Here is a 288,358-nt window from a genome sequence, read left to right as displayed (position 1 = left end):
ATATAGAATTACCACCCGAGTCAGCGAAACAATGTACAGGTTGGTTTAGATTTTTTCATGGGAATGGGCCATAGGATGTCTTCTGGCATCACTCAGTGAATATCGCCCCATATCTTTCAAAAGCCTTTGAAGAATACAATAAAATAGGGACAATTTAAATCACCATTGATGCGACTTCTTTGCATCTTTGGTGCAAAAATGAGTACCATTCACTTCTATTTTCATTTTCATTTTTTGCGTCAGTTCAATTCCTGCTTATGTTTATTCGTATGACTTATGCCACCATCATTATTACTTTACGAACAACACAACTGTAGGAGAAAAGAAAACTATTTACCTGTAGATCTGTATATTGGCAAATAGTCTTATTACCAATAAAAATAAAAGTTGTAAAAACCATCCAAAACATTTAGTTAACAAGGAAACATTAATATATATACAGACGAGACAACAAGTATTCTAAGGCTTGCCTTAAACTAGCCCGGTTACATGCTGGGTACATTCTGGGTGTAACCTGGCTAGTTTAAGGCAAGTTTAAGGCATTTGTGCATTGACTAATAACCCATCGGATTAACACAGCAGGGGTCCCTGGCAGTCCCATTCAGTTTGAATGGGACTGCCAGGGACCCCCGCTGTTAATCTGATGGGCCATTAGTCAGTGCAGAAATGCCTTAAACGTGCCTTAAACACGACCCAGCACGTACCTGGGTCTTTTTGGCGATTGCCACTGGTTTGTGTTAAAATAACCGTTGGCACTACAGTATTTATTTATTTTAAAAGGCATCAATAAATATATTTAGCTTTATGGAAAGCGATTTTTTTTTTACTACTCTAACCCAGCGTTTCAAAAATGGTGGGTCGCGACCCGGCACCGGGCCACGGCACCAAAATTGCCGGGTCGCAGCGAGGCCCGGTGTCTCCCCCCCCCCCCGGCGATTCCTCCCGCGCGCAAGCGCAGGGCCTGGTCCCTTCCTCCCCCCCCACTCCCAACGTGGGACGGAGAAGGAAGTACCAGCTCCTCTGCGGCCTGCACGTTACGTGGGATGGAGGGGGAAGTACAAGCTCCTACTGCGGCCCGCTTCCCCCCGCAGCCAGCTTCTCGAGCTCACCTCCCGTGGCATCCCCTCCCGAGCCCACCTCCCGTGCCCCCAAGCCCACCTCCTGTCCCGGGCTGCAGGGGATATCGGGGGCAGCAGGGGAAAGCGTCCGACGGCAAGGTAAGTCACCCCACCCAGTCACTGTCACCCACCCAGTCACTGTCACCCAGTGACTCTCTCCCACCCAGTCACTGTCACCCAGTCACTGTCTCCCACCCACCCAGTCACTGTCACCCACCCAGTCACTCACCCACCGTCTCCCACACACCCACCCAGTCACTGCCACCCAACCAAGTGTCCCAGTCCCAGTTCCCCCCCCTCCCACCCACCCAGTCCCAGTTCCCCCCTCCCTCCCACCCACCCAGTCCCAGTTCCCCCCTCCCTCCCACCCACCCAGTCCCAGTTCCCCCCTCCCTCCCACCGACCCAGTCCCAGTTCCCCCCCTCCCACCCACCCAGTCCCAGTTCCCCCCTCCCTCCCACCCACCCAGTCCCAGTTCCCCCCCTCCCACCCACCCAGTCCCAGTTCCCCCCTCCCTCCCACCCACCCCCAGTTCCCCCCTCCCTCCCACCCACCCAGTCCCAGTTCCCCCCTCCCTCCCACCGACCCAGTCCCAGTTCCCCCCCTCCCACCCACCCAGTCCCAGTTCTCCCCCTTCCACCCACCCAGTCCCAGTTCCCCCCCTTCCACCCACCCAGTCCCCGGCCCCCCCCCCTCCAGTCACTCACATCGGTCATTGCCTGAAATTCACTGTTTGTGTCTGTGTGCGTGTAGGGGAGAGCCAGTGTGTGTGTGTGTGTGTGTGTGTGTGTGTGTGTGTGTGTGTGTGTGTGTGTGTGTGTGTGTGTGTGTGTGTATCAGTGGCTGTGTGTGTGTATCTGTATCAGAATCTGTGTGTGTGTGTGTGTATCAGAGTGTGTGTGTATCAGTGGCTGTGTGTTTGTGTGTATCTGTATCAGTGTGTGTGTGTGTGTGTGTGTATCAGTGTGTGTGTGTGTGTGTGTATCAGTATCAGTGTGTGTGTATCAGTGTATCAGTGGCTGTGTGTGTGTGTGTATCTGTATCAGTGTCTGTGTGTGTGTGTATCAGAGTGTGTGTGTATCAGTGGCTGTGTGTTTGTGTGTATCTGTATCAGTGTGTGTGTGTGTATCAGTGTGTGTGTGTGTGTGTGTGTGTGTATCAGTGTGTGTGTGTGTGTGTGTGTGTATAGTGTATGTGTGTGTAGCAGTGTCTCTGTGTGTGTATCAGTGTGTGTGTGTAGCAGTGTCTCTATGTGGCTGCGTGTGTGTCAGTGGCTGCGTGTTTGTCAGTGGCTGTGTGTGTGTGTCAGTGGCTGCGTGTGTGTGTATCAGTTGCTGTGTGTGTGTATCAGTGTGTGTGTCAGTGGCTGCATGTCTGTCAGTGGATGTGTGTGTGTGTGTGTGTGTATCAGTGGCTGTGTGTGTGTGTGTATCAGTGGCTGTGTGTGTGTGTATCAGTGGCTGTGTGTGTCTGTGCAGGCCCTATAGGCCAGTATAGGTGATAAAATTTTTAGTGGGTCACGTAGAAGAAGTTCAAAAATAACCGGGTCACGGAAAAAAAAAGTTTGGGAAACCCTGCTCTAACCCATATCCCTACTCTCTTTCTGTGTATCATTAAATTACAATTTGTGAATATAATATTATGACCTAGTCTCAGGCCTTACATTTTGAAACACACAAATATTTTCAATTAGAGATTTCTAGAACAGTTTATAAATGCTTTTTATATCTATCAATATATCTATCTATCTATCTATATATATATATATCTATATATATATATATATCTATATATATATATATGTATAGATATAAAAAGCATTTCGTTAGCCACAGAACGGTATCGTCTATTCATTTTTTATTTTATATATGTGTGTGTGTGTATATAGATATTTATATATACATACGTGTGTGTTTTTATTTGGTTACACAGGTTAGCAGTTATAGTAGGATAAAGTGCCCTCAGCGAAAATATGGATACTTAGTTATATTACTTGTATCGTTTAACATTTTGGCACTTATTCTGTAACTGTTATTGAAGTCAATTGGGAATGTACTTTGATCTCAAATAAAATGCTTATCGGTATGATTAAAAGTGACAATCTTTTTATTCCAGGCTGTATGAAGAATGGAGTGATGCATGAAGTTGGAGCCAGTTGGAATGACAACTGTCTTAGGTGCACATGTCACGGAGATGTAATAGAATGCTGTGCCACGTAAGTTTTCTCTTTCGTTATCAACTTAATGCGCTACTTCCAATAAGTAAAATAAGTTTGTAGTTGGAACTCCAGCAAATAAAAATACCATTTGTGAGCACATTCACATGTCTCAGACAGGTCTGGAAATCTGCCTTGCCCCATTATCTCGTAGCATACAGTGCTTCCACTGCCGCTGGGGATTCTGGGTAATGACGTGCAAATGAGCACACAGTATCTGACTTTTTGCTTCAAATCCATTTTAACACGGCTGCCTAAAAGCGTATGCCTGCCGTATTACACAGCGTTTTCAGCCTAGCACATGTGCCCACCTGTCTCAGCTCAAAAGTGTCCGCAATTCTTTAAAAGAAATTAGTGCATTTGTGAATCGTTGGAACTAATGTTATTTGCCGATTTAGCAGATTTAAAAAATGAGTACAGTACTTTTTAATTTATTTACGGTCGTATTCACAAACTGACAACATTTGCCATCAGACGCGCCAACCGGTCTCATGCAATATCTCTGAAACTTGGTGTCCAAGGTGCTTTGTGAGTAAGTTCTTCAAACGTGGTGATTTCTGGTGAATTGATCTCTGGGATTTTGCTCCAGCCGCAAATGCCCCATCTCAAATTGTTACACTGCGAGATGTTTCCAATATCAGCACCAGCCCGGAGATATACGTTAACGTTTTCTTGGTACAAAAAGCGGCACCAGGTGTATTTAAATAATAATAAAAAAATAAAACAATATGATTTTTCCATTGATATATCTGGTGCAGTTTTATAACATAAAAACGTTGATACATTTCGCAAATCGTATATTCGTTTGATATTTTATTACATTTAAATGGTAATCCATTAACATACATCTAAAGGGAAAGTAAAAACGTCACGCACAGTACCTAATCCAGAATCATTTTGATCACATTTCAATTCGACAATTTTGTTTAAGGTCAATTACAAACATTTGTGAACATTGCAGATTTTTGTCTGCCCTCCTCTCTACCACAGCAAATCATTTCAATACATCATGATAGATTTTTTTAAAACTAGAAATAGAAATTTATGATAGAAAATGATGATGTGGCCACACCTCATATTCCCGCCTGTTATAAAGTTTCCATCAATATTTGTTTCCTAGATTATTATTTTCCAAGCAGGATTGAATCCCTTTACTGTATTCCCACATACGATTCTGATGGTTCTCTAACCTTTATTTGCAATATAATAAATGAAATAAGTAATTCTGCAGAGACAAAACCCAACAGCTCTCCACGTACAAGTTTAATGGCTTTATTTGATATTGTCCAAAGTGGAGGCGAGGGCCATTTTCGGAAAAAAATCCCCATTGTCACCTGAAAACAAGCAGAACGGCCGATTGGGACTGTATACAATTACCCCCTGAAGCATTGGTGGGCAATGAGGCCCATGAGGGTTTCACCTGCGGGCCCCAGCTGCTGCTTGCTCCAGCAGCTCCCACTCCCTACAGTGCAGGGACATTGTTTCTACAGATCTTCGCTACCCCCCTCTCCCTCAGCTGCTTGGTGACAGAGCTTAATATTGCCCTGCTCCGGTGCGATTTACTGGTTCCCAGTGTGAGAAGAGGCGTAGGACTAGAGTCATCAGCGCACCTGCATTAAGCCGCTGACTGGAGGGAGACGGAAAAAGCTCCTATCCGCGGCAGCAACGTCCCTTCTGCCTTTGCCTTTGGGAGAGGCAATGTGTGCTCCTTTGAGGGTCACTTGAGGCCCTTTAAGTATATCATGCTGCCCACATACTGCCCTAAGGCTTTAGTGAATTCTTAGAGCTACAAGAGCAACTAAAGCTCTATATATTGTTTAAATCAACAGTACATCTTAAAAAATATTTCCCTTCTAGGTGGAAAGCAGAGGGCCCCGGAGATGAACCACATTAATTTAAGCTCCGGGGCCTCCCTTGCTCTCCAAGATACTTACCTCTGAAAGTGCCCTAGTCTCTCCAGAAAGTTTAGAAGTCCCGCGGGCCAATAGAAAGCCACAAGGGATGATGTAATGGCTCCCTATTAGCCCCCGGAATACGTAATCTTTAAATCTACATATTGGGTGCATAGCCGGAGTATATTGGGAAAGAGCAGGCCCCCCCAGAGCAGAAATCAACGATGTTCCTCTCTGGAGACGCCTTGCTTCAAAGCAAGTATATAATGTCTTCAAGAATATTCCAGCATAGGCATATAAACTCTGCAGCTATCAGAACCTTCAGAAGCAGCAAACAAACCTCTAAAGTACACATACGTGATTGGTGAATGTGACATTTTCCTTTGCTTTAGGACTTGTAAGAAAAGGCTATCTATTTTTACAAATAAATGTGTTGAAACGCCTGTATCTGAATAGCAATGAAAACCATACAGGATTTTATATATATATAATTTATATATATATTCCTCACAAAGCCAGTCAGCACACAGGTGTAAATGCAAAGACAGATGCTCATCCCATAGGTATTCAATGGAACATATCTACCAGGCCAAAGTCCAGCAAAAAGAGACAGCACACTGTGTAGTGTAATCCAAACGTCTTGTATTAGAACAAAGAATACACCGTAGCCAACGTTTCGGTCCCACAGGAAGACCTTCCTCAGGGCGGTGCGAATATATATATTCCATTATACCAATGTTGTCATTAGCTTATTAGTGTTTGCTGATTACTTTACTTTTACCTCATTTTATAAAGTACCATAGTGTACATTCTGCATTATTGAAGAGTAAGCCCCATTGATCTCAGATTGTCACAATCACACTTTATAGAATAAGGGCCTCTGTAATTACTGTAAATCCATGCAATACATTACTCCCTATAATGAAAATACTAGCTACAGTACATTTTAAGATAGGTTGATTGGAGTGCTAGTCTTTAAGTTCTCAATTTTTACAGATGATAAAAAAATAATTGGTGAATGGATGCTACCAAAGCAGACAATGCAGCATATAATAAAACAGCATTTATGATTTTTAAGTATACAGAGATTAAAGTGGCTTAAAAAAAAAGTAGTGGTTCTCTGTCTGATTTGACAAGATGTACATTTGTAAAACATTAGGGTAATGCTTTCAGGATTGTGCGTCTTAAGCAATATGTATACTGTAAAAATAGGGATCAGAGAGGTCTGCTACAATAAACCACTTCTTAATAAAAAAACAACTCGGGTAGTACATTTGAAAATAAAGAAACAGCAAATAAAAAGATCACTTGTGAGCACATTCACATGTCTCAGACAGGTCTGCAACCCTGCCTTTCCCCATTATCTCTTAGCTTACAGTGCTTCCACTGCAGCCAGGGATTCTGGGAAATTACATGCAAATGAGCACACACAGAATAATAAAGACAGTAGTTCTGCTCTTCAGCCACTGGATGTTTTTTAAAATGACCTAATAAATGAACTGATTCATGTGTTTTTCTCTTTTCCAATTATAGAGATCTTATCCCAGTTAGTACCGATGCCCGTTGTGAGACTATTAGAGACGTCAACTGCAAAAACAGACTTGTGAGAAAAGATGATAATTCACAGTCCTGTGAAGCTGATAGTTGGATGGCTTAAAAAAAGCTCACCCTGCTTTGCCTCTTCTAATGGATGATTACCAATATATGGGGTTCAGGAATCGCCCCCATATAATGTGCTTAATGGTTCACTACTTATCCGAGTTATTTTCTGCAAAGCTTGCACTCTAGGAATGTAAAATATACCATTTACTTTTTATGTTAAATAACCATTAAACCCAGCTCAATAAAAATAAGTAAGTTCATTTAAAGGGGCAATCCCACGTAACAGGCAAAACAAAATAATTGTAATTGGCGTTCATAAAACGATTAAATCAACCTGAAAGTAAAAGTTTCACTCGTTTGCTTCCTGTGTAAACATTAATGTTTTTTGTTTTTGCTTTAGTTCCATATAATTCTAATTGAATCTGCTCATTGCTGTTCTTCCTCTTTATCTATATAGCCAATGATGGCAGCATAATTCAAATTAATCTCATTTAAACAGAAAAAAAATAGTAAAAGAGTTCAAATGTACCAATATATACAACAATTTACTAACTGTTTTTATCACAAAAGTTTAGATTAAAAGAATTTGGTTTCCGGGGGAATGTTAAAAGATTGAAGAAAACAACAAAAAGTTGTCGACATTTTTGTAAAATTTGTATTCATGGTATCAATCTCCTATGTTTAACCCATTATAAACGTCATTTGAATAAGTTAACATTGGGACTGTCCATTTACATTTCTAATGCAATATTCCGCTTTGTAATTATCTACATTACTTACATACAATACTGCAGCTAATGTATTCATTTGACAGAGCTAATTGGACAGCAAGCAGTCATAATGGAAATATCAGAGATTAAAAGATAATACTCTTTTTCCACTTCACTCTTCTTTTCCACAAATATGACAGAAAATGTTCTGCTTCTTTTGTTTAAAAAAGAAAAGATATTTCCCCAAAGTTCAAAGACAGCAACTCATAATTTGGTCTTACTTGCTCAATAAGGAATGCTACAGTATATAGAACTTGATTCTGTCATTATATGCAGCTAGTAACATCTTGCAGATATTTAAAAATAATATTTAATCAAAAAAGCTTCAGCACAATAAAGTTAAGCACAATTAACCTACAGTATCTCTGCTCTTTATTCCACCAAGTGAAGGTGATCAGATATAATCAAACTAATTACTGCAAGTAGCTTCGTTAGGCTATTTCACCTAATGTTAACATGAACTTAATGTTAGGTTATTCGTGATGCCTATCCACTAAAGAGAATAGTCCAACCCTAAAAAAGGGTTACTCTTTTTAGGTTATTGTCCCTAACAGTGCATATCCACTAAAGGTCATTCAGGCTAACAAGTGATTTAGTGTCAGGAGAAAAAGCCCTCTGAATGTACCCAGAGGGAGGAGGACAATACAATGATGATTGGTATGTGTAGAAAAATATTTAATTACATGGGGTGACCATGAAAGATTACACATGTAACACTGAATATCACTTAGTCCAATAAATGGTTAAAAGTGTAGGTATGAGCTTGAAGCACGTTGAGGGCCAATGATGTGCTGCTCCTCGTGTAAGTGTTCTTGTGGTCGCTCTGTAACATTGCCTAGTAGATAAGAGCGCTAAACTATGGTGCAATAAACAAGAATTATTCACATGCAATTAAAACGAGTAAAAAATTGCCAACTCACAATGTTCTTCATTATTAAGACGCCTGTAAAAGGAATAAAAGTCCATTCAACCTATTCCACAAGCGATCCGGATGTCAGAGGTTCAGTAACTCCTACCGCGCAAGGCAGCGTTTCAGCTCTCAGCGTCCTCGCTGTCAGAGGGAATCACCTTCTGTCTAGTCCTGGGAGTCGCTCCGTGCTAACGTCACGGCGGTGTCACCCTCTGCTCACACTCAAACTTGCTTCTCTGCAGTGCACCCTATGCGTTTTGTGAGCCCTCACCCACTTACGTAGTGGTAAATGTCTGATCGATGTGTATCATACACATTTAAATAGCTAGGTCGCTCATGATTTTAGAAAAAAAATGTTTTTGACACTCTTTCAATTATAATTTTTTTAAACTATTCTTTATACATAATCCCCTATATGCATTAACTTCTTACATTAAACATGTGATACTCATTTGTTTTTTGCACATGGGTTGAAAATAGTGGGTCCCCGGAACAACAATAAACCCCATAGAGGTATATTAGTATTTTATCTGGTACTGTTAGGCCTTGCGAACAGGTGTCTGCCTTGTCGTGGCTCGCAAGCTTACAACGCTTTGGCCAAAGGGTTAAATTAAATGACCATATTTCAAGAGAATATATAAGTATTTTACTGTGTATTTCTGTCATGTTGGATGTAGCATTGGGCTTCTCTGTCGTCTGTTGTATATATATGCCACGCTAAATAACACTCCATTTTGACACTTCTGCCTCCCTAGCAGAGGCAGAGGTATGGTCCACACTCACTCTCCCCCGGAGGGAAGAGGACTGGAGAAGGCCCAATATTCAGCCTCTCCACTGTGTGACCTGCCTTCCTCAAATGGGGAAAGGCACTGCTAAATTTGGGTGGTACCAGCCCTTAAGTACAGCCAGGAGGAGGGCACCAGGTCTCTCTCATGATTGGTCATGCCCAGGCCTGATGCTTTCACTCAAGTGCAGTACCAAGGAGGGGAAAACCCCATAACTACTGGCAAGGCCTGCTTGTACCAGGGATTACTGCCAGTACAAGGGCAGAATAGTAGCCATAGATGGCTTTGCTATATATGTCAATTTGCATCAGCAGCATACAGTATACAGTATGTATGAGGCTTATTAATCATTCTCCACCGTACACCACTGTTTACAGCTTCTACTTGGAAAATGTCTAAGCTTCAGCTACAGTTAAAGATTCAATGAAAGTGTGGGCATAAAGGCAATCTTCACAAGGGCATTAACAAAAGATTATTTTGCACATCATTAGTGAAGCGGTAAAGATGGACAACTCTATAAAGTGTGCTGCAGGGTGGAATTAATTGAGCCTACATGGTACCACTGATCTACAGAACCTTCTCTGCTACTATTGTAGCCGAGTCCCCTACCCTGCACCAGTGCAGGGAACTGCCTAGTTGCTTGGCGGGACCCTGCACGCTTGGGGAGAGATGGCAGCGGCCATTGCGGACTTCTTGCGCATGCGCAGTTGTGGCCCGGAGCGTTGGACATCTTGAAATAGTTTCAAAAGGCACTGGGGACTATGATTCCCTAGAAAAGACGTGGCGGCCATCTTGGATTGCCTGAAGGGGCTTGCAGGACTACAAGTCCCAGAAGGACTTGCGAGAAAGCGCGCGAGTGGCCATCTTGGATGGAGGATATCCTCCGCTGGACTTGACAGAGAAGAAGTAGTCGTACGGAGGCACAGAGGAGACAGGTAGTGTCCAGGGAGCAGTAGCTTCTTGGACTAGGCCTAGACCTTGCCCGTTAGGACCCAGCTAGGCCCTGAATCAACCCAGATAGCGACCCTCCCATTAGTTTGTAGCTGCACTACTGCGCCAGTGGACGGGGTCCACGCGGTGGACTGTAGCCTGGGACCAGCGTTGCATGTGGCAGTAGACAGAGGCTCCCTTCCGGCAGGAGCTGGCACCGTGGACTGTGCATGGGACAAGGTGTGAGGGGAGTTGTGTTGGAGGCCCCACTGCGTGGGACCTGATCCAGCATCCTCCTTTTGCTATTCCCTGGTCAGGCCTGAGACCAGGAAGGTACCCACGTGCACTGACACATCACAGGAGGGCATCGCTACCTTACACTTGGGTGGGATTGCTGGTACGGACATAGGAGATTATTGGTGCCACGGCACCCTCAGTACCTTGGGGGAACCATTCAGGGTGTGGGCTACGGCCTTGTACTATTATATTTTATTGGTGTGATGTACTGTTATATCCAGTTATAGTAAATACGAGTTATATGATACATTGGTTGTCAAAGTATTCTTGCTATTGTATTGGTTCCTATGAGGAGCAAATCCTGCCTGCACTGGAATCCTCATAGCTGGAGGCGCTGCACTAAGAGAGAGCTCACCCCAGGCTCCCAGAAGCGGAGGCTCAGGCCTCCTGTGAGCGTACAGGTATCAGCAGCACACGTAATCGCCCGCGGTTTCCCATAGGCACTATCATAACAAGATTCGGTGTAATCAACAGTCTTATTGCTCCAGCCATGCTTTGACGGAGCCACTGATTGAGCCACTTAGCCAACGCAGGAATATCCTGAAAAGCTGACCTGTTGGTAGCTCTTGAGGACTGGAGTTGGCCACCCCTGTTTTAAAAACAGTTGACTCCGCGTGCAGCAGACGTTAACAAGCAGAGAAAATGAGTCATGGGTGGAGCTATCATTACATGAGTAATTTGTGAAAACGACAAAGGGGATAACCAACCACTCCCAGCTTCCTGTTGAGTACAAATCGCTCGCAGCATGAAAATCTGCCAACATTTGTTATAAAATTCATCATGTATTCACAGTGCACATCACATTTGTCTTTTACCATGCTACCAGGGTGGGCATGGGTTAGGGTTGTTATATAGTGGCCGTACGCGGCACTTATAAATGGCTGTGGTTAGTCAGCCTTTCTATAATGGTGCCGCGCACGCACATGGCAGTGAGTGTGGAGCCGGCCGACACGGGAGAAGATGAGGAAAATAAATGATTTTGTGCTGCTACCGCCACTGAAATGTGTGTATGTATGTATGTGTGTGTGTATGTGTGTGTGTATGTGTGTGAGTGGGTGTATGTGTCAAAGCTGCACAATAAAAAAAATGTATTTATACAAAATGTCGTTTTTTTTCTTAAATATTATTTAATAAATTTTTAACTCACACAATCTATACACCCACATCTACACTCACACACACATATACACACACACATACACACATTACCTTCCATCCCAATCGCTCACAGCATACACACAAAAAGCGTGCGTCACGTGCACCCACGTTCTCATAGGCGTGCGCGGATGTGCGCGCAGACACACTATAAAACGGCCCTTAGATGGCGGTGTATGTTACTGACATCTAGTGTTCACATCATACATAAATGATCTCTCGATGTGAACCGGTGGCAGTAGGCAGGGTCTCTATGAGGTTATCACATGATACAAAGATTTCCTCCCATCTAAGCCTGGAACTTATAAATAATGTTGGTGGTTGTTAATATGTTTACATTCTCTAACGGCGCATTCATACCGCTAGAGTTCAAAGTCAGCTGTGGCGAACCTTTAACGTCTTAAAGAGGCAATCCAAGCACTTTTTTTAACATTTTTTTTTAATTACACAAGTATAAAACAGGGAGTCCCTGGTGCTGAACCCCAATAATTCCAGCTCCCCCTGCTTCCGGACATTCTTACCTTCGTAGGGGGAGAAGTTAACTCACTGCTTTTTAAAGCTCTGGATCACGTGGGCCAATCGGCAGCCGCACCAGATGATGTCATGGCTTTCTATTGGCCCGCAGGCCACAGGCGCTATAATAAGCAGCCATAATGTGAATCTTGCTACCCAGCCGGAGCGGCTACCAGCACCCCCTACAGAGGTATGTATCTCCGGAAGCAGGGGGTCTTTGGATGTACAGAAGAAATAGTATTTATGCCATCAGAAAAATATAACCACACTGACCAGGCAAAAATACAGACACTCCCAACGTGTTTCACACTTACATTAGACACTTCATAATTCAAAACAAATCTCTCACAAGAATTACACATTTTTAAACCTTGGTAAATGGATGAGAATGATGACAACAGAAGAAAGCCAAATGTTCACTAGCTATGCATGTCTGTATTTAAGAATATTTGAGAATTTGGTGAGAAATCAAAGAATAAAAAGAAGTTGGTTTTCTTTTTAGCTGCCTATTCCATTCAGAACTGTAATGAGCCTGTAATGGAAAGGCAAGTAGCAAGCATAAGCAGCTGTAGGGATATGTACAGGATTGCCACCACTCTGGGTTTAACCCGGACACTACGGGTTTCGGATACTTATCTCCGGGCTACAGGGTTTAGATTTCAAATCTCTGGGCGAAACAGATTTTGTATCATTTTTTCTATTTTTCTTTGCAAAAATACTTCGAGTATCTACTGCAGGAGTGTACAAACTGGGGGGGCAGTTAGCGGAAGAAGAGGACAGAGGACTGTGAGAGCAGCGCTGAGTGGCAGAGGAATTGGATAGCAGAAGCGAACTTGAAGCAGAGCAGCACAGGATGGCAGGGGAGGAGCACGCTCCAGTAGTCCGACCTGGAAGTCTTCACTTACTTCCGGTGTCTGCCACTGCTACACCGCGGCTCCTCCCCGGGCCGTCCTCCTCTGCTACCCTGCTTCGTTCCCACCGTCCATCTCCTCTGTCACCCTGCGCCGCTGTGGCGGGCCGCCATCATCTTCTCCTGCCGCCGGTCTCTGCTCCACTCCCGCGGTCCTCCTCCACCGAAGCCAGGTAGGCATTGTTGAGGGACTGAGATGAGGAGGAAAGGTGAGATGAAATTGAATTGGAAAAAGTCTCTCCGGGTTAGCACTCAACAGAAGGTGGCAACCCTGGATATATATCAAGGCAAAAGTGGTGCAATTCTAGGGCAAACAAAAATGCACCATATGTACATTATTAAAGCAAAAAATTCCCATTGAAATCAACAGGATTGTGTTCTTTATTACATATAGTGCAGTTTTTTGCCCCAGTATTGCGCCACTTTGCCTTCATACTAATTCCCCATAAAGCTTAATTAAAGTACATTAAAAACAAAACAAAGGGATACATTCTCTGGTTACATTTTCAGAGCAAGCTAAGGACACGCTAGTTTTCAGCGTTTTTCTTAAAATCGAGTTATCACGTGAATCAGCACCTTAGGTTTCACTTTCTATTTAATAGTGGGAAGTTAATGCATTGCCAGCAATGTGCTTCACTTCCGCTTATTTGAACGGCTTTGAACTGAATGGGAGGATTGGAGTAAAATGAACAAGGCTATTGCCTAATGTCTTTTTACTTTATGCTAATTGCATTCCATACCCACTCAAAACGTATCCCACGTTCTCTGAAATAGATCGCCTGTCCCATCTACTTCGCAATCACTTGCATTCTACTATTCCTCCGATTTGCTTACGCCCGGTAAAGACATTCACATACTTAGCAATTATATGAGCTGCTTTATCATTTGGAATGCAACGTGAACTCATTGTGTGTCCAAGTGAACTATGTAACCTCATTTATAATAAGTACACGAAGCAAAGGGATGGGATTTGTGTGACATATGGAATCATATAGGTATTTTCTGATATAACAGGAAAGCCTAACAGATATTCTGATTTTTATATTAATCAAGAACAACTGGAATCCTACGGACTGTACCAAATCACTGGACATTTACCATAGCATGGCTCTTGATTCATCACTAAAGGAGCAGTTCCCCAAGTTCGTTTTTTTTACCCCACTTTTTTTTGTTACATATGTAGGAAGCCAGGGTCTTGGGAGCTAAACCGTGTTCATTTCAGCTCTGGGGGGCCCCTGGTTCCAGAGATACTTATCAGAGAAGGTGCTGCTGGTAGCACTGGTGGAACTACCATATGTGCAGCCAGTTCAGCTGCACCAGGGCCCCGACTGGTTAGGGTCAGAGAGAGAGCATGGGGAGGGTGTGGGGAGAGAGCATGGGGAGGGTGAGGGAGGGTGTGGGGAGAGAGCATGGTGAGGAAAGGAGGGGACGGGGAGAGAGCATGGTGAGGGTGTGAGGGGGTCGGCAGAGAGCATGGTGAGGGGGTCGGCAGAGAGCCTGGTGAGGGAGTGAGGGGGAAGGCAGAGAGCATGGTGAGGGTGTGAGGGGGAGGGCAGAGAGCATGGTGAGGGTGTGAGGGGGAGGACAGAGAGCATGGTGAGGGTGTGAGGGGGAGGGCAGAGAGCATGGTGAGGGTGTGAGGGGGATGGCAGAGAGCATGGTGAGGGAGTAGGGGGAGGGCAGAGAGCATGGTGACGGCGTGAGGGGGTGGGCAGAGAGCATGGTGACGGTGTGAGGGGGTGGGCAGAAAGCATGGTGAGGGAGTGAAGGGGAGGGCAGAGAGCATGGTGATGGTGTGAGGGGGCGGGCAGAGAGCATGGTGACGGTGTGAGGGGGTGGGCAGAGAGCATAGTGAGGGAGTGAAGGGGAGGGCAGAGAGCATGGTGATGGTGTGAGGGGGCGGGCAGAGAGCATGATGAGGGTGTGAGGGGGCAGGCAGAGAGCATGGTGACGGCTTGAGGGGGCGGGCAGAGAGCATGGTGAGGGAGCGAGGGGGCAGGGCAGAGAGCATGGTGACGGTGTGAGGGGGCAGGGCACAGAGCATGGTGACAGTGTGAGGGGGTGGGCAGAGAGCATGGCGAGGGAGGAAGTGGGGGGAGAGCATAGGGGCAGGCAGAGTGCAGGGAGAGAGGCCGAGTGCAGGGAAACAGCATGTGAGGCAGCGAGGGGCGGGGTGTATACGTTTTTCTTGACAAACAATCAAATAAATGACACACAAGTGAATCATATTTTATATGTGATTTTACAAGTGATTTGAACCATTGCCAAAACTCAGAGCACATTGGATTTAAGCAGAGCCGGCTTATATAGTTTTGTGGGGCTCAGTGCAGGGGCTTTTGCGGGGCGTCTTACCTGGTCCAGCACAGCATGTCCTCCTCAGATGTTGCGGTGTTATGACGTTGTGGAGTCACGTGACGTTATGACGCCATACGGTATCACGTTGTCATGGCAATGCGGCACAAGGCAACGTAACACAATTTGACGTAACGTGCCATGCCGGGACGCTCTAGGAGGCGAGATGTCGGAAGATCCCGCCGAACCAGGAAAAAGATACTTACAGAGGCCCCACGCTCTCCCCCCGACAATCAGTTTAATTGTTGTGGGGAAGAGCGCGGGGCCTCTGTAAGCGCGGGGCTCGGTGCAGTGGCACCATTGACACCGCCATTAAGCCGGCCCACTTTAAGAATCCCTTTATTAGCACTTGACACTGGCTTCCTGAGCACGGCCGCACCCATCCCGGACTTCTGTCCATAGTGCAGGCAATGGTGACCACTTCCCCCTCCACTCTCCCCTCTTCTCTTTTTTTTTTGTATTATTTGAATTTTTGTGTTTTACGATTAAAGTTATTATTTATGGTTGCCATATGAGTATGTTTAAAATGCCATAACTACAGTGATCACTTTTATGTAATACATTCCCCATCTGTACTGGTCTTGTTTTGTACCCCATTTGAAATTGTGAATAAAAAAAGGGAACCCTTTATTAAAACGATAAGGACTTCCTAAAAGCCGAGGAAAGGGGATTTTAATATTGTTTCAGCTAAACTGTTTCACATTTGCATTTTGAGGTATGAGGTGAATAACTGAGCTACACCTGCATTACAGACCTATGTTAACATTGTATTATTCCATGTGATCTCCTCAGTTCAATGGTCATTCAGGTCAATAGCAGTTAATGCAGGGTCACCCTGTAATAACCTATATCTGAGCGTAGTGAAACCAACCAGAGAGGGATAATAATTGAATAGCATTAATAATTAAAATAAAAAACTTTAACATTGACTCTGTCATTTCTTCCCATTAGTTATGAACATCTACAGTATATGTATGTTAGTGCTAGCTCTTTCTGACTTGTTTTACCTGTGCATAACCCTGTAGCACTTTCTAATACCCTAATAGGGTGTATGAAAGAATAGACAGGTGTGAGGGTGAGCGTGGGTGGCAATCCCTAAGTAATTAGTTGTACTGGACTTCCACAACAATCAACAATTAATCATGTTACTATGAAAACAGACTCCCAACAGGTGTGTCCATTAGATGTCAGGAAGTTCATTAAACAGTTTCGGTGTGCCCAGAGGGATGAATGACATGAACACCCTTATTCAGCAATGAAACGAGAGTAAATGCAGATCCCTCACAGCTATGAGAAAATAACATTATACAGAAACTGGAAGATTTAGGCCTCTAATTCCTCAAGACACACAGTCAGATACTTAGGCCCAGATCCCCAAAAGGGTGCTTAGATTTAGCACGCCTTAGCGCCCATTCATATGAGCAGTGTCAGATTTTCCATTAGGCCTGGGCTTTATGCGGCAAAATTTGGGGGCCGCAAAAATTTCTGCCCCAATATAATTTTGCCGCGTTCTCTGGCATATCGGACCTAATGGGAAGGTTCTTGCCTTTGCTGGCCGCCTCCTCTCTACCTCCTGCACCTTTGGAATCCCAGTGTCAAATGACGCTGCGGACGTCCCCAATGTGACGTCACACGGCGTCTCGTTGCCATGGCAACGCAACATTGCGGCGTCAAATTACGTCATGACGTTGTGTTTCCATAGCAATGCGCCGCTGTGACACTGGGATTCCAAAGGAGCAGGAGAGCTGCAGAGAGGAGGCGGCCGGCATAGGCAAGTACAAAGGGTCGGCAAATTTTGAAAACCACCACTGCATATTATTAAGAGTAAAGGCATGCTAAAGCTTAGACCCTGGATCTGGGCCATAGGGAAAACTGAAAGCGAGACAAAGCAGCCTTGCCCTGTACAAAACATTCAACCAGAAGCAGCACAAGGCTAACCACCCAATAATCTGAGGGGCTGTTGCTGATAGACCACTGACCACCTCAATGCCTACTAATATGGAAGGGCTCTAGGACTGCCAAGTTTTTAACCACGCTTGTCTCAAACCAAGCTTGGGAATAACGCTCAATAATCAGACCGTGCGGTTTTAAATAATATTAATTTGATTACGCAGGAATTGCTGACTGCATGTCATTTATGTGGTGGGTCCACTATTTAGTTAAGTTGCTTCTGTGTCCCATGCTTTGACTATGTAGTGCAGGCTGCTGTGTTGTCCTATACATATCCAAAAGCCGTTAAGGGATCGTATGCCTGGGTCATCTGATGCAGGAAACTAGTCATCAGGGATGACCTATGCTCTTATAATGAGAATCACTATATGAAATTTCCAGTAGCATCACAGTTAAGGGAACTATCTGCTAGCCTGTTTGGTCACTGCTGAAATTTTCTGGAAAACTGTCATCCAACTTTATGGGTTCCCTGATGACATGTTGACGGAACAGGGGACTGTGTTTGAATTTTGACTCATAATGTTCCTTGAGTTGTGTCACTATTGTGGATGTAAGAAAATGTGAACTACCATGTGTCATCCTCCAATGAACATAGCCTATGAAAGATTGAATCGCCATAATAGAAATGATTACGGCATCACCAGAACAATGAAAAGAGAAATAGCCAATGTTCCTGTTTTAGCTGACATTCATATTCCCTTCTGCATCGAGTAATGTCATTTATTGGAGTTGTGTAGATTAGGATTATGGGGGAAGTACAGTTTATTAGTCCATTTAATAGTGCTCCCGTATAACAGTATATTAAACCTATCTTCTATTCTCTTCTTGATACTTGTCTTTTTATATAATCTTAATGTATGTTAATTTCTTTTATTTTCTGGAGATAATTGCCATATTTCTAATGTATAAATAATCTTTAAGATGTGCATTGAATGTAATGTCTACACTGTTTACTGTGCTTTAAAATACTGTGTATTGACTGTGGAGAGGCTGCGTACATTGCTTGCGCCGGACTTCCTCGGTTCTCCTCTCCAATAGCCGTTGATCCATCCGGATGCATAGGGGGACAAGCTCTTCCATATCCGTGGGGTGCTCCTGTGCCGCAAGTTCGTCCTTAAGATTTTGCTCTCAGATGGGCGAAGCCCAAGCCAAAGCATCATCCATTAGCAAGGTTACAATGTATGCCACCATAGGGCGCTGGGACAGAAAGCGGGATGGCATCCGTTCAAACTGAATAGAACACTGGTTCAAAAAACCGCAACAACCAAGAAGGTCATCGCCATCGCGGTTGGGAGTAGGTAGTTGTGGTTCGGAAGCTGTGGTCACAGGAATGGGTCCTGGGACGGGCGCCGCTGAGGAGATAGAGTGAGAGGGGTCACGTTGGGTCTGGTCGGAGATAGCTAGCACAGAGCGTTGGAGTAACCCCATACGTTGGTCATTTTGCGGCAGGTATTTCTCCAGTTTGTCAAACATGTTGGCGTGCGCGTTCAAAACTCGACCCACCTCAGCGGGGTCCATATTTATGGGGCTGAGCATACTGTAACGAGAGCTCACAACAAACAGGACGGGACCGCGAGGCTGAGGTGGGGATATTGGTAAACACCAAACTACAACCGCGTCGGGAGTGCAGAGTGAAGGTCGTCAAGCCGAGTCAGGGTAGGAGAGGTCAGAATGGTCATGATACTCGCCGTGGTCTAGGATTGGAGAAGTCGTATGGTCGTTTTGCGTAGCCAGGGTCCAGAGGTAGAGAAGGTGGGAGTCCAAATGCAAGCTGAGGTCAAGGGACAGAGAAGACGGCGGTCCAGGTATACTGTAAGCTGAGGTCAAAATTACAAGAGAGCGAGACAGAAAGCACAGAGCAACAGCAGGGCAGCAGGATGCTTGAGGCAAGCACTATGTAACATAAACAAGGTTTATGCTCAGCCAATTTGCTTGAGACAAGGCTGAGCATATAAGGATCAGATAGTCAATGAGAGAGCGGCACAAGGCTGTGGGTAATGAGTCATTAGACATAGGCTGTCCGGGGTGTATCACAGGTGTGGAGTAGCTGATGGTACTAACCCCTTGTGTGCCTGTGTTAGTGCGGCGCCGGCGTGTAGTCCTATCAGTGCTAGGAATGTCCACTGCGACGTCAAGGACCGCATCGCGGGGCGGGGCCGAAGCCTGATCCTGGTAGGTGATGCACGGCGCTTATGCATGATCTTAGTGCGGGGCACATCACAGGACGCGTCACGGGGAGCTCCATCTTTGACATGTTAATTTTGAGTCGATGGGAGAGGTAAGAGTAAATCCAGGATAGAGTTCTGTTACGGATACCAACAGTATGGAGAATGTGAAAGAGAAGACTGTGGTCCTCAGCAGAATGGGGCCTTTTGTCACACCCAATCCACTATTCAGCCGCCAAGGAGAGTCATCCACCGGCCATTTTGCCCGTAAAGTAAGTGATTAGCATTAGAGGATAACTTTAGGGGTTTTAGGATAAGGAGTTAAGTTTTTAGGGTAAGGTTAGATGGTTAGTGTAATAGTTAAGGTTAAGCTATTTAGAGTAAGGAGTAAGGTTAGGGGGTTACCTTGGCAGTGAAACGGCAGGTGGCTAAAGGTCCGGCGGCAAAACAGTGGTGGTGGTGGTGGAGGGGTGGCAGAAAAATGTCTTATACCGGTTCACAGTATCAAAAGCTGTAGAGAGGTTAAGTAAATGTAAGCAAAGTGTAACGACCTTGGTCTTCGGCAGCATGGAGGTCATTTGTTATTTTGGTGAGACCTGTTTTAGTGGAGTGAACAATGCAGAAGCCATATTGTAGAGTATCTAGGAGAGAATAGGAGGTGAGAAAATGGAGTAAGCGAGAGAATATAAGGCGTTGAAAAAGTTTAGAGGTAAAAGGCAGGAGGGAGACAGGGCAATAGTTATGGACAGTCAAGCTTGCTGTTTTTGAGTTATAACTGTTGCATGCTTGAAGGAGGTGGAACTGGTACCAGAGCTGAGGGACCAGTTGAAAATATGTGTGAGTAAGTATTAGAGTGAAAGTAAGAGGTTTGAGGCGACGGGAGGGAATAGGGTCAAGAGGGAAAGTGATAGATGGACAGTGTAACGATGCTGGTCTCAAGCAGGAAATGGACCCGCAGGGCTGAGATAGGAACGGGAAAGAACCGACCTGAGCTGAGGGACAGAGTCCTGATAGAGTAGTGAGTCGTAATCCGAAGGTCAGGGCTGGCAGCAGAGTTGCGTAATCGGTGTGGATGTAGTGGTCGAGGCAGGCTGAAATCAAAGGTTAGTCAAGGTACTTGCAATGGTCAGGGCGGGCTGAAGTCAAGGGTAGTCGAGGTACGTGAGCCAGGTCTGGTAACGTGAGAGACAAAAAGCATAAACGCGTTGCATGAACACAGCAAGAAACTGGAATTTTGCTCGGCAACTTCCTGCTAGCAGGGCTGTCCTTTTAAAGGAAGTTGCCAGGAACAAAAATGGATGATCCAGCCACAGAGGGCAAGCGAGAGCAAAATCCCGAACTGGAATGTGAAAACCCAGAAAGGATTTTGCCAATCCTCATAGACAGGAGGAGAACAACTGAGACACTTCCTCCTCTGTGTCATAGGGAAAAGAGTAAAGCAAGGAGGAAGGAGAGTTAGGAAGAGTTGCACAATATGAGGATACAGACAGGATGCCTTAATGAATGGAATCCACCCTAGGACTCTTAAAATAACCAGCAAAGTCCTGAGGTGAAATGGAAGAAGAAAAATAGGTAACAGATGGTGGTCTCAGGGCCGGCTTTATGGCGGTGCCATTGGTGCCTGTGCACTGAGCCCCGCGCTTACAGAGGCCTGTAAACTGATTGCCGGGGGACAGCGCACTGGGTCTCTGTAACTCTTACCTTCTCCGGCGGCATCTTCTTCTGTAGAGTCCCGTCATCATGGCTCTATGACGTCAAATGGTGCCGCGTTGCCATGAGAATGTGAAGTCGCATCGCGCCGCGATGTCACGTGATGTCACATTGTCTTGGCAACGCCATTTGACGTAGCAGACCCATGCTGCCCCACACATGTCCCTACAACGAGCCGGCCCTGGCTCTCAGGAAAGAGTCAAAGACAGAGAACAGGCAGCGTGGGTTACTGATGAGTGTTGGTTAGTGAAGAAAAGTAGTATTTAGTAATAAACATTTTTACATCTGTCATAGAATACTCTTTAGCGGACAAGAAGAGATTAAGACAGTTTTAATTATCTTTACATCTGGAGTACGTCACTGGTTGCATGTCAACCCCCTTCCTATCAAAGACATAACCTGGCTATCTGTTTGTGTTCCCATGATTATGCCTCCTTAAACCCTCAATTCAAGCGCAATAAGGTCAGTGGGAATTAAAAGCTTAAAAATAATGTTTCTGACCTAAGAATGAGTTGGTGTCCCATGACTCTTCATGACGAGATTAAGGAACAGAAATTACAGGTTGCATGAGTGTGGTGATGGCACAAACTTAAGCAACAGAAAATAAATGTCAAAGAACAAACACAATCGTCTCTTGTCTTTTGAACAATATATACGGTAAATATACATATCACTTGTGCGCACATTCACATGTCCCAGGCAGGTCTGCAACTCTGCTTTTCCCCATTATCTCTTAGTGCTTAGTGCTTCCACTGCAGCCAGCGATTCTGGGAAATGACATCCAAATGAGCACACAGTATACAAAATTCAAGCAGGTTATTTCTTCTAGCACTTCTAAATAAAATCCACGCAACAGAGTATTTTACTAATTGACACCCTCCAGTTTTCTTCTAAGGTGTGTGGTAAGGTCTAATAGTACATACAGTATGATACATTGTGTAGCCACTCCTTTCTATTTTTGTTCCGGGAAGCTTTATAATTGCTTCACTCCATACAGCTAACTATCATCTTTAATATGAGCATTCGTTCTGCTTGCTCATTCAGGTGCTACAGAATACAGGTTTTCCCAAATATAATAATCTTATAACTATATAACATCATCCTTCTGGAGGAAAACGAACTCACCAATGGTAAGTGTATTACTTCTTATTTCTAGATGGTCAAAGTCTTTTAAACTACTTGCTTGATTTGAATGAATGATATAAATTGTAACGGGTATATTCCATTTCTACTGAGTTCACAACTACCTTTTTACATAGTAAAAGTAACACTTGCCAATGGTTTTAGAAATATTATAAATATAAAGAGCTAACCCTTTGGGGTGCCCATCTTATTCCCTTCGTAATCTAACGTAGGGGTGCTCAACTGCAGTCCTCAAGTCCCCCCCCCCCGCCCCTCAACAGGTAAGGTTTTCAGGATATCACAGCTTCAGCACAGGTGGCTCAATCAGAGGCTCAGTCAAAGACTGAGCCTCTGATTGAGCCACCTGTGCTGAAGCAGGAACTGATTGAGTCACCTGTGCTGAAGCTGGAATATCCTGAAAACCTGAACTGTTGAGGGAGCTTGAGGACAGGAGTTGCACACCGCTGATCTAAGGGCATAAAGTGCTGGTCAGGCACTACCTGCACGGAAACTTCCAATCAAGTCAATGGGAATTTCTGTGTGGTAGGTCTTGATCGGCACTTACAGTTTATTGAATAACCCCATAAAGTAATATTCAACTGTGCAGTGTTTCCTGGCAGTAGTGGCTACTTTGTTGGTGTATGGAGATTTGGAAGGCATTGATCTTTGGCAATGGCTTTCACTGACTTTTTGGAGTCTCCGTTCTCAGAAGTAGCTGGCTGGAAGTGGGCAAGCTTATTCCGTGGTGTCATTGTTGCCGCATTTTCAGAGTCAGAGGAGTTGCAAAGTGAAATCCTCAGTGCAAAACTGTGATATTGTTCATTACATTTGGGCTCCTGTATCTCAGTTATTGACAGGAATCCTGAAGACAACCACATTATAAAAAATAAAATGAGATTTGTATCAATAGTGCAATCTCCTCCTTTCTATGCGATTGCCCTCTCTCTCTTTGCTTTATGTTGCTAAATAGTGTTTGAAAAGTTCACTTGTCACTCTGTCACTAAAAATAAATTGTCTGTGGTAAGTTAAAGGTTAGAACAATCAGCCATATAGGAAGAAAATATTGATCCTATCGGTCTCTTAGGCCGTGCTTATAGTGCCGGCGACACGACCGATGACGTCACCCGTCGCCATTATCAAAAGTTGCAATTGAGTTTAAGGTGATGTCACAAAAGGGGAGGGCAGAGGCACGGAGAAGCTCACGATTGGCCGCAAGGGGAGACTGTCGCCGAAAAAATCAAATAACAGTGACTACCAGATTTCTGGTAGCACTGTTGCTTCATCGCTGTCGTGCACTATAAGCGCACGCGATGGCGACAATGCATTTGTCGCGTCGCCGGCACTTTAAGCGCAGCCTTATTTGTGTTAGACCAGGAGTGGCCAACTCCAGTCCTCAAGGGCCATCAACAGGACAGGTTTTCAGGATATCCCTGTTTCAGCACTGGTGGCTCAATCAGTGATTCAGTGAGCCACCGGTGCTGAAGAAGGACCTGATAGGAACGTATCTTCAATCAGGGTTACTTTAGCAGGGAAACTCACTTCATGCACCTTTAAGGGATTAATAATGACTAGTAAATGTTAGTAATTGTGGCAGGACGGCCTGTAGCCGAGGTCAGGGAACAGTCCAGACGTGTAGTTTCAGGGTAAATGAAAACGTTCAGTGGCTTTATTTCTCCACAGCAACATAACATGCGGGTACACTGTCCCTTTAAACAAAGCAAATCCTGCTCCACATTGGGAGAAACTGACTAACACAGCAGGCCTATCTAGCAGGCTGGCTGGCTAAACCATAACCAAACCGTAAGAGTCTTTTAAGCAGTCATGAAAACAAATGAAACAAATCTTACTTTGGTTGCAATAAGTAGTTTGATGTATCCGTCTGGCTAGCAGCACATATATCCATGTGCTCTGGTCTGAGAGAGCCAGCTACTGCCAGTCACAAGATCCTTTTCTACCCTTCCTGGCTATCAGGTGTCAGCTTACATCCTGATTACCTAACTTCCACCTGAGTTAACCCTTATGAGTGCTGGATGAAGCACTCAGACATATGTCTCCCAGGCGTAACTGATAGGAGTTGACTTCACTCTGTCACAGTAATACTGTTGAAATTATGTTTGGGAAGGTCCCTTTATTGCAACCTTTCCTTAATTAAAGCTGGTTTATTTATAGAAGTTTCCTACAAGTACACTACTCTCTTGATGACTTCGGTACACACCTTTGGCACAGAATCAGCTTGCCACCTGCTCTAACTTTAGCAATGAATCTCTTTCAATCCTATTTATTAAATGTCTATGATCATCTCTCTCTAATCCAGGGGTGGTCAATTATTTTGGCTAGAGGGCCACTTGACAAGCTTTAGTAAGCTTCACAGGCTAGAATAAACATTAAGTTTGTGTCCCCCCCCCCCTCTCACTTCTTCCACACTCTCTCACTCTTCTCCCCCTATCTTCCACACCCCTCTCCCCATTCTCTCCCCTCCCTTACCCCCCTCTTTTCTCCCCGCCTCTCTCTTCTCCACCCTTTCACTCTTCTCCCCGCCTCTCTCTCTTCTTCCCCCTTTAACTCTTCTCCCACCTATATTCTCCCCACCCTCGTTCGACCCCCCCCTTTCATTCTTCTCCCCCTCTCTGTTCTCCCCTCTCCCCAACTCTCTCTTCCCCCCCTCTCACTCTCCCCCCCCCCCCTCTCTCACTCTTCTGCCCCATAACTCTCTCTTTCACTCTTCTCTTTCAGGCCCTAACTGTAGTGTGGGCGGTGGAGGCAGCGGCAGAGGAGGCACCAGCCTGGCGAGAGCCAACTCAGGCCGTGATTACGGAATTTGGGTCCCGCTTCTCCCTACTCTTAAGCTGCCTCCGCCGCTCACACCACTGGAAGGGGCCAGGTAGTGGGTCCCAACCTGTGGCCGGCCGCAGTCAACCATCAGGCCCACGGGACGTACTTTGCCCTTCCCTGCTCTAATCAATAGCTTAACATTGCATTTCCACCTTGTAACAGTTGAGCGTTGAAATTTTTTTTTAACCTGAGAGATGTTTACCTCCTTAGTACAAGAGAGGCTGTACATTTTGTCTATAAGCCATAAACATTATTATGTCCATTGGCAGAACACTGAGGCACTCCGAAAGTGACAGAGGACCTCTTCAATCCATTTATATATCATCTAGATACAATACACAATCTCCATAAAACAAAACCCCAGAATAAATATCCCCAGGATAAACTGGAACGTGGCCAATCAAGCTCATCATTTATTGTAACAACCATTGTTCCAATAGTGCTCTTATTTAAATATTTCAAATGTATCTCACTTGTCTTGGTTCCATAAATAACATTGAATATTATCCCTCACATTCTATAATAATATCACTCATCTTGTAGTTGTGGCCTGAGGTTGAAGAACTCTCGCCAGCATTACTATATTGTACCTCATGATCACTTACAGGGAGGAATCATTTCTAAATAACTCAGTTGCCAGAATATGTGGCTTCACATTGTGGAATTACCATGTGGTGTACAGTATGTATCAAGGGGAAAAAAACAGACAATTTTGCCATTATATTAATGCTGAAGTGTCAAGGCTTGTTGAAGCTATTTTACCATGTGTGTGCAAGCATGTGATTGAGGGAATGTGAATAGAAATGAGAGAACTTGCACACAGGAACATAGGCCTTTATTAAATAAACTCCGAAAACCAATGGCGCTTTTCTACCAATAACGGTGTCATTGGCTCTTCGGAGCTTTCTGAATAATAACCATAGTCCTATGTGATGGCATCAAATTCTAATTCTCTATTCATCACTTGTTCCCTTTCCTGAGTGTCAGAAAACACCTTTGGTTTGTTGATACCTAGACCTACAGAAATAATTGCTATAAAACAACAACATTATCCTGCTTAATTTCAATGTTTCTCTTTTCAGTCTTACCGGAGTCATCTTGTGCTTGCTACACTGGCTTTGGTGTTTTATTTCTTAGTGACATTATGCAATACGTCGTGTTACAATGCAGAAATGAGAAGGATGAGACCGGGCAGTGGATATGAGGGTAAGATTAGGATATGTTAAATCTGTTTTACATTACATCAGCCCCAGTGGCGGATTAAGACCCTCTGGGGCCCCTAGGCACCAAGACTTTGGGGGCCCTTCTTCAAGACGGCCCTCCTCCTGCAGTGTCATGGGATTATGTGACGCCGGATCGCCATGAGAACGCAACACGCCCGCTTCCGGAGAAGATAAGAGACACCCCTCTTTCTCTCTTACACACATCTTACCTTGGAGGAGGAGGGAGAGTATGGCAGACAGAGACTACCAGGCTGCTGCATGGGGAGCAGGGGGGCTGCAGCACCGGCACAACGCAACCTACTGGGGGCCCCCTAACCTTGCGGGGCCCTACGCATGTGCCTAGTGTGTAATCCGGCACTGCTCTGCCCTGTAAACTTTAAGGCTGAGTCCCCTGTGCCGCTGACCGCACTCATGCTTGGAGAGCAGTGACGTCACCAACTCTCCAAGCATGAGCGACGTGTGTCCGCGCTAATTCACAAGCGTGCGCGGGGGGCTTTGCAGGCAAGCTGAGCGCAGTTTAAAGTCAGATTTTTTTGTTTACGCAAGCACCAAGTGTGGGTGAGCATCCATGCGTGCGCGCTCCGTGTGAGCGGGGACATAAAAATTTAAATAGCCGGAAGCAACCTCGCCAAGCACCGTGCGGTCAGCGCACTCAGCGGCACAGGGGACTCAGCCTAAATGGTCATCACTTATTGAATCAAATGATAGCAACAGTATGGAGAGAAAGAACTTACTGCAGAGACTAGAAATGTATCTTATACTATATTAGTGAAAGCACTGTATGTTTGCCTGCCTGGATGTCCGGTGTCCCTAGCGGCAATCTCATTGGTCCCTTGGGCCGCCCGCCCCCGCACACCTGTCATTGGGCTCACACACTCACACCACCCCCTTGGCCCGCCCCCCACACCTCTCATTGGCCTGAGGCGGAGTGAAGGGCCAAAGGTCCAAAAAAACAAAAAACACACACACACACACACACACACACACACATCACTATACACACACACACATCACTATACACACATCACTACACACACACACACACACACACACACACACACACACACACACACACACACACACACACACATCACTAAACACACACAACCCCCCCACACACACGGTGTTACATACATTAGCGGGGCTCACAGTGTTAGCAGCACATCTCCCGCTCTCTTCCCCACCGGTCTCGGAGGCTCCGCCTCTCCCTCCGCCTCTCCCTGTTTCCCGCGCTTTCACCCCCCCCCCCCTCCACGTGGGAGCTGCCGGACGGGTGAGGGAGCTGCCGGACGGGTGAGGGAGCTGCCGGACGGGTGAGGGAGCTGCCGGACGGGTGAGTGAGCGGTCTTCACGTCCCCTCACCCCCCTTCACCTCCCCCCACTCACTTCCCCTCCACCCCCCCACCCGGCGCCGCTACACTCAGCGGGGGAGCGGAGTGATCACCTCCCCTCACTCACTTCCCCTCCACCCCCCCCCGGCGCCGCTACACTCAGCGGGGGAGCGGAGTGATCACCTCTCCTCACTCACTTCCCCTCCACCCCCCCCGGCGCCGCTACACTCAGCGGGGGAGCGGAGTGATCACCTCCCCTCACTCACTTCCCCTCCACCCCCCCCCGGCGCCGCTACACTCAGCGGGGGAGCGGAGTGATCACTTCCCCTCCACCCCCACCCCCCCGGCGCCGCTACAGTCAGCGGGGGAGCGGCCACAACACGCTGCCTCCCGCCTCAGATCCACGTGGGAGCTGCCGGACGGGTGAGTGAGCGGCCTTCACCTCCCCTCACCCACCCCTCACTACACTTCCCCTCCCTTCCACATCCCCTCCACCCCCCTCCACCTCCCCTCACCCACCCCTCACTACACTTCCCCTCACTACACTTCCCCTCACTACACTTCCCCTCCCTTCCACATCCCCTCCCCTTCACCTCCCCTCCACCCCCCCCCCCTTCACCTCCCCTCCACCCCCCCCTTCACCTCCCCTCCACCCCCCCCCCTTCACCTCCCCTCCACCCCCCCCTTCACCTCCCCTCCACCCCCCCCTTCACCTCCCCTCCACCCCCCCTTCACTCCCCCTTACAACCTCCCACCACCTCCCCCCCTTCGCACCTCTTCCCACCACCTCCCCCCCCTTTCCACCGCCCCCCCCCTTCCCACCTTCCCACCACCTCCCCCACCTTCCCACCCCCCCCTTCCCACCTTCCCACCCCCTTCCCACCACCTCCCCCCCCTTCCCACCTCCCCCCTCCACCCCCCTTCCCACCACCTCCCCTCCACCCCCCCCTTCACCTCCCCTCCACCCCCCCCTTCACCTCCCCTCCACCCCCCCCTTCACCTCCCCTCCACCCCCCCCTTCACCTCCCCTCCACCCCCCCTTCACCCCTTCACTCCCCCCTTACAACCTCCCACCACCTCCCCCCCTTCCCACCACCTCCCCCCCTTTCCACCGCCCCCCCCCTTCCCACCACCTCCCCCCAACTTCCCACCACCTCCCCCCCTTCCCACCTCCCCCCTTCCCCCCTCCTTCCCCCCAATCCCACCACCTCCCCCCTCCTCCCCCCTTCCCACCACCTCCCCCCTCCTCCCCCCTTCCCACCACCTCCCCCCTCTTCCCCCCTTCCCACCACCTCCCCCCTCTTCCCCCCTTCCCACCACCTCCCCCCTCTTCCCCCCTTCCCACCACCTCCCCCCTCTTCCCACCACTTCCCCTCCTCCATCTCCCCCCTTCCCCTCCACCCCCCCCCTTCACCTCCCCTCCACCCCCCCCTTCACCTCCCCTCCACCCCCCCTTCACCCCTTCACTCCCCCTTACAACCTCCCACCACCTCCCCCCCTTCCCACCTTCCCACCACCTCCCCCCCTTTCCACCGCCCCCCCCCTTCCCACCACCTCCCCCCCCCCCTTCCCACCACCTCCCCCCCTTCCCACCTCCCCCCTTCCCCCCTCCCCCCAATCCCACCACCTCCCCCCTCCTCCCCCCTTCCCACTACCTCCCCCCTCCTCCCCCCTTCCCACCACCTCCCCCCTCTTCCCCCCTTCCCACCACCTCCACCCTCTTCCCCCCTTCCCACCACCTCCCCCCTCTTCCCCCCTTCCCACCACCTCCCCCCTCTTCCCCCCTTCCCACCACCTCCCCCCTCTTCCCACCACTCCCACCACCTCCCCCCCCTTTCCACCGCCCCCCCCCCCTTCCCACCTTCCCACCACCTCCCCCCCCTTCCCACCTCCATCTCCCCCCTTCCCCTCCTCCATCTCCCCCCTCCTCCACCTCCCCCCTCCTCCACCTCCCCCCTTACCCTCCTCTCCCACCACCTCCCCCCCCTTTCCACCGCCCCCCCCCCTTCCCACCTTCCCACCACCTCCCCCCCCTTCCCACCTTCCCACCACCTCCCCCCCCTTCCCACCACCTCCCCCCCTTCCCACCACCTCCCCCCCCTTCCCACCTCCCCCCTCCTCCCCCCCCCTTCCCACCTCCCCCCCCTTCCCACCTCCCCCCTCCTCCCCCCTCCCCCCTTCCCACCACCTCCCCCCTTCCCACCACCTCCCCCCTCCTCCCCCCTTCCCACCACCTCCCCCCTCCTCCCCCCTTCCCACCACCTCCCCCCTCTTCCCCCCTTCCCACCACCTCCCCCCTCTTCCCCCCTTCCCACCACCTCCCCCCTCTTCCCACCACTTCCCCCCTCTTCCCACCCCTTCCCCTCCTCCATCTCCCCCCTTCCCCTCCTCCATCTCCCCCCTTCCCCACCTCCGCCCCCCCCCCTTCCCCTCCTCCACCTCCCCCCTTCCCCTCCTCACCTCCCCCCTTCCCCTCCTCACCTCCCCCCTTACTCTCCTCACCTCCCCCCTTACCCTCCTCACTTCCCCTCCTCCACATCCACCTTTCCCCATCCCCCCTCTCCCCTCTTCCCCCCCTCCACCCCCTTCCCCCCTCCACCCCTCTTTCCCCCCTTCCCCCCTCTTTCCCTCCTCCCCCACCTTTCCCCCCTTTTCCCCTCCCCCACCTTTACCCCCTTTCCCCCTTCACCCCTCCCCCCCTTCACCCTTTCCCCCACCTCCCTCCTCCCCCACCTCCCTCTTCCCCCTTCCTCTCCTCCACCTCCCCCTTCCCTTCCTCCCTTCACCTCCTGTCACCACCCCCCCTTCGCCTCCTGTCACCCCCCTCCTGTCACCCCCCCTCCCTTCACCTCCTGTCACCCCCCCCCCTCCCTTCACCTCCCGGCAACCCCCTCCACCTCCCGTCACCCCCCCTTCACCTCTCCCCCTTCACCTCCCCTCCGCCCCCCCTTCACCTCCGCTCCGCCCCCCCTTCACCTCCCCTCCGCCCCCCCTTCACCTCACCATCCCCCACCACCCATCCTCACCTCCCCTCCGCCCCCCTTCACCTCCCCTCACCACCCTCCACCACCCCTCCGACCTCCCCTCCCCTCCTTCAACTCCTTTCGTCCGCCCTCCCGCCTCTGCCTTTCTCCCACCCGCACTTCTGCCTTTCACCCGCCCACCGCTCACATCCCCGCGCCACACAGCCGCCGCACGCACTAAACAGACCTGCCACACTCGACAAACACCCGCCGCCTCTCACCTACCCCACACACTCGACACACACCTGTCGCATCCTGCCCCTACGCAACAATATCACTGACCAGCTGTCACCCGCACTCGCCACACACCCGCCGCCTCACACCCTAGCAGGACCCCGACCCACAGCCAGCACTCACTACCCACGCGCCACCCGTACTGAACACCCACCCGCCGCCTCACACACGCTCACACCCTAGCAGGACACACGCCTCACATTTTCACATCACTTATGTCACCAAAATATACATTGTACTGTGGTGTGTTTACAATAAACCAGTTTTATACAACATCGTATTACATTTTATTCCATCTCTCTTTTCAACATTATTATCCAACCTTTACAACAAATACTCACCTATTGTTCCACCATTTATAAATAATACTACCTATTACGGATTTACATCCCGGGCAACGCCGGGTCTCTCAGCTAGTGATAAATAAACTTGTGTTTGGTAGCACTTGAAATGGAAAGTTTTATTTTTAATATCCCCTCTATGCCAATTACGGACATTTTTCTTATTAATTTTATTATATAGTGTACACAGCACTATGCGGAATATTAAAAGGAACTACTAGTACTATTTAGTGGAATTGTGATAAAAAATAATAGTCAAAACAAAACTAGATATACAGATAGAAGAGGACACTTACCCTAAAAAACTTACTATTGAGGTGTGGATTGGAGATAGTAGTATACATCAGTGAATGAGAAGTATAAAGCAGAGCAGCAAAGGTACGTAGGTATGTAACGACAAGATAGAGTTATTTGATACCAAAAAGCAGAAACGCCATTATATCATAGGTAAATTATAGCATCTTATTTTTCCCATTTTGTATGCTTCAGCAGGTGTAGTTAATCAATGTATTGCTTTATTTATGTAGTGCCATTTATGTACATAGCGCTTCACAGCAGTAATACACAGGACATAATAACATAACACATAATGGAAATACGCGCTTGAGACATAAAAGTAACATTAGGAAAAAGGAGCACCTGCCCCAAAGAGCTTACAATCTAAGTTAATCTAAATACAGTGTACGCCCCTCTCTGCATTAGATACAACTCCAGTCCCCTGTAAAGTGAAAGATTTACCTGTTTACTGTGAAATAATTAATCTTTTTATTTCCACTGGCTTCTGTGTAATTGTAATCTTATCTGATACATAGGGGTATTCCACTGTATATCCACGAGGTAGGAGTTTGGTTCCATTATCGGACATAAACGTCCGGAACAGCCCCTTTGGTGTATAACGAGTAAGGCCCTTACTGCCCTTCCCATTTATTTGTTTGGCAAATGCTATCAGAATAATTGCACAAAACAACAAAGAAAATAGTATGGATTAACAATTTGCAAGTTGATACAAGAGTTTATCAGGGTGCACTACTCCATTTTTAGTTTTTTTTTATTATAAATACTTCCGCTGATTTTTATTGGTGGTGGAGGATATTTAAAAATGTATGTATGTATGTATTTCTTTATTTATATGGGGCCATCCATGTACACAGCGCTTTTCAGCAGAAATACACGTAACATAATAATATAACACATAGTGGGAATAAGCGCTTCAGACATGAGAGTAACATTAGGAAAGGAAGTCGCTGCCCCACAGAGCTTACAATCTAAGATTGTAGGGAGAATTAGTAGGGAGAATTAACAGAGACAATAGGAGGGTGTTATGTAAGTGTGTCTGCAAGGGGCCAAGGTCAGTGCATGTGAGATGTAAAAGTGGTCTCTACGGAATTATTTTAGTTTTTCTACTGCAGCTCAGATCACTGCAGTATTTGGGTTTTCTGCTGCATTCTTTCAAGCAGCAAATCTTCAGGAAGAGGGAATTGAAAAGAGAGTAAAACTATTTTTCTCAGAGTCGATTAGGTAATTTAGCAACGTACAACCTAGTTACAGGTTAAAAGACTGTATGTAAGGTAAGACACGAATAAAAGACTGTATGTAAGGTAAGACACGAATAAAAGACTGTATGTAAGGTAAGACACGTATAAAAGACTGTATGTAAGGTAAGACACGTATAAAAGACTGTATGTAAGGTAAGACACGTATAAAAGACTGTACGTAAGGTAAGACACGAATAAAAGACTGTACGTAAGGTAAGACACGAATAAAAGACTGTATGTAAGGTAAGACACGTATAAAAGACTGTATGTAAGGTAAGACACGAATAAAAGACTGTATGTAAGGTAAGACACGAATAAAAGACTGTATGTAAGGTAAGACACGAATAAAAGACTGTATGTAAGGTAAGACACGTATAAAAGACTGTATGTAAGGTAAGACACGAATAAAAGACTGTATGTAAGGTAAGACACGAATAAAAGACTGTATGTAAGGTAAGACACGTATAAAAGACTGTATGTAAGGTAAGACACGAATAAAAGACTGTATGTAAGGTAAGACACGTATAAAAGACTGTATGTAAGGTAAGACACGAATAAAAGACTGTATGTAAGGTAAGACACGTATAAAAGACTGTATGTAAGGTAAGACACGTATAAAAGACTGTACGTAAGGTAAGACACGAATAAAAGACTGTACGTAAGGTAAGACACGTATAAAAGACTGTATGTAAGGTAAGACACGAATAAAAGACTGTACGTAAGGTAAGACACGTATAAAAGACTGTATGTAAGGTAAGACACGTATAAAAGACTGTACGTAAGGTAAGACACGAATAAAAGACTGTATGTAAGGTAAGACACGAATAAAAGACTGTATGTAAGGTAAGACACGTATAAAAGACTGTATGTAAGGTAAGACACGTATAAAAGACTGTATGTAAGGTAAGACACGTATAAAAGACTGTATGTAAGGTAAGACACGTATAAAAGACTGTATGTAAGGTAAGACACGTATAAAAGACTGTATGTAAGGTAAGACACGTATAAAAGACTGTATGTAAGGTAAGACACGAATAAAAGACTGTATGTAAGTTAAGACACGTATAAAAGACTGTATGTAAGGTAAGACACGTATAAAAGACTGTATGTAAGGTAAGACACGTATAAAAGACTGTACGTAAGGTAAGACACGAATAAAAGACTGTATGTAAGGTAAGACACGTATAAAAGACTGTATGTAAGGTAAGACACGTATAAAAGACTGTATGTAAGGTAAGACACGTATAAAAGACTGTATGTAAGGTAAGACACGAATAAAAGACTGTATGTAAGGTAAGACACGTATAAAAGACTGTATGTAAGGTAAGACACGTATAAAAGACTGTATGTAAGGTAAGACACGTATAAAAGACTGTACGTAAGGTAAGACACGAATAAAAGACTGTATGTAAGGTAAGACACGAATAAAAGACTGTATGTAAGGTAAGACACGAATAAAAGACTGTATGTAAGGTAAGACACGTATAAAAGACTGTATGTAAGGTAAGACACGTATAAAAGACTGTATGTAAGGTAAGACACGTATAAAAGACTGTATGTAAGGTAAGACACGTATAAAAGACTGTATGTAAGGTAAGACACGTATAAAAGACTGTATGTAAGGTAAGACACGTATAAAAGACTGTATGTAAGGTAAGACACGTATAAAAGACTGTATGTAAGGTAAGACACGTATAAAAGACTGTACGTAAGGTAAGACACGAATAAAAGACTGTATGTAAGGTAAGACACGAATAAAAGACTGTACGTAAGGTAAGACACGAATAAAAGACTGTATGTAAGGTAAGACACGTATAAAAGACTGTACGTAAGGTAAGACACGAATAAAAGACTGTATGTAAGGTAAGACACGTATAAAAGACTGTATGTAAGGTAAGACACGTATAAAAGACTGTATGTAAGGTAAGACACGTATAAAAGACTGTATGTAAGGTAAGACACGTATAAAAGACTGTATGTAAGGTAAGACACGAATAAAAGACTGTATATAAGGTAAGACACGTATAAAAGACTGTATGTAAGGTAAGACACGAATAAAAGACTGTATGTAAGGTAAGACACGAATAAAAGACTGTTGTACTCGGTGTCAGATTTCCCTTTAGGCCCGGGCCTAAGGCAGCAACATTTTTGGGGCGGCAAAAATGTCCGCCCTCATTTGCATTTGCCGCGCTCTCGGCCTATCGGACCTAATAGAAATTAACTTACTTACCTTTTCCTGCCGCCTCTGTTCTGCCGCCCTGCTTCTCCTTCAACATCGAGCATCAAATGATGCCGCACATGTCACACGGTCTCTTGTCGCCATGGAAACCGTGGCGTCGTGCTGTTGCGCTACCGTGGTAACACGATGCCATGCGATGTCATGTTGCTGATGTCCGCGGCGTAATTTGACGCTGGATTCTGAAGGGTTAGCAGGGCGGCAGACACAGGCAAGTGCCTCAAAATGTTTCTGGCCGCCATGAGCGGCGGATTTCCAAATTTTCCGCCCCTAGGCATTTGCCTGTGTCTTCCGCCACCTTTCTGCCACCCTCCTGCTCCTTTGGAATCCCGGCGTCAAATTAGACCGCAACACCACCAACGTGACGGCGTACTGCGTACGGCGTTGTGCAGCCATGGAAACACGATGTCATGATGTAATTTGATGTCACGTTGCCATGGCAATGAGACTTCATGTGACATCACGGTGGGGGTGTCCGCAGCATTATTTGACGCCTGGATTTCAAAGGAGCAGGAGGGCAGCAGAAAAGGAGACGGCCAACACAGGCAAGTAGCTTTGCATTAGATCTGATAGGCCCGAGAGCACGGCAAAATTATATTGGGCCTTCATTTTTGCAGCCCCAAAATTTTGCTGCCTTAGGACCGGGCCTAATGGGAAATCTGACACTGGCTGATTGAGCCACCTGTGCTGAAGCAGGGATATCCTGAAAACCACGTAGCTGCGTCACTGCGTGTCCACGTAACAACGTTCCAACGCGTTTCGTCACTGAAAGTGACTTTCTCGAGGATGGGACGTGACGAAACGTGTTGGAACGTCGTTACGTAGACACGGAGTGACGCAGCTACTGTACGCAGAGAAGTGGTTACAGTCTGCGAGGAGCTCCAGGAACAGATCACCGCTCTGCATCTGGAGATAGAGGCGCTTGTTGCAAACTCTTACTCGGCGCCACAGCGAGGTTTGACAAACAGCAAGTGTTTGCCTCTACACGAGGTTTTGGCGCGCAGTTCATCTCCGTGTGCCGCAAGAGGGAATTGGTATTTTTACCATCTGGAAACGTCATTGCCCTATTTGGAACCAGACCGCAGGTAGAGGAGCCAAACTCCGTGCTCCATCAGGTCTGAGAAGAGTACACCGGAATACCATTGAGAAGGAACACTCTCCTACTGGTGACTATTTCAATCCACTGGGCCGTCAGCAGCCATATTTACTGCTATTAATCCATTACCAGCTTCACTGTTCATCTTCCTCCTTCACAATTTCTTGGTCACCTTGCTGTATTATACCCTCTGCATGTCACTCACGCATTGCTGCACACTGCAATTACTTGTTTTTTTGACTGCTTTTTAATCACACCTATCTAACATTGGTCTATATGACTCCTCTGGTCATTCAATAAATTCTTACCATTATATATTATTATACGGAATTGGTGCTTCTTTTTGTTTTGTTTATATATATATATATATATATAAATATATACAGTGTTCGACAAACCTATACATTTGCTCGCCCCGGGCGAGTGGATTTAACCCCCGGGCGAGTAAATATTGGCCCAAGCAGCACACGTTTGGTACTAGGTGGCGAGTAGATTTTTTTGTGTGGCGAGTAGATTTTTTGGTGATTTGTCAACCACTGTGTGTGTGTGTGTGTATATATATATATATGCACTAATCTGCCCCCCTCCCTCACCCCCCAAAAAATACAAATTAAATGTGCAATCTTTCTGCATATGTAATTACGGATTCTTAATTATTTTTATCAGGTTGACTTGTATAACATTTTTTAATGGTTTTGCATTAGCAATGTTATTTAATTTGCAAGTCCCTTTGAGTGTTTTTTTATTTATTTTTTATTTTTTATAAACACGGTATATCCATTTTCAATTAAACTTTTATCACTGGTCTTACATACTTTCATTGTAGGCTGTGTGGATACTGATGGAGAGATGCACGCTTTCAACTCAACATGGAAATCAGACGCTTGCATGGACTGCGAATGTGATAAAAGTGGAATATCGTGTTGTTCAAAGTAGGTAGAATAAATACTGGCCTGAAATGTAGCTATTTATTTTCTCTCATTATGATGTTAATATTAAATTTGATTGCAAATGAAACATTTACGGAAGCTGTGTGTGAACCCTGCAGATGAGTTATCTTTGCACTTAACTGGTATTCAAAGACAACCACCAACCATATTCCTTCAACCAGTGCTTGAAAAATACCATTAAGGTTCACCAGTAAGCCCAGCGCATGGAAACCTGTGCGTGCAGAAGAAACATGCTAACGCTGCCAGTCAGTTCTGTGCTATGCAATGCATTGTGGGGCACAAATGTTGGGAAGGAGAGCAGTGATTGACAACTCAACCACCAATGTGTTTTTCTGCACCGGTCTTTTAATACCTCGCACCCTCCCTGATTTTTCTATTGAGTGGATTTATACATTATATCTGGTTTGTTATCAATGCTGTGGCCCATGACTACTAAATCACGAAGTGGTGTAAAATAAAACGTTGTAGTGTGTGAATCCAGTTTGAATCCCTGTATTATTTTCCTGTGACCCAGGACAAGTCACTTGATCTTTCTATACCTCGGGCATTGAATTGTTTAGATTCTAAGGTTCTTATTTAATATGCTGTGAAGACATCTTGCATGAGAAGATGCTGGCAGTCCTCGATTATCCACCGGAATCCGTTCTGGAAGTAAAGTGAGTCCCATGTTATCAGTGGCGGTGAGCGTTGGATAACGCATTCAGTCATTGAAAACCGGCCCATAGGTTTGCATTGTAAAGCGTTGGATATGCCATTCATTGTAAAGTGAAACGTTGGATTACGAGGACTACCTGTACCGGCATTCAAATGAATGGAGCCAATAACTTTTCCAGCATGGGGATGATGTCTTCACAGCATAATTAATAGGGGTCTAATTTTGATGGGGCAGGGATTTGTGTCTAATAAATTCTATGTACAGGACTACAGAAATAACGGTGCTTTATAATTAGGGTGACCAGATTAAGACCCGGGAAAAAACGGGACTAATCTTACGCATGTGCAATCGGCACTTTCCGGCTGCTCGTGCATATGCGCGATCGGCATTTTCCGACTGCGCATGCGCAAACAGTGCTTCCCGGCTGCTCGTGCATATGCGCAATCAGCATTTTCCAGCTGCGCATGCACGATCGGAGCCTGCCCGTCGCGCACCTGCAAGAGCAGCCGGGAAGCACTCTTTGCGCATGCGCAGTCGGCGCACGCCAGCGGGACAGAAAGCGGGACAGAGCCTGAAAAAGTCGAGACAGAGCCCGAAAACCCGGAACTGTCCCAGCTAAACCGGGACATCTGGTCACCCTATTTATAATAACAATATTATTACTAGTTCAATAGCATTAATTACCATGGACAAAAATGACAACGGTCTAGTAAATAAAGTACTATATTTCCCATCATAAATTTGTATTTATTTCTAGCAGTAGTATGCCTTACCTGGCAGAACCCGATGCATGTGAAGCTGTATTCAACACTACTTCTTGCAGCTACCAAGTGAAGAGGAAGGATAACACTTCTGAAGCTTGTAATTCACTCGCTATGATGTGACGGCTACAATTAAATAAAAAATATGACTTTTGAAATGTGTCAATAAACATTACATTTATAATAGCTGCCAATCCTGTCAAATGTGCTGATAAAAGAAGAAATGCTCTAAAAAAAATAATAAATAGATATACATATATATTCATAACCTTACATTGTTCGACATGTTCGCTTTTTAGCATCATGGTCTCAGAGATTTCATTCGAGTCTCACTGGTAAAAATCATTACGATTCCAATTACATACCATTTTTGGCAAGAACCCCCAATGCTCATTGATTCCTGTCTTTGACGGTCAACATTTCTGAGAATGTCGTTTCTGTGAAGCACTTTTGGCAAATGTAAAAAAATAAATAAAGATAAACATGATAAAAATGATTCATTATTAATGTATTAGTGTTAAGTGTAATTATTGCCAGTGTTGATGCAAAATGGTGCACTCTGTGATGATGTCACAATGTCAGCGACCGTCCATCCTACAGGCAGCCGAACGGGTGCTCCTAGCTGCACGGGATACACCGCTTCACCTAATACTGTACTACTACAACACAGGAACTTCAAATAGGGACTCCCTTTACCCAAAAATTCCTGTATAGCTGGACACTCACCAGGTGATTTGAGCACAGGGACCGTCAGGATTCATTTTTGATGTTGACCCTATCATATATCTGACTACTCCCAGCTGACGGCACAGTGTCAGTTACGCTCTATTTTCCAGGCAATTAAAACAAACACAAGGATACCTATTTGGTGATATGCACTCAGAGTACAATGGGCTATATAAGTAGGGATTAGGGCCGGCTTGATGTCAGTGCTATCGGTGCCACTGCACCAAGTCCCGCAGTTAGAGGCCCCGCGCTCTTCCCCACAACAATTAAACTGATTGTCGGGGGAGAGTGCGGGGCTTCTGTAACTCTCTTACCTCCTCCTGCGTGATCTCTTACTGTCAGTATCCCTCCTCATGGCACCGTGAGGTCAAATGGCGTCACGTTGCCATGACAATGGGACGCCGCCTGACATTGCGGTGTCATGTGGCGCCCTGTTGTCATGGCAAAGACTTTTGACGTTGCGGCACCATGATGAGGGATAATGACAGCAAGAGATCACACAGGAGAAGGTGAGAGGCCCTGCACCAAGCCCCGCAATTTTTCTAGCCGGCCCTGAGTAGGGATTAGTGTATGTACATGGATAAATAAGTAAAGACCTAAAATATCACTTTTAATTAAACTATACAAATCAATGAAACCCCCTTAAAATCAGTCATCTCTGATGCCTGTGGCTAATACAAAGGCATAGGTACAGTGAGTGTGGGGATAGAGTAGTATTGGCTAGGAACGCATTTCAATGTCTACCTAACTGTAGTATCAGGTGTGGGGTGGCTCCTATAAAAAATTATATCTAAGTACACTGTAGAGATAATCGCCTCTATCAACCATCTTCAAACTTTAGGCAACAGCGAGTCTTGGGATAAAGCCCAGTGCCTAATAATGTAGGATACAATAAAGCTGCTATGTGAGAGCTAGAAGGTATTGTGAGGACTGGAGAAACGATTCAGAAGCCTTTAGTGACGGTTCACTTGTATGTTTCTGCTGAATATGGAAAGCCTAATTGAGATCTCCACTATTTCTTAACCCCTGGTATATAGGACCTATATCAGCAGACACACACGAAGGCACGCTGGCTTTTCCTGAGCCAGGTAGTGAGCCCAGTACATCATCTGTTGACATTAGGTAGCGGTTACACTATAACTTACTGTTACTACTATGTATGTATATCTTTATGGCTATAGCGCTGTCCATGTGTAGTTATCGCTTTACAGCAGTAATAAAAGTGACATTATATTATAACACGTAATGGGAATAAGCGCTTCAAACATAAAAGTAACAATAGGAAAAGGAGTCCCTGCTGCAAAGAGCTTACAATCTACGTGGTAAGTGGGGAGAACTGACAGAGACAGAAGTAAGGTGTTCTGGTAAATGGAGTATAATCCAATAGGGTATGGTGCTCAGACTTATTAGACGCTCTCCGGTAATAATTGTATAAACCACATATTTTCCGAAACTTCCGTAATAGAAAATAATGTACACGTGCAAAGGCTTTTGAGGGAAGAATAACGCCAAGTCGAGTAAAAAATGGCCACCAAACAGTATCGCGTAATAAAGATCTGCCTTACAATGTAAGCTGAGAGCCTTAAGATTAGGACACAAATGTATACATGAAAGCAGGAAATTCACATATCCCAGGGTGCCCATTGTGCATTCTTATACCCAACTGGGAGGTTCCGAGGTGTGCAACGTCCGTTGAAGATGAAATCCAAAAAATTAAGTGAAGTGTGGAGCACTACTATCGACGAGAGAGAAAATAAGATCAAGAGGTGACACCAATAAAAAAATGAATATATTATCACATGGATCTGAGGTAAAAAAATGCACATACACTTTATGGTAAGTGCATCTAAAAGGGGCCAAGGTCAGTATCAGCCTGCGGAGCTACGCATATGCTTCGTTAAAAAGGTGTGTTTTAAGAAAAGTCCTAAAGTTCTGTAACGGGTATTCCGCCTACCCCAATCGCATATAGAGTGCATGTGAGGGGGAACCTATATGTTACCAGGTGTGGTGTGTATACGTGCAAGTTCACAGGAGGTCTGAGCCTCCGCTAGTGAGAGCCTGGGGTGAATCCTCTGGAACGATCTTATTATTACAGCGCCTCCACCTGTGCAGGATTCTAGGAGTGTAGAATGTCCCCTACACAGGACCCACATATATGAACCACATACACCAAGGTATATATAACACATGTTTACTATATGGGCAAAACAATAACATCACATCACATCATACTGTATAGCAACACAGCCGTGTTACCTCCCTGCCACTAGATGGCTGCTATAACCTTGCCCCTAACTGGGCTATACCTTTACACCCCCCTTCCCAACCCCGTGTCCAAAGAGTCCAAGCCCACCCAAGTGTGTGTACAGGCCTGTCACATGTGAGGAGCAAGTTAAAGTTGGTGCACGTGTGGAAGGTGTCTTCGCAAAGGGTCTACCGGCGCCGCTTGGTCCAGCGCTGATCTGTACCTCCGCGTGGGATGGGGTCCCGCCGGACGTCCCACCGTTATGACAGTCTCTGGATCAGCAACCCAGCTTACAGGAACATGCAGCAAACCCTTTCACTGGGTCCCTGCACTAAGGAACTACACAAGGTCTCTCCCTGCTTTAAGGAACTGCACAGGGTTTCTCCCTGCTCTAAGGAACTGCACAGGGTCTCTCCCTGCTCTAAGGAACTGCACAGGGTCTCTCCCTGCTCTAAGGAACTACACAACTGAAGGGGCACAGGGTCCTTACCTAAGGGCCTGCCCCTATGAACACCCACCCTCACTAGTGGGGAGTCAGGGCCTCAGCTTTAGCCTGGGGATTTCTGGCCTAGGGCAGAAGCTCGCAGCTCTCTGCCCCCTTTCCTTCCCCCTACTGTCTCCTTAGCCTGACTAACTCATGTGCTTCACAGTCTGCTTCCTGACTCTGTACACAACAATGTATCCTTCTCCAGCAGGAGAAGTTGCAAGCTCTATTGGCTGTCTGGCTGCCTGTGACCAAGGTGAAAGTGCAGTCCCCAGAGGCTGCTGGGAATTGTAGTCCCTGGAGAGCCTTTCTATTATTGGGGCCGCGTGCGCTATGTCAGCTACGCGTGCGCAATGCTGTAATGGCCGCCACTGCTCTCTTCTGCGCCACCTTGGGGAGTCCCTGCGCTACGGAGCGCCATCCCTGCCCCTTCGCGCTCACTATATTGGCCGTCGCAACTCTTCTGCGCACGCGCGAACCTCCGCGCATGCACGAACACATCCAAGATGGCGGCACCCTGTTGTGTATGCCACTGGGAGCCCCCGGCAACGCACTCACCCCTGCAACTGCCCTCACGCTGTCGCAGGTAAGGGAGAGAAAAACGGATGTCTGGGGAGCCAGAGGGGACCTGGCTACAGTTCTAAAGGTGAAGAGAAGGGGCAGTAGGGCCAGGCTTGAGCAGAAGTATGAGGAGCTCTTTGACATGTTAAATTTGAGTCGGTGGAGGGCCATCCTGGATGATATAGCGAAGAGACATTCAGAGACTTTGTTCTGTACAGCAGATGGCGCGGATATAAATCTGAAAGGCCACAATTGCATGCACACGATGCCTTTGACATTGATAATTGAGGAGTTGAAAATATGTGTGAGTGTAGGGATTAGAGTAGGAGCAAGAGGTTTGAGGAGATCGGAGGGAATGGAGTCTAGAGGGCAAGTGGTAGAGTGAGAAGAGGAGATGGGCAGCGACATCTTCCTCTGTGACAGAGGAAAAAGAATCAAGGAAGGCAGGAGCAGAGTTAGGAAAATGTGTATAATATGAGGAGGATACAGAGGGGATGTCTTAACTAATCGAATTCACCTTTGTCCTGAAATAGTTATCAAAGTCTTGAATAAAAATAATTAACAGACGGAGGTCTGGGTAGCAAGCCAAAGACAGAGAAGAGGCAGTGTGTGGGTTAGACTTGTGAGTGTTGAAGAAAAGTAGTGTATCAATAGTAACCTGCTCAGCCTGTGAAGAAACCCTAGTTACATATTTTACCCTTTTATAAAATGTGTATACTGTCTACCCAGCAGATGTTGTACAGTATAGTCTGGTATCCAGCATTGTGTACCATCCTTTTGCAACAAGCTCGAATTGCTACTAGCACAGTGATGTGAGATCACTTCAGGGTTGCCTCTAGGACAGAATTTTATTTAAACTAGAGATCATTCATTTTATAATTTGTATTATTAAAAGTATTTTAACGTACTCATTTATTGAAAATATTTCTACACCATAATTTAATGATCTCTCTTTACATACTTCTAATCAGCGCAGATCACTGATCATTATCGCACATACCCCTAGTATATCACTCCCCATCCCCAATCCTTGGGAGGTGGTACTGTCTTATTACACAACTCCTCCTTCTCTTACCGTGCACCCCAAAACTGGAACAACCTACCAGAGACTCTCACACCCACCACCAGTTTAAAGTTCTTTGAAATCTAAGGCTGTCACACATTTTAATCTGGTCTGTAACTGTTTCATACGCCCATAATATATATTATCTTTAACTGGGCATGCAATGTCTTTTATATAATATATACCCTGCTCATTTATGTAACTGTATTTGTAAACATGTATTATTTGTCTTAACTCTGTGCCCAGGACATACTTGAAAACGAGAGGTAACTCTCAATGTACCGTATTTCCTCGATTGTAAGACGCCTTTGATTGTAAGACGCACCAGAGATTTGGCCCTTACAATCAAGGAAAATTACTTTTTCACTTACCATGTTTCAGGAGAGGTCCCATATCAGCGGAGGATGAAGCGGGCGGCGGCGGCAGGAGAGGTCCCACGTCTGCAGATGGTTGAAGATGGACAGCGGGTGGGTGTGCGGCAGCAGGACAGGTCCCAAGTCTGCAGGTGAATGAAGATAAGAAGACAGCGTGCGTGCGGCGGCGGCAGGAGATCATAATAGCAGGAGAGCTGAGCAGGAGCAAAGCGGCATAGGGGAACAGCTTGGGAGGTGCACACTAACACCGGAAGTCAACTTCCGGTGTTACAGTGTGCTCCTCCCAAGCCGTTTCCCTATGCTGCTCTACTCCTGCTCAGCTCTCCTGCTATTATGATATATTAGCTGCCTCCACCACCGCACGCCCGCTGTCTCCTTATCTTCATTCACCTGCAGACTTGGGACCTGTCCGGCTGCCACCGCACTCCCGTCCGCTGTCCATCTTCAACCATCTGCAGACGTGGGACCTCTCCTGCCGCCGCCGCACACTTCGTCCTCCGCCGACATGGGACCTCTCCTGAAACATGTTAAGTGAAAAGAGGGGGTTAGTACTGTAGACACTTTTTTTAATACATCGATTCTAAGACGCACCCCGATTTCAGACATGTGAAGATCGGAAAAAAGGTGCGTCTTAGAATTGAGGAAATAGGGGATTACTTCCTGGTAAAATATTTTATAAATAAATAAATGCATAGGCCCTTATTCTGTCATTTGTGATAGTGCAGATGACGTGCTATCGCATGAAAAGTCCCAATGACTTTAATGGGGCTTTTCATGCAATAGCACGTCATCCGCGCTATCACGCCTTACAGAATAAGGGCCATAGTGTGCATGCAATTGTTACCTTTCAGATTTACTTCCCCTCCATCTGTTTGGAGCTGATAACTTGTAACCCTCATTGATGCAAAGGTCTACACTGGTGCTAATACAACCTACTCAAGAAACATATTGAGGCAGACTGCTAAAAGAGGCAAATAAACTAAAATGTTAAGGAAAGTCTTTGGAATACAGTATTAATAGACTGACTCCCTTTCAGATAACTGTCTCACATTCATCCTTCCCACACAAATGAATAGAACGGTTTCCCGCAACAAACATGGCTGACAGCGCCTCCTCGTGCTGTCACGTGCTGTCACGTGCTTAGTTCTCGCTCTCCTCCCCGTGCATTGTGGCAATGTAGTTTGGACTGTGACGTTTTTTTTTTGGTTGCCTGTCTTGCTCACGTGACCGAGCCATTATTGGTCCGCAGCTCAAGCGGGAGTTGCGCGCGAGAGCCTCGCGAGATCTGATTTTTTTTTCACGCGGTGGCGGGAAATCACTTGCCTACTGTCAGCGCTCGAGCCTCCAGAGTTCCCGCCAACCCTAGGCTTCACCCTCTCTCCGCCCCCCCCACAGCCGTTGGGAGCCTGTAGCAGTAACAAGAGAGAGGCCGGAGGCTCCAGGGGTGTGTTTATCGTTCTTCTCCCCTCCTCCCCCCACTCAACATGCCGGGCCTGCTGGAGAGCTGCGAGCTGTACTTCGGCTCCTCGGACCTGTACCAGGTGCTGGGAGTCAGGAGAGAGGCTGCCTCGGAGGGGGAGATCCGCCGCGGGTATCACCGAGTCTCCCTGCGTGTCCACCCGGACAGGGTAACGGAGGAGGAGAAAGAGGAGGCCACGCAGAAATTCCAGGTGCAGATACTCACATTCTGAAGCGATCAGTGCCCGTGGGATATAAGCACAGAGTGCATGAAACACCAGGCAGCCTCTCAAACACGTGTACCTGCCAATGTATGCGTATGTGCAAGCTCTCCGGGTACCGTGCCTCTGAGACATGTCATTTTATATCTCCAGTGATGCTATTAAGAGGCCTTGACTCACAAGAGATATATGTATGTAGAGGTATCTGTACCGTGTTAGCCGAGCTTTAATAATCAAGAATGAATAGATGATACCGTTCTGTGGCTAACTAAATACAGGCATACCCCGCATTAACGTACGCAATGGGACCGGAGCATGTATGTAAAGCGAAAATGTACTTAAAGTGAAGCACTAACTTTTCCCACTTATCAATGCATGTACTGTACTGCAATCGTCATATACGTGCATAACTGATGTAAATAAGACATGTGTAACAGGCTCTATAGTCTCCCCACTTGCGTACAGCTTCGGTACAGGGTATTGCTGTTCAGGACGTGTTGACAGGCGCATGCGTGAGCTGCCATTTGCCTATTGAGCGATGTGTACTTACTCGTGAGTGTCCTTAAAGCGGGGTATGCCTGTACAGTACTTTTATTCACACAAAAGCATTTCGTTAGCCACAGAATAGTATCATCTATTCATTCTTGATTATTAAAGCTCAGCTAACACGGTACAGATACGTCTACATCTATATTTATGAAGAACCCCTTTTGTTTTTCATTGTATATTATATTTCTTGCACAATCCCCATGAATATGTGCACAATTGTAGGTCTGTTGTGTAACTCAACACTATATAAGAAGCGCAATAGACCATCGGCTGATAACTAAATTGGTGTCACTGTATTAGGCTGCGTCCATAGAGGGGGGAGAATTGCTGAACAGCGCTGACGCTGAGCCTGCTGAAGCCTGTGCGATTTCATGCACATGCAGGCGAGCCAGCGGGTGCGATCGGGAGGCGGGGCAGTGACGTCGCTGGGCCAATAGCCCGTGACGCACTGACATCAACGTCACGGCGCCGCAACGTAGACGCTGCTTCGCGCTGATTGGATGTTTTCAGCCGACAGCGTGCTGAAAAACAGCTTGGCTGTCGGCTGAAAAATCCAACTCCTCAGCACGCCTGCGGACGCTCACGTGAGCTCCCTCTAAAGACATCCTCATTGAGGATGCCGGGGCTCAGCGTGGAGTGTTCACACGGCTCAGCGCGGAGTGTCCTTCTATGGACACAGCCTTACTGTGTCACGTGCCAGATACACTGCGGTAGGTTCATGTTCATTAAACAAGAAATCGGCGTTTTTCCTTTGTAATCTAATCTAAAACGCTAAAAGGACAAACGTTGAGTTCAAAGCGTGTGTTCAAAACTTCCTTCTGAAACGCACGTACAAAGATTAGAACGCAGCTGTCTGCATAATCGACGCGTTGGTTCAGCTGCTCCCGCTCCTGAACAATACGAAGGCGTTTCTCCATCCTCCTAGCGACCATCTTTTATCAGGAAACCTTTTATGTTGGTGTATTGGGACATAAGGCCTCGGACATGGTCAAAAAGACCGTGCTGATGCGCGCTGAGGGGAAACATTATCCCTATCAGCGCGGCTTTAGACGGCGCTTCCGCAGGCGTGTGGAGGCGTGCGGAAATGAAGGAGACAGGCAAGTTTAAATTTTGCCGCTCATGGAAGTGCAGGGCCGGTCACGTGACTGCCAGACGCCAATGGCAGTCCATGACGTGGCGCCCTAGCCCCGCCTCCCGCCCGGCTCCCACCGTGCACACAAGCGAGCTCGCTGACGCTCATGCAGGGACAAGAAAAATCTGCGTGGGCTTGATTGTCAGCACTGCCCAGCGCTCTTCACTACACTATGTCCCAGGCTTAACTCTTGCTTAGTCTCAAGCACTTTATAACGTGCTTATCATCTTCACTAAATGGCATTTTGTAAATTTGTACTGGGTGAGTCCATCGTGCGGTCACTAATTCTACAGAATACTTGTTAGATTATCCAATAATTCTTAAATGTAGTAATCTACTGTGACAGACCTAGAATTGTTCAAAATTTCATGAAAATGTAATGATTTTTCTGCAAAATAACACGAAAAATTAAACGGGTACAGTTTTTTTTTGAACATTGTATATATTCACAAAATCCCAGCAAGCTCAAGAAACCCAAAAACCCACCACATAATATATATTAGTGTCAAAAGGAGTGCTACTGAGCGTGGCCAAATGTATACAACAAAAGACAGAAAGGCCTAATGCTACATCCAATGTGACTAAAATACATAGTGAAATACTTATATTCTCTTGAAAAAGGAGTCATTTAGGGTTTAAGCTCGCCCCTCCCCACTTTTTAAGGCGTGTGATATAGTGTGCGCGCGTCAATTATAGTTGGCTGCGTTTAGCTATACAAACACGAATTGTATTTTTGCGCTGCTGCCACGCTGCGAACCAATCACAGCGAGGCCTAACGCTGTGACGTCAGTCACTCCCCCTAACCGCGCACATCACCGCTTGCAACTAAACGTGCACGCGCAACGCCGGACCACGCGCAGTAGCGAGAGCTATAAAACAAGCCATATTTAGCAGATTTTTTTCATGTTCCTGTGTTTGGACAGACCCAATGTGGTCATTCTCCCTCCAAATAGAGGTAAATGAGAATTTTTTCAGGTTGTGTTAGGACCTGCTCACTGGTCCTGCTTTGATGTGGCTTGCAGGCTTATAATCTTTGGCCAAAGGGTTTAACTAAATAACCCTTTTCAAGAGAATACATAAGTATTTCACAGTATTTTTGTCACATTGAATGTATCATTGGACTTTCTGTCTTTAATTGTATATATTCCACAGGCACTACATCTAAACATTTTAAGGGATGAAGATAGTCTGGTATATATCTATCAAAAGTAAAGTGTGTAGACAGCACAAAAAAATAAGATTATAAGAATCAGGATTTTTTTCTTTGATCCATTGTTTTGTACTCCTGTGATCAGTTTATGTACTGTTATTTATATTGGGCAGCAACACTAATTGCGTTTTATTGACCATACCTGTCATTAGAGAAAACATTGCAGGGGTAAGCTGCCGCCAGTGCTCAAGGGCTAGAGCGTGGATAATAAGTCCATAAATAATCCGAGACACACGGGTAAGGCACTTATAATGAACTGACATGATAGAAAATCCAGCGGACAAATGAAGCAGGTTGGGGGGAGGGGTAATAACGGGTGCCCTTAAGAATCGCCGACCATCCCGAAAGGGTTCAATTGTGTGTTTATTGTTCTTTACCTTTCTGGGTTCTCTTTCTATGTGCCATTGTTCTGCCTATCGTTGGGAGGATGGTTTATTGGACAGTTCAAGGGAAGTACCACTGACACTGTGGGAATGGGCAAGAAGGGGATAACCCATGAAACATTGACCCCGTTTTTTGATTTTAAAGCCGTGTCTATTGGCAACTTTTTATTTAGTTAATTTTGGTTCCTTTCAGACTCTTGGGAAAGTGTACGCAGTACTCAGTGACAAGGAGCAGCGAAGTGTGTATGATGAGCAAGGAATTGTTGATGAAGAATCAGAATCTGTGAGCCAAGATTGTAACTGGGAAGATTATTGGCGATTGCTTTTTAAAAAGGTATAGTATCTGAAGAATCGATCGTTGTGCTTTTGCAGTTCAAATATTAAATAACTTCTATATATCAAATCTATTATACATAAGATAAAATAGATGATGCTGATTTGGTCAGCACTGTTTGTAAATTTGAGGTTGCTATACTCCGTTCCTAAATCCCACAAACCCCCCGAGATATTTACCGGTGAGGGTACCAGCGTTTCAGTCCCCTCCAGAGGAAACAAAATGGTAGCTTAAATCTGTGAAACGCGGGCCAATAAGAAGCCACTTTATTAGCCCGTGTGACGCAGGATATTGAAAACACACTGCGACACCAGGAAGAAACGCTTGCACCTTTACCAGTAAATATCCTGGGAACTGGGGTCATCAGCTTAATAGTGTGTGTGTGTGTCATTTTTTTTGTATATACTTGAAGCAGAGGGTCTCTGGAGCTGAACTGCATTACATTTGGCTCCAGAGACCCTCTGTTTCCCAAGATACTTCTGTAGGGGGCGCCGGTAGCAGCTCCGACTGGATTTGTTGGGGTTATCAGTGGCAGTTTCCCATGTCACACGTCACGAGGGCCGTTGGGAAGCTATGACATCATCCCTTGTGGCTTCCTATTGGCCCATGTGACCGGGACATTGAAACCTGCAGAGCTGCTGCTGGCACCCCCTACGGAGGGAAGTAATTCTTTTTAAAGAGCATATGCACCATTACAAGAAAAAATAAATTGAGATTTGCTACTTTAAATCTTCTTTTTTTTTTTACCTCCCCTTTTGTTTTTAAGTAAACAAGTCTTTAAAAGGGAAATAAGCTCTCTGCTGTTTAACATAATTGCAGTAATGTTTAATTGGTTGCATCCATTGGGTTGTCTATAACATATATCACCTTCAACCCTTGTTAATCCACTGCTCGATGAAGGCCCCAATAATCTTCCAGGTACTGCGGGCTGCAAGCCCTCCTCATTGCTGCAACACATTTTTCTGATTTCATCCTCCCTTTAGTCTCTGGACTTTTGATATCCCTTGAAATCCAGTCAAGTACCATCCCTGTCCAAGTATGGTAATTGTCATGCTGGTGACAATATTGTGTTTTTTGTTTTTGTTTGTTTTTTTTTTCTTTTTTTTCCCCCCTTTCTAAATCATTCATTATTTTTCCTTTCTCTTCAGTTAATACCCAGCATACATCTCTCCATACTTCTGAGTTGTTTTGAAGCTTCTGAATTGTCTTCACATTTAGGGTCCAGGTTACACGTCCATACGTGAGCACAGGCATAATATACTGGTCAAGCACAGTGGAAGATTCCCTTATAAGATTGTTTTGTTTCTTCCAAATCTACTCCTTCCTGTATTCAGTCTTATTGATTTTCATTTGAAAGGTTCCGATCTATCAATACTTGCTGGCCAAGGTAGATATAGTCTTCAACTTCTAGTTTTATTCATTTTGATTTTTGTAGAGTTTACACTTCTGTTGAACATCACTTCGGTCTTGCAGAGATTTGTATGGAGACCCACCTTACTGTACTTTCTTTGAGTTTTCTGAACTTGTGGCAAAAATAACAATCAGGAGTGTCGATACGCAACAGCACATTAACACGTCAGCTCGCTGGCCCACATGCAGGTCCTGTGGTGTATTTAAGAACGCTGACTGCATATTACGACTCAAATTTGGGGTTAAGCAGATTGGTGGATGTCGCTGAGGATTAACACAAGCTATCTCCTTTTCAACAGAGGATGGACATTCCATCTATATCTATAAAACAGAAAACGTTATTTGTTTGCTGTGCATCTGGGCAATCTGATTGGTCCGTCGGTCCGTCACTCCGCCTCTGGCCAATCGGATTGGTCCATCGGCCCGCCCCCGCACGGCTCATTGGCCTGCGTGGTTCACTGACCACACCTACCCCACTGGCACACTCAGAACAATCCCTGCCTCACTGCCTGCTCTCACCTCACAAACTAACCCCAGCGTAGATTTTGCCCATGAAAATTTTCATCCCCTGCGGACTAGACAACACCTCAAATACTGCACGCTGCCGCGTGCTCCCTCACCTCTGCACACTACTCACACCGTCCGGCCCTCCGGTACCGCGTCAATCCCCCCAGCACACCCGCCGGCTCCCCCTCATCAATGACCCCCCCTCACTCGCCGGCTCCCCCTCATCGCGTGGCTGACTGTCCCCTGGGGCGCCCAGTCCGTTACCCCTGGCTACCTTCCCCCTCGGGGCGCCCTTAACCCTGCTTGGCCGGGCGCTGCGGGACATGGGCGCGGGGGGAGCGCGGCAGTGGCGTTCGCGGCTGACTCATCTGGGGCAGCCGGTGAATTACAATTCAAAGTTAGAATTCCCCCAATTTTCTCTACTTTTTCCCCATCTTCTTTTTCAATATTTCAGTTGCACTTCCATCTTCCCCGTGAGCTTTCCCATTCTACATGCCTTTTATTGACGTTGCCACTTCCGGGAGAATGCATTGTACATTATTGGTGGGTTTTGTTCTTACTCTGCTGGATTATGTCTTGTGTTTATCAGTGTTCTTGTAAAATTGTATGTAGAAGTCAACTCTCTTTTTAGAAGTGCAGTCTTTTATTGTTGATCTATCGTCTTGTTTGAGTGTGATGATTTGCTTATACCCAATCATAAGTCGCTACTTTTGTTATCTTTGATAGCCTTCACTATATCAGAGTTCCATTTTCTTACATGGTCAGTTATACGCTTGCGGATCGTCTTGTGGGATTGTTTCATTTCTTGTAACTATTTTTGTTGTTTGATAATTTCTTATCCTGTTTTTGTGTTTTTTGTTTGTTTGCAATCCCTCCCAGTTTTTTATTTTTATTCTGCCCTTTCAACTAGAATCATAAGTTCTTCATACTTGGTGTCCACATGCATTTTGAGCAAGCTTAAGTGATTTTTCATCTTTCTCTATATAAAATATATTTCAGACAAGTATCTTTGAAAGTCTGTTTTCCTTTATAAGAAGGGGGTCACTGAATGGGGGGTGCTGATTGTCAGTCTTGTTGGCTCCCTGTCAGATTTATGCATACCCCCCCTCATTGTTAAAACGGACATTATGAATGGGAAGAGGAGAATAGGAATCAATAACACCCACATTCAACTGTTCAAATGTTTACAGCCTTGAATGTAAAGAAAAAAACAATTGCTGGGTTCAGGAATATTGACCTAAAGGTCAATTCACATTTAAAACTTAAGTGGATCATCTGATAAAACTCGCTGCAATATGCAGTAAATCAAACCAGTGCTTTTCTGTGTAAAATGGAATAAATGGTATATTTATTTTCAGTCTCCGAATATTTTTGGATGTGGTGGGGTGTCTTTTTAATGGGCTAACATGAAAGTTGGTTGTACATTAAATTTTGGGATTTGAAAAGTCTGTTCTATAGATTTCGTCCATAGAAAACGTATCGTTTCTGTTTCTAGATACTTGACGTTAACTTGTTTCTTGTTTTTATTTCCTTTTTTAGATAACTGTGGAAGACATAAATGCATTTGAAGAAACTTACAAAGGTTCAGAAGAAGAAAAAGCTGATATCATACAAGCTTATAAGGATTTTCAGGGAGACATGGATGGTATTATGGAGTCTGTACTATGTGCCTGTGATGCAGATGAACCAAGGATTAGAAAGATCATCCAGAAAGCCATTAAATCTGAAGAAATTCCATCTTATGATGGTTTTGCAAAGGAGACCAAAAAAAAGCGCGAACAGCGTAAGAAAAGGGTAAGAACACCAAATGCTTTAATTTAATCAGAGATTCTTAATTTGCAAAAGCTATGCAAGAAAGACACAAAATAAAATTTGCTTTTAAACGTGTTCTGAGAATCAACGGTACAGGTTTTTTGTTTCAGTCCTCCACTTGTGCGAATAGTATAGGAAGCTAAGAAGAAAAAAAAATGTAAGTGTTTTCTAAGTAATTATTTTTTTTCTCAGGCTCACAAAGAAGCCAAAGAGGCTGAAGAAATGAAAACGGAATTAGGCCTTGGTGAGGGGGTGGATGATCTGAAAGCATTGTTTGTAGTAAGTTTTGCCAATTTTTGCATAATAGTATATACTTTCTGGTGGATTATTCTAATTGTATTTTGCTGTTCTTTTTATGCAAAGAAAATGCTCTTTATTGTATGTGAGTTTGTGTCCTTCACTCTGACTTTATATATACAGCTGAACCCCATAACAACGCAGTGCGTGGGGTCCACATAATGCGACAGCGTTATAACTGGGATTGCGGGGGGGGGAAATGGCCACGATCAGGGGTTCCGCGTCTGGCCGAGGGGGATAACTGGGATAACTCTCCCAGCTGTCCCAGACCTGGAGACGCAGCTGCACCCCCACGCAGGAATAACCCGGCGGCAGCTCTCCTCTCCCTGCCGACAGTTTCCGGCTGACAGAGGTGTGTGTGTGTGTGTGTGTGTCTTCTAGACAATAGTAGGAGGTAGTCTGGCACACAAATACTCCGTTGAATAAGATATCACCTGCCATTGCCCACGGACAGAAAGGGACAGTTCTGCAACATAGCATTGAAGGGTGGTCTCAACGAACAACTGAACCTTAAATGTTTTCTTGACAGGCGGTGATTGTTTACTTTTGTGATGGACCTGCGTCAACGGATCTCCTATTGTAATTAATTATTTAATCATTTGTACTATTGAGGATTAGATATTGTATACTGTATATTGCCTTACCATAGTTTGGCTGTAGTGACACTTCTGTTTGTGTATGTTTTATGTTGGTTTGTTTTTGGGTTTCTTTATAGTGTAACACACAGAACCTCCAAGCTCTTTTTGGGAACCACTGAGCCGCCACAAAATATGTATGTGTCAAAAAGGAGTGCTATTGAGCGTGGCATATGTATACAACACGCGACAGAAGCCCAATGCTACATCCAATATGACAAAAATACACAGTAAAATACTTATATATTCTCTTGAAAAGGGGTCATTTAGTTTAACCCTTTGGCCAAAGCGTTGTAAGCCTCTGAGCGACGACAAGGCAGACTGTCCACAGGTCCTAACACTACCAGATAAAATACCAATATACCTCTATTTGGATTAAAATTCTCATTTACCTCTATTGTTGGTGACACTGCCTGAATCACCATGACTCATGACAGTACTAAACTCATGCTGTTATTCTTGTTGATCTGGATTAGGTCACTCCAGGCTTCATAACTCAGATGGGAGAAGCAATTGTACGGTTTCATAGTGCTGGACGTTCATACTCATTTTATAGGTGTATAGCATACTATACTTTCCAAACGGGGATCATCATAGGGTACCATATGCCAGGTGTGATACATATATTCGATTAATTAGCTTAGCATTCGAGGCAAAGTCTTGATGCATTATTATTGTGCTGGAAAGTATAGTGGTTGATGGTTAGTATGGAAGGTACAAAGAGAGAGAGAAAGAAGTGCTTTTAATTGCACCCTGTCAATTAACCAAGTCACAGCATTAAGAGAAGAAATTGCATTTAACTAATTTTCAGCCATTATACTGAACTCTTAATATTACAATTCAGAAAGAAATGAAGTAGCCGTTATTGCCTTGGTCATTTTGGTGTGTGTGTGTGTGTGTGTCTCTATCTCTCACCTGCCGGCGGCAGAGAAGGCTTATCACAGCATGAGCTTCCTGGGCCAGAAGCCAGGAAACCTCATTCCCACCCCTCCCACGTGACATCACATGACCCGTGGGGTCATTTGACGCAGGAGGGGCCACCAGCAGCAAGAGCAGGCAAAAGGGAATTATGAACAGTAGATCTTCTAAATCGAGAGCCACGCTCAAATTGTGTTAAGTGGATCCGCGTTTTAGCGAATCGCCTTATAACGGGGTTGAGCTGTACATACAATTTATTTGATATATATTTTTGCTTTAATTGTTAACTCTTATAGACCAGGAGTGACCAACTCCAGTCCTCAAGGGTCACCAACAAGTCAGGTGCTTCACAGGGGGCTCAAGCAGGGATATCCTGAAAACCTGACTTGTTGGCCCTTGAGGTCTGGCGTTTGCCACTCCTGTAATAGACTTTTTTTTTTTTTTTCCATACAGAAAAGACAAAAGGATCGTAAAAATGAAATGGACAGTTTCTTGGCTGGCTTGGAAGCAAAATACTGCAATAATTCTAAGAAAGGAGGGAAGAAAGCCAGTCCGCCAAAGAAAGGAAAAAAGTGACCATTAGTCTCGAACACATTAATAGTTCTCATTTCTGCATTTAAATAGACGTTCACTTTCTAACAATCGCATTTGAAATTGGTAATTTGTTTGGAAACCGCAATAACATTAAAAACAATCTTTCCACAGACAAAATGTTATGTTGATGCTATTTAAATGAGTACAGTATCTTATCCTTGTACCCTGCTATATGCATACATTGATGCCTGAATTATGTTCAAAGCTGAATGCATGTTCGGAATCAAATACATTTCTTAGTCTTTACTAAAATGTACGATAACTATATTAAATTGCCTTCACATAAATGATGTCACATACAGTATAATATAATCTGGACCCTATTGCTTTGTTCTTCCACAAGTTTATAGTTTCAGTCAAGCAGATAAGAATTGAGTTTAGTGAGTTATAGTTGCACTTAATGTTTTGTAAGATATAATTTGTATATGTATTTTCAATAAACTATTTTATGCTAAAATAAATGTTATGCTTTAACTAGTGACTGATGTTAAATTGCTTGTTATTGCTTGAGTTGCCTGACACAAGAAGTTACTGTCAAGTTATGCTGTGGTGCTGAATGTCACCGTTTTGTCAAAGCTTATTGACATATCTTAAATTTGAAACTTAAATGGTACAGTAAATGGCAGGCATTATATCAGGGGTGGCCAACTCCAGTCTTCATGGACAACCAACAGGCCAGGTTTTAAGGATATCCCTGCTTCAGCACATGTAGCTGTCATAATCACTGAGCAACCCCTGTTGATGCAGGGATATCCCCAATACCTGGGCTGTTGGTGGCACTTCAATACTGGTGTTGCCCACCCCTGCATTAGATATTGGGTCAGGGAGTCTGAAATACAATTTTTTGGCGTTCGATTTGTCTGCGGCTTATGACTCGTTGGCAGTAACTGGGGTGTCGCTATAATTGGGGACGGGTAGCATGGAGAGTTATCCTCACGTGAAACGGAGTTCCCCCTCAATCAATTTTGGGTGGGGTTTGCTTTCAAAATCCCACAATTTGGGATATGGTGTATTCCCCACCCATGGACATTTTAATGTGGCTACTGCTGGGGATAGAGTTTATGGGTAGTTGCTACAAAGTTTTAGACCTTCAGATATAGGTTGAACACCACTGAGATGAGAATCTAGTTTCACCGTTTCAAGTACTACTGAAGCAATTCTATACACCTAATAATTTTAGATATTCCAGACATTATATATAGACACTGACCTCAAATGAAAGATTTATACAAACTCTTTCACTTGACTTAAAAATATATATATAATATACAGGCATACCCCGGTTTAAGGACACTCACTTTAAGTACATTCGTGAGTAAGGACATATCGCCACATAGGCAAACACCAGCTCACGCATGCGCCTGTCTGCATGTCTTAAACAGCAATACAGACTCCCTACCTGTATCGAAGCTGTGCGCAAGCGGGGAGACTAGAGCCTGTTACAAATGCGTTATTTACATCAGTTATGCACGTATATGACAATTGCGGTACAGTACATGCATCGATAAGTGGGAAAAAGGTAAGTGCTTCACTATAAGTACATTTTCGCTTTATATACATGCTCTGGACCCATTACGTACGTTAATGCGGGGTATGCATGTTTAGCGTTTGTGCACTTGCTGTAATATGTGGGAAAAGAACATTACATTTTTATAGATTTATAATTACAGGTCCTGCTGAAAAAAGCACATGATTTGTCTAGGTTTCTATTAGAAATATTTGAGCACTTGGGTACAAACACCCTTAGCAGTTGGGTTACAATAGTAAAATAAATATTGGCTCTGTTTTTGACTAGCATTAAATGTTTCACTGAAGTATTTTACAGTACAATATTTTTCATTAAGTTTTGTTTATGGCTTTGTCCTTGGTTGTGCCCAAACACAAGAAAGTAGAGTTCCTTAAAGTACAGCTCTAGTAAGTTTGGCACAAAAAAAATGGATGAAACCATTGAGCATGTTTTTTTCTTTTTATTTATTTTTCCCCATAGAGGTTAGTTATGGAAGACATAAATATTTGATTATGCTTTTTAAAGTTAGGTTGTGGATTTAAGACTCTGTACACAAAATAGGGTTAATGGGCAAATCCTAGCTTAATACAGGTGTGGCCAATATGTGACCTGGGGGCCACATGCAGCCCTTCAGGGCCTCCTGTGCAGCCCCTGAAGTAATAAAAAAATAAAGTGGGAGATCCAAAGGCATACGGTGTAGAGGGCCCATAGACATGGAAGAGAAGCCAGAACGCTCCCTAACTAGCGCCTCTCCTGATCGCCTATGGAGATGCAACCCCCTGGTGGGCTCCCAAGCAGCACACAGTACATTGATTATACACACTGCCTGCTGGGAGCTCCACATGAGGCTGGCTGTGAAGACGGGAGAACAAGTTGGGACAAACCCCATTGCCCCCCACGGCTTTCCCTCTTGCCACCTGAACTGCCCCATCACCCTCTTGTCCACCACTGTTCCCCGTCACGCCAACAATCACTCCAGCTGCCCTCTTTTCCCTTCCTGCCGCCCATGAGTCACCCCACCCTCATACTTTGTGTCCGGTTTACCCTGTCAGTGTATAGTGCCATCAGGTTATGCTCTGCAATATACACTGACATGGAGTATAACCTCCGCACTATACGCTGACAGTATGTAGCCAGATGGTACTACACACCGACACAGAGCATAACCTGATGGCACTACACCGACACAGAGCATAACCTGATGGCACTACACAGTGACACGGCCAGGTTATGCTCTGTATACGGGTATTCATTTTGATTTATTTTTTTTATATTAGCACTTTGACTGATGCTAGTAAATTCTGGCTCCAACTCGGTCAGCTTGGCCACACCTGGCGTAATAGGTCAACTACCATACAATGAAATTGCTGGAAATTCACTTCCCTTAAAATAATCGAAGGCAAAAAAATTGAAGCACAAATACCGTTGTAACAAACCAAGTGAACAGACTGGTGAAAATGAGAGTAATACATTTATTCAGTCCTCTAACTCCAATCCAAGTAAGGCTCAGCCCGTGCTGACGCTTGTCAGCGAGCCCCTGCAGCCGCAATGAGCGACTTTAGCAGGGGCTCGCGCACGCTTCCGCAGGCGTGCAGAGGCATAACACTTTATTTTTTTTTGTTTTGGCGCTCACGGGAGCGCAGGGCCAGTCACGTGAGCGGTTCGCCCAATGAGGGCGAACCAGCTCCGTGACGTCACTGGCCCGCCCCCCGACGGCGCGCAAACTAAGGTCAGGGAAAGCACCCGCTTTCCCTCAGCCTCAGCGCGCCTCCACACGGCTGGAGTCACCATGGACTCGGCCTAAGAATCGCAGGAACAGAAGATCAGGAGTGCACACAAGTCCAGGTGTATATAAAAATGAGAACACGTGCAATAATGTTTTTCAAAATAAGTGAATTGTTAAAATACTTTGCTCACGCATATTCCGTGAGTAATAACAGCAGTGCAGTTGTGTGGAGTAACCAACTCGTGTATACATTTGTGATAACGTCCGTCAGTCAGATACATGTGTGTGGAGGAGCAAGGGGAGGGCATTCCCACATGAAAATAGAGAGGACACAAAAATAGTGCAGGTTGCTTTATAACAAATTCAATGAAAAAAAAAAAAGATTAATACATTCACAAGCAAGGTGTGTTTAACAGGCAGTGAGACCACCCAGGGTCAGGACCGGAGAAAAGACAGCACCCTATCTTTCACTGGGGATCCACTTGCGGTGGCAGTCCACAGGGGAAGAAGGTAATGTCCAGGGAAGGAAGAACCAAATCTTGGCCAGAAATTCTCCAATTAGTCTCCAACATAAAGACTCCAGGTAGTCCTCGGGCAGTCTGTGTTGCTCACCCTATGTGTTTCGCTCCACTAGAGCTTCCTCGGGTTAAATCTCCCCTTAAAATAATCATAATGTGGTTTATTGACTGACAATAATGCTCTCCAGATTTGTAACAAAGCTGTTAATTTTCCTTATTTTCCTTTAGCATAGCTTATGATGCCTTTGTAATTTAGGTAGGAAATAGTTTTATATATTTGGTTCTGCTCCTTTAGTTCACTATGATGCTTCTGCTTGTGTACTCACTAAACCCAAATGTTCTGGAACTTAAAGAGGGTATTGTTTTCTTTTTAAGACCACTGTAGTTTGGGACTCTATATTTTTATCCTGTCATATTTTCACACACCTCTTCTCTCCCCACATGCAATTAAACACTTGCTGGTTGCCAGACGTAATGGGTTTTGACAGGAATTTGCTTTCACGTGGCACCACTTTATTGATTTAATACCTGTAAAAATATCTGTCAAATTATCACATGAAAATACAACTGAATATATCATTTACGAAATTATGTGTTCGGAGCACGTTTTGTTAGACCACAAAAAAGATAAACAATTGATGCAGATGGGAAACCATTTTTATGGACAACTTTTCATGAACCATATAGAGACGCATATAAAACGTTAGCATGTTTTATTTAATCTTTACTCTCATATACAAATATGTACAATGTAAACTTCACAAAACAACAATTGGTCTTGGGTTAGATACCGAAAGAAGAAAACTCGAGACAAAACTGTTAGGAGACCAATAACCAGAGAGCAAATGCATATGTAAAATTGTCTTCATTTATTTGATTTATTTTTGTTTTAACTGCAGTTTGTTTTTAATCGAATTTAAAATATTTGTCAATTGCAATTGAATTTGGAACAATAATTTTCAATCCTTTATGCAGGTAAAAATTTGGGCCACAAGATCTATTGACTGCATATTTAACATGAGAAACCATTGTGTCTCTGAATTATATTGATCACATGAAACAGACCAGATCTAGTGTAAAAAAAAAAAAAAAACAATTGCCAAATATGCCATTTCTCTGACACTGTCAGAACATGTCAAAGTGTTTGTTATTTCAGATATGCTCTGCTATGTTATTTATTCCTCTGGTGTCCTAGAGATCAATCTACTGATAAATACTAGGTAAACAATAGTCCATATAATGCTTTCCTGAGTACCATCTTTATTACCCCTATGGGTAAAGAAGTCTATAGCATGGCTTGGGGTGATATGTGAGATCAAGAAATGACAGGCACTAGATTTGCATTTAATATAAATTGGTGCATATATGATCTATTAGTTCTTACTTTATCAAAAGAGTGGGCATAGTACTCACAATTTTTTTTAATTGGCGGGTTCTTTGATAAAAGCAGGTTCTCCATAGATTTTTTTTTTTTGTTACAAAAATATTGAACCTTCATTTGACTTGTTTTTATTAAATACATCAAGAAATAACAATCTACAGTTTGTTTATGTAATTTTACATGAATTGTCTTGTATACCAAGTTGTCGTAAATACCAAGTCCTACCGCTCATGAGTAAGATGTATAATTTCAGTTAGCTTCATGTATAATTGTTTATCATGAAGTATTTGGGCATCACTTGAAGATTCAAAATTCAGTCAAAAGGGATTTTAGCAAATACTTGGCTGCACAAAAGAATATTTCATGGTGTATGGGCTCTACTTGCGTATTGCTCTAATTGAGAAGTGATGAACCCCAATCCTCAAGGGCCAACAACAGGTCAGGTTTTAAGGCTATCCCTATTTCAGCACAGGTGGCTTAATCTGTGGCTCAGTTAACGACACAGCCACTGGTGCTGAAGCAGGGATATCCTTAAAACCTGACCTATTGGTGGCCCTTGATGACGAGTTAGCCACCCCTGATCTAATTGGATTTACAGTAGCTGCAAAGATCAACCAATCTGTCTTCACAACAGAATGAAAAGGAGAGAACAATTGGCAAGAATTGTGAAGTGATAAAAGAAAGCAAATAGAAAGGAGAGCATAATATGAAATTATTACAAATGATAGGAAAATCAATTACAACAATGTATTCACTTGTATTTACCTAATGTGGACAGTGTAGGACCTACATTGTGGTGGGTGGGTGTCTACTTTACAGGAATTCATGGTAGCCCCTTCAGCTCTTGGGTCCCTATCCTATTCTGGAGCCATGCCAATAATATATTTTCATGCCACAATGAAGGTTGGTAACCGTAACTATATTAGCATATATTTAGCAGCCACTGATTATTAAACCATTTACAACAAAAAAAAACACATTTATAGGAGGTAGCTATGAAGTACAGAAGAGGTACACATCGTCGTAGAATGTAATGTTCGATTATAACTGCAATACATGGTTTCTGTGCTTTTGTGCAGTTTGGCTGATGAAGGTACCTTGGAAAGGTTGATGCTCTATAACATGGGTGTTCAACTCCAGTCCTCAAGATCGCCCCAACATGTCAGGTTTTACGTATATCCCAGCTTCAGCACAGTTACTGTTTGAGTAACTTGTGCTGAAGCTGGGATATCCTTAACCCGAGCTGTTGGGGGGGGGGGGGGGGGTGCTGAGGACTAGAGTTGAGCACCACTGCGCTAAAATATTTGGCATCTGCTGTATTTGTATCTTTAAAGAACTAGTACAAAAAATATAATTCTGGCGTTACAAAGAGTTCTATATACACTATACTGTATGTACATATTCCCATTTGAAGCAGCTTCCATTCAAGTTGAAATTCACTCACTGATTCGGAAGGTGCTAAAATCCTTGTTTACTTCTCGTTAGGGATCCTCCCCGACTATGAGATTTTGGTGACAAATGCAATGGGACACCTGGGCAACAGAAAGATAGAGATGGAAAGAAAGTATTTAGAAGGTTGAATGTAAAAGAAATTGACTATTTCCCCAATCTTATTAATGGCAATGCCACCAGCAAACAACAATTCTGCTTCAATTACAGTTTTCCCAGAATCCCTTGAGTAAGATTAGAGCCTAACAAAAGAGATGCTATTAGCCCCATTAAATTACAACACAATGGGGCTTAATCAAAATCGTAAATTCGCTGCTACCGCACAGAATTCCATTGACTTGAATTGGACTTTCTGTACTGTGCCGCCAAAATCGGCACTATCACACTTTATTGAATACGTTCCAATGTCTATCCATGTACACAATATTAAAATGTAAAAAAAAAACAGAAGAAAATAAGTACATTATGTAACATGTATTGTATTGTATGTCTTTATTTATATAGCGCCATTAATGTACATAGCGCTTCACAGTAGTAATACATGTGGTAATCAAATAAATAACAGATAATATAAATAATAGATCATGGGAATAAGTGCTTCAGACATAAATGTAACATTAAGGAAGAGGAGTCCCTGCTCCGAGGAGCTTACAGTCTAGTAACATCTTGTTTACACTAAATACATGAAGGTTGTGAGCATTAAACAAAAGAGTTCTTCAAAAAAAAAAAAAAAGGTTGGACATCTTTTTAGAAAGGAAAGGTATTTAGAGATATACCAAATCAGTAAACATGGGAAGGATGTTGATCTAAGGAGAAATCTGATTGCCATTATTTGGAGTCGGGAAGGAATTTTATTTCCCCCCTATGAGACATCATTGGATGAGGTTTCACTTGTTTTTTTTTTGTTTGCCTTCCTCTGGATGAAACAAACTGTATATGCAAATATAGGATAAAGCAGGGGTGCGCAAACTGGGGGGCGCGAGATTCTCTGCGGGGGGGGGGGGGGGTGCAGGGTTTACAGAGGCCGCATGCGCAACCATAGGCATTTAAATTAAATGCCGGGGAAGTGGTGAAGGCCTCTGTAAACGTCACTTACCTTTGCTCAACCGGCTTCTGGAGATGCATTGCCAGGGTAACGTGATGCCCAGAGTGCCGGAGCCAAGGCAAGGTGGGGTGGAGGGGCGCCAAGAGGGGGACAACTGGCAGAGGGGCAATGGGATAAAGTATCTGTCGTCTGAAATTAGCATAGGTTGAACTTGATGGACATATGTCTTTTCTCAACCTCATCTACTATGTAAGAGGCATCTGTAAATAAGAACTCTGATATGATGGTTGGTGCTTGAGCTATTAAAAAATACTAATAACATGCACATGCAAATTCTGCACAAATAGTAGATTTGGGGATTCACAGTGCTCTGATGTAGTAAATCCTACTTTCCCAGACTTACTATTACTCACCTGATGTGTGGTACTCCTGGTCCTCTTCGTTTTCATTGGGTGGATGACCCAGTTGATGAACTAAGCTGGTGTAAGACGAGCTGGCTATTCCCAAACTGATGCCAGTCACACCAATGCGGGTGGAATCTGCAAGTGGAAGACCATTGAAAACAGGATTATTATGGTGCAGTAAATGTAATTGGATTCCATATGTGATCCAGTAAATGCAGTGTTTGTCCATGTCATTATGAAAGCGAGTTGGCCTCGGTAGGAACGGAGCTTGGAGCCCTGCCATTGAAATCTGTTAATTCTCTCCACAAAAGGTTTGCGGCTGCAGTAAGGCCACTGCTCTGTTATAAAAGACTAGTAGATCCTCACATTCAGTGGCAATAACAGAGCCTAATGGGCTCATTCTATAGCAGGAGAAGCTGATTGGCCGTTTTCTGACCAAATTTCACATTGAATTCACTGGGGAATTTCCCTGAAAACGGCCACTTTGACCGAAATAAAATAAGCCTGTAAGACTATTGTCCTATCCTTTGCCCAAGCACCAGGATACTTTATTTCTATGCTATTGTAATGTATGCAGTAGGCACTGCTTATTCTGACCTCCATTCAGTTTCACATGACCCTCTGATAATAAGACAACTATTGACATCATACCTGTACCTTGTATTCGGTTACAGCGAGAAACATCTCTCCACTTATGTACTAATGCCATCTTAAAATGTGTTTCCATGAAATAATTGCATCAGCATGTGAGTCGGACAACCTGCTCATTTTAAGTAGTTTGGAGGCTGAAAAACTGTTAAGATTTTGCTAAACGTGGCCGCTGAATGTACAACTTGCACCTTGATCACTATACTCATACACAACATCAATATTTCTAATATCAATACAACAACTCGCTGCATTTAGTCATGCTTTTCTTACTCAACCCCTTCACTACCAAAAGGACCTTCCAGGAGCGAAGAGGTTAAAATATCAAGCAATGTTAGCAAAAAGGGGTCCCTTCTGATAAGGGAGTAATTTACAGAAACGATGTGTAAGGGATCGCCAATGAAGAGTTTGACACTGCTTTCAATCACACATTATATAAGTTATGGTGGGTAAAAAAAAGTAACAAAGGTCCTGGTTTTCAGATAATGATGGGTGTGGGGGCCTGTTGCACCGAAACGGATGCTGTTATGACTTCTTTAAGTTATTAAATGACACTTTGTGTTACTTTTTGATTGCTTCATGTTTTTTGGTGTGCTTGACTACTTTTTTTCATGCCATTATATCTCCTGAACTGAGTTTTTGCTGTCTTCGCACCCAGCTGTTGTTTCCCTTTGGATTTTTCAGACCCCATGTAAGGGCATCCCAAGTTGCTATACCTGATTCTTCTATTTTTTTTTCTTATACAGTGTACCCATAGAAAGTATGGGGACACAGCATGGCGGGATTATGACGAGCAGGTTAGACATAAGATGCAGTGGAATGATGAACTAAACTTTGGGAACAAATATGTTGAACTGTCTTTGGGCCTAGTCACACCTGACAAGGCGGTAGGTCCCTTTACACAGGGGCCGGGTGGGTGGCCAGGGAGTCACCCACATAGCAGGGGCAAGAAGGGCGCATGCTGGGTGTTTAATGACTAGCAGAGTACACTTGGGGCAAGGTGCCAATTGGATTCAGTGTGTGGGTAGCCACACCGCCTAAAGTTGCTTCAAGCTCACAGAAAGCCATGCCCAGGGAATAGTTAACAGATTAAAAAAAACTGGGGAGGTGGAAATCTAACGTATACAGGACATACAGTAGGTCCAGGAAGGGTAACAAGTTTATGTCTCCGTAGTGGGAAAACCAAGCCTGGGTCACAAAAAGTGTGGCTGATAGGCCACTCATTCATTTACTGGACCCGGTAGCGGTTCATGGACATGCTAGGTAGTCCGCAGCTGGGAATACCACAGGAGAGTATGAATATACGATGGCTGGGGAAGCGAGGGGTGTGCTGGGGTGATTTGATACCAAGCACCATGAGAGCTTTGGAGGAGTATACAATTAAGTCCTGGGTAGTAATGATTCACCTTGGCGGGAACAATCTCGTTGCAACCAAATCGCTAGACTTAATCCTCCATATACAGGCAGACTGTGCCAGACTTAAAGCCCTATGGAACAACGCAGTCATTATTTGGTCGGAAATCATCCCATTGTTATGGAAGGGGGCCTCCAGCTGGGTGTGAATGGAGAAAACCAGGGGAAAAAAGTGAACATAGCTGTCAGTAAGTTCATCCTCTCTTGGAAAGGACAGGTATTGACACACACAAAGATCGGAGACATAATTGGCACAGGAGCGCCAGGGTGCACCTAACGGTCGAGGGTTTAGACATCTTTATCGGAAATCTCTGTTTACCGCTAAGGGCAAGAAAGAGCGCGGTTTGGGTGTTCATCCCCAGTAAGTGGCCTCCATGTGGCAAAACTGTTAGGACAGTCAGCTTAAGGGTGCCACAAAACAACAAGAACGGCAGCAGCGTGGCCTAAACAGTAACTTGTGTTGATTGGCTGAGGACCCCCTCAGCACACTTCAAACTCAATTTAATCTGTCTCGGCAAGCACCACGTGCACACTCACGGGCCGTGTGAGCGTGGCCGGACAGATTTAAATTGATTGTGCTGACCGCGCCAAGCGTGGACGCAGCCTAAGGCTTACATTAGAGGCCAATGCATTAAAGTGGCGTCATTTCGAAAGAACAATACAGATTTTTAAAAAATCAAGGAACTCACCGAAGAGTTGGCCCGCCTTGAAACATCACACAAGGCCACCCTCTCTAAGAAGTCAAAAATAGGAGTATGGCGCACAGCCAAGAAAGTGGGTCAAAGAGTAGAATTAAAAAATTACTTTATTGTGTTCATATAAAAAAACGGAGGTGTAGCAACCCTCCTTAGGAAGGGTTGCTACGCCTCCGTTTTTTAATATGGACACAATAAAGTAATTTTTTAATTCTAGTCTTTGACCCACTCTCTTGGCTGTGCGCCATACTGCTATTTTTGTCTCTTCTAATCCAATTACTGTCAGGAAGCCCAAACTGGAGGCACAGGAAAGAGGACCATCACAAATGTGCACGTATTTATATATGCAGTATGTAGTGTATCTTATATAACAATAGTGGTCCAGGGACTATCCCAACGAGGTCTTGAGGGGTGGGTTTATTCCCGCTAGCTCATACCTTCAGGGACCTTATTGTCTTTTCATGGACCTTATATATTCCTTGAGATCTTACACTCGCTGAATCTGTTCAATTATATACCACTAGCCTCATGCCCTGTGTCTCTGTTTATGTGTGATATATTGAGTGCATTTTCACGTTGATCCAGCACTTGAGCGCCTATACCACTACAAACCATTTTCTGCACCCTTGCTAACGAGACACTGACCAAAATTGCTGCAGGGAGAATTAAATTTATGTCCATCACAAAAAGCTGAGCAGGCCATGAAATGCACAGCTCCAAAATAAAGCTCACATGCTACTGGTCAGAAGACAGGAACATTACCAGAACTAACCATATACAAGCAATACGCACTAGAGGGGCACCATATCGCATGACCCGACCATAATCGTGGAAGAATTTAGAGCGTTCTACCAAAAATTATACACCGCATAGAGTCATGGGGCAGCACCTCTAATTACCACATAGGTCTTCTGTTTTTTGAAGCAATGCAGTTTTCCCAAATTAAAGTCTGAACAACTTAACCAACCAATCTCTCATGAGGAATTAGCTGGGGTGATAAAAGACTTAAAAAATATGAAGGCCCCGGGACAAGACGGCTTCCCCAACATATATTATAAAAAGTTTTCCCGTTTTCTGGTGCCACACTTAGTGGTGCTATATAACAAATTCCTGGAGGGAATGCAGATTCCTGACTCCATGTCTGAGGCCAACATAGTACTGATATTTTAAAAAAAGTCAAGGACCCCAATAATTGTTCGAGTTATCACCCTTTCTCCTTGATCAACTCCAATATTAAGATAATCTCGACAATTTTGGCTAGCCACCTCAATAAGTTTCTGACGCAATTGGTGCATCCAGACCAAGTAGGGCTTATACCCACCAGACAAGCCTCCGATAATGTCAGGCGCATAGTTGAGATTATCCCCAGAGCTAAACAGAGCAACACCCCACCGGTGCTACACTCTCCCGATGCCAAAAAGGCATTTGACGGATTAGACTGAAACTTTTTATTTCAAGTTTCATCTCTCATTGGTTTCTCCGAACAAATTGTCAACGAGTACCGTACCAATCTCCCTCGGCTAAAATCCAATGTGCCGGACAGAAGTGTAGCTCAATAACTATTTCCAGAAGCACTAGGCCAGATTGCCCTCTCTCGTCACTCCTATTTGCACTGTCCATTGAGCCCCCAGCAGTCGTCATTAGGGCAAACCCAAGCATCTTTGGTGTTAAAGAGGGTGACATAGATTACAAGATAGCATTGTTCGTGGACAATGTTAGCCTCACAATCACTAGACCCTTAACGTCTCTCCCCAACATTATCCAAGGGGTTCTCAGGGTTTAAGATCAACATGGGAGAAAAAGATCAACATCTTAAAATCACAAGCCCTAGATATTCATTTACCCTAGGAGGTTTCAAACCTCATAAAATAAAACTTTGATTTGTTTTGGCAGCCGTCCTTGCTCCCCTACCTGGGAGTGTACATGCCCAAAACATATGGCTCTATGAAAAAGGACTTGGAAACGTGGAGTAAATACTGCATTTCCTGGATAGGGAAAATGATATCTGTTAAAATGAATCTTTCCCCCCGGTAGCGGTCCCTAACAAAGTTCTGAAAGATCTCCAAACAAACATTTCCTGATTTGTATGGAGAGGGAGCGTCAAACACTGCACCTTATACAAGCCCAAAGAGTTTTGGGGGGGGGGGGGGGGGGGGGAGAAATGCATACAAATTACTATTTCGTTGGTACATGACCCCCGCTAGAATGCACGCCATCAGCAACTTAAATTCGTCAAGGTGCTTTCGTGGCTGCAGTCAGAACGGTTCCTAGTCCCACATTTGGTGGTCCTGTCCCCGTATAGTCCCATTCTGGAGGCAGATTTTTGTACTCATTAATTCCATACTGGGAACCTCGCTAAAACCGGAACCTTGAGTGATGCTAATAGGATGACCAATTGAACTCCCAAGAAGTGAAAATAAACTCATGGCTCATATTCTCCCCGCTGCAAAATGCTGTGTGGCGGCCTTCTGAAGACAAACGAGAGTGCCCAATATGAACATGGTCAAGGGCAGGATTTATCATGTTTTTACTATGGAGAGGCTGATGGCCTTTCTAAGCAACAAATGTATACAGGTTTGCGGCCCATGGACGGCGTCCAAGTGCGGGAATGGGTTTACCCCCCTTCAGAGCCCTTTTTGCTAGTGGGGAAGTTATCATGGAGAGAGACTAGAACCCTCATCAGCAGAGTAGCAGGTGGTTAAGGGTTGCAAGCAATTCAGCACTTGTCTCTCCCACATCCCTCTCCACAATAGTTTTCCTTCTCCCCCCTTTATTTTAATGTATTGTTTGTTTATTGTGTTTTCGTTTTTCTGTAATGTGTTTGTTAACTGTATTAAGGAGTAGGCAACAGGTGCATCAAAGAAAAACAAGTCCCCTTAAGGCATGATAAATTCTTCCGTTAGGACTCCTCCAATGTTGATATAAACAACAATTAAGCACCCCAATAGGGCTAAGGGACTAGTACCTGGTGCTAGCCAGCACAATAAACAGTACATAAATTCTCCCATATAATAATGCAGTGTATAAAGAAGACTCACTGTTTGCTTCCAGGCTTCTTCATTGCGGAGCGGTCCCAGCAGGTATCCTTAGCAGCATGCAGTCCACCAGACAAGGCATGCAAAAAGTGGGTAAAAAAGGCAGTGCACTGCCTTTTTTACCCACTTTCTGCATGCCTTGTTAACTGTATTAGCTTGACATGTGCACCAGGGATTGTCTCAAGTTTTTTCTGAATATGTATAACGATATCTGTTGAAGTACAGCCCCTCCTCCCCCCCCCTTATGACAATCACACCATACCCCCATACCCCCTTTTTTTTCTTCTGTACCCTTCAATAAACTAAAAATAAAAGACATTTTACAAAAATGACAACAATAAATGTGACCCTACCTGTACCAGCGAACTCTCTTCTATTTCGAGGCTGATTAGTTTGATCACCAACTACAAAGGACCGACGCAATGGAGTATCTGTCTGAAAGATACACAATATGCAAGATTAGTTATATGTTAGTTAAACTGCAGGGGTGCACAAACTTTCCCCACTGCGCTCCCCTGCCAGCTCTCCCTCCTTACCTTGTCTTCGGCATCAAATAACGTCGCGGGGTCACGTGACCCAGCGGCGTTATTTGACGCCATGTTGCCGAAGACAAGGTAAGGGAAGTTGCAGAGGCCTCACGCAATCCCCCGGCATTTAATTTAAATGCCTTGGGGAAGAGCGTGGGGCCTCTGCAACCGCTGCGCCACCCAGTTTGCACACCCCTGGGTTAAAGTGTAGAATGTTTATGACTACCTGTATTTCTCAGCAAGTCACATACACAGCAGTTCTCTTACTTGCAAAAAGATAGGGGCATAGGTGTTGGGCACCTGTAATTAGCATTATTGCAAGTGTTCGCCAGCAAATGTGATGTAGACAAATTTTCGTTTTGTGCCTGGCAATTATTTTGCAATGAATAATATATAAATAAGCCAAATCTCAGGCTAATAGGAAGCTGCAACATCATCGGCTGTGGGTTCCTATTGGATGGCTATTTAAATCCCCTTTAAAAAAACAGGAAGTAATATCAGTAACTTCACCAGTAAGTAAGTATCTCAGTAACCCAAGAGCTGAAAATAGTGCAGTTTTGGAGAAACCTCTGGTGGTAGTGGATTGCTCCTTTAAGGCTGCGAATCTCGTTATTTGGCTGGGTCTTTCTATTTCTACCAAATAAGCATTAAAAACATGCACTCAGTTTACCCAAAGCACAGGAGTTGTGTTGGGCCTGGAGCTATAGTCATGTAAGAGGGGCCTCTCCTTTGCCTGCTGATGGTAAAGCTCATTGGCCACAGCACTGCAGACACGGCTGGAGCTACAACGGGATCCCTGTAGTGAAAGGACAGAAATGTACCCACGGTTATTACTGAATAAAACCAGCACTGTGCAGGCTGTGTGAACTCAAGAGACTATAGCAGGGGTGGGCAACTCCAGTCCTCAAGGGTCCCCAACAGGTCAGGTTTTCAGGATATCCCTACTTCAGCACAGTTGGGTCAATCAGTGGCACAGTCTAAGACTGAGTCACCTGTGCTGAAGCATGAATATCCTGAATACCTGACCTGTTGGTGGCCCTTGAGGACTGGAGTTGCCCACCCCCTGGACAATAGTGCGGGTGCATTTCCACAATAGCACTACTACAGCACAAAGTCATGTTCTATCAATTTCAAAACTTAAATATCATAGATCAGGCAAATTAATCAAAATATGTCATACAGATATTGTGTTTTCATCTTAAACATATAAGAATGTGCGTGACTATAAGTATTTATCAAGGTACAATATGGGGATCCTTTATGATGTTGCAGCACAGCACTGATCCTTCGCACCCTCTTTTTATGTAGTCCAGGCCAGATAAACCAGGACTCACTTAAAGCTAGAACAAGCAAAAGAAAGTACTCCAACATACAATTTATTCTAAAAAATCCTGATGAAGGGCCACTCTGGGCCGAAATGCATTTTCCTGCTTCTATTAGAGCAGCGGTGCGCAAACTGTGGGGCGCGCAAGATTATGTAGGGGGGGGGCGCGGGCTGCTTGCAGGGAAACCTGGGGGCGGGCAGAGCTGTGCACGGGCGGCCAGAAGCTCCGTGCTGCTGCTTCTATGTGTCTGTGTCTTGCAGAGGGGGCGGGGCTTCTCTCTGCACACAGACAGCCCCTCCTTCTCTTCCTGTCTGCTTCCCGCACTAGTTTTCAGCAGCATGGGGGTTGGGGGATCGGAGCATGCCGCCCCCCCAGATGAAAGTGTGTGTATTGCGTTTGTGTGTGTGTGTGTGTATTGAGTTTGTGTGTGTGTGTGGGGGGGGGATTGTGTGTGTGTGTGGGTGGGGATTGTGTGTGTGGGGGGGGATTGAGTGTGTGTGTGTGTGGTGGTTTGAGTGTGTGGGGATTGAGTGTGTGTGTGTGGGGGTGGTGTGTGTGTGTGGGGGTGTGTGTGGGTGGGGGATTGAGTGTGTGGGGATTGAGTGTGTGTGTAAGGGGGGTTGTGTGTGTGGGGGGGATTGAGTTTGTGTGTGGGAGGATTGAGTTTGTGTGTGGGGGGATTGAGTTTGTGTGTGGGGGGGGTTGAGTGTGTGTGTGGGTGGGGATTGTGTGTGTGGGGGGGGATTGAGTGTGTGTGTTTGTGGTGATTTGAGTGTGTGGGGATTGAGTGTGTGTGTGTGGGGGTGGTGTGTGTGTGTGTGTGGGGGTGTGTGTGGGTGGGGGATTGAGTGTGTGGGGATTGAGTGTGTGTGTAAGGGGGGTTGTGTGTGTGGGGGGGGATTGTGTGTGTGTGTGTGTGTGGGGGGGGATTGAGTGTGTTTGTGGGGGGGATTGAGTGTGTGTGTGGGGTGGGATTGTGTGTGTGTGTGTGTGGGAGGGGGGATTGAGTGTGTGTGGGGATTGAATGTGTGTGTGTGTGTGGGGGGGGGGGGGGTTGTGTGTGTGTGGGGGGGATTGTGTGTGTGTGTGTGTGGGGATTGAGTGTGTGTGTGGGGATTGAGTGTGTGAGTGTGTGGGGGGGGGATTGAGTGTGTGTGTTGGGGGGATTGAGTGTGTGTGTGGGGGGGATTGAGTGTGTGTGTGGGGGGGATTGAGTGTGTGTGTGTGGGGATTGAGTGTGTGAGTATGTGGGGATTGAGTGTGTGGTGTGTGTGTGGGGGGGTGGAATTGAGTGTGTGTGTGTGTGTGTGGTGATTGAGTGAGTGTGTGTGTGGTGATTGATTGAGTGTATGTGGTGAGTGTGTATGTGGTGATTGATTGATTGATTGAGAGAGTGTGTGTTGTAATGCAGTGGTGCGCAAACTGGGGGGGCAATGAGGCGCAAGATTATTTAGGGGGGCGCAGGCGGCGTGCGACGAAAACTGGGTGCGCGGGACGGCAGACGCTGTGCGCAAGGGGCGGCCAAGAAGATGTGCACGGGCGGGCAGCAGAAGGTGTGTGTGGGTGGCTGAACAGGATAGTGCAGGTGGCGGCAACGTGATGGTGTGTGAGCGCACGCGCAGGGGCTTTGGAGGTACGGGTAGGAGCACGCCCGAGCACGGTGAAGTCAAACGCCCCTCCTTCGGTGTCTGCCCTGCAATAGCGCTGTGTTCCTGCTCTCCTCCGCTGGCAACCTGCTTCGCTGCGATCCTCTGCAAGTGAAAGAGTAGGCTGCCACTATATCAATCATACTATGAATGTACAGAAATAATTTTAAAAAAAAGTGAAAACACAACATTGAAAACGGGAAAAAATAAATAATACATAATACTGTAGGTAGGAGTTTGGATGACAATGGGGATAGCAAGACAAAAAGCATGGAGGGGAAGGAAGAAAAAAAAGGGGGGGGAGAGGGAAGGGAGGTAGCAAAGAGGTGGATGAATGCCCCTCCAAAAGATTGCCTTTGTGCACGTACGCTCTCCCAAGTTTGGCGCTTGGGGAGACAAATAAAATTGACTTTGATGTGCGCTCAGCAGCAGTCAATACACACACACAGACACACACAGACACACACAGACACACACAGACACACACACAAATAGCTCCGATCCACGCTTGCAAAATTATGCAGGACACCCTGTGCTCATGCTTGGAGAGTTGGTGATGTCACCGCTCTCAGCGGCAGCGTGGACGCAGCCTAATTTTGCAAGCACGAGCTATTGAAATATGTAAGTATTTAAACATATTTGAATTTATATTGTATACCGTTTAATAAAGGGGTTTTTTTTTTTTCATGTGATTTTGATTACATCAGGCAGGGGGGGCCCGAGAAATTTTATGGATGAAAAGGGGGACTCGGCATAAAAAGTTTGCTCCCCCTGTATTAGAGGATGCACATGTTGCTCCATATAGTTATTATTAAATGATTAAGAAAGTTTTATTAACTTGGAGGCTAATGTATTCATTCTGAATACTGCATTGGAATGTTTCTGTTTGTTCAAATGTTGAGGCACACAGGGAGGTTGTGTCCAACTCCGTGCGACCCGGATCGAGGATTGCAAGTGCAGTCTTTAGTTTTCCCTCCTCCTTTACTCAAAGGTAGACACAGTATTGGCAACCTAGCTAGCTCCATGTCATTGCAAGATTTTCATCCTGCCCATGTTTTCCAAATCTGACCCTACTGCATTCTAGATCTCCAAGGTTCTAGATTTCTGTAGAAAACAGAGGGCAGGAGAACAAGGACTTCACCAAAATCTTTAGATGACGTAGAGTTAGATTCTAGTACATACAGATGCCTTCTTACTATACCAGACTGAAGAGGACATTTTGCACGGTTTAGTACATCAGAACATAAGAATTGTATTTTATGAATTAGCAGACTTTAATAAATATGGCCCTAGACTTTACCGTTTGTCTTTGTGACCCAGGGATGTTGTGATGATCCAGGTCAGTAGTACCGATCGGAGGCAGAAGATTATTTCGATTGAATGATTCTGGAGAGTTTGACAGCTGGTCATTCACAGTCTGACTGTCAGTTCAAATCACCACCAAAGAACAAAGGACATGACTCGTTTTCATCATAATGCAATGCAACAACAAGCCATACTTTAAAATGTTACGGTTCAAACAAAAGAACATTCTGTGTTGCCCATTTATGACGATTTAATGATATTTAAAGATTCTGTAGATGAAAAAAAAACCTCATGAATATTACAAAATTAATATTTGTGGTAAACATGCTTGTCTGCCATTTATTTATGTATCACTTTAGCCAGCTGATGAATATAATGTATACTACTAATATGGAATTCAGCTAAATAGTGTGCAGAAATTAGCAAACGGAATGTGCAGCAATTGCTAGTCCACCACTGTGGTGTAAAACAAAATAACCAAATACATTATCTATGGCGAGGAGACCGCACAGCATAAAAAACCTGGAATAAGAGAACGTTAAGAGTGGATATCCCTGAAACCAATAGTGGGAGTATGTCTGATCGCTAAAATGTTCTGTAGGCGTAGTAAGTGCCAGGCTGTTGTACCTGTTTTGTCCAATGAAACATTTTATTCAGAAGCTGTTATTGTATCTTTACGTGAAAGTTCTTTATAGATGTTACATCCATTAATAATCTTTTAAAGCGAGAGTAGCAGTTACAGTCATTTCTAGAATTAGCTTCTGTATGATGGAGCAATACCTCATTTTTATGGACTTGTGTATACCTCTCAATCAAAGAACTATTAATCAAATACGATTTAAAACATTGGTGCTGTATAACTTTGTTTCTAATCTTTATAGATGGTCTTATATCTCCACTTTTAAAATCATATAATCTTTTATAAAACAATCTATGAAGAAAAATAGTTAATATCTTTATTTGAAAATTACTTTAGTAATTAGTAAGCAAAGAAGCCGTGTTCGTCCTTTCTTCCATGTAGTAACAAAGGAGGGAGAGGGAGTAGGGGGTATGAAACCTTTTATTGGACCATCAAGTAGTTGATATGTTTCGAACCTGTCGGGGTCCTTCATCAGGTATGGCATCTTCCGATGAAGGACCCAAGAGGTTCAAAAACTTGTAACATATCAATCAATGATCCAATAAAAGGTAGTATACCTCCTACTTGACTACTTTAGTAATAATTATTGTCTTGCTTTCAACTTCTCTACTGGCCATGGAAAACAAAAAGGAAGTCATATTCCATTAACTTAAAAACCACAATTCTTCTGGTTATAACAAATGAAAAGTTTTTTTTTAAACGTACAGTCGCGTTCCCCTGATGACTTCTTCCATTTTTGGTGTCCCGGACCTGGAAGGATCGTTATTGAGGGGATGTAAGGTGCGAGGTGTTTTACGCTTTCTTGCAGACGGAACATTATGAGACAGTGATGATGTACTGTGTTCTAACGAGCGGCCGGGCCATAGTCTGCCAGAGATCAGGGCGGCCGATGTGGGTCTCAAAGAGGACTTGTCATCGGGATCTCTAGAAGTCATTAAAAATCACAAATACATACAAGAGCAATGAGAAACAAGAGCAAGGAACCGGACCAATACTCATTAAACCAATGACAGGGCCAATACTCTGCATTAAAAGCAAGTTACTTTCTTTTTAGGTATAGCTCCAATATGTTTACAAAATATATTCTCAAACAGTACTAAAGAGAAGCAAAAAACTAACATTGAGAGAGTGTATTCTCCGTGGGTCTCAGGAGTCAGACATCTGTGTTTGGTAATGTAATTTAGCACACTCCATAGCTGAAGTACATTGAAATGAATGACTAATCTTTCTTCTTCTGAAGCAGTCTAAACCTGTCCATCTCCCCCCAAGCAGGTCTATGTATAGTCTATGTCTATACAGCATGTGTATTTTGAAACATTTACATACAGAGCTTTAAACACGTGTAGGCTACCTTCAATGTATTCTGATACAGACAATGGAAGCAGCAAATGTACTGGTGAAACCGCAGAAGTAACTGCATGGAAAGGTGTATTTAGACATACATTTTATGCAAAGAAAAACTAAAGTGCATAACAGGCCTATTGAGGACAGAGTGTAACTTTCAATGTTGTCATGACAGGAGAGACCCAGTATGGGCAACTTAGTCATGATACAGTAGGTACATGTTTTTTTATGCATAAGGAGATTTCTGTATTGGCACAATGCTCACCATAAGCAAGACACATTCAGCTATTTTCAGCAGCTTCCACATGGTTGAATGCTAAACCGCACGTTAATTGTGCAGTGTAAAGTTAATTGATAAAGTTATGTATTTTAAAGCATCATTTTTATTCCATTAACACAGCTGGGAACTGGGTCAGGTCATACTAACGCCTAGTTGCAGGATAGTTACTGTACAATGTTAAGTAGTGAAGAGGTTAATTAACACTGCTGTAGTAATCATTATTACCACACTTACAGAAACTTTTCCATCAGATGCTGGTTCCTCTGCTGTAATGGCATTCCATGAATCACCATTAAGTCATTCAGATTCCGCTGAGTGCTAATGCTGCCTCCTTGAGAACGATGTGTCTGTAAAAGGTTGACAATGTAATGATAACACATTAGTCTTCCAAACTTTTTCACCTGACCTTGCCCATGGGCACATGGAATCACTGTTGTGTTATGAAGTCCTATTCTCAACTTTTTACTTTCAGGACCGATTTCAGAATGAAGTTCACCAGTATGAATTTCTCTTCCAGCCTATTGCTCATATGTTTGTCAACTGTCCCTAAATATCATGGACTCCTGTCACAATCAGGGCCGGCTTGTAGTTTTGTGGGGCTCGGTGCAGGAGCATTCACGGGGCCTCTTACCTGGTCCAGCACGGCATGTCCTCCGCAGACGACGCGGTGTCATGACTTCACTGCGTCACGTAACATCACAGCGCCATGCGGTGTCACGTGTTCATGGCAACGTGGCGCCATGTGAAGTTCATTGTCATGGATGCCGCTGGACAGGAAAGAGACAGATACAGAGGCTCCGCGATCTTCCCCGGCAATCAGTTTTATTGCTGTGGGGAAGAGCGCGGGGCCACTGTAACCAGGGGGCCTGGTGCGTTGGCACCGACATCAAGCTGGCCCTGCCACAATTAACCCGTTTTCTCTGGCATAGCAGTAGAAAAAAGGTAGGGAAGACATGGAGACGCTGATAGAGGAATGAAATAGTAACACTTAGAGGCATTGGGGGTTGAGGGGGTGAGGGCAAGTCAAACAGAACCAATGACACTGACACAAGCTGTTTTTTTCAATGTAGCTGTGCCAGGTGGTCATATAGTTTGGTCTTCAAGTGTTTGATGTTGCCCAAAGCTATGCATAAGCAGTGTAGTATAGTTGTCAATGAACCAAGGAATTTGTATGCAGCACACAATACTCAAGCAGAATTTATGGTAGAATAATCATTTACTAGAACAGTGTGGGACAAAAAAGACAGCAATAACATTTCAGGGCTGCAGCCCTTTCGTCAGAACAAACCCAGTACGTTAGCATAACTTGTGCTCGAGTATTGTGTGCTGCATACAAATTCCTTGTTTCATGACTTTGCTGCGTCACATAACATCACAGCGCCTCACATAGCGCTTCACAACAGTAATATACACGACCATGATATAAATAACACATAAAGGGGAGAAGTGCTTCAGACATAAAAGTAGCATTTAGGAAAAGGAGTCCCTGCTCCACAGAGCTTACAATCTAATTTGTTGGTAGGAAGAACGTACAGAGACAGTAGGAGGGCAGTAGCCACAGAGCTACTCGTATGATTCCTTAAGCAGGTGTGTTTTGAGGTGGGTCTTAAATGTGCTAGTCGGATATTGAGGGGAAGGGCATTCCAGAGGTGTGGGGCAGTCAGTGAGGAGGGTTTAAGCCGGGGGAGAGGGCTTTAGATATCAAGGGGGTAGAGAGAAGACATCCTTGAGCAGAACGCAAGAGTCGGGATGGTGCATAGCGAGAAATTAGGGCTGAGATGTAAGGAGGGGCGGAAGAGTGTAAAGCTTTAAAAGTGAGGAGGAGAATTGAGTGTGTGATACGGAATTTGATAGGAAGCCAGGTGAGTGATTTCAGCAGGGGAGATGCCGAGACAGATTTCGGAAATAGTAGAGTGACTCTGGCAGCAGCATTTAGGATAGATTGTAGGGGAGACAGGTGAGAGACAGGAAGGCCGGACAGCAGGCGGTTACAGTAGTCGAGACAGGAGAGAATGAGGGTCTGTGTCAGAGTTTTTGCAGTCGAGCAACAGAGGAAAGGGGGTATCTTGGTTAAATTGTAATTTCGGAACATTGTTATTCTCATTTGAAGTGCATTATCATTTATGCTTTTGGGCATGTTAACCTCATGTTATATAGCTAAGAAGATCAGGCTATAAAACCAACATTTGGGAGCCTCTGATGCATGGCATGCATTATTACAATCTGCAACAAGTACAAGTCGTGATACAGGAATGGGACATTTGGTCCATTTCACCACGACCAAATGACCGCCAGCGTTCGGCCCCAGACACACCCTCCGCCACAGCCAATCCGTCGTTGGAACCTCCACCACCGGCCGCTTCTATAATAGTTACGTTTTTAGTGCTTAGGGGTTTAACTTTAGACGTTTTAGTGGTTAGGGTAGGGCACAGGTTATCAACTCCAGACCTCAAGAAACCCCAACAGGTCAGGTTTTCAGAATATCCCTGCTTTGGCATAGGTAGCTCAATCAGTGGCTCAGTCAAAGACCGAGTTGAGAACTTCTGCGGTAGGAGGCTCGTTTTAGGGGTTTTTAGTGGTTAGGGTAGGGGATTAAGGAGTTAAAGTTATTAGTGTAGGGAGTAGCGTTAGTATGAGGGGTTAACATTAGGTTGTTTTGGGGTAAGGATTATGGTTAGGAACCTATCTTAGCGGTGAAGCGGATGGCGGTAGAATGTCCGGGTGGCGAGATGAGTTGCGGCCAAGCGCTGGCGGTCATTTGGTCATGGTGAAATGGCCGCGGCCAAATGTACTAGACCGTGGTGGTAGACGCTCTTCTGGCTCTTAACTCTATCACTATTTAACAGAAAAAAATAAAACACAATATTGATTTATTTATTAGCTATATTGCACTAAGTTATGTGAAACTAAAATGAAATGTAGAGGACGGATAGGATATTGTTATAGATCAATGTTCAGATATACACATACTTGCAAAAAAAATTATAATGGTGGTACAGAACGTTTTGTTCATCTATTATGGATGAACGGACCAAAATAAAGGTTGAAAACTCTTGTCCTACAGAAAGGATGGCCAACTGCAGTACTCAAGCGCCACCAACAGGTTAGCTTTTCAGGATATCCCTGCTTCAGCACAGGTGGCTCAGTCAAAGACCTGTTGGTGGCCCTTGAGGACTGGAGTTGGCCACTCCTGTTCTACAGGATAATATTGAATGAACTGAATATGTATTACACGGTGTATTTCCAGCATACGTACGTGAGAGGGTTGTCCATGCTTTTTGTCTTTGGTGCTGCGGTTACGTTTTGAACACTAGCGTGTTTAAAGAAACCAAAAGCAGGGACAGAAGGTTTAAGAAAGCAAAGAAGAAAGGAACAGGAGTTACAGAGACTGTAGCCAGAAACAGAATTTATAGCAAAAAAGAAGAAGATTGTGGATAAGAAATATATATATTATCATTGTTTTGTAGTAATAACTCTCAGTTCCCAACAAGCCAGCATAAAGTATTTCCTAATTCATATTTTGCAGCTTATGGATAATACATTACAAAGTTCACCATGGGTATCTTTCAGTTTGTTTATTTTTTAAAGGTGTAGCAACTTTAAATGAAGGTTACTTACGGAGCTCATTGGTTTTGAAATGCTAGAATGTAAAATTATCAAGCCCACAAATGTTAAGCTACAAGAACCTATGTTGGATGACACCTTTAAAGCGGCAGTTCAGTCTTTTTTTTTTTTTTAATTTATTTTTTTACTTCAATAGTTTTATGTGTGCAATCTCTAATTACCTAAAGAACTATATAGCTGCCAGTCAATTCGTTCTCCATGTATTGATAGGCAAAATTTGGTGACATAATTAGAGCTGGCATATGTTTTTATTTGCTTCTGTCAGTCAGTGGAAGCTCATGAATATTCATGAGCACTCCTGCACTGACATGTGCTAGAGGGAGGGCAGGGCTGACAAAGGGGTGTGCCAGGGCTTGTGACAGGACATGAAGGGGCAGTGCCTTAGCAAATGGCTGTTAAAATAGAATACAAGAAAATTGGTCTTTCAAATTTGTTTTTTTTAAAACAGAAAATGCTAAAAGTATTTTTTCTTACTACAGAACTGATTTATTAAAAAAAACACACATGCAGGATATTGACTGAACTGCAGCTTTAAAGGGCAAGTGATCAATGACAATCTTGACCTATAGCTGCGACTGCAATTTTACAGATAGAAGGGTTGTCCTAAGCATCTTTCGGTAGAAGACCAAACGTGTCCATATTTAATCATAAAGAATTACAAGGGTAGCTCTCCTTACCAGGTATGGGGAGACGGCAGGAATTTTGGAATGGGTAACGGGAGGCAGCACCAATGGAAGACGCTGAAGTGGTGCATATGGATTAGGAGATTCCACTTTGGTTGTCTTAATAGCTATGTCGTGTCTGTCATCATCTAAAACACATGAAGAGACGTGTGTGAAGAGACGTGTGTGAAGGACAGCCTGCATCATTTATGTTTGACCCTCCCCTAATATTATTACAGGTAAGCATCTCTCAAGTAAAATCAAGCAAATGCAATCATTCCAAATGCACCGGGCAGGCGCCCTGTAAGTAGCTTACATTAAAACAAAAATACATCTTAAATTGGTGCACAGGAGAATGGAATCTGAATTGTTGATGTTCAATATCAAAATGCCACTCTCTTGAAGTTGCTCTTTTTCTCTTACTTCTTTATCACGCACGCAACGGTTTACAGATATTTGTTCCTACCTTATCCTACCTTTCAAGGAGAAAAAAGCGGCGCACTGCAGAAAATGCACAGCCAGGCGTAGGGAGCAATACAAATATGATTTATTTGCCCAATGCCAGTGAGTAAAAGAAGGACAAAAATTCCTCTTACGCGTTTCGCACCGACACTGGCGCTTTGTTTTACCTTTCAACCTGAGACACTGCTGTCATATGTGGTTACACCTTGTTGGGAAGAGCACAATTACCATATTGGGATGCGCACGGACACATCCCTCACGTTGTGACACTTTGTGTTGCTTTTTTGACACTGAAATTGCATATTATGCAGCAGCCCACCCTTTCATACGTAGTCATTACTATGCCCCCCGATTAGGTCACCTCTAGTTGAGATTTTTATCTCTTTTAAAAAATATTTCCTTGTACATACATTGCTGTAATTTATTTTATTATTGTATATATGAACAGTTATGTTTTACTTTGAGAGGTATCCCACCCAAGGAATCACATGGTGTACTTCTGTATACAGTATATTAGTTACTAGTTTGTTCACTTCCCTGATAGCACCCCTCTCCTTTTCCACAGGTCAGAGATACTCCCGAGAAGGTATTTTTTTTCTCTATATCCAATTCCATCCTAAATCTTGCCTCGAGACAACCCGAATCACTCACTGGTGAACGTGTGGTAACATTGGAGTAAAGTACCTTGCTTGGTACATTGACACCAAGGCCGCGATTATAGCGAGTGCGACGGTGCCTGCGATTTCGCGCACTGCACGAACAAAGTGCAGCAGCTTATACGGGCCGGCCGTAGTGCGCGTGAGATGCAGAGCGACGGCGCAGCAGATTTTTCAAAACACAAATTATTTTGTCTTTTCGCGCGGCAGCCGCGTCACGTGAGCGGTTCAGCCAATGAGGGTGAACCTGCGTGGTGACGCGTCCGCCACGCCCCCCCATTGCCTGCCAAATCGCCTCCATCTCAGTGCGCCCATCGCTCGGGCGACAGGCCCATGCCACACCATGCGCTCCGTCACGCGCGCGCCTACAATAATCTCAGCCTAAGACACCTCTTCAAGCATTAATTGAATGGCAAAACATTTGCATCGCCTCGACTTCTAAAATTCATATACTGAATATAGATCTGTGGAGTGAAAAAAAGCTTGTGAGTCAGTATTAACAATTACTATACGTTCACCATTGCTGGGATTTTTACTTTTGCTACTGCATGTTGCACAGTATTTATTACAACAACAACAAAAACTCATTTTGAAAGCATCTTTGTGAGTTGTGTTGTATTTTGATTTTTATATAGTGGCAATGTCCAGAAGTCAGGGAGCGCAGACACCAGGATGAACATATGAGGAGAAAAAACAATAACACAAATGATAGTGCAATCCTGTAGGACCACTATATAAGGATCTATAAGGAAGATCCACTGAAGGTCGAGCTGCAAACTGGCACTGGTTGTATATCATTTCATTCTATATTTTGCATTTACTATACTGCATTATCTCCTCCTATCTGAAACACTCGCAGGAGCGCCTGGTGATTTTTGTGTCTTTATATTTTGATTTATTAGAACACAGCAGATTATCTGCTAAAACTGAGTTATTTGCAAGATAGGAGAGTAGGTGGTGTGGATGGAGCACAGCTTCAGACGCCCTGCAATGTGAAGCAGGGAAAAACAAAACCAGGCCACTCCGTGTAGTATCAAAAAATGTATTAAGCCAAAAAACACATACAGGGAACAAAAATAGGACAAGTGGATATTACCTTGATAAAGTACTATTGTACGAAACGCGTAGGTGCGTTCCACTTGTCCTATTTTTGTTCCCTGTATGTGTTTTTTGGCTTAATACATTTTTTGATACTACACGGAGTGGCCTGGTTTTGTTTTTCCCTGCTTCACATTGCAGGGCGTCTGAAGCTGTGCTCCATCCACACCACCTACTCTCCTAGACTTCTCATCGATGGATTGCACGCTACTGATCCGGAGAGTGCCCCCGGGATGAGCAGGTAAAGTGCCAATGTGCCTTATAAAAATCCTGCTGCTCAATGGACATAGTTCCTTTTTATTAACTCCTAAGGGTAATCAATGTGTACATCACGGTGGTTGTCCTAACTGACTCCACTTGTCACTCAACCCTATAGTTGTTATTACATTATTGAGGGGGCACTCCTATATCGTCAGACCACCAAGCTTATGGTCTTATCTACAATTATGTGCATGAAGCTACCGGTTCAATTCTGAGCACCACATACACCACGTCCCTCTTATTTGCAAGATAGAAACATAGAATTTGACAACAGATAAGAACCACTTGGCCCAACTCAGACCCTGATCCTTGGCTTATCAATGTAAAACCTCAGGCCCTGTTTGATCCTTGGCTTATCTATGTAAAACCTCAGACCCTATGTGATCCTGGGCTTTCTTTCGTATTTAGGATGTAGCCTTACAGTAAGTCTATCCCAAGCATGTTTGCATTCCCTTCCTGTATTAGCCCCTTCCATGTTTGTTGGGAGGCTACTCCACGAATCTACTACCCTTTCTGTAAATAAGCACTTCCTCACATGTCCGGAGACTGCCACCCTCCAGCTTCAGAGATGATCTCTTGTTCTAACATGCCTCTTTCTTTGGAATATGCTTCCTATACTTTGTCGAAACCTTTTATATATGTGAAAGTTTCTATCATAATTACCCCTCTCCCTTGTATCCTTCAAGCTGTACATGTTAAGGACCTGTAGTCTTTCCTGAAGAGTCTTAGGCCTCGGCCATGCTCCCTGCTGGCGTGCTGAGGCGCAGGGAAAGCGGGTGCTTTCCCTGGCCTTTGCGGTTGCTTACCACACGCGCTGTCAGCGGGCCGTCAGGGGGCGGGCCGGGGCCGGCGCGTCACTGGCCGGTTCATCCTCATTGGGCGAACCGCTCAAGTGACCGGCCTGTCGCGCCGGCAAGCGGGGGATTTTTCAATTCCCCTAAGACCTGCACTTCCGCAAGCGCGCGGAAGCGCAGGTGAGCCCCTACTAAAGCCGTTCTAATTGCGGCTGTAGGGGCTCAGTGCTGAGCGGGAGCGCGCGTTAGCGCGCTTCCGCCAGCAAGCAAGGAACATGGCCGAGGCCTTATGCTGTAGACCAGGGGTGCACAAATTTTTTCAGTCTGCACCCCCTGCCTGCTCTCCTCCCCCCCCCCGTGCTCGCGCCCCCCTTCTTACCGTGTCTCCAGCTTCAAATGACGTCACGTGACCCCGCGGGAGCATTTGATGCCGCGTTGCCGAAAATAAGGTAAGGGAAGTTGCAGAGGCCTCACGTGATCCCACGGCATTTAATTGAAATGCTTTGGGGAAGAGCACAGGGTCTCTGTAACCGGAGTGCCCCCCCCCCCGGAAAATATTGTGCCCCCGGGGGTGTGCCCCCCAGTTTGCACACCCCTGCACCATTTTAGTAGCCCTTTTTTTGCACAATTTCTCTAATTTATTTATGTTCTTATGGAGATTTGGCTACTAAAACCTCTCTCTATACACCCCAACATCCTGCTGGCTTTACGCACAGCTTTGTTACATTGCCCACCTACTTTGAAATGTTCTGAAATAATGACTCACATCTTAGCCTAAGACTGCAGCACATATCCAAGTGGCACATTATAAGTGGCAAGACTACTGAACAACTGAAGTTTAAAAGGAAGGACCCCTTACCCTAACAAAAATCATCTTCTCTCCTCAGGTAATATCCCATATCTGAATCCTGTCTGCTTCAACTCTTTGCTGTGTGTACTTCAGTATATGCAACTGAAACAATCTTAGGTAATATCCCATATCTGAATCCTGTCTGCTTCAACTGTTAATTAAATTAAGCATTGACACCTAGGCAGGGAACACCCTGTGTAGAAAACCATCTGTTTGAATGTGCCTCAGATGTGCTAATTAAGCAGACAGAACCACACTGTCAGGTGACTTTTTAGGCCCATATAAAATGTGTCAGAACAGCTAGTCTGCCTGCAGCACAATCCAAGTGGCACATAATAAGTGAGAGGACTACTGAACAACTCTACTGAACAACTGAAGTTTAAAAGGAAGTTCAAAAGAAGTGAAGAAGAAGTGGACACCCCACCTGGCCCTGATTCCTGCATGTGAACTACGCTGGAAAGGAGGAAATCATCTATACCAGACTGCATCATTACTGCTGTGATGCTGCCTTTACCATTTATATTTGCTGTGACTTCACTTCTTCTCAAATTATGCACTTCTTTTTACCAGCCTCAGTGTGTCTCTAACTCTATTCATATATCTCCATCTCTCCTTCCTTCCCCACTTCTCAGCTCACATGAACTCCTTTCTTACCTGCGTCCTCTGACACCACACAGCTATATCCCCTACACTAAAACACACCCCTACAAATCATCCTCACACATCCTCTTTCTATCCATGCTTCTCCTCCTTGCTTCTGAGGATATCTCTCCCAATCCTGGTCCCTGCCTTATTTCTACTTGCTCTCGTCCTCGCCTGCCAAATGCAACCTCTACTCCTTCTGGTGTTAACCCCTCCAACCTCATACCCATCCCCTGCCACCCTCCCTCCTCTCTCCCTTTCTCCTGTGCCCTTTGGAATGCTCGCTCCCTTTCTAACAAGTTCCTCTCTGTGCATGACTTCTTTCTCTCTCACTCCCTGCTTCTCTTTGCTATAACTGAGACCTGGCTCACTCAGTCTGACTCTGCTCTGGAAGCTGCCCTCTCCTACGGTGGCCTTTCCTTCTCCCACACTCCGCGCCCTGATGGCAGGGGTGGAGGCGTGGGGCTCCTGCTCTCCTCTCTCTGCCGTTACCGAACCCTTCCTATTCCCCCCTCTCTTGTTTTTCCCTCCTTTGAGGCTCACACTGTCCAGATCTTCTCTCCTCTCCCTGTTCATGTGGCGGTCATCTATCGCCCACCTACCTCTACTCATCCCACTTCTGCCTTTCTCTCTCACTTTGAATCCTGGCTCTCTTTCTTCCTCTCCTCAGACTCCCCTGTTCTTCTCCTTGGGGACTTCAATTGCCACATTGATGACCCCTCTCTCCCTTGGGCTTCCCGCTTTCTTTCTCTAACCTCTTCTTATGGCCTTCAACAGTGGACTGCAGCCAGCACCCACAAGGATGGCCACTACTTAGACCTGGTTTTCACTAAGAACTTCTCTCTCTCCGATTTCTCCATTTCCCCTTTTCCTCTCTCTGACCATCATCTCATCTCATTCTCTCTATCTCGCTTCTCCCCTTCTCCACCTCCATCTAAACCCCGGTTCTGCAGAAACCTGCGCTCTATTCACTTACCTGACTTTGAGTCCACTTTACGCTCTTCCCTCTCCTCTCTCAGCTCTGCTACAGACCCCGACAACCTGGTCAGGAACTACAACTCTGTCTTGTCCTCCTCTCTTGATCTACATGCCCCAATTTCTCTCTGCCGGACTCGCCCTTCTAACCCTAGACCCTGGCTAAATTCCCACACACGCATGCTGCGTTCCTCCACTCGTTCCTCTGAACGCCTCTGGAGGAAGTCTCACACTCTCGCAGACTTCCTTCACTACAAATTTATGCTATCCTGTTTCAACTCTGCCCTCTCGCAAGCTAAACAAGCCTATTTTTCTGCACTAATCAACATGCACAAGTCTAACCCACGCCGACTGTTCTCTGTCTTTGATACTCTACTCAAACCACCCTCAGCTGCCTCTCCTTCCTCCATCTCCGCTCAGGACTTTGCTGACTATTTTAAGGAAAAGGTGGAATCCATACAGCAGAACATCCCCTCTGTTTCTTCCTCCCATCCTACACCTCTTCCTAACTCTCCTCCTGCCTTCCTTGACTCTTTTTCCACTGTCTCAGAGGATGAGGTGTCGCTGTTGATCGCCTCTTGTCCCTCTACCACTTGCCCTCTTGACTCCATTCCCTCCCATCTCCTAAAACATCTAGCTCCTACTATAATCCCTACGCTCACACACATTTTTAACTCCTCCCTCTGCTCTGGAACCTTTCCATCCTCCTTCAAACATGCAACAGTCATACCATTACTCAAAAACAGCAAGCTTGATCCTACCTGTCTTTCTAACTATCGACCTGTCTCCCTCCTGCCTTTTGCCTCTAAACTCCTTGAACATCTTGTATTCTCTCGCTTGCTCCATTTTGTCAACACCTATTCTCTCCTAGACCCTCTACAATCTGGCTTCCGCACTGCTCACTCCACGGAAACAGCCCTCACTAAAATAACTGACGACCTCCATGCTGCCAAAGACAGAGGTCATTACACTCTGCTCATATTACTCGACCTCTCTGCAGCATTTGACACAGTGGACCACCCTCTTCTCCTCCACATTCTCCATACTCTAGGTATTCGGAACAAAGCTCTATCCTGGATCTCATCCTACCTCTCCCATCGTACTTTCAGTGTCTCTTCTGCTAACACCTCCTCCTCTTTTGATCTCTCTCTGGGGGTACCCCAGGGCTCTGCCCTGGGACCTCTTCTCTTTTCTCTGTACACACTCTCTCTAGGTGACCTAATAACATCTTTTGGGTTTAATTATCACCTCTATGCCGACGACACACAAATATACTTTTCAACACCTATCCTTACACCTGCCGTACAAACCAAAGTTTCTGAATGTCTGTCTGCTATATCATCCTGGATGGCCCTCCGCCGCCTTAAACTCAACATGGCTAAAACAGAGCTCCTCATACTTCCTCCGAAACCTGGCCCTACTACCTTCTTCCACATTACTGTTGGAACTACAATCATTCACCCAGTAGCCCAAGCACGCTGCCTAGGGGTCACACTCAACTCCTCTCTCACATTCGCCCCTCACATTAAAAACATTTCTAAAACTTGTCGCTTTTTCCTCCGCAATATAACAAAGATACGCCCTTTCCTCTGCTGCTCGACTGCTAAAACTCTGACTCAGGCCCTCATTCTCTCCCGTCTTGATTACTGTAACCTCCTGCTGTCCGGCCTTCCTGCCTCTCACCTGTCTCCCCTACAATCTATCCTAAATGCTGCTGCCAGAATCACTCTACTCTTTCCTAGATCTGTCACAGCATCTCCCCTCATGAAATCCCTCTCCTGGCTTCCGGTCAAATCCCGCATCTCACATTCCATTCTTCTCCTCACTTTTTTTAACTCAATTTTTTTATTGGGTACAATCATGTCAAACAGTACATACAAGGGTGTCATGATCCCATGACAGTGGTGCTTTTAACAATCTGACAGGGACCCAATAACTTTTTCCATTTTCTTGGGAGTGGGGATTGGAGGGGAGGGGGAGGAGAGGAGGGGGAGGGGGGAAGACACACATGGGACGGGGGGGAAGAGGGGGGAACCTAGGAGAGAGAGGGGGGGGGTGGGTGGCGCGCCCCTACCTCCGCGACTGCCTATGAGTATATTTATTTTGTTAGCCACGGGTCCCAGGTGTTTAGAAATTGGGGTATTTTCTTTTGGAGCAGGGCGGTCAGTTTCTCCATTGACATAACTTCGTTAATTCTGCTAGTGACAGTGGTTCTAGAGGGGGCTTTAGTCTGCTTCCAAGCGGCAGCGATGGAACACCTGGCTGCCGTCAGTATGGCCGTTATAAGTCTGGACATCGGTGGATGGAGATCATCAACAGGTTTGTTCAGCACCAGGGTCACCGGGTCCAAGGGTAGGGTTAGTCCCGTGACCTCTCGTATGAGCCTCTGGGTCATGGCCCAAAATTTCTGAATCTCCGGACATGACCACCAAATGTGGGCCATGTCCCCCTTTTGACCACATCCCCTCCAGCACAGATCAACTGCGCCTGGGTAGATCTGGCTCAGCCTAGTGGGGGTCAGGTACCATTGGAATAGAATTTTGTATATGTTTTCTTTTGTTGTTGTGCAAATTGAGGTTTTAGAGGCTTGCTCCCAGATCTCCTCCCAGTCCTCCGGATCTATTGAGAGGCCCAATTCCTCGGACCATCGTTGCATATATCTATGGTTGGGTGGGCCAGACTGGGGTACTAATCCTTTATATATTTGAGAGATCAGGCCTTTTTGATAGGTTGTTTTGGCGCAGAGGGTTTCAAATCTGGTTAATTTAGGAAATTTGGAAGTTGGTGAGAGGGATAGGAGAAAGTGTCTCACTTGCAGATATTTAAATAGGTGGAGGCCCTGTATCTCGTATTTATCCCTAATCACCTGATAAGTAGCGATCTCATCTTTCTGCAGCAGATCGGCCACCATCCTAATGTTGTGACCCTGAAATTGGTCAAATTGACTTGGAGAACACCCTGGAGGGAATTTGGGGTTTCCGAAGATGGGGGTGAGCTGTGAGGGGGATGCTACCAGACCGTACTTCCCTCTACATTTAAGCCATACCTCCCACGTGCATCTCATTGCTCCCAGGGCAAACCTTGGTGGTTTATCCCCTCTGCTGCCAGTGGGCCACATTGCCATTTGGAAGGAGAGGGGGTAGGCGTAGTGAGACTCTATCTCTAACCAAGAAGCTAGGGCCGGGTCGCAATTCCAAACTACAGCCTGCTTCAGCTGTGCTGCGATGTAGTATTTTGCAATGTCGGGGACCCCCACACCTCCTCTTTCTTCTCCTCACTTTTAAAGCTTTACACTCTTCTGCCCCTCCTTACATCTCATCCCTAATTTCTCGTTATGCACCATCCAGACTCTTGCGTTCTTCTCAAGGATGTCTTCTTTCTACCTCCTTTGTATCTAAAGCCCTCTCCCGCCTTAAACCTTTCTCACTTCCTGCCCCACACCTCTGGAATGCCCTTCCCCTCAGTACCCGACTAGCACCCTCTCTATCCACCTTTAAGACCCACTTGCTTAAAGAAGCATATGAATAGCACTGTGGATATTCTGAACACGATACATAAAGCTTGGCCCCCTGCAGACGCACTTACCAGAACTCCCTCCTACTGTCTCTGTACGTTCTACCTACCAATTAGACTGTAAGCTCCTCGGAGCAGGGACTCCTCTTCCGAAATGTTACTTTTATGTCTAAAGCACTTATTCCCATGATCTGTTATTTATATTATCTGTTATTTATTTGATTACCACATGTATTACTACTGTGAAGCGCTATGTACATTAATGGCGCTATATAAATAAAGACATACAATACATACAATTCTGATGTGCCATTAATCCTTTATTCTGCCTTTTATGACCCGAGTGCATTATTTTGCACTTTTTGGTATTAAATTATAGCATCCACACTCCCGACCATTCATCCAATCTGCCTAAATCATTAGTCACTTTGTTTACCCCACCCCACGAGTGACAACTCTGTTGCAGATCTGTGTGTCCTCTGCAAAAAAAAGATTAGGAGCAGAATCCAACACCACCCAGTGAACCTTGCAACAACCTCTGCAACAAGCATGTGTGATTTTTCGCCTATATGCCTGTTTTATGTGTGTTCATTTCTTCTGACAGTGAAGGGGTTGTTAAAGAAGATGACGAGGCTGCTTGATACAAAGACCCATTGTCAGTGCTTAATTCGCCTTTACCTGAGACTGATTCTTCCCAATGTCTGCAAATGAGCTCCTCCACGCACCCCACTGCTTCCCTCCACACATCATCAAACAGGTACTCCAGTACTGCCGCCGCCTTGCAGTTTTTAGGAGAAATGGGAGGGTACCCCTTCTTCCGACTGTCCAATGACATAGCTCTGGTCCATTCGAATAGCTCATCATCCCTGTGGAAATGGTTTTACCAGTCAGTGCATTTTAATCAGAGTCATTTCAGCTGCACCTGTAAATGTATAGATTTCTCCTCTTTTAAAGCACAGGTGTATAACATATGTTAAAGACGTCAAACAGAAAATCAGTAACCTCTGTACACAATAAATACACAGTATTATTTACCTAAAGATGTATAGACTAAACTGGAATACTGAAAACAATAGGTAATACAAGAATTAATTAGTAATGTATGAGTAATTAATCATAATATAAATAGGGTATCTATGCCAACACTTCAAACCTGACATAGACCGTAATCTGGGAAGGACTTTCAACAAAGAGAATACATTGGGTCATTCATTAAACAGTCAGAAAAAAATAATATGTGGTAAATTTGAGAGGTTTAAGCTTGTGCTTTTATGGATGCAGTATTTTAGTCTGGAACCTTTTTTGTCTGTCCCAGAGGAAGGTTCCCCGTGGAATTGAAATGACAGATTTCAATGGACAACTAATAAACTTCATATTTTAGTTTACTCAACTTTATTGAGTACCCATAATGTTTTTGCTTTTTAGTTTGAACTATGCCCAACACTGGGAATTATATTGTTCATTCACAACCTTGTGCACCAGATCTACTCGTATAGGAGAGCGTCCATTTCTAAATCTGGATTTAAATAAAACATGTCTTCATGTACAATACTGCTTGATATAGACATTTTATTTGACCATAATCATTACCGGGTCTCTTCAAGGGGAACAGTGCTATTTTGATCTCTCTGGGGATATTTACCTTTTTGTGTACTAGTGTTTCTGGTCCCTTTTGGGAAAGCAATATGGCTGCCATCTTAGCCTCACTCCCATGAGCCAACAGGAAGCAGGAATGTCCTCAGAGCATTGCATTCCGGCATCCTATTGGATGAACCCTGACAGCCATCTTTGGGTTTACTTTCATTTTACTGGTACATACAAAAAGGGTAAATATTCCAGAAACAATGGATTCCCCGCAGCTAGGTATAGAGCAGTTTCAGGGGACCCCATGGTGTTGATTCTGTAAAAAGATTATTTTCTAAGAATGGGGGGAGATTGATGGTTTAATTTAATACAATAGATGTGCAAGTTAAAATAAAGGATTTATGAGAACCCCCAAGAGTACATTTTAAATGGTTCTCTTTATATTTAACAGATAATTAAATTGGTCATCAGACATATTCAACAAAATACCAAACACCTATTTCCTGTTTTGACTACTAATTGCATAATACATGAGTAAAGTGGACAGCATGTCTAAGCTGCAAAGCAAACTCTGCCGTATGTTCAATTATCTTTGACCATAAATAGGTTGATGAAACTACAGGGTTAGTGCACTCTGGGTGTAGGTTTGAGACCAGACTGCTAACTTGTAGAGGAGCCTACACATTTACTAAGATAAAGTTCAATTTGTTTTACTCACGTGTCCCTGCAATCAAATGCTAAATATTCTTCCATTATACCATCGGACATGATCATCCCTACACCATCTGCTTCTTCATCCTCCCTCCCCAAGGACAAGGACGCTGGAGTATTGAGAAATGCAGCATGTTCTAGGTCACTTGTAATGGAAAGAGGAAATTTTGTGCCAAAAATCCCTAATCTGAAAAACATGGAAAAAAAAAACCTTTCAAAACAGCGACTGGTTTTGCATATTAAATAACTAATGTAATTCCCACTGGATTATTAATTAACATTGTTTAATCAAAATATATTGTTAGTGGCAATCCAAGCGGCACTGTATTGTTTTAATATATGCAGCCTTTGATCAGCCTTATTGAAAATGAATTACCTAAACTGCCGATCAATTTGTTCTCCCGTGATCGATCAGCAAGAATCCTGCTTCCATGAGTTTACTTAATGGCCGCCTTTAACTTTTTTTTTTTTATAACTTAAATTTTATTGAGTTTTTCAAAGATATAGTACAACATAACACGCATATCATTTGTAATATGACTGCGAGAGAATTAAACTTACAACACATGTTAGGTGGGACCGGCCGACTTTTCGAGCCCTAATCGGTCGGGCGGCTCACTGCCTGTTAGTACATTAGCTGAACAATCTTGTGACTGGTGTAAATAATAAGGGTTGGGACAATGTTGGTAAACATTATTCATAAATTATAAAACACAACACACCACACAACACAAAAAAAAAAGGGGGAGGAGGGATGGAGAGAAGAGGGGAGGGAAATGATACGAAGATCTGTGGTGCTTCACTCTGTGTTTGCCATGTCGCGGTCGGGACTGGAGCTGCGCATATGGGCGGCAAACCCCGCCTTTCACTTTTAATCAATCCTTCAGTCAGTGTAATTGAATTGTTGTTCAGTCAGCAACAATGTATCCTTGTAACATGCCTATTGTTACAGTTTGCGGCTCAAACTGCTGGGAACATTTGCAACAAATTATCACAAACTGGAAAGTGTTGCAAAGAACTTGCACTGCTGGGGAGGTGGACTAAAACCTGCCATAGAAATCAAAGGCTGCTCAGTATATTACAACTCATTAAAAATAGCATTAGGAGTTGAATAATATATATTTTTTAAAGATGCAGTAAGTATTATCTAATACTACAGAACTGATTTATTAAATAAAAATGAAAAAAAACTCACATGTACGATATTGCTTGGATTGCTCTTTTGAAATTACAAACTAATGGTTTGGGCGTATATTTGAATTACAGTGCTTCTTTTTAACTGATCTTTTATAATATCCCAAAAAAGGTAATAACCCCATAAGCAAAGAGTTGCAAGCACATCCTGCACAGAAAGGGTTTATATTATGTGAAAACCTTACCTCGCTTATGCAAGATAAACACAGCACTGCATTGCATTGTCATACATCAGCGAGTGTGCCAAGGAAGATTCCTATGGACTATGTGTGTGCCAGAAGAGATTTTCACTTTGTCTATTTGATACATCAATCCAATAATTCCTTTGTGTGAACCAAGCGTGCCGACACCAGATAGAATGAGTGAAATATAATGAGAAGTGGAGGTACCACACAGACGAAGATGCTTGAATGGAAATTAACTAAGTATTACCCCCAGGGGTGCCCAACTCCAGTCCTCAAGACACCCCAACTGCTCAGGTTTTCAGGATATACCTGGTTCAGCACGGGTGGCTCAATCAGTCCCAGCTCCAGCACAGGTGGCTCAATCAGTGGCTCAGTCAAAGACTGAGACAAAAACAGCCACTGATTGAGCCACCTGTGCTGAAGCAGAGATATTGTTAAAACATGACCTGCTGGGGGGCTTGAGGACTGGAGTTGAGCACCCCTGGGGTAATGAAACACATTGCAGCAATGTGTGTGGCCAGCGTGAGCGAGCGCCTGTGCATGCTTGGCGCTTAGCTGCTTGCCGAAGCAACCAAAATTGAATTTGTCTCTTGCTCGCGCGTCACATGAGCGGTTCTCCCAATCAGGGCGAACCAGCCCTGTAAACGTCATGGCTGCGCCCCCCCCCCCCCCCACCCGAATCGCCACCTGCACACCTAGCCGGCCACAAATCTCCTGGCCGAGCAGGGAGTGTGACGTCACCGCGCATGAGCACCAACGCGCCCGCAGACTTAGCCTAATGATACTCAAGAGGTTCCAGTACCCGTATCTTCAATTGTCGATGGTTTTCTCTACATATTGTTTGCTGCACCTACACGTAACGAGGTAAATTACCCCTTTTATCAGACAGTTAATAAAATCTTGGGTGATATATGTCTTGGCTTGTGAGGAATTAGTGAACTGCTTAGTTGCCTTAATAACAGTGCATGCCTTGCACCAGCCACATGGGTACGAACCTTTTGGTTTGGTTCCTAGCCACGTTTTATGTTATACCGCTTGGTAATGGCAGTGAACCAAGCGGTCCCTGAGATTTCCAGACCGTCTACTGGCCATTTTAGGGACTTGGTTCAATATCTGGTTACGGTCGTTGTCTTCAATAAGGAGGTGCCAATGTTTGGACATAATATGCCTTAAAGACTCCCAATGATTGTTGTAGGTGCCTATGAAACAGATTTTCTCGTTTCCTGGGACATCAACTTTGGGGTTCGTGGTAAGAAGTTTTTTCCTAGGTGTGACTCTTCAATGAGTATTGATCTCTGAGACTATTGAGTCCTTAACCACGTACATAAATATTGTTATACTGAAAGAGTGCAGTATACAGTATGGGAATCTATCTGTGCCCTCTTGGGGACACATAAAAGTGTGTTTGTGCCCTTGTATCTATCCAGCCCAAAGAGTGAGATGTTTTCTATTATAACTCTAGCTCTAAAAATGCTTATGCATTTGTAACATAGCTCCCCTCTCCCAACTCTTCTTATTTAGGGTAAAGAAAGTTCCTAATCTGCAGCATGAGCTTGCAGTAATTGTAAAGCAATTTGTTGTTGGCCCATTGGAAACCGCAGGGGTTATGAGAATGATCTTGCTTAACCATGTGCAAATACTCACTCACTGGGATCCTTTCCTTGGGCAGCACTTAGAACTGTAGAGCCTGAAACCTCACAGTGAGAACTGGGATGCCAGCTATAACCATCTTCTAAAGGAGTCACAATCTGTTTCCCTTGTATCCTGCAATATTAAGAAAGGAACAACAACAAAAAAAACACTTTTTTTCTACTTTCTTTTCTGGCGTTCTGTAAAGGAAAGTAACTATTTATGTTGTAACGCTGAAAACAAAACATTAAAAAGTCAATACATATTATTTTCTTTTGCACTATATGACTGGTCCATTTCAAACTATGGTCCTTTGGCATGGTTCAAATACATCAGTGTCCAGGCTACCAGGGAAAAAGTAGCTTGCTAGAAGTCTTGCTAAGTTCATGGAGTACTGGCTCTATGGTGTGATCCGTTTTGTGAAGTGTGAATTACACTATTCTGTTTTTGCTCAAGGAGTCCCCTAAATGCTGTGAAGTCATCTTCCCCTTTCTTGGGAAGATCTCAGCCCCATTCATTTGAGTGAAGTTGAAATTGCCCAAAGCAAGACGGCATCACAGCATATTGAATCAGGGCCTAAAAGGGACTATGGGAGAGCCAAGCCTGATATTTGCTGTACACTCGTCAGCTAGTACCACTACTGGGAGTTCGCAAGTAATCGTTATACAGTGGATCTCTATATGTCTTCTTTTTGCTGGAAGGCCACATTGCATTTTCTGACCAGATTCTATGGAAGTCAATGTCTTGGGTGCAGAGTTGCACAAGAAATTTATTTTTGGTAGTTTGCTAAAAACAAAAGAAGTCTACCTTCCCCCCCCCCCCATCCCCGTCCCTGCATTTGTGCTCCAGATACAGTTTACAGTGGCATAACGTACCGTTTCACTTCCTTAAATCTTGCAAATGGTTTTGGAACGTGATACCTGAGGTGTGGAAAGCTAGATGCCCATTGGTGGCACTCTTCCTGCAGTCCCTGTACAAGGGTGTTCGCTTTCTGTTCATACAGCAGCTCGTCAATCTGGTTGAAAATCTTTTGCACTTGCCGTGTAGCAGCCTGGTCAAACTCCTAGGAACATCCAGCATGCAGACACAGTCACTTCACAGGAGGGGATTTCACAATGTGCAAATAAAACATTGCTACGCTTAGGCCGCGCTTATAGTCCTGGCGACGCTGACGCACACTACGGTCGCTGAAAAAATCTAATTGAATTGACTTCCAGCGATAGCGGATTCAATACATTTGTTTTGACGCGACATCGCGTCGCCGGGACTATAAAGCGCGGCCTTAGGCTGCGGCTAGGCAGGGAGCGAGCTGGCGCTCGATCGCGGTGACGACGCACTCTGCTGGGTGATTTATGGCCAGCTAGTTGTGTGCGTGGGGGGCGCAGCCATGACGTCACAAAGCTGGTTCGCCCTCATTGGGCGAACCGCTCATGTGACACGCCAGCGAGCGGCATAATCAAATGTGCTCGTCTCTGCAAGCAGCTAAGCGTCGTGATTGCACAGGAGCTCGCTCACACTGGCCACACACATTGCTCCAATGTGTTTCATCGCGGCCAGCGCGAGCGCCCGCGCCCCCATATACGAGGCCTTATGGTCGCAGGGGTCTTTCCCAACAAATGTGAACCTTCACATACAAAAAATGTGGAAGAGAGGAGGGAGAAAAAGCTGATGTTAAGTCAGGGGGTGCTCAACTCCAGTCCTCAAGCCCCTCTCCCAACAGGTCAGGTTTTCAGGATATCCCAGCTTCAGCACAGGTGGCTCAATCAGAGGCGGAGTCTTTGACTCAGCTCTGATTGAGCCACTTGTGCTGAAGCAGGGTTATCTTGAAAACCTGACCTGTTGGAGGGGGACTTGAGGATTGGAGTTGAGCTTGCCCGTGTTGTCAACTATTTCAATCAACTGTACAACAGGGGGGGCCCAAACTCCGCCATGCTTAATGGCAATCCCATGGGTCCCATCACTTTCACGTTGGGAAACTCCATGCAACGCTTTCAGTATCCGGCTCACAGGTTGTAACATTTCCAAGAAATAGATTATTCTCACCGCGAGATATTGAATGTGTATTTTATATGTGCACTCGGTGGTACTAAATGATGGTGTTTTTATTTAACAAGCCATTTTACGCTCTGTATCAAAACGCCTTCACTTTTTTTTTTTTTATGATGATGATGTCGCACTCCCAAAAATATCAGTTGGGCTCATTGAAGTCGGCTGAGGTTTTTCTTATGGGAAATAATTGCTTTGCGGTCTCTTGATATATGACATTTTTCATGAGTTTCAAAAAACAAAAACAAAAACCTGAACCAGAGCGGTGAACATTTTAAGAGAGCGCCCTGATCCCCATGTGTTTTTGCAAAATGTTTCTGGCGGCAATGCTGCAGAAAAACCTATCCATTTCATTCCACGGTCGTCTCAAAATGTGTTTGTGTTAAGTGCAAATACCAAGGCTGCATACACAATGTTAGTGATTTAATGCAGAGAAATGACATCTTGGCACATTATTAGTGATCACACAACTAGGGATGTAGGAAGGGTTCTTCAGCGAGTAAAGGCAACAACTCTGAAAACAAGAACAATGACTTTCAGCTTGGTTCCAATCCCGGTGTCAGGTCCTTGTGACATTGGGCAAGTCACTGTATCTCCCTTTGCCTTGGGCACCAAAATTAGATCGTAGGCTCTACGGGCCAGGGACTTATTGTGCCTGCAAAAGTCTATATACAGCTCTGTATGTATGTGCGTATGTGTATGTTTATTTATATAGCGCCCTCAGTGTACTCAGCGATTTTCAAAGACAATACAGTACAGGAAATTATAATACAATAAGCGCCACAAAGTCAGACAATAGGAAAGGAAATCCCTGCCCCGGAGAGCTTACAATCTAAGTGGTATGTTGGGAAACGTACAGACAGCAGGTGAGGGAATAAGTGCAGTAGGTGGCAGTGGTTAGTGCTATATAAGAACAATATTTGTTATAATACAATTGAGCAACACTTCCACACTGGGGTTGAAAAATGACATGTATTTCTGGCAACAGATTTTGTAGACATTGATTTTAAAGATGGCCAGAAGACTGAGGGAAACCCTGGCTATAAAGAACAGCCAAGAAGTCATTACAACATATTTATAAAAACCTGTGCACAAAGGATGAGTGAAAAAAGTACAGAACTATATCCAGAGCGCATGTAGGTTTTATTAATTACAGTACTTACATCAAAGCCCCAGGATATGACAGAGCTGCTTTCTGTGGACAGTCCTGCACAGCTCTGAAACTCCGACCATGACACCTCGGTGTCTTGTCCTGGGCAGCCTGATGCTTCTGAAATGTCTGACTCACTAAAAGTTTAAACATACCATAGATAGACCTGTTTTGTTTCATTATTCTAAACAATCACCAACTTACAGATGCAAAATAACCTTCAAAAGGCATTTTTGAGACCCAAAGGACTTATTGAAATGCTGTTCATCTGTTTAAGGACACACACATTCACATATATAATATGACATGTTGAATTAACAAGTTATGATGTGCCTTAATATATTGTTTATTTGTTTATTAAGGATATAACATTATATTTAAAAAATAAATTACAACTTAATTTACACGTAGGCATTATAGTGCTACTATAATAGTAAAACAAGTACAGTAGTAGCAATTAGCTATTCAATTTTAAAAACAATTTTATAGGTACTTTAATGAACTTCATAACTTTTAAATGGTACCCTATAAATAGGGGTTTCGAGTGGACAAGTATACAGTATTTAGGCCCCTGTTCCAACTTTAAGTGTATACTTTCATGAATATTAACAATTTATTGCCATCGTTATGAATACAATTATTATACCATCATTATGAATAAAATAAGGGGGAAAAAGGAGCAATCCACCCTAACATTTTTGTATTTACAGGATTGGAACTGGGGGTTCTCCAGAGCGGAACCACACTATTTTCACTGTGGCTCCTGAGATACTTACTGGTGAAGTTACTGGTATTACTTCCTGTTTTTTAAAGGGGGTTTAAATGGCAAACCAATAGGAAGCGACAGCCGATGATGTTGCAGCTATCTTGTTTCCCCTAAGACCTCAATTCTAGTTGCTCCGGCTGTGCGCGCGAAACCTGCACTGCTTGGCCATGACATCATGTGAGCGGTTCGCCCTCATTGGCTCAACCACTCGTGTGATACAGCCATGACGCAGCCATCGTGGGGCAAGATCAATTTCTAAAGTCTTTTGAAAAATCGCGCACTTGGACGTGCGCACGGTCGCGCGCTTTCATTGCTCTGCATATGTTTGTTCCGGCGGCATGCACCGACATTAGAAGCGCGGCCTTAGGGAGATTTAAACTCTGTAACTTCACCTGTAAGTACCTCGGGAACTAGGGGGTCACTGGAGCTGAAAATAGTGGCATTTGGCTCAGGGGACCCCCAATTCACACCATGTAACAAACAGGGGCTAAAAAAACAAAAACAGTATAAGGATGGCTCCTATAAAAGTTCTGTTTTAGCTTTGTGTAACATGAGCACTTATTGGTCCTTAGTCAATAAAGAGGTATTACATTTAGTGAGTACCACTGCACAAAACATATGTTACCTTTTGCATTGTGATGATGCTTTGTGTCTGTCACTGCTGGCGGATACCGATGTTGGACATTCATCAACTTCTTCTGGCAGAGGGTGATTTTCTATGGCTTTTGCAAGGCTTTGATTGCTAAAATAAACAAATGATTATATATAATACAATATTAGGGGTTTGAAAAAAAGTGCTATTCTTCAATTAATGTAGCACTCGGGATCTCATCAAAAGGTGTCCAGTCGCCCCTATGCATTTGGTGCACTGTGGCAGAGGTTCTCAAACAGTGGTCCTGATGATTTCAAGCAGTCCCTGAACCCTTCCAAAATGCACTCCTGCCAGCCCTGCCCTGCAGCCTGTGCATTTTTACTCACTACTATAGTCTGAATTTTAGATACAGATCCAATGTTTTACATAGCTGACTATGTTCATGAACAGAGCAACATATCTATGGAAGAGTTTGAGAGTCCCATGCACTAAGCTAAATATCCATGCATGTAACATCTTGAACAACATGTGTAAAGTGCAAATTGTGACTTACATTTGCAGATTCTGTGATACTGGTTTCCTTTTGTACCTGGAAATCATCCTAATGCACAAGTCACTGTTTCATTTCTCCTCTGTTATGTCTTCTATGAAAAAATAAATTCCAGTTGGTTTAATTGTTTACATCTATCCACTTTCTTCTTCACCCTCCTCTGATCCAGATTTTCCCTCTTACTTTCCCAGGTTTCCCTCCCTCTTCCACTATTACTGTTTCCCCCTGCCTCTCTGTCTCACACACTCCCTCTCCCTTCCTTCTATATGTCCCACTATGATTTCTGCCAATTACACATACTCCCCCCCCCCCCCAGCCCAGTCCTGACAGCCTCGCCTTTCAGGCTCTTTATCTCCACCTATCCGACTCTGTCCTGTTATGCGTTTGTATTTCCTAGGGCCTTTCCCCCCATTCCTTTTATAACCTGCTCCCTTCTATCTATCATACTGTACTACACCTCTGCCCCTCCTGACCAACTGTGTCTGCTGATTGTACACTGTTTCTCTCTACTACCCCTAATTTGTCTCTTCACTGTCTTTCTTCCCTGTCTCTCTCCTGCATCTAGCTCAGCCTCCCCTCCGCCCAGCCTTAGCCTCATCCCCCTCCACCGTTGCCCAGCCTCTTCCCCTCTCCCAGCCTCACTCTGCAGTGACAGCTCCCAGCCTCACGCTGCAGTGACTGCTCCCAGCCTCACGCTGCAGTGACTGCTCCCAGCCTCACGCTGCAGTGACTGCTCCCAGCCTCACGCTGCAGTGACTGCTCCCAGCCTCACGCTGCAGTGACTGCTCCCAGCCTCACGCTGCAGTGACTGCTCCCAGCCTCACGCTGCAGTGACTGCTCCCAGCCTCACGCTGCAGTGACTGCTCCCAGCCGCACGCTGCAGTGACTGCTCCCAGCCGCACGCTGCAGTGACTGCTCCCAGCCGCACGCTGCAGTGACTGCTCCCAGCCTCACGCTGCAGTGACTGTTCCCAGCCTCACGCTGCAGTGACTGCTCCAAGCCTCACGCTGCAGTGACTGCTCCCAGCCTCACGCTGCAGTGACTGCTCCCAGCCTCACGCTGCAGTGACTGCTCCCAGCCTCACGCAGCAGTGACTGCTCCCAGACTCCCTCTGCAGTGACTGCTCCCAGACTCCCTCTGCAGTGACTGCTCCCAGACTCACGCTGCAGTGACTGCTCCCAGACTCACGCTGCAGTGACTGCTCCCAGACTCACGCTGCAGTGACTGCTCCCAGACTAACTCTGCAGTGACTGCTCCCAGCCTCCCTCTGCAGTGACAGCTCCTAGCTCCCAGCCTCTCACGCTGCAGTGACAGCTCCCAGCCTCTCACGCTGCAGTGACAGTGACAGCTCCCAGCCCCAATCTTCAGTGACTGCTCCCAGCCTCACTCTGCAGTGACTGCTCCCAGCCTCACGCTGCAGTGACTGCTCCCAGACTCACGCTGCAGTGACTGCTCCCAGACTCACTCTGCAGTGACTGCTCCCAGCCTCCCTCTGCAGTGACAGCTCCTAGCTCCCAGCCTCTCACGCTGCAGTGACAGCTCCCAGCCTCTCACGCTGCAGTGACAGTGACAGCTCCCAGCCCCAATCTTCAGTGACTGCTCCCAGCCTCACTCTGCAGTGCCTGCTCCCAGCCTCACTCTGCAGTGCCTGCTCCCAGCCTCACTCTGCAGTGACAGCTCCCAGCCTCACTCTGCAGTGACAGCTCCCAGCCTCACTCTGCAGTGCCTGCTCCCAGCCTCACTCTGCAGTGCCTGCTCCCAGCCTCACTCTGCAGTGCCTGCTCCCAGCCTCACTCTGCAGTGCCTGCTCCCAGCCTCACTCTGCAGTGCCTGCTCCCAGCCTCACTCTGCAGTGCCTGCTCCCAGCCTCACTCTGCAGTGACCGCTCCCAGCCTCACTCTGCAGTGACTGCTCCCAGCCTCACGCTGCAATGACAGTGACTGCTCCCAGCCTCACTCTGCAGTGGCAGTGACAGCTCCCAGCCTCACTCTCCCCCAGCTCTCAGGCCGCCGTAGCGACGCTCCGCAGTAGTCTTGACTCCCGTAAACGTCCCAAACGCGCCGGCTATGTGTCACATGGTGACCGGATGGGAGCGCGGGATTATGACGTCACGGGAGAGTAATCAGTTTTGTTACAGCCCAAATCATTTTCATAGTGTTTCATAGCGTGCTGTATACACACAGTGGGCCTGGCACAGCACCCACTGTCACCAACCCACTGCATAGAGGAGGCTGCCCCGAGAAACCTAATACCAGGATACACCCAGGTAATATCATCATTATTTACCGCATGCATTTAAGGCAAGTGTTCTATGGTATGTATGTATATTGTATGTATATTTTGCTAACAATGTACACAGTACCAAGAGCATGTAAATAAACTATGGGAATAAGTGCAACAGGTACATGACATGATTCTCTGTCCTTCTATAGATTACAGTATCTGGATACAGTGCCATCATTTTATAACAACACCCCCCATAAAATAGATGAAAAGCCATCAAACAAGGTCCAGTGGTTTTTTTTTTTTTTTTTTTTTAAAGGGAGGCAATATATGAACATAAATACCGTACACATCGGATTCATTGTACATGTACAAGTAATTTAAGATGAGAGTTTTCAGCACATATTGTTTTTATTACTTTCCAAATAAAACCACCTCATTGCTCAGTACAGAACCATTAGAAATTGGTAGGGATTTGCTGATAAAAATGTGTTAATGACACACTTTTTTTTTATTTTTTGCTGTATCATTTTATATTTCAAGAAGTTTATTTAAATGTACGGTATGCTGTAAACTTTATGTAAAAAAAACCTCACCATTTTTTTTAATTAAGTTTCACATAGCCACAATAAATTTACAAAGGGATCCACAGTTCTAATAAAGTTGAAAATAGATGACATACGGATTTTAATCGGCAACATCCATATTTTACATGGTTTTTCTCTAAGCCGGGGATTCTCAAACTTTTACAAATCACGGACCATGTCAGTGCTAATAATAATAATAATAATAACAACTTGGAAGATAACATACTTACACTTGATTCATTACTACATTCATACATATTTTTAACATATAGATTACATATGTTGAACCTGTATCTAAAAAAAAAACATCTTTAAAGGTGCAGTTCCTCCTACAATGACAGTGACATGTAATGGGAGAAATTGTGCTGTTAAGCATTTTACATTTTTACCATTTACATGGTGAATAAATGCTTTGGATAGCATTTCTATGTGATGACAATGCTGGGGGTCAATAGTTAGCTTTGCTCTGACTTTTGTTTGCAAAGTAATTATGGTGCCATCCTTTGTCAAACAGACAAACATATGTAGCTATTATGCTTAAATCCAGTGTACCTGACAATAAACGATATGTATTTATTTTTCACAATACTATACGTTCTTGTTTTTTTTGGTTTGGGGGAAAAAAAACAAAAAGTTTTGATCTGCTTCATTGAACTGCACCTTTTTAAGCAGCATAAAAGAGGGGAAACTATTGCCTCCCTGAAATAGAACATTTCACTGTAATGAGCAGCTCTATAGTTCCAGACCACCAAAGTTTATTGTCCTTGGAGAATAAAATATTTTCAGTAATCCTTAACACACACCCATTGCACCTTTTTGCTGCACCAGTTTGCAGGGCTCCCTGCGTGCTGGCTTGCACCCATAGCAATAATTACCAGGACAGTATTTCCTGACCCAATAGGGATTTCTGTTTATTTTTGGTAGGGGTGCGCTAGTATAAAGTGCACGCGAACTTGCACACACTGTGTAGTGAATTCTGAAAGACTACAAGGACGGTGCAGGGACTGCAGCTTGAGAACCTCTGCTCTAACGAATATTTGTTTTGTCTTCTCAGAAAATTAATACAGCATGGACGGGGGGAAGAAAATGGCGACTGTTGAAGATTTTGTGGAGTATCACCTGTTTCTGGTTCCCCACGAACCAAGTGATGCAGAGAAACACAAAGAAATTCTCCAGCAGTATATAGAGCGGATACTGGCCAAGTTTGCGCCTATACTAGCTCCATACATCTGGCAAAACCAACCATTTAACCTTAGATACAAATCTAATAGAGGTAAGGCAACAGTGTTGGTAATCAGCGGGTCAGATTCCGTAATGGATGTCAGCGTATTTATCGTGGTGTTGACTAAATTTAGCAAAGCATTTAGCATCTTATTAGTCATGTGTTACTCTGATTTAGTGGGTTGCCATTCATTTTTACTCTCGGTATGTAAAATTCATTGCAAATGAGATCGTTGGGGCCTAAATCACATTTATCCCAGATTCACAAAGCGGCACTGCGGTAAATGTCGGGCCTTAACGATATGTTATTTAAATAGCTACTTAAGTTTTGGTGTTAATGAGCAAGTTTTGCATTGTTGATCCTGGGAAATGTCGATTTTTGTTTAAGTTGTCAGGACTTTCCTGGGATCCATCAAATTCAGTCATTCATAAAAAACAGAAAAATACTAACCTTTCTTTAGTATCATCACTTAAAAAGCACTATACACATTACCCAGAAAACCACATACACACCCCATTAAATAAAACATTTTTTCAATAATGGATATCCCTCTATTAAAGTGGTTTCTCAACAGGGGTTCCTATGATCCCTTGGGTTCCCCAGGCATCCCTAAAGGGTTCCCTGCACTTTGAAAATTGTTTCAAATACAGAGAAATTTACAATGCATCTGATTTCAGACGCGCTATTAGAGAGGGTTGGGGTTCCTTACAATGCATCTGATCTGAGACGCGCTATTAGAGAGGGTTGGGGTTCCTTACAATGCATCTGATCTGAGACGCGCTATTAGAGAGGGTTGGGGTTCCTTACAATGCATCTGATCTGAGACGCGCTATTAGAGAGGGTTGGGGTTCCTTACAATGCATCTGATCTGAGACGCGCTATTAGAGAGGGTTGGGGTTCCTTACAATGCATCTGATCTCAGACGCGCTATTAGAGAGGGTTGGGGTTCCTTACAATGCATCTGATCTGAGACGCGCTATTAGAGAGGGTTGGGGTTCCTTACAATGCATCTGATCTGAGACGCGCTATTAGAGAGGGTTGGGGTTCCTTACAATGCATCTGATCTGAGACGCGCTATTAGAGAGGGTTGGGGTTCCTTACAATGCATCTGATCTGAGACGCGCTATTAGAGAGGGTTGGGGTTCCTTACAATGCATCTGATCTGAGACGCGCTATTAGAGAGGGTTGGGGTTCCTTACAATGCATCTGATCTGAGACGCGCTATTAGAGAGGGTTGGGATTGCTTACAATGTATTTGATCTCAGATGCGTTATTAGAAAGGGTTGGGATTCCTGTGTGTATGTGTGTATATATATATATTTAATGTATACATATACCGTATTTAGATTTGAAATAGAATTAACCAGTGTATACGGAACGTTCTAAAAGGGAGAACCTGTGTTTGTTCCTCAGATGACACCCCTGCTCATATTGGAGGAATAACACATTTTGGTGATAACATTGAGGATGAGTGGTTCATCGTATACCTCATCCAACAGATCACCCAGGAGTATCCAGAATTAGCAGCAAGGTACTATACCTCCTGTTTCTGCTTCATCCATTGTACACGGATTTGATCATTTGCCAGGTTTTGAAACACCCCATCGTTTTATGGTGGAAGGACAATCTGGCGCCCTCTTACATTTTTGTTATTGCTATAAATATCTCAGGAACTGAGGGGTCTCCAGATTAGGAAGTAGCTCAGTTCTCAGGAGACCTCCTGTTGTGATAGTGTAATAAAAAGGGTCATTCTGGAGGGATTGCTGCCTTCAGAGCAGAGTTGGGCACTCTAGTCCTCAAGGGCCACCAACAGGTCAGGTTTTCAGGATATCCCTGCTTCAACACTGGTCGCTGTCAAAGACTGGGCCACTGATTGAGCCACCTGTGCTGAAGCAGTGATATCCTGAAAACCTGACCTGTTGGTGGCCCTTGAGGACTGGAGTTGCCCACTCCTGCTTTTAGATGGTGAGCTTTATTTAGACCAGAGATCCTAACTTTGGTAAGAGCGGTAATAAATAGTGCTCACTATACAATGCAATATATACCACTTGTGTTAAAGGGGCAGTCCCACATAGCTGACCAAAAATTAAAAGGAACAATTGATCTATGTCACTGGTGTCCACTCAATCATCCTTCAAGCAAAAAAATGTATGCTCTGAAAATGAATATTTTCCTCTTTAGGCCCAGGGAATTCATTTACACCTGCTAATTATTTATTTGATGACGTCATAATTACTTAATATGAATCAAGACCGAAACAATGTATCCATAGATTTGAGGATTGGCAAACTGCCTTATTTTTAAAACAATCAAAATCATTAAACTCATGGGGGGGGAATGTATGTTGGGAAAAACTATTTACAAATACGGATGCTGGTCTGATTTATTTAAGTTTCAATTACCTACATTAAGTTATACAATAAAGGTCACCTCGCTCAGCCGGAAGGGAAAAGGGGGAATGCCTGGGCTAGGTATTCGTCAAAACTATTTTAACTAGAGAAAGAAACCCCAGTTGATAGCCCTCATACACCGGACGATCGTCGTCATCGACGCTCCATTATTTTAAAATGCACCTATTAAACGTTTACCTTGTTATCATCATTTAACTTCCATAGGTACTTGAGTGCCCGCAGCTGGGTTTTCTTTCTCTAGATAAAATAATTACCTACATTAACCTATTTAAAGCGCTGATGTTTGTTTGTTTTGTTTTTTTGCATTGTAATTGTTTTAAATCCTTTCAGAGATCTCTTTTTGCCCTTTTACAACACTGTTTTATTTGTAAAACCTGGTGCTCTGTTCAGGAGATATAAGTATTTGAAATATTAAAGTATCTGGTATGTTAAAATGGAGATTTCCACCGAGCCCAGGGCCGTCCAAAGGTTTCCATGGTAACCTGAGATGCTAGAGATTAAGAAAATCATTATCTTTAACACAAAAAAGCAGGACATGCTCAGGGGTTAAGATATGAACAGTGTATAAGTTAAAAACCTATATAGGCTTCTGGGGGGAATTGCTTCTTTAAAAATGCCACTGCCATGTTCACGTGAATCCTAGGAGGTTTTGTACTTTTTGAAGGTGCAATCTCTGAAGACCAAATTAAACCAATGGCAGTGACGTTTAATCGAGGTTGTTTTATTAACTGAGTGAGCTGAGATGAGAGGTTTAAATTCCTCTGGCTGCTCCCTTTTGTGTGGTGAGCAGGAGTTTGCACAGGCAAAAAAAAAACCCATCTCTCCTCCCTTACCCTAACATGGTTGGTCAGTGTGGGCTAGAGGTTGATAAAAACTCGATTGGCAAAAACTGCTCTGGTAAAGAAAGGGTTAAGGAAAACAATCACATTAAGATGAAATGTTGTGGTGTGTTGTTGTTTTATTTTTGCAAGCTAACAGGGATTACACCTTTTTACAGGGTAGTCTGAAATGAATGTCTAAGGAAGAAATACAGCAACAATTCCAGCTGCAGAAGTTACATTTTTGCGTGTGTGTGTGTGTCTGTAAAATAAATTAGGACAAAAAGCCTAGGTAATATGAGTTAGTGCATGTGTATGTCGCAGGCTGAATGAACACTTTCACCTGTATATCTTCAAACATGGCTATTGCTTTCATGGGGAACATCTGTTTATTTCATGTAGGGTTGAGGACAATGATGGAGAGTTTTTGCTGATTGAAGCTGCAGATTTCCTCCCCAAATGGCTAAATCCTGAAAATAGTTCCAATCGGGTAAGTGGACTTTGCTCCTATATTTTGCGTTTCCCAGTCAGGGCTTTGTATCTTCTTTCCATGAATTTCCATGAAGCGTTTGGGCTTTTCGCTGTTCCCGGCTCGTCTGGCAGTTAAGGATATGGATAGGAATGTGTAATTCTCTTTAAAAAATGTGAAGGTCGTTTGTGAATCTGCAAAAGGGATTAAGAGTAATTGTTAAGGGTTTTCAAATCTGGAAGACTTGACATGAAATGATTTGCTCAGGATACGATAGCATTTGGTGCGGTAAGTAATGAGTGTTTCCATCCAACCAGGTTTTCTTTTTCCGTGGGAAGTTATGTATCATCCCATTACGCCAGGACCCTGGAGAGCTGCCTGACCCTGCTAGTAACGTAACCATATCCCAAGCATTGGCACTGATGTGTGCACATCCTGAGAGGTTCCTGGCAGCAGAGTCTATATCGAAAGCTGTGAAGAAGCGCATCAATGGGTATTTAAATTTGATTTATGGTGTGACCCTCATCTACTTTGGTGTCGTCCAATGTATTTATTTATTGAAATATGCAATAAAGGACATCCCTCTAGTCCAGTGTTTTTCAACAGGGGTCCACAGGCATCCCTAACGGGTTCCCTGCAATTTTCAGGTAGTTTGAAAATGGTTCCAAATACAGAAGAATTTACAATGCATCTGATCTCAGAAGCGCTATTAGAGAGGGTTGGGGTTCCTTACAATGCATCTGATTTCAGACACACTATTAGAGAGGGCTGGGGTTCCCCTGAATTTCACAATATAATTATAGGGTTACTTAATCAAAAAAAGGTTAAAAACCACTGCTCTTGTCTCCCTAAATATCCAAACTTCTTCAAGAAGAGCTGAAGCCTCACAGGATAGATAGGAGCCTGTTTGCTGCCATATAATAACCATAATTTAGCCACTACCTGGTTGGGCTTCCGGAGACGTTCCCTGGACATCAGAATTCTTAATGAAGTCTTCCATTTATTGGCAGGACCATGCCGCATGACATGTGGTGTGCTCCCCATTTTTACTGGGGTGTTTTAGTCTGTGTGGTGAAAGGCCATGCTAGTAGTGTAAGCATCCCTCTACTTGGATATTCATCGTGTTTGCTTTTGGACGCCCACAGAGAAATGTATCACCCACATAGGACGTAGAGCAGACTCCCACAGAAAGTTGTTCTGAGGGTCAGTTCATCAAACACACATTCAGGAATATCACATGAAAGGAAAGTAGTTAGGTGCTCCAGGTTCAGAAAAGCAAATGATTTATTCTTAGGCCTTAAACCATTCAGTTTTAATAATAACATTTGCATCCATCATCACGTATTATCAAGGCATTGTTCAGGTTACATGACCACTTAGTAAAGCAAATAACTCCTGTGTTATCTCCGAACGCATTTCGTAGCTCACACTACGCCACAGGGGTCTCTTGTCTCCACATGTAAAAATCAATACACTAGAAGACCCCTGGATTTAGAATACCTCCCAAAAGGAGGGGTTTACAGTAAAGCAACAGATGCACTGAAAATTGTCCATTATCGTAGTATGCCATATGTGCATTATAACATTATCCAGTTACCCCCCTAAGTCTAATTTACCAGGGGAAGGGGGAAAGCAGTAAGATTTGCGGCTTTATTATTTGTTTGTTTATATTAAAGAGATTATTTTGACAAACTTAGGTTCGCCGGCCTTCATAATTATATAATTTTATCTTTCAGGTACCCTGACAAAATTAAGGATTCACTCCACCGAGCCCACTGCATTGTTCCGGCTGGAATTGCTGCTGTTCTGAAGGCGCGTCCTAAACTGGTGTCAGCGGCAGTGCAGGCGTTTTATCTCCGAGATCCCATTGACCTGAAATCCTGCCGCACTTTCCATCACTTCCCTCCTGAGAGTCAAGTCCTGACATCGGTAAGGAGACGTTTTAATGTTACGTTATCAATTGACCCGTGTAGCCTGCTCTGAATCAATGTGTAGAAATTAGAAAAACTCATTCACGGGTCCCGGCAGGTTCTGCAAGACTAATCCAGTCTGGAAACCTCATACAATACTCATTGTAGACATAACAGACGTCTAGATATACTGTACATAAGCCATCAAGGCTAGATATTTAATGAAGCACAATTAATGTTATCCCTTTTTGTTTCTTTCACCTTTGCGTAGTACACTTATAGGCTCATTATTCATTTGAATAATACAGCACCGGCTATTTACATTAGTAGTTATTATCTCTCTGTTCTTCACAGGTTACATTTACAAAGTGTCTATACGCGCAGCTGAGCCAACAGAAGTTCCTGCCTGACAGACGCAGTGGCTATGCACTTCCTGCCCTCTCAAACCCGCAGTACAGAGCATATGAGCTGGGCATGAAGCTGGTAATGTTCTCTTGGGGTTTTTTCCCAATCAAAATTAAGCTTTCAGCGGAACAATATTTATTTAAGTAGCAACGCTACGAGTTTTCTAAGGATATCCCTGCTTCAGCACAGATGGTGGCCGTTGTGTGAGGCCACCTGTGCTGAAGCAGGGGTATCCTTTAAACCTGACCTGTTGGTGACCCTTGAGAAGTGGAGTTGGCCACCCATGCCCTAGGCTATCCTTTTATATCCCCGCAGTGGCCCACAGCTTCCTGCAGGTGAGCCAATCCGTCAGACCGCTGTGATCAGTTTTCATTACTCATTGGCTCACTCACGGTTTCCTGTCGGCACTTAAAGATGTAGCAGGCTTCAGTGTTCCCAAAGTCGCACTACAGAGGGAAAAGCTGCAGCAGGAGAAATCGATCTGCCGTGGGTATTTTGTTCCTTAAAGATACAGCGGACACAGCCGCCTGCAAGACTGCACCTGCATGTGGCTGCAATTCTCGGAACATATAGTTGAGCTATAAGGCGCGTTCTATAGTAGGTGCGAGCATCTGTGCGAAGGTGCGTCCCTGTGACGCACACTTTTTGTGTGTATGGTGAGCGGGAGCAACAGGGTGTATGTGTGTGTATATGTGTAATTTATTATATATTTTTAAAATTAAAAAAAGACACGTTGGTAAAAGAATAAAATATTTATTAACATTGTGCACACATACATACATACATACATACATACACCGGCGGTAGCGGCGCGAAAACTTACTTTTTGAGTCTTCCCCGCTATCGCCCGGCTCCACGCTCACTGCTGTGAGCATACAATGGCTGGCTAACCACAGCCAATTATAACTGCCGCGCGCACAGCGCAGCAAGAGCACCCACTACATTACGGGCCTTACTGTATCTCACTTGATCGATGTATGAGCAGAGTTCAGGGAGCAGTAACCTCTTAACAGGGAGGTAGCCCTGAACCACTGATTGAGCCACCTGTGCTGAAGCAGGGATATCCTTAAAACCTGGACTGTTGGTGACCCTTGAGGACTGGAGTTGCCCACCCGTGCACCAAGCTCAGATAAGGGGTGGTTGGTCAGTTACTGCGTTAACTGGCATTGACTTGAATGGCCGTTAATGTGGGATCAAGCTGTGATACCCTGTTTAGTGAATCTCCCCTTATGTCTTTCAGGCTCACGGTTTTGAAATCCTGTGTTCCAAATGCCCCAAATCTTCAGCTGATGCCACAGCATGTTCCTTAAAGAGCCCGCTCTGGACCGGATTTTTAAACACCTTGAAGAAGAATGACTTTTTTAAGGTATAATCTTTGGTTTGTTGTCGGTTGAATAAGCAATTAATTTAGCTGTTATCTCAATGTGCCATAAACGCCAGCGACGGCAAAGAGATGACGTAAGCCTGAAAAGAAAATTAAAAACCAGGGGAAGCGGCAATGTTGGGATGTATTAGACTAATTTATATTGTCTTTACCTTGAAGCTTGGACAATGAATCTTTTTTGAGATTTAAAAGGCACAAAACATGGTCTGTCTGGCATGTTGTATACAGGGCCGCCTGGCAGGAGAATTGAGCTGCTGCAATATTAAGTTGTAAATGTAACCTTGTTTGTTCTTGTTTTAGTTGCGCACTTTTGAATTCCCAAAGAACATTGCCAGACACTAAAATATTAGAGGTACTTAGTATCATTTTACTCTACAGCATGTTCATGTTCAAAGCATACAGGAGTAACTGCTTTTACTTCAACTGATTTGACTGTTATGATCTATAATCTGGTTCGTTATATTTTTTTATTATTGTATTTCTTTTTATTAAAGTAACGGAGCAGAAACGGACAAATAATCTGATACGCATTATGAGGAAAACAAATTGCTGATCGAAGTCAATAGCCAATAATAGAAAGATGAGCAGGCAGATATATCAGTATTTCCCTTCTGCACATACATCAAGTATAATCAAATGGGAATTGTGAAAGAAATTCAGACAAAATGATCTTTAATCTACCTTGATGTGGATAACCTTTTTGTTTTTATCTTTGCTGTGCTGCAATATTTTTATCCTTCTATGTTTTAATCCATACTCCTAAGGATTCTGGGATTTGTAGTCCTGCCTTTTGTTAACACAGGGAAAGGACTACAAATCCCACAATGCTAGGGGAGCAAGTTATAACAGCCTGCTTAATATTTTAACAGCACCATGTAATAATACACCATGCATTGTAGGGGGAAATGGAGGGATCTGCACGACATTTGGAATTGCTGAGGATAGCAGAGATTTACTTCCAGCAATCTGTGGTCAAACCGGAGAGGTATGAGGCAGAATGGCATTCAGCTAGTGTTGTAATCATGTGACAAGTGCAGAACTTTAACCAGTTGTAGCTTCTTTTAAAGGCCCAATCCCTGAAAGCTCACACTGAAACAACATGTTGTCTTCGTTTAAACAAATGGATCAGTGCTTAAAAATACATCTGCTTCTGTTTCTTTGAAAATTGGGCATGATATCTTTTGCTTTGGGGGTCTATAAATGGGGAGTTGTCAATCAATTTGTTTCTTCAGCCCTTTTTGCCACCCTGTCCTTATCAGAGAGCCAATTATGATAGGAGGGAGAGTGACCAGTGTCGTTATAAGAAAAGTGGGTTTGTTACAACCCCTGTAAAACATTTTATTTTATTTTTTTTAAGTATTTTATGTTTTTTTTTCTTTGTTCTATTTCAAATGGTTGGTTAGTTCTGTTGCTTTGAGCCCTGGGGACGAGGTGTTGGGATTGCTCAATACATTACGCATCGACCTGGAGGAAATGCAGAAGGAGGAGGCCAGCTTGCCTGCAGATGAAGGTAAATAGATACGTGGACGTCTTAGCGTTATTTCACCATGAGAAACCCGAGAAGAATACTTGCTATCTAACAACATGCTGCTCACAAACAATACCAAGCAGTTGTCCCATATAGCGGGTCAAATAGTTTTATAATATTTTTTTTTTGTGGTGTTTTAATCAATTTATCGGTATAATTGGTTTCCTTTATAAAGATTCAATCACCTTTAAAGTCTTATTTGTACTCTGCAAAAATATAACGTTTACCTTTTTTTGGGGGGTCTGTTCAATTCATGCAGATCAGTGACTTACGTTTATTAGGCTGACTGATGCATGATAACATAGAATCCGCAATTTACCTGTAGATTTGATGATTGATTGTTACCACCTGAAGACATTAGGTACATATTGTAAAAAACAGAGAAAATACTGTGCGCTACCTCAGCCCCCGCTGAGAGAAGCAAGCTGCAGACTCTTCTGACAACAGTTGCTGAGTGGTAACTTGTGTGAAACACACTAAATGCACCTATTCCACTGTTTTGATGTACGCAGATTTATTACCCTGTAATTACTAATATATAGCATTACTTGCTTCACTATTTGGCGTTGTGCGCTGTTTCTTTTGTTTCCACATATTGTAAAAACCTTCTAATCATTTGTTTACCATGTCAACGTTATTTAACAAAAACAACATGTACTTGTCTGATATTGGCCACCTACATTCAGCCAATTGACGATAGGAGGGCTAGAGGTCCATTGGTACTAGAGTGCCATCACACCTCCAGCTCTTCTGCATCATGTGATGGCTCCAGGAGGTGACGCCACAAAAGTCGGGGGCTCCACTTCCGTTTCGTTCAGGCTCAGCACAATCACTATTTAAAAAATGAGCACGTGTCCATGACGCAGCTGTTACACCACAAGGGTTTCTAGCGTTCCAGGACTCGTGCTGTACCAGGTACATCAGGGCAGTGTAAGGGACACTGTGGTTTTGGGAGGGACCGCCCCTTTAATGGACCATACTTTCATCAGTAAGAAACCCTGCATCTGTATATTTGATTGTACGCACTTATCTGTGTAGCACAGTAGTAATACGTTGGCTGAGTTCTGCGGTTAATCCTATTCTCCTTGGAATTGGCTGATCCACGGAGCTGAAATAATGTTTTGGTTCTTTCTTTAGATGACAGCTGGTTGGACATATCCCCAGATAAGCTAGAGCAGATTTTACAAGATGCTGCAGGTTCTAAGGAATCTGCTCCAGCTGCCGGTGAAGATGAGCAGAAATATGATTTATCTGAAGTGACAGAGAGCATGAAGGCTTTTATATCCCAAATCTCAACACATGAAGGAGCCGAGGTGCCCTGGTATGTCCTGTTTCTTCTAAGGCAAGGGTGCTCAACTCCTCTCAAGCGCCCCCAACAGGTCAGGTTTTCAGGATATCCCAGCTTCGGCACAGGTGGTTGAATCAGTCACTACTTCAGCACAGATGGCTCAATTGGAGACTCTGTCTTTGATTGAGCCACCTGTGCTGTGCTGAAGCTGGGATATCCTGAAAACCTGACCTGTTGGAGGGGCTTAAGAATTGGAGTTGAGCAACCCCTGTTCTAAGGGCCTGTGATCTTATTCACCAAACATTTGAACATGAACCATTGCCTGGTCATTGGGATTAATTATGCTTCTAATGTCCCATGACAGAGATCCTTCATGTTCTTTGTTTAATTTGGAGACCTGTGCTCGTCTGACATATTCATGAAACATGTTTCTAAATGTTACCATCCTGTCCTCAGAAACCAGAGACACATATGGCCCTTTTTAGTAAGTGGTGTTAAGCCGCAAAGCTCCAACTAGTGCACGTGATTAGGCTCTTGGGTGTCGTACAGATCGGCAATGCCACGTTAATATGGCTCATAGCCTCACGGTAACATAATCACTGAGAATTTGGTGAACACCTTGTATAAAATAATGGGTTAATAAGTAGATTCAGCAGAATGTTGCATATATATAATTTTGGTAATGTATGGATCATCACATCATAGCAACATTCTAAAGCACCGTAAGCATGGTTAGATATTAGTCCTAAAAGCAGCAATCTGCACAGCTTAAAAAGACAGTTTTTGCGTGTGTATGTGTGTGTTATTGTTGTCAATGATGTTTGAAAGGTTCATAGGGAGGGGGTGCCAGTCAGAGGGACCTGCAGTATTGTGCAGTTGTAGTCTGGCACCAAGCCAGCAGCCATAGAAATCACAGCTGCCTATGAAATCGGCATCAAGCAAAAAGCCAGGCGGAAAGTGAGTTATGGGAAGAAGTAGCTGATCACAATAAACAACTTTTAAGTTGCGTATATAGAATTGATCAGTTTCTTCTTTTGGGGATAATTTCCATTTGTAAAAAAAAAAAAATGTTTAAAGACATCAACAAAAAGCAGAGATCAAATACGGCATCTGCAGAGAATATCGCAGTAAGACCCTGGTTGTACCATGTGATGCTAAATGTTCTGCGATTAGCTTGCCCAATTAACTTGTAATTCTAACACACAGCTGTCAGCATTGCCCCTGATTGATTATAAGTGGTGGTGAGGCTATCCAAAAGTTAAAAAAAAAAAAAAATGTACTTGTATCTTCTTGCAAATATGCAGGGTTCCTTCAGAAGCTCCGATCACGTTTGATATGAGCGCTTTCACAAATGCCTTGGAAAAAATACTTGGTGAGTTTTTTTTTACTGTGTGTTTTTTTTTTTTTTTCTCCCCATCACGCTGGAAATATGAAGTGCATTAATAATCTTTTGTAGTGCCGACTGTATGCTACATATAACGTTGCAGGCCTCAAAGTACTTACAATCCAATTTTGACACCCGAGACTAATGAATTTAAAGTAACATGCCAGAGGTCACAAGGAGCGGACCATGGGATTCGAACTGGGTCCTCCCACTTCAAAGGCTGTGACGTTACCACTCGGCTCCTTCGTCAGACTTATTACTAGTTGCGTTGGGTTTTTTTCTTTTCTTCTGGAACAGCACAAACTTGTTTTTTAAAGCAGCAAAACGTAGTACCGCAGAATTTTTTTAAATATATTTTTTGTGTTACAGGTTTGAAAAAGAGGGTCTCCGGAGCAGGACGGTGTTAATTTCAGCTTCAGGGACCCCCTGCTTCCCGAGATACTTACATCTGTAGGGGGTGACGGCATCTCTGTGGTGTTTAAATGATCAGGTGACGGGAGCCAATAGGAGTCTGCACAGGATGACATCACGGCTTCCTATTGGCCCGCGTCACACTGGACACTTAAGCCAGCATTTAGTTAGGTGCAGAGCTTCCCTGGCTGCAGATATCGGCACCGCCTACGGAGGTAAGTATCTCTGGAAAGTAGGTGGTCCCCAGAGCTGAAATGAACACAGTTCAGCACCGGAGACCCCATGCTTTAATCTAATAATAATAATAAAACGTTTAGCGCTACATGTTTTAGTGCTTTAGCATCATCGGGTAAAGAAAGGAGCAAAGGGGAGAGATTTGTGCTGTCACAGGAGTAGTAAATATCAGAACAATGAGTAACGGATTCAAATGCACTTCAAGTTTCCATTGTCTTAGATGACATCACCCATTATAGTTGACGGCTTTTTGACTAAGAATATATGGGATATTTCGACTAAATCCCAATTACAGAACAAAAATGAGAAGCCTCCAGACATAAAAAAAAAAACAATTTGAAACCCATATATGGGAACGTGGCCTTGATCACGTAATATCAATAATTTAATTGTAGAGTTATTTTTCTATAGTTCCTTATATAGGTACATCTTTAAGATTATGAGCAACTGTTATTAAAGGTCTGTCTTTAAAGAGGCAATCCAAGCTTGTTGTTGTTGTTGTTGTTGTTGTTGTTTTTTAATACAGAATTGAAGCAGAGGGTCTCCCGGAGCTTATTTCAGCTCCCTCGACTCCCTGCTTACGGAGGTACGTGGTGGGTGCTGGTCGCCACTCTGGGGTTCACTTTATATCTGCATTTCAGAGCTCCCGGGGCCTGTGGGCCAATAGGAAGCTGTGACGTCATCGGGTGCGGCTTCCTATTGGCCCATGTGACGAAGAAGCTGTAAACTGCAGAAAGCTGTAGGATATACTGGCACCCCCTTCAGAGGTCTATCTCCAGAAGCAGGGGGTTCCCAGAGTTGAAATTAATGGGGTTCAGCTCCGGAGACATCTTGCTTAAAGTCTATAATAAAAAATTACGACCAAAAAAAAAAAACTGTCGCGGATTATTTCTTTAAATGCTCACGTATTTCCCGTATTTTTTATAATACAAAGGTGCGAGTCCAGAGGAGCTGGACTCTGATGATCTGGAATCGGAAGAAGATTTTGAGTTGTTGGACAGTGACGAAGACCTGGCACACGATGAAAAAACGCCATTTTCCGAAGCCGCGTTGGGAAGTCTGCGGTCTTATATGGAGGTTATGGACCGAGAATTGGCGCAGACAAATATTGGAAAAAGCTTCACAACAAAACCGAAAGCAGTAAGTCATCATAATGCATTTAGAAAAACCTAAATGAAAGAGGTCAGTCCTAATAATAAGATCCCAAAAGAAGAAAGCGGTAAATTGTAATAATTTTTATGTCGAAAAAGTCTTCATTTATCTGTGAAGAAAGGTATATTTAAAAAAAAAAATATATATATATATATATATATATATATATATTTCAATATTTTTTTTTTATCTACAAAACAAGGTACCGATGTTTTATTTGTTGCATCTTTAAAATGTAATTGGAAATATCCAAATGCGTGAGACGAGTCCCTGATATACAGGCCACCATCAGCATTCCCGGGGCCTAGGACAAAAGTGTGGCAGGGCCCTGGCAGGTTAGTTGTTGATCAAAGAGTGGGGGGAGGGGGGCTTCGACGCGCCTTGCCCCCTCTTCACCGCCTGTCCCGGGACAGTTGGCCTTGTGCTCTCCCCGATGGCAGCCATTAATCCTATGTATTTACTCCTGCACGTGTGTCGCCCCAGTAGTCTTTTCCCTGCTCAGGTTTTTATAACTCTTTTGTTGTTAACCATTAGCCGAAAACCTAAAATTAAAGACGGCTAAGCACTTCTCAGTTAGTGATTGCAAGCAATTAATGACTCCAAAAAATCTTCACTAAGAAGCTCAGGATAACACAGCTTCTCTAGTAAGACATGCAAAAACTGCTCTGTGCTTTCTCGTGGGTTGAACAAGCTAGAATAAGCAGCAGGGGTTGCCATGTGAATACTCTACTGCAGGCTTTTAGGCCTTTTTTAAATTACAATCAAAAACAGCTAGGAAACAAAAATAAGGTTGGTAATCTGCTTTAGAGGGATTTTACAGGTCCCTTTGACAATGGAGATAGCAAGTGCAAAGCCAACAAAGTGTAGGTTTTGGATGACCTATTTTTATAAACTGGTTGGCAACCGAGATTTCACCATCATTGTGTCAAAATCTCTAAACACCCACGTGTTTGCTTCTCATACAGAGCGGAGATACCAAGACGGTTCCCCCTGGAGCTGAAGACCGTGACTCTGAAGACAATACTGCTTCAGAAGAGGCAGACCTGGCCCCCGTGGATATGGACTTGAATCTAGTCACTAATCTACTTGCATCGTACAGCTCCCAGGCTGGACTGGCTGGCCCTGCCTCAAACCTCTTGCAGAGCATAGGTGTACACCTACCTGACAACACTGATCACGATACGTCTGACAGCAATGCCCTGCACTGATAGTGGAGTGAAGCATGTGGGACTTAAACCTGCAGTGCTACTTAGCAAAATGTATTAGTGGCACTAAAAAACACTCCACCATCTCTAACATCTTTTCACCAATTTTATCTTCATTCAAGATCTGCTCAATATCTTTCCAAACTGAGGCCCTATAGAGTAATAACGACTGCACAATGACACGTCAGACAATATACATGCTGCATTTCTTAGGGATTTATGTTCATTACAGAAAAAACGCTGTAGATATTGTAGTGTTGTAGTAGTCAAGAAGAAGGTATAAACCATACGTAGAGCGTTCCCATAGGGCAGGGGTGGCCAACTCCAGTCCTCAAGTGCCAGCAACAGGTCAGGTATTAAGGATATCCCTGCTTCAGCACAGGTGAGCCATCTGTCCTGAAACAGGGATATCCTTAAAACATGACCCGTTGGTGGCCCTTGAGGACTGGAGTTTGGCCACCCCTGCCACACGTGGTCAGTTTTAGGATGCTTTGCACAAAATAGAGTGTGTAGGACTTAAGCGATTTAGGATGTAAAATACACTTCATTAACCAAGTGGGACTCGGCTTCAATCCTGTGAGTGCACGGCCATGTATTGAGCGTACTGTAGAAAAGGCTTTTGATATACACTTAGTTCATGAACAATGGTCAACAGTAACAAAAATTATATTTTTTTCAAGAAAATAAAGTCCCTAGATCATAAAGTTAATTCATTTGTCTTCTTGTTGCTTGCTTGCGTGCGTGCGTGTGTGTGTGTGTGTGTGTGTGTGTATATATATATATATATATATATATATATATATATATATATATATATATATATATATATATATATATATATATATATATTATTATATATTTTTTTTAAATAAGGAAGTCAATAAAATCTCCAGTGTAAATGACCAGTTCTGAATGGCAGCTGTTTGTAGAGGTCACCATGAAGATGTTGATTTTAAACATACCTTCTTCCTTCCCATCTATGCTATTGCAATGTTTCATGTAACAAAAGCACTTCAGTGTTACATTGTATGCTGCAGCTTTTTATGTGTGTTTTGCATTTTTCTGTTTCTAATACAACAAAACATGCTCTTCAATCAAAAAAGCAGTTCCATCCTATGCCAAACACTGCTATGTTCAGCTCCGTGGCCTTGTAAGCTCTAAATAGTGCAATTCAGCTCTGGTGAATCCACCAGTTCCAATCCTCTACATAAAACAGGTTAGTTAGGGTGAGTTGCTCTTAAGAACTTATTTTAAGATTGGTCAAAGCATAGGACTTGAATTAACAGTAAGAAGCACGATCTGTAAAAAGATTTAGTAGAGCTCGTGTATGGGAAATCATGGCATAAAATGAATAGTGGTATCGTCTGTGTATTCCAAAATAGTCTAGGGGTGGCCCTATACAAAAAAGGATGGGAAATGGGGCAGTTGATTTCAGTGTCCGATGGGCCTTGTATTATGGGAGTAACAGACCCCTCTATATTCTCTCAATCCAGTAAAAAAAAAAACATTCCCCTTTACAGAACAGAATTGAGTGATCGTATTTTCTAGTGGGGAAGATGTGGCAAAGAAATGGCCATTTTACAGAACATAAAAATTATGCGAATTATACTTAATTAGATCCGGATTTGAAATGAATGCGGTCCAGCTACGGGTACCCCTTCCCATTCTGGTGAAAAACAAGAGGGTATTGCAGAGGAGACTTTACAGCAGCAAAACGTGTGAAATCTTATGGTGGGGTTTTTTTGTTTTTTTTTATCAATTGGTTCTGTAGTATTAAATAATAGTGACTTCAACAATGCAATTTTTAATTCGTTTTAATATACAGAGCATCCTTTAATTTCTATAGCAGGTTTTATCCCACCTCCCCAGCAGTGCAAGTTATTTGCAACACTTTCCTGTTTGTGATCATTTGTGAATGTTCCCAGCAGTTAGAGCTGCAAACTGTAACAATAGATAATGTTACCTTAGTAATGTAAGGATACAGTGTAGCTGCTCACCTACACTGACTAAAGGATTGATTGAAACTGAAAGGTGGCCATTATGTTAGGTACACAATCAGGATTTTTCACAGATGTATAACAGGTGCACCAAACCATTGCCAGCGTAGGTAAGAATGGAGGAGTATACGTTGTCACATGCTTTATATATTAAAATAAGAAAAAAAGGGGAATGTAGTATTGCTGCATTAAAGGCAAAACTGTTCTTTGCCTTGATATATACACCCTGGAGTTTGGACTGGCGTATTAAAATATGTCACAGACCAACATTGGTCTTTAGAAACAAATGATCTAGTGATTTAAACATCAGAGACTATTAATTATACTGCTGAATGCACCATATAAAGTGGGACTACTTCCAATCTTACAGCAACGATCTTCCCATTCAATCAGTGGGAATTGGAAGAATCCTTCACGACAGATCATTGCCCTGTGTCTGACTTATTCTAACACATAATGGAATGGCCACCTACATGGCATACACATTTTACGTTTCATTACGTTACTAATCTGATTGTACATAAGGAACTCAGCACTGCTCAAAATGAAGTACGACATTGGTTAAAGCAGGAAGGGATCCCACCAACTTGTAGGATTTTTGTTTTATCAAGATTGTTTTCTCTTACCCGTTTATACATTTCCTTCTATATATTTTCCTTATCCATATTGGTGAAGGGCAGGGCCGTCTTAACAGCATTATAGGCCCCCGGGCAAAGCAGTGCACTGGGCCCTGCCTACACAACCACTCGCAGGAATAAAATGTTCCATAACATTGCAAGCAATAAAAAAACGGCAACATTTCTCTCGCGAATGCAGACATGCCAACTCTCCGCTACAAGTCGTACATTTTCTCCTTCTACCGAGTTAGCGGGAGATTTGAATGTTGAGGCGGTGTTTGGAAAATGAGTGTTAAATTCTGGTCTGTGCATAGATTAGCATGGGTCCCTTATGCGCGTGGGGCCCTTATGCGCGTGGGGCCCTTATGCTCGTGGGGCCCCCGGGCAACTGCCAAGCATGCCCATGCGTTAAGACGCACTGGTGATGGGTAACCCCTGGCGCTCAACCCCAATGTGTTGCAGCCCTCTCTGGTGTGGGAAGGGTAAGCTGAATTTTTTTGAAATCTTATTTTTGTCCTGTGTGCACTAGTCTGCACCTGGGTAGGGTCAATTAGAGTTTTCTCATCAGCCATATTATAATGGGATGTATCAAGTTCTGCATCTGTTTTGCTACATCCCTTATTTTCATGGGTCTCTGGGAAATCAAACAGTTGCAGTCGCTGCCAGTGCCCAGAATGTCACTATTATCTGTGTTCCTCTCACTTTCTCCACATAGTCTATATTATCTGAACCGGGGGATACTTCAGAGTTGATCTGCGGTGCTGCGGCCACTGGGCCTCTTTTCTACTGGGAAAGAATACCTGTTCGGTGGACACAATATGGTCACAGCGGTCAGCTGAGTACTTCGCCATTTTCTGTTGGTGACCTTCCCAGCCATATTTCTGGAATTTCTCACAAATTCTGGCACAAACTACAAACATCTGAAAATCCGGGTGGTCGGAGGACCGCTGATCAGCTCCAGAGGACACCCCGGTTCAGATACTAAAAATGTGAACTGCCGCTGTAACAACAGGTATCTGCTACATATATATATATATATATATATATATATATATATACAGTGTTCGACAAACCTATACATTTGCACGCCCCGGGCGAGTGGATTTAACATCGTGGCGAGCTCCTATTGGCCCAGGCAAGGCATCACACTAGGTGGCGAGTAGATTTTTTTTGTTGGGCGAGTAGATTATTTGGTGATTTGTCGACCACTGATATATATATATATATCAATCACTGGTGCTCCTGGTTTAGGGAATCCCTGTCTGTACTCCAAAGTCAGCGAGCCAAATTAGAAGCAGGGCACTACGGATTTCTGCAAAAAACAAAACTATTCATTTAGCCGATGTTTCGGGAGATACAACTGCCTTTCTCAAGCGCCGCTCCGGAGAAATCCGTAGTGCCCTGCTTCTAATTTGGCTAACTGCTGCTGTAATACATACAGTGTGATCGAGAAGCCCGCGTAGACGACGTACAACTCACTGTGCGGCCCGCGGTGGTGGCTGCTTTCCCCCCCCCTCCTCCTCCCGAGCCCCCTTTCCTTGCCCCCGCAAGCCGAGCCCCCTCTCCCTGCCCCCGCGAGCTAAGCCCCCTCTCCCTGTCCCCGTGAGCCGAGCCCGCTCTCCCCTTCCTCCCCATGAGCCAAGCCCGCTCTCCCCTTCCTCCCCGGGGGAGCCGAAACCGCGCTCCCTGCCCCCGCGAGCCGAGCCCGCTCTCCCCGGGGGAGCCGAGCCCGCTCTCAAGGTGCCCGCTGCTTGTGAGTGAGCGAGCGCGCGCAGTCCCGCCGTGATGGGAGGTTAGGAGATGATGTGAGGTGCAGGGGGGGTGATGTGAAAGGGGAGGGGAGTTGATGTGCAAGGGGGGTTGATGTGCAGGGGGGGTGAGGTGAAGGGGGGTGAAGTGAAGGGGGGGTGATGTGAGGTGCAGGGGGTGATGTGAGATGCAGGGGGGGTGATGTGCAGGGGGGGTGATGTGAGGTGCAGAGGGTTATGTGAGGTGCAGGGGGGTTGATTGGAGGTGCAGGGGGGTTGATTGGAGGTGCAGGGGGGGTGATGTGAGGTGCAGAGGGTTATGTGAGGTGCAGGGGGGTTGATTGGAGGTGCAGGGGGTTGATTGGAGGTGCAGGGGGGTGATTGGAGGTGCAGAGGGGGGGGTGATTGGAGGTGCAGATGGGGGGGTGATTGGAGGTGCAGAGGGGGGGTGATTGGAGGTGCAGAGGGGGGGTGATTGGAGGTGCAGGGGGGTGATTGGAGGTGCAGGGGGGGTGATTGGAGGTGCAGGGGGGGGAGAATGATGTGAGGTGCACGGGGGAGAAGGATGTGAGGTGCACGGGGGAGAAGGATGTGAGGTGCAGGGGGGGTGGGATGTGTGTGGTGTGCAAGGGGGTAGTGTGTGTTTGTGGAGGGGGAGTATTATGTGTGTGGGTGAGGGGGAGAGATGGGGGTATGAGAGATAGATGGGGAGTATCGCAAAGGTTGATAGTGAGGGGTTCTGGGGGAGATATGAGGATGATGATGAGGGGTGCTGGGGGAGATATATGAGGATGATGATGATGATGATGATGAAAGGTGCTTTAGGAAAGTTGATGATGATTTTACCAGTGCGGCCCAAATTTTTTTTCCTTGGAGCAGTTCGGCCCTTCTCGCTTAACGAGTTGTGCAGGCCTGGTTTATGGAGACAGACACAATAAGATTGTCCGTTTTGTTTTGGTGATACTCATTTTGTAACATTGATATGCTGATTTGCTCGTCTTTGCTTCAACTCTTAGCAGTGTACATATTCTAAAAGCTGCGTGTGAGAACAGGCGCATAGGTAAACAACTCAGACACTGATAAATATATTTTGTGATTTTAATGAAACACTTATAAAGCGGTATGTATAAAATTCAGTGAAGAAATCATTTTTTGTTTCTTAGCAGGGTGGGACTCGGGTCCCCCTGAGCTAAACAACACTATTTTCAGCTCCTTCCCGGGATACATACCAGTGAAATTACTAGCTTTAAATCTCGGGGAAACAAAATGGCGACCAAATCTCAGGCCAACAGAAAGCTGCAACATCAATCGGTTTGCCATCCTATTTAATGCCCATTTAATCCCCGTTTAAAACCAAGAAGAATTTCATGAACCGGGTGGGCCCCAGGAGCGGAAACTAGTGCGGTTCAGCTCGAGGACACACGGTTGCAATCCTGTGAATACATTTTTTTTAAATGGATGTTAGGGTGGTTTGCTCCTTTAAATATTCTCTGGATTGCTCTTTTTTCCTTAAATGATAAGGAAACGGGAAAGGGGATTGGGAGGGAGAACACTCTAGCTACTGTCATAAGTATTGTTGGAGTGCTGGGACTATTAAATATTATGAAATAAATCCCTATGAAGAGACATAGGTTGGAAAAGAAGGCCCCTATTGTGAATTCACACCGCTGGGAGTGCTACACTAGGGGCATTCTTTTCCAACCTATGTCTCTTCATAGGGGTTTCTTGCTCTTTTTTTTCCCCAACAAGGAGGCTTTGATGTCAACCATGTCACTTACGATGGTTGTTTAATTATTGTAAACATATTTTTAGCTTCACAAGTTTAGGGTAAAAGCCTCGAATGTGGAATCCATACTGATTGTTATAACCATTTAAAAGAGTTATAGAAATATTTTTTCTTTAAAAAGAATTAAGTTTCATAACTGGAAGACTTTACACGAAAGTAAATGACCACGCAGGAAGGAGGAGCTCCGTGATAATGTCCTTTGAAGACATTTGGCGCAGTGGTACTGCATGCATAACTATGTACAGCACTGCATACATTGTCAGCGCTACGTAACAAAAACATATTGCAAATATTTATTTTTTCATTTTAGCACCATTTCACATTTTACTCTCCGTGTTCAGGTTCTAACAACTCTTTGGTACAATGTTAATGACATGTCAATGTTTGCGGTTCTTTGCCACGGAAAGTGTGCAGTTCTCAAGCCATCATCAAATGTCACAAATGGCTTCTTGTGGTTAAGTTGGTGCAAAGTGCAACAATTTGAAGTTGCTCTTCTTCGTGCTTGTATGAACGCGCTTTACACCAACCAACCACCATTTAACACCATATGCGTCCATGAACAATTTGGGGAGTGGTTATAGGAGGGCTTAAAGCTGCAGTTTAAGCTGTTTTTTTCCCCCCATTCAATACAATATGTGCATCAATACAATGTACACACTGACAAGTGATTAGCTAAGTTGCTGAGCGATCCGTTCCCCTGTAAATCGATCACTGAAGATTCGGCCTGGGGTTCACTAAGTGCATCCTGGGTCCTTTTCTGTTGCACTGACAGCCAAAGTCCTGTGAGGAAGATCATGTGACCAGGCAGGCACTAGATTCAATTGGTTCACTGCTAGAGAGGGCAGGGCTCAAAAAGGTGATGCTGTTTCAGAAGGGGAAGGGGATGTGACTTTGGAACAAAAATGCTTGTTACATTAGAATACATTAAAAATGTGTTTAAATTTTTTTTTAAATGCTACAAGTATTTTCTCATGGTACAGAACAGATTTATTGGAAAAAAACACACGTAGGATATTGCTTGAACTGCAGCTTTAAGGGAGAAGCTAATGGACAATTTTATAATGGTTTGATTAAGTTTTTGCGTCCGTAATTGACAGTTTTCTCTGCTAAATTCATGTCGGAGATGTCTGCACCCCATGTGCATGCAAGATCTGCATTCTTATGGAACATGCCGGTGTACAATGACGCAGAGGAAACTTCATGATCAAGAGCAGAGCAAATAGCAAGATCTTGAAATGTAGGCACGTAGATGACTTAGAGACGAAAGATGAGGCTATACCATGGAGCATGTTTCTGTCCTCACAGTTAATTACAGCTCAGATGTACTTTTCTGCTCCTGCACCCACTCCTGGATCAGATGGTGAGCTATTGCCCACTTTGGTGGCACCCATAGTGGCAAAGTACCATCCTCTCGTTTGGAGGGCAGGCGGTCTCGTTGCAAAGCTTCTTCCACTTCTTCCAAGCTGAACCACCTCGCAGCCTCCAATTCGTGTGTGTTCACGTTGAGCTGCGGAGAAGTCGTGGTTATCCAACATTCCAAACGGTCAATGTATCAACGCAAATGTGGTAGGATTCTGGGGCAAACACACTGTACCAGATTCATCAAATAAAGCAATCCTACTGTTTTTTCCCTTTCACTGTAAGAGGGGGGCTAACAACGCATTGCAAAATTGTTACTTTTGCTCTTTGTTTGCAAAGTAATTGTCGTTCCATCATTAGTCACATAAACACACGCAGCTATTATATGCATGAAATCAGGTGTTCCAGGAGAAATGCGACACAAAGTTGTGTAGAGAATAAATAAACGTGTGACCCGCTAGGTGGAACTGCCCCTTTGAAGCATTTAATACTTGCCTCATCTTGCTGCACGGTGGCCTGGCATGCAATCATTAGGGAGCTATTGGGAAAGGGCCAGTGCTGGGATCCGGAATACCGGAGAGATTGAATTTCCAACCCTACTTCCTCAGCCACCTCTCTCCGAACTGTCTCCTCTAATGTCTCGCCTGGAAATAGATTAAATACATTATGAGGAGAGTCAGGCCAGTTCGAGAACTCTAGAGAAGAAAAGGCATTCCTATGTATTTAAAGCAGCAATATGTATATATACATATATAGTGACAAAATACCCTTTTGTCTGAAGGGTTCTTGTCTGGGAACCTTAAAACCCACTGTCTTTTAGGGTAAAGCACAGTCACAAGGCCATCTAGCTCTAGTTTAAAGGCTTTATTTTCTTTGTCACTCCAGCAGACAAAATCAAGGCAAACAAAAGAATCAAAATAAATCCTAGCGCTATCTGAGCATTAAATAGACAGCAATTCTCCAGCTATCTCTGGTTGGCTTTCCCACTTACCAAACAATAAAACAGATGTCAAACCAAACCTGTTGCTAGCCAGTGCCTGTCTGTAGCATCCAGCTCTCTTAGCTGGAATAAAGGGAGAAGGGGAACTGATATAGCCTGCCCTTTCTTATACTCTGTTAATTACGGCCAGGTGATCTGCACCTGGCTTCATTTGCAAAACCTTCCCTGGGCCTTTAACCCTTAGTAGGGATAGGTATTAAATCTCTCTCCCTCTCTCGGATTTATTTTACTCCATTTTTATACTCACTATTATATACTCATCACTTTTCTTGTTTCAGCGGTTTCATTGTTTATTATTCAAAATGTATTCTTTTTGTTTTTAGCAGTTTGTATGTCCTACTATTATTTACCTTAGGTATTTGGTTTGGTCGGATAACCTTACCCTCCCTATGGATATTCTATCATCTGTATATAACTAACTTTTCACTATGTGTGCATATTAAGGGGCCTGTTGTGACCTCGGTCATTTTCTCTTGTGCTTCCATTATATATTTTCCCATTTCCACCTGGTTATATATGTTCATTGCTCACGGACCTGAGCGATATTCTCACCACCAGTGAAGAATTCTTGTCTGCCAGAAACAATTTGGCCGCTGGGACCTGCCTCACCTCACTCACTGAGATGATACTGCAAATTCCGATTGGATAACCCCCACAGTCATCTGTTGTTTCTTGCAAGTACTAGCAAAAAAAAATATCTCAGCAATTTGGGGGTACCCAGAGCTGTGAGTACTGCGGTTCAGATCCCAGGGAGTTTATATATGGTTTAAAAAATACATTTAAAAAAAATACATTACCTGCGTGCGTTATGGATTACTGCTTTAATGCAGAACATTATATTTTAACATGTGAGAAAACATGGGTACTAACATGGTCTCGCTGAGCCATCCTCAGCGCACATCAGGATCACGAAATGGGGACTGAAACATTGGTGACCTGGTATAGCATCACAAGTCCTTATTAGAAAATGTGAGGAAACAGAACACTCGCTGGTCCCAGATAAATGTATTATTCAATAAAGAGGCTTATGCCCTTTTCTAAGATGATTACCGGGCCGCTTCCTGCCTGTGAGCAGCAATATCCGTAGTGCCAACTTATCCCCATGTTATCATTAGATTCTACACTAGATTTGGAAAATGCTGCACACCAATAAAATATAATAAATAAAAAGATACAACTACCGGTGCTCCTTGTCCAGGAATCTCTGCATAATATCCCAAGGGTAATCAATGAATGAAGGAGGCAGGGCACTGCGGATTTCTATAAAGCTATTTATTGCCAAGGAGTTGGCGTTTCCACCTCAGGGGGCCTTTTTCAAAATGCTTTTTCAAAATGAATGGCATTATGCCACTCATTTTGAAAAAGGCCCCCTGAGGTGGAAACGTCAACTCCTTGGCAATAAATAAATAGCTTTATAGAAATCCGCAGTGCTCTGCCTCCTACGTTCAATCATTAGATTCTAGGCATTTTGACCAGCGGGAGTTGGGGGCCATTTTGATTTCTCTGGAGCGAGCTCAGACACTGGTAACTACCCTGGTAAATATCTAAGAAATCAGGGGGTCCCTGGAACGGAAAATACCGCCACTCAGGCCCCTAATCAATGTTAATTTAAAATAAAATATAATCATTTAAAATAAAAAAAATGCTACCTTTACTCAGTGAAGGTCTCTGCTTTACCCACAGACATATACATAACAAAGCCTTACCAATGTCACAGAAACCTGCAAGAGCAGTGTACATCCCTTCTGGGAAGTTTTCCTGCCGAGCAAGCAGGCATCGGTTCCTGTGAGAAACCAGAGTGATCACCACTGGGGACATCTAAAGGATTGTAAAATTGGGGTTAATTCGATTTGATAGCTTCTGCAACCCACCATGATGGGCCCCTTACACTTCAGTCATTTATTAGGACACTTTTTATAATAACTTGCTGCTTATGTAGGTTTTCTATTAACACATCACAAATGTGAACTCAATGTTACCCAGAAACCACTGCGAGATTTGGCTGCCATTTTGATCTCCGTAAAGGAACAAAGAACATTGACAACTAAACCAGTAAGTATCCGAGGAGCTAAAAATAGCACAGTTTAGCTCAGGAGTGGGCAACTCCAGTCCTCAAGGGCCACCAACAAGTCAGGTTTTCAGGATATCCCCGCTTCAGCACAGGTGGCTCAATCAGTGGCTCAGTCGAAGAGCTGTGCTGAAGTGGGGATATCCTGAAAACCTGACTTAACTAGGCTGCTCTAAACTCTCCTACGATTGAAAAGTCTGCAACGCCATCAGGCAGTTCCATCAATGCAAAACCATTCATTTTTATTCTGCCTTTCACCAATGTGAGAACTAAAGTATTATCACACTCACCTGGGGGTAATAGATCATTCCATTTGCACTGCAAACTCTCTTGCTGCCCGACACATTTTTTTGGGTGGGCTTTCCTGTTTTACTACAATATTGGTGGGCTTCGTGCCAGCGCAGAAGAGCCTGGGCCTGCAAAGAGAGAAACGCTTTATTAACCCACAGGCGCGATGTGTAATATGTTTTACAAGTAACAACCAGGTACCTAACGCATTTGTGGGGAAAAAAAGAAATAATATCGCATTGTAAGTATTTTTTTGGTTCATTATGGAAAGCTTTATAAAAATTGCAATATCGCTTATTGTTATACCAAATAATATTATCAATGGGTTCTCGTAGATCACCGTCCAGTCCAGCAGCTACACACAACCCACTTACATCCGGATCCATCTTTTTTGGGAGAGAGCGTCTGATTGGAGCAAACTGAAGTGGCTGAAATATAACCACGTTGCTTCCACTCGGCCAGAGGTATTGCGTTGCAATGTGTTGCAGACGTCACCAGCACCAAATGGGTTAAAATGAGGGTTGGAAATAAGGCAATCTCCTTAGCATGATAATGCAGAAAATGTGGCATTTTGTAAACATGGAAGGTGTTAAAAAAAAAAAAAAGAAGTATCTGCCTTTATTTCAATTATGACCTGGGAATAAACGCACAATATAAAAATATCATAATAAAAAATATCATAATACTAGTAGAACAGCGCCACCTTCTGGCCTGTATGACACAGGTATCGGAGCACGAAGCATGAAGTGCACTCAGAAGGACCATAATAGTGTCAGGTGTCAGGTACAGCCCCTGGCACTGATCCTGCATTGCACAGGGGTTTCCGTCCTTTTACCTGTCAAGCAAAAGAAAGTTCTCAGAAAACCCTTAACCCCAAAAGGTTCAGGATGACGTGAAGATCCATGGTTAACAATAGAGATGTGCAAAGTGCCCGGGGACTTGGTTCGCAAAAAATGTTTTTCGCGAAATTTCCACAAATTTTGCAACTTCATAAAAATCTTGCATGTGTGTTTTTCTGTTAAAAAGGGGTGCAAAATGTTACCTTTTTAAAATTAAATAAATATATTTTCCTTTAAAAAAAAAAAAATGTACCGAATTCACCGAATATTTTTCATAAATAAATCATACATAAATAAATTAGGTCACATGACATTGGTCATGTGACAGTGCATATCTGGGCCACACAACACTGCACATTTTGTCTCGAGAGTGTTGATGTTCTCACATCTCTAGTTAACAATCCAAGACAAAAATAAGAAGCTTGTCATAATACATGATGTAGTCCCAAGGTGGCCAAGTCCAGTCCTCAAGGGCCACCAACAGGTCAGGTTTTCATGATATCCCTGCTTCAGCACAGGTGGCTCAAGCACTGTCAGACTTTATATAAATCAATGACTGCTAATGTTGGTTACCTTGTTACAGTAGCCATACTGATCCTGGTGGAGAAGTGGAGATTTATTGTAGGGTTTGATACATTTGAATGGACTATAATGAGGCTTCTTTATAGACTAAATAATGTGCAGAGCCTTCAAGACCTCCCAGGTCTCTCCTTCGAGTGCACCAGGGCTCTATAACTGGGTCACCAAAGGGGCCAGATCAGAAAACGTTGAGAAGTAGAAGAGTAGAAGGGCCACAATAGAAGAGTAGAAGGGCCACAAGCTGATTGCAATGTCATTTTATATAAAGACTCAAAAATACACACACAGACACCTTTACTTACCGGTGAGTGCGAAAAACTGCTCTTAGGTACCTAAGTACCCTATTTCCTCAATTCTAAGACGCACCTTTTTTTCGATTTTCACATGTCTGAAATCGGGGTGCGTCTTAGAATCGATGTATTAATTTTTTTAAACATGTTTCAGGAGAGGTCCCATGTCAGCGGAGAACGAATTGTGCAGCGGCAGGAGAGGTCCCACGTCTGCAGATCGTTGAAGATGGACAGCGGGCAGGAGTGTGGTAGCGGCGGCAGGACAGGTCCCAAGTCTGCAGGTAAAGATAAGAAGACAGCGAGTGTGCGGTGGCGGAGGCGGCTAATAGATCATAATAGCAGGAGCAGAGCGGGGTAGGGGAACGGCTTGGGAGGTGCACACTGTAACACCGGAAGTTGACCGGTGTCTGACTTCCGGTTACAGTGTGCACCTCCCAAGCCGTTCCCTCTATGCCGCTCTGCTCCTGCTCGGCTCTCCTGCTATTATGATCTCCTGCCGCCACCACACGCCCGCCTGCTGTCTTCTTATCGTCACCTGCAGACTTTGGACCTGTCCTGCTGCCGCACACCCACCCGCTGTCCATCTTCAACCATCTGCAGACGTGGAACCTCTCCTGCCGCCGCCGCCCGCTTCATCCCGCTCTCCTGAAACATGTTAAGTGAAAAAGTAATTTTCCTCGATTGTAAGGGCCAAATCGAGGTGCGTCTTACAATCGAGAAAATACGGTAAGTAGTACGAAATTAGAAGGAGCAGAGTCTAACGGCCACATAAAGGACCTTCACTGACCACATTTGACCCAAAAGCCGGCAGCTTAAGAGCCCTGTGACATAATATCATTTTATCTGCAACAAATTTTACTTTGTATTTTAACACTGTATTATAAAACATACACAGTCCAAACTCCATCTTTGTTACTTTTCCTGTTTATGCCATTTTAGGGCAAGCAAAATCCGGACTGACTAGTCACTTATAGAAATGCCTTTCAACCTCTCTCTCTTATGTACAGTACCATACATGACATCTCAAACCATGGATCTCTACATCTTGACCTGGGAATACCAGAAAGCGTGCTTTTACATTTTATTTGTAAAGTTTCTTAACTGTTCTGTCTGTATACAGGTAAATGTATTACCATTCTGAGGCTGTGTTAAGAGGATATACTTTGCCTTTAAACAATTCTCTGGCTACATGAAATTGAAATAATATGGTATAGAGGAGAGTATAACATATAATTAATGCACTTCTATTTCCAGCAGTTTACATGTGAACCTATAAAAAGTCCCATAAAATAATGGGTAGTACGCCACTATTAACTTACATATTCATATACACGTTTGACAACAATCATCCTTTGTAATCCTAGGAATATGGCCAGAGGGCATTAAAAAAAAAAAAGAGAGAGAGCAAATCTGTGATTGAAATACATTTTAATCCCTATTTTTTTCGTTAGTTGCATTCTGAAAAATGTTTAAAAGTGTTTGCAACGTGCCAGGCATTTAAATACCAAGTATCATCTAAAGTCCTGTAAAATGATGGGTAGTAGGGCACTCTATTAACTTACATATTCAATATTAACTGATCATATTTAATCATTTGAAGTTCCTCTGTTCCACAGGGGAAGGAAATCCTCAGATAGACAGAGAAACTTTAAACCATTAAAGATGATCAGTCAATATTGAATATGTAATGTAATAGTGCCCATTAATCCATCATTTTATGGGACTTTTTAAAGACATACATGGCGTTTTAATGCCTTGCACGATGCAAGCCAATCTAAAAAAAAAAATCATACCGCATGTAGCAAAAATAGGGATTAAAAAGTCTTTTGATCAGAGATTTGTTTAAACACCTTCTGGCCATATTCCTAGCACTACAATGGATGATTTCTGTCAAATCCATCATGACCACATTGGTGAAGAAGATAGCTGGCTATGCTGAAACAAGCCTGGGCAAGAGAAACTCCACATGTGCAACTACTCTACTCCAAAGAGACCAAGGAATTCATTGCTCCCAGCAGTGAAGTGCTGTGTTACAACATGTCTCTACTCCTCAAGGGAGGAAGGCACAAAAGAGAGTGGCATATTTCCCAGAGAACAACCCAAAGGCAGATGTAAGCTCTGCAGTGTCCATTGCTTGCAAAGATGTCCATGGCACAGATCTGTTAACATGAAAGATGTCTCCACAAGCCTACAAATAACTTTGGAGGCGAATGCAATGTAAGGATAACTCTGCTTCAGCTCAGGTGGCTCAATCAACGACATCCCTAACACCTGGCCTGCTGGTGGCCCTTGAGGCCTGGGGTTGACGACCTCTGGCCTACAATTCCTTTGGTAGAATAAATGGACTAGTTTGATGCACTTGGCACAGTTGAAGAGAGATTATGGTCCCAGCCACACATAACACCCTGTGCAGATCTGCTCCTTCCTCCTTGTGCTTCCATCTCAAGCATTAGGATATGAAATGATGTCCTCTAAAAACACAGTGACTTCTATTCAATATATTCAGAATACATTTTACACATCTTTCAGGAAAATAGAGAAAACATGTATAGTATTTTTGACCTGATCATCATACCCGGGACAGCAGGGGCGCATCCTCCCCTCTTAGCTGTAAAAATGCTTTGCGTAAATCAGTGAATGTACCCTTTAACTCTGCTTCCAAGCTGGGTCTTTCCAATGGCCCTACATCACATCAGGTAAAAAAGAGAAATGGCTTATTAATGTGGATTTCAATCCTCAATGAAGATGAATCTAGTGCATTTTTCTACACTTAGAGTCTACCATAGCTGCTGCTTCTAAAAGACAGCAGAACTTAATACAGAGTGTATTCTATCACCATTCTTGTAATGTGGATTTGATGAAGGCTGCGATGCCTTTTCATGGACAGAAATCACATTTTATTATAGATTAAAAGATAGTATATACTTGAAGAAGAGACATGTGAGGTTTTAAAAGATCGGTACACTAAAATTATATTTATGAAGAGCTATCATGTTGGTCTATTAAAGGGACAGTCCCTCCAAGAACCAAAGTGTAATAATGGCAGTAACAAGTGGTTACTTTTGGGTGATTGATGTCTTTTTATTTATTTATTTTTTCTACCAAAATCTGACGCCTGTAACTATTTATAAATCATTTTTTAAAGTTATTATGGAGACAATGATGAGCTGAGACTTGGGAGGGGTTTGATTTCCTCGGGCTGCTCCCTTTTGTCTAATAATACTGTCTGTTCGTCACAAGTTTTCACAACCAGACCAGTCTACCCCTCACATTATCGTTATTAGTTCTCAGGTGAAGTAAAAATACCACTTCTAAGCACATTCCCGTCACAGACAGGTCGACAAACCTGCCTTTCCCCATTATCTCTTAGTGCTTCCACTGCAGCCAAGGATTCTGGGTAATGACATGCAAATGAGCACTTACCGTGAAAAGGAAACACTCCCTCATTCATAGGCCACTAAGAAATGCAATTTGTAATTAAATTTCCAGAGAAGCAACGCAAGCCAAATCTTGCTACATTCGTTTAAAGGAATCAGCTTAGATAATTAAAATTGTTTGCAAAAAGTTATTTTGGGGTCGGCTAAATAGACTTGCACCTCTAAAGGGTATCACAACCTACAATGAATCTACACGTCTGCAGGTACAGTACTGTGTTGCTCATAGAACTTTGAACTACATGTTTGTGATGCAAAGTTCTAGTAGTGTAGAATCCTATCATCTCTGGTCATTTAATGTTACCATGTATTGTCAACATAACTCAGAGCCAAAGTCATACACGAAAACGAGAGGTTACTCTCAATGTATTACCTCCTGCTAAAACATTGTATAAATAAAATAAATAGTAGGTTGTGATTTCTATTAAAGGACCAGCACGAACATTATTCATAGATGTAATAGTGTGTACAATGTTTATGAAACTTCACAGGTCTCTTCTTCATGTGTGTTAAGGAATCGATCATATTTTTTGAAATGCACAAAGAAAGTATTTGGTTACGCATCAAAATAATTGACCTACTTCAGGCTACCTACATTTGATATGCGTTTATTTGAATCCCTGCACTAACAGGGAGGGGCAGAGAAGGGGTTAAAATAATATGCATATCAAACGCAGTTATCTTACAAAGCTCATAGAAATATTATTATACTGAGCCATTCCCATTGCAGATCCATATATTGGAAATAAACAAAGAAAATGCAGATGAGAATGAGTTGACCATTCCAGCATTTCACCTGTTAAAAATAAAGTGACATTTAATTATTACAGTTGATTAGAAAACCAATATAAATTGTTCTAACCGAGATCCAAGGCAAATTCTGCAACGCAGGAATCCGTACAGCCAATCAGCACAGAGTCTTCCATCTTCTGCTCACCTCTCCCACACTCTTTAAGGATTCTTTGTAATTCTATATTCCCACATAAAGGCAAGTGTCATTTTTTTAATAGGGCTCATGCACAGAGATGTTGTGTTAAAGAGGCAATCCAAGCGCTTATTTTAACATTTATTTTGCACAGGATTGAAGCAGGGGGTCTCCGGAGCGCAACCCCACTCATGTCAGCTCCGGGGACCCCCTGCTTCCAGAGATACTTACCTCCGAAGGGGGTGTCGGTATCGCTTTGTTTTATAAAGCTCGGCATCACGTGGGCCAATAAGAAGCCGCACCGGATGACATCACGGCTTCCTACTGGTCCGCGGGACGCGGGAGCTTTGAAAAGCCGCCATAATGTGAACCCTGCCACCCAGCCAAAACAGCTACCGGCATCCCCTACTACGTTATTTATCTCTTGACGCAGAGGGTCCCCATTTATGGGGTTCAGCTCCGAAGACACCCTGCTTCAATCCTGTGTGGAAAAAAAAATGTTAAAAAAAATAAAATGCCCAAAAGTAACATATCACATTGCTCTCTCAATCTACTGATTCACTTCAGTGCAACTTCCAGTGTTTAACAAGTTGATGCCATTGTGTTCCTAGGACAGTTAATTGCATGTCATGTTTTCCCAGGTTTTAAAAAGGTTGAGGTTACTGAATTCTTAGCATGAACTAATGCGTGTAAGAGGGTGATCCTTACTTAAAGGGGCAGTTCAGCCTACACACTGCCATTCTGTAATTTACCTAATAGATAGACTGTAGGCATATAGGTAAAAAACGCTTTGCGGACCGTCTCTATGGGTGCTAGATTGTCCTAGTAAATGCCGCTTTTTCCGTTCCGTGAAGCCGAGAGGGGACGTCGCAGCCAGCGCTGCGAAATTTTAGTCCCTCTGCAGTCTGAGAGGATAATAATAATAATATAATAATAATAGCATGTTCTTGTATAGCACTGGTAGTTGTACGAAGCGCTTTACAGAGACATATTTTGCAGGCACAGGTCCCTGCCCTGTGGAGCTTACAATCCATGTTTAGGTGCCTGAGACACAGGGAGATAAAGTGACTTGCCCAAGGTCACAAGGAGCTGACACCGGGAATAGAACCAGACTCCCCTGCATCAAACTCTCAGTGCCAGTCAGTGTCTTTACTCACAGAGCCACTCCCTCTCATGTAGTGCGAGTCCGCAGGGGAGGAGGGCGGCTCTGTGGACATTTAAATGTTGCCGCTGGAACGGAAAAAGTGGCAGTTACCAAGATCGCCAGCACCTATAGAGAAGTGCAGCTATGTGTTACTTATATGTATATGCCTGTCTGAAATGTGTTTTGTTTTTTAATGCTTTGAAAGGGCTTCCATCCACGTTCCTGCTCATATTTTCTAAGCTTCCTTGGACCTTTCTAAGTAGGAGAACATCTCTCTATAAATCCCTGATCTCTGGGATAGAACAACATGGCAGATCCCACCCGATTCAACTTTAATTCCAGTCTAATGATGTCACTTCCCTGACTTGAGAGGGAGAGCCAAGAACCAATGAGGATGAGAATCTGGGATTCTGGGAAAGGAAATAACCAGAATCTCCCAGGTACAATGGCAACCCTTAACACTAAAAGAAAAAAAGTGTTGTTAAAATTGTAATATTCAAAATACTTAGATTTGATTTTTTTTTTGGGGGGGGGGGGAAAAAATATACAAATAAATATTACAGGTTTCTTTGTTAGTTTTTCCGAAGATAATAGAAAACAATGATTACATACAGCTATAGCCAGCTTAACGGTCCTCTTGTACCGGTGTGCCCGGGCATACTGCAGTACAGCTCAACCCTCTTATAACGCTGTGCTTGGGGTCCAAAGAATCCCATCGCATTATAAGCGGATCGCGTTAGAAATAATGTACAATTGTATGCATTGTACAATAAAGTATTTGAGATACCAATAATCGTGCTGTAAAGTATTCATAAATATGAAAATTGGGAGCCACGCTTGCATCGCGTTCTAAGCGGATTTACGTTGTAACTGATCACGTTATAACGGGGGTTGAGCTGTATTATGCTGCCAACATTACCATTAAATGGCTTAAAAAGTCTGATATTCTGAGGTATGCCGAGGTATTTAAGGGAAAACAGAGGCCTGCTAATCTGTATAAATGAAGGAACAACGTCTGGCCTTCCTTCTTATCTCCCTTCAAGCATAAGACTCACCAGTAAAGACGAAAGGACCTAAATATGTCCAGCTTAAAGGATAGAAGGGAGAGGGAGGATATGATGGAAACGTTGAAATACATAAAACGGTTTCAACATAGTACAGGAGGGAAAGCATAATTCAGGAGAAGTGTTACAACAAGAGGTCAAGCTCTGAAGCTGGAGGGGTGGCAGCCAAGGGGAAATCTGAGGAAGTACTTCTTCACCGAAAGGGTAGTAGATGCATGGACAAGTCTACCAACAGAGGTGGTAGGGGCTAATACAGTAAGGGAATTTAAAAAAAATGTCTGGATAGACATGTAAACAGCCAAGGATTAAATAGGGTCGGAGGTTTTACAGCAGATGGGAAAATGGGCAGCAACGTGGTTCTTATCTGCCGTCAAATTCAATGTTTGTAATAAAGTGATTTTGAGGAAGGATAAAACATTACCTGAAGTACTAACTGCTGGTGCAGAATAAATACGGCCCGATTTACGAAGGAATGGGGAAAGATTGTGAAACAGGTAAAACGATCCTAATTGCAGAGCCCGTCGACAAACGTCATCATTTTCCTTTAACTCAAACACATAGCTGCAAATAACACAGTAACACAACGGTGTTTTATTATGGAGCATAAAGAACATGCAAGGGGTAACTTCAGCATTAACCCGAGTCATTCGAAATACTTCTCTGTGCATCCAACCACTTTGCCCCAATTGAGCTCCACTTGCATGGCGATGTGATTTAGGGGACGGTTGTATAGAAATCAGGGACGGACTTGTTTCCCACCTACATTATAATGTATCCACGTTTTCTATCATCAATATTTTTCTATTGTCTGTATGTTAAATAGCAGCGTACGTGTGATCCGGTGTAATGCCTTTATCATTGAGGTGTCTCTATAGCAAGACAATTCTGGATCAACTGGAGTGGACGGGGGGGGGGGGAGGGGAGGGAAAGGACTGGAGTATCCCTGCTTCAACATAGGTGGCTCAATCAGTGGCTCCGTCGAAGACAGAGCCACCTGTGCTGAAGCAGGGATATCCTGAAAACCTGACCTGTTGGTGGCCCTTGAGGACTGCAGTTGGCCACCCCTGCTCTAGAATTTATTTATTTTTGCCAATTCCAATACATTTTGTTTGCAGCGCGCAAGTGTGCAAAACTCACCCATTTTGCAATTGTGCCAAATCTCAAGTTATTTTATTTGTAGGCAAGCAGGAGACGAATATAGCAATGACCAAAATGGCTTTTAAAACTAAAGTGTACGCAAACTATCTAGCGGCTAACATCTGCAGTTTCATTTGCTAAATGTCTTGAAAATACAATGCAATTTTCTAAATGTAGTCCGGATAATGTTTCCAAACCTTCTCTCGAAATCTTAAATCTGCAGAAAACATTGCAATGATTAATAGATAAATACACCCGTTTGAATAACTCTTTTATTATATTTATGACTATTACATTTTCTATATTAAACAGGTACAACAACATGACTTTATCACAAGATATAAAGTCTATTCTAAAGGAGCCATGATGTATCCTACGTGTGTTTAAAAAAAATCAGTTCTGTATTATTAGATATATTTTTTTTTAAATTCAACTCTTAATGACATTTTTAATGCGTTTTAATTAGCATCTTTTGATTTCTATAGCAGGTTTTAGCACCATTGCCCAGCAGTTAAGATCTTTGTAACACTTTCCTATTTGTGATAATTTGTTGCCAATATTCCCAGCAGTTTGAGCTGCAAACTGTAACAATAGATAATGTTATCTTACTAATACATTGTAGCTGCTGAGCTACACTCAGGATACAATGAAGAATTAATTGAAACTTAAAGACAGCCATTTAGCTCTTTGCGGATCGATTACGGGAGAACGAAAAGTGCTGTTGTCCATATTTGTCCATTATTTCATGTCCAAGAAAAAAAAAATAGGTAGTATGATGCCTTTCCTTAAATCAGCAAATGGTCCACAGTTTACATGCGTTGGAACCTCTCGCCGAGTTCTTCTTATACCTGAAGAACCCTGAGGTTGGCCAGTTCAGATGGTAGTTATGCAATACACCTAGCACTGGGGGTCGACATTGGACACAATAGGGGTGAAATAAATCTTTATATTCCTTTCCTACCATACGGTCAAAGTTTTATGTCCGGGCAGCGAGTTACTGCCGACAGATTACAGTTTATGTAACGGGGACTGAGTTTGTCATTTGCATATTGTAATTTTGAGCCCCACCCTTTAAAAGGCTGTAATTATGTTTTAAAATACATGGGAAAGGCACAGAATGGCCCAAAATAAGTAACTTTGACCAGATCTTCTAAGCCACACTGTTAGCAGGAACCAGGCTCGCAAGCATATAACTAACGTGGAATGTAATGTACATTTGAAACTGATGGGCAGTATTAAATGTTAAAATCAGCAGTGCCTCCTAGGATTATAGTTAATTAATGACAGTGACATGTTGGTGACAGACACCTTTTCCCCCCAGAAAACAAATAATTGTATTATTTTCATGATAGGCAAATGCATATTTTCCTAATCTTTAAATCTTTCGGTAGTGTTCTCAAATCTACAAATGGTTATTTTTTTAGATAGATAAAGTGGCTGGTTAGCAGTAATTTGGGAAGAACAGGAAACGCTCAATTTCACTGGATACAAATAAATACTAGTCTTACAGAAAAAAGAAAAAGAGAACAAAGTCCCAATATCAGTGTTTCAGTGAGATATCCGGTTGCATAAATCAGCGGTGCGCAAACTGGGGGGCGTGAGATTTTTTTTGGGAGAGGGGCGCGGGCGGTTGCAGAGGTCCCAGCCTCTCCCCCCAGGCATTTAAATTAAATGCCGGGGGACCGCGCGAGGCCTCTGCAACCTCTACTTACCGGGATTCTGCCGGCTTCAGCCGCGTGATCATGGCAACGCAACGTGAAATGACGCCACGGGGTCATGTGACGTCACGGTTGCTATGGTAACACAACGTCACACAGCCCCGCGGCGTCATTTGACGCCACGCGAGGTAAGGAGAGGGGCGGCCAACGGAGAAGGTAAGGCAGGGGGGGGGCACCGCGAAAAGTTTGCGCGCCTCTGGCATAAATGTATGTCACGTTGATTGTAGTGATCAGTGTGTATCAAGGTCAGGACTGTTTATATATGCACCTGTGAGTATTGTAAGTGGAGAACAGATAAAGCTGAAAGGGTGTGTGTGTGTGTATGTGTGTGTGTGTGTGTGTGTGTGTGTGTATATATATATATAAGTAGAGGATATTGGGGCTAACTACCGTCAGTGAGGACAGTTATAACATATTCCCCTCCACTATAGCAGGTATACCAACCCTACAGCATATAAGTCATCTCCATCCCCAAGTATAAATCACTGAAGTGAAAAGGAATATAACTCACATTTAAGGGGAAGTCCGTACTATTCTTACTTTAAGGCCGATTGAATCTTTCAAGGGAAGCCGACTACACTGTAAAGTTGTTTGCGTTTTCTTTGTGGTCCGTTACACAGTAATGCCCCTTTAAACACTCCGTTTCATGCACTGGCTTTTGTTCTCGTTAATTACTTTAAAGTTTATGCTGTCTCTGCATCTTCCTAAGCAGGGGGTCACAGGAGCTGAAAATAACGCGGTTCAGTCCTGGAGACCCCCTGCTTCCCACCTAGGGGGAAATACTGCTTTAATTTAGCAAAAAGCATCCATCTGCACCAAGTTGCTACACTAGCGATCACTTGACCGCGGATTCAGAATGTCCCTGCGACTGTGGAATTCATGGTAAAGGGTTCATGGCAAGTCCATGTTAATAAATAGTGTGGGTAACTACTTACCGTGTTTGGTTCACATACATGGAGCACAGCCTGGTGTACAAAGAGGCGGACGGCCTGCTAACTCCTCTGAACATCCTCAGGCGCTATAGCAACAGCAAGCCTACCTAGAATAGGAGCACGGGTTATGATTAAAGGCAGAATTTCACCGAATCACATTGTGTAAAGAAGTGAGCATTATATTTACTGCAATTTTAGCTATAAGGGTTTCCGATGTATTGAGGAGTCTTTACGATTGCTATCTACTCTCCCAGAATTCCCTGCTTGGCTCATCCTCACTGCTTATTGGCGCTGCATCCCAAATGAGGGCAGTGATGTCACAAGACAGAATCGGTACTGTGTACTATCTGCATGTTGTTCTATCCCAGACAATGGCGCTTTTCAGAGGAACTTTTCTCCCACTTAGAAACTGAACATTCTAGATTTCACATAAGACCAATAAACCCTTTTCAACCTACATAGATAAAATGGGCACGATGTATAAATACTCCCTCTACTGTATCAGCTCGGAGATCTCTGAATGAGAAGAGACTTCTCACGAGGGGAGACGCAAACAAAATTCCCTTTTTTATTAAATAATACGAATTGTTTGCTTTGCTTGACCAGCAAAGTACAGATTCAAAAGGAACAGTAAATACACACGAGATGCGCAAATCCCACTATGATTTTCCCTTCCATTTATTTTTTTCAGAAGGATAGGATGTTTCAGTTTAAATGTCCCCAGCAGTTTTTTATTCTAGAGAAATACTTATAGATTGTAAGCTCTTCGAGGCAGTGTCTACTTTTTGCCTTATGTTGGCATTCCCCTGTTGCACTTATTCCCAGTGTTTGTCATTTATTTACAAGGCATTGTAATGTAAAGCGTACATTGTTGGCGCTATATACTGTAAATACAATTATACATATATACAAAATTGATGTAAAGCGTTTTTTCGGGGACACTTAGGAATAGTCAGGAATGTACATTTTCTAACTATTGCCAAGACCATTAAATTTTGGAACCATTGAAGAATATATATACAGTTAGGTCCGGAAATAATTGGACACTGACACAATTTTCATAATTTTGGCTCTGTACACCACCACAATGGATTTGAAATGAAACAACAGAGATTCAATAGAAGTGCAGACTTTCAGCTTTAATTCAAGGGGTTGAACAAAAATATTGTATGAAACGTTTATAATTGCAACCATTTTCATACACAGTCCCCTTATTTCAGGGGCTCAAATGTTATTGGGCAAATTAACACAATCATAAATAAAATGTTCATTTTTAATACTTTGTCGAGAATCCTTTGCAGGCAATGACTGCTTGAAGTCTGGAACGCATGGACATCAGCAAACGCTGGGTTTCCTCCTTTGTGATGCTTTGCCAGGCCTTTACTGCAGCTGTCTTCAGTTGTTGTTTGTTCGTGGGTCTCTCTGCCTTAAGTTTTGTCTTCAGCAAGTGAAATGCATGCTCAATCGGGTTGAGATCAGGTGATTGACTCGGCTATTGCAGAATATTCAACTTCTTTGTCTTAAAAAACTCCTGGGTTGCTTTCGCAGTATGTTTTGGGTCATTGTTCATGTGTAAAGTGAAGCGCCGTCCAATCAACTTCGCTGAATTTGGCTGAATCTGAGCAGACAATATATCCATATACAGTTCAGAATTTATCCGGCTGTTTCTGTCTTCTGTCACATCATCAATAAACACTAGTGACCCAGTGCCATTGGAAGCCATGCATGCCCATGCCATCACACTGACTCCACCGTGTTTTACAGATGATGCGGTATGCTTCGGATCATGAGCCGTTCCAAGCCTTCTCCATACTTTTTTCTTCCCATCATTCTGGTACAGGTTGATCTTAGTTTCATCTGTCCAAAGAATACTTTTCCAGAACTGGGCTGGCTTTTTTAGATATTGTTTGGCAAGGTCTAATCTGGCCTTTCTATTCTTGAGGCTTATGAATTTTGCACCTTGTGCTGAACACTCTGTATTTGCTCTCGTGAAGTCTTCTCTTTATGGTAGACTTGGATAATGATATGCCTACCTCCTGGAGAGTGTTCTTCACTTGGCTGGATGTTGTGAAGGGGTTTTTCTTTACCATGGAAAGGATCCTACGATCATCCACCACTGTTGTCTTCCGTGAATGTCCAGGCCTTTTTGTGTTGCAGAGCTCACCAGGGCGTTCTTTGTTTCCTCAGAATGTACCAAACTGTTGATTTGGCAACTCCTAATGTTCCTGCTATCTCTCTGATGGATTTTCTTTTTTGTTGCAGCCTAAGGATGCCCTGTTTCACTTACATTGAGAGCTCCTTTGACCGCATGGTGTGGGTTCACAGCAACAGCTTCCAAATGTGAATGCCACACCTGGAATCAACTACAGACCTTTTACCTGCTACATTGATGTTTAAATAATGAAGGAATAGCCCACACCTGTCCATGAAACAGCTTTTGAGTCAATTGTCCAATTACTTTTGGTCCCTTGAAAAAGAGGGGACTACATATTAAAGAGATGTAATTCCTATAGCCTTCCTCCAATTTGGATGTGAATACCTTCAAATTAAAGCTGATAGACTGCACTTTAAGCCCATATTCATTATTTAACTGTAACTTGAATTTATTTTGGTACACAGCCGAAATAACAAAACTTGTATCAGTGTTATTTCCGGACCTAACTGTAGTTTTGTCTTAACCTCAAACAGATGAAGCATTGAAGATACGTCATTGTGTTTGTTACGGTGTTGTCTGAGTTATACAGTAGGTCACTGCCTAAATATTTTATAGTTTAAACCATTGGGAAAGAGACGGCCATTCTTCCCACACCACTAGTGCTGCATACTGTGTATACATGTGTACATACTGTACTACTCTGTTTCATAGGTTTTTAACCCTTTGAGTGTCCTGGAATGTAGCTAATATGTCATGGGTTATTATGGCACTCTAAGTGTCCCATGACGTCCCCTAAAAATGCTGGATTAAATAAACAATGTATTTTGAGAACTCCTGGCAGTGAAGGGGTTAGTTTCCCAACCCGCAGGGCCCTGGAGACTTACACAGGAGTTTCAACATGATAGGAGAGATAAATACATTTGGAAAATGCAGACAATGACAAAGAAGAAGCAGAGTGGCAGAAGGCCTGTGAGAGGAGATCAATGAGAGTGGCACAAATAAACTAGTGACCCTGTATCAATAACCCAATAAATATATTCCACTATGAATAGGTGAAACCCATATTGTTTATATGGTATTTTAGGAGCCAACACCCAAATATTGGTCACCTTGTGATGTGCAGTGACTACAGAATGGGCACTTCAATGGCAAACCAGTCACTTTTTGCGAGCCCAGTTTTCCAAAACTGGGAGCCACTGGGTTAGCTGAACCCTTGAAATATCATATAGCTAACCCCCCACTCTTGTCTGCATGGGCCCAATCCCTTCAAAGCACCCCCCTGTTAGTTATGGAAGTAAGTGAATTGGAACTAACTCCAGGCTGGCACTGAGCCTCCTCTTCAATCTCTATCATGGTATCTCTGTGCCACAAGCCCTCTTGTGTGTCTGTCTGTCTCTCCCTCTCTCCTCTACACTGAGATAGTAATCATATGTTGGCTCAGAGTGTCCAGTGATGCTCCGTGGCTGCACCACAGAATCAAATGACTAGCTCTGTGCAGCTTGGAACTGCGCCTTGGGATGCAGCTATTAAAGATATGAGTGCAGGAGGAAGGAAAAGCTTGCACAAGAGGAAGTTAGTCGACAAGTCAAGTGCACAGACCAAAAATGTAACCATGTATTATTTGTTTTACTCTGTGCCCAGGACATACTTGAAAACGAGAGGTAACTCTCAATGTATTACTTCCTGGTAAAATATTTTATAAATAAATAAATAAATAAATAAAAATGAACCGGCCTTGACAATTGCCAGATTTGTTTTTATCCGACCAGCACTGGACACCAACGTTCAAAAGATGTCCAGGCCATTCAACAAACAGCCAGGTTGCAACTGTAAACCCCCAATGCATTTCTAAATCCTCTCACGCCGCTGTGGCCAACTGGAAGGGGAGATGCATACTGTAGTGCTGACGGTTATTCCAACACAAACCAGTAGCAATCGCCAAAAAGACCCAGGTACATGCCGGGTCTAGTTTAAGGCAAGTTTAAGGCATTTCTGCATTGACTAATGGCCCATCAGATTAGCAGCGGGGGTCCCTGGCAGTCCCATTCAAAATGAATGGGACTGCCAGGGACCCCGCTGGTGTGTTAATCCGATGGGTCATTAGTCAATGCAGAAATGCCTTAAACTTGCCTTAAAATAGCCAGGTTACACCCATCATGTACCCAGCATGTAACCGGGCTAGTTTAAGGCAAGCCTTAGAATACTCGTTGTCTCGTCTGTACATTGTATCACCATTCTTCAGTGCACCATGGTCATTGTCAGGGATGCCCAACTCCAGCTCTCAAGGGCCACCAACAGGTCCGGTTTTCAGGATATCCCTGCTTCAGCGCAGTTGACTCAATCAAAGACTGAGCCACCTGTGCTGAATAAGGGACGTCCTGAAACCATGACCTGTTGGTGGCCCTTTAGGACTAGAGTTGGCCACCCCTGGTTTAAATCCTTCTCTCCTTAGCAAGCGATACTCAACTGTCCTATTATTTAACCTTGTTTTAATCTTATATTTCATATTCCCAGAATCCCCGTCCTGTGTGCTAACTAGCAAACACAAATGTCTATTGTACACCCTAAGAAATCTTTTCTCATCATTTTTCCAGGCAGATCAGAATGTCACCGGAAAAAGTCCAAACAATCTCACTTTATTTTGCCAAGAGAGCAGCTGCAGTCCCAGGCTGCAGTCCCAGGCTGCCTCTCTGACAGCAGAGATTGGCCGTGAAAAAAGTGGCAGAGAAATAAAACACATTTCCTACTTGATTTTTCTGAGCTCATGTGCCAAGTGGTGGTGCTATAAACAGGCGGCATACGGAAAAAATGGTATTATATTATTTTATACAAAAGAGGTTTTTTTTTCGAAAAGTATGCTTAGCAAGTAAAAACATTGGCAGAGCATTAATCACGGGATTGCCATTTACGGATAGAAGAAAGTGATTTGTACATTGGCAAATGTTAGGATTTTTTTTTTATTTGCCTTCTGCTGGATCAATATAAATACATTTTAAGCCTCTCATCCTGTTAGACTCAAACACATACGGACACATACTGTACATACGGACATATGTCTTGTTTAAGTCTAAGCTACGATGTTCCTATTTGATATAATTATTCCTTACTTTGAATGCACACGCTGAGCCAGATGTAGATCCTCTTGGTGGGACGTGCAAACAGCATCTGTTAGCATCTGTGCTATTACAGCCCCTGTCCACCTGTTTAAACAACAAGCAGCTCTGTTATTTGCATTTGTAATCACATACAGTTGCAAATATTTGACCTTGTTAGCAAAAGGAATACATAAAGTGTAGTATCATGCTCTTGGGAATTATGCAAAGTAACCTGGCAAACATGCCTAAAGCGGCATACATATAAAAACCTGGAGGTCGTGAAATAGTAGGTAGGGTTATATAAGGGGGGGGGGGGGTGAATGTTATTTACAATTATAATTTATTTATAAGGTGCCAGTATACAGTATACTGCAGTGAAGCACAATGTGGCTGAAAGACAATGACGTAACATGCACACACAAAGAAGGTTACCAGGTTACAACAAAGGGTAAGGAGGTTTCTTATTGACAGAAGAAGCGATTCTCAGCCACACCACGTTTTCAGAATGACCAATTCATTAACAAACAAGGGATTGCACTTTTTTAAGTCACTCAAGCCCACAAGCGGCACAGCACATATACATATGCATACATACATACATATACACACACACACACATTTCTCACAGTAGGGACAGTTATTCCATGTTAGTGGAGGAAATAAGGTGCTCAACTTCAGTCCTCAAAAACCCCCCTCAACAGGTCAGGTTTTCAGGATATCCCAGCTTCAGCACAGGTGAGCCACCTCTGCTTAAACTGGGATATCCTGAAAACCTGACCTGTTGGTGGGCCTTGAGGTATGGAGTTGAGCACCCCTGAGTTAAGGTATAGACATCGGGTAACATTTTCCTGACACTATTTTTACTGGAAAAGCTACAGTTCTAACTGCAGGTTAACCGTCCTGTAATTTATAACCATATCACATAAAATAAACTAACAAGAGGAAAACTCAAAAGGAGGGGTACATGAGAGCGGGGCTCCTTTGTGTCGGTCCTCGCATAGAGGAATATGCATTGGGTAATTGCACTTTTATTACACGAGCAGTGTATCGCTTGGTCATCCACCAAACAAGGGTTGGCTGGGGTTTCCCAAGAAGAGACTTGCAATCTATTATTACACTCATATATTAAATGTCCTGTGGTCAAACATGAGTGGTACATGAATATAGGAGGACACAACCCCACTATATGCATTTTCTTCAGATTTTTATAGAAATTAGACCACCCATAGCCCCATGCTGGTCTCTATGACAATTATGGAGGCTTGACTTTGTCCTTCACTGACCTCCAAAGTTGGTGGAAAGCATTTTCTAGCCATTTCTCTGCCAGCCACGCATTGATGGGTAAAACCGTTAGTCAATTCCTATGCAACTTTAGAATTTGTGTCACATTTTATCACCAAACTTCCTAACCCTCAACTGCCCCGTCTGCATCACTTGGCCTTTTTGGTTATACAGAGCAATTGGAGATATTACAGAGGAGTAGAATTTTTTTTTCTTAAGCCCGGGCCGTGAAAGTTATCACTCTAAAAACCGTGCTTGTGGTCCACAATGTGGTACCAGGTGCTCCCTACTTATGACTGTCCTCTCAGAAGGTCGGTCAAGTCCTTGGTCAATCCAGCACATCTTCAGCCATGAGGGCTCAGAAGAGTTCTGGCTTTCTCCGTGGAGTCTTCACCCGGAGAATCAGTCTCCTCTTGATCGTTCCCTTCTCGGCCAGAAGGCCAGACAAAAGGGTCCAAAATCCAATGGGTCTTCAGCCAAAGCCTAGTGTCCCAACACTCCATCTCCTCTTCTTCGTTCCCTTCTCGACCAGAAAGATCTGAGTACACTCGGGGTGAACCCCGCGTAATCTTTTCTCTCCGAGGAGAGAGGGGTGATTACAGACCGGCACATAGTCTTTACTCTCTCCGAAGAAAGACCGTTGACTTATAACCCAAACGTGCAAAAAACTACAGAGGAGTAGATTGAGTAATTATTATAACAAGAAAGTATCCCTCCCTGGCATTCAGGGCATAGTTTTATTTCCTATTTGCTGTATCAAATACATTAAAAGAGTTATGGTGGGTAAAAAAAAGTGACAAAAACCCTCCACCATACAGTGTACAGTAAATAAAAATACCACTTGTGGTGCATTTGCATGTCCCACACAGGTCTGCAACCCTATCTTTCCCCATCATCACTAAAAGCATACAGTGCTTCCACTGCAGCCAGGGATTCTGGGTAATGACATGCAGATGACAAGACAACTCTTTACTGCTGTATCAAAGAAATCTGCAAGGTAATGTAAACACATTTTAGTCAGATGTAATGCCAGGAGTTGCATAGGATGGAATGCGCTTCAGACATCTCTACACGCACATTAATTATGAGGGAAATCGCTGTAAACATCGATTTTTGGGGTTTGACTGTGGAGAAAGAACTTTACCGGATTGTCATTTTTTTTTTTTTGCTCTCTTTCTGTAAAACCTTTGAGAACTGACATTTAAACATTTGCAGGAATAATTGCTCTAACCCAGTGTTTTTCAACCAGGGTTCCTAGGAAACCTAGGGTTCCCCGTGCATCATTAAAGGGTTCCCTGCAACATTTGAAAATTGTATCAAATACAGAAGAATGTGCAATGCATCTGATCACATACATATTAGAGAGGGTTGGGGTTCCTCCGAATTTCACTTGGGGTTCCTTAACAAACAAAACAACAAGTTGGAAATCACTTCTCTAACCATTGTTTTTAAATCATTATACTGTCCACTAATTAATTAGTTATACAAGTAAATTCTTGTAAGGCCTTTTTGCATTACCCAGATAGATGGATCTATGTTGATTAATGTAAATGAAACAATACGATGTTATTTGATTTTCATGGCTACTCGGTGTGTTAGTGCAGTAGAAGGTTATTTACACTACTGTATATTATTATACCATATGTGATTCAGCGCCACGTGTGTCCCATTATCATATCCCACAGGCTTCAAGCTTTCATGGCGGATCACACCAGATCATTCCAGCCTTAAATGGTAATTAATGAAATTTGATTTTACTTACTTTCGGTTTTCAAGATCAATTTGTATGACAAAACAAAGTCTCTGTTGAACTGCTGCGGCGGTTGCTGGGAGATGTAGTCTTTCATTGCCACTGAAGACTAACCATACAGATGCAACAGGCAGGCTGCTTAAACTACATTTCCCATCAGGCTGCTTATCGAGGCTCTCCCACTGCGTAAGGTATCAGAATGTCAACTATAAAGTTTTGTTCAATAAAGCATCATGGGATTTGTAGTTTGAACGCGGTAAGTGCAGGAAGCGCCCAGCTGAGCACAGGGCATTTGTGTGTGTGTAGATGCAATAGTTTAATACCCAGCATTTGAAATATATTTGGGCGGTGTGGACCAGATATTGGTAGGTGATTCTGATTTCAAATGGTAATACCCTCATTAACCTGTATGATGTTCAATAGAAGTTATCTAAGTATAAGCAAACTAATAATTCTAACTGGTTCTAGTATCAATTATGAGTCTAAGTGTGTTACTTGTATCAAGTCATACAAATATTAATATTTAAAATATATTTATATCATGTATATTAACATTTTGATTACGTAATTAAAGGATACGTGTTTTTATATAAACACTTCATTGCTGGAGGAATCTGCAAATTTTCCAGTGCTGTTTCAAAACTTCTAGCCAAATTATTATGTAACCATTGATGCAGTAATATGCAATGTATTGCTCTTCCTCAAGCACTGATTCAAATGATTATGTATATTGGGATAATCTGCAATTTGTTGCCTCTTGTTTTCAAGTATGCCCTTGGCAGAGTTATGATGACAATACATGGTTACATTAAAGCTGCAGTTCAAGCTCACGTGTTTTTTTTTTTTTTTACTTCAATAGTTTCATGTGGGCAATCTCTAATTACCTAAAGAACTGCATAGCTGCCGGTCAATTCGTTCTCCGTCTATTGATCGGCAAAGTTTGGCGACATCTTTAAATATGGGGAATGTAAATGGTTGCTATAGCAACAAAAATGCTTGTTAAAATAGAATACAAGAAAATTGGTCTTTCAAAGTAGTTTTTTTAAAAACAGAAAATGCTAAAAGTATTCTTACTACACAACTGATTTATTAAAAAAAACACACATGCAGGATATTGCATGAAATGCAGCTTTAAATAAACAGGGTTCCACATTATATTTAAAGACCTTGCATGAACAGTTAAAGATAATGTCAGCGGTGCGCAAACTCCCTGCGCGCCCCCCCTACCTTCTCTCCTCGGTCGCGCCCCCCTCGCCTCTGTTGCATCAAATGACGCTGCGGGATTATGTGACGTCACGCCACCCGTGGCCCAATTTGACGTCACGTCTCTATGGCAACGGACGTCATTTGACGCCGTGTTGTCATAGAGACGCGTGACTGGAGCCGGGTAAGTAAGTTTAGAGGCCTCGCGCTCTCGGCGTGGGTCCTCTGTAATCGCCGAGCCCCCACCTGAAAAGTCTTGCGCCGCCCCAGTTTGCGCACCGCTGATATAAGTTATAGGCGCATGTAACCGTTACAGACCAGATAAAAATGTGAGGCAGCTTTTGTTTTGAAAGGGGGTTCCAGGTTAAAGCCAGGCACTTTAATGCAGAATTTCTGTCACAGACTCCATTGTAGTCTGAGACTGTTGATGCTTAAAAAAATAAATCAGTGAGACGACCCAGGGAGTGTTGAGAATAATCTTCCTCTACCAGATAAATTGTTAAATGGCGAGGGAGAAAGAATCACGTTACCTTCCATTTGAGAAACTGGAAGTGTCTCATAAAATGATAAAAAGGGGCACAAATGCCAAAAAGCGAACAAATTGCTTGAAATTTTACTGCCATCTTTCTATCAGAATTTACTAAAGATTTTACATAATTTTTAGAGCAGAATTTACGCTCTGTGCCAGCGGATTTCTAACTGCTGGTAAATATATGTAAATGGGGAAAAGTATGTGTTTTTATTTTAAATGTGGTGATGCTCCTCCCCATGCAACAATTGGGAGCAATTTTTACTAAATGTGAGATAGGCTTCTTAAGTAAGGTATGAGGCTGATTTGTTTTACCTATAAGTATTATGTTGACCCGCCAACATTTTGCACATTAAAAAAAGGCTTCTTAAGTAAGGTATGAGGCTGATTTGTTTTACCTATAAGTATTATGTTGACCCGCCAACATTTTGCACATTAAAAAAACCCATCACAAGTTCCTCTCGTGCTGGATGGAGGGTCTGCAAAGACCTTTCCATGGAAGTTCCCTAACATATGCTGTTTACAACACACACACAAACCTCTGTTTTAATAGGTCAATAAGTACAAGGGTCTGTCGCACAAGGATCAAAATGAATTTAGAGCAGTGATCTGTTTATTTGCTGCCAGACCAGACACTCATTTCAGATGAGCATTAGTGCAGCGTAAATGAGTACTTAAGTATTAGGTGGTACCTTTTTTTTATTTGGACTAATAATTGATACAAGACAAACTTTTGAGAGTTTTCTCTCTGCCTCAGATAAGCATTATAACATATATATTTTAATATTTCCCTGGTAACGGAATGATTTGTAATTTGTATGTGATTCTTATCCACTCTTGCTTGTGGAAACGTTGTTACAAAGGCACAGTATTACCTCTAGAATTAATTCTGGAGCCATCATTAACCAAATCGTTACAAGTGGCTGATTTTAATTCCCAACAAAAGGTGGCATTTCCCCTTTATTTAGGAATGTTCATATGTTAAGGGATACTTAGAAGATACATGATTGTTTGGGAGACTGTTATTGTTATCGCCCCTAGAAACCACCAAGATGCAGTTATTATACTGTACTATACTCTTCCAGCCACTGATAACCCCGAGTAAAGCCGAGCACCTTCGGCAGAGCTCGGGATTCCAGGCTCCGCGCATGCGCGGCAGACTCAGGCTATGGCAGTGGTGAGGAATCTCACGTAGAGGGGGCTGGGGGTAGGAGCAGCGCAAGAGGGGGTGGACTGTTAAGGGGAGGCTATAAAATACGGGCCGGAGCCTGGGGGCGGGGGATCACACTCTGGAGGGACCGGGCAATCACTAAAGAGACGCGGGAGAGGTGAAGAGCGGTGCTGGAGAGGGGTTACCCGAAGTAATAAAGGTGAGAGAGCAGCAGCCACTGGGCACCCACTGACCCTGCCAGGGACACCCACTGACTCACACAGACACAAAGTTACTCTCACAGCTGCAATCAATGCCCCGCAGCAGCTTTGATCACAGAGATACAGTCCGTGTCCTCTGACACTTGGGATCTGCTATTAGATTATATTTAGCAGTCTGAAGCGGGTAACTTTGCTGCAGTGTGGTGCTAGCATCCTGTGCCTGGGAGGTGATATACAAAGGAATGTGCTATAAGCTCTCATTTAGCTTTTTCAGCAGCAAAGAAACACATTGACTGTCAGTGCACAATATATATATATATATATATATATGTCTGTGTTATTCAGTTTATACACATCCTATGCATACAATTGCATTATGTAACGTTGTTTTTTTTTTTTTTTTTAATAAATTAGTGTAACTGTTGGAGAGAGAACTAATATTTTCACACATCAGCTATTTAGTGCAAGTGATGAAAATAAAACTTTACCTTAATCTTTGATTTTTTTATTTTTATTTTTTTAGGGTATATAGTGGTATGTCTTTATTAACCATGAATATATAGCACTATACCTCTGTAATACCCACATTTGTACATTTGGGCTCTTTTAGTCTCAGGACAATAACCTGTTATATGTGTATTTAATGTTGGACTTGAAACTTGGGTTCCTTCTCTCCCCACCCTGGTCCATATACACAGTAGCTAGGTAACCTCTTACCCCTTGCACTCCCAGAGAATGGGCGAAGTGTTCAGTGTGTGTAGACTGTGCTCTCTTTGTGATTCCTTCTAGTACTCTCAAGTGCCACTACTCAATAAGTACTCGGTTATAGTACCTGAGCTTCAAAGTCTTACCTGTAAATGATTAATCGACTTGCTGCACACTCACTTTTTACATAGTTTTTTCAATAATTGTAGGTTGTGAATAACACTGGGTTTTAATAGAAGAAAGCAGTGATCCCATTCATTGCAAACATCTGTAGGAGTTGTTTTCTATTCCATTGCTGTGGGGTGTTCTGCCCAGAGTGGCACATTTAAATATTTTTGTAACTTCCCATTTTTTTTTTTTTTTGCTAGAATATAATTTCCTGAGCATACCAGCCATTTCTTTTAATCAGTGCTGCCTGTATCCAAATTGTATTATTTCATATCCAAGGGGCTGCTCCTCTTTCTTGGGGATCTCTGCACCAGTCACACATGATGGAAAATGCTGGTATAATCATTACGTCTCCTGAGTCCTGACTTTATATGGAAAGGGGGCAGTTTCAAAAGTGCAACGTGAATCTGTGTGATCAGTGGAATGGCTGCAGCAGATCAGAGGGATCTTGCATGAAATGGGTTAGAAAATGCTGACGTGATCAGGAAGAACCCAGCAATGTCTGAAGGATTTTTAGGATACAGTAGCACTTTTCTGTATTTTTTTCCCTGTGCAGAAGCAAATGGGGGGGGGGGGGGGGAGCTGGGGGATCTAGATGTGGAGAATGACATTCCCCAGCTGGGGGAGGGGTGGGTATATAGATATATACGTGGCAGTGCATTCCTGCACCAAACCTTCTCCACTGCAAAACTTATCCAAACAAGCTATTTCCGCTACTTTATTTACAGTAACACTAATTTATGGTGGATGTTTCACTTTTTGGTAAATATCTCAGAACTTCTCTTACTAACTTCCAGCTCTGCTGGGAAAGGCTAATGTCTCCATAGGAGGGCAGTATATTGGTAGGATTATTGCAATTTGAATAGTTATTTCTAGGGATGTTCATTTTGGGGTTTATGAATTAAATTCATTTTAGTAGTGTCACTTTTATTTTTATTTTATAGAGTTAGGAAATGTTAACATATTTAGTGATATATTTCTGGTTTGCATATTGAATAAGGATGCATTTTTGTGTTTCTTTGCAGTATCATTTTAACAGCATACAAAGTGGTGTTTTTTTCATTTATTTTTTATTTTTATTTAATTGCCAAATATGTGTGTGCGCTCTGCTTTAAATTTGCTACATGTGGAATATTCATTCAGTGGCAACATGTTCAGATCTGGTTGACATTAGTATGTTTGTAGCAAATTCAGGTTGCTCTATCTCCTTACCAATTTGATAACCTTATTTGTGAGAAGTCACACTGGAATTACTACAACATTTGGCAGTGCTAACGGTAATAATTGTATATAATATATTTTGGACGGATAGTCTCTAGTTTTTAATTGTATTGATATATGTATGTCATTATTTATATAGAGCAATTAATGTACATAGCGCTTCACAGTAGTAATACACGTGACAATCGTATAAATAACAAATAACACATAATGGGAAGAAGTGCTTCAGACATAGAAGTAACATTTAGGAAAAGGAGTCCCTGCCCCGAAGAGTTAACAATCTAATCTATATATCTTCTGCCCATTGTGTTATAATATTAGGTCACACATTGTAAAGCGCTATGTACCTGAAAGGCGCTATATAAATAAAGATATACATGTAATGGGTTATTTATTCAAGTCTCCTGCCTGCAAAAGAATTGCACCAGCTTTCTCAAAGGAAAAAGTGCAGTTTTCAATGGGATTCCTATTCCTTTTCTTTGATAAATATGATCCTGTTTTTGTTGTATTTTAACTGGCTTTGCAACTGAGGCTTTATTTAAACCCCATTATCTATGAAACCCAAGTTCATTAACAAGGTGTAAAAGTGTATCTCCTTGCATGGAAAATGTGTTATTCTAGTGGCAGAGTTACTACAACATATGGATCAGCTCTAAATGTCAGTGCTTAATCTACAGTGACTTGTGCCATTTTGTGAAGATAGAGTAATCTGCAAGAATATAATTCAAATAACTAATATAGTGTATGGGAGAAGTGCTGTACTGAAGTGGGAGCGCGAGGGGCCTCATGCCAGCCCATTTTTAAATTTGGGATCATAACTTTTACCCCTATGCTTTATGCTGTGAGACAATCTTTTCCTTATCAGGGACGATTTGAGCCCCATACGTCTGAAGACTTCAATGTTGCCAAGCACAGGTGAGGGCATTCCACGGCACAATAAATAGGGACTTGTATCTGTGTTGGCCTCCAATGATTCTGGATGCAGACTCATTGTGCTTATATACACCACTTTGCTTCCAATATGCTACTAAAAACAGTGTTATTTGATCACAAATGGCATCTCGCATTCTGAAAGGAGGTAGTATGTGATTTTGCATTGAAAGTTTGGATAAAGACAGCATTAGGAAGAGTCTGTTGTAACTTCTCAAACATTGTAGAATATGTTGTGACCATAAAGATAAAAGATGATGGTGTTAATAATAATAATGACTCACGGGACCATTAATTTGGCTCAGTGACTTCCACATCTGTGAAACTCTATTACACTTATTCCACACAAGTGTAGTCTGTTCTCCTGGAACGTGAGTGGGTGGAGTTAAATCAGTGAGCAACCCTAGGTCTACGTGACTCTGGCAATGTACCTAATGGCCAACATATGTTTTTATATATTGTGATGCCCACACCACATTGCAGTCTCTTTTAGTCCCAGATTAAGGCAGGAAACGTAGTATTTCACTATACAGGGTTTATTTACAGGGTTAAATTATACACTAACAGGCCCACCGTCCCTATAAGTCAAAATAAAATCATAAAATAAACGCCCACTCCTCTTAGGAGACTACGCCCTCGTCAAGGGTGATGCTGAGCGGGCGCGTGCGCTGGCCGCAATGAAACACATTGCTTCAATGTGTGTGGCCAGCATGAGCGAGCGCCTGCACATGCACAGCTCAGCTGCTTGCAAAGGCAAGCAAATTTGATTATGCCTGTTGCTGGCGCGTCACGCGAGTGGTTCGCCCAATGAAGGCGAACCAGCTCTGTGACGTCATGGCCACGCCCCGACACACCCCCCCGCGCACGCAACTAGCTGGCCATAAATCGCCCGGCCGAACGGGTGACGTCACCGCGCACCAGCGCGCTCGCTCACTGCCTGGCCGCGCAGCCTAATTATACATGAAGCTTCAGCCCTTACTAACTGGATAGACAATGAAAGAAAGTGACAGAGGTCACTGAAGTCCCCTATTAGTTGCACTCACGGCAAAAACAAGTAGCATAACTATAAGATACAAATATCCTCAGTATGGACTCAAGGTCCCAGGTGAAATAAAATAGTAGCTAGAGGATATAATATCCACAAATAGACAATTGTCTAAGACAAATAACCATAATCCCTAAAGGACCATGTATCCACAGAAAAAGTCTAGTGGTCTAAGGTATAACAATGGTATCCATATTAAAACCAAAAAATAAAAAAAACCTTTAATACATCTTAATATATAAAATCAAAGGTTGGTACTAGCTGCGGTGAATATGATTGGTCCGTGGCCAGCCCGACTGTCATTGCCCAAGAGGTACGCCCCACTGTGACACACACCGCCCACACGACTGTCATTGGCCAAAACTTACACTGACATCACTGACACACACCTACTTCACTGTCACACACTTGCACTGACAGCATACCCCCAAAGAAGCCCTGCAGAGTCCTTGCTAAGTTCATCTCACACTCTCACCCGTGTACACACACACACACACACACACACACACACCTCCCTGGCGCTCACTTCCCTCCCTCCCGGCAGGGGGACAGGCAGTGGCCAGGCAGCCTCCGGAAGGACCCTCTTCCTCCTGCTGCTGCTCCCACCAGATGTCGCTCTCTCTTTCCTCAGGCTATGGCGGCGTTGCCAATACTGAGGCGGTCTGTTCCCGCCCGGCTCCTGTCAGGTGCGTGTTTTCCCGCCCAAAGACCCGCCACTGTCCGCGCGCTCACCCCCTCTGCTGGGCACTCGCGTAATGTCACACAAGATGGCGGCGTTGGCAATAGTGAGGCGGTCTGTTCCCGCCCAGCTCCTGTCAGGTGCGTGTTTTTCCGCCCAAAGACCTGTCCCTGTCCGCGCGCTCACCCCCTGGCCCCCTCCCCCCTCCCGCCCTTGGCGCGTGACGGTTGCTCCCTCTATCAGAGAGGCTACAGGATTTACCCGCGCTGCGGGGTCAGTCACAATCCAGACATAGCCAGTCGGTGTGTCAATGTCAGACAGAGTGGGCGGACATGCTTTGTGTGGGGTGAGGGCCACCCTCTGTCTATAATAAACATTCATAGCTACCAGCCCCTTATAACCTCACTCCCCAGCGCTCACTCACCTCACCTCCCACTGTCCCCCCCCCTCCTGTCCACTGTCCCCCCCCCTCCTGTCCACTGCCCCCCCCTGTCCACTGTCGCCGCCCTGACCACTGTCCTCCCCCCTCCCTCCTGTCCCCCCCCCCTCCTGTCCACTGTCCCCCCCCCCTCCTGTCCACTGTCCCTCCCTCCCTCTGGGGGGTGGGAGAGGGGGAGCACACAAATAGGGGGGACAGGAGGGAGCAGGAAATTTAACTCACGGGCAACGCCGGGTCTCTCAGCTAGTCATTAATAACACCGAAAAGCAAATGACATAAAAATAAAACAATGGTGATGTTAAAAAAACCCTGTAGGGGAGCGGGTGGGAGGGGGGTAGCAACCAATAAAGTAAGGAATACCAGATCAATGGTAATAAGTATAATACATATAACTCATGGTATCCCTAGTGTTGCTACCAAAGCCGTGCACGCTCTGTGGGTAGGTCAGGGAAAACACTTACACTATAGGGAGCCTAGGTAACTGGGTATAAGGTCAACAATTCATGAGATATCAAATGCATCTATATGTATATATTGGTAGATGCAAGTATAATCCCCAGTCGAAAAGCTCCTTAAATACCCACGATTGTAAATACATATGCAGTAAGCAAACAAAGATGATACAACCATGCTCCTAGCGTAAGTGTGTGTGCCCCGACCAAGAATGACTCCCAACAGATGCTGCTCCGCTCCATGAGTGTTCCCGCTCTCAGACGCCCACAAGCAGCATCATCTGAGAAACCTTCTGCCGGGCAGCAGTAACGTCCAACGTAGTGTCCCGCTCAGTCTTCAGAGCCTCAAGCTCCTCACCCAGGTCACGCTTTTGTTTCTCTGCTATCTTGCAGCCAGCATACTAAGACTCCAGGTCCTTCCTCAGGTCTTAAAGCTGTCCTACTGTACTTCTTTTTCCACTCAGTGCAGTTGCCAGTTCAGCTTCTTTGGCGTTAAGTCGCGATTCCACATCTCAGCAGATTCAAAGCAAGGTTTAAATCCGTTTCCTTTTCTCTATTTCTGACCTGCAGCTGCCGATGCTCCTCCCGGACCTTGTGTAGCTCCCGCTGAAGCTGGGCCCTCTCATTGGCCATGTGTTCCAGCAGCTTGCGGGTATCGGCCACCTCGGTCTCAAAGTGCAGTGTCGGGCTGGCCACCTGATGGACGGACACCTCTCTCTCCCTTTTTGGCGAGCTGTATCTTGAGCTCAGCAATCTGCGTCTGCAGCTCTGCAATTTGACTCTGCAAGTCCCCTCTCGGGGCCTTCACCTCTAACCGGTGCTTGCTCTGGGTTTGCATCCTTCATATTTTGGAGCTCTGCAGTTTTTGTCGCTAGGATCACTGCTGCTTCTGTTTTCCACGCCTCTTTTTCCTTGGTGTACTGACTTTTGGATATGGAGCAGCCTCTCTGCTTCTCCAGCTCTTGCTCCAGTTTCTGGACCTTTTCCAGCACCCTGTCAGTCACCTGGTATCTAAGCTCCGCCTCCAGCGATTCTCTGGTGACGCTGTGTGGCCTTCAGCTCCTCATGCTGCGCTGTGGGGACATGCTGCGCTGTGGGGACATACTGCGTACTTAGCCGTTCCTGTAGCACTTGTACTTGGTTAGCAGCCTGGACACTTGCTTCCTGTAGAAGTCGCTGCTTCTCCTCTGCATCAGTCTGTTTCTCCTTGGCCTCCTGCAGACTTACACACAGCTCTTGCAGCTCGCTCTGCAGTAGGTGCGCTGCTTGTGTGTGCTGCTCCAGGGAGACACGTTCTTCTTGCAGCATCCCCTCTGCATTCTGCAGTGCTTCCCGCACTTCTAACTTTTCCTGTTTCAGACTTGTATTTGCTCTTTTTACAGTCTCTAAACGAATCAGGATCTCTTCCTCAGCATCCTTCAATTCACAGGCATTCAGTGCTGTGAGCAGCGTGAGAGTTCCAGCTCTGTGCTGAGGATGTGTATCTCTTTCTGGGAGACTTCAAGCTCTTTATTTAATTGTTTATGGACAAGATGCAATTCATGTCTCATAGGTTACAGAGCATTTTCCTTGTGACCACAGCACGTGGCTTGCTGCTGCAGTTGCTTGGCTCTCTGGAAAAAATATTTCTCTAGCTGCTGAGTCTGTCCTTTTCGTGGGGCCCCATAGGAATCATCGTCCTCGTACGGCCTGAAGGGGCAGTGTTTGGTGTGACCAGGCTCTTTACACCATAAACACATCTGCGGTTCCTTTTGTGGGGCCATGCAGGGACACTCCTTCCTCAAAGAGCACTGCTTCGTGTGGCCAGGCATATTGCACAGAAAACACATTTATGTCTGCCATTTTTTCTTCAATGCGTATTCTTCACCTTGACCTCTTGGAGGCGCTATTTCCTCAATTCTTGATATCTTTCCCTGTGTATCTTGTAAGCACAACTGGTCGTACACAGTGTGACAGACTTTACTTGCAGACTTTGTTTTTTCACTTCAGTTGGGCAGCCATTTTAAATCCCCACATTTATTTTCAAACCCACAGTTTCTGCTGCTCAGTGCCTTTTGGACTGCCCGCATTCTCCACCAATTGTGATGCCCACACCACGTTGCAGTCGCTTTTAGTCCCAGATTACAGCAGGAAACGTAGTATTTCTCTATAGAGGGTTTATTTACAGGGTTAAATTATACACTAACCGACCCACTGTCCCTTTAAGTCAAAACAAAATCATAAAAATAAATTCCTACTACTGTTAGACTAACTATACATGCAGCTTTAGCCCTTACTAACTGGATGGACAGCTAAGCTGGTTACCGCCCCAAAACAGGTGCTATTGTAGCTAAACATACAGTCTCTGCACACAGCAATGTAGTGTTACTCATCTGTTTCTGTTGGGGCCCCAGGTAGTTCCCTCCTGGACCCTGCGAGAGTTCAGAGAATCCCTCCTCTGTAATTCCATGGTTATGGACCGGATGTCCCCATTTCAGCAAGGTCTTGCGTCCTTCATTCTTAGGGGAGCTCAGCCCCACGAGAGCTCAGAGAGCCTCTTCTCTAAGTCCAAAGTTAAGGACAGGACATCCCTGCTTCAGCACGGTCTCCCTTCCTTCCTCTTCCTTAAGACCCAGGCAGTCCCAGCAGATTCCGTGACCACCGTCCAGTGGTTCTAGGGGGACTGTGCCAGCTTCCACAGCTGGGGAGAACTCTTCTCTGTCCCCCTTCTCTGGGAACAGCAGTCTCTCTCAGCATGGCAGCTCTCTGCATTAAAACACTTCCTTGTTCATTCACCAGTTCATCCTGATGGTCTGCAGATGAACTAGCTACTCTAGGGCAAATGAACTCTGTACTCTGGAAAGTCCTATAGCTGCTCTATTCCAGCACCTAGAGACAGTGATTGAATGTATGTATGTACGTATGTATATTTTGCTGAAGTACCTATATATGCCTAATATTTAAATAGCCATGTTGATAATATTTAAAATGTAATAATATTTTCACATTGCATATTTAATACATTATATAGGAAGTATCTTTTTCCTTTATTTAAATAATTATTCCTAAATAATAAAAGGCTGGCATTGTATAGACTTGGTGAATGTTTGCTTGGAAGAAATTCTGCCTATGCCATGGAACCATAAGCCACCAGAAAGTGCTAAATAAATCAATTGGTTGTTGAGAGTTTGCAGCCTGATGTTCTGTTTTCATGAAATGAGCAAATAAATGCAAGATTAATCCGAACTCTGAAGGTGATGCAAATAAAAGATTATTTTATAAGCGGTTTATTTGTATGGACGCAAATAATCTCTGCTAAAAACTAAATGTAATCTGCAAATGTTTCCAGGCGAGGTATGAAATCTAAAGGTGACTTTTGTGATGAATGGGGCTTTAACTTAAGAGGTTTATTTTATCCCTTTAGACACGTTTATGCATATATAATATATATATTTTAAAATCTGGTTTTGCACATTTAATCAACATAATGTTTTGATTTGTATCAGATCACCTCTGCTCTCATTGTAAAGTGAGTGGGAGTACCATTTCCAGTGGTCAAGGTATGATGTACTATAAGGCAGGAGTGGCCAAATCCAGTCCTGAACCAACAGGTCAGGTTTTAAAGTGGCAATCCAAGATGTTTTTTTTTGTTCTATTGGTCTCCTGAGCAAACTCCGTTAATTTCAGCTCCAGGGACCCTCTGCTACCGGAGATACTTACCTCCGAAGTACAGTAGGTGCTGATAGAAGCTTTGCTGCCAGGGATCACATAATGGCCACTGTTTAAAGATCTCGTGCCCTGCGGACCAATAGGAAGCTGTGACATCATAAGTGCTTATTCTTATTGGCCGATGTGACCCCGGGAGCTTTAAACTTTAAAGCAGCAGTCTAAGCTGCCGTCCCCCCCCCCCCCTTTAATATGTGCATTAATACAATCTACACAATAAGTAATTAGCTAAGTTGCTGATCGATCGGCGAAGATTCGTCTCGGGGGTTAACAAATGGCTGTCAGTGCAGCAGAAGAGGACCAAAGATGCAAAGTTCTGTCGACGATCATGTGACCAGGCAGTCACTAGATACAATTGGTGCACTGCTAGAGAGAGGGCAGGGCTGAAAAGGGGGTGTGCTAGAGCCTGTTTCAGAAGAGGAAGGGGATGTGACTTTAAATGGTTACTATAGAAATGAAAAATGTTTGTTACATTATAATACATTAAAAATGTAATTCAGAGTTGTGTAGTTTTTTTTTTGTTTTGTTTTTTATAATGCTACATATTTCCTCATAGTACAGACCTGATTTATATTTAAAAAAAAAAAAATGTGGGATATTGCTTAGTTTGCAGCCTTAAAGCCCATCTTGCTCAGCAGGAGTGGTTACTGGCACCTACTTTGGAGGTAAGTATCTCTGGAAGTAGGGGGCTCCTGGATATGGAATAAATTGGGTTTAGCTGCGGACACCTCCTGCCTCTGCAATATACATTTTTGACCGAGCCACTGAATGAGCCATCTATGCTGAAGTCGCGATTTCCTTAAAACCTGATGTGTTGCTGACCCTTGAGGACTGGAGTTGCCCACCCCTGCACTGAGTAAGGCAGTACAGTACTACTACTTTCCTATTCTCTCACACACGAGTACAGTACCACATTATTTTATATACAAAGGTACAATTCCACATTCTTTTAAAATAAAAAAATTATTTGAGAAAAAACCCTCCCCCTTTATATCACTGCATATTGTATATAGTGGGTGAAACCTTTTCAAATACAAGACATAGCTGTGCCCCAATGTTTGATAAACACAGAGGTAAAGGTGCTAGTTAAACTTGTCGGATAAAAAAAAATTGTGTGATCGTCTGGAAGCCAAAGATCTAATCACCGTGGCTTCCAGAGAAAGATCTAATCACCTTCCAAGTAATGGTCTTGCGGTATACAGAAGGCACACGTACAGTGTGTGCACTGTATTGAAGCATGTCATATATTTGTTTAGCAGTTTTGATGAATGCACCAAAAGACATTTAAAGAAACAATCCAGGTGCTTTTTTAATTATTATTTTTTAAACATTTATTTATTTTTAAAACCAGGTTTGAAGCAGGGAGTCTCCAGAGGTAAACCCCATTAATTTCACCTCCGTGAACCCCCTGCTTCCTGAGATACCTTCGTAGGGGTTGCCGGTTGCTAGCTACTGTAGCTGGGTTTTAACGTTTTTAAAGCTCCCGCGTCACGCAGTTCAATAGGAAGCCGAAGCTGATTGCATATTGGCCTGTTGGGCGCACTAGTTTTGAAACGCTGTCATAATGTGCCCCCTGGTAGCAGAGCGGCTACCGGCACCCCATGCAGAAAGATCTCCGGAAACGGGGGATCCCCAGAGTGGAAATGAATGGGGTTCAGCTCTGGAAACCCCCTGCTTCCATCCTGTGTAAATAAAGTGCTTGGATTGCCCTCTGACGGTAAACCCTCCCCAAAGCTTGTATATACCATGGGAAAAGTTGAGAACTTCTCCAAATACTTAACCTTTTTAACATGGCACTTTCATCCTAGACAGGACTACCCCTTTAAACCTAAAAGGTCACTTCTTTAGTGATTATTTCCAAACATTGAAAAGGGGAGCAAATGTCAAGTCCATGCAAAATGATTGATATGTTGTTGCTGCTTGGCCAAAACAAATCACTTGCAGGATTCCCATAAATTGTGTGCAAATGAGCAAGGCACAGGTTTTATGCAGAGGCGGCCCCTGCTCCCCTGCTCTCAACATACAATGGGAGGGCGTGTGTGAAGATGGAGGAAACACTTGCACTGGACTTCAAAACAAACCTATGGCAGCTTTACTTTAAGAATAACCTACAGATCAGGTTTTAAAGATTAGACCTGCTTCAGCACAGGTGGCTTAGGCCTCGGCCATGTTCCCTGCTTGCTGGCGGAAGCGCGCGCTCAGCACTGAGCCCCTAAAGCCGCAATTAGAGCGGCTTTAGTAGGGGCTCGCCTATGCTTCCGCAAGCGCGCGGAAGCGTAGGTCTTACGGGAATGTAAAATTCCCCTGCTTGCCGGTGCGACAGGCCGGTCATGTGAGCGGTTCGCCCAATGAGGGCGAACCAGCTCCGTGACGTCACTGGCCCGCCCCCGGCCAGTGACGTGCCCGCCCCCTGAAAGCGCGTGCGGTAAGCAACCGCAAGCCCAGGGAAAGCACCCGCTTTCCCTGAGCCTCAGCGAGCAAGCAGGGAGCCTGGCCGAGGCCCGGCGGGGCGCGCGGCCGCGAACCACCAAACCCCTGTTTGAATGGTCCCTGCCCCCGCTGCCTCCTTCTGGCAGGGCTGACTATGTACTGTGACGCGTCAGCCGGCCGATGCTGCAAGAATCTTGCGAATTTTGGCGCTGACGCGTCACGTGGTACGCGAGTCAGCCAATGGGGAGGAGGGAAGGGAAGGAGCTAGATGGGAGGCGCCTTTGGCGGGGAGCAGGGAAGGAGCTGTGGGTTAAAATGTGTGAATGTGTATGTATGTGTGTGTATGTGTATGTGTGTGGGGGGGTGGACGGCACCACGACCAGATCCCGCCCCCTTCCGGCTCCCTACAGACCGCATATCGCGGTCTGTGTCTGTCAGCGCCCCGCCTGTCTGCAGTGCGGACGCGCTGACTGAGGGAGCAGGGCCTTAGCCTTAGCCTGTAGACAGGCGGGCGCTGACACACAGACCGCGATATGCGGTCTGTAGGGAGTGGGAGGGGGGGGGGCGTGGTTTGAGCGGAGGGGCCCGCTACTCCCCCCCCCCCCCCTCCCTGCTCGGGCTCCCGGGCTGCAGGAGGGAGCTGCTGCCGGAAGGTAAGCAGCTCCCTCCCCCTTCCCCCACAAATGCCGTCCTCACACGCTGACACACACACACACACCCTACCTTGTGTAGGAAGCTGTCTGACAGCTCCCGCCCCCGCCGCTGATTGGCTCATCAGCGCACAACGTGACGCGTCACCACTCGGGATCACAATTTTCTTGCGTCACCGTGCGTAGTGAGCCAGCAGCGAGGGGGGACTGGGACCGGCTCGGGAGGATTCCCCTGCTGGTGGGGAACGTTCATGCGGCCGCCGGGCGCAGCGGGTCCCAGCCCTTCGTCTTTGATTGAGCCACCTATGCTGAAGCAGGAATATCCTTAACATCTGATCTGTTGGTAGCCCTTGAGGACTGGAGTTGACCCTCCCTGATGTAGATTGTACATCTTAATCGTTAACCATGTTATTATTCTTGAAGAAAAGCTGCCATTGGCTTGTTTTGAAGTTCAGTGCAAGTGTTTCCTCCACCTTCAAAGGACTTCTTAAGTGGCAGACACTCGTGTAGCTACATCATGTCCTGATGCTCATTTTGTGAGGGACTCTCCTCTTCTAGTGAAGGGTTAAAGTAGCATTCCTCGTGGCATTTTTTTTCCTTCTAATTAAATGGGCAATCCCTCCTAAAATGAGTGTACCAATGACATTCAAGGGGTTAAATCCCGGTGATTTATGCCATTTTTTCCAAAATCTGCCACTTATTACATTTTTTTTTAACTAGTTTGTAAACATGGTGAGCTGAAACTTGGAAGGAGTTTGACTTCCTTTGGCTTCTCCCTTTAAAGCAGTGATCCCCCAAAATCATGTGTTCTTGCATGAACTAGAACAGGGGAGCGCAAACTTTTCCTGCTGCGTCCCCCTGTCTTCTTTGTCCCGCTCTCGGGCCCCCCCTCCCTACCTGGGAGTTGTGTTACGCCACGTGACCAGCGGCATCATTTGACGTGTGTGATGTCACGTCACACGGCCCGCAGCGTCATTTGTCACAGCCTGGTAAATCCCAGTAAGAAGTGTTGCAGGGGCCTCACCCGATTCCCCCGGAATTTAATTTACATGCCGTGGAGAAGAGCGCGGGGCTTCTGCAACCGCCTGGGCCCCCCCCCCCCAGTTTGCGCACCCCCGAACTAATGCACTTCACTTCATGGACCCCCCCTAACTTGCTAAGATTTAAAAAAAAAAAAAAAAATGATGTAACTTTTCAGTATTCTACTTTTTAAGGAGAATTAAATATGGCTGTGGGATCACCCAATGGGAAGCTGCCATGTCCTTTCACAATGATGTCACTGTGTTCTATTGGTAGCCAGATGGAGTATGATCCCATTCCCCATATTTTTTCTCTATGGGGCCCTGAGATGCAGTAGGGAGGACACAGGGGAAATCCCTTCCTCTGCAGAGCCTCCTTAGGTGGGTGGCCCTATGTAAGGGGGCGGGGCCTCAAGTAGTGCTGCGTGGGGCTGGAACTGCAGCCCGAGAGACAGGCTGAGAAATGGATAAATCACAGGAGTGGGAAGACGACATAAAAGAAGAGACACAAAGAGAAAATGAAGTACAAGAGAGACAGACTGCAACAAAGTTGTACAGAAGTAGTTTCAGTTCATCTTTATGATGGAAAATGAATCATTATGAACCCATTCAGTTTATTGCTGCACTTTGGATAAATACCTAGTACCAGAACCCAAACAACACTAAAGTCCTGTTGCCTACCGAATAAACGCAGGATTCAGAAGTGCTTTCCAGAACAAGATATAGGCACACTGGTGCAAAATAAGACTGGCCAGTTTCTTGCAAAAAAACAAGTGTAAAGAGATATTAACATAGCGCACACACTCGTGGAGCTGCCTCTCCCCATGGAACTTCCAGACACATTCCAGAGCCTGCCTGGGGTAAAATAAATGAGTATGTGTTACCTGTCTGCACCTTTCCATGACCAGCTTTGCATTGTCCTTTTTGAACATGTATTTCTGTGCACTGGAACAAGTCCTCGTGTGTTTCTCCAAATGTTCCATTAATGTATTTGCCAGCAATAATGATATCCTGTCTAAGCCTCACTTTTACTTTTGAGGTGTTTGTACACTTAAACAAATGTTAAATTATGGTCTATACATCCTCCCCACCTTACAATACTGAAGGCAATAGAGACGTGTGTGTGTGTGTCTTCGTCTTCTTGCCCGGCTCTAAAGGAGTCTACATGAGATGAATTATATACATGGCATTGCTCCAGCTCTCATACCTGTTCAGGCTTCAGGCTGGGCATGGAGATGCAGATAGAATAAGGATGTGCGCCAGGAACTTTTCTAGTGAAAAAAAGAGATGTATTCACGGCTGCTTATAATGCTCGCCATACAAAAGACAGACTTCACTTTAACCATATTGTTTGCCACCAGTTAATGTTTGCTCTGTGTTTCTTCCCCTGGTAGCTCTTAACTCCCATGCTCGGGAGGTACTTCTACTTGTTTGCCAATCTAACCAAATACTATGGGAATATCCTGTATAGTATCCGTAATGCCCCATTTCAAGTGGACCCCTGCTAAGAATACACTGTTTTCTCTGGGATCAGCATCCCGGTACTGCATACTTCGTCTGTGCATATCGAGTCGGGAGTTTGCTAAGGACCTTCCGCTTGGGCTGATCCGATTATGCTCTGGAGCTTAGAACGCCTCTTAAGCATATGCTTCCTCCATCCCCAGCATGAGAACAATCATTATCGATTACTACAGGTGCCCACTAAATAGGGCAGGGGTGTGCAAACTGGGGGGTGCAAGGTTTTTTGGGGGGGGAGGCGCGGGCAGTTACAGAGGTCCCGCGCTCATCCCCAGGGCATTTAAATTAAATGCTGGTGGACCAAGCAAGGCCTCTGCAACCTCTACTTACCGAGAATCACCCGGCTCAGGATGCGTCCCAAGGCAACGCAGGGTCATGTGATGCCGCGTTGTCATGGGAACGTGACATCAAATGACGCTGTGAGTCACATGACGTGACGTCACACGACCCCGCAATGTCATTTGATGCTGAACTAAAGTACGAAGGGTGGGGGGGGGGGGCGAGAACGGAGAAGAGCAGGCAGGGGGGCACAGCAATTAAAGTTTGCACACCCCTGAAATGGGGCACGTTCCTTAACTGAAAACCATAAACAGGGACAGGAAACTCTTAACCTACTTATCTGTATAATTAAACACATTTACAGGACTCACAATGAAGGCCACTGCAGAACTCAGAGGAACCTGCTTCTAGAACATTGGGTGGAGCTATATATACCATTCTATCACCCTACAATGAACACTGGTCACAAGACATTCTACATCACTGGGAGGGGCAATACCAGAGTGATCCCACCCGGTTAACCCTCTTACACTATTAGTAGTCCCCAGAGGGGGGCTGTGTATGTATGCATGTTTGTATATGTGTTTTCCTCCCCTCCGGGTGTTGGCTACTAAAAGTACATTAGGAGTTGTGTAGAGTAGAGGTTAAGCTCCACCAAGTGGTGACCCTTAGGCACTTGCCTGTGCCTGCCGCCTTGCTTCTCCTTCAGAATTCAGCGCAAATGATGCCGCGGACGAAACCAACGTGACGTCGCACAGCATCTCATTACCATGGCAATGCAACGTCATTTGACATCGTGGCGTCACGGTTGCCATGGCAACAAGATGCCGTGTGACGTCGGTTGAGACATCCGCGTCGTCATTTGACGCTTGATTTTTGAAGGAGAAGCAGGGCGGCAGAATAGAGGCGGCCGGCACGGATAAGGGAATCCTTCCCATTAGGCCCGAGAGCGTGGGAAATGCAAATGGGCGGATATTTTTGCCGCCCCCTAACTTTGCCGCCTTAGCCCCGGGACTAATGGGAATTCTGATGATGCCAAGAAGACTGTGTCACAATAGATATAAAGGAGAGGAGCATAGGATTCTGGAGGCATGGCAGCAGAAGAGCTTAGAGGTAGAGATGTTCCCCAATGTATAGCATAGATCAGGCCCCCCTTTTATTGTGTTTCAGTAAGGGACAGTGCCCAATTAGTTCGGATCCTATAGTTTGGCCATATGAAGTGAAAGCATGTCCCAGTAACGGGAATGCAGACATTCCTCATTGGGCAAAGCAGAAGTGCCACCAGGATGTCTGGGGATCAGCCCTACAAGCAGATTCCCACCCACAGTTTTCAGTACCCCTGAGGAAGTCGCAGTTCCAAAACGGGAGTGGGACAGTAACTACACAGACCAGGATCTCAGAAGGGACCCACATTAAAAGGGACAGCAAGGGCATTGAAAAGAAAGGTGGCCCGCTCCACTAGATGAGCATCAATAAAGCAACATGTACTTACAGCTCCCGTGTGTGTTGAGTGGGCACTCGGGGAAGACCTGCATAAAGAGTAATACCAGTATGGATTAAAAGAAGTGCAACAATTGTTCAATCTAGATGTACTGTGACTGTACTGTTCCCAAGCATCGGACATTAAAAAAGATTGAGTTTGCACTAAAAAAAAAACTCCTGGCGCCCATATTTATTTCATCGCCTAGCAAACCACAGACAGACCATGAAACAAGGTAAATCAATGCTGATGCCTAATACATACCAACATGATGTAACCTCCCTTGGGAGCTGTGTGTGTGTTCACTGGCATAAAACTGGGCAAGCCATGCTAAATACAGACAGACAAGTATTGTGACCGCTGCCATCTTTAATACAGTGTACATAAAATCAATCTTTCTCTGACTGCAGCGCAGAGATACACGGGCGAGAAAAAGCAGTTTCACAGCATATATCAAATATGGGCCATAGTCTAGAGATTACACATACTCCTATTCTCCTGCAGGAGCTCTTGATAAAGCACCCATACGGTGCGAAACGTGTAGTAGGGTCTGCGTACCTCCTTTTGGTGATGATTCAACAAATATATTTTTATTACTACTTTGACCCTGGCTCTCTTGGCTGTGCGCTGCTGTTTTTTTGCATTTGAATCTGAATTTCCTTACCTGCGGCTGGTCACGCCTTATCAGAGATTTAAGGAATGGGAAAGGATTGAAATAATCACAAACCTTAGATGATATGTCTATGTCTTGCTGAAGATTGCTTTAGCCTGATGAACGCCTCCAATGAGGTTGCAGAGGTGTGGGACACCACCATTGGCTGTGACCTTCAGGGGGTTTTATTACTGAAACATACAGTATACAAGGCGTCTCACTAGTTTGACTGTATTACGCACTCCAATCAAGAGTTCTCTCCATGTATATCTTTGGATTTTATTACTGAAGTTTTGTGTCCGGGACTATTTGAGCAACCTATTATCTCCCCTTTGGAATTCTAATTGGCCCGTAAAAGGCCCCGTTTATAATGGCGCTGCGTGCCGCCACAACAAATTAATATTTTCCATTGAGCGCGCACATAGTGCGCCTGATTTTTAACAGACTTTGTAAATTGTTATTGCTGCGACACGTGAGCGGTTCAGCCACTGAGGGCGAACTGCTCACGTGATGTCACGGCTACACCTCCTGCCACGTCCAACTGTCGCCTCCCGATGCCTGCAGTGTAGGTTTCGTGCGCCCGCAAGGTGCCAGTGACGTCACGCGCGCCGCCACTATAAACGAGGCCTAAGGTTGAGTTGGCTTGTATGGGAGAATTTTGATGTAACTATAGGAATTCTTATATTCCTTAAGAAAAGCTGTCTGATCTTTATAACCTCAACTCTCAATCCAGTGGAAATATAAAATAAATTATGTATTTATATAAATTAAAACATGTTAATACTGTATCTGAAGGTATGCTTCTCTAAGGCTGAGTCCATGCTGTTGCAGACCGCGCAGAGGCGTGATCACATTGCCTTAAGGCATTGATCGTGCCCATAGACCGCGCAGGCGACAGCAGGAGGGGGTGCGCGAAGAATAAGTTGAAACTGATTTGTCGGCGGTTCGACCAATGAGGGCGAACCAGCTCCGTGACGTCACTGACATGCCCCTAGACACCCCCCGATGGCGACTCTAGCATGTACAAAAAACGCACCCGCTTCACGGACGTGCACGTCTCCGCATGTGCGAAAACTTTATGGACTCCGCCTAATATGACCTGTTACTGTTCTATTCCATGGCAGTTCTTTTTAAGGCCTTCACTGAACATTATATCAGGCAATGGTGCAGAATGAACAATGGGCTTCTAATACAGTGTGTGCAGTTTTATATCGAGAACCCCAGGGGACAAATGCATTACAAATGGCTTTAACTAAAGGACTCCCTCCCGCTGCTTACCTGTTAAAGATACTGCATGTAAACGAGGCACTACTGATTTCATGTTCTCTGTGCAAATGTTTGAGGCTTATGTCCTCACTGCTCTCCCCTCACCGTGTTACATTTTATATTCATTGCAATGCTGACATAGAGTCAATCTTGCTCGTGTGTGTTTTTATTTTTTCATTTGAGCACTGGTTTTAAATTTATTGTAGGGTAATCCGAGTCAAAATCAGCTTTCAGCAATTATTACAATTGTTTTGTTGAGAGTGAAACTGCAGGGGCTCAGTAGGAATATAGTGAAAGGCTCCAATATATGGATAAACAGGATGGGTTAAAGCTGTGCTTTTGTTTTTATTTTTTTTTAAAAAGTTTTAACCCTTGGGCAATTTTCAGATCATTTAAAAATTGTACCAAATACAGAAGCAATTACAATGTATCTGATCTCAGCCGCGCTATTAGAGATGGTTGGGGTTCCTTACAATGCATCTGATCTCAGACGCACTATTGGAGAGGGTTGGGGTTCTGCATAATTTCACAATATACTGTAATTATATAGTTTACATAACCAAAAAAAGGTTGGAAACCACTGGGCTAAAGCTATTGTTATACATGTGTATAAATAATTTGCAAAGGGCCAGGTTAACTAGCATTGTACTGTAAGTTGGGGGACAGTGTGCCTTGTTTGTGATGAGGGCAAAGTATTTGTGCAGCGGTGGATTTCCAAATTTGCCGCCCCATTGTGCTTGCCTGTGCTTGCCTCTTCCTTGGTTCCGCCCTCCTGCTCCTTTTGGAATCCCGGCGTCAAATAACGCCGCAATGTCACCAACGTGATGTAATTTGACGCCGGGTTTCCAAAGGAGCAGGAGGGCGGCAGAAAGGAGAAGGCCGACACAGGCATGTAGCTTCCCATTAGGTCCGATAAGCCCGACAGCGTGGCAAAATTATTTGGGGGTGGAAATTTTTGCCGTCCCCAAATTTTGCCGCCTTAAGCTGAGGACCCGCTGCGGTTGGCGACGCGTGCGCCACCAGCCCCGTACCTGCAATCTGTTGGTCCCCGCTGCTTCCTCCCTCCGTGGCTCACTACGTGCTGTGACGTGTCAGCCGGGGGGGGGGGGGGGACCGAACGGACCCTCCGCTAAAAACAAGCCCCCCCCCCCCAGCTCCCACTCCTTACAGACCGCAGGTAGCGGTCAATTGCCTCTCAGCGCGGCGCCTGCATGCAGTGCGGGCGCGCTGACTGAGGCAGCGGGGCCTCAGCCTTAGGCCCGAGCCTAATCGGAAATCTGACACTGTATTTGTGCATGGGATGTCAGAATTCCCCTATATTCTCTTGCCTCTGTAACACCTCTTTACCTGGCTCAAAAGAAGTGTTACATCGAGGTGTCTTCTGTGGTGTTCAGTGTCTCTATTTTTTTACCTTCTATGGGAGCTGGCGTGTGTGCGCTAAGATAATGGTAATGAAGGCTGCCAGGAACCGGATTGGTACAAACGAGCTTTATTTGTTCCTTTATGATTATGTTCCACATAGAAGGCTATCCTCGCCACTAATAATGAGTGGCAAAGAATACAGTTGCATTGTGTAGTATTCCCTGGTAGCTCTCCCCACTATCCTAGGGAACTTCTGGACTTGGTACCCTTAGCACTGGGTCTGCATGGTATTCACTCTCCCTGCATTTGAATTTGCCTCCTTCCCACCAGGAGCCGTGGTACAGATACTCCTATAGTCAGGCATACATATCCTGTCACTCTGAATGGTACCCTCTTTATCCCAAGGCATCTTCTTTCTTTCTTTTTTGTACTGATTCTCCCAAGTTAAATCGCCCCTTTCTCTTTCCCTGACCTTTTATCTTGTCCCTGTTGCAACTTGTGTGCAGAAAATAAGACGTCTGTAATAACTCTGTATATTTTATTTCCCACAATTATTACATTACCTTGATGTTGACGGCAGCAGCTGTGTTCTTATTATTAATTTTATGTACAGAATAAACACACTTTTCAGTACAGAATATACCAGTGTCTTCACAAAAGATTTGACACGATGAATAGAATTTAGATGTGCTATTGATTTTGCTTCATAGTGCAGAATACTTTCACATTTATTTTCCATTCTCTACCTGCTCTCCTAATCTGCACTATCCCAAGTGTGTGTAACCTGTCTTTAGAAATTGAGATTGCTTCATTATCATTGAGGTACCTGCAGTTTAAAACTAGACTGGGACTGGACTTTGATCATTATTGGGGTTGTACAAAATAAAACCAATAAAATATACGAAGTTAATTATTTTGCAGCAATATTCAGTTGTAAGGATAATTTATCACATGCTGTGCACATTGCGAGGCAGCACTGATGCATATAACTTACAATATAATATTTGGTGCCTGGGCCTTTCCAATGGCCATAAAGGGACCATTGTTATCTTGGTGTATTAAATTGCATAAATACAATAATGAGAAATACAAATAATCCTCCTGAAACAGTTCTGAGTAGACCAGGAGCTCTCAGCTCCTGTCTCAAGACCAACCCCCCAGTCAGGTTTTAAGGATATTCCAGCTTCAGCACAGGTGGCTCAATCAGTACTGAGCCACCTGTGCTGAAGCTGGAATATCCTTAAAACCTGACCTATTGGAAGTGTCGTGAGCACTGGAGTTGAGAACCCCTGGATCAGACCAAAATATTGAATAACCATTTATATTCTGTAATTCGCTACACATTGTTTGCATACAATTTGTGTGATGCAGTATTTCCTAATGAAGTGTTAGCAGGCGTGGTTAGCCCAAGTCTTTTTCTTTTGGACTCCTGCGATCAAAGTTCAAAAGCCTTTGCTCTGAATCTTGCCATAGGCTCCATTCGTTTGTTAGCAGTCGCTGAACAGATGGTAGTAGCATCTCCTTCCCTTGTAACAAGTGTTTGATCTGCTATCTTGGAACAGTCTTACCATTAATTAGGTTCCAGGCTGTTTAGCTGAAGCTGTCACCTACTGTACATAAGAAGCAGTGTTCTAATATTAAATACAAATACCACTTGTGAGCACATTCACATGTCTCAGACAGGTGTCCAACCCTGCTTTCCCCCATTATCTCTTAGCACAGGGGTGTGCATACTGGGGGGCGCGTAACATTTTCTCATGGGGGCGGCGCTTACAGAGGCCCAACTCTGTTCCCCGCAACATTTAAACAAAATGCACGAGGCCTCTGTATGTTTCTTACCGTCTCTCCAGCGGCTTCAGGCAACGCCGCGGAGTAAAATGGCAACGCAACGTCAAATGATGTCGCCGATGCCGGAAGAAAGGTAATGGGGGTGGAAGAGCAGGCAGGGGGCGCAAACGAAAAGGTTTGTACACCCGTGTCTTAGCATCTAATGCTTCCACTGCAGCTAGGGATTCTGGGTAATGACATGCAAATGAGCACAGTGTCACATTTTGCTTCAAATCCATTTTAACATTTACTCCTATAAACTGATGCCTGCCACAGCGCACAGCTTTTCAGCACAGCCTGGGTTAAAGAAGTGCATAGCTAGTAAAACCTACTCCGAGACAGTTGTTTTGACATTTATAGGTCTCATCAGTTTTAGGCTGGTTATACTGGCTTTGCAATTTGAAGCTGGGGTAGATTTCCATTGGGTTCAGCGGGAGGTTTTTAACATGAAGCACTCCCACAGTTTTGGCTTTGTCAGCACAAATGAGGGTTTACCTAAAATGAACCTAATTACCATATAGTTATTTGTCTACACAGGTATTGGTTTTGTTTTATTCTTTGCTTGTATAGTACTTTGAACAGCAGTGTTGGTGCTACAGAGAATACAGCACCATTCAATATGTATAGAAGCCATGTTTTCTTTGCTTGGGAAAAAGCAGGCCTCCCCCGGACATGGATATTTGCAACGTTTCAAGCCTCTCTGATTAAAGCAGCTATTCTCTCTCTCCCCCCCTCCCCCCCTTTATTCTCTACCAGCAAGGCTTTGTAGTTTTTATATTTTTTTTTAGAAAACTACCACAAAAAACCCCCATTAAGCACGGCCGCCTGGATCCGCATTAGGCCTCTGGCATGGTCAGCGCTTATGCGCTGAGCCGTGCTGCTGCTCGGCACTGAGCGCCTGCAGCCGCAATGAGAGCGGCTTTAGCAGGGGCTCGCGCACGCGTCAGCACGCTTGGGGAAGCGTGTGTCTGACGGAGATTTGAAATTTCCCCGCTTGCCGGAGCGCAGGGCCGGTCACGTGAGCGGTTCGCCCAACGAGGGCGAACCAGCTCCGTGACGTCACTGGCCCGCCCCCGACCCGCCTCTGACGGCGCGCTGTATAAGGCCAGGGAAAGCACCGCTTTCCCTGAGCCTCAGCGCGCAACCGCACTGTTTGGGGCACTATGTCCCAGGCCTTAGAACAGGCCTGCACAACATGCGGCCCGCGATGAGATTTAAAAAAAAAAAAACACTTAAAAAAAATAAATGGCGGCGATTCCCCGCAGTCCCGGGGGTGATGTGAGGTGCATTGAGGTGAGGTGCATTGAGGTGAGGTGCATTGAGGTGCATTGAGGTGAGGTGCATTGAGGTGAGGTGCATTGAGGTGAGGTGCATTGAGGTGAGGTGCAGGGGAGGTGAGGTGCATTGAGGTGAGGTGCAGGGGAGGTGAGGTGCAGGAAGGGTGATGTGAGGTGCAGGGGGGGTGATGTGAGGTGCAGGGGGGGTGATGTGAGGTGCAGGGGGGGTTATGGGAGGTGCAGGGGGGGTGATGGGAGGTGCAGGGGGGGTGATGGGAGGTGCAGGGGGGGTGATGGGAGGTGCAGGGGGGGTGATGGGAGGTGCAGGGGGGGTGATGGGAGGTGCAGGGGGGGTGATGGGAGGTGCAGGGGGGGTGATGGGAGGTGCAGGGGGGAGAGTGGTGTGAGGTGCAGGGGGGAGAGTGGTGTGAGGTGCAGGGGGGAGAGTGGTGTGAGGTGCAGGGGGGAGAGTGGTGTGAGGTGCAGGGGAGTGGTGTGAGGTGCAGGGGGGAGAGTGGTGTGAGGTGCAGGGGGGAGAAGGATGTGAGGTGCAGGGGGGGAGAAGGATGTGAGGTGCAGGGGGGTGGGATGTGTGTGGTGTGCAGGGGGGTATTGTGTGTTTGATGTGGAGAGGGAGTATTATGTGTGTGGGTGAGGGGGAGAGATGGGGGTATGAGAGATAGATGGGGAGTATCGCAAAGGTTGATAGTGAGGGGTTCTGGGGGAGATATGAGGATGATGATGAGAGGTGCTGGAGGAGAGGATGATGATGATGATGATGATGATGATGATGATTTTACCCGTGCGGCCCAAATTTTTTTTCCTTGGAGCAGTACGGCCCTTCTCGCTTTACGAGTTGTGCAGGCCTGCCTTAGAAGGATGCCACATCATCTTCTGATCCCTGACCCTGTGGCCATTTTGTGCCCGGTCAGCATATTTTTGCTGGACGTCAGAGGAGCAACAAAGCAGGTTTTTTTTTTTTTTTTTTTTTTTTTAACCATAAATATTCGCAAACCCCATCGATTGCTGCTTTAAAACCCCCAACAGCTCTCTGTGCACAACACTGTGACCTATGCAGAGCTAAATGATTGGGCTAGTTTGTGACAACCCGGCTAACACAAGCAACTAGAACCAGGACAACGTTGTCGTTCATATGGCAGCAATCGGCTGAAATGCGGCCTTTTCACTGTCTAAGAATTCCACAAGCCCATTCGGGAAATGGGGGAGGCTTTATTTTTACAATCCTAGACACCATGGAAACCTGGAACCTGCCGCTTGCTTTGAATGATCTCTGCAAACCCGAAGGAGCTTTACTGGGCGGAAATGTTTTCTCTGGCAGTAAAAAAAAAAAGTTACGTTTGCCATCTTATTCCAGAAAAGCACATTTTAGATGTGGTGATGCAGCGGAGTTTGTACGGTGTGCGCAGCTTTAGAGCATGTCATATATATGCTGGTGGCGTGTTCATTAAATGCTACATTATTATGTAGCATTTCCCCCCCCCCCCCCCCCCCCCCCCCCTCTGCAAACTGAAAATGTAGTTTTGTGCTATTCTTGAGTACACCCTTTACAAAATACTTGGATTTTTTTTTTTCTTCAAAAGTAAAGGGACAAAATACAGCGGATTTACAAATAATATAGAATAAAAGTAATTTGATAAAACATGTTAAAAATATTAATACAACACATATCCCCTTTTTGCAATCTTGTTGCCAAGTTGATAAACAAATCATTTTCTTCTAGAGTGAATCGGTATCGTTGGCACATCATTTCTGGGGTTTTTTTTGTTTGTTTTTTCCCCCTTTAAGATTGCCATTAAATTATTGACTTGCAACTTCAATAGTCTGTGTACTACCTGCATAGTACTTTGATTGATTTTTGCTGTATTTGTAGGGGCGCTATTTTCTATAATTAAGGAATTTACCCCGCCTCCCCCCAAAAAAGCAACAATTGATGTCCTACATACTGGTTACAGGGCCGCAAACAGAATTTTGAGGTCCCAGGACAAACGTGAAGAATGGACTCCCACAAATGTTAAGACATAATCGCGTATCTTTGTTCCCCCTTCCCCTAGTGTCTTTCTCTCACACCCTTTGTCATTCCATCTTTTCCCCTTCTGCATCTCTGCTTTCCCCAGTTGTGGACTTATGTTTCTGCCGCCCTAGCGTAGTGATGTCACAGCAGCATATGATGCCACGTCGTCATGACGCGATGTCAGGTTGCCATGACACGCGACACTACAGGAGGGGCGGCGCCGGAAAAAGTAAGACGCACACACACTCTTCCCCCCCCCCTCCCTCCTCAAAAAAAATACATTTGTTGGTCTGGATTACAGGCCTACTTGGAAATCCACCACTCTTCCATCACTCTCCTTCTCGTGTTTTTCTCTTCATCCCCTCCCCCTCCTCCCCCCTCCCCCCTGCATGTCTCTCCCCTCCACCCCCCCTCCCTCCCCGAGCATGTCTTTCATTCTTTCCTTCCACTGTGTTTCTCAATTTTGTTTCACTCTTATCTATTTCTTTCCTTCAATGTCTTTATCACCCTCCCCCCCCCCCTGGTAGTTGTGTTTTCCCCTTCATGTCATTCTCTGGAATTCTTCAAGTTTTCTCTCTTTCCTATCGCTCCCCCCAGCATGTCTTTCATTCCTCTTCCCCCGCATGTCTCTCCCCTCATCCCTCCCCCCAAACATCTCTTCTTAAACTGTTTATCTCGTTCTTTCTCTGTTCTCCCATCATGTATTTATGTTGGTTCCCCTCATGTCTGTTTTCTTCCCTCCTCTTCTCTCTTGCATGCCATTCTCTTTATTTAATCCCCTATGTATTTTCCAATGTCACCCTTTCTAACAATCTGATTTATTTTCCCCAGTCTCTCTCTCCTTTCCCCTTTCTCGCTCATGTCTGTCTCTCGTGCTCTCTCTCCGGTGTGTTTTGCTCGCTCTCTCCCCCTCGTCGCTCGCCCGTCGCTCTCTCCGTCGCTCTCCCCTCGCTCTCTCCCCCTCGTCGCTCGCTCTTTCTTTGGCAGCATCCATACTCCTGATTCTCATGCTAAGGCGCACTCACGCTGTGCCTGGCCAGCGCAAGCAGGAGCTTTTGCCTGGCCTGGCCGGCGAGACGGTGAGCGGGAGGCGGTACTCTGGCGGGCAGTCTCTCCCTCCCCCCCTTGGGACACTTCGCCCCCATCCCCCCGAGCATAAAACTCACCTCTCCTCATTGGTTGCTTTGGAGGTAACGTGAGCAGACTCGGCGCTCAATCTAAAATTTCACTGTCAGGTGAAAGTCAGCACGCTTCCGCCTAAGCGCTGACCATGCCCGTGGCCTTTGTCTTCTTCCCTTTCAGGTCTGTGATTTTTTTTTTTTTTAATCACCCTGATTTAACCCTTCCCTCTCACCTTTCCCAGCCTGTCTCTCGGGCTGCAGTTCCAGCCCCACGCAGCACTACTTGAGGCCTCGCCCCCCCCCCCCCCCCCTACGGAGGCTCTGCAGAGGAAGGGATTTCCACTCTGTGATCTTCCTGCTGCATCTCCGGCCCCCGCAGAGAATTAATGCAGAGCCAGCGTGATGGCGGTGTCACTACAACGAGCACCGCGATTACAGAGGCCCCACGCTTTCCTCCACAACAATTAAACTGAGTGCCGGGGGGGGAGAGGGGGGTAGTGCGCGGGGCCTCTGTAACTCTTACGTTCTCCTCCTGGCATCTTCCCCTGCATGCTCCCTTCATTATGGCCCCGCGACATCAAATGGTGTTGTTGCCATGACAATGGAACGCCCAGTGGCAACGTGATGCCATGACAACATAGCACTGTGGCGTCCCATTGTCATGGCGACACCATTTGATGGCGCGGAGCCATAATGACAGGACCATCATAGTGGAGATGCCGCCGGAGAAGGTAAGAGCGGAGGCCCCGCACATGTCACTGCACTGAGCCCCGCAAACATCCCAGCCAGCCCTGATAATGTGTGGTCTGGGGCTCCCCCCCTAAACACACCGGGCCCAGGACAGCAGTCCTGTCCCCCCTTCCATCCGTCGTCGGCCCTGATTGCTGACCATTCTAAACTTCGGAGACCATAGTTTGGTTTGCAGACTGATTACTACATTTGCACCCATCTGATTTTTGTTATGTTTTGTGGCTTAAAGCCACACTCTGTAATATTTTGTCTTGTCTTATTCCGGAGCTGATTGGCCCGATCTCCGGGGAGCCCCAATAACTGATTTATGTGCACTTGTTTTCCATCACACACAATGGCTCCCTAGGTCCACATCGTTACGGCTATCTATTCGTGAACCATGTGGCCATGTTTCTTTAGGGGATTTTTGTTGTCAGAAACCAGCCCTTGGGTATTGCTGGTCAAGACAATATGTATCTATTTTTAATATATAAATTGAGTGTCCTTTTATTGTATGCAGCCAGATATGTTTGTGTATCTTAATATATAAAATCGAAAGGTTGGTACTAGCTGCGGTGAATCTGATTGGTCCTCAGCCTCTGGCCAATCAGATTGGTGGCTCTGACGTCACCCAACTGCCACTCTCTTCCCCCTCGGCCTCACCACACACATACACACCTCCCCCCCCCCTCATCACACTCACCGCCTCCCGGACGGAGGGGAAGCGCGGCGCGGCCCTCCTGCCACAGCCGCCAACTTCAGGCTCCTCCCCCCTCGATCTCAACCGGCTCCCGGACGGAGGGGAAGCACGGCGCGGCCGTCCTGACCCTGCAGCCAACTTTAGGCTCCTCCCCCCTCGCTCTCAACCGGCTCCCGGACGGAGGGGGAAGGCGGCGCGGCCCTCCTGCCCCAACGCTCCCTTCCCTCCCCGGCGCTCCCTTCCCTCCCCGGCGCTCCCTTCCCTCCGTGGGCCGCGCGGCCAAGGACATGGCCGCTGGGGGGCCAAGCAGCCTCCTCGGATCTGCGCCAGTCCCACTCTCCGCCACCTCTCACTCCTGTTGTGTGTGTGTGTGTGTGTGTGTGTGTGTGTGTGTGTGTGTGTGTGTGTGTGTGTGTGTGTGTGTGTGTGTGTGTGTGGAGAGGGACATTTTACTCCTGCCAACAATTTGTGCCTCACTTTCACCCCCCCCCCCTTACCCCTCACTTTCACCCCCCCCCTACCCCTGCCTTTCACACCCCCCCCCCTCCTACCCCTGCCTTTCACACACCCCCCCCCACCTCACTTTCACCCCTACCCCTGCCCTTCACCCCCCCTACCCCTGCCCTTCACCCCCCCTACCCCTGGCCTTCACCCCCCCTACCCCTGACCTTCACCCCCCCTACCCCTGACCCCCACCCCCTGCCCTTCACCCCACCCCCTGCCCTTCACCCCCCCACCTCTGCCCTTCACCACCCCCCTACTCCTGCCCTTCACCACCCCCCTACTCCTGCCCTTCACCACCCTCCTACCCCTGCCCTTCACCACCCCTACCCCTGCCCTTCACCCCCCTACCCCTGCCCTTCACCCCCCCACCCCTGCCCTTCACCCCCCCACCCCTGCCCTTCACCCCCCCCACCCCTGCCCTTCACCCCCCCGCCCCTGCCCTTCACCCCCCCTGCCCCTGCCCTTCACCCCCCGCCCTTCACCCCCCGCCCCGCCCTTCACCCCCTCTCCCCCCGCCCCGCCCTTTAAAGCGCCCACGCCCTGCAGAAACCCGGTTCTGCTTCCTATTGGCCCGCGTGATGCAGGAGATTTAAGGGGATTCCTGGAGCTGAAATTAAGGGGTTCAGCTCTGGAGACCCCCTGCTTCAAATCTGTTTAAAAAAATTTTATTATAAATAATAAAAAAAAAAATTAAAAAGCACATTGATTTGCTCCTTTAAGACGTCTTGGCCTTGGTGACAAATGAAATTCTTCAGAATGATGAAATATTTGGAGATCTTGACATTTCTAGGACTTAAGTCGAAAATGTCACGGTGAAAATGAATATCTTGGTTGGCCTCCAGTTTAAAAGGCAGTGAGTTTTGGCAGCAAAACCTATGCAAAAATGTGTTCCGTAGAGCTTTCCAAGGAAGCTGGCTTTTTTAACCCAGTCCTACATGAATACACAGGGAGCTATTTACTATCGCCTTCTGGCTGAAATATGTGTGCAAGGCGGGTGCAAAAAATACAGCATCTGATTTATCAAAGGAAACATTACTTTGCAAAGTAATGAGATTTTCTCAATCTTTCACATCATGGATCCTGGTTATTTTTCTCTCTCCGGAGAAGCGGAGTGGTGCCAGAGGCAAAACACCAGCAGAATGGGGGTAAAAATGTCCATTCCACTCTTTCTGGCATCTGGAGTTCAAGGGTGGCTGTTGGGCCTAAGGCAATTACGCATTTGCTATGTACTGTTCATAGTAGATGAGGTTAAAAAAAGATGTCCATGTTCAACCTATGCTAAATTTACACGACAGATACTTATCCTATATTTTTATTTCCAGTATATTGATCCAGAGGAAGGCAAACACAAAAATGTCATCTGGCCTCTCATAAAGGGAAAAATAAATTCCTTCCTGACTGCAAATAATGGTAATGGGATAACTCCCTGGATCAACATCCTTCCCATGTTTACTTATTTGGTATATCCCGTAACACCTTTTTTCTTTCTATAAAGCTGTTTATACTTTTTTTTTTTAAAGCTCTCTATTATATCTGCCATTAGTCTTCATGGGTAATGAATTCCACATTTTAAAGCAGCAGTTCCATTTTTAAAGCAGCAGTTTTCCATTCAATATGCACATCAATCCATTTATTAATTGGTATGTGTGAGCTGGATTCTACCATCAATTGTTACAGATTTTAAAATGTATTAAGCGGTATGGGTGACCTGGATTCTACTATCAATTGCTACACATTTTAAAATTAATTGGTATGTCTCCAATCAATTTGCAAGATCCTAAAATTTAATTAACAATTTGGTGTGTCCGAGTTGATTAGGCAGACCCCTCCCTTAATTGTTAGTCAAGTGGCTGTGTTTTAGAATACTTAATGCAGGATACCTTGGCTGTGAGCCATATGGCTGTGTAACATCAAAGTGTAACATTTAAGTGTGTGGAGTTAATCTTGGAGTTGTGTAACATTTACGTGTGTGGAGTTAATCTTGGAGTTGTGTGGAGGTGAAAATTGGAGGAAGATCTGAACTTTGAACAACAACTTTACAACTGTGAGAACTTTACTTTCTAAAAGCTGTGATTATTTGTACTCTTCCTATCTGGGAAGTCTCTCCTCCTGTATCTCACAATGCCCTCCTTATTGCATTTTCTGTTTACTGTTTCCTCACTCCTTGGTGAATGTCCCTGTTCTGTCCAACATCTCCACTCCCCACTGCACCATTATTTATACACCTCTCTCCCAACAACCCTAAAAAAAAAAAAAAAAAAACACCCACACAAATCCTCTATTCACACCCTCTATCTACTCCTTCCTGCTGCTGGGGATCTCCCCTTAGCCTGAAGACAGACATACACACCCGATCTCACCCACGGCTCCCTGCCATCTCTTCCCCTGTAAATGGTGTTAACCTTTTCATTTAACACTGACTAACCTTAAAACTTGCCCCACAAATCAAGCATCACAATAGCCTGCACTCATGGCTATTGTCTCACGGTCACACATACCACCCATTGTGGCCAAGCACACCCATCTACAGCACTTATTCCCTCATCTGCTGTCTTTGTAAGTTTCCCCTCAAACCTCTTAGATTGTAAGCTCTTCGGGGCAGGGATTTCCTTTCCCATTGTCTGATTTTTGCTGCACTTATTGTATTTTTAAAATTTTCTGTACTGTATTCTTTGTGAAGCGCTGAATACACTTTTGGCGCTATATAAATAAAGATATACAATACATCAATACAGTCTGCACTGTGATTAGTTAAGTTGCCAATTAATCCGTTCTCTTGTGATCGATCGGCAAAGATTCGGCTTAGGGGTGCATTTAAGCACTGTTAGTGCTTCAGAAGAGTACCCGAGATACAAAGTTCTGTGTGGAAGATAATTTGACCAGGCAGGCACAGAAGAGAAAGGGGGTGTGACTTTGTAAATGTTTGCTGTAGAAACAAAAATGCTTGTTAATTAGAATACATTAAAAATGACTTTAAAGTTGTGTGTTTTTTTTTGTTTTGTTTTTTTTTTGTACGCATGGACAGCACAGAGAAAAGCCGGGACCCAGGACAAACTGATAAAAAACCGGGGCATCTGGTCAATCTAATCATTTCCCCTCTTAGACACCTCTTTTCTAATTTAGCTAGCCTCTCCTCCATAAGTCAGATTTTCCATCCCCTTTTTTAGTTTGGTGTCTCTTCTCTGCCCTTTTTCCAGCTCCATAATGTTTTTATAGAGTGGTGACAAACTGTGCCCCATATTCGAGGTGTGGTCTAACTTAGGGGAGCGCAAACTTTTCCAGCTGCGCCCACCTGTCTTCCCTGCCTCAGTGCTGGCGCCCCACCCCCCTCTCTACTTTAGAGCTGCGTCAAATGAAGCTCGGGGTCATGTCACATCACGTGACCCGCGGCGTCATTTGACGCATGTGACGTCACGTTGCATGACCCCGCGGCAGCATTTGATGCCACGTTGCCATGGTGACGCATCACAGAGCGTCTGGATCAAGGCAAGTATAACGTTGCAGAGGCCTCGCGCGATCCCCTGGCATTTAATTAAAATGCCTCGGAGAAGAGCGCGGGGCCTCTGCAACCGCCCGCGCACCCCTGGTGTAACTAGTGCTTTATAGAGGGGCATAATTATGCTTACTTCCCTTCCATCCATTCCTTGTTTAATGCAAAATGAGATCTTATTTGCCTTTGCAGCTACTGCATGATATTGTGCACTATTGCTAAGCCTGCTGTCTACAAGCACTCCTAAATCCTTCTCCATCAAGGTTTCTCCTAATTTATCCCCATTTAATTTTGTAAATTGCCTGTTTTTGCTTCCCAAATGCATAACCTTACAGTTATCTGTATTAAACTTCATGTGCCATTTACCTGCCCAAGTTTCCAGTCTATCCAAGTTGTTCTGGAGAGAAATTACATCCTGCTCTGATTTTACTACCTTACACATTTTAGTGTCCATCAGCAAAAATTGATACTTTGTCCTCTATGCCAACCTCAAGGTCATTAATAAAGAAGTTAAAAAGCAGGGGTCCCAGTACCGATCCATGAGGTACTCCACTCACGACCTTAGCCCAACCTGAAAATATTCGATTTAAGACAACTCTCTGTTGTCTGTCCTTCAACCAGTGGAAATATTTTTGCAGCGTTCAGCTTGCTTTATTTTGTACACCAACCTCTTGTGTGGAACCGTGTCAAAAGCTTTTGCAAAATCTAAGTAGACCACATCAACTCCATTACCCTGGTCTAAATTCCTACTTGCCTCCTGAAAGAAAGTAATAAGGTTAGTTTAGCATGACCTATCCTTCATAAATCCACGCTGACTATTACAAATAATTGTGTTGTCCATTCGGTATTCCAATTGAAAAATGAATAGTAGAAATTGTTCAAAATTAACTTTTTTTTTTATTATTAAGTATTAATATAAAATAAATGTCAGACTCAAAAAGTAATTGAATAATAGCACCGAACATATATACACACTATCAAAAAATAGATATACACAAGTTAAAAGGAGCAAGTTGCTCAGATGATGACGTTCGTATAAATAGCTAATATACTCTTATACATACATAAGACTATTATTTCAAACGAGTGTACAGTAACTTGGTTTGCTTACTATTGCTTCTTCCAAGTGTATATAGAGAAACTCGGCATGATGCCTAGAGGACTGCCGCAGCACACAAATATAATGAAGCAAAGAGTATGACAAAGAACGATTTATTGTAAAACAAAATGGAGAGACTACACTGACATGTTTCACCCCAAAGGGATTTATCAAAGTGCTATGTTCACCCCAAAGGGCTTTATCATGTCAGTGTAATCTCTCCATTTTTTTTTTTTTGCACTAGTGTTGTACCGGGTAGTGATTTTGAAAAAAAAAACGGGTAATGGGTACCCGGCCAAAATCAATAGTTCTACCCGGCCGGGTACCCGGTTTGGCACTTACCTGCTGGGTGGCGGCGACATCTAGGAACAGCAGCAGCGGTCCTGTGGCGGTGGCAGCATCGGAAGCCGTCTGTCCAATAGGAACGCTCCGTCTCCTGCTCCGGTCACATGGTTCCCCGGCGGCTCACACACACACTGCTTACCTGCTGCGGTGCTGTGTAATGGATTCCTGCTGTTCCACGCCGGCTGAACACTTCCGATGCTGCCTCCGCCACAGGACCTCTGCTGCTGTTCCTAGATGTCGTCCGTCACTGGCTGAAAGGTAAGTAATAAGATTATTTTCAGCTACCCTGACATTACCCGGCGCCGGGCCCGCTTCTCAGTGGCCTTATTTTGCTCAATCCCCCCCGAAATGAAGTGCCCAGTCATGAGTTTCATCCCACCATGTTTCAGTAATGCCTATGATATCATACTGCGCCCTCGTAGCTATTAATTCAAGCTCCCCCAGTTTTATCTGCCATGCTTCTTGCATTAGCAAGCATGCATTTAATGTTTTTTCCAGCCTGTGCTATTATCTACTCCTGCCTCTCTACTCCAATTGTATTTAGTCTTTTAGAAGTTTTCTAGTATTATCTGTATTTAATATGGGTGTCTCCCTGCTTGCCAAACTCCCACTTGCCCCATTATACTCCATGACCCCTAGCAATTTCTCCATTCTATTCTGTTTAGTTCATTATCTGTTTCTTGATGCTGTTTTTGGGGGTTGGGTCCTATTCATTTTGATGTACTGAAATCCGAATTATTTGACTGACTTATTATATATCCTTTGCTACGAGGTGCTCCTAAAATGAGTGATTGCAAGGGATTAAATAGATTTATTTTTTTGGTCTTGTCCATAACACATTCACTCAAATGAACTATCTGACCTTGACACGTATGGGTTATAATTTGCAAGGTAGCTTTTGTTATTTGTTAAATATCATATACCCATCAGCCCTGTAAATGTGTTCAGTTTTCAAGCAATGATTTGAATGCTGTACCCCTCTCCATATATTTCCCATTGGGGCACAGACTTTCTAATGGGCCCTAATAGAATGTTTAAGACATGGCTGGCAATGTCCTTTAACTGGCAGTTAAATTAAATGGGGCAGCAGCTTCTAGGGCCAAAATGAGCTGGCATGTTTAATTGGTTAAATATACTGTAGGTGATTTGCTATAAACAAAAATCAGGTAAGTATTTAAAGGCAAATGCTCTGGAAGATTGTCTTTATTGTCTTTATCTATTTTGTGATGAGACATTGTGAACTCTTGTATATACAGGCAAAATTGGTCATTTGTATGGGTTCTTCTGTTTTATGTATTCTGATTATTTTGCCATCATTAGCCAGAGAGAGGGGGGCGTAAAATAGCTAAGCATATAAGACTTGAAATCAGGGCCCAGTGTACTTTTAAAGCTGCTGTTCAAGCTGCCGTTGTTTCCCTTTTAATATGTGCATCAATACAATCCACACAATGATAACTAATTAGCTAAATTGTCGATCGGTCCACGAAGATTCGGCTCGGGGTTCACTAAATGGCTGTCAGTGCAGCAGAAGAGGACCAAAGATACAAAGTTCTGTGGGGAAGATCATGTGACCAGGCAGTCACTAGATACAATTGGTGCAGTGCTAGAGAGAGGGCAGGGCTCAAAAAGGGGTGTGCAAGAACCTGTTTCAAAAGTGGAAGGGGGTGTGACTTTGTAAATGGTTGCTATAGAAATAAAAATGCTTTTACATTATAATACATTAAAAATGTCATTCAGAGTTGGGGGTTTTTTTTTTTTTTTTTAAATGCTACAAGTATTTTCTCATAATACAGAACTGATTTATTAACAAAAACACACCCTCAGGATATTTCTTGGCATGCAGCTGTAAGGGGCTGATTGTATACATTCTGATGCTCCCCATTCCAGTCTGTTACTGAGCCTTTACAATAAGCCCCCAAGTCCTCATCGCCATGCTAAACATTATCTACAATATATTACATTACTAACCGTATTTACAATTGTGCTTTTCCCACAGGTTTGAAGATCTACTCTAACAAGCCATGAAGGTTCGCCATGTTTTGCCCTTCTTGGGTCTATTCTCCGTATGTTGTGCACACACCGACTTCTTCACTTCAATCGGTAAGTCCCATTTCTACTAAATACATCCCAAACATTCGTTTCTTAGATTAGTTGTACGGAGCAACATTTTTATTTTAAATACATGTATAAATGAGATTTTGTAGGCCAAGATTTCACAGGAAAAAAAATATTTATCATTTTGTAAAAACATGGCAACAAAATGTTTTAAATCTTGTAACAATTGAGTTAAAGAAGCGCTGTCTCCTACCTAGCACCCCCTCTCCCGTTGTGTTTTTTTTTTTAAGGATGGGAAGCTGAACCATGGGGTTTTTTCAGCTCTGGAAACCTCCAGTTCCTGAGATAATGTCCATGTTACTGGTGTTACTTCCTGGTTTTTAATCTCCCGCAGGCCAAAAATGAAGCCACAACTATTAAATAAAAACCGCTGGGAGTGCTGCTTTAATACTACGCTGCTCTCTATGGGCGATATTTTCTAAACACCACTCTTCTACCATAAAACACTTTCTAATGCTGGAAGACACCTTACAGCTTTATTGAAGTCACTGGCCTGTAAGGGGTCTTTCAACACCAGAAGATGTCTTCTAGCTGGAGACCCATTAGTAAGCCCTATACCTTTTCCATTAGAGACTTACATAGTTGCATAGTAGATGAGGTTGAAAAAAGTCATACGTCCATCAAGTTTAACCTATCCTAAATTTAGACTTGATTCCCATTTAACATTGTCTATAGATCAGAGATCTACATTTATATATTTCTTAAATGACAAGAAATATAGACTTGGTTTCTCCTTTCCAGCCATCCATTCAAGAGCCTTAAATGTATTTCTTGGTAATATTTGCCACTTCAGTTTCTGTTACCGTTCTTGTTATTTTAGATTTTATTTTATTTTTTAAAACCACATTAAAGGTTCCAGGGGAAAAAAATCATAATGTTCAGAGGAAAAAATACCAGCACTAGGACAAATCTGTTTTTGGAAGCAGTGGTGTAACTACAATGTAGTCACCCCTGGGGATTTCACTTACCTGCCGGCCCTCACCTCGAGACGTTGCAGCATCACATGACCTCGATGTAGGGCTGCTCTCTTAGAGTCCCCGCACTCTCTCCCCCCGGCAATCTGCTTAAATGCTGTGGGGAAGAGCACAGGCCTCTGTAACCGCGTGGGTGGTTCATGATGTTTCGGGAGGGAGGTAATTGCGCCATTGTCTGGAAAATGCCTTTGATTCGTTTGACCTTGTTTTGCTGCTTAAACCTCCCCTTTTGTGTGTGTGTGTGTGTGTGTGTGTGTATGCGCGTCAACTTCACAAATATCACTTTTGTAACAATTGGTATTCAAATTCCAGGTCACATGTCAGATTTGCTAAACACAGAGAAGGACCTGGTAACGTCACTGAAAGATTATATCCTAGCAGAGGAGCTGAAACTGGCACAAATCAAGAAGTGAGTAAATGACTTGGCGGGTCACATAGTATATCTGCAGAATAGATCTTTCATAAAAACGCTGCCTCTGTGTTTTTTTTTTTTTATGGTGTTAACTGAAATAGCCTGGATCTCATTTGAAGGTTGGATCATTGAACTAAGAGTTTTTAGGTGATGAGAACATACAAAATGGTTCCATCAAACGTACGTATACATTTGGAATGGTTCGTTAAAAGTAACATATTGCATCTCCTGCAGGGATGGGCTGTGCTATGGTGCGTTCTGAGCAGTTCATTGCATAGTAAAGAACTACAACATAAACTGTCTTTAGTTCCTGCTACTCCCTTCATGGCAGTGGGTACCATTGGGTAAGCTCCAATATTAGGACAGAAAATGATTCTGCAGGTAACCCATTAAAAGGTCTTTTTTTTAAACTTAAGAACTTGCTGGACTGAAGCAAGTACAGTTGATGCCAGGAATTGTTGGCCTTTATCTCCCCTTGTAGGCCACTGGTGGTGGAAGCAATTTGGAGCAACCCGTGCATGCGTTCTTAAATGCTGCAGGCATACAGTACAGACTTTTGGGCCTGTTAAGGCTCTACTTTCAGGATCTGGGGATTCTGCAGTTGGGCAGAATTCACTTCATGCATGGTGATTATTATGTGCACATGTCATCACTAAAAAGGATGTGCCACAGGAAATTCTGAATACATGGCAAATCTCCTTTCCTGGGTGAGAGACCGTGTATAATCTGCAATATTACAGATCAGGAAGCAGTCCCACAAAAGATCTAGATACCAAACTAGTCTAGACAAGAGTAATCCGATATGCAGCATTGTGGGTAGAGGCAATGAGGCTCTTATAATGAAGGTTAAGCCCAGCCATTGCCCCTATCCGTCTGGATAGATGTACAGGATTGCCCTGTAAATTTATTCTTCTGTGGCTCATATGGCCAAATATTTATAATAATGTATATGAAACCCTTTTATTCTATGTAAAATGTGTTGTGATTACCTGTACTTGTGTACCTCCTTGTTCACTGGGCATACTAGTCTGGTAATACACTTATCTTGTATACATGCCCAGGGATCTGGATTTAGCTGGTTCCACAAGGGGGTTAGGGACAATGCACAATGGAGAATGGGGATGGACAGGCTTCCTTATCGGGGAGCCATTGTCTGCTCCAGACAGAGCGGTGCCTATCTCAAGAGAGAAGTTATCATTGAGAACATGGGCAGATAGGCGCTGTTCTCATTGGCTGGTTGTAATTCCCGCCCTCCTTGCCTCCGCGACAAACCCCCCTGCCCAGATTGGCCAACACAGACGAGCCCTCGTGCTGTGATTTTGTTAGGGCTGGACCCCACTGGCTACTGCAGCGCCCGCTGTGGCGGACGCTGCAGGGACGAGAGCCCTCCCCTCAATGGCGCCGGGCCCGCTGCGAGGGGGGGCCGCAGCGCTGTGGCGCGAGTTGCTCCTGCTCTCCATAGAATTGAGAGCAGGACTCGCTACGGAGCGCTAAGCCACGCCCCCTGGCGGTTCAGCCAATGAGGGCGAACCTGCCGGGTGACGTCATGGCTGCGCCCCCGTCACTCCCTCGCCACGCTCCCCCCACGGTCTTTTGGTCTGCAGGTCCCTGCAGACCGGGGAATCTGCTGCACGCGCCGCCAGTCTCGCGGGCGCGCGTGCAGCGGAGGTACTGGGGCCTCGGCCTAAGAAAAGCCTTTGCGACTCAGTCTGGCTCTTTCAAGTCAATGGTCTATACAATGTTCTTCAGACCCGGAAGATGTCTAATGGTAGAGTACCACTTGGTAAATGGTTTCATGAAAGTATCAATCTACTTTTAAGATGTCTGTAAATGGAATGTATAACATCTGTTAATTTAATGTAAACCATGTATTGTCATCATAACTTTGTGCCCAGGACATACTTGAAAACGAGAGGTAACGCTCAATGTATTACTTCCTGGTAAAACATTTTAGAAAGCAATAAAAAGATGGGTTTTGGCTCTCTCTCAGCAAAATCTATATATCGGGCTCTGGATGGAGCTCGCAATACCAATCTTTATACCTACATCATCCATATTGTACAGCGACCTTGGCCCCTTGCAGACGCACTTACCAGAACACTCTCCTATTGTCTCTGTACATTCTCCCTACTTAACACTTCGATTGTCAGCTCTTTGGGGCACGGACTCATTTTTCCTAATGTTACTTTTATATCTCAACTGCTTATTCCCGTTATGTGTCATGTCACGTTTATTACTGCAGTGAAGCGCTACGTACATGGAAGGCGCAATATAAAGATATACTGTACATACATCCATACCTACAATATGCCACTGCCCTCAGTTTAACCTGGATCATCGTATATAATATGCCACTGGCCTTCGTTTTACTTTTGGTCCTTGTAGAAGCATCGCCTTTAAATAATGGTGTGTTCTGGAAATATTAAGGTCACTACACTTCTAGATAAGTTTACCAAAGTTGAACAAATCTAAAGAAAGTAATTCCTTCAAGGCAAACGTCTCTGCTATTCCTGCCAGTTAAGTAACCTGGAGGTCCAGCCGTTGAATCTGTTTTCCTACTGTACCTAGTTCGCTGATGCAGTGGAATATATGCCAACACATTTTTGTATTCTATTTCTAAGATCTGTGCCTGCATGCAAACATTTCTGCTGCCTAGTGAACCCAGTAGCCCTTTTTATAATTAAATGTATTTTTTTTTTCCCTTCTCCAGATGGGCAGATAAATTAGATCAGCTAACAGACATGGCTACAAAGGACCCAGAGGGCTTTCTGGGCCACCCAGTCAATGCTTTTAAGCTAATGAAGAGGCTCAACACGGAGTGGGGTCAGCTAGAGAGTCTGGTACTGAAAGACATGTCAGATGGTAAAGTAATTTATTTTTTATAAGGATCTCTCTTTAAAAAAAAATAGCAAGCTAGTGATAACTTTTTAAGAGACCAACATGAGTTCTTCAGAAGGGAACACTTCCTTTTAACCCCATGGTGACCATTATGGCTTTTTTATTTTTTAAAGGGGACATTGCATTCAGCGTTTCTATGCAGTGCTGACCGCGATCATGGTGTGACAGTGATGTGCCTGACAGATCACGTCACCGTTCTGTGCAGGCACCTCTGGCATGCAAAGGGTTAACGTATGAAGAGCACTCCTGTTGGTCCCAATATCCTAGACCAGCGTTTCCCAAATGGGGTCCCAGGGGTTCTGCTGACAGACGGGCCGCCCGCACTCACTGTGCCGGATTTCCCCGTCAAAAAAGCAGTCTGTCTGTAGCTGCAATTTCTAAGTCAGGCATTATGTGGCACTGTGCTACACAGCTAATGCAGCAAGCACCTCGTCTGCCTTTAATACGGTGAGAGTGAGTGAGGGGGGTGGGGGGTGAAATAGAGACAAGGGCAGGGGGGGGTGAGAGAGACATGGGCAGAGGGGGGGGGAAAGAGAAACATGGACAGGGGGGTGAAAGAAGGGCAGAGGGGGGGTGAAAGAGAAACATGGGCAGAGGGGGGTGAAAGAGAGACAAGGGCAGAGGGGGGGTGAAAGAGAAACATGGACGGGGGGGTGAAAGAGACAAGGGCAGAGGGGGTGAAAGAGAAACATGGGCAGAGGGGGGGTGAAAGAGAGACCAGGGCAGAGGGGGGGTGAAAGAGGCAAGGACAGAGGGGGGTGAAAGAGAAACATGGGCAGAGGGGGGGTGAAAGAGAGACATGGACAGAGGGGCGGTGAAAGAGGCAAGGACAGAGGGGGGTGAAGGAGAAACATGGGCAGAGGAGGGGTGAAAGAGAAACATGGGCAGAGGGGGGGGTGAAAGAGACATGGGCAGAGGGGGGGTGAAAGAGAGACATGGACAGAGGGGCGGTGAAAGAGGCAAGGACAGAGGGGGGTGAAGGAGAAACATGGGCAGAGGAGGGGTGAAAGAGAAACATGGGCAGAGGGGCGGTGAAAGAGAGACAAGGACAGAGGGGGGTGAAAGAGAAACATGGGCAGAGGGGGGTGAAAGAGAAACATGGGCAGAGGGGGGTGAAAGAGAGACATGGGCAGAGGGGGGGTGAAAGAGACATGGGCAGATGGGGGGGTGAAAGAGAGACATGGACAGAGGGGGGGTGAAAGAGAATCATTGGGGCGGTGGGGGTCTATTAAAAATGTATTGGGGCGGTGGGAGTCTATTAAAAATGTATTGGGGCGGTGGGGGTCTTTTAAAAATGTATTGGGGCGGTGGGGGTCATTTCAAAATGTATTGGGGCGGTGGGGGTCTATTAAAAATGTATTGCGGCGGTGGGGGTCTTTTAAAAATGATCTTGAACCAAGAAAATATTTAAGGGGTTCCATTCTGTTTTACAAAATATAAAAGGGTTCCACGACTAAATTTAATTGGGAAACACTGACCTAGACCACACATTATAAACCCGTTCATTCACCGAGATTGGACCCTTTAAAAAAAAAAAAAAAAATCTATATCTCCTACTGTAATTTATTTTGTGTTTTTTCCCTTTGGCTAAAGGATTCATCTCTAACCTGACCCTCCAGCGCCAACATTTCCCCAACGATGATGACCAGACGGGTGCAGCTAAGGCTCTGCTTCGTCTGCAGGACACTTATAACCTTGATGCGAACACTATTTCCAGGGGAAACCTTCCAGGTAATGGTGGAATTGGGCTTTGGCGATGCAGAGATGTTGACCTCTAAAGACCAAAATAAGTGCTTATTTTTATCAGGGAGACTCCATAAAAGTCTGTGAGATGACTAATGCTTACAGTCAGTGACACTGACTCCAAATCCTTGAGACTCTCTGAAAATCACAAAGTTTACGTCTAACATATTTTTTTTTTTTTTTAGACACTGATAATTAATAAGGTATATATTCTTCATATTACCCTTTCAGTGGCCAAAAAATATATATTGTGTGATGCCTGCTACTTGTTGCAGGTTCTTGTTGTACTCCAGTGTTTAAAGTCCCTTGGAGGATTATCCAGACATGACCTTTTTAGATTTCTAAAGGACATAAAATCCCATTATTCATCCTGAAGTGTAGAAGACCGTGGCGGAGTTCCCATTGGGCCGGGCCTAGGGCAGCAAAATTGAGGCAGTAAATTTCCCCCCTTTCTCCCACCCCCTATATACGGAGAGCCTGGGGCCTCTGTAATGTTCTTATCTTCTCCTTCGTGCCACCCTCCTTCTCCAGTGTCGCAGTGTCAAATTACGCCGCGATGTCATATGGTGTTGCGTTGTCACGGCAACGTGATGTCACATGCTTGCCGCGTTGATCACGTTACCATGGCAACGCTAAGCCAAGTGATATCACCGACCAGAGGACGACACGGCCCGTGCGGCACCACGGTAAGTGCCTTTGGGCGGCGATTTTTAAATCCACCACTGGTAGAAGAACAAATCTTTTCAATTTATATATGCTCTTTAATTGCTTTATACTACATTTTTAATTTAGATTCGTGTTTTAACTGGAGAAATGAAAGGAAACCTGGGTGTCTAACATAGCTTTGCATGTTCCCCTTTTGAACCTACCTGATTTTATTATCATTTTTTTCCCTCCAGGTGTAAAGTACAAAACCTTCTTAACAGCTGAAGACTGTTTTGAATTGGGTAAAATCGCCTATGCAGAGGCAGACTATTATCACACTGAATTATGGATGGACCAGGCACTAGATCAACTGGATGAGGGAGAAGAATCTTCCACTGACAAAGTCCTAGTTCTAGACTATCTTAGTTATGCTGTATACCAAGAAGGAGACTTGGACAAGGCCTTAATGCTAACGAAGAGACTACTAGAACTGGGTAAGGCACGCGCACACAGACACACACGCACACACTTTCGTAGTTTGATTAGCACTTTTAACAATGAAGAATTATAAATGGATGAACACTAAAGACTGGTTGTTGTTTGTGCGATGGTATCCGTTTAGTTTGAATTCCTTTTTATCACAAACGTTCCTACAGCACCTTACAGGACAGAGTTTGGGTTTGAGGAACTTGGGCAAAATTTTTTTATTTGCAAATCTTCTGAAACTGGAGCCAATTAAATTGGCAATCTGCTTTTTAGAACTAATGCAGCCACAGGGATAATACAGATAATACAAAGCTATCCTGCTGATACGCCATGAGAATCTGAGCTGTCACTATTGATTACAAGGCTAGAACAGTGAATTTTGTACTTAGGTTCTCAAATTCACTAAGGCTATCCATCCCTGGAAGCCCATGGTAAAATACCCTAACTGGCTGTACTTATGCATCTGGTCAGAGAGATGACTCCCTGAGAATCCAAGATATTCTCGATATAGGTGTTTGTGGGTTTTTTTTAATTTCCATTAATAACGCGGGAAAATAATATGTAACCCTCCTTACCTGGCTCCAAAAGAGGTCAGCTCAGACTGAGCACTGCCACTGTGTGTAGTCAATCATACCTGGTCAGGGTGCTGGGTAGGTGCAGACTAGAACATGGATAAGCTGATGGAAAAAGGATGGGCGCCAGGAACTTTTGTAAAGCTTAAAAGGTGCTTCATTTGACATCTGTTTATAAGGCTCCTCCGGGATTGACATACATCTCACTCAACAGAAACTTGTGGCAAAACCTATTACTCTGACTTCATCCTCTGGTAGCTCTCACTCCTATGCTGGGTACTTCTACTTGTTACCCGTAGTAAGTGATACATTGGCAGTCTCTGGCATAGTCAGTGATGCCCCATAACGAATGAGCCTTTTAGGAATACACTTCAGGATCCTGGATTAGTAACCCGCTACTATGTATTGCGTACTTCCTCAATACCTATGTGACCGGTTGAGCTGGTCCAAACATACTCCGGAGTTATTATGCCGAGAACTCTTATCGAGCATGCTGCCTCCTTTTCAATAGTGAGAACAATCTTGGATCCTTACTACTGATGTTTACTTACAGGGCACGTTTCCTAACTGAAAACAACAAACGGTGACAGGACACATCTTAATACACAGCTATTCACACACACACACACACACACACACACACACACACACACACACACACACACACACACACACACACACACACACACACACACACACACACACACACACACACACACACACACACACACCTATTTACAGGAATCAAGTGAGGACCCCAGTCAGAACTCTGAGGAACCTGTTTCTAGAACATTAGGAAGAAGTGTATATACTTATTTATTGCCCTATGGGGATATCACTGGTCACAAAACATACTGGGGAGTGGAATCCCTGTTGCATAGTCACCCTACATCACATGATAGGGAGGGAAGAAACCCGAGTGAGTCTACACAGTTAACCCATTAAGTGGGACTACAAATGGGGAAAAAGGCTTGCAGGCCTTTGCCACTCCTACAGTATATGGAATTTGGGATAGTTCAACATGGCAGAAGCAGCTTTATTTAATGCCTTTGAAACTGAGCCGCAGCACTCCAAGTGAATGGAACCCCCAGGTTCCTGATATATTTAATTTTGAGAGTCTATTATAGGGGGAATTCTTGTAGGAAAAAAAACATATTGTCACTACAGTCAGCCTCGCTCTGCCGGCCAATAGGAAGACATCAGATTCTTGTGAGTTGAAATGCCCTATTCTGATTAGCTGACCCTGCGGTCATTTTCGTTTTCCCTTTGTGAATACTAGCAATAGTAAAATATATGTGTAAATCAGGGGTCCCCAAAGCCTTAAGTTGCTGCTGTCTAGCGGTCCTGGTTTATGCAAGGTGTAAAAAATAAAAATACTTGAATTTAGTTGCTGCTTTTAAGGGATAATATTTGTATCCTTATATGGTTTTAGCTTATTGTATATATTATAATTTTAGTTATTTCCCCCTCTTCATTTCAATAGATCCCGAGCATCAAAGAGGAAATGGGAATCTGAAATATTTTGAATACATCATGTCGAAAGAGGTCAATAATTCCAGCACTTCCGTGTCTGGCAACCAGCCCACCCAGGAAACCAGAACCAGGAAAGGCCGTCCCAAAGACCACCTGCCTGAGAGACAGAAGTATGAGATGCTGTGCCGTGGAGAGGGCCTTAAAATGGTAATAAAACTGTGTATATGCAAAGAAAGCGGCATTGCTTGCACACCACAACATTTCACGTGGTTTCTCATGTCTAGTGGTAGTTCTAGTAACCACACAGATCCTTCACCACACAGCTGTAACCCTCCCTGCCCGGCTCCCTAGGGAGGTTACCGCGAGGTAGTTGTGTGTTTGACATCAGTAACGATTGACCTTGTCTCGGGGTGCTGTCTCTGGTCGGCTGGGCGATGGGAAAGTTGGGCGCTGGGAGTTTTCATAGTAAAACGTCAGTCTTTATTCATGTTGCCACGCTTGGGAACATAGTTACGGTTACATTTACATTTAGATTGACATTATTGTTCTTTATTTAATCCATACTGCTATCATTCTTGACAGACTTCTTCCCTAAGTGACCACTCTTTACACTGTTTGGAGGTGCATTCACTTGTTACTGTACTGATTTCTTGTGGACCGGGCCCCCCTTTTTAGTAAATCCTATGGGCACCCTTTACTGCGGGCCCCTGCTGAGATCCTGGCTTATTCTGTGTATGTTACTATTAATAGCAAACCAGGCTTTGGACCTGCCACTTCCTCAGGGATGATAACTACTGTAGATGACGATCCGCCTGTAGGGCTCACCCTCTGATATGCTGGGGCATTCTCTGCTTTGCCCACAACTGCGATTTACTACACCAAGACAAATATCCCTAGCCAATTCCAATTTGGCTTTCGCCCCAAACACTCCACCGTAACTACCCTGCTAAGTTTGCAATGAAATCCAGTGTGGAATGGAACGGGAGCAACTCACTGGTGCAGTATTCCTAGATTTTGCAAAGGGTTTTGATACTGTTGATCGTTTTATCCTGCTTAACAAACTCTAGTGCTCTGGAATAGGGAAACGTGCTTTAAACTGGTTTCATTCCTACCTAATCGGATAGATCCCAACATGTGTCCATCTCAGGCTCTAACTCCAACCCCTTGGATATCACATGAGGTGTCCCGCAAGACTCTGTTCTGTGGCCCCTACTCTTCTCCGTGTTCATCAATGATCTTCTTACAGCTCGTAAGGGAGCTTCAATACACATGTATGCAGATGACCCAATCTTATATGCACACACTGCAACCTTGAACACATACTTCAATCTGACGTTTTGAGACTCGAAAGCTGGATTTCCCAAAACAAACTGTTTTTAAACACTGACAAGTCTGTAACAATGGTATTTGGGACCAAGGCAACATTTGTATAGCTTCCAGTGACTGAGCTCCAGATCAGAACCAACGCTAACACCACCCTTACTCCTCTTACTAGTTTTAAATACTTGGGCATATGGTTTGACTCCCACTTAACATTTGGGATGTACATTGATACCCCGACATCCAAAACCTATGCCAAACTAGGTGTACTTTACTGGAACAAATCCTCCCTAAGTCTGCTGGTCAGAAAACGTATCGCACAGCAGATGCTAATGCCAATTATCGACTATGGGGACATAGTATACGGCTCGGCACTCAAAACCCACCTTGGCAAACTTGACACCCTCTACAATTCAATATGCCATTTTGTTCTCCAATACAACGACAACAAGACACATCATTGCGAAATGCTCAAAGAACTAGATTGGTCATCACTTGAGTCAAGGCGCAAGTTCACCTTTCCTTGCCTTCAAATACTTTCTGGGCAAGCTACCCGTCTATCTGAACAAGCTCCTCACCTCTACCGCATGCAGCACCTATCATCTGAGATCTGACTCCAAAAGACTATTCATGGTCCCCAAGTCTCAACAAAACAAACGGCCGCTCAACCTTCTCTTACCGTGCACCCCAAAACTGGAACAACCTACCGGAGACTCTCACATCCACCACAGGTTTAAGTTCTTTCAAAACTAAGGCTGTCTCACATTTTAATCTGGTCTGTAACTGTTACATACGCCTATAATATATATTATCTCTAACTGTGCATGCAATGTCTTGTTTATAATGTATACCCTGTTCACTTATGTAACTGTATTTGTAAACATGTATTATTTGTCATCTTAACTCTCTGCCGAGGACATACTTGAAAAGGAGAGGTAACTCTCAATGTGGTACTTCCGGGTAAAACATTTTATAAAGAAATAAATGTCTGCATTCCGACTCTGTTGCATGGCCATAAGAAAAAAAGCCTGTACCAGAACACAAGAGGGGGCCTGACCTGTACTATAATTGGGAACATATCCCCTACATTTACTCCCAGAGGCTCTCTTCTTCCTCTCCTACTGGAACCTAACCTTCCAGAACTTTTTTTTCCCCCTCTTTACACCCCTTGCTACATCGTTCTGTGTTAACACAGGGTGGAGCGCAGCACCCACTGCTTACCATTAACTCGGCTTACTCTAGTAGCCAACACCGGGGAGGGGGGGTGTTGTTACACAGCAATGATAAAGAACACTTCTAAAAACAGAGCCTTACCCCATAACCACACAGCATAAAGTGCTTCCACTGCAGCCAGAGATTCTGGGTAATGACATGCAAATGAGCACACAGTGTCACTTTTGGCTTCTTATTCACTTTAACATGGCTCCCCTAGGCTTATGTCTGAAGTTCTACAGTGCCACACATTTATCTGACCCAGGCTTTTTCCTTTCACGTTTCCTAGAATCCCACTGCATCTCCTTTAAAATAATACATCTGTCTCTGTAGAGCTGGCAGGTTGTGCAGAGTTTGGAATTAATGTCTATTTTAACTAGTGGGAGGGCAGTGACTTCCATATAACTGAGAACATGACACTGCTTGTTTGGTTTTTCATACTAGACTGTGTTCCATAGCATTGCACTATGTCACCAGAATTGTAATAGCTTGTATATTTTGAAAGTACAGTAGTATATTCGTTCTGTCTTGGTCCCCAGATAGTTTTATTGATTTTTATCCTCTTGCTCTCTCGCCCAGACTCCTCGCAGACAAAAGAGGCTTTTCTGCCGGTACTATGATGGAAACAGAAATCCCATGTTCATTCTATCTCCTTCTAAACAAGAGGATGAATGGGACAAGCCCCGCATTGTGCGTTTCCATGATATCATTTCTGACGAGGAGATTGCAAAGGTTAAAGCGCTAGCAAAGCCCAGGGTGAGTTTTTTTTTGTTTGCATACCTCTGGGGTTTTGTCTCTACTTTTTCTTTTCCTAAAAGTCTGCAATTTACCATTGTCCTCTCCGCTTAGAAAGTGTAGAAATAAAAATCCTAGATGCTTTTTGCTGTACTATAAGAATAAATCTGTTGTATCCTTGCAATGAACGACATTCTTAAATATTGGCTCCTCTGCTCTGTTTGGGGCAGAGGAAGGACAAGGAAACTTCAGCAAAAATTCCCAAAACAATGAAGGAGACAAAATAATAAAATAAATATGATCTGTTAACAAAGGTCACTAAGTTCAATCACGTAAGAAAAAAGTGACTGCCATATTTTTTTCTCATCACACATACTTGCACGGTCAACAGTGTAGCAACCTGCATTTTCTGTTGCTTGGTAGTGAACTTGAATGGATGACTCTAGAAACTGGAAGTTTATGGTATACTTGTAATGAAGCTCTTGGACTAGGAGTGAGCCATTGTTTCGGAATTTGATTGATCCACATTGAGTAACCGTGTGAACCACCACAACAACCTGAAGGAGAAGCCATGTGCACAATACACCATGCAGTGACCATATTACTAGTTTCTGGCTGGCTTGTGATGAATTCCAAGGAAGCCGTCTCCTGTGTTGCCTATTCGATCGACCATATTATGGTGGATACGTTTTTTTGGGCTTCATGGAGAATCTCACCATTTTATTTATTTAAAGCACCCGTAAGATATTGCCTTGTTTTTATTGGCATACACTCGTAGGAAACAATGTGTATTGCATAGATTGTTAATTTTTTGTGTTTGCGGGTTCTAGCAATAATGCAAAATGTTTCATAATTTCAGATATAATTCAAAACTAACACTAATAGAATTCATTAAATGTCCCCCGCTTAATTTTATTATGTTTATATGGTTTTTGAATGCTTCTTTGCTCTGCTCCTTTTCAATCCTCTTACCCTTTCCTAATTCGCATCCAAACGGCTTCTTATTGATTTGGGTCAATGCTGGTTTCCTTTTATAATACAATTCTTGTGATTGGTTGGTTCCACAGCTGAGGCGAGCCACCATTTCAAACCCTATAACAGGAGTTCTGGAGACTGCACACTACAGAATTAGTAAAAGGTAAGATGAAAGGATTACGTATCCTATATGTAATGCATTGCATGGGGTATGTTGCATTGACGGTGATTAAGGAACTGAGATAACAGGATGCCATTCCTGGTATATAGGTGCTTTCTGAGCAGTCACTACTGTTGCTGAGTTTCCTTCAATTTTTGGGTTCTCATGGAGAAGTTTTAGCTTTTAATGTCCCCCTACTAAAGGGTTATACTCCTCCACACAGTCTATATGTGATCTCTCTTTGCGTACATTCTTGGATACGCGTAGAACAAGATGTCTTCTCCAGCATGTCTCATTGTAGAGCAGAACGAGAAACACTTACAGATATCATGCATGCTAGGTTAGTCGGTAGCTATTTGGGTATTAGACTTCACAATCCGTGTAAGGGCAGTTCCATGTCCATCTTGCATTGGTTAGTCTTCTCTTTACCCTTCTAATCCTAATCAGATTTATTGGCAACATTGAGTGGGATAATTGCAGCATTCCCATTTGGATCCCTCCTCCTTAAATATAGTCTGTTATGTCCTTTATTGTATGTCTTCCCATTGAGTTAAATAGTGGGACAGTCCACTGCAATTTTAGGACGTCGCCCTACACGCCTCAGATTTTTTTTTTTTTTTTAATGTGTTCACTTGGAAAATTAATAAAAAATTAAGTATTTAATCTTAAAGGGATAAGTAATATAACACATTTGGGGGAAGCCTTTAAAATCCAATAAAATTAAAAACTGCTTCATCACAGAATAGTTTTGCAACCAAGATTCTCTGCATAACTACAGTTTGCTGAAACGTGAGAGCTTATAGAATAGCTGGCGCGTTCCCATATGTCCATTAAAGCAGACTGAGTTCCAAATTCTGGAGATTTCATTGGGGAATTCTTGAAATGGGCAAAACGTCTTGGGGAAGAATCATGTATGAGCCAGCAAATCATGTGATTGCCATTAACCATCAAAGATGCAAAGTTACTTTTTTTAATTAAAACTACACTCGTTTTGTTATTGAAGATCTCTTCAGTAATTCTACACTCAAAAGCGGCAAGCTAAAGGAGAATGACTTTCAAACCCGAGATTGAAAAGCCGTCCTATATCTTGAAACTTATCCTTTTTCAGTCTTTTTTTAGGTCTACATTTTTCACCTTCAAGACTTATTTTCTTTAACAATGAACTCAAACACAACTTAAAAAAATTAATAGGTTTGGTTGAAACTCAGCACCAGTAAGTGATATGAAATGTCTCTAATAAAAAGTGAAAGGACAACCCAGTATGGACCGGAAAAGACTTATCTGCTTCTTCTTTGCTGTACCAGTGATTAAGAACTAGCATTCCATCCAAACCAATCAGAAACCTTGGCATGGCATACAAAAGGCCTGCTACCAAATAAAACCCCAGTCCTTTCTCTTTTTGTAGCTGAGACGGGCAACAGTGCATGACCCGGTGACAGGACAATTGACCACAGCACAATACAGAGTCTCTAAGAGGTAAGGGCAAGTGATGTAATGAACATGCTTCTTGCACTCTTGGGAGAGTGGTGGAAAACAAACCAAGCCCCATTTGTGCCCGCTACCAAATCTATTCTCTATCAAATTGATAAGTCTGTATTTCATTATTGAGAAATTAAATTGTAAGTGGGTTAATTAAAAATGGATGCAGGTTGGCAAGTCAGTCTGGTTCACCAATGTCTGTGGAACACTCACGTACTGGAATAACCATTCCATGGTATCTTCCAGTGATGTCTGAACTATGGCAATTTCTCTGTGCCCCAAGCAACCTCTAGGGAAATCTTGGCTATAGATCTTGGAGACCTATCGTTGTGATTCCTGTAACTATGGCTGATACTTGAGGAGCACGGTGTGTGCTGCTGCATAGCACAATGCAGAGTATTCTCTGGACACTTTCAGCTTTTTAAAGCAACTCCCAATATAATTGGGGCTCTCCAAAATCATAAGTGCTTTCTAACACCTTATTGCCTGTCCCCATAGGCCCTCTAAACATGTCCAGCTTCAGTAATTATAACTTTATTTCCTATACCGTGTATATAGTACATGGCACTTTATAGAATTCTTTGTATGCATTGGTTAGCCTGGATTTGCATATAGAAATAAAGTTGTGGTGAGAGAGAGGGAGTAGGGGGTATGATACCTTTTATTGGACCAACAAGTAGTGGATATGTTACAAGCTTTCTAACCTCTCAGGGTCCTTTGAGTAACATTGTTTATTAAAATGTAACCAAATATTCCTTTTCTTACTGGATTATTAATATTTACAAAGTGTCTGAGCATTGTGAAGTTCAATGCAGAGCTATATACTTAAAACGAGCTATAATAGCAAGGATCAGGGCCGCAGACAGACAGATTTCCCAGGGCCCAGGACTAGAGTTATGACCGCCTCCCCCATCGGCGGAGTTTGCGAGCCCCCTCTATTTCCCCTCCCTCTTCCCATGTATTTATCTCCCCTCCGTCTCACCTCTTGCCTCCCCCTCCTCCATCAATGACCCGACTCTCACTCAATCCCTGCCTCCCCCCGCCTCACATGTATTTCTCTCCGCTGCGTCTCACTCTTACTCCCTCTTTTCCTCTCTCTCCCCCCTCAGTCAATTACCCCACTCAATCCCCCTCCTCACACTCATGCCTTCCCCATCACAAAATATATACCAAAAAACCCCCACCCCCAATACAAAAGACTTTCCACCTCCAAATACATACAAAAAATCCTCCCTTCACCCCCAGTGGCTGTGGGGGGCCTGGCGGCAACTGCTTGTCTGACCGCCGGGCCCTTCACAGCCACCGGGCCTGGGACACCTGGCTCTTCCCAGCTGCAGGCCTCCCTCCACACTGACCCACGCCTGGCCCAGCTTCCGGTGCGCGCCGACGTCAGAGGGCCCGGCGTGGGACAGTCCGTGGGGAGGGATGCCTGCAGCTGGGAAGAGCCGGGGCCCGGCGGCAACTGCTCTGTCCCGGCCACCGGGATCCCCACAGCCACCGGGCCCGGGACACTTGTTCCGGCTGTCCCCCTCTGTCGGCAGCCCTGGCAAGGATTAACATACTAAAAGTAAGCTGTGCATTAGCTGAATGTGGCCCATTGAGCTATCCTTGTCATTGATACATATGCACACTGATGCACTTTAATAACATTCCACGGGCAATGCAGTCACCACAACTTTTGCATTTATTGGCAGGATAATGGTTCCACTTTCTATTTAAAGGAACGCTGATATATTTTTAGGAAGCCTCCCTTCTGCTTTGTAAGCCTACATGTTGTATAAAGATTTCTAAAATATTATCTGCCTAGTTTTCTTTCCGTTAAGAACATGTAGAAGTTTTTGAAGTCCGGCTCAGTACCGCTACTTTTTTTCCCCCCGACCACTGGAAAACCGCATTCTCCGTGCGTCATTTTTTTTTCCGTTTTACTTCTTTTTGAGCCCTCTATTTCCAGACTCTCCTCCCTGAGACACAGCAGGAGCTGTTCTGAATTAGAGCATTCACTTGTTTGTGTTTGCAGGCGACTATATTTCCATGCGCTGTACGTGGCAAAGTATATGAAGTGGCTTCAAGCCAGCTTTGAGAGACAGGACTTCTCCTTACTGGAGCTTGGGCACATGAGTGCCGTGTACAGAATGGACAAACTGTTTTCTTTGGCATGCTCGGAATTCCGATCTTCAAAAGGGTTACTGTAGTTTTATAACTTTTGTAGGAAGGGTTATTAACTGTATGTTCCAACTCTAACTTTCCTCCCTTTTCATCATTAAAGTCCTACAAAAGACTAAACTGAACAAAGTTTTTCAGACATCCAAACCATCTGAAAAGTGCCATGTGGACGTAACCATGTAAATGTCTCTCTGAGCAGAATAAGTTTGCCTCTTCCTCGGCTAAAGCACTACACTAAACCAAATCAGTCTGTCATGGCTTCGTTTAAATTGCATTAGATCATCTTCAGAAATTGAATAGAATCTCTTGAAGATGATGGCTTTTCTTTATTGGATTACTGCAGGCTTGGTTAAAAGGGTTTTTATGCATTCAATTCTCAGCATGAACTCCATGCAGTTTGTTGAGATTTATTAACATTATTTAACCGGGAGATAAGCTGGTGCATTATTATTATTAGTAGTAGTAGTGGTAGTAGTAAATCGCCAACATGTTCCTCAGCGCGGTACTATGGGGGTACAGACTGATTATAAATTACATAAACAGAATGACATGTATGTATATATTTATTTTTATATAGCGCCATTCATGTACATGGCGCTTCACAGCAGTAATACACGTGATAATCATATAAAAATACCAAATAAAACAATTAACACATAATGGGAAGAAGTGTTTTTAGACATAAGTGAACTTTAGGGAAAGAGTCCCTGCCCCAAAGAGCTTACAATCTAAATCAGCACAAACCGATGCCGAAGGAAAGGAAAACCCTGCTCATGAGAGGTTGCAATGTAGGGGGAAGAAGGGGCAATGTTAAAACAAAAGGTAAAGTGGCTGCTCATTGTGGGATGGCGTGTGTCTCCGTTTGGATTTTGGTCCAACCGCATAGCTGATCCCATTAAGGTTTTGGGGGGGTGGATGTTAGAGGATGTTCATGTTGTTTGGTCCAGCTGGCCCCAATCAGGTTGGGGGGTGGGGGGGTGGATGTTGGGGATTTACCGGTTGGGTTTCCTTTAAAAAGGTGTGTTTTCAGGGACTTGTTAAATGTCTAAGCTGGCAGCATAGTCTGATGGTACATGTTAGGGAATTCCAGAGAGTGGGTGCAGCACGGGATACATCTTGTATGTGGGAGTGAGAGGAGGTAATAAAGCCGGAGGAAAGGCGTCTCTCATGGACAGAAAAGAGTGGGCGGTTTTAAAGGTTTATTTGGGGACGAGGGCTGAGATGTAAAGTGGTGGAGAGTGGGAGCAACATTGTTGAGAGCTTTGCAATCAGAGCTAGGGTTTTTCATTTTAATTCTAGAGGATATGGGAAGCCAGTGTAGGGATTTGCATAGAGGAGCAGCAGAAGTAGAGTGGTGAGTGAGGTAGAGGAGCCTTGCAGCAATATTTTGGATGGATTGGAGTTGGGACAAGGGGAATGTCAACTGGGAGAAGGTTGCAGTAATGGTAGGACGTGACTGAGTGAATTAGGATTGTAGTTGCATCATGGGTTAGAAAAGGGCGTATCCTAGCAATATTTTGGAGGTGGTGAGAACATGAATTGGTGAGGGATTGAATGTGAGAAATTAAGGGAAAGGGCAGCGTAAAAGATGACCCACTATGCAGCAGTCTGGTATATTGATGAGATTGTGGAATTGGCAGTGAGGGAAAGTTTGAGTGTTTGGGTGACAGTAGAAGATCATTAGTTTTGGATATGTTAAGCTTCAGGTAATGGAACATCCAGGAGGAGATTGTGGAGAGACAGTTGGTGACACAGGGCGAGAGAGGAAGACGTCAGTGTAGGAGAGGTGGTAGATTTGGGTTTGATCAGCATAGAGCTGACACTGAAAGTCAAAAGATTGTATTTGTTAACCAAGAGAAGAGCTATAGCGTGAGATGAGCAGAGGGCCAAGGACAGAGCCTTCTGGGGCCCTTACAGAGTAAGTGAAGAGGAGACACCAGAGAAGGAAACACTGAAAGTGTGGTTGGCTAGCTGGGACGTGAACCAAAAGAGGGCTGCGTCACGGAGAGCAATGGAGTGGAGCATGTACAGGGGAAGGGGAGTAATAAACCATGTCGAAGGCAACAGAGGTGAAATGGTAAGGAGAAATTACCCTTGGATGGCTTTGGGTAGATCATTGGCCACGTTTGTTAGACCTGTCCTGGGGGAGTGTAGAGAATAAAATCAGATTGCAAAGAGTCATGCAGGGAGTTGGAGGAGAGAAAGTGAGCCAAGCTGTTTTATACAAGCCACTCCAATAGCTTGGAGGCAAAGGGGAGAAGAGAGATGCTGGATCAAGAGGACTTCTTTAGAATGGATGTGATGAGTGCATGTTTAGAAGAAGATGGAATGTGGCAGAGATAGAGGTTAAAAAGATGAGGGTGGGTGGGGCTTAGTGTGCCAAAGAGGGAGCGATGGAGACATGAGGGAATAGGATCAAGTAACAGGTTGTACGGTGAGAGGAGCACAGAGACCTCATCCTCCATTTTGGGGGGAAATTAGCGGCGGCTGGATTTAGGTTTGCGAAGGGAGATTGGGGGTGCGTGTGGAGCCTGGCATGTAGAGATCTAATTTCATGGTAATCTACTTATCTGTAAAGTAGGTGGCATGGTCTTGGGCCATGAGGGTGGAAGGGGGTGCAGTTGGCCAAAGAAGGGAGTTAAAGGTGGCAAATGGGCGTTGATGATTAGAGGACTGTTAGTATGAGAAAATAAAAAGTAGGTTTGCTTGGCAAGGGAAAAGACAGTGTTGGAGGAGGAGAGTATGAATTTATAGTGGAGGAAATCGGCTTTAGAACAGGATTTTTGTCAGTAACGTTCAGTAGTACATGAGCACTTTTGGAGGTAGCAGGTAGTTTGTGTGCTATAGTTTGGGCCTAAGTTGCCAGGGGTGACGTGTGGTGGTGGTTGCAGCAGCGGTCTTATCTGAGGCTGATGAAAGTACTGTTGAGAGGTTGCCAGATCTGGGCAGGAAAGGGTAGAGATGGGAGAGAGGAGAGGTTGAAAATTGGAGTGGGCCTAGAGCATGTATGTTTTTGCATGTGCATGTGGAAGTAGGTGTTGTGGAAGGTGCAGAGGGTAGAGTAAGGCTAAAGGTTAGAAGGTGTTGATCAGAGAGAGGGAAGACTGTGTAAGAGGAGTTCGAGATTTAGCAGAAGCAGGAAAGGAACAGGTCGCGAGTGACCATTGCAATTTGTAAGAGATGTAGTCCACTGGAAAAGACCAAAGGAGGAGATTAAGGAAAGAAATTGGGAGGCAGAAGACGCGTTTGGATTATCAATAGGTCTCCCAGGATGAAGGGAGGAAGGACGCAGCAAAATCGTCAAATTGAGAGGTTGGATCAGAGGGGTGACAGATGACAGCTAAGGGGGGGATGAGACAAACAGCATGGCTTTCGATTGCTGAGGAAAATGTGCGAGTGTGGAGAACGTAGGATGCACAGTACACCACCCTGTCTGTTCCTAGGTCTAGGGGTGTGGCTAAGGAACAGACCACCATCAGAGAGAGCAGCAGCTAAAGCGGTGCTAGCCAGGTTTCTGTAATGGCTAGGAGTGTGTTGGGAATGAATGTCCTGAATTGCTTTAAGTTTAGACATCATGCATTCCATAGAGCACAGGAAAAGTGAAGGTAGAGGTGAACTGGTGGTTGATTGACAGTGCATGGTGTAAGAGAGACTTTAAGGCTGGGTATGGAACGTGAAAGGATTTTTATGTGGATAGGGCCAGGATTAGGGGATATGTCACCACAGAGTATGAGTAATAGTAAAGGGAGGAAGAAAGAGTATGAGGAGTTGCTGGATTTTTTGAGTGATGGGTATGTGATGTGAGAAGCAGATGGAGTTGATGGCTGCACAAAGACGCGGGAGATGTCAGTAGAGAAAGGAAAATTAGGAGTAGTGTTTGGGGATGGAGGCAAATGCGCAACTGCGAGAGCGGAGGTAAATTTGGGAGAGGACAGTTGCAGATGTCCAAAGATGAGAGAGGGTGGAGGGTGGGGGGGGGGGAGGGTCTGATGACTTAACATGAAGCTGTAGTGTTTCCAGTTCGGGATGTTGACAGTTGCAGTGCATGAACGGCGGCAAGTAGGCAACAACCCTTTGGCCATCCTTCGACTGCCACCTTTGCAGATCTAGGCTGAAGAGGTTCTGAATTAATTCAGCTATGCAATGTAGGTTCTGTAGTCCAGAGCAATAAAAATTGAAGAGGAAGGGGGATATTAGCACAGAAAGGAATCCCAGCTGTTAACCCTTGGTATACTGTTTCTGTGAAGAGGTGAGCAGCCCTTGAGGGACCATTGCAAACATCCACATTCAGGCGATACAGGTGTAGGCTGAAGAGGTTCACCTGTAGAATACGCCTCTTGCTATGTTTGCCAATACAAACAATAAAATCTAATTAACAATAAGAAACTTGTGTATAACAAGGGCAAAGTAAATTTTACCTGGATACTTATCCCTTTGAATGCCAGAGGGGCCATGGCACCAGAATGCCACTGTCACTCTGGCACAGCACTGTCCACGTGACCGTGGCGGCTTCCCTTCACTGCAGATGGTGTCCTGTGCTCCAGGGGAATGCAGGATGTGATACAACCTGTAAGAAAATCTTTCCTTGAGCATGACGTAGTCACTACGTCATGGGGTCCCTAGAGTGTCAGACCCCATGCGTAACGGACATTTGGTCATGGCCATCTTGCTGCCACCGAGGGAACCTTCGCCGCAGCCACTCCTCTGCTGGACACTCAGCCTCCAGGCCGTTTCACCTATAAAGTTAACTTAAGGGGTGTTAGTGGGTAGGGGAGGTGGTTAAGGATAGGGGTTTTAGGTTAGGGAATTGGAGTAAGGGGTTAAGGTTTTTAAGGTAGGGGATAGCGTTAGTATTGGGGATAAGATTAGGAGGCTTTAGGGTAAGGTTTGGGACTTACCGTGGTGGTGAAGCGGACGGCGGCGTGATGTCCTTCACTTGAGTGGCGGTTAAACGCCGGTAGTGACTTAGTGGTGGAAAAACAGCCATGACCAAATGTCCAAGACCGGATCCCATGATGTTGTGACGTCTTGGGGCGCCCAAAGGTTTAAACAGTGAACAATGAATTAAGACCATAAATAGACACTTGTTCCATCTACAACATGCAATTCGAAGTAAAACGGGGCAATATTATTTCATGTTTTCGTAGAACAATTTCTTCACACTATTGCAAGTATAATCATCTGACTATTCAATGTACTGTAATGTTTATATTGATCACTCACATCCATGCATATCTTCACTTCTCCCTAATCAACTCTAATTCCCTTTGTTTCAGTGCTTGGTTGTCTGGTTATGAAGACCCGGTGGTATCCCGGATCAACCAGAGAATACAAGACCTAACAGGACTAGATGTGTCCACAGCTGAGGAGCTACAGGTAACTCTCATTGGCAGAATAGGGAATTTCTAAATAAATAAACTGTGTGAAGTTTCTGTAAGCACTAATCAGCAGTTGGGAGGTGTAATATTCCAAATGTACGTCTCTTGCTTTGCCAATATCTTCCTGGTTAACACTTTATTTATTTTTTATTAGTGAAAAATTGTGCACATTGTTACCTTAAGTACAGAGTATAATGATATGTATCTGTATACTACGTTGGTAGATGAACAGGCAGGTTATTGCATATCCACCTTCATTACATTATAGGAAAAACAGTTGTTGGAGATGTGCAATGCGTTAGTCGTACAGTGGCGAATAGTTTGATATCTGCAGATACTTTCCTTTGCATCTGTTTCCTTGCCAACGTATGCAAACTAGCTGCAGCCTTGGAAGACTCTAGGCATATTGCCAAATGTTGTAAAAAAATAACCCCAATCTTAGAGTTGAAATTTAATTGCAAAATAATATTGCTTTTGTCGGAATGCCACAAATTGCAACAATGATTCCAAATGATCCATTACTGGTGATATTGTACAAAAGGAAACCAGTGACTTCCATGACGTGTAGCATCATTAAAGTAGCTATAATGGTCCTAGAGATTGTTGTTGGTTTTGGTAACTCGGCTTTTTTATATATATATATATATATATATATATATATATATATATATATATATATATTTAGTAATACAGGTGTCAAAAGTTCATGCCTCATGTTTCTGATGAAATTATATATTCATTCTTCTTTAGTAGAGTCTGTTGAGGACTGGAGTTGCCCACTCCTGGTATAAAGGGCCACCAACAGGTTGGGTTTTCAGTATTTCCCTGCTTTAGCACACTGAGCCACCTATGTTGAAGCAGGGATATCCTGAGGACCTGTTGGTGGCCCTCCAAGGCCGGCGTTGGCTACCCCTGGTTTATGATGCATTTGGAGTTGACAGATGATGTGATCAGTATGGGTGTGTTGTTCACACCTACTACACACTGTGTTCTGCTTCTCGTAGGTGGCCAACTATGGAGTTGGAGGCCAGTATGAGCCTCATTTTGATTTTGGAAGGGTAAGTCCGAGCTTACAGAAGTATTTGCAATACATTGTCTTTGTCTTTACAGGTGGCAAATTATGGAATGGGAGGACAATATGAACCCCACTTTGACTTTGCACGGGCAAGTAAAGTTCTGGAGCCGGCATGTTACAGCAGCACTTCCACTTACATTGTATTCCTTCTCAGCTCATTTTGAAGGTCCTGTGTGTATAGAGAGAGATGGATGTTGAACAGGAAAATTCAAGTGGTTTAAAAAAATAAATCTAATTGGCCTGTATTAGGTGGGACTGTTGCTGTAATTAGCCTTCATTGTCGTGTGTTAAAAATGAATGGTGATCAAAATAATATCATTGAGTCTCAATTGAACATTCCCTTAAACCACCATCCTACATATTCAGCATGACGGAGAGGTTTTGATAATCCCCCTCACTGGCAGGGGGAGAAGCAGAGCACATCTCTGCTTGAGCTGCTGTGCCATGCTTTGCGCACACAATAATATTAACTGCTTTTCCTATGTGAGGCCTATTCCTAAGTTATACTCCATTGTATTGTACAATGCATTCCATTTTTTTTTTTTAGAAAAATACGTGTAATTCATTTGTATTTCTATTTAAAATAGGCAGTGTTTTTTCCTCTAGTTGCATTTCTAAACAGAAACGATGGTGGTTTAATAGACGGTGTGTAAATGTTTGTGCATTGTTTTAACGGTCTATTATAAATCTATTAGTCTGTATATAATTGCCCAAGCCTGTGTTCTTTATGATGGCGCAGAGCACAACACAGTTCAATATACTCTACAAATAGATCTTTGAAACAAACATATTGGAAACTTAACGTGGTCTAGTAACCAATATATATTCTATATAATGATTCATTGTTTGTACATATTCTGAACTAAGAAACCTGCATGTTTATATCCCATCGTATGTCCTTTTGAATGTGCCAGGAGTTTGAAGGGAGACGTAGGTGTGATGTCCATCTAACCATGCTTTTATCTCTTCTACAGAAAGATGAACCTGATGCCTTCAAAGAGCTTGGTACCGGCAATAGAATTGCTACCTGGCTCTTTTATGTAAGTTGATCTAATTGCTCAGCCTCCTATGTTGTGATACAATCTCTCCCCCCCCCCCTGACCCTCCAAAACACACTTATTCTGGGGGACTCCTGGAAGAAACACACAATCCCAGCAATCTCAGAACCCCAAAACCCACCACATTATATCTAAGACATGCAAATGAGCATACAGTAATATTTCAATTTGCTATATGCTTTACGGGTTTTTTTTGTCACTTTTTTTTTTTTTACCCACCATAACGTAACTAATGTGTGGTGGATACCTATCCAAGCTTCAAATTGCAAATCCAGTATAACCAGCCTCACACTGACGAGACCCAAAAGGTCGAAACAGCTGTGTGGGTGGGTTTACTGGTTATACATCTTAACCCAGGCTGTGCTGAAAAGCTGTGAATGCAGCAAGCATAAGCTTATAGGGGTCCATGTCAAAATGAATTTGAAGCGAAAGGTGACACATTGTGCTCATTTGCATGTCATTTCCCAGAATCCCTTGCTGCAGTGGAAGCACTGTATGCTGGGCAATAATGGTGAAAGGCAGGGTTGCAGACCTGTCTAAGACATGCAAATGAGCACACAGTAATATTTGCATTTGAGGTGTCTGTGTGTGTGTGTGAGTGTCAAAAGGAGTGCTACTGAGCGTGGCCAAATGTATGCAACAAAAGACAGAAAGGCCTAATGCTACATCCAATGTAGCTTGCTGGGATTGTGTGTTTATTCATTTTAATTTTCATCTGGTATCAGTTGTTTAGAGGTTAGTGCCCCTCCTCCCAGGGTTTAAGCTCACCCCATCCCATTTTTCCGTGTTTCTGTGTGGACCCACGTCGGCCATTCTTCCTCCTGCAGAGGTAAATGAGATTTCTCACAGTTGGTGTTAGGACCTGCTTACTTGTCATGCCGTGACGTGGCTGCAGGCTTATAACGCTTTGGCCAAAGGGTTTAACTAAATGATCCGTAAGAGAATATTGAAGTATTTCACTATGTATTTTTGTCACGTTGGATGTAGCATTGGGCTTTTCTGTCTTTTTTTGGACTCCTGGAAGACCCTTATACAATGCATGACCTGGTGAGGAACACTGGTTCAAAATTCTCATTGCTGCACTGGGCCAATTCGAAAGGGGAACTCCCACACTGCAGTGTCATGTTATCCCAGGAGAATAGGGCCAAATTGATGGTCGCTCATAGGTAGGACCATGGTGGCCATGTTGCAGGAGCACCTCCTGGAGTCGCGGCTGTAGGAGCCCATATTGGGGTCTGTAGGCGATGTGTGCAGAGATTTTAGCACAGGAGATGTTTAAGGGGAAATTAGAAGAAGGCTTTTATTAGCCGGCGGGTTTAAACAACAAAAACACAGCTTATGTTCCAGCAAAAACAGGGTTAACGGAAAACATAACACGGCTAGCTCCCATAGCGAACACTGACAAGACCACACCACACCCTATCTATGGATTGGGGGGCTAGGCCCCTTACCAACAACAGTCAGATAAACCGTTCACAGGCTTTTTAAAGGCCTAGGGAAGCAGCGGAGGAGATTCATTACGGAAGCCTGCATTAGGCTGCGGCCCCGGTGTCGCCTCTGCACGCGCGCCTGCCAGGCTGGTGGCACATGCAGCTGTGTTCCCCGGTCTGTGCAGAGCTGCAGGGGAAAAGACGGGGCGTGATGGGGGGCATGGCCATGATGTCTCCCAGCAGGTTCGTACTCATTGGCTGAACCGCCTGGGGGGCGTGGCGCCTGCGTCCGTCACCAGTACGGAAGACAATTTGACTGTCTTCAGGAAAAACTGGTCGTGCAACGAGTGGACCAAGGGAGCTAGTGGCTGAGAAGGTAAAGGATTCGTGGTCCATCCGCTCCAGGGAAAATGAGGTAAGAACTCACCAGCAAAAGGGGTTAAAAACTAATTTATTGGGCTACATAAAAACAAAAAATAGACAGTGACAAACTCTCCCACGCGTTTCACGCCCACTATGGCGCTTTCTCAAGGAGTGAGAAAGCGCCATAGTGGGCGTGAAACGCGTGGGAGAGTTTGTCACTGTCTATTTTTTGTTTTTATGTAGCCCAATAAATTAGTTTTTAACCCCTTTTGCTGGTGAGTTCTTACCTCATTTTCCCTGGAGCGGATGGACCACGAATCCTTTACCTTCTCAGTCACTGCTACGAGGATCAGCGTTCACCACCGGAAGCGGAAGCAGCCGCAAACACAGAGGGAGACGCATCTATACAGGACTGGAGCTGGAAGGAGGAAAGCAGAGCGGTGATCTTGTGAGTCGCGTGGACTCCACACCGGGCGGTCAGCCAGGGTCAGGGATTGAGTGAGTACCTTTCCATTCTCCCATTAACAGCCCTCTCTTGCGTTATTAGTCACTTACCTTGCTCCTTATCACAGTCCTACCCGACTTTATATACCCGGTGTCAACTCCATTTAAATGCTTCCATATTGACTTTGCCCTGCCTGGCACCTTTGTCTACACTCTTTTGAGCTCCTACACGGTTAATTTTTTTATCCAAGGGAGCTAGTGGGCCCGGCCCCATTGAGGGGCGGTTCTTGCGTCATAGCGTCACCGGGGACCTAGCCTTAGAATTAGCCTCCTCCGTGCTGTATCAGGCTCTACACAGGTTTTCCTGCCTCATAACATGACAGGGGATTCACTTGTTACAGGCTCAAATAGAGAAAGGCGCATTGTTTAGCTTTTGACATGTACAGTGTTCGCCTGTTGACGTTGGGTTAGAAAAAAAATGATGATCGCCTCCTCTTCATACCCCAGTTTATAGAGCACAAGAAGTTCATACTGATACATGATGATTAGCAGGAAGGTAAACAATGGAAGAGAAAATTTAAAAAGGACAAGTAAATCCAGGATGTTTTAATAGATCAATATTTATCCCAATTACAGAATTAATAAGAATAATTTTTGGTGTGAACGGACCACGGGAGGATTACATGAAAAACTGTAGGGTCTCTTGCCAATTTCCATAGGAATTTTCCCAAATGAATGAACTTGGAGACCTATATTGTAGTTAGACATACACATTACAGTGTAGGTACAGTGCAGGATGTGGCGGGTTTGGGTTCTGCGCTTACAGGGGTTGTGTGTGTTTGTAAATTTCAATTGTTAATCAATTTGGAGGTTAGTGACCCCTCCTCCCTGGTATCAAGCTTGCCCATCCCACCTTTTAAATGGTAGTTCTGGCTATGCACCTGCGAGTGACCAGCCTACTAAGACGGTTCTTCCTCCATTAGAGAGGTTTATGAGCGCTTTTTACAGGAAGAGCAGTGTTATGACCTACAGAAGGGGTTATACCATGGTGTGGTTTGCAAGCTTAACATACTTTGGCCAAAGAATTGAATGAAATGACCCTTGCTTATGAGAAGATAAACCGACCAGTATTTAACTATATGATTTGTGAAGTTGGATGTAGCACTGGGACTTCTTGTCTTTGGACCTATGTTGTAGGTAGATATACACATTGAAGTAGAGGTACAGTGCAGGATTAACAAAATGAATAGCTATGGTTTGCAGTCAGGATGTCAACACAAGATGAATAAAGGCTTTTTTGTTTGGAAATGTATCTCAACAAAGTTTGTAATTATGATAGCCTGACATTTTGGGGTGGGTTTTCTTGCCTTGATCTCTGCTGTTAATATTGCCCCCTATCCAAATTGGTACTTACCCATTGAGATTACCTTACCATTGGGACAGAGTAAATGAGATTGAGAGTGCTTCTCCTCCCTGTTCAAACAGAAAAAAGTTTCCAGACTTTCAAAACATATACAGGGTTGTAGACAGGGTTGCCACCACCCCGGGTTTGACCCGGAAACTACAGGTTTTGGCCAAGTATATCCGAGCTACGACGGGACATTATGTGATGTTTCGGCATCCCATGATGCCTGTTGCCATGACAAGACCCTCCATGTCGTCGCGCAGCGTCAAGTTGCAATGACAATGTTGCATCACGTGACACTTCGGTGCCATAAGGCGTCCCATTGTCATGGCAACTTGAGGCCGTAGCATCCCATTGTCATGGCAATGCGGCGTCGTTGACTTTGCGCAGCCACGTTGACGGAATTTACCGGGGAGGATGCTGGGAGACGCCGGTAAGAGAAATAAATATATAAAGAAGATAACTTTTTTTTAACATTTATCTCCGGGTTAGCCTTCAATAGAAGGTGGCAACTCTGGCTGCAGATCTGTCTGAGGCGTGCGTATGTGCATCTCAAGTAGCATTTCTATTTGCTGTATGGTGGAGGGTTTTTGTCACTTATTTACTCATAACTTATTTTGTGTCTGGTTGTAGCCACCGCCAGCTTCATATTGCAAAGCCATTATAACCAACCGAAACACTGAGACCCAAAAGGTCGAACAGCTGTCTGTGAGTAGGTGTTGCTAGCGACGCACTTCTTTAACCCAGGCTGCGCTGGAAAAGCTGTAATACGGCAGGTATAAGCTTACTGGGGTCATGTTAAAATGTATAAGAAGCAAAAAGTGAGTGTGCTTATTTTTCATGTCATTACCCAGAATGCAGTGGAAGCATTGCACACTAAGAGATAATGAGGAAACGCAGGGTTGGAGACGTGAATGTGCTCACAAGTGGTATTTTTTATTTTGCTGTCCAAAAATTTAATTTCTAATGCTTTTGTATTTTGTATTTTGTACAACCAGACACAATTCAAGCACCTTTTTGTTAAATTTAAACTGCAGTTGACTCTGGCCTCCAGCTGTAAAAAGCAGATGGGGATCAAGCTGGATTTTAAATCTCTCCAATGTTGCTTCCTTGCAGATGAGTGATGTGCCAGCAGGTGGTGCTACAGTCTTTTCTGAAGTAGGAGCTGCTGTGTGGCCGAAAAAGGTACGACAACATTTTTCATTAAATAAACACCCTTTTTGTTTTTTGTAGTTTGTACACTCGGAGTGTACAAAACCATTAGATTAAAATAAGCAGGGCTCCGATCTTGATTATAGATGTAAACCTTTCACACGTCCATACTCTGATAAAATCAACCCATTGTATAATAACCAATACAAGTCCCAAAGCGGTAAGCATCAAATGATTCATATTGGCAGCATTGCATGTAGTTCATATGGCCATTTGTAAAATCATTACATCGGTGCTCTCTCTTACTGGCGATTTGGTGAGTAGGGTTCATTGAACACGCTGCACTAGGGTTTTATCAATCTGTTCCTTGCACGTGTGCAATCATTTTTACAGCACAAGAAAAGTATGGGTATGTAGTAAAGGGGGTCACGTTAGTGATCCAAAACACCGGCACAGGAGTGGAAAAAATTGAGTGTTTCTGGCATTCAAATATTACCAATGTGGGTGCATGTTGTGTAGCCTTTTTATGGACTGACGAGTTCTTCCGAAAAGCTGCAGGTGCATGCGTGCGTTAAGGCTTAACACAGCCAGTGTCCCTTCTCCAGGAAACATACAGTACAGCTACAGATACTAGAACGTTGCACTACACCAGTGTCTTTTTTGTTTTGTTTCTTCTTTTTTTTTGTTAAGGAACCCTATAATTGTGAAATTTTGCTGTGCCACAACCCTCTTTAATATAGTGCATCTAAGATCAGATGCATTGTAAGGAACCTCCACCCTCTCTAATAGCGCGTCTGAGATCGGGTGCATTGTAAGGAACCTCCACCCTCTCTAATAGCGCGTCTGAGATCAGATGCATTGTACATTTTTCTGTATTTTGTACACTTTTTTTCAAATTACCTGAAAATTGCAGAGAAGCCTTTTAGGGACGCCCGCTGAACTCAAGCTGTCCTAGGAACCCCTTTTTGAAAAATGCTGCACTACACATATAAACAGTGAAACGCAGAATGTGTGTGTGTTTCTATTTAATATACAATTTATTTTTTCTACTAGGGCACCGCGGTTTTCTGGTACAATCTTTTTGAAAGCGGTGAAGGAGATTACAGCACACGGCATGCAGCCTGTCCTGTGTTAGTTGGGAATAAATGGGGTGAGTATTTTGCATGCATTTAACGTTAAAACCCCACGAGAATTACAAAACGTACCAAGAGATTATGGCTACTTTATAAGAATGAAAATCCCCTACAAACTGAACATCAGTGATACTTAGTTGAGAGCCATTCTCACTTCTTCTTAGCATCACTACATTTTATAAAATTCAATATTCTCCCTCATTGAGGTCCTTATCTATTAGAATGTTTCTCAAGACCACTTATTTTAATTCTTGCAAATTGACATTTCTTAACACAACACAATTACATTATCATACAAAAATCACAGAAACTGCTAAACAAGCGAGCTATGTATTTTATGCATTTTTGGGAAGACATCACACAGACTGTAAACCTAATCAACATTTCAACACCTGTGTGTTTGCATTATTTTTCTCTGCAACATTTCTCAATGCAGTGTTTGTCCCCTGGGACTTACTGGGTCAGATATACCTTGTCTGACTTGAAGACACTTGTAATTATTGACTTTGATTACCCCACACACTACCCCATTACTTGAATAGGTGTTCAGTCCTTCAACAGGGTATCTCACCCCTCTCCCCCTCTCCACTGCGGACCACAAGCTATTGACTACAAACGTTGTCTGTGATTGGGGGGAAAGTTGGAACAGAGCCAGCAGGCATCTTCTCCCTAAATATTTATTTGTTAAATGCATTTCATGTGGAAACAAAAATGAGCACCCCGTGTAATGAGGGAGACTAACTTCAAGTTGGTCCATTAAAGGGATATTCTTTCCTAGGGCCGAAGAGAATTAATGGGTTAAATATTGGTGATCATCAATTTTTTAAAATGTTGTTCTTTTCAGTGTCCCTGTAGTAACCAACATCTTTGGATGGTTTTTACAATCTCTACAAACAGTCTCTTCACAAAAGAGATTAGGTAAACTGTTATAGTATGTACATATAGGAAAATTGTTTATCCAGATTCCTTTTTTTTCCCCTTTATTTGGTTAAACGAATTCTACGGTGATCATTGGTCAACGAGATAATGGTTTTAGAACAGTAATTACCAGATAAGATGAGAATTGCACGCACCCCAAGAAAAAGTGTATGAATATCCACACAGGCAACTAATAAGGATCAATTTTACTTTAATAGGCAAATTAGTCTTTAAAAAATAAACAAACAGCATATCAATGTATATGTCTTCTTTACACTTTTCACTCCTTATATGGGACCACAAAGTGCTATGAACCTCCCGTTCCCCAGGCACGACATCCAGTAGCTACTAGAACTCTTCATTATACTGTGAGTGTTAAATGAAATAGATTAATTGACTTGTTTAATTTTACAGTATCCAATAAATGGATCCATGAGCGGGGCCAAGAATTCCGAAGGAGGTGTAAATTGTCTGAGTTGGAATGAGGGAAAACTCCTTCCACTCGTCCTGTGAACTAACCCACATCTCAACCACAAAGCTTTCCAGACTGTGTTTTGTGCAGTTTGATAGCCATCAACTGCAGTCCACTCCAAGTTTACCTACTCGGAAAAGAGTGCCTGTGGAGGGAACGGCCCCTTTTTTTGTTTCTCCTTTTTGTAAAACTACTCTGTAAAATGGGGCTGAAAAAAATATGTGCATGAATTCAAATTTGCATTGGTTAAAGATAGAAGGCATGCCGGGCATTGACCGGTATTTCTGCAAAGATGACTGCAATGTGATCCTCTGCAACGTAGATCAGTGGTTCTCAACCAGCCTGCAGTGTCGCTCAAGGTCATCTCAGACTAACCTACAGTATCCACATGGGGAAACCTATGGGGCATATGCACTAAGACCAAAGTGGTGCAATTCTGGGGCAAAATAATCTGCACTACATGGATCAAAGAAAAACGTCCCATTGGCATCAAAAGGATTTCTTTATTGAAACACCTGTTGCGGTGTGTTTGCCCTAGAACTGCAGCACTTGGTGCACTTGGTTTTAGGGTATTACAGGCAAAAGATTTTCCAGTGCATTTATAATTGCACAAATTGTGGCGCTTGAAGTTGGCTTTACAGATATTTCTGCAAATATAATTGCAAATGTGCAGTCTATAATTTCCGGTTTCAGTTGAATAGGAATTTGAAAGACATAGCTAACCAGTAGGTGCGCCTGAGCAATTTGATCATATAAATATCAGTTCCTTGAAAGAAAAAACATAAGGTTGTGAAACACCTATTTCCATCATTAAATACATTTCCTGCTGTAAACTCTCCTTCTCTGCAGTGAAAATCAGCCAGAATGTTAATAAAAGACTTTGGTTTCATAATCATTTGGAACCTGACGTTCCAGAAAGCAAGACTTGTTCCCCCAGAACTGTGTGCTGTTCCATTTTTGCTGCTTTTTAAACAAAATGGTTAAATCTGTGTCTCAATCGGAACCAACATTTGATGAGGCTACTGCTGTGTGTTACACTCGATACATAGAGGACAATCTATTTTAAAGAGGACGGTATTTTTTCATGTGCGTGTACTTTAAAATGATGTGCAATTTGCAAATGTCCTTGTTCCAGGCTCCGATCTATTAATGGGAAGCATAAAATTACCCTCCTACATATGGCAGGTGTAAGAAAGCCAGTAACCTGTTAACATGTACATCCCTTGTGCAATATGGTGATCCAAGACGTGTCACATCTCCTCTAATACATGCATGGATTTCCTTTTTGCTGTTAATGTAGTACTTTTATAAAGCAATCTGTGTTCTAAAAGGGCAATCTCATCTAGAAGCAGTCTCTTCATTAAGCAGCAGACTCCAGATGCCAGTGTTGCTGATTGTTTACGGGTCGATGTGCAGATTCATGAAGATCTGATGCAGAGTATCGCACCCTGATGTGGCGTTTAAATGCCATTCAACTCGATAGCCAGTACATGCTGGATTGCGGTGCGATACTCTGCATCCGACCTTCATGAATCCTGACGTGTTTGACACACAAACACTTGTTGCAATGGCACCGTCTTCCAAGCTGCATTATACGAGATGTAACGAGCTTCTTAAGTTTCGTCTCACATTGTTATCAAATTAGGTTTTATGCTACCTCGGGCCAGGCAGACTATTTTGACGCAGAAGAAAGGAAGACAATGTAATACATAGTTTGATCCTTTTTCATTATGTGCATTTTGTGTAACCGCTGACCAACTCTGGCTGCAAAATTGGTTAAAAAGATTGTCAATAGACAGTGGGGCCCTCAATGCAGGGCAAAGACCCCATGGCAGTGAAGGAGTTAAATTGCGATCTGGCACACATGGGGCATAATTGGAGCAAAGTAACTTTGATACACTGACTACCATAGGTGCAAAATTATGCCTGTTGTGTTTATAGGTAGTATAAAACCAGGACTGGTGTTGCTTAGAGATTTCGGATCAGGTGATCACCATAATTGAAGAAGGTAAAACACATTGGAGACCATAGAAAACCTACATGTCCATCATTCAAAGGCATTGCTTATATTCTTTGCTCATTCAATTTATTTTCACCACTGGAAAGCACATTACTGCTTCACATAACCCATTGGCAAACTGGTAATATATTGCACCCTTAAGTCTATTGATTATTTTTGCAGAATTAAACCCGGTACTGCCATAAAAATAAAGCAAACCGTTGTATTGCTTTGCAACCACGGTAAAAGACTTGCCATGCATTGCTAACCAGATCGGTAGGTTCCTGCACTTCATGCCAACGCTCTGACAACCTAATGTTATCCAATCCTTAGTTTTTTAAGCACTTTTTGCTGTTTTCCCAGCTGGTCCAGTCTGTCATTGGTGATTTTAGTTCTGTTAGAATCGGAGAGAATTGAATTACTGGTCCGTGGCAAACTGTAATCACTGTAGCTCACTTGCACTCAGAAGTAAATGCACAAGGGCCTGGGGCACAATGTAATGTGTGCCAATTCTAGTTGCACATAGGTCTTTTTAATTGGGTTATGCATAGAAGCTTTTTCTTATTACATTGCAGTATTAGATATGTTGCCTTTCCGTTAATGACACCGCCGCAGCTCCATATAGGTTAAACACTGTGACTTGGTGAAGAATGTGTAAATTTCTAAATCGATGTAAAGAGGTGAACTACACACACAACTATTTTTAATATCTTGGCTTATATAAAGTTGATGAAAGAATGAATGGCAGGACCTCTTATGCAACAAATATACAAAATGTATTCAAGAGGATCAACGTTTCAGTCCAACCATGGACCTTTGACTGGTTGGACCAAAACGTTGATCCTCTTGAATACATTTCGTATATTTGTTGCATAAGACCATTGGGGTGCTGCCATCCATCTTTTACTGAAGTTTACAAGTGTTCTTGGCTGGTGGACTTGATCGTCATATGCACCACTAGCAGTATATCTACAGTATCTTGAGGACTCCTTTCTCTGGACGTTATTTAAAGTTGAGATCATGCAAGTATTACTATTCATTCCTAGAAGGTGCTTCCTGATTAAATGTATTACAGTAGGTTTCAATACCTTTTAAAAGGCTGAGGTCCGATCTATATCGTGCAAATCGGTTTCTCAAATTGGTGCAATGGACACGTTCGAATGCAAATCTAATGAATGCCATAATAAATATTTATTGGAAAAAAATAAATCTTCAAGTTCAGTCACTCACATACAGTATTGTTTTAAAACACATTCTAAAATAATTCCCACGGTACTGAATTATTTAAGAGGATTGGCCATTTTCTATAACGATGTTACAATGTGTTTAAAAGCACTGTATTACTGGGGGGGGGGGGGGGATCCGTTCTTGTTTCTAGGTAGTGGTGTTGATAACACGGTTACTGGCTTTCCTTACGCTTGTTACAGTTTTTGTGCCTTATTAAGCTTCCCTAAGATTTGGACCATGGAATTGTATTTGCCAGTACAAATCATATATTCTTAAAACAGAATTTTTTTTATTTTTTACTCCCACGTATCTTTAGAAATGCCCTATTTCTAGAGTGTAATTTTACCCGTTGTTCTACTCGGATTTTATCACTCCACTTATCATGGCCGTGATCCGTTGAATAGGTACTATCATTGTTTTGCAGTTGATTCATGAAGAAGATAAATCCTTTTTGTATTCCAAAACATATTTTTGTGGCAAAGAAATGACATATTTATAATCGATTTTAAATGCCTTTTTTTGTACGTGTCTTCGTTGGGGGGGTTATGGAATACGAAACATTATGTATAGAAAACGGAATTGAAGAAACTCTTTGAAGCATCACTATGTTCAGAAAGTGTGTTTTCTTTGTATTGTCACTCACTGTATCCTCCCCCTAATAAATTTCTAGAAAACCCATGTGTTTGTCTCATACTTTACACCACACATGCTTAAAGGTGCAGTTCCACTTTGTAGCCTGTTTGAGAATTGTAATATAGTGAAAACACTCTGCCATTTAATTCCTCCTCTACCATGGATGACTGTTACCATGCAGTTCTGTATTATGAGAAAATACTTGTAGCCTTTAAAAAAACAAAAAAAAAATAGACCTTTTTATGTATTCTAATGTAACAGGCATTTTTGTTCCTAGAGCCACCACATACAAAGTCACATCCCCTTCCCCTTCTGAAACCGCATTACCTTTTTGAGCCCTGCCCTCTCTAGCAGTGAACCAGTTGAATCTAGTGACTGCCTGGTCACATGCAAAGATGGCTATTTGTTTCTCCTGAAGGTCAGATGTGCTTTACATGTTGTTTAACGGTATTCAATATGCTGCTTCCACATGTCTAGGAAGCTCTGGGATCCATTGATTTGATTGAGCTTCACAGACATGGAGAAGCAGCTTCACAACAGATTTAAGAAGGGCAGAGGTTTGTTCTTATTCACTATATTGGCGCTCATGTCTGCCTGTACACATTGGCCCTTATTTAATATACTATGAAACTGCTGTCCGATGACAGAAAAGACTTCAGCTCCATCTAAATCCATGTTATTCCAATCCTCTGCAGAGGGGCAATCAACATCAATCACAAAATAAAGGCTATAGTGAAATGGACAGTAAACCGCGTCTATAATACTTTTAGACACAGGCAATGTTATGTTAATTTTCAATTTTTCTTCTAATTACATCTCTAAGAGTAGGTCATGGATGACCCTATGACCTTGCTGCATCTAATATAGTTGTGTGGCTGTTTTTTTGCAGGGTTGCAAGGCAAATATATAGGAACCCATTGGTAAATATCTAACCCATTTTAAACATTGAGATATTGAACATACTGAAGAAATCATCTTTAATTTTTTTTTTTTTAAGCAAACGTGTTGAAACATCTTACTTTTGATCATTCAGTTAATCTATATGCAACTTTTTTTTTGCTCTGTGTTGTCTTTCGGCAGTGCACAGATGTCCTGAGCAAGCAAACAGAAGACCGCTTGTGATGTGTATGGAATGTGGTTATTTCAGCTGTCTTTTCAGCTACATGTGTACAAACCTGGTCCAAATTGTCCAGTTCTTCAGTGTTAAGGGCGTCCATTGTACCACTGATTCAGTGAGGACACATTCAGCAGTGAAAGCAAACGACACTGCTGCCAACCTGTTTATCAGGACACCATCAGATAAGTCCAGTTTTTGTGTTTCCAAGTCTCCATTTATGCATAGGGGGTAATTCTGGATATGCCAAAGTGACCATTCAAGATGTGTTTGGGTGAAAATCTCTTATGAAATTCAATGGGAATTTTTGGCACAAAAGGGCCCAGCTAGCCACCTTAGCATGTATTTCTATTGCTAACCACTGGGATTGGAGGTAGAACACAAAGATTGACCTCAAGTCTCATGAAGGCCCTGATTGTAAATATTCTGTAGAAGATAAGTTACAGTATTTGAGGCATAGATAAATTGCTGTTCTGCTGGCATTGGGTCTCATGTTACATAGATTTCAATCTGACATTTTTGCTGCTCCTCTTTCTGTGACTAGTCTATCATCCAAAGAAAGGAGAGATGGAGCACAGCTGGTAGTAAATAAACTGTTATGGAGAGTTGGACCCAGGTAAAAAATGTTTAATGGATCAGTGCAAATACAAAAACTGAGCCCTCAGGCCCCCACCAATGTGAGTTATTCCAACCTACACATCTGAATTACCTTATACTTACCCAACCGATGTTTATGTCTGGTCACTAGCCAGTGAAAGTCACACATTATTCTAGTGGGACATTTTCCAGCTATTCGGTATCTAGTGGAAGTGGTTTTATTTCAGTGTTGGAGAGTTTTTTGGTCTGGGAATACATGGGACCTCCAAGGGACACTATCATGCTTTAATGTCTATAGACTATGCGGCCAGTGGCTCATGTTAGAGCACCATACAGTTTTTGTGATTTTCTGTGACTAGTCTAGACATGGAAAGTGGTCACTCAACTTCCTGAAGCGCTTAAATAATGGCAATAATATTCTGCGTTCCCCTTTACTGTATGCACAAAATAAATCCTACCGAAGCCCCAAACAACCCCTACTCCCATGTGATACATTTGCTATATAACTCTTATGCTGGGCAACATTACCTAAGGAGTGTGATGTGTTTCCATGTATTCTCATGACTGGGGATGAAAAGTAGAATATTTGAACAATAGGACTTCTGCTCCCTTTTAACAGGAACATATTCTTAACAGACGTATCTGCACTTGCGTAGATGACCAGCCCCAATTATAAGACGGAAACAAATTAAACCAGTTACCAACGTAACCGCCTCCTTCCAAAAAAGTGTCATCACCGTTCGAGGAAAGCAAGTTGGTGGTTCCTAGCACTCAGTAATGAACAGCTATTGTCATTTCATCTACATGTCTAACATAGTGAAAAGTATCTTGCATGGTCAGTGTCTCCACTTGTATTGCCCTTATATCCAGTCTCCTAAAGGGACGGGGTCGGTTAGGGCCACATACTACGAATGGCACGGATATGTAGAGTAGCCTGCATCTTTTTTCGGAAATATTTTTACTTAATGAGGTTCCTTTGCCAGTACTAATTCCGAATGTTCTAATACAGGGGTGCTGAACTCCAGTCCTCAAATCCCTCCCCCCCCCCCCCCAAAAGGTCAGTTTTTCAGGATAGCCCAGCTTCAGCCACCTGTGCTGAAGCAGGGATAGCATAAAAAAACCTGGGTACATGAGGATTGGAGTTACATTGTAAGGCTGCGGCCAGGCAGAGAGCGGGCGCGCTGGTGCTCATGGACTGCGCCCTACTTGGTCGGGCGATTTGTGGCAGGCTAGGTGTGCGCTCGTCTGGGGGGCGCGGCCACGACGTCATGGAGCTGGTTCGCCCTCATTGGACGAACCGCTCACGTGACGCAAAGTCAAATTTGCTTGCTCTGTAACCATCTAAGCGCCGAGCAGGCGCTTGCTCACGCTGGCCACACACAATGTGTTTCATCGCGGCCAGCATCACTGTGTCACGTGCAGGTAACTCTCTATATCTCTCTATCTCTCTATATTATACACAAGTCCTACTAGCTCCCAGAGTGTCTTATGGCTGAGAAAAATATATATATTCCGTAGATGTAATATACCTGCTATATATGCACTAATGTACCCTTGCCTGGTCTGCCACAGTAGGGCCAGTGTATGGATCGGATATGATTACTTAAGTAGTGTAGCAGAGCACTACAGCACTATGGATGAATCCGATATGGCCCTGTGTAAGTAATGGGTAAATAGGTACAGCAGGAAAGCATATATACAGTATGATAGAATGCACACTTGCAGTTAGTGTAACAATATAGTCGCAGAGCAACCTAGTATGGTGGTAGACTGCAAGGACACTATAAGCTCAGCAGTGGTACATTCTGTAATCATACACTATACAGTCCCAGAGAGTCTGGTTACTTCCAAATAAGTATACTGTTGCTGATACTAGTATACCAAGGTTGATGACAGTAGGACTAACACGCAGCAATTTGGGATAGATTATTGCAATAATAGGGATCAGTACCCTCTACATCCCAAGCGGTGCTAAAATGTGTCCCAGACTGTGTTGATTGAGGTGAAAGGTCACCCAGTATAAACAGCAAGTGATAAGAAGCCAGGTACAGACTCCGTAAATGGAGCTAGAGATCCATAACACTGACACTGTTGTCAAATGGTGCTAGCTAGTCCCCTCATGAGGCTTCCTCAGACCATCGGGTCTATTAGAGTATAGTGGAGTTGTATACACGGAGAGTTGCAACAGTGTTGCTTAACTTTTCATGCAGTAGCGTGTGAACTCTGCACGTGATGCCGACGCGCGCGTTTCGCGTTAGAACGTTTTCTCAAGGCACGTAGAAAGGGGTGCCAGTATCTCCTACAAGTTTAAAAGCTCCCACGTCAAGCGGGCCAATAGAAAGCCGAACCGTATGACGTCACGGCTTCCTATTGGCCCACAGGAGGCAGCAGCTTTGCAAAGCGGCCATTACATGAGCCCCAGCTAGCAAGCCGGAGTGGCTACTGGTACAACCTACAGAGGAAAGTATCTCCAGAAGCAGGGGGTCCCCGGAGCTGAAATAAATTTGGTTCAGCTCCAGTGACACCCCCCTTCTTCCCCTAATGTTAAGGAAAAAATGCTAAACATTTATTTGTCTGCTTGGATTGCCTCTCTAATAATAATAATAATAATGCATAGAGCTCCAGAGTCTCATTGCCTGATCATGGAGACAATCCAGCCACAATGTATTAGAACAGGGGTGCTCAACTCCAATCCTCAAGCCCCACCTCCCCAGTTCAGGTTTTTATCCCTGCTTCAGCACAGGTGAGCCTCTGATTGAGCCACCTGTGCTGAAGCTGGGCTATCCTTGAAACCTAACCTGGGGGGGGGGGGAGGAGAGAGATTTGAGGACTGGAGTAGAGCACCCCTGTATTAGAGCATATGGGGTTATATATTAAGGCCGCCCAGTTGCAAAACAATTGCTTTGGTAAATATGGTGCTGGTTTTGCAGCTGGGAGAATTTAGTAAATGGACTTCTGTACGTTTTCACATTTATGAAGAGCAGGGATAGGCGTTGGAGCTGTGCTTGCCACATTTCTGGGTTCAGGTCTATCAAACCTCAGACAGAAAATGTCTAGACACGAAAAGCAAATACATTTACAGGTCTGGCACTCAACCACTCGTATGATGAAACTCAAACACTTCTGATGATGGCACTTTAGTAAAGTCTGAGACTGTACATAATACCGCGCTCCTCCCTATAGCAGTTTGCTGCTGTTACAAAGATAGGCCGTACATATAGAAAAACAAAAAAGAACAATTCCTGTGCTCCTACCTATTAGACTAAAATAAAATAGTGATCTCATGAATAAGGGTTATTTAGTTAAACCCTTTGGGCCAAGGCGTTAAAGCCTGCAGCCCCGCCAATGCATAACCGATTTCAGATACCTACACTGAAAATATGCAATTATTGTCCTATGGACTGGTGAAAAATGTGAGAAAGCCCTGAAGGGGTTAAATAAAGCATATGCTTGTGTGAGCAGTGCAATTAAAAACTGGAAAAAGCCATTATCATAGTTACCTTACTACGTGGGTGCACAAATTCCCTGGTGTGAATATAATAAAAATTACATATATTGCTCTTTCTGTCAGCCTTATACATTCACCTACTCTTGGAGGGTGATGTGCAGACTGACACTGAAGTGTGATATACAGGCATACTCGCATACCCGCATTAACGTACGCAATGGGACCAGAGCATGTATGTAAAGCGAAAATGTACTTAAAGTGATGCACTGCCTTTTTCCCACTTATTGATGCATGTACAGTACTGCAATCATCATATACATGCATAACTAATGTAAATAAGGCATTTGTAACAGGCTCTACAGTCTCCCCGCTTGCGCACAGCTTCGGTACAGGTAGGGAGCCGGTATTGCTGTTCAGGACGTGCTGAAAGGTGCATGCGTGAGCTGGTGTTTGCCTATTGAGCGATATGTCCTTACTCGCGAGTGTACTTAAAGTGAGTGTCCTTAAACCGGGGTATGCCTGTACCTGTACTAATTGGAAAATTGGTAGGGGCTCTTTCCTGAAGAGAGTATACATACAGTACTCCTCCAAGGAAATGCTATGTAAAGCAGATGAGCAAATAAACCTACCCCTATGACGTTTCAGTGACACTGTAATGAAATGCCTGTATGGAGTGTGCAGCAAGGGAAAGGATTGACCTAATATTTGTGAAAGACTGTACATATTACCGCGCTCTGCCCTACATACGTTTGCTGCTGGTAAAAAGATAGGCCTTTACTATCTTTACTTTAGTAAAGTCTCCCAGCTGCAGAACTGGGACAAACTCTGTGCAGAAAATTCCCACCATATATTTAAAGAAAATAAATTCCATTAAAAGTAAGGGGAATGTTTTTGTGTTGATAAATCTGGTGCAATTCTTTTGTTGCAGTTTTGCAGTCAGGAGACTATAGTAAATGACTATAGAGTAACCTATACAACAGCGTGCATTCATAGGTGGCATTCAAAGAAATGTTATGACTTCAATTGAATGTTTTGTTAATGGAAAGGAGGGGGGGGGGGAATAATTCTGCTCCACATGGGAGGTTCCATCAGTTTAGACGGACCTAAATTCTGTGCTGATCATGCCAAAGGGGTGCATGCACTAGTTTAACCCATGCTTTGCTGTAAAATGGCAGGCATCCGTTTATAGGGATTAATGTTAAAATGGGTAAGAAGCCAGAAGGGCTGTCATTACCCAGAATCCCTGTCTGCAGTGGAAGCATTGTACAATGAGTGTCTATGGGGAAAGGGAGGTTTGACTCTGAGGTGTCAATGTGCTCATAAGTGGGGGGTGAGGAGAAGTTATCCTTACTGTAAGCATAAACCGGTCTAATCTGAACAACCAAGAAGTGCAAATTGGGGAAGAGTCCAGGCACAGTGTCCGGTGTCCTGATTTGTACAGAAACAATAATCTCCTTAGCCATTCCTCATGTGCTTAAATACAAATTTATTTCCACCATGACGAAACGGAGATGGGAATCCCAGCGCTCATACTAATTAATGTCATTATAATCAGAAACAAATACTCAATACCGTTCGGTGGCTAACACGATGCTTTTATTTGTGCAACACACCGCATCACACGCGGAACAAGAGACAGCCCTGTCGACGAACATTTCTCTGACTGGCCATAAGATGAACGATCTGAAGGTGGCCATACTCAAAGGTAATCTTAGAACACCAAAAGAGAGACGGCTGCATGAATACAAATTTATGAAACAGTTCGGGACAGTTAGCGGTGGCCTAAACCGACACCGCAGTTTCATGAGCCACTACCCCGACACAAGAGAACTCTCTTCCCATGTGTGCTAAATCCTATGTCTATACATACTGCGCTATATGAATGCACACAGCTGTCTCTTACACATACAAATGTACAATGTAATTCTATCGCTATATACCAATAGGGACTACATAGTAACCACACACATTTATAGTAATGCAACACCCTTTTACATATCAACACTCCCCAACACCATTGGTATACACTCCCACTCCACACACACACACCTTTTGTAAAGCACTGTATACACTGTGGGCACTTTATAAATGTATATTTACACACACACACACACACACTCACTCTCTCTTACATCACAAACATTCAGGGACCATTTAACACCTAAAGTCATAAATCGCATACTGCACAGGGGGGAGAGACCGTTTTCATCCACAGATAACATTCCAGGCTGTTTTAAAGTAAAACTTTTCTTGCTTTATCCATTGTAACATCGCACGAAGAAGAGATCAGGGTATCTCGAAAGAGATATGTATATATATATATATATATATATATATATATATATATATATATACATACAATACGATACCGCATGTAGATGAATATCAAAGGCAGCACTCCAGATGGTTGTCAAAAATAATGTATTAGATCAACAAGACATCATTCCAACGTTTCGGTCCGTTGGAATGATGTCTTGTTGATCTAATACATTATTTTTGACAACCATCTTGAGTGCTGCCTTTGATATTCGTCTACATGCGGTATCGTATTGCCTATTTATACCATACAGGATTTGCACCCATTCTATTGATTTCTCAGACGGAGTGCCTGTGGTTCTTTATCATCCACTATATATATATATATATATATATATATATATATATATATGCAAATACAACTGTATGCTCATCTGCATGTCTTGGGCTGGTCTGCAACCCCGCCTTTCCCCATTATCACCCAGCATACAGCACTTCCACTGCAGCAAGGGATTCTGGGAAATGACATGCAAATGAGCACACTGTCACTTTTTCCCTCAAAAACCATTTTTAACATGGTTCCCTATAGGCTTAAGCTTGCTGCATGGTCACAGCTTTGAGCACAGCCAGGGTTAAGGTGCACGCCCAGAAAACCACCCACAGACAGCTGTTTCGACCTTGATGGGTCTCATCAGTGTGGGGTTGGCCTCATTGCATACCCAGTTAAGATCAACCCCACACTGATGAGACCCATCAAGGTCGAAACAGCTGTCTGTGGGTGGTTTTCTGGGTGTGCACCTTAACCCTGGCTGTGCTCAAAGCTGTTACCATGCAGCAAGCTTTAGCCTATAGGGAACCATGTTAAAATGGTTTTTGAGGCAAAAAGTGACACTGTGTGCTCATTTGCATGTCATTTCCAAAAATCCCTTGCTGCAGTGGAAGTGCTGTATGCTGGGTGATAATGGGGAAAGGCGGGGTTGCAGACCTGCCTAAGACATGCAGATGAGCATACAGTTGTATTTGCATATTTGCTTTCCTGTGGAGGGTTTTTGTCACTTTTTTTACTCACCATAACTTAACTCAGTATTATGGTATATATATGTATATGTATATGTGTGTGTGTGTGTGTGTGTGTGTGTGTGTGTGTGTGTGTGTGTGTGTGTGTGTGTGTGTGTGTGTGTGTGTGTGTGTGTGTGTGTGTGTGTGTGTGTGTGTGTGTGTGTGTGTGTGTGTGTGTGTGTGTGTGTGTGTGTGTGTGTGTGTGTGTGTGTATATATATATATATAAAATTATGTATTATATGTAGAAAATACAAAGCAAAGACAGGTCTGTCTAAGACATGTGAATGTGCTCACAAGTGATCTTTTTATTTGCTATATGCTATGTGGTGGAGGTTCCTTGTTGCCTTTTCACCCACCATAATGTAATATATGTATGTACAGTATATAGAGTATATTACCACCCAGCAGGACAGCAGAACAAAAAAGAGAGGCAGCACTCAGAGGTAAACAATGTATTGAAACAGACACAAAAATCCAAGGTTTCGATCTCCAGAGGGATCTTCTTCCTTGGAGGGTGTGTGTGTATATAGCAGGGCTGCACAACACGCGGCCCGCGGGCCGCATGCGGCCCGCCTGGCCTCTCTGTGTGGCCCTCGATGAGATTTAAAAAAAAAAAAAAAACTTTGAAAAAAAAAAAATTTTGAAAAAAAAAAAAAACTTTGAAAAAAAAAAAACCTTTGAAAAAAAAATGGCGCCAATTCCCTGCGGTCCCGGCGCGCATGCGCTAGGCCCGCTCCGTCCCCCCCCCCTTCCCTGCTCCCAACGCGGGGCGGAAGGGGAAGCAACATGCAGCTCCTCTGCGGGCCCGCTCCCCCCCCCTGCTCCCAACGTGGGCCGGAGGGGGAAGCAACACACAGCTCCTCTGCGTGCCCGCTCCCCTCCCCCTTCCCTGCTCCCAACGCGGGGCGGAAGGGGAAGCAACATGCAGCTCCTCTGCGGGCCCGCTCCCCCCCCTGCTCCCAACGTGGGCTGGAGGGGGAAGTAATAATTAAATAATTCAGCTCCTCCAGCGGCCTGCTTCTCACCGCTTCCCTCCGCGGCCAGCTTCTCGCGTCCCCCACGAGCTCACCTCCCGTGCCCTCCTCCCCCCCCTTCCCCCAACCCGCGCCCCCAAGCCCACCTCCCGTCCCAGGCAGCTGCCGCAGGGATATCGGGGGCAGGAGGAGCAAGCGTCCGGCGGCAACCTGCACCCACCCGGGTCAAGGTAAGTCACTGTCACTGTTAGTCACTGTCACCCAAGTCACTGTCACCCACCCAGTCACTGTCAAGTCACTGTCACCCACCCAGTCACTGTCACCTACCCACCCACTGTCACCCACCCAGTCACTGTCACCCAGTCACTGTCAAGTCACTGTCACCCACCCACCCAGTCACTGTCACCCAGTCACTGTCAAGTCACTGTCACCCACCCACCCAGTCACTGTCACCCACCCACCCAGTCACTGTCACCCACCCAGTCACTGTCACCCTGTCACCCAGTCCCTGTCACCCAGTCACCCACCCACCCAGTCACTGTCACCCACCCACCCACTGTCAGTGTCACTGTCACCCACCCACCCAGTCACTGTCCCACCCTGTCACTGTGTCCCACCCTGTCACTCTTCCCACCCAGTCACTGTGTCCCACCCCGTCACTGTCACCCACCCAGTCACTGTCACCCACCCAGTCACTGTCACCCACCCAGTCACTGTCACCCACCCAGTCACTGTCACCCACCCAGTCACTGTCATAGTCACTGTCACCCACCCAGTCACTGTCACCCACCCAGTCACTGTCACCCACCCAGTCACTGTCACCCACCCAGTCACTGTCACCCACCCAGTCACTGTCACCCACCTATCCACCCAGTCACTGTCACCCACCCAGTCACTGTCACCCACCCAGTCACTATCACCCACCCACCCAGTCACTGTCAAGTCACTGTCACCCACCCAGTCACTGTCACCCACCCACCCACTGTCACCCACCCACCCAGTCACTGTCACCCAGTCACTGTCAAGTCACTGTCACCCACCCACCCAGTCACTGTCAAGGTCACTGTCACCCACCCACCCAGTCACTGTCACCCACCCAGTCACTGTCACCCACCCACCCACCCACTGTCACCCACCAACCCAGTCACTGTCACCCAGTCACTGTCAAGTCACTGTCACCCACCCACCCAGTCACTGTCAAGGTCACTGTCACCCACCCACTCACTGTCACCCTGTCACCCAGTCACTGTCACCCACCCACCCAGTCACTGTCACCCACCCACCCAGTCACTGTCACCCACCCACCCAGTCACCCACCCAGTCACTGTCACCCACCCACCCAGTCACTGTCATAGTCACTGTCACCCACCCAGTCACTGTCACCCACCCAGTCACTGTCACCCACCCAGTCACTGTCACCCACCCAGTCACTGTCACCCACCTATCCACCCAGTCACTGTCACCCACCCAGTCACTGTCACCCACCCAGTCACTGTCACCCACCCAGTCACTGTCACCCACCCAGTCACTGTGTCCCACCCAGTCACTGTCACCCAGTCACTGTCACCCACCCAAGGGGGAGAGTGATGTGAGGTGCAAGGGGGGGAGAGTGATGTGAGGTGCAAGGGGGGGAGAGGGATGTGAGGTGCAAGGGGGGGAGAGGGATGTGAGGTGCAAGGGGGGGAGAGGGATGTGAGGTGCAAGGGGGGGAGAGGGATGTGAGGTGCAAGGGGGGAGAGGGATGTGAGGTTCAGGGGGGGAGAGGGATGTGAGGTTCAAGGGGGGAGAGGGATGTGAGGTTCAGGGGGGGAGAGGGATGTGAGGTGCAAGGGGGAAGAGGGATGTGAGGTGCAAGGGGGGAGAGGGATGTGAGGTTCAGGGGGGGAGAGGGATGTGAGGTGCAAGTAGGGAGAGGGATGTGAGGTGCAAGGGGGGAGAGGGATGTGAGGTGCAAGGGGGGAGAGGGATGTGAGGTGCAAGGGGGGAGAGGGATGTGAGGTGCAAGGGGGCAGAGGGATGTGAGCTGCAGGGGGGAGGGATGTGAGGTGCAAGGGGGCAGAGGGATGTGAGGTGCAAGGGGGCAGAGGGATGTGAGCTGCAGGGGGGAGGGATGTGAGCTGCAGGGGGGAGGGATGTGAGCTGCAGGGGGTGGTGGGATGTGTGTGGGGTGTAGGGGGGTATTGTGTGTTTGATGTGGAGGGGGGTATTGTGTGTTTGATGTGGAGGGGTGTATTGTGTGTGGGTGAGGGGGAGAGATGGGGGTATGAGAGATAGATGGGGAGTATCGCAATGGTTGATAGTGTTGGGTTCTGGGGGAGATATGAGGATGATTATGGGTGCTGGAGGAGAGATGATGATGATGATGATGATGATGATGATGATGATTTTACCCGTGCGGCCCAATTTATTTTTCCTTGGAGCAGTTCGGCCCTTCGCACTTTACGAGTTGTGCAGGCCTGGTATATAGTATAATATTATGTCAATGTTTTTGTTTGTCAGGGAAACTCCTTTTGTCTTTAACCCTGCAAGATAGATGGGAACTAAAGGGATAAAATGGGGTTTTCAAGCATGGGTTTGACTTGTTTTGTGTATTTTATATCAACCAAATATTTTTATTTATTTTTATTTTGTTAATGACTGTCTATTTGTTATTCAATAATCTATGCATATACATATGTATAATATCATTTTTACGTTGTATTGTATTTTATTGTACGGTTTTGTAGTGTATTATTTTGAGTTGCATGTTCGCTGTTATAAAGTGGTTAATAAATAAAGAATTTAAAAAAAAAAAAAAAAACCCTGCAAGATATTTTATCTTTGTGGGTTTATCTCCTTGATTTGGCGTATGAGATATACAGCTGCAATGTGAAGGGGGATTTTAACTGGCCCACTACAACCTTCACATGTCTTTGGAATTGACCGTAAATGAGAACTAGAAACAAGTGTGAAACAGAGGCCCCTATACTTCATAAAGTCTATTCAAGTTTATCGCAGCTACAGAATGGTTAACTATACAGTACCCCACTTCCTACTATATTGAACAGGGCCAAAGTGGGTGAGAGGTCACAAGTTGGGTGGAAGAGGGAGTTACTGTACATAAAGCATAAAGTTATGTGCACATACAAACGTTCAATTGTACTATAACCTGCAATGATAGCCTCAAAACCTTAGACTATGAATGCAGACCACTTCTTTTGGGATAGCCAGTAAATATCCATTTGTATTCAAATGCCTTAATTTGCAAATAGGAGGGGGGGGTTCCTGAAGAGACGTTTCTAAATGGGAGCTCTTTCCTTATACATTGGAAGATTATATGAGTATTTTTTAGGCAGCTTGGACTATGCGCCACCTTAGTAGGAGCATGAAGACACCGAGCTCTATTTATTCATTCTGCATCTCGGTAGAGGACCTTCTCCTAAGCAGACGCAGCTGGCCTACGATCTGTGGTCACATAAAGAGTATCACAGCCTCAATTAATCCTTTTATGTGACAAGTACATCTATGGAAATGATTTATTAGATGTTTTATAATAAGTCAAGATACGTCTTGGCTTAGACCTGGGCTCCCATAGGTCAGTCCTCAACATGCCAGAGCTAAAGGTAACACAAAACTATGCAAGTTGTTTTAATGATAATTAGAGCTAGGCTACTTCGGAGCGTATTAGAGAAGCCTTGAAAATTTGGCCTGCAGGTTGCTCTCCATGATTTGAGTAGCCTTGTTCTAGCTATTCCTGCTCACAACTGCTCAGAAAAAACAATGTTCTTTCTCTAGCCCTGAAGGTGTTAAAGAAACCTCGTATTGAACTATCATCTTGGACTTTGTCTTAAATGTTGCTGAATCAATAACTATGCACCAATTGCTGAATAGATTCAAATGGACCATACAACTGCTGAATTTGGTGTCATAATTCTAAAGCATTACACAAACTATATGATGGCTGAACTGGCAACCCAATTTGTAAGTAAGGTGCTCTGGTCCAGGATCCCCTCCTCATGTCTGTGTGACCTTCCACGATACTCCATCTCTTGTTATCGCACGTCTTTGCAGTGAACTGAAATACGCTAATAGTCAAGGCCATTTCAGTACTTCATTTGATATCACGCTGTCAATTTGTTGTTTTTATATGGCTGTGCGCCATCTGGTCTATGCAGAGGTCAGGCTGACCTATGTTTCATTAGCAAAATACCAAAACCAGGAAGAAAAGCAGTGCATTGCCCACACTGCGGCGTGGAGATGCTGTCTTTTCCCATGTGAAATATACTGTCTTGCCCTTTTTTCTGTTTTCTTTTATTCTTTTGCTCATAGGGCTTTGCACGCCGTGCAGGAAACAGAAGATTGACACTGACTCGCTCAAACGGATGCAGATCCAGAGTTTCGTCATGGGAAGCAGGGTCATGCTGCTTTTCTTTATGGAACTTGGGTAGGCGTTTCCATACTATCTATATGCTTATCCTGCTATACTTTTCTGAGAAATATTTATATATGTGTAACCCCACCTCAATGAGGTTACCAGCTTGCTGTGAGAGGTTAATAGCAAGATAGTGTGTGCAGGGCCTCACCCAGTGTTACCATAGGGATACTGATATCAGAAGGGATATAAAAGATAGGGAGCAGGGGAGCCTCGGGGGAGCGTAGATGGGGATGTTTATAAAGTAATAGCACAAACCAAACCCCCCTACTTTATTATGTTGTAAATAGAGACAGTGCCCCTCTAAATTAGGATCCCAGAAGAAGGCTAATGGAGTCCAACATATCTATAAGATAGGAAAACAGCAAGGCACAGAGAGCCTAAGGAAAGAGGGCTTCCGGGTCTTGGCGGACTGGCTCTAACGGCGATCCGGATAAAAGCTGCAGTTCAGTCTTTTTTTTAAATTTATTTTTTTACTTCAATAGTTTAATGTGAGCAATCTCTAATTACCTAAAGAACTGCATAGCTGCCGGTCAATTCGTTCTCTGTCTATTGATCGGCAAAGTTTGGCGACATCTTTAAATATGGGGAATGTAAATCGTTGCTATAGGAACAAGCATGCTTGTTAAAATAGAATACAAGAAAATTGGTCTTTCAAAGTTGTTGTTTTTAAAACAGAAAATGCTAAAAGTATTTTTTCTTACTACAGAACTGATTTATTAAAAAAAAACACACATGCAGGATATTGCATGAACTGCAGCTTTAATAATCCTCTCAGTCTGTGTGGAAGTGGCAATTCCCAAACAGGCCAAATATATTGTGGTCACTTACATAGGACCAACCAGGATTCCCATATGGGCCTAATGTAACCAGGGTAATACCGATAATGATACATAGTTACATAGTAGATGAGGTTGAAAAAAGACGTACGTCCTTCAAGTTCAACCTATGCTAAATTTAGACAACAGATACTTTATTCTATATCTATACTTACTTATTGATCCAGAGGAAGGCAAACAAAAAACCCCATTAAGGGGAAAAATTAATTCCTTCCTGACTCCAAGAATTGGCAATCGGATTAATCCCTGGATCAACATCCTTCCCATGTATACTTATTTGGTATATCCCTGTATACCTTTCCCATCTAAAAAGATGTCCAACCTTTTTTTGAACAAATCTATTGTATCTGCCATCACAGCCTCCATGGGTAATGAATTCCACATTTTAACTGCCCTTACTGTAAAGAACCCTTTCCTTTGTTGCTGGTGAAATTTCCTTTCCTCCAACCTTAAGGGATGGCCCCAAGTCCTTTGTACTGCCCGTGGGATGAATAGTTCTTTTGAAAGCTCCTTGTATTGTCCCTGAATATATTTGTATATAGTTATGATCCCGAAGCAACAAAGGGGGGTCGGGTCCCACACAAGTTGAGCAACTAAATCAGTGCACCACCATTTGAGTGTGTTGAGTGGACACTAATAGAAGCACCGTATTCATATACGTCTGTTATTTAAAAAAAAAAAAGTACAACGTTCTCATGTGCGTGTGAGCGATCCCCGTACTTGGGGACACAAAAGACTGTTGTATGACAAAAGTCATATGTTATTTTCCATCCTTGCCACCTCATCGCCCAGCCGCCTGAATCCAGCACCCCAAGTCAAGGTAACCCATGCTGCGTAGCCAAACACAGTACCCCAAAGTGATCTCCCAAGAAGCCGGGCAGGGCGTTACATAATATGCCATCACCACAATCACTCTGCAGATATGGTCTATGAAATTTCATTAAACCACAAAATATATATTCAGAATAATGGCTTTTTGCACTTTGGCATTAAGCCTAGATGTGTTGTCATGTCAGCAGAGTGTAATCTTGCCTTGGCAAGGTGAGGAGATCAATTGCTTCAGAGCCATGTAATCTTGGACTGGATAATATTGGTAAGCAAATAAGTACTATTATTTAGATATGGAAAGCGCAGTGTGCAACATTCCACCAGTAATGAAACTTTTAGATTTGGAACATAATACAAGTGTACAATACACCTGTGTCTTGCATTTAAATAATGCGTTTATTAAAAGATATCAATGACTTAAAAAAAAACCTGCTTATTTTTGTGTTCAATACATTGGGAACTCGATCACAGTGAGTTTCAAAATGTGGCAATTCAAATTAATCTTGAATAATTAAGCAGACAGGTTTAAACAGACTTTATTGATTGAAAATGCATCCACTTTTAAAGTTCAAGTTACTGTAGAATGGACATCAGTTCAGGGATGTTCTGGAAGATCCTGTTAGTAGTAATACCCATTAAGAGATATTGAATCATTTTGTATTCCTGCAACCCCAATTTGGATATATCTGTAGAATATCAAGATCTCACTTTTGTATCCAAATGTAATTTTTGTCTACTCAGCCAACATTATCTGCCAGGATAAGAGGCAATCTGTACTGTTGTTTCTAATGGGTTTCTGGATACAACCTCAGGTTGTCTTCTTGTCACTTATCTGAACATTTTAATTCAATATTTGGTTATGAGTAATTGACATACACATCTACTGAAGCCTGTGAGAACTGTCAGAAGTCCAGTCCTTTTTATGCCAGGATCACAGCCTTGCCTATGAAAAATATACGTTGTGGTGACCCAGTTATGTGAGGGTTCTTCTGGGTGATTGAGTAGATGGCCCTAATGGTTTTGAATGGAGCTACCTACTCGGCACTATGAATCCTGCCTTGTAGGGGACTGAAGAAGCGGCTCAGTGAGTAAAGACACTGACTCTGATAACGCCACTGAGTTTGAAGCAGGGGCATCTGGTACAAACCCTGGTGTCAGCTGCTTGTGACCTTGGGCATGTCACTTGCCTGAGGCACCAAAAACATACATTGTAAGCTCATCTGGGCATTGACTGTATCTGTAAAAGTCATATGTGCTACGTACCGTGCGCAATATTGTAATTGTGAAGCGCTCTGAGTCCCATTGGGAGAAAAGCACTATAGGAAATAAAGTTATTATAGAGTGTAAGAAAGCTGATGCCTGGAGTGTACACCCAACTTGTAGTTTCACAAATGTAAGGCGCTATGGTCCTGGATAGAATATGATATGAATGGGACATTATTTTAAAATGATTACACATTTGGGTTGAGCAATCCAGCATTGGCTCTGGTACCTTCTTAGCATTGTAATACTGTGGGTAAGGAGGGAAGGGAAGGTTCCCGCTTCAGCCTAATATACAAGACAGTGAACTGCGGTGCAATAGGGATAATAAGCATACATAGTAAAAAAAAAAAGAGAATCCCTATTGAATGAACTCACAGTTAGTTTGGTGAATTATGGTATCATTAAAATCTTTTAATGGCAACAATTAAAAATAGTAGTGATAATGGGATTTGAAATATAAAGTCCATGGCCAATTCCTCTAAACAACAGACTAATGATTAGCATTTATATAACACTATACTGTATAGCAGTAGAAAGTATGCTGACCCTATTTGAAACACAAGCCTACCTCTAATAGAGTCTAGTTAGAATAAACTCCTATTTATTGGGGTATCTAGATCTGGTAGGATGTAACTAGATTAATCTCAAATTGGACATTTAATGTGTATTTCTAAAACCCTGGGATGATTAATACAGCCGGAGAGAAGAGCTACAAATGTATCTCTTTTTTACTTTGAATGAGGCTATAACTTGATGCGGACAATGGAGCCGCGCCTCCAGGCTTATATATACACTTTGTGTGCTTGTTTCTAGCTGCACTTGCAGCATTGATTTACTTCTGAGCCGGTTAAGAAAGTTCTATCTGCGCCTCATTGCTAATACAAGTATTAGGGCGAAAATTTAGGGAGCGCAGATAACCGGTAAGTACATAAAATAAATAAAAGAAGGGGAAAAAAAACCCACAATGTGGTGCATTGCTGCAGGCCCTTGACCATAGGTGAACTTTCATAAAATGGGTCTCACTAGTGACTGGGCTTCAAAGTGTTAAATCCAAGTCTTGTCGCACGATTAATTGTACGTTTTTTTTAATTACTGTGTTTTAAATAAATGAGAAATATTTCTCTAACGTCCTGTCTTCCCTGCGCTCCGTCCTTTGTACTGTGTTTTGATGTGTCCCGGGTTGATCGCTGGCGAGCTTTGTAGCTGCGGGAAGATGAGGACCAGAAAAGAAGCTGACGGCATCTGACCAGCGCAATCTCAAACTCTTGGGGAAAGACATATTTAAGATACCCGAGTTTTGTCAATACACACTACGCCAAAATATATCAATTCCATTGAGTGCTAGATATAGCAACAATGTGTCGGTATGGGTGACCCACTTGTGCTAAACGGTTTAAGTTCAAATCAACACATTACAACATTGCAGAGCCACGCTGCTCCTGCCTCTGTCCTTTTGACCGCTTTACCTATGCTCCCTCACACCATATCTGTCTCTGTGTTATATTAATCCTAATGCCCGTTACCATATAGAGACAAAACAAGAGGCCAGCAGGAACCTGTAATAAAATTCAGGGTATGTTGACAACAACTGAGAGGGGATATTCCCTGTTCAATATCTGACTAATTAGGTTTTTTGTAAGTCCAACTTTGCTCAGACCTCCACCTCAGTGGGACCTTTGGACAGCCTGTTTTTTTTAATTATTATTATTGCTGTGACCTCCCTTCAGTTGCTGCTGCAATGTGTAAAGTCCACCTTGCAGGGATTATACAACCCACAGGCTCACAGCAGGAGGGGGGTGGAAGCATTTCTGCCTTGTGTGTTGTCTTGGTCACTTAAACTGTTTAGGTCTGAACGCAGAATGAAGGGGTTTACGAGAGTGCTGGTTCTTTGCCTGGCACTAAGCATAGGAAGTTGCACGGAAGATACAACCCAGAATGGCACAACCAGCCAGCCTCCCGTGGAGGATTCCTCGTCGGACTGGGGCCTGGGCACTGTACGAGGTGGATTTGAGGCAGTCAATGGCTATTTTGACTCCTTTTTGGAACTACTGGGTGGAAAAAATGGTGTCTGCCAGTACAAGTGTCGATATGGTAAGCTCACGTTTCATACTGCTCCTTTACACACTCATACTTGGGTTTCAGCTTTTCTAAAAATGGCAGGCTGCATGCCCAGTAATACAGCAAATGAAAACTTCAAGGCAAACATCAGATTCCTTATTTTATTGAAGTAGTTTTCCTTGATTCTGTTTGAAAGAACACTTGTACGTGTCTGATTCTTAATATTTGTTTTTCTTATATAGTGCATGGCACATGGAATGTTCCAGACACAATGGCACCCTGCCACAAGTGCTTAGAAATAAATGTACAGTAAGTGCCCGAGGCACAAGGAGATAAAGTGACTTGCCCAAGGGCAAATGTAGAGATAATGTTGGGATTTGAACAAGGTTTTTGTGCTTTAAAGTGCAGCGTTCCTATCACTACCCTACGTCTTTCCTCTTTTATTGAAAATACATCAATCAGCTAATTTAACCCAGTGGTTCCCAATTTATTTGAAATGAGCCCTCAAAGGCGTTTGTTTTGCCCTTCTATATTCAGTGCTCAAATCAAGATGACCAATGTGTGAGTTCCCCCCCCCCCCCTCAAATTACATGTAAGAATAAATATATTCCACTATTTGGAATTCTTAACTGGAGTTATTCTTGATCCAGGAAAATACATTATTTCTATCTTTCACCCTTCCATCTCTCTCTCTGTCACTCTATTTCTTCCATTCTCTTTGCCACTTTCCGTATCCCCCAGTGTGTATATCCCTCCTGTCACTCTGAGCCTCTTCACCCCCCCAACAAGACTGCTCAGCCGCTCCTCACCCCCCCCCCCCCACCCACCTTCCATTGATTTAGCCCCTTAAATATATTGCTGCCTTTGTTTCATTTCAGTTCTAGGAGGGACTGACGATGTAAACAAAGATGTGAAGAGGGTCACCCTATTGCAATACCGCACATTGGGATTAGATCAATTGTAAGAGAGACTTTGAAGGCCAAAGATCGCTGGGCCACATGGGTGGCAGCTGTGAATGTTTTTCCCAGAGGAAACAAACGCTCTGTTATGTAAATGATTATACATTTACTAGAGGATCTATGGTCTCTCTCACACTAAGGTTTAAACTGTGGAGTGATCCATTTTCTAGATGCGATACAAGTATATAACTTTGTACCAGAAAGCATTTTTTTGTTATGGCAGCATATTGGCCCATATTAACTAAGCTATGCCATTCACTTGCATGGGCAGCAAGATCTCCTCATCAAGTGCCCGAAGGTGTCTTATGCCATAGCACTGCTCAGTAATATGGGCCACTATTCGGACTACTAAGATGGCATTGTTTAAATACCCTAATTATTACATAAATTTGATCAGGTATAGTGTCGTCATGGATGTGATGTGGAAAATATAGAAAATCAGAGGCCCCCTGAACCTCAGAGATCTGAGTCATGGCTCATATCCGTGGGCCTGATTTGGGTTTTGGTCCCTCCTCCAACCACTGACCCTCCAATGCTACCCCGCCCCCTGTGGCTTTGGGATAAGGGATCACCAGTGGTGGTCAGAGGGGATCCCCCTCAAAAATAACCCCCAGATGTTAACCTTTGCGGTCCCTATTTCCTCCGGTGCAGCTGTAAGGTCCACATGGGTTAATAGCAGATCGGAGGTTCCCCTTCCCTGCTGGCCCCACCTAATCTGATCCCATCAGTGGAGGAGGCAGGACCAGCAGGAGATAGGGAGACCCCATCTTCAATTAACTCCCTGCTGACCAGTGCTAGAGTCCTAACAAAAAAGTGCATGGTCCCTTCCCCACCCTACTTCTCTCTAACATGCACCCCTTCTCATTAGCTTCTCCACATGCACCCCACCTCTCCAGCTTCTATCCCATATGGTTCCCACCTCTCCAGCTTCTCCCCCAAAAGCTCTTCTCTCACCAGCTTCTCCAACACGTCCCCCCTCCTCACCCTGCTTCTCCCTAACATGCCCCTCACTTTCTCCCCTACATGCTCGTCTCAGCTGCTTCTCCACACATGCTTCCCTCTCATTCATCTGTAGCTTCTCCCCTGCATGTTCTTTTCTCCCCTCTCCCCCTCTCTCCCCCCTCACTCTCTCTCCCCCCTCACTCTCTCTCCCCCCTCACTCCCCACCCTTTCTCTAACTCTCAACACTCTCTTCTCTCTCACGCTCTTCTCTCTCACTCCCTCCTCTCCCTATTCTAGCCCTGCAATTTACCCTAGAGCTGCACCGGAGTAAGTAGGGATACCCTCCCCCCCCTCCGCCACATCACCTATTCCCCATCCCATGTCACCCCCCATGTCACACTTTCCCTCCTTTTCTCTCTCTACCCCTCATGTCACACTTCAGTAATGTCACTCTCCTCCAATCACCCTATCTCCCACTATGTCACCCACTCCCTCCATCACATCTCTTACATCCCCCCCTCTCCCCCCCACCATCACATCTCTCACATCCCCCCTCCCCCCCACCATCACATCTCTTACATCCCCCCCTCTCCCCCCCACCATCACATCTCTCACATCCCCCCTCCCCCCCACCATCACATCTCTTACATCCCCCCCTCTCCCCCCCACCATCACATCTCTCACATCCCCCCCTCCCCCCTACCATCACATCTAGCAAAATGGAAACAAAATGTTTTTAGAAGAAAAAAAAAAAAAAGTCAAAGTGCATATTGAATAGGGGTCTATGAGGGGAATTCACAAAACTCGGATAACAGGTCAGCGTTTACTACCACTGACTTAAATGCCAGTTAACAATTATCCAGACCTTCTATGTCAAGGCCATTTTACAGCCAGACTGCGGCAGTGTCATTTTTGTCTTGTGTCTCTGTCAATGTATCAAGGTACTTTGCTCCAATTTACCATCAGGCCTCCATTTGATAGGCCTTCCCTCTACTAACAGTGGACTACAATTAAAGTGTTGTTTGTTGAGTACTAAAGAGGATCTTTGTGACTTGTCTCCTTACTCCAGGTAAAGCTCCACTGCCCCGACCCGATTACAAAAGTCCAGAACCCAATGGATGCAGTTCGTATTTCCTTGGTCTCAAGGTACCAGAGAGTGTATGTACTGCTAACACCATTTCCCAGCATGGCTACTGAAACATTATAGAGCTTTAATTATTAACTCTACCTAATAATAACAATCATGTTTATGATGAGGGAAAAATATCAAATGTAGTTCTGATGACCAAATTAAGAAGTGTGGAAGACTTTACGTAAAAATGTAACTAAGTTGTTAATGACCTCTTCAGAGAGTCACAGGCCCCCTGGAACTATTCTGTATGGATAACCCCAATCATTAAAAAAAAAAAAAAGCACCAAAAATGTATTCCAATAATGTAAAAAAATTGATCTTCCCCACTTGACGTTCAAAGAAATCTCATTAACAAGGTTGATCCAAGAAGGATCACAAAGAGACCCCAAAAGTTTCACTCATGCCAGTGTATATATTGTATGAAATAGGGATTCAAAGTATCCCTGAGATGTAATATCTCATAGAAGCAAGTCTATTGACTAATGGATCAGCATACAATAAATAAAAAATATAAGAATACAATTTTATTATATACATCAAATATTACAGTGGGCTAAATATATTCGGTGATATCTTAAAATCCCCAGAGGGGTGCGGAGACACTCTAGTGTATAGGATAGTATATAGGATAGTATAGACACAATGATTGGTATAATAATAGTTGGAAGATGATTATCTCAATATTAACCAGTTAATGTCTTATTATTTAAATAATGGCTTGTTGCATGTAAAAATCTGCCTGCAAGGTATTTAATTTCTTGCCATTCTCTCTCAGTATCAGAGTAATGTGTCAAAACACCAAGAGACAAAATAACAAAATGTTAATAGGTGTATACCGTGATATAAATGTACATAATAACAGAGGTAGTATACATTGTTTCCATGTTGGGAGTACATTCACTGTATAGACAATGTCGTGGTCAGTTTCCCAGACAGTACTCACTATAGCTCACTGATAGCACATAGGGTTAGAATAGTATATATTTAACAACTCCCTAGGGAGATATTATATCCTGCTACCAGCAGGTGCTCCAAGCATAAACATGGCAGCAGCAAGTAGTTGCTTGTTGCTTAATTCTATCTGTCAGTGATTTCACTGCGTAACCCCTGTTCTTTAATGTAACCATGTATCATTTATAACTCTGTGCTCAGGACATACTTGGAAACGAGAGGTAACTCTCAATGTATTACTTCCTGGTAAAACATTTTTATTATCTTATTATATATTTGTGAAAGCACTGTATGCCTGTCTGCATCTTCCTGTGTCCCTAGGGGAAATTTCATTGGTCCCTTGGCCCGCCCCCGCACCTCTGATTGGCCTGAGGCGGAGTGACCACACACACACACACACACACACACACACACACACACACACACACACACACACACACACACCTCTCTCTCTCTCTCTCTCTCTCTCTGTCCTCTCCCCCCCCCCATCACACTCACCTCCCCCCCTCAGCTCCCCCCCCCCCGGTGCTCCGCTCAGCTCCCCGCTCAGCTCCCCCCCGGTGCTCTGCTCAGCTCCCCGCTCAGCTCCCCCCCTGTGCTCCGCTCAGCTCCCTGCTCAGCTCCCCCCCGGTGCTCCGCTCAGCTCCCCCCGGTGCTCCGCTCAGCTCCCCCCCGGTGCTCCGCTCAGGTCCCCCCCAGTGCTCCGCTCACCTCCCCCCCGGTGCTCCGCTCAGCTCCCCCCCGGTGCTCCGCTCAGCTCCCCCCCGGTGCTCCACTCAGCTCCCCCCCGGTGCTCCGCTCAGCTCCCTGCTCAGCTCCCCCCCGGTGCTCCGCTCAGCTCCCCGCTCACCTCCCCCCCGGTGCTCCGCTCACCTCCCCCCCGGTGCTCCGCTCAGCTCCCCCCCCCGGTGCTCCGCTCACCTCCCCCCCAGTGCTCCGACAGGCAGTGGACAGGCAGCCTGCAGATGCCACGCGGGGCGCCTAAGATGGCGGCGCCCGGAAAGACCCCCTTCCTCCCTCGCGAGGGAGTGCTCCGCTCAGCTCCCCGGTCAGCTCCCCCCCGGTGCTCCGCTCAGCTCCCCCCCGGTGCTCCGCTCACCTCCCCCCCGGTGCTCCACTAACCTCCCCCTCGGTGCTCCGACAGGCAGTGGGCAGGCAGCCTGCAGATGCCACGTGGGGCGCCTAAGATGGCGGCTCCCGGAAGGACCCCCTTCCTCCCTCGAGGTGACGTGTGTGTGTGTGACAATGTGTGTGTGTGTGTGTGTGTGTGTGACAATGTGTGTTTGTGTGTGTGTGACAATGTGTGTGTGTGTGTGTGACAATGTGTGTGTGTGTGTGTGTGTGTGTGTGTGTGTGTGTGTGTGTGTGTGTGTGCGTGTGACAATGTGTGTGTGTGTGTGCGTGTGTTACACTGTGTGTGTGTTACCCTGTGTGTGTGTGTTACACTGTTTGTGTGTCTCGTGTGTGTGTGTGTGTGTGACAATGTGTGTGTGTGTGTGTGTGACACTGTGTGTGAGTGTGTGTGTGTGTGACACTGTGTGTGAGTCACTGTGTGTGTGTGTCAGACACTCCGGAGCTACGCATGGGGGGGGGGTCCCGTCCACTGTCCCCCTCCCGTCCACTGTCCCCCCCCCTCCCGTCCACTGTCCCCCCCCTCCCATCCACTGTCCCCCCCCTCCCGTCCACTGTCCCCCCCCCCTCCCGTCCACTGTCCCCCCCCTCCCGTCCACTGTCCCCCCCCTCCCGTCCACTGTCCCCCCCCTCCCGTCCACTGTCCCCCCCTCCCGTCCACTGTCACCCCCCCTCCCATCCACTGTCCCTCCCCCCCTCCCCTCCTCCTGTCCACTGTCCCTCCCCCCCTCCTGTCCACTGTCCCTCCCCCCCTCCTCTCCTCCTGTCCACTGTCCCTCCCCCCCTCCTCTCCTCCTGTCCACTGTCCCTCCCCCTCCCCTCCTCCTGTCCACTGTCCCTCCCCCCTCCCCTCCACTGTCCCTCCCCCCTCCCCTCCTCCTGTCCACTGTCCCTCCCCCCCTCCCCTCCTCCTGTCCACTGTCCTTCCCCACCTCCCCTCCTCCTGTCCACTGTCCCCCCCCCCCCTTTCCCTCCCCCCCTTTTCCTAGCGGGAAATTTAACTCACGGGCAACGCCGGGTCTCTCAGCTAGTAAATAAATAAAATAAATAATACAAAGTGGTCACGGGGGACCCTGAATGGGAAAGGAGGAACCAGTATACAAGCCGTGTGTTAGTAGGAGATATGAGGACTGTGTCGCCGCTCCGCTGACGTCACCGTCGTGACGTCTCTACCGCCTGAATCAGTGGATTGAGTTGGAAGGATGGATACTGGTCCCAAAATAGTGAGACCCCTGCCCATATCAGTAAGGTTGACATGTATGTGCATCTGCATTAATTGTTTTAGGGCCAGTGGAAACACAGACCACGTTCAATAAGTACAGCCAGGTGTCAGCTTTATTCATTCCCAGGGAATTACTTCTTCCCAAACAGAACGGGTGCACAAGTCTAAATGATATGAGTTTTAGTAAACCTGCCAAAGGTGCACACCATTTAAAGAAGAATTGCACTAGTCTTAAGCTATGTACTGAAAGCAGGCTAACTTGGAGAACCTCATTCTGGTACCTTTTTGTTTAGCTCTGGCACTTTTATTTTTAGGGTTGAGAAAGAAACTTCATATAGTGCTTATTACATTTTTAGGAACGGGCTGTAATTAGGGTTACCAGGTGTCCAGTATTGAACCATATAGTCCTGTATTAGGACACTCTGTCCAGTAAAATATTAGAGGTAATATTGGACATGTATGTGTCCGTATTACCTCTCTGGACTTAGCGACCTGACAAGCGGTGGGGCTGCGGGATTTCCCAGCACAGGGAGAGAGCTGTTGATAGGGGGCTGGGCAGCCTCCATCCTGATTGGCTGCCCATGGGTAATGCAGCCAATTAGGAGGAGTCATGAGCCTGGGGGTGAGGCCAAAGAGAGGAGCGTCACACCTTTTACCATTGTGTCCAGTATTTTTGGAGAAGTCACCTGGCAACCCTAGCTATAATACTGACTGGGAAAGACCAATAAATGCTTTTCCCAACACATTTTTTTTATTGAAAGCTGCGTTATTTTATTGTGGTTTAGTTATTAATTATCCTTTCTTTGTTTATACTTCCGAACATTTTTTTCCCTACTAAAACACCACTGACTAAAATGAATACTCGTTCATATTGTTTTATACAATTTACATATTATTTGGAAGTCAACAAAACAGAAAATGGAATAAACCGGAAGTACTTTGCCATGTATTGTTTAACTTTATGAAGAAGAAAGAATGAGGTGCACTCACTGGAGTTATGTACTGATGCAGCCACGAGTATCCGGACACTTGCCTGGGAAAATCTGGGGCAATTTCCCAGTACATGCTGCAACATTTCTGTGACATTTCTGCATGCAGACTAATGGCCCATCGTATTAACACAGCGGAGGTCAAACTGAATGAGACTGCCAGGGACCCCCGCTGTGTTAATCCGATGGGCCATTGGTCTCTGCAGAAATGTTACAGAAATGTTGCAGCATTACAGAGAGATTGCACCAGATTTTCAAAGGCAAGTGTCCGGATACTCGTTGCTGCATCTGTAACTGCGTCGGGTGCACAGCGAACATTCCCCGCTGGGGAGACCTATAATACAGGCCACGTCCTCCTGAATCAAGAAGGAACCGGCACTCCAGAGGTCTTCATACAAAAAAGAGAGATCTCCGAGTGCCATTTCCTTCTTGTTTTAGGAGGATGTGTCTTGATTAACTTTATTCCATTGATATTTTGATGATATATAAATGTGATCAAACAAAGAAAAATAAAGAAAGGAAAGTCAAATATTTAATTAAGATGTGCACCAACAGAGAGTCTATTAAATTCATGTGATTTATTTCCCCATATATTTACTTGGACTAAAATTCACGAATATCTTGCCAGAGTTAATAATGTCATAAGCGTACGCACTTAGCAACACATACTAACGCATAAAGATAATGGACATAGCTATGTACCACCTTTTCTACTAAAGTTAAGCTTTATTTCCTTATTCAAGGTATGTGTAAAATCTTTCCAAACATTGTCTATATTGTATTATTTAGGAACTTTTAAGTAACCCTGTCACAGTATTTAAAATGCACAAACACTATCTCACACACCATTTTCCAATATGCTCCTTTTTTTTTAAACATCTGTGTTAACTGCAAATACCAATATTTTAGGGATTTTACAGTGTCCTGAATTTAGCAGGACAGTCACGAACCTTCACTGATGGATATTAGTATAGGGCCAAAGTTAATTGGAGGGAATATGTGTCAACTTCTATTGATGTTCTGTGAGTCTCACTGGTTTGGAGTCGGTTATTTGTTAGCAGAGTGCAGTCTCAGTGATTGAAGACAGTACAGTCTGCATTAAAAAGCCACTGTGAAAGAAACAGATTTATATGGATATCTATACAGATTTACCAACGACACCCAAAGTCACAAGGGAAAAAAAATGATCCTGGGATTTGAACCCGATTCCCAAAAGAGTTCCGAGACCATGACCATGACCTTACCACCAAGCTACACCTTCTAATGGAGAGACATGGGCAGGTCAACTGGTCAGATCTCTATAAATAAGGGGTTAGTTGTGTCTAATACAAATTGTGCTCCAGCCTCCAGCCTAGGCTTCAAACACTTTCAAACAAGGACACCCGTGATTACCGTGTCTCTTGTGTACTTATTTTGCCTTGGATTTTCAGCTAGAAGAGATTGGTAAATAACCCCTTGTTTGGTTGTGGGTCAATAAAAAAAAAACCAGACTCCTCTTTCTGTCGGAGCGAGGCATTCACATGCATGAGACGTCATAAATAGCAGAGGAAAGAAAGTAAAATCCCAAAGTTTAACGGATCAAGGCTACACTTTCAATATGGCGGCTATATATAATAGGGCTGTAAGAGATGTGTGCAGAGGTACATATAATGGAGACTGATTTGGGTGAAAATTATATCTTGGCTTTAATGAAAAACAACAAAACATGCAAAAACAAGAAAATAACAAACCCCTATCCCTTTTGAAAGGGCTAACTTACTTCCCCAGACCCTATCTGCAGGACTGGAGGGATATTCCCAACCCCAAAGTCTCAGGAAGTACCTTAAGCAGGTGGCCCGCCATGTCAGTCTCTGGCAGGTTCCTGGGTCCTTGATCTCAGCACAGCCTTTGTGCTCAAGACAGTGTCTGTGTACAGGCTTCTCTGCTCTCCTTCTGTCAGCCCAAATGTGAGCTAAGGAATCTCTCTCCTGTTTCCAACAGGAGGCTTTTCTTACAGACTTAATTGGCCAGATGGAGTCTAGTTAATCGCCTGCTGCACTTAACCAGATCCCTGCTGGATTTTAGAGAGTGTTTCAAGGGCCTTTAAAGAAAAGTTTTTTTGACGTCAATCATTTTACAAAACAGAAAACGTATTGTCGTCATCATATATTTATAATGCACCAACATATTCTGTAGTGCAGTACAATGGGATTCGATAACAGAAAACAATAAGAAACAAATATACATTGTTACAGTGGGTAAGGAGGGCCCTGCCCCATGGAGCTTACAATCTATAGGGAGGGGTAAGTGGACACACAAGGTACAGGGGGGTGAGAAGGTTGGTGTGTGTCGGATTGCTGCTTGTTAGTTGAAGGAGTTGACATTGGGGGAAGAAGTGGGATTGTGCGGAGGTAGAGCTGTGAGAGCAGAGGAATGTGTGAGCATGGAAATGCTTCAACATGCATCTGAAATATCACGCATGGGAAAATAGGGAACATACAGATGTAGCAGGCTTCTCACTTCCTGAGAGATTTGATTTTTGGGGGGGTCGGTATGTTACAGAAAATAACTACAAATATGGCATTGGGTCACCGGTAGATTAGATTCAGATATATCTAAAGTTTAACGAAGACCGATTAAGGTAGCTACCCGGATACCCTCCCCCCCCCCCCCTACATTCCCTGTTATTTCTATGTTTGTGTTGAGTTATGCAAAGATATATAGATATATACTTCACATTGGTGGGAATAGTATAGAAACCAGAGAAAATGTTTTACAAAATTGACTGTAATAGTAAAACAAAGGGGTTCAGGAACATGTACTGTACAAATACTGTATGTGAACTATATACAATGTGTTGTAATCACAGTAAATTGAAAAAGTGAATAAAATGTTTGAACACATACAAATAAAAATTAGATCTTGGAACTGGGGGGTCCCAGGTGGTCAGGGGAACACAGATCAGCTCTGAGGGACCACATGGTTCAGGTACTATTAAAAAAAAATATTCCCGGCAAAAAAATTAGCAACTTGGAAAAAAAATGTATTATTTTTCTTCCCTAGTTGGATTTAGGTATCCCAGCTATGACGAAATGCTGTAACCAGCTGGATATCTGCTATGACACCTGTGGGGCTAACAAGTACCGATGTGATGCAAAGTTTCGTTGGTGTCTCCACTCTATCTGCTCCGACCTCAAAAAAAGTCTGGGATTTGTCTCCAAGGTTGAAGGTGAGTTTATCACTGTCCCATGGGGTTTCCCATTCAGCACTTCCTCCTAACCCTGGCTTTGCTGAACAAGCAAACAAAAAAAATGGAAAAATCCTATATGTTTTTATTTTTTTTTATTTAAATCAAATCTGTAGTATTAGACAATACTGTGCATTTTTTTTCTTTTTAACGCTTAATGATTTTTTTTAATGGACTGATCATCCTTTGGTTGCTACAGCAATCATTCAGAAAGTCATATCCACTTCCTTTTTTGAAACAGGCTCTGCCACACACCTTTTTTTTAGCCCTGGCCTTTGGCAACAAAGTATCACAAACAGATCAGTTGCTGTGTTCCAAACAGCAGACTGTCTATTACTCTGGATGCTGTAACAATAATGTGTTATACTTAGTAATATAATGTTACATTGCAGCTGCAGCCATTTCGTTAGGCACACAATCAAGCAGATATACATTGTCACAGGCTTTACATATAAAAAAAAGGGGGGAGGGGGAGGGGAGTACATGCAGTATTGCTGCTTTAAGAATCAGCTTTAAAACAGATAAAAGGCAAAACCTGACAGTGTGCTCATTTGAATGTCACTACCCAGACTCCTCCTCCCGCAGTTTAATAACTATGTTATTTTACAATGGGCTGAGGGGTAGGTTTTGGGGACATGTATAAGACATAGACCCTCATGATATCCTTGTCTGGCTCCATTGGAATTTTAAGGGCAAGTTGAATGTTCTGCCATTCACGTTTCCAATAACTTTCATGGAAATATCCGTTTTCCCGAACTCCTAACATTTTATTGCTATAACGGATCAGTAGACCGAGATGAAAATATAGGGTAAAGAGCTTTCAAACCCACCAAGGTTTCATCTTAAAGTGACACTTGAGGAAGAAATCTATGAGGTTTCAAAAGCTCTGTATACTATAATTGAACCTGTGAATTTTAATGTCGGTGCTAAAAGCTATCACAAAGCCCACAGCAACTTTTTGTATTTCTTTTATATTTTTTCCATCTGTTTTTCATTGTTACTGGTGTTCAGTACCTGCACTGTGCTGTCTAACATGCTCATTTTCTTTTGTAATTCTTTTTAAAACTGCAGTAAATAAGAGTATTTTATCCTAAATTTTCTCTATTCTGCTGATATCTTTTAGCAAAATTCAAGAACAAGTCTGCTATAAATATTATTTCGCGACGACTTTTCTATGTAATGATGAAAAATGGTTTCCCCTACCCCAGAATCAGATTGTATCGAAGTGGATAAAAACGTACCCATACATACTCTGCCAGATTAAAAAATAAAAAAAAGATTCACATTTATTATAACTGTGTAATGTAGAGAGATTTAAGCAGGATTTATTCTGTAAAAGTAGGAGGGGTGAGGTTTCCTAAAATATATCCTTTTTTCTTTAAAAATAAATAAATTGTAAATGTAAAAAATATATACTGGTTCTCTGGGTGCTAAAATAAAAAGGAGCGGCTCAGTGAGTAGAAACACTGACTGAAAACAATGACTGAGTTTGAAGCAGGGGAACCCGGTTCGATTCCCGGTGTCGACTCCTTGTGACCTTGGGCAAGTCACTTTATCTCCCTGTGCCTCCGGCACGAAATGCGTAGATTGTAAGCTCCACAGGGCAGGGACTGTGTAACAGTCCTATGTGCTGCGTACCATGCACTATACTGTAATTGTGAAGCACATTGAGTCCCAATGGGAGAAAAGCGATATATGAAATAAAATTATTATTTATTATTGGTACTGCAGGTGTGAAAATAAAGTAGTGGTACTCTGGGTGTGAAAATAAAAAGCTAGCGGTACATGTACGTAAAGAAGTGGTATCTCTGGGTGTGAAATAAATAATAATAAATAAATAAAAGTAGCAGTGGTACCCTGAACCCCTTAGATCACCGAACTTGGGCCACTGCCTTCAGGTGCTCCAAGCGCCTGCACCACAGCAGCATGTCTGTATATCCTATCTGTATGACGTGTTCAATTGCCTTTTTCTGCAGCCTGTGAATCCGTTGCAGACACGGTGTTTAATACCGTCTGGACCTTGGGATGTAAGCCCTTTATGAACAGCCAGAGGTCATCGTGCATCTGCAATGAGGAAGAACGGGAAGAGCTCTGAGCAGGAGGAGATCTCGCCCCGAGGACTTTGCAAGTGGTGCAATGCTGCACAGCTTGTCAACATTCCAACTCTCGAATTCCATTACGGTGAACTCTTATTGGACAAAGCGCTATTTATTCACATTTTAAGTTGCCCGCATCGCCAGATATTCCGTATTTTAGGCACGAGGCTGTAATAGCAGTACTGAGAAAGCATTCTGATCATTATAATCAATAGGTGTTTACAGAGGCTGGTGACGGTTGAAATGATATTCATATGCCATGGAACAACAGGAACTAATAATTGTAATTTGCAACTCTATAGCTTTGTGACAATGTATTTGCAATCAGTTTAAGGAAGATTTCCTATAAGAGTGGTTCAGTAAAGCAAAAAGTAGCATGAACATTCCCAATATATCTTAAAGTTCTTTCATGTAACACCTTTTCTGTTATAACATGTATTGTACCTATGTCTATCAGTGCATTAGGCTGCGGCCAAGCTGGGAGCTCGAGCGCCGTGACGTCATGCGCTCTGCTCGCCCGGGCGAGTTCTGGACAGCTATTTGCGCATGCGGGGGTCGTGGCCATGACGTCAAGGAGCTGGTTCGCCCTCAGTGGGCGAACCGCTCATGTGACGCATCAGCGAGCAGCCAAATCAAATTTGGTTGTCTCGCCAAGTCACAAGCGCACGTGCACGCGCACGCACCCTCACCGAGTGCATTCAACGTTATCATTATGATCGAGCCGAGCGTGAGCGGTTCGCTCCACCCTGGCTGCAGCCTAAGAGCGGAGGAGAACCCCTGACTTCCATTGTCTGAAGCACAAAACCTTCAATTAATAGATCAGCTGAGGAATCTATCACATGCTTACTACTTATTTTTTTATTTTATTTTTTTAGATCTGGTTAATATTTTTATCAGAAGAAAACATGTTTTGATAAAATGTTATTTGCATAATATTCACCGACATGTGTACCTATTTTTACATGCCAAATCTCTGTGTCCAATATGTTTTACATTTGTATGATGGGTAGGTACCATATGTGAAAAGCACAGTATCAAATAACCCATAATATACAACTCACAGGACTTTTGTAAGATGCTCGTTATTGGTTCAAAACTAACCAGGCAAAGAATGTAGACTCAACTCTGCAAATGCGGGATTCGGGAAGGGCAAATTTTTTGGTGGATTTGGATTCACTTTGGATCGGCCGGTTCCTTTGGTCCGCTGATTTTGCGGATCGCTCTCAAAAATGGTAATTCGCCTTTTGCGGATTTTTTTATTTTTAAACATTGACAATCCATCCGCGCAATTCGCTGATGAATTTTAAGAATCCAATCAACGGATTGGATTCTTAAACTCTGTTAACAGATTGCGGAATCCGCGGATGGGTTGTTAAAATCCGCCAGCGGGTTGTATCCAATGGCGGTTTTGGATTAATCCACGTGGATTGAATCTGTAACAATCCGTTGGCGGATTTTACACCGCGGAAACAGATTTTGAATGGAAAACTCTGGAAATTCTGGGAAACGGATTTGGACTGGTTCGTCCAGATCTACTCAGGACTCAGGAATGAGCAATCAGTTTTAGAAAAATGTTTTTAAAAAAAAACAACAAAAAAACAAACAATTTAGTGGATGCAAAACATTTTACCATTAATATTGCCCCGAAACAGATAATAGCATGTGATCAGTGCAAAAAATGTGCAGCAAAAGGCAGTTACAACGAATTATTTTTGCCTTGGACCATGAAAGTAGACCTGAACTTTTAAATCGGACATTCATGACTCATAGTTGAAGAAGCAAACACAAATCTAACAGTATTCAGCTGCATTAAGACATGAAGATGCTCTGGAGACTACAAAGACAAGCAAAACAATACACAACTATTGATTACAGAACATATTTGTACATATGTGAGACAGAAACGTTCAGGATATAAAACTCACACTTTAGATTTAAGTAGGATTGATGATTTTGTATAGAATCCTCAATAAAAATGTTTTCCCCCTCCCCCCGGCCCATGTCAACCTAAAGATTTCTGTACTGTGTACTGTAATAGCTTCATTTGTAATAGTTTGCTGAGATATGTTCTGACGGTATTTTCTTTTCAATGCTCTGTGATTGAATGTATTTGATAGTTTGTTATAAAATATCAGTTTAAGAACTATTCAGTTTAAGGAAGCTATCAATATATCATGTTTCAAAAGCATGTCAGCCTAGATGCACTAAACTCCATTAAGCCACTTAACCTAAATTAATGTCAGATTAATAGTAGAACAAAGGACAATAACATAACGTTAAGAGCATTGCATTGAATATAACAGATGTTTGTGATAACTACTCATTTGCATATCATTTGGATGTCATTATCACAGCATCGCCTAGCCACTAAAGTCCATTAAGGTTGACGCAGGGGATTATTTAAATCACACCTAAACTTGGTGTTACTGCCATCCAGACCCTAAAATAGGACTTTTGCAGTGTCTGGATGGGTGTAACGCCACATTTATTATGCATGATTTAAATCAGCGGTGCGCAAACTGGGGGGCGCGAGATTCGCTGTGGGGGGGGGGGGGTGCAGGGTTTACACAGGCCCTGCGTGCTTCCCGAAAGCACTTAAATTAAGTGCCTGGGAAGCAGCGAAGGCCTCTGTAAACTGTACTTGCTTCTGTAGACCCATCACCATGGCAACGCGGCGTCAAATGATGCAGCGAGGTCATGTGACGTCACGTTGCCGGAGGCAAGGTAAGAGTCGGGGGGGGGGGGTGTTTCGCAGAGAAGTGAACAGCCGGCAGGGGGCGTAGGGGAAAAAAAGATTGCGCCCCCCTAATTTAAATAACACACAGTAGAGTTATTTCCCTTTCTTCTCCACCAAAAGTCTTATGGAAAGGGCTGGAGAGAAATAACCCCAGGGCTGACATCATGTTAGTGGAGGATGATGCAATGTTATCCTACAATAATGTGATGTTAACCCTATTCTAATGAGATGTAGAATAGGCCATTGTATTTGCATATAATTAGCTTTGTGGATACAGTGTTAACGTATGTTCCCTGCTTGAATGGAACTTTGTGCATCAAGACCATAGTCCTCCTGCCCATAGTAATTTGGAGACTTCTGACACGTGGCTTTTCACATCAATATTGCTGGGAATCTGGCAATGTATACAGGGGGAGAACTTTTCACAAAAAATTGATAAACATCAAATATATCTGGAATCTCCGTCATGGGGCCCGTATAAGTAAAAAAAAAAAAAAAAGTACAGGCGTACATTTTGATCGGCAAATACCTGTATGTAGGCATGAATGTCTTTATTGATCACGTTGTTCACGTGTGAATGTGTATGTACAAATGTGCAGCAGTGAGGTGAGCAAACAATGGGGCCTGGGACACCAAACATGCCTCTCTGTCCCCCCACAACCCTGTTTGTGGCACCATATGTATTAGAGTGTTAATATGTGCATCCAGTGTTTGTACTGTATGTATATCAGTGTGTCTGTACTGTATGCGTATCAGGTATCAGTGTGTGTATCAGTGTGTCTGTATGTGTATCAGTGCGTGTTACAGAATTAGTCCAGTGAGATCAGCAGCCATAAATGGCAGAGGGCATAAATTAACCCCTATGCTGACCCCAATGGCTGCAAAGGAGTTACAAGTGTAGCCCTCTTTCCTCCACCCTAAGTGAGATTGGGGTGGGTAGGTGTATCTGACTACTTATCAGTGTGGTGCTGTACTTGTTTGGCAACCAGGAGGGCTGAGCTTCCGCCACGGGGAACCTGGGGTATATACTTACACTCGGTGCAGCGCCTCCACTGATGAGGGATCCCAACGTGGTGGGAGTGTGCCCTCACCAGAACAACCATACAGTAAATACACACAATGTGAATAAACAGTATTTACTGAGCATGAACGATAACTTCAATGAAACTCTCTTTGCATAACATCAATACATCATATGAATAACATTGCATCACCCTGAATGCATACCATCCCCGCACCCACATGTCCATCATCACATTCCCCTCAGTCCCTTCGATAATACTGTGCTTGGACACTTATCCCTTGAGTGTCCACAACAATAAAGAGTGTGAGTGTGAGGGATAGTGCTTCCTTGTGTTGGGGCCCGTTGGTGCACTTAATATATATTACCTCCCTGATCAGTCCTGATCAGGAAACTCCTTAGAACTCAGCAACACCGCACAGTGATCCCACGCCGCACTGCGCTGCTCTTTGCAGGAATGGATACACACGCTGACTTCACAGGAGAGGGCTCCCCAGCCGAAATGATCCTTTATCACAGTCTCTGCTACACGCTGTACTGACAGTCAGGCACTGTCATGCAGCATTCCTCTTTCTCTCTGAGTATGGTGAAGGAGTTCCTGTCTTAAGGCAGTCCCTATAACATACAGTATTCCTCTAGTGTCTCAGGGGACTAACTGGGCCCTGGGGGTATAACTCTACCCTAGCCCCTGCATGCAGAAGATCTCTTGCTGTAGATTCTGTCTGATCCCAGACTCTGGCAGTTCACCACGTGCAACTGGCACTGGTGATATTACACACACTGTATAACTTAGAAAGCAACCTCCCCTTCTTCCTATGAGGGGCCTTTCCCTGACACAGTCAAAGCTAACTGCTGTGGCTGCACTGCACACAACACTGTCTCTTCTTGTCAGAGCACACAGCACTGCAGCTGTGTCTCTGACTAGACTTACACTCACCTAAGGGCAGGGTCCCTACCTAAGGGGCCTTCCCTATGAACTTACCCACTAACCTAGTGGGGAGTGGGGCCTACCTGGGGCCTGGGGGTAACCTTGCTCCTTACACACTTCCTCCCCTTTCCTTCTCCCAGCTCTAACTGACTAGCGTGGTCTATGCAACATTGTATCCTTCTCCAACAGTAGAAGCTGCAAACCCTATTTGCTGGCTGGCTGCATGTGATGTGGGTGAAAGGGCAGTCCCCAGAGGCTGCTGGGAATTGTAGTCCACTCAGGACCTCTTTAGCATTGGGACCACGTGCGCTATCTTTACTGCGCCTGTGCGAAGCTGTAATGGCCGCCACTGCTCTCTTCTGCGCCTGCGCGACCTTGGGGAGTCCCTGCACTACGGAGCACCATCTCTGCCCCTTCACGCTCACTATATTGGCCGTCGCTTCTGCGCATGCGCGAGCCTCCGCGCCCGTGCGGACATAACAAAGATGGCGGTGCCGTGCCTCTGACGCCACTGGGAGGACTCTTTGGGGACCTGGCTACACAAGTTTTACTCAGAAAGTACAGTATTTGTCCTGTCTTATTTACCTGTCTATTATCAAAACAGTACACAGTATGAAATGTACATGTTCCTACAGCCTCTGATTCCACAAGTTTTGCATGACTTGATGTTACTCTACCATAGTAGAACCTTGCTAGACAGGTGGGGATGTGATTTCTGCCTTTGATCATGAGAATATTTCAATAAATCACAAGCAAATCACATACTTTGCATAAAATCAGTGAATTGCTTGTATATGACAACCAATGCCAGCATTTCTGATGGGACAGAGTATATATACCGGTATAGCATGTAAAAGCTGTCTTCTGATATTTAATAGGTATAGGCCCCGAGTTACTAAATAATGCTTAGCTTTAGCACCACTTACGGCCAATTAAACGTAATGAGCGCAATAGTGCATTAAAGACTTTATGGTCCTACAAAATGTATTTTACAGGTTTGTTTTGAAGTGAACTCCCTTTCCACTGGGGACATTACATGTTCTTTAGCGATAAAGGGTTTCACTCTATTTACTCATTATCCAAGTCCTGGTTTTTATATGTATATTTGATATGTACTCATGGTTTACATGTTCTGCTGAAAACAATTACATTGAATCTGTATACTGATGTCATTAATAATATCACATGTAGTAAATATTTTGTCCATCAATAAAATAGAATAATTCACTTTAAGTGGTTTATTTCATTCTATAAATGGAGGGGATCTTCAGTTTGATGCTTTTATCACTCGTGTCCAAACAAAATAAAAGATGCTTTCTTCTAGTATCAAGAGATATAAAGCATATCCTGAAAACCAGCTACAAAACCAGCTAAAGACAGTAGTAATTTCAGAATCCAAGAAGTAGTGAACTTTCTAATCTCAGCACATTGCTTCGAGCAAAAGGCAATCTAAGGTAAAAAATATAAAGTGTGTATATATGGATATGGAAAAGGCAATAAAGACAAGGAAATGGTAATAAAGAATAAATATATTTTGTATACCTCCCAAAGTACTTATTTTACATGATACTAAGTGGAAATGTTTTTCTCCAAATTCTATAAAACCACACTGAACACTTTCCAATTTAAAAGTGAGTGTGTGTGTGTATTATTTTGTATTATGTGTGTGTGTGCGCATTATTTTGTATTATGAGAGTGTGTGTGTGCATTATTTTGTATTATGAGAGTGTGTGCATTATTTTGTATTATGAGTGTGTGTGTGCATTATTTTGTATTATGAGTGTGTGTGTGTGTGTGTATTATACTGTATTATTAGTGTGTGTGTGTGTGTGCGCATTATTTTGTATTGAGAGAGAGAGAGAGAGAGAGAGAGAGAGAGAGAGAGAGAGAGAGAGTGTGTGTGTGCATTATTTTGTATTATGACTGTGTGTTTGCATTATTTTGTATTATGAGAGTGTGTGTGTGCATTATTTTGTATTATGAGAGTGTGTGTGTGCATTATTTTGTATTATGAGTGTGTGTTTGCATTATTTTGTATTTGTGTGTGTGTGTTATTTTGCATTTTTAATGATACAGCGTTGTAGAAGCTGTAGCTGGAGTGTACAGTAGGTGTGTTGTTTACTTAACGTGAAACGTTTTAGCCCGTCACACACTGATCATACTGATTCAATCCTAGAAAGAAATGGTAAGATCAGACAAGTTATTTGTATTTATCATTCAGATTGTTAACTGAATGCTTATTCATTATGTCCTTGACTTATGACACATACATATCATCAGAGGTTCGGTATTCACTGTATATCTTCGTACATGTAATTATATTTCATGTGTATTTACTTTCACTTTATAACTACTGTACAACAGACGCTAAGAGTAGTATACACATTTAATCAAAAATATTTATGCAAAAAAAGTTAAGATAAAAAAATGCATTATAATACAAAAAAACTAAACTAAAATGATATGCAATTAATAACCACCCAGGAATATATGAATTGTTTTTTTTACAAATGTAGCATACATGTATTACAATAAATGTATTATATATAAAATAGATAAAAGTGTAACTTTGGAAAACACATAGGACTAATACTTTGTTACCTTGTTAATGTTTCATTTGAGCAGGGGTGTTTGTGGATCATTGAGGAAATCGGAGTGTTTGTTTTTTTACGGATCAACAGAAAAACTCCATCTAAATGTAGTGGTGTTCCTGTTTCCCCTCTGTACCTCCGCTATAGGGCGCGTCAGGAGGTTCCGCGGCGGGCCGATAGCATAGGGCACCACCATGTTGTGATTGGCATTGCGCAATGCGCGATCGGAGGCACGGAGAGAGTTCGCGCATGCGCAGTGTAAGTGCGCGAACGGCTGGCCAATAACCAGGAGGCTCTGGGGTAAAACTATAATTCCCATGAGCCTCAGCAGAGCCACATGACACCATTGAACGAATAGGAGTGCAGGGATTGCTGGCAGGCAGGAAAGGGAAGCGTGGGGGAGAGACCACGCTAGCAGAGGGCGCCGGAGGAGCAAGGGGAGTGGTTGTGTGTGTGCATGGGGTCAGTGACCCACCTGCATAGGCCAGATTTCCCCTCAGGCCCCAGTGCAGACCCTGAGTCACCATTAGCTTGTGGTGCTGTCAGGGAAAGCCCTAGAGAGAGAGAGACATTCTATTCCCTTACTGTATTAGCAGGCAGGGACACAGTGTTCTTCCTGAGCTGCGGTGTGCGATCAGTGGTTTGGGCTCAAGCTACTGGACATTCCCAACTCATGAGAGACTACGCTGGATCGGCGGATCCTGTCTGTTACCGGCTGCTGGAGTAGCCGGAAGGTATTTAATAAGTGCACCAACAACCTTCAGGCGCTGATCCCGCCTTGGGGGACGGTTCTTTGGAGACACTGGGTTGAGTGACCAAGGGACTGAGTATATACATTGGACACGGTGTGGGGTACACGCGGTGGTGGGAAGTGACATTACTTAATGTGGAGAGTGGCCATGCCACTGGTGTATAATTATTGAGTATCAGCTATTCATGTACTGTGATTATCTGTGTTTCATTCCTAATAAGTGTACGCTAAGGTTTTGCGGTTACTTATTAGTAAAAGGTTACAACGTTGAGGCTTGTTATTATTCTTACCTAGGGGAATCTTACTTATTGGGGATTCTGGGTAAGTGGAGGTGCTGCCAAGAACATATTGTTACCCAAGGCTCCCAGTTAGCGGAGGCCCAGATCTCGCTGAGCCAGCAGGTACATACAGCACTAGTAGTCTCTCTAAATCAGCAGGAAAGAGGGTTACATAAACATTAGGAATAGGGCAGAAATACTAACTACTAATGAGTGGATAAAGACATGCTTTTTTTTGTTAACCACATTTCTTTATCTAAAGCTTAACTACTTATTGGAATTTAGATACAAATAATTTTTCATCTACTAAAATATCACTGCCTCAAGATAATATTTTAATCACAGCTGGTCTCATACTGTATGCATTTATTTTCGAACTGAACTATATGAATTGTGTGAATGGGGTTGAATAGATTTTGCAGAATAACATAACTAGTATTTCACTGGAACTGGGCAGCGATGTAGGAAGGACACATCTGGCGGTCTGTGATACCTGTCATTATAATGTCCGCTGATATGATTTTAGTACTACATGAATTAAAACACAGCAACAAGCATTAAAAATGGCGTGAGGTTGTCACATGGCTGGTTAAATCTAAATAATATTAAAGCAACCTTAACATAAAAATAAAAAAAATGGTTTCGATTTTCCTTGTACTGCTAATTAAAGCTTCAACCTGCAATTTATTTTAAAATACATTTTATGTACTTAACATTGCCTTTCAATATTGCCTTGAAACAATATGGAGATGGGAGTACAATTACATGTTTCCTGACATTCCTAAATGTCTCGCTATGGTACAGGAACTGGGTTTATAATAGTAACATCCTAAGGCCCAGATCTACTAAAGGATGCTAAGCTTTAGCATGCCCCAGCTCCCGTTCAAATGTAGAGGAGAAAAGGTGTGCAAATGCTTAGCACCGTTTTGTGGATCTGAGCCTAAGTTTTATCCCTAGCCCCAGACTGAAATCCATCAGGTTGTCACATGTCTCTCCTTTCCTGCATATAAAAAGTGTGTCAGATTTGGCCTGGTATAAAAATCTCGGTGTACAACGTTAAATATAAGGAATTCGATCACAAAGTTTCTTACATTTGACACAGATGCACGCAGAGATAAGATAATAGGCCTAGACGCAACATTACGGAAGCTTGATATACCGCACCATGGCCCAGGGTCTAATGGTAGAAATTACTCTTCCATATTAATGATGATGGGTCCACCAGTGAGGAGATGATTTGCAATGTGACCGGTTTCCTCCTCCAACTCCGCCGCTCTACGCATACGTCGGCGGCATCCTTGTGCACAACGAGATCGTTCGTCCATTGCTCCGCACACCAGGACTTGGCAGTGCAGAAAGACTTCCTGTACGGGAAGGGAGGTAAAAGAAAAGCGTGTTCAGGGGTATTGGTCCGGAGTTCTCTCCCCAAACGGCAACCACGGTCTGAGCCAGCGTTTTTTCTTGTGAAATGGATCACAAATAGAGAAGACCCCCATGACACCAGAGAATGCTTGTCTTTATTGGTCTGTCCCTTTAACTGCCATTTGGTCACTTTGGGCCTATGTGGTACTGAACCTTTAACCCAGTAAACAGGTATCTGTCATAAGGTCACTTTGGTTGCACATGGGAATGACCCTTTAACCCATAAAACATAAGTGCCATCAGATAACTTTGATCCTACATGAGACGAACCATTTAATCTATCTTCCTTCTCAACTTTATATAGTGGGTGTGGGGGACTGGAGAGGGGCAAAGTAAGCTTAACTGTGGTGCCAAGTGTGGAGGATTGGCCCATCGTGGACAGAGGAGACAGGCCCCAAAATAGCTGGAGACAGTCCTCACTTTGTATATTACAATCAATCCACTAGAAGTCCCCAAAAACTGATACTCATTATTTTGGTTGATCTAAAAAACGTTTTGCTACTGTATGTGACCATTTGGTTGCCCAAGAGAGGATATACAATAAATTATAGATGTCTTAACTTAATGTTTCATACTACAATCACAGCACATATCATACCTTATGTAGATAGCTTGAGATCCACCCACACATCCCTTGTTTATTTCAAAATACTGATGAGTACACTTGAATTTATCAGTATAACAAGTCACAGAATGTACACTGATAGCAGAGTAACCTTTATACCATATGCCAACAACACTTCTCTTCAATGTAGTTGACTCAGAAGTAGCCACTTCACCAATGAGTTTACAAAACATGTTTGCTATCCTGCAGGATTTATTTACGCCATTTACTGAGCACCTGCGGCCCTGCTCCAACTAAAGCCTGGTTTTGAATAAATATGTACATTTCCTGATCTTGGTGGAGAGATTTGGGCTCTTAGTATGTTGCTCTGCAGAAATTAACTCCCTCACTGCCACGGGTGGCTACAATGCAAACTTTATTTTGGCATTGCAGGCCCCCCCTTTGGAAACAAATGTGTTAAACCACAAGCTGCAGGTTTACATTCTCCTGTAATTGTCAGGTCATAAAAAGTAAGCATTTCAAGGACAGGATCTTATGGCAGAAAACCAGTGATTGCTTTTAAATGTTCTGTCCTTCATACCGAGTGGTTCCCAACTCCAGGCTTCAAGGCCCACCAACGGGTCAGATATTAAGTATATCCCGGCTTTAACACAGGGGGCTCAATCATTTTAATTGAACCCCCTGTGCGGAAGCAGGGATGGCCTTAAAGCCTGGCCTGTTGGAGGTTCTTCAGGGCTGGAGTTGAGGACCACTGCTTTATAAAATGACATATGACAACAGTAAAGATATGTACAATGGGTTATTCAGGGGAGGCCAAACTCAGTTCTCAGGAGCACGACTTAAGGAGAGAGCTACAGGTGCTGAAGACTGGGCAGCATACAATATGTGAGGAGAGAAATTGTGGCAGGTAATGGGGATTCATGAAGAGAGGATAAGCATTACAGTTGGAGAGGGAACAATTGGCCTTTAGCAGAGGTTCCCAACTCCAGTCCTCAAGGACCACCAACAGTACAGGTTTTAAGGGTACTTGTGCTTCAGAACAAGTGGTTAAGTCAAAATGACCGAGCCACTAATTGAGCCACCTCTGGTGTAGCAGGGATATCCTTTACAATAGGTCAAAACTTCCTAATTTACAGCTACATTTATTTTTAGAGGTGCTCGGCGACCCATAAGGGACGTTACGGTCCATTCACCTAAACATGCGATATGGTAATTAAGTAATGTACAGTACAGTACTGTAAATATGGCCCTTATGCTTTTTGCGCCTTTCTCGCTTCATATTTGTTGGCAACAAGTAACCTCTCCACGTCTCAACCTCATATAATGACATTGTTACTAAATGTTACCTGCGAGCCAACACTCACCCTGTTATCTTTCCCCACAAACTTGAACACAGGAACCTGAAAATGCTTCGCCAGGTGATCTTTCGATGTGTATTGTTTGACGGCGTCGTCCGACACACACCTAGGAATAAGAGATACAATCGGGACGTTAGAAACTGCCACACGAAGTTTCTGCCCTAAAAAATAAGAAATAAAAATAATCTCACGAAGAGAATAAGATTATTTTCTTTGAGGACATTTGACGATCCTTTCTAACTTAATAAAATAATTACATGAGCCATATAATTCAGAATATTATCACAGACGTATTTACTGTATTTATCTTTTTTTCTTCCTCTTTCCCAGGCCCAGTTTCCTACCTAATTTCCCCTGAACACTCTCCCTATGTCATTGAAACCCTTGCTCTGGAACAGTGGCGGGAAATTAATTGTATGCTTATCTAGCAGCAAAATGAAGATAAATGCAGAAGCGTTTTAATGTTAAATATAAACTTAAACTGATTGTTCTATTTGCCTTACAAAATATTCACTTTAATCCTTTATTATATTAAACTCTGTGTAATAAATGTATGTGTCAAAAATGGTTCTCTCTCTTTTAACTACTGTACGTATGCGATATTTTATCGGAACGCTGATTCAACATATTACTTTTTTTTTTGTTCAAATAAAATATAAATTAGTTAAAACGAGAAACTGTTACTCTCACCCAGCTCCTCAGGCGAATTAAGAAGAAGAAAAAATTGAAATCAGGAGAAATAACTCTCGGATAATTTATAAAGAATTTATAAAGGAATCCGCAGTCTCACTGAGCAACATATACTGGGGATACCATATGGTGTACAACGGTCATTTATTCGCCAGCACTGCTTATTATTTCATTGATTGCCAAAGCATTGGAGCTTGTTGTTTAATGGGTTTTTGAATTGCTTATAAAAAGTACTACTACTTTTTTTTATGCACTTTGACCACCCCTGAATCTATATACAGGCATACCCCGCATTAACGTACACAATGGGACCGGAGCATGTATGTAAAGCGAAAATGTACTTAAAGTGAAGCACTACCTTTTCCCCACTTATTGATGCATGTACTGTACTGCAATCGTCATATACTGTACGTGCATAACTGATGTAAATAACGCATTTGTAACAGGCTCTGTAGTCTCCCCGCTTGCGCACAGCTTCGGTACAGGTAGGGAGCCGGTATTGCTGTTTAGGACGTGCTGACAGGCGCATGCGTGAACTGCCGTTTGCCTATTGGGCGATATGTCCTTACTGGTGAGTGTACTTAAAGTGAGTGTCCTTAAACCGGGGTATGCCTGTATATATTCTATATTGTTTCATGCATGAATATATATATATATATATATATATATATATCTATATATATATATATATATAAAAATAGAATTTACCAGATTAGAGTCCGGAAAAAACGAGACAGCACACAGTCTTAGTGATTCCAATGCAGATGTAATCAAAGTAACATGGCACCACCTCCAACGTTTCGGTACACTCAACGTCCCTGAGGAAGGTCACGTTGAGTGTACCGAAACGTTGGAGGTGGTGCCATGTTACTTTGATTACATCTGCATTGGAATCACTAAGACTGTGTGCTGTCTCGTTTTTTCCGGATTCTAATCTGGTAAATTCTATTTTTACATGTGCATATGGGGCAAGCATCAGCATTTTATCTATGTTTACAGTGTGCCAACTGAGATGATTTTTTCATATATATATATATATATATATATATATATATATATATATATATATATATATATATATATATATATAATTATTATATATTTTTTACACCAATGTACAGCAGCTGGTTGTAGACTGCTTGCCTTGCGAATTCTGCATTTAAACCCATCCCACGCTGCGAGATTCCTGCAGCCAGACTAATGGCCCATCGGATTAACACAGCGGGGGTCCCTGCATCTGAATGGGACTCACACTGTGTTAATCATACTGGCCTGCGAGTCCCATTCAGATGCAGGACCCCCGCTCTGTTAATCCGATGGGCCACTACAGCCAGCTGTGGATCATCCCACGCGTTACTGCGAGATGGTCACAGATTTTCCTTGGCAAGCAGTGTAATGCTACGGCCCCCAGTGGTCACGGCTGCACGCACGCGTCAGGCGGCACGTGCACCCGTTTCAGCCGCGGGCTGTTGTCTGCGGCTGTGCTAGGAGTGGAGATCAGGAGATCCGATGGGGGAGGGGCGTTGTGGGGGCACGGCCATGATGTCACACGGCTGGTTCGCCCTCATTGGCTGAACAAACATCTTGTCTTTTGGACAAGGCGGTCGAGGCATCACGGCTTGTGCGCGCCCGCACACGCTGACTGGGGCCTACCCCATAGAGGACTGTGCCTTGTGTGTGGCACGCGCTGCCATGGCCACTGGGGACCTAGCCTAAAACTGGCAGTTACATCTGTCTGACCATGGACATGTATATTGATTGCTACAGTGTATTATAATAGACATTCTGACTCAGTGCTGGATATTTCAGAATTAAAACTAAGGGCTTATGCAGAGACGTGCGATAAGGCCAATCTCGGCAGGTTTTTGGCAAAAATGTCCGCAGCTAAATTGTGCGTGGCGAGAACTTGGCGAGAAAAGTAAAATCCGCCGGAATTATTTTATTTCCATAAATATTTGCCAGACGGGTGGCGAGAAGCTTGAATTAGCCATTTACAAAACACGCAGTATTCCAGTAGCTCCGATGCGCATGTATGCGCCAATCGGGGCTATTACATGGCGCGTTTGTGTACAATTGTGGCCGCCAGCAAAACTTGGCTTTATGCTGGGCAACGAACGCGCGGCTCTGCATGGCGAGTTTCACGCCAAGTGAAACACGCCAAATTTAAAATTTACTTTACACAGGGCTAACGGAGTACCCTGCATAGGACGAAATTAAAAGGCAATTCTGTGGCGAATTTATTGCCGTTGCGCCTTTCTGTAAAGTACCTCTCTGCATAAACCCCTTAATCTGCTGATCTAGAGTCTCACATTTTTCTGCATACATGATCTAATATAGAAAATAAAAAATAGCAATGCTTGCCCATCCTGGATTAAATAGTATTTCAGGAACTCGTCGTTTTTGGAAGTCGGGGTGGCGAAGCAGCTCTCCACCAATGTCTCCAGACCGTTCACACGCATTAGGGGCTCTATTCCAAAGTACAAGGAGTCTCTGAGCTTCAGCACTGGGAGGGTTTCTCTGTAGGGCTCATCAAATTCTTTATCCTTGAAGATCTCCAATGTAAATGGGAAGGTGCCTCGATTACGGCCCATTATTTCCAGTGGCGAGTTTTTGAGGTTGGGGACGTAGCCTTCGGAGATGGTGTAAAGTCTGGGGAACTCACAGGTCACTGGGATTAGCAGCTTGCTAGTGCGGATAATGATGTCTCCATTACTGCCTGGAGTCTGCTTGGGCATTCCAGTAACAAGATTAGTAGCAATGATTTTGTCGCTTACCACCTATAACATTCAGAAAGAAGAGAGAACAACAAGGGAGTTTAAAACAGCATCCCACACCGATCCACACAAAATCGTTATTTTTTTCTCTTCAACTTTACTAGAGAGTTTCCTGGAGTAAGACCATATCAGGCTCACTACCAAAAGAACACAGTCAGACAATATGGACCATCTGATGTCCCACCACATCTTGAGAAGTAAACTTTGCTACCAAAATCGTAAGTGATACAACCAGAACAGTGTTCCTCTTATTTGTTGGTTCACTGGTAATGTGAGATGGACATTTCTCAAAAAGACTAGGACATTGTTGGTCAACCTACAGTATGCTGAACCAGATGATGTTAAATAGTAACAATAAGGAGGTCCTGTTCTGGGAGATCACTTAGGAGAAGCAAGTTTAAAAGATAAGAACCAAATACCTTGTACAAAAACAGAATCGCTGCTTCTTTATATACTGCATATGTTTTGTCTTAAAACATGTACGCACAGGAAAAGACTTTAAACAGAATATATCTGTCACCCTAAACTAAAGTGTGATGCAAGAAAGTTAAGAATATATTGCAGGAACATATTTTAATATGCCCAATCTTTCTCAATATATCAATTCATTATTGGTATATGATACAGAGGCCCATGTGTGCACTACATTTTGTATTCACATTTTTTCTATTGTGGTCTAATTTAGAAAGCTGCTTCTTTAACTTACTTAAGACTTTTGTTAGCTTAATTAAATAAAGAGCAGTAGAGAAGCAAAATGTATGAAAACAACCATTGTCTTGAACTAGACTAGCCCCTTATATTTTCTATAACATGAGTCATGTTGGCATTATCTGGTTTATTTTCGCAGTAGGGGACTAAAAGCAGGTTGGGCACCATTATCAAAAGTCCACCTAATGCCCTGAAAGCTAGAGAAATAAAAGAGGCATAACACATACATTCTATGCTGCACATGGAACCAAACACAATGTGGTGTACAGTTGGTGTGATCACCAAGTTACTTGGTGAATTTTTAAATGCCACCGGGCATTATAGTGACATGAAATAACGCCAACTTTACAATACAGAGGGTGTGCTTGAGATTACTAACATTGATGATCGTTCCGCAGGTTTTCAGGTTGAAATTGATGTTGACGTGGGTACCATTGGACACTCCTTTGCAGGAAGAGTTAGACAGTGAGAGTTCCAACCCCCCAACGAGATCCTTGGGGACAGCCACTTCTATAGAACTGGGTTTGCACAGCACAGGAACTGGAAGAGGTATTGAAGTAATAATAATGATTAACACAACAGTACAAGAGGTACAGGGCCCTCCCCAAAACCAAGTGGTTAAATAAAGCATTTAGGCCTCAACTTCTATACTCGGTAGATATGCATTCTCCTGGAGAAGAAAGGAAACGTTCTCACACACTGAAAAAGTGTCATTGTCAATAACTTCTATATCTGCCTTGGGCATGAATCCCTAGTGGTTATCAAATGTAGGATTGTGTGTTCTATCAGAGACAGATCACTGCGAGGGAACACGCTGACCTGTCTCACAGAATCATCCATGAACAGTCTTCCGCTGATTTCAGACCAGTACATGCTGTGAATATCAATGTGAAGTTACTACAGTTCTACAGAATGGCTGCACACCTCCGAGAGGTTATACAGCAGGGGTGACTCACTCCAGTCCATATGTTAGTCCAGCGACTAACTCCATATCCTGAAAAACTGACCTGTTGGTGGCCCTTGAGGACTGAAGTTGCCCACCCCTGGTGTAGAACAAAACACAGAATGGAGTGATTACATAATGAAGGCGTTATAATCTTTACACTGCCATCCATCTACAAAAATGTTTTAAAGAAAAGTTTGCGAAAACCATCTGAATGATAGAAATCAATGCACGGTGTTAACCTTTTCACTGCCAGAGCGGCCAGTAACACAAGATGCAGTTTGAAGCAATTGCCAGCAAATCGGCAGGAGAGGAATCAGGAATCATAGCCATTTTTACCCCCAGTTGTTTAAAGTTTTAATGAGGGATTTTAACAGAACATTTGATCTGAATAAATGTAACTTTAGCACGGCTCCTTAAGAGGTTGGATGCACAATAAAAAGAAATGCTATTTATTAAACTAATGCGTGAGCAGTCTGCAGACTTCACAGATAGAAAAGGAAGGACTTGACCCATTAGGGGGCAGTTTCTCTCTTTGGGGGAGTCAGTAGTTCTATACCAATAACCCATAGAATATGCATCACATTTTTATGACAACTTTCCACATTTTTAATAGACTTTGAATAACTGCTTTCAAATAGCAAAGGAATAATTTTACTTAAACCATTTTGCTGCAATTCAACGCAGTGCTAGCAATAATTAATCATTATTTTCTGTTGGATTAAACTGTGATTATTTTTATTGTAAAAACCTAGAAAAAAAAAAAAACTTGAAATACTCTTTTCTTACCTTGACAAGTGTGGGTATCGTCAGACAGAATGAGTCCCCGTGGGCAATGACACTGGTATACGTCCCCAATGGGTTTGCAGGTGTGACTACAGCCTCCATTGTTATTATGACAGCCTTCAATGTCTAATACAAGATAGATTATTCTATAGGCATGTTACAGGTTGACACCTTCCAACAGACCAAGAAGGGAACACATCATACAGTATAGTAGGCTTGAGGTCTTTAAAGCTTGTATACAGCTACATCTATGAAGCTCTCATGTTGGTGTATTAATTGAGATTTGAAAAACTTTCCTAAATGTCTTTACAAACTTTTCTGAAAATTCTCCCCCCCTACCCCCAATTCAATTCCTGGCAAACCTGTTTACAAAACTTTTAAGGGCTAAAAGTTTCTATTCCAACCATCTATTCGCTGTCTGTTCAATGTATCGCTGCTTGATCATAATTCGCAAGTGATTCGCCAAGAACTTTCTCCGCTCCTCTCAAGAAAACCCCACGTTTCAGGCTCTGCCTGGTAGTTAATATCATTCAGCTCTGACAGACTCGGGGCTTTTGTCCCTGGGAAAAAAAGGGACCGATTTTGCATGGTCCCTGAACTCGATGAAAGCTTTGCACATCTAGACACCGACTCTGTAAGCAATCACACTGAGTTTGAAGCAGGGGAACCTGGTTCAATTCCCGGTGTTGACTCCTTGTGACCTTGGGCAAGTCACTTTATCTCCCTGTGCCTCGGGCACCAAAAACATAGAGTGTAAGCTCCACGGGGCAAGGACTGTGTCTGTAAAACTCCTATGTGCTGCGTACTGTGCTCTATACTGTAATTGTGAAGCGCTTTGAGTCCCATTGGGAGAAAAGCATTGCATGAAATAAAGTTATTATTATTAAATAGGTATCAGAACATGCAATGAACTACCTTCTCCACTGTCAATTTGGCCATAAAAACCGGAATACCATATCAGTATGTTGTATTTGGCTACTGTTGCATAAGGAAAGGTCAGATAAAGGTTGCAATGATAAATGAGCTATTTCCACACCATACGCAGGGTGGCAGATATTCAAACTATTTTAAATTAATGTAGATGTAAATCCCATTAGGAGCTGAAATATACTATACAGCTTTGTTGAGTTTTGAATAGTTTTTCTATGCTTCTAATTTACTCGACTTCTCATACATTTTCAAAGATATATATTGAAACAGGAACCCAGACAGAACGGCTGTACTTGGGATGTACCGAAAAAAGTACTCCAAAAAGTTTTGCAATCCAATAGAACAGGCGAAGATACAGGTGAATTGAGGCAAATGGAAATTAAATTACAGGAGGATGGGGATTCATCAAACAGCAACCGGCAGAAAAAGTAAAAAAAAAATAGAATGTTATGATTCTGAGCTGGGATCCCAGGATCCCAATGCAATAAAATTGTCTGTCAGGTCCTCCACATAAAAAATATCTTATCTGAAGTTTAAGAATAATGCACTTTCTTAGAGGATCTATACAAACAAAGATTATTACAACCGTTGTACCAAGCTCTTGAAAAAGTCACTAGAAATAAGTCGATAGATGACAAAGAATTCCATTCCCAGGTGTTTTAGAAGCAGGAAAATTATTGGCGTTTAAAGTATTTTTTTATCTTCAGCTTGTGTATTACTGCAGAGGTTGGATTATAAAAAAAAAAAAAGGGCGGGAGGGGGGAGGGAAACATTGATTGAACCAAGAAATTGAAGGGAAAAAAAAAGAGAAGAGAGAAATAATAAGGAAAAAAAGTCCAATATGATGTATCATAGTGAAGGATTGCTTAAAGTTTTAACAACTCGTTTAGTTGTTGGATTAAGGAATGCAGAATGCAGAAGTAGATTTTCTCAGACTGCTGTAGTATACCAAGCACCGTGACCCTGCATATCATTTTTCAGACTCAACTTCCTGCCCCATAGAATTTAAAAATGGAATCTTTGTGGCCAACACATAAGGAGATACAGTAATTTGCCCAAGATCACAAACAGCTGCACTGGGACGTAAAGCTTTAAACGCAGTGGCACGGTTCTCTTGCTCCTATTAGGCCGTATGAAAATGCACTCCTGTGTCAGTACGGATATTATTAGGAATACGTGCATCTCAGACACACCCTATCTGCCATGCACTGGTTGCAGGAACTATTTGTTCCATGACTACAGGCATCCAAAAGCTTTCCTTCTAACGTCTACATCCTTCTAGCTTCTACTCAACATATCTTAGCTGCCAGCATGAGTTTGCCATGTCATCTGTAAATGCAGAGATGTGAGGGAACCAGGGCAATTATAGTTCTCCTTCATGATGATAGAGTGGGTGTCTGTATAGCGAGTTTCGCAGAGGTCATAATCACATATATAATACATAAATGAGCTAATGTGCTATGTTGCTCACCTTTCTGTGGGCAGTCAGCTCATGACTTGTTTACTCTCCTATGTGCTCCACTGCACATTTTATGCTAGAAGTTACGCCAGTGACCAACATACACGGTATTAAGTACCTTACGTTCCTTCAGTCTTTCATCATGAGATGATGCTGTGCCGTTTTATACAACTTAAACATAATTCTGGTTGGTGTATATACATTGTAATTATACGTACTGTATATATGTAATAACCATACAAATGCTAAGTCAGCACATGGAACTATATTTTTATGAATGGTGAAATAAAAGCAGATGGACAGCAACAGTAACATTAAATTGAGTTCATGAATGGTACTAAGTGGAGTTTCAATTGATTATTCATCTTCAATACACAACCTACTATGAGGCTCCTTCAGAAGCAAAAATGTCAAACATTGCTAGACACAAAGGATTCTGGGTATATTTGAGTCAGGAGCAAACGAAAGAAAGGTTCCCCTCTGAATGCACTCAGACCAATTGGAAATTGGGTTGTGGGATATATAAAATAGTTTAATTAATATACATAGTTAAAATAGATAATTGTACAGAGGGGAGTGGTAAACAAATCCATGGCCACCCCCTAAAATGGCATACCAACACAAAAGTAGACTTGAGTAACCGTGTTAAGTATGTCTACAAAATAAAGAACAAAAATGCAAAGAAATACACCTAAGCACATTGGTATATAGCCTCAATCCGACATAACCCCAACAGAATTAGGCACAGACCTATTAGTGGAATGCGCTTATTATCAATAAAACCGGCAGTCACAAAGTTGAGTACTCTGTCGATACTGAGTCTGGGGGGGTGTATTGCCGAGGGCAAAAGGTCATAAAATACCAATCTAAGCTGGCATCTATATCGCCAAGCTTAGGTTAGGGCCATCACTGAGCACATTTTGTGCTAGCCCTTTTTCAGGATGTATGATCTGGTTATTTGTACCTTTTCCTGTATATAGCTTTTAACACATAGTGATAGTGGATGTGCTATTAGTGTGACCGTACGTCGTTTTGTGCATTTTCACAATTACACCTAGCAGCAGTGTATGGGTTAATTTCCCCACACTTCACCGCTTGGCGATATAGATGCCAGCTTAGATTGGTATTTTATGGCCTTTTGCCCTCGGCAATACACCCCCCAGACTCAGTATCGACAGAGTACTTAACTTTGTGACTGCCGGTTTTATTGATAATAAGCGCATTCCACTAATAGGTCTGTGCCTAATTCTGTTGGGTTATGTCGGATTGAGGATATATACCAATGTGCTTAGGTGTATTTCTTTGCATTTTTGTTCTTTATTTTGTAGACATACTTAACACGGTTACTCAAGTCTACTTTTGTGTTGGTATGCCATTTTAGGGGGTGGCCATGGATTTGTTTACCACTCCCCTCTGTACAATTATCTATTTTAACTATGTATATTAATTCAACTATTTTATATATCCCACAACCCAATTTCCAATTGGTCTGAGTGCATTCAGAGGGGAACCTTTCTTTCATTTGCTCGTTACCCTCTATCCCCTTTTGCACCTGACGCAATTGTTTACTATTCCTTACTCAATCACACACTTTAGCTGATGCGGGAGCCTTCCTCATCACCCTTCCCCTCATTTTTATATTTGAGTCAGCACAGGACACCACCCATTTTTACCTTAACATGACTCACTTGCAACTGGTATATTCAGGTAAAACAATGCTAGTCACCTTCACAGGTTTGTCCATCTTTTCCCAGGACCCGTCCTTTTCCACACTCGCAACGGTGGGAATTTTTGAGGTTAATACAGATCTCACTACAGTCGCCATTATTGTGTTCACATTCATTTTCATCTAAATACAGAAACAAACGTTATTAGTTTCATAAAAATTCAAAACACAAAAATCAGTTGCTCTGTAACATTCATATTTTCCAACATTTAGTTGTATAGTTAAGCACTTACGAATTATAATGCTTTGAGACATTGGAGAGAAAACTCTGATGAGGCCTGAACATATGTAGAGAACATAAGTCTACCTAATGACAGGGTACACTCAACGTTTCATACTTCCACATGACCTAATTACTGTGACATTTGTTACATTAAAGGTTTAGTTCCATGTTGGGCCAAAGTGCCTTGGCCAATTATATATTTAAAGGGTTAAAACTGTCAGCCCCATATAGGAACACCTCGCCTTATGAGATATTTACACCTTTCTACCTCCTCAGTTGTGTCTGTAATCTTCATGTAAAATTCAAGATGGCAGCCGAGCTAATTTAGTCTAATAGAAAGCTGCAATGTCCTGCCCCCATGATGTTGCAGCTTCCTATTGCCAGAGGGGTCAAGGCTGATTTGGAGGCTATTTTGGTTCCCTGAATGGTAAACAAATTACCGGCAACTAAAAAGATTCATATTTCGGGAACACCGGAGCTAAAAATAGCATGCATCAAGTCAAAAAGACTATACATTACAAAGTCTTCAGCGTCTGCTCGTGTGGCAGATTGAAACTAAAAATATACTTGGCGCCGTTTAAAAGCTTGGCCATTTTTTAGGTGCAGTGAAGGTGATGCTGATTATCCATTTAGCTTTATAACTCTTCCCTTCATGCATCATATCTACATGTGATAGGAGTTTGATGACTTTAATTAGAGCAGATAATCCTGCCCAAATTTTTTTTCTCTCATAGGGCCGTACCAGGAGAGGAGCCAGATACAGGGCACACACATATCGTTGCATGTTCTCTTCTTTCAATAGGCCAAATAATGGAGATTAAACTTTTTTGTTTCCACAGGGGACTCAAACATATTACTTTTTTGAGAAGGGGATAAAATGCAACAATTCTAAATCTATCTTGAATTAAAGATGCAGTCCACGTCCACCCAGCAGGGGGTTTCCTGGAGCTGACGCACGTTAATTTCCGCTGTGTGGACCACCTGGTGTCCGAGCTACATACTGGGAAATGTGTCACCACAAACTGACATCCCTTGCGTCATGTGGGATAACAGGAAGCGGTCACGGCTTCCTATTGGCCCGCATAATGAAGGCAATTTAAACCGCCATTTTGTTTCTTAAGTGGACAGTGGCAGTGCTACAGTTACAGGTACATATCTCGGGAAACCAGGGGTCTCCTGAGATTAAATTAATGCATTTCAACTCCAGGTGACCCCCTGATACCCCATCCGGGTAACAAAAAAAAAGGGAGGTGTACAAAAAAAAGATTAAAGCCGGAGTGACTGCTGTTTTAAACATCTGCTTGAGATTTTCCCTTCACTGCCACGGGGCAAACAATTTTATCACCAAAAGAGATAAGATACGGGTTGTAAAAACTCTTTTGTATTTGTTTACCATGATATGAAATAAGATCTGCATTACCTATGTTTCACATTTTAAACATGTTTGCAATTAGTTCACTACAAGGGACTGGGATCTTACAAATGAGAGCTCAACTTTTTATTATTATTATTATTATTATTTTAGCAACTTCTCAGTGTAATCGGATTCCTTAGAAACATTCAGCCCCCCATAAAGTAACTGTTTTACTTAGTTATATCTTGTGAGTATGTATCCCATCTCGTCAGGAACATTGCATTCACGCTTATTGGCTGCCTGTGTTTATGATGGCACCATAATTACTTTACCAAACAAAGGAACACGTTCTGAGCTAACAATTTTGACAAAACAGTCCTACCACCAAAAGACTGTAGATTGTAAAGCCGTCCAAAGCATCTGTTTGGGAGAAGTGTATATGCATCTCAACGTGAATCCGTTCGATCGTCAGTTGACGGCAAAATACAGTAAGGCCAAGTCCACAGTGTAGGCGCGCGACGGAGCGCATTGTGTTGCGCACGCCTGTTGACCGAGCGCTCTGTGGACTTCTGATCGCTCGCGACGGAGGGGTGTGCCATGGGCATGGCCATGATGTCACGAGGCAGGTTCGTCCTCATTGGCTGAACCGCCTACCCGTCGCGTGCACTATGGTCGCGATCACTATAGATGAGGCCTAAGACTAGTGTGGAATTTTTGGACCTCATCCTTTATGTAGAGCAGGGGTTTCAAACTCAGTCCTCAAAGGCCACCAACAGACCAGGTTTTATGGATAAATCACAGGTGGCTCAATCAGTGGCTCATAGCTACTGCACCATGGGGCCCCGTGGAGTGCCAGACCTCATGACATAGTCACTACGTCTTGGGTCACCCAAAGCGTTTAATGGTGAAGATATTTGTCTAATTTCTTACCGAGACAGGTCTGCCCATCCGGACCCAGAACCGTTCCAGTACTGCACATACAGTCTCCAGTGTCCACACACGTCCCCCGGCAATCCATCACGTCACAGATATCATAGAAATCTATGCAAATGTAGGTGCACATTATTCCAAGTGACAATGTTCTTATGTACGGAACGCAGCAAATCAAATATACAGATTACAAGGTTTACATATTGCATAGTGGCACGTCGTACATACATTTGTCCCTTGTAAAAATAATTATGGGTTTATATTGAAACAAGATTACAATATTGTTACTATAAAATGATATCTCTCTCTCCCTCTCTCTATATATATATATACACACACATACACATACCTACAGTATACACATGTAAATATATATATACAAGTGTGTGTGTGAATAGTTCTGATAATAGTTCAACCCAGTGGTCAAAAGATCTTAAAAAATAACGGTACACTAAGATGGTCTTCAAACCATTGTACAAATATGTATGCAATGTATAAGCTCTTAAACAGAAAGGGTCTCCACAGTCCTATATATATATATATATATATATATATATATATATATATATATATATATATATATATATATATATATATATATATATATATATATATATATATATATTATATATATATTATATATATAGATGGAACCCCTGAGGAAGGTCCCGTTTTGGAGGACCAAAACGTTGGTTTTGATGTGTCACTGTTTTCACTAATACACTTGAGTTGAAAAATAAGAGTGCTGTCTCTTGATTACCAGACCTCGGAACGGTAACGTATGAAAATATTACCCATATAGGACATGCACCTACAGCCTACCAGCTGTTCTATTTGATATATATATATATATATATATATATATATATATATATATATATAATACACACAGTAAATATAATATCTTTCTAATAATAGTGGAAACTCGGGTTTGTAAAAAGCAGTACGATTACGCTCTGACCACTTGTTCGTCTCAAACGTATAAAATCCTGTCATTGTGAATAAAGTTTAAGATAATGAGTTACTAGGGAAAAGAGAGTACATTTCTACATTCCTGCTTGGTATTAGGTTTTAAACCTGTGTTCTCTGAAGTATTATCTTAGTTAACTGACTGGTTGTTGGTCTGAATACGCTAATAGATTGAGAAATTCAACAGTTACGTTTTTCCCACTCAAATCTGGTCCATATTCAATTGGGCTTTCATCTACAGTGCCTATTAGTTATGGTAGAAATGGCTAAGGATATCACACTGCTCTGTAATGTGCGTTCTCTTTAGATTCAAAGGTGTTACGGTGGAGGAGACAGGATGCACATATTTCCCTTCTAATGGTCAGAGTGCAACAATAGTTTCAGTAGAAACCTTGTTTTTTATATACTGTACACAAAAAACAAAGAAGTGAAGTACTTACGCCCACAATAGACATGAAAACAGTTGCTAGTTTTAGTTAGTTGATAGACATAGTATCCTCCTGGACAGGCCTTGATGTCCACAGTGGTGTTCCACTGACAGCAGCTATCACTAAAGCTTGCACAGGCCTGTCTTTGAACGATGCCATCTGATTCCCTAGGGTGGCTCCCATTAAGCCAGATTGGCGAAAGAGTGCCACAGTGGTTTTCTGGGATACAGAAAGTGGGCATGGCATCTCCAGCCATGCCAGTGAAGCGGTACCACTCCCCATCCAGATGGTTGTCACACATCGGTTTGTCTTGGGACTCATTAAACAGGTGGTCTGTGTTTCTCCATGGCTCGTTAAGGCTTATGTAGGCAGAACATGGGTCAAGAGCTGGAAGGAATGGAGAAAACTGATTGAGACAGGATACTTTGCAGCTCAAATAGAAGTGGATCTAACGGTCTATTACAAATCCTCAAACCCCTGTTTTGGAAAGTGCCATCGCCCTTTGCTTGCAGAGGTGGCCACAACCCAGTGCAATACAGGTGCACCCATCCTAAATTGGAGACTCAAAATCAAAGCACTTTTCCTTCAAAGTCTCCGATTTCTGTTTCTATCTATCTCTATCTTTATATATCCATGAGGAAAGTATAGAAAAACATCAAGTCAGGCACGGGAGACATTTAACATAGTTATATGATATTATGAGTTCCAGATGACCGAAAAACAAAAGATGGTTTCAAAACAACTGTAATACTGTATTCCTCCATTTTATCACATGCTAAATGCGTCACATTCTGTATAACCTCCCGGATGGATGGAGCAAACATGGATCTCCAGTTACAGAGCACGGCGAATATGAATTAGCCATCTAACCTCATCTTTAGAAAGTGCAAGTGTTTGCAATTGAGTTTCTTAAAATAAACAAGGAGTCAGAAAAAGAAATTGCAGAGAATTTGAGCTGAAAGTGAATGGATTTGGTTTATTAACCCTTTGAGTGCCCGCCATGCAGGACCGGCATGATGGCGGTGCTATCGGTGCCACTGCACTTGTTATATATATTGGGGGAAGTGGGGGTCTATTTGTATGTATTGGGGGAGTGGGGGTCTGTGGGGTCTTTTTATATGTATTGTGGGGAGTGGGGCTCTTTTATATGTTTTGAGGGGAGTGAGGTCTTTATATGTATTAGGGGGAGTGGGGGTATTTTTATATATATTGGGGGGGAGTGGTGGTCTTTTACGTGTATTGGGGGAGAGTGGGGGTCTTTTTATATGTATTGGGGGGACTGTGGGTCTTTTTATATGTATTGGGGTGGTATTTTTATGTGTATTGGGAGGGAGTGGGGGCTTCTTTATATGTTTTGGGGCTTCTTTTTATATGCATTGGAGGGGTTTTATATGCATTGGGGCTTTTTATATATGCATTGTTTTTTTTATATGTTGTTTTTTTTAAAATATGTATTGGTGGTCTTTTTTATATGTATTGGGGAGGTGGGGGTTTTGTATGTATTTGGGGGGTTGTATATATTTGGGGAGGTGGGGGATTGTATATATTTGGGGACGTGGGGGGTTGTATATATTGGGGGGTTGCGGATTTTTTTGTATGTATTTGAGGGTGGGAAGTTTTTTGCATTGGGGGTGTTTTTTTTGGTATATATTTTATGGGGGGGAATTATGTGAGGGGGAAGGGAATTGAGTGAGAGTGGTGTAGTTGACGGAAGGGGAGAGGAGGGGAGATGGAGTGAGGGAAAAAAGGGTGAAGGGGAGAGAAATACATGTGAGGCGGGGGACAGGGATTGAGGGTGAGTGGGGTAATTGATGGAAGGGGGAGAGTGACAGGTGAGACGGAGGACAGAGAAATTACATGGGAAAAGGGAGGGAAATAGAGGGGGCCCATGAGGTGTAAAATGGGGGGCTCGCGAGGTGTGAAAAAGGGCTCGCAACACTGCCATTTAAGTAAAAGTTGCACCCTAAAAATGTTTTTTCATGGTAGGTGTGCTAAGGGGGAGCGGTGGGGTGGGGGGGGGGGGTGCTATGGAGGTGGAGGGAGCCCTACTCCTTGCATTTGTCTTGGCCCTCAAGATTTCTATTGGCTGCCCTGTGTACAGAAATACATTCCCAAGGTCACAACAAGATACTGCATGACAATGGGATTTAAACTGGTTTCACCCCCTTTAAACACAACAATTTTATTGCTTAGCTACTTCTTCAGCCCACAATATTTTCATGGCCATTAGGACAATGATATTGAAGGACAACACGCTTAAATTAAGCTTTGACTGTATTGAACCATGCTGTTGGTTTAAAAGGTCTCAGCCTTAATTCATATTGAACAAATTACACAATATGCAGAACAATTATCAAAGCCAACATCATGCTAAAATAACTTTACATTCACTGAAAAGGATGGAGTCAAAATAATGTAGATCAATGTACTCCGGGTACATGAAAAGCTTCAAAACGTATTATTTCAACTAATTATAAGGCTGTGCCCGGTGTGCGCATGGCTGACTTGTGTAACTTCTCTTGATCCGTACATCAGAAGAAAAAGTTGGAGGCGCAAAAGTTACTTTTAAAGCTATATACAGTGTGCCTGTTAAAAGCCATTAAGGTATTACCCAACCTGCAATCAGCCTTCCCCATTCTCCTGTGTTTTTGACCTTTATACCATTAAGTGCTAGATGTCTGAAGAAACACTATGCTTCGCTGTCACTGCCAGGCAATGGTGGGGGGGGGCTTATTCGTGATAAGACCAGTGATTCACGGGTGACACGACTCTTGGCGAAGTGACAAGGAAAAAAACACCTCTTAAAATAAAAATAAAAAACAAGAGAAAACGGGAGAAAATGGGAGTTGAAAGTAACAAGAAACATAATAATGTAAAAAGGTCAATTAAATGAGCTCAGACAGGATTAAACATGGCATAAAATGACGAAAAGTGCTTTGCAAACTTAATCTATGGGTGCCCCCATTAAAAACCTGGAGAATAATAAATGTGACCGAACTGAAGGTCACCTCTATAGTTGAAGCAGTGAAGCAGTGGTGAAAGTGTGGTTTGATTGTAAGCTCTTCGGGGCAAGGACTCCTATTCTTTTATATCTGAAGCGCTTATTCTCATTGTGTTGTAATATTATGTCACGTGTATTACTGCTGTGAAGCGTCTGGATGGCGTGATATATAAATAAAGCTATACATACATACATACATACATACATACATACATACATACATACAGTAGTAAGGAGTACCACTGCTATGTCAAATACTAATGGTGCTCAATTGCAGTCCTCTAGACCTCCCCACTGCCCCCCAACAGGTCAGGTTTTAAGGATATCCCTGCTTCGGCACAGGTGGCTCAATCAGTGGCTCAGTCACAGAGCCTCTAATTGAGCCACCTGTGCTGAAGCAGGGATATTCTTAAAACCTGTCCTGTTGTGGGGTCTTGGGGACTGCAGTTGAGCACCCCTATCATATACAATGCTCCAACTTCTCTTGTCACTTGTCACGTGTATTACTGCTGTGAAGCGCTATGTACATTAATGGTGCTTTATAAATAAAGACATACATTCATACATACATTCATACATACATACATACATACATGTTTAGATACAAAATAAACCGTGCTGAAAGTTGGGTGTAAAAGTGCTTTTACCCTAACCACATAAGTATCCTCTTCTGCAATTCAGGAAACCGATGGCACAGCGACCAGTTACGTGAGTTACGGGATCTCTGCCCTATTACACTCAGCAAAAAATATAATTGAGTTTTTGTGAAAGAGAAAACTTCTATATTGTACTTACCTAATGGGACCACTGGCTTAAATCTGGAATAGAGACAGAAAGTGAGAAGAATATGCAGCATCTTAAAACCCCAAGAGAAAATCATGGAATGGGACATGGACAATCCTTCTCAACATTAAGCAGCTTCTTGTCAAAATGTCCCTCCCCACCCTTGACACTCTTTTTTTTCTGCGTGTATGTTCCTGTCTTGTTTTGCTTATCACCAGGCCCCTGCTTTATCACTTGCACTGGACACTTTACCAGAAGGAAGAGGATGAAATGCCCCAGGCCTTTGACCCTTCCGACAGATATCTGCCTTGTAAACAAGGATATTTTTATTGATTGGTCCTGATGTCCCATCCTCCCATTGTTTTCACATGTTGGAATCCTGAAAATGACACACATCTTATCCAGAAAGGAACTATGATGGGGCAATCCCAGGAGATAGGTCATTAGCCAGAATCCGTGCTTCCTCTTCTCCTGTACTATAAGTCACATGCTCTTCATTATGCATTCTACATCCACATTTAGTCAACTACCAACCCCAAAAATGTTTCACAAAATCATCTTTAATGTTCTTTTTTAAATTTAATTTCTAATTATTCCTAGTTCAAAAGAGTACTTCACTAATAGGTGATACTTTTTTTTTTTAAATCTGGACTAACAATTGATATTATAGGCAAGCTTTCAAGAGTTATACTGTACGCTCCTCCTCAGAGAAGGGCTATACAGAGTTCAAAAGACAAATTACCACATACAGTGTCTGATTTAAATAGATTCTGAAGGGGGTTATTCATTAGAGTGTGATAGTGCTGATCAGGGCACTATTGTACAGAAAGTTGAATTGAAGTCAGAGGGAGGTTTCCACGAGATATTGCCCTAAATCAGTATTATTGCAGTTTAATGAATTACCCACTAATACAAAACTTTGGGTAAAGCGGTTTTAACTCCCTTTAGAAACCCTTATACAATATTAAGGCTCTAAAAAAAGTGTGTGTGTGTGTGTGTGTGTGTGTGTGTGTGTGTGTGTGTGTGTGTGTGTGTGTGTGTGTGTGTGTGTGTGTGTGTGTGTGTGTGTGTGTGTGTGTGTGTGTGTGTGTGTCGAGCACGTGCATTATTAGTGAGACTTCTTTGTCTTTTGTCAATGTTTTGGCACAGAAATTGTATTTGTGATGGTGATGTTTTTAATTAAAAATCAAAACGCAATTTCAGTGCCAAAACCCAAAGAAGTTTGACTTAGACTTAGCGTGTTTTAGCTATTTGCACTTCTATATTTATAGTAACTGTAAATTCCGTGTGTGTGTGTGTGTGTGTGAGTCAGTGTGTCAGTCAGTGTGTCTGTCTGTGTGTGTGAGTCAGTGTGTGTGTGTGTGTGTGTCAGTGTGTGTGTGTGTGTGTGTGTGTGTGTCAGTGTATATATGTCAGTCAGTCAGTGTATGTGTGTGTCATTGTGTGTGTCAGTCAAGTGTGTGTGTGTGTGTGTGTGTCAGTCAGTGTGTGTGTGTGTGTGTGTGTGTGTGTGTGTGTGTGTGTGTGTGTGTGTTTGTGTGTGTGTTTGTGTGTGTGCGTCAGTCAGTGTCTTTCCTCTCCCCCGACGTCACTGATTGCCTCTTCTGCCTGCAGTGACGTCATTTCCATCATGGAATTGTTACAACACAAGGGATTTTCCCCATCAAAACTCTGTAGGTGCCAGCAAAGAAGTTTCACTTAAAAAAGGAAAATAATCTATTTTTCTTTGAAAGAAAAGGAAGCGATTCTGTAGGCTTCTGAACAAAAAAAGGAGTGGTGCTCTGCGCTTGTAAATAAATTATAATAGGGGTGATCTTAGTAACCCCACCCGTGCATTATTTCACTTTGGCCACTGGTTACTGGTTACATAATACACAGGAATGAAGGAAGACACCATAAAAGAACACAAATTAAAGGGTTACATATTAAATTATAATAATGTTTAGACTTCTAACATCGAAAAGCACATCAACTTTTCCCTTAAAATCCATTTGCATTATCTATTAGAGGATGCCATTTGGCTATACCACTTACATGTCGAATTTGAATAGGAATTTACCAGCTTCTCCTAAAAGTGTTTGAATACAAAGACTATATACAGTATCTTTAAGACACAAACGATTCCTTCAAGTACCGACAGTATTGGTACTATTGAGTTCTGACCAAGTCTTTTTATGCTTTGTGTATCCATTATTTATTCCTTCTCTTGCTCTCTCTAAAAATAGCTTCTATGTTCTAGGTTTTTAAACAATTTAAAAAATGGTTTAAACTTGATGGTCGATAACGTTTAGTGCCTCTGCACTTCTGGATGAAGACACCCGGATAAACGAGTTTAATATATGTAGTGACAGTTTCTGTGTTTCCTTGAGCCCACACTATACAGTATTTATATATTTTGTATTATGCAACAGAGTAACGACAGACAACAAAAAAGAGGTACGGAGGGACTGCTTCACTGAAAGGCCACCAAGTAATAGACCTTCCTCGTGGCCACCTCCGTATATGTCTTGCCAGAGAACACTCCCCCGATAGAACTTAACCCTTAGTCTCCCTTGTGAACTGTTGTAGGGAGGGGGCAGGTCCGCCTGGTCATGCGGTACCAGCTTTAGGGCAGATACTTTCTAGAGACTGACCATAAAATTGTCTTCTGTTCTGGCAATAATAGGCATACCTGTAATTTACTTCAGGTCAACAGTGAGATACTGGTCCAGTTCTGGTCTTTTATTCCCATTTACTGGCGAGTTTGGTGCAAGCAAGAGCTGACGAAAGCTTGGTCTTGATTATTACCACATGTTGGTGTCCACCAGATATAGCAAAGAAACCAAGTACAGCACATGCAAAATATCTACAGTCAGAGGGTATATACCTTTCTCGGAAACTGTGTACATTTGTATAACACCTTCTTTCACCTAGAATTGGAAACAGGGCTTCCATAAGGCTTTTCGTGACATCACCAAGGAAGCGACCATTATATTCTACCCTTGGGGAACACCCGAAAACTGTGATCGGAGCATAACCAACCAATTACACATTGA

General features: G+C 43.8%; 9 protein-coding genes across 28 annotated transcripts in view; 6 read left to right on the top strand and 3 right to left on the bottom strand.

The window, feature by feature from the left end:
• LOC142500902 (beta-microseminoprotein-like) overlaps positions 1-7,923 on the top strand; it is a 12,410-nt gene extending 4,487 nt beyond the window's left edge. Inside the window, exons 3-4 of the mRNA XM_075610173.1 lie at positions 3,234-3,333; positions 6,759-7,923. Coding sequence (XP_075466288.1) covers positions 3,234-3,333; positions 6,759-6,882 — 224 coding nt within the window. The 3' untranslated portion in view covers positions 6,883-7,923. The remainder of the gene's footprint in view (positions 1-3,233; positions 3,334-6,758) is intronic.
• A 5,184-nt stretch (positions 7,924-13,107) lies between these two features.
• On the top strand, positions 13,108-38,799 carry LOC142501228 (beta-microseminoprotein A1-like). Of its 2 annotated transcripts, XM_075610817.1 has the most exons (5): positions 13,108-13,270; positions 22,319-22,404; positions 26,311-26,434; positions 37,074-37,179; positions 38,610-38,799. In XM_075610817.1, exons 2-5 carry the CDS (start codon positions 22,402-22,404, stop codon positions 38,734-38,736), a joined length of 360 nt encoding a protein of 119 aa, XP_075466932.1. In that variant the 5' UTR covers positions 13,108-13,270; positions 22,319-22,401; the 3' UTR covers positions 38,737-38,799. The 2 variants fall into 2 exon arrangements, with proteins under 2 accessions (XP_075466932.1, XP_075466931.1); XM_075610816.1 differs by lacking the exon at positions 13,108-13,270 and having other exon boundaries at positions 22,252-22,404.
• A 6,526-nt stretch (positions 38,800-45,325) lies between these two features.
• Positions 45,326-56,005, top strand: DNAJC9 (DnaJ heat shock protein family (Hsp40) member C9). The gene is made up of 5 exons (XM_075610815.1): positions 45,326-45,736; positions 49,213-49,353; positions 52,810-53,064; positions 53,275-53,361; positions 55,386-56,005. The coding sequence occupies exons 1-5, from the start codon at positions 45,551-45,553 to the stop codon at positions 55,506-55,508; spliced, it is 792 nt and encodes a 263-aa protein (XP_075466930.1). The 5' UTR covers positions 45,326-45,550; the 3' UTR covers positions 55,509-56,005.
• A 3,130-nt stretch (positions 56,006-59,135) lies between these two features.
• Positions 59,136-102,443, bottom strand: FAM149B1 (family with sequence similarity 149 member B1). 11 transcript variants are annotated; one of them, XM_075610809.1, is made up of 18 exons: positions 102,315-102,443; positions 100,362-100,452; positions 99,842-99,958; positions 98,464-98,587; positions 96,130-96,317; positions 95,270-95,389; positions 92,254-92,433; positions 90,630-90,817; positions 80,716-80,849; positions 79,671-79,724; positions 76,649-76,761; positions 75,496-75,714; positions 74,146-74,266; positions 70,545-70,670; positions 69,701-69,782; positions 63,566-63,691; positions 62,103-62,190; positions 59,136-59,416 (listed from the first exon to the last, which is right to left on the bottom strand). In XM_075610809.1, the coding sequence occupies exons 2-17, from the start codon at positions 100,406-100,408 to the stop codon at positions 62,117-62,119; spliced, it is 2,013 nt and encodes a 670-aa protein (XP_075466924.1). In that variant the 5' UTR covers positions 100,409-100,452; positions 102,315-102,443; the 3' UTR covers positions 59,136-59,416; positions 62,103-62,116. The 11 variants fall into 11 exon arrangements, with proteins under 11 accessions (XP_075466924.1, XP_075466917.1, XP_075466925.1 ...); XM_075610802.1 differs by lacking the exon at positions 59,136-59,416 and having other exon boundaries at positions 59,428-62,190; XM_075610810.1 differs by lacking the exon at positions 59,136-59,416 and having other exon boundaries at positions 59,428-62,190; positions 96,175-96,317.
• Positions 102,368-119,698, top strand: ECD (ecdysoneless cell cycle regulator). The gene is made up of 14 exons (XM_075610814.1): positions 102,368-102,624; positions 104,223-104,441; positions 105,804-105,921; positions 108,022-108,109; positions 108,406-108,581; positions 109,825-110,017; positions 110,353-110,481; positions 111,644-111,769; positions 112,687-112,772; positions 113,191-113,297; positions 114,453-114,636; positions 115,908-115,975; positions 117,567-117,772; positions 118,750-119,698. Exons 2-14 carry the CDS (start codon positions 104,237-104,239, stop codon positions 118,990-118,992), a joined length of 1,929 nt encoding a protein of 642 aa, XP_075466929.1. The 5' UTR covers positions 102,368-102,624; positions 104,223-104,236; the 3' UTR covers positions 118,993-119,698.
• A 4,737-nt stretch (positions 119,699-124,435) lies between these two features.
• On the bottom strand, positions 124,436-150,359 carry NUDT13 (nudix hydrolase 13). Of its 6 annotated transcripts, none has more exons than XM_075610795.1 (10): positions 150,208-150,358; positions 147,177-147,269; positions 141,918-142,021; positions 138,549-138,688; positions 135,857-135,964; positions 134,136-134,242; positions 129,855-129,980; positions 129,203-129,314; positions 126,992-127,140; positions 124,436-126,644 (listed from the first exon to the last, which is right to left on the bottom strand). In XM_075610795.1, the coding sequence occupies exons 3-10, from the start codon at positions 141,989-141,991 to the stop codon at positions 126,447-126,449; spliced, it is 1,014 nt and encodes a 337-aa protein (XP_075466910.1). In that variant the 5' UTR covers positions 141,992-142,021; positions 147,177-147,269; positions 150,208-150,358; the 3' UTR covers positions 124,436-126,446. The 6 variants fall into 6 exon arrangements, with proteins under 6 accessions (XP_075466910.1, XP_075466911.1, XP_075466912.1 ...); XM_075610796.1 differs by lacking the exon at positions 150,208-150,358 and adding an exon at positions 150,085-150,190; XM_075610797.1 differs by lacking the exon at positions 126,992-127,140 and having other exon boundaries at positions 150,208-150,359.
• Positions 150,360-150,477: 118 nt separating this feature from the next.
• Positions 150,478-224,516, top strand: P4HA1 (prolyl 4-hydroxylase subunit alpha 1). 3 transcript variants are annotated; one of them, XM_075610793.1, is made up of 15 exons: positions 150,478-150,560; positions 188,419-188,522; positions 189,824-189,920; positions 192,634-192,785; positions 194,415-194,552; positions 195,464-195,703; positions 197,751-197,947; positions 200,852-201,028; positions 202,075-202,145; positions 211,061-211,160; positions 212,273-212,326; positions 213,212-213,277; positions 218,054-218,122; positions 219,143-219,239; positions 220,555-224,516. In XM_075610793.1, exons 2-15 carry the CDS (start codon positions 188,444-188,446, stop codon positions 220,623-220,625), a joined length of 1,608 nt encoding a protein of 535 aa, XP_075466908.1. In that variant the 5' UTR covers positions 150,478-150,560; positions 188,419-188,443; the 3' UTR covers positions 220,626-224,516. The 3 variants fall into 3 exon arrangements, with proteins under 3 accessions (XP_075466908.1, XP_075466907.1, XP_075466909.1); XM_075610792.1 differs by lacking the exon at positions 150,478-150,560 and adding an exon at positions 153,167-153,297; XM_075610794.1 differs by lacking the exons at positions 150,478-150,560; positions 212,273-212,326 and adding exons at positions 153,167-153,297; positions 212,167-212,220.
• Positions 224,517-242,996: 18,480 nt separating this feature from the next.
• Positions 242,997-261,887, top strand: PLA2G12B (phospholipase A2 group XIIB). Of its 2 annotated transcripts, none has more exons than XM_075610789.1 (4): positions 242,997-243,353; positions 246,291-246,367; positions 253,689-253,854; positions 255,849-261,887. In XM_075610789.1, exons 1-4 carry the CDS (start codon positions 243,122-243,124, stop codon positions 255,965-255,967), a joined length of 594 nt encoding a protein of 197 aa, XP_075466904.1. In that variant the 5' UTR covers positions 242,997-243,121; the 3' UTR covers positions 255,968-261,887. The 2 variants fall into 2 exon arrangements, with proteins under 2 accessions (XP_075466904.1, XP_075466906.1); XM_075610791.1 differs by having other exon boundaries at positions 242,999-243,353; positions 246,291-246,379.
• Positions 261,888-262,200: 313 nt separating this feature from the next.
• OIT3 (oncoprotein induced transcript 3) lies at positions 262,201-285,531 on the bottom strand. Its single transcript, XM_075610788.1, has 9 exons — positions 285,336-285,531; positions 281,552-281,926; positions 280,143-280,253; positions 277,636-277,758; positions 273,524-273,646; positions 272,171-272,331; positions 270,671-271,086; positions 267,626-267,725; positions 262,201-265,638 (listed from the first exon to the last, which is right to left on the bottom strand). The coding sequence occupies exons 1-9, from the start codon at positions 285,430-285,432 to the stop codon at positions 265,465-265,467; spliced, it is 1,680 nt and encodes a 559-aa protein (XP_075466903.1). The 5' UTR covers positions 285,433-285,531; the 3' UTR covers positions 262,201-265,464.
• Between the last annotated feature and the right edge of the window lie 2,827 nt (positions 285,532-288,358).

The sequence above is a fragment of the Ascaphus truei genome, chromosome 8, assembly GCF_040206685.1.
Source record: "Ascaphus truei isolate aAscTru1 chromosome 8, aAscTru1.hap1, whole genome shotgun sequence".
NCBI lineage: Eukaryota > Metazoa > Chordata > Amphibia > Anura > Ascaphidae > Ascaphus > Ascaphus truei.
The sequence above is the reverse complement of the archived record's forward strand: the minus strand, read 5'-3'. Positions and strand labels throughout refer to the sequence as shown.

Excerpts from the sequence above, each read along its gene's own strand:
- ECD (XM_075610814.1), top strand. The coding sequence starts at position 104,237 with ATGGACGGGGGGAAGAAAATGGCGACTGTTGAAGATTTTGTGGAGTAT. Across the intron at positions 110,018-110,352 it reads AGAGTCAAGTCCTGACATCG|GTTACATTTACAAAGTGTCT; the intron begins GTAAGGAGACGT and ends TGTTCTTCACAG. Across the intron at positions 113,298-114,452 it reads CAGCTTGCCTGCAGATGAAG|ATGACAGCTGGTTGGACATA; the intron begins GTAAATAGATAC and ends TTCTTTCTTTAG.
- DNAJC9 (XM_075610815.1), top strand. The coding sequence starts at position 45,551 with ATGCCGGGCCTGCTGGAGAGCTGCGAGCTGTACTTCGGCTCCTCGGAC. Across the intron at positions 45,737-49,212 it reads AGGCCACGCAGAAATTCCAG|ACTCTTGGGAAAGTGTACGC; the intron begins GTGCAGATACTC and ends GGTTCCTTTCAG. Across the intron at positions 53,362-55,385 it reads ATCTGAAAGCATTGTTTGTA|AAAAGACAAAAGGATCGTAA; the intron begins GTAAGTTTTGCC and ends TTTTCCATACAG.
- P4HA1 (XM_075610793.1), top strand. The coding sequence starts at position 188,444 with ATGAAGGTTCGCCATGTTTTGCCCTTCTTGGGTCTATTCTCCGTATGT. Across the intron at positions 194,553-195,463 it reads TTCCAGGGGAAACCTTCCAG|GTGTAAAGTACAAAACCTTC; the intron begins GTAATGGTGGAA and ends TTTTCCCTCCAG. Across the intron at positions 213,278-218,053 it reads TTGCTACCTGGCTCTTTTAT|ATGAGTGATGTGCCAGCAGG; the intron begins GTAAGTTGATCT and ends GCTTCCTTGCAG.
- PLA2G12B (XM_075610791.1), top strand. The coding sequence starts at position 243,122 with ATGAAGGGGTTTACGAGAGTGCTGGTTCTTTGCCTGGCACTAAGCATA. Across the intron at positions 243,354-246,290 it reads CCAGTACAAGTGTCGATATG|GTAAAGCTCCACTGCCCCGA; the intron begins GTAAGCTCACGT and ends TCCTTACTCCAG. Across the intron at positions 246,380-253,688 it reads GTCTCAAGGTACCAGAGAGT|TTGGATTTAGGTATCCCAGC; the intron begins GTATGTACTGCT and ends TTTCTTCCCTAG.
- NUDT13 (XM_075610795.1), bottom strand. The coding sequence starts at position 141,991 with ATGTTCAGAGGAGTTAGCAGGCCGTCCGCCTCTTTGTACACCAGGCTG. Across the intron at positions 134,243-135,856 it reads AGAATTTGCCTTGGATCTCG|GGCCATTGGAAAGACCCAGC; the intron begins GTTAGAACAATT and ends GATGTGATGTAG. Across the intron at positions 126,645-126,991 it reads CCACCGTGCAGCAAGATGAG|CTCAACGTGAACACACACGA; the intron begins GCAAGTATTAAA and ends ACTTCTCCGCAG.
- LOC142501228 (XM_075610817.1), top strand. Across the intron at positions 26,435-37,073 it reads ACCGGGCAGTGGATATGAGG|GCTGTGTGGATACTGATGGA; the intron begins GTAAGATTAGGA and ends CTTTCATTGTAG. Across the intron at positions 37,180-38,609 it reads GGAATATCGTGTTGTTCAAA|CAGTAGTATGCCTTACCTGG; the intron begins GTAGGTAGAATA and ends ATTTATTTCTAG.
- OIT3 (XM_075610788.1), bottom strand. The coding sequence starts at position 285,432 with ATGTCCCATTCCATGATTTTCTCTTGGGGTTTTAAGATGCTGCATATT. Across the intron at positions 281,927-285,335 it reads TAAGCCAGTGGTCCCATTAG|CTCTTGACCCATGTTCTGCC; the intron begins GTAAGTACAATA and ends CATTCCTTCCAG. Across the intron at positions 280,254-281,551 it reads TTTTCATGTCTATTGTGGGC|ATTTCTATGATATCTGTGAC; the intron begins GTAAGTACTTCA and ends ACATTTGCATAG.
- FAM149B1 (XM_075610809.1), bottom strand. The coding sequence starts at position 100,408 with ATGATTTCCAGGTACAAAAGGAAACCAGTATCACAGAATCTGCAAAT. Across the intron at positions 74,267-75,495 it reads GTCATCAGGGGAACGCGACT|TCAGACTGTGAATGACCAGC; the intron begins GTACGTTTAAAA and ends TTGAACTGACAG. Across the intron at positions 63,692-69,700 it reads AAGAGAGTTCGCTGGTACAG|ATTCCACCCGCATTGGTGTG; the intron begins GTAGGGTCACAT and ends TTCCACTTGCAG.